The sequence below is a fragment of the Manis javanica genome, chromosome 11 (genome assembly GCF_040802235.1).
Source record: "Manis javanica isolate MJ-LG chromosome 11, MJ_LKY, whole genome shotgun sequence".
Taxonomy (NCBI): domain Eukaryota; kingdom Metazoa; phylum Chordata; class Mammalia; order Pholidota; family Manidae; genus Manis; species Manis javanica.
In genome coordinates, this window is record NC_133166.1 from 44,467,331 (window position 1) to 44,755,688 (window position 288,358).

General features: G+C 36.6%; 1 protein-coding gene, 1 long non-coding RNA gene and 1 pseudogene across 5 annotated transcripts; 2 read left to right on the top strand and 1 right to left on the bottom strand.

Annotated features, from left to right (window-relative positions):
• Nucleotides 1-8,340: 8,340 nt before the first annotated feature.
• LOC108397587 (uncharacterized) lies at nucleotides 8,341-176,190 on the bottom strand. Of its 4 annotated transcripts, XR_012122649.1 has the most exons (6): nucleotides 175,742-176,190; nucleotides 129,423-129,493; nucleotides 104,039-104,187; nucleotides 25,863-25,913; nucleotides 14,658-14,713; nucleotides 8,341-12,616 (listed from the first exon to the last, which is right to left on the bottom strand). It is a non-coding gene; the product is annotated as an uncharacterized lncRNA (long non-coding RNA). The 4 variants fall into 4 exon arrangements; XR_012122648.1 differs by lacking the exon at nucleotides 129,423-129,493 and having other exon boundaries at nucleotides 175,742-176,173; XR_012122650.1 differs by lacking the exons at nucleotides 129,423-129,493; nucleotides 175,742-176,190 and adding an exon at nucleotides 109,308-109,617.
• Nucleotides 38,108-40,902, top strand: LOC140844257 (nuclear distribution protein nudE-like 1 pseudogene; annotated as a pseudogene).
• A 107,618-nt stretch (nucleotides 176,191-283,808) lies between the features above and the next one.
• LOC108395961 (diphosphoinositol polyphosphate phosphohydrolase 1-like) lies at nucleotides 283,809-284,776 on the top strand. Its single transcript, XM_073215731.1, has 2 exons — nucleotides 283,809-284,228; nucleotides 284,311-284,776. Exons 1-2 carry the CDS (start codon nucleotides 283,878-283,880, stop codon nucleotides 284,488-284,490), a joined length of 531 nt encoding a protein of 176 aa, XP_073071832.1. The 5' UTR covers nucleotides 283,809-283,877; the 3' UTR covers nucleotides 284,491-284,776.
• The last annotated feature ends 3,582 nt before the right edge of the window (nucleotides 284,777-288,358 follow it).

Here is a 288,358-nt window from a genome sequence, read left to right on the forward strand (position 1 = left end):
GATTATGTTCTGAGAACTTCCCAAAGAAGGGAGATTTTCAGGCAGGCTACTGCAGCTGCAGTTCCGTCCTGGTCACCCAGTTGACGGGAACTTGCAGGCCCAAATCTGAGCTCTCGGCAGCCCAGCCCTACTTATCAGGAGTAAAATGGGGACTTGGAATAGAATGAAAGAGCAAAAAGACAAAATGCAGTAAGTGGAGCAGTGAGAAAACTTTATTTAAAGGTATACACTTAAAGAGAGAAAAAGTGTGGGCATCCTCAGAGAGGAGGCAAGCTAAAAGGCTGGGGGTTCCCGCTTTTAAGGATTTTCAAAGGGCCAGGTGTCTCAAAATGCTTATCTGTGCTGAGACACATTAAGTCTCTTCTATTATCAGTCCTCCAGGTAATTCTGCAAAATTAACTTAACACAAGAAATTGGTCAATTCCTCTCCAGGATAGCAGCTTCCCTCTGGGAACATACCAATTGAGACCGCCCACCCTGCCCCCAAAGGGGATTGAGTTGTATTGTCTGTTTGCTAAAGAATATGTTCGGAATCTTACTTTCTAACTTCCTGGCTTTTAAAACGGAATCTCAGCTTTAAGATGGCATCATTCCTGTTCTTACTATACTGTTTATATTTCAGCATTTTTCATTATAAACAGGAAAATTAACTATGATGCTTGTCTCAGGTCCCTGCCCTACAGCATAGGAGTAAGTACAAAAAGAAGAAAACTTCAAAGCTATCAGTTAGAAGAACCATTGGAGACTGTTAACAAGATCCATATATAAAATTTCATGAACAGAAGAGAGATAGAGTTAGAACTAACGAGTAAGGCAAGTTCTTGAATGAATAAGAAACAAAGATACTAAGCTATTATCATGAACACATTTGATACAAATGTATATTGGTCATGGGATCCACTGAGACATACATTCACCATCAAGACCTCTGCATTCTAGGAAAGAAGCTAAAGCAAAATCTGAAACATTAAGCAGTTTAAAGTGTGTCTAATGAGTGGGAAGTGATACAGTAAAGAATGTACCCATTTAGTGTGTGTGTGTGTGTGTGTTAATTACTAAAAGTGCATTTATCCATTTTTGCATTTTCTTCAAGAAATACAACTCAGGATATAACTACTAGAAAGCCATTAACTGGCTGTAGTGAATCAAACACTTTGACTTTACGATGAACACCAAAGCCAATCCTTAGTTTTTAAAAAATGCTCATAACAGTGTATGTTGTTCCTTAGCTTTAGACTTAAAATTTTTATCATTTGGTATTCTCTATATCCACTGAAGGAACTCAGTTCACCTTTATCTTGAGAAAGTGAGGAAACCATTAAATGGATGAAATTAAACTTAAATATCAACATATTTGATTGTCCTTTAAAATTTTTAATTTAGCTATGATTAACATTAGTTTAAATCAAGTATAATACCCAAGAATTTAAAAAATCTAACTGGCTTTATTTTGTACTGATGATATATTTGTGTATATATATATATATATATATATATATGTAGTATTTGTAAGTATCTGATAGAATATTGCTAATAAGTAACAAATATTTTCTAATTGGGTATCAGGTATTGCAATTAAAAATAGAACCTTATAGATAGTATAGTTAATATACTTAGTAGCTTTCTCAGTATGTGGTGAACACTTACTACTGATGTTTAACCTTATATTCAGCCCTCTCCTACCCTCCATATAACGCCTTTCTGCCCTCATAAGGATGGTGAAAGGAACCAAAGTTAAAAATGCAAAAACAACAAACAGCAATAAACAAGCAAGCAAAATTTTACTGATCAATGGGTGCTAAGCCAGTATAAAAAGAGGACAAAAATATTTTGAGGGGTTGAAACAACTCACTTATTTGGGACAAAGTTTGTCATTCTAAGCTTTCTCTAGACTTTCACAGGATCAACTCTTCTGTTGTCTTCTGCCAAGAACAATACTCACAATATTGCTGGATATGACAATAAATGGTTTTGTGTGGTGACTGAGCATCTCCACTTTGAATCAACTTCCAATACCTCCCAAATACAATTTATTTTCCTCTCTATTCCTTCCAATGAACATTGCCTTTAAAGAATAAATTAAATGCATACATGTATTTTTGTAACATGTTAGTCCCTTGTGCCATACAATTTCCTTTGGGATTTGTTTAATAGCTTCTCAAATTATTCCATTGTCTATGTAGATGTAACAACAAATAGTCTTATTACTTGCATAATAAAACTCTTCATGAGTATACTGCAACTATATTAACACCTTTTAGATAAGAAATTTTCATTTAGTCTTCTTTGTAGTATTATTTTAACTAGTACAACACATTTTATTTCCCAGAGCCTCACTGTTATGTACGTGATGGGTCTAAAAAAATGTACTTCATTGGTGCTGTTAAGCTTCCAACTATTGTGTAGGTCATATTTCTTGTCTCTAATTCCCCATTCAAAGATGAAACTATCCCCAAAAGAGAGGGATATGGCACTGTAAAAATGGCAAACCCATAGTTTCATCAGTTACTAAAAAACATAGATCAGTGGTTTGGTGATGGAGTAGTGAGTGTTGAGTAGGTGAAATACCAGGGTTTTTAAGGGAGGTAGTGAAACATACCTCCCCAAATGGTAATGGTGGATACATATCACTACATATTTCTAGAATTTAAAGGCACAGTGAAACTTAATATATGTAGATTTAAAAATAACAGTAATTAAGGAGGTTGGGTAATACCAGGATGGAAAACAGAACAATCTAACTGTATTTGCAAATGTATAGAACAATCTTACTGAAGAGGGTAGAGGAAAAATTGTGTTGCCATAAGCAACTTTAGAATTTAATACAATCTATAGGACTAAAGTGAAATGTACATATTAACACTGAGCTCTACTAAATAAAATTAATAATAAAAGGTTTTTCACTGTTGGAATGAGAGGTAACAGATAAGCAAGGAAAAAAGGCTAAAAAAATGCAATAATTGGTAAGAGGTAGAGCATCATGAATTCGTGCTTAACATATACATATGGATACAAGTAAAAATATTTATAGATATGTCTACATATCTATAGTACTTAGTATAAACATGCATATTGCCTTGTTCTGCCAGCTGTGAGCGCTTAGAAATAACTATACTGTAACAGCAAGAAGCAAACCTAGTACCTAGATCCTTGGCCCTAAAACCATTCTCCAATAAAAAAGACCAGAGCTCCTTGGAGACATGACCAGTTCTAGGGCTAGAAATACATAAGATGAGACTGAGCATCTTTTAATGTCATAAAGTAAAAAAGTACTAAAAAAATGAGGATATTTCAAAAGGGCATAGAACTATTTGAAAGAATTTTCAGTGGTCAGAGATGGAACAAGTTGAGCAATAATATAAATAAAATAGTATTAGATTATAACCCAATGGAAAATACATTTCCATGAATCAATATTAATATAAACAAGTAACTGAATGAGTCTAAAAATGATGGAGAAGAAACAAGTCTCTCTTGCAAACAGATTCCAAATAATTTATGTTGATACTCAACACTCAAGGAGATGAAGCAATATCTCATACTCTTTTAATGTGAGATGAACGTAGTAGCTTTCTTTGAAAGAAGAAAGTACAGAAAGGGGTAAAATTAGTAACTTCATCATGGAGAAAACTGAGAAACACCCCTCAGCCAGGTGATCAAGATTAGCATTAATAGTGATGTCATGCTGGTAATACTTGAGATAACATGATGACAATGGCACTTCTGTGTTCTTCCTCCCTACATTTCAGTCTCATCATGAGAGAAAAAAAAAATTCTAATTGAGAGGTCTTCTCCAAAATATCTGAGCAGTATATCTCAAAATTATCAAGGTCATTAAAAACATACATGAAAGTCTGCTAAAAGCCTAACAAGACATGACTAATGTAATATAGGATCCTAGCTAAGGAAAAAGGCTATTAGTGAAAGACTAAAGATATAGTAATAATGTGTATACACCAATAATAATGTATCAAACTTTTTATCATCAAAATTTATGGCAAACTGGATACATATATTTAAAACCAGTATGCATATAAAATGATAATTTTGCATTCATCTAGATGTGGCCAGAGAATGGGTGGTGGCACCAAGAAATGAAAAACAGCTGTTGCTATTGTAATAGATTAATTTAATTTTCAACTAAGTTTAATGCTATTATAATACTGTTAGACAATAAATAAAATATATAGGGAAGAATTGGGATTTTTTTTTTCAGGTTTCTTACACAAAAGAAGCAAAATACAATAAAACTGCCCCCTTGCGGTTACATTCATTGTTGCTCTGAGGGCCTGGGGAAACTTTTGTTTCTGTCCTAGTGTTTAAATCCTCCTAAATTCTTGGTTTTGTTCTCTGGGAGCTCCAGTAGTTTGGGGCTATGGGGAAAAAGTTGTTGGATATTGATTCAATTTTAGCTGAAGTCAAAAAATAGATGTTTTTGACTCTTGCTAAGGTTTTGTTCTTTACAGCTCTTCCATAGTGTATTTCATGCTAGACATCCCAAAGTTTTAAATTGTTTTTATCTGAACTGAAAATACCCTCTTTCTAAATCACCCCTGTCCCCTGCATTTTCTATTTCTGTTTAAGTCACTAAATTGTACAGTTTCTAACCTTTTTCTTCCCTAACATAAGAAAGATTCCCACTTTCTATAGATTTTACCTCATTTCAATTATCACTTTAGTTTATCCCTTTGTTACCCCATCTGGTTTTTCCTTGTTTTTAATAGCCTTTATTTTTGTGGGCAATTTTAGGTTTACAGAAAAAATGAGCTGAGAGTAGAGTTCCCCTACTCCCTCTGCCCCACATATGCACAGCTTTATGTACTATCCTTATCCAACACTGCAGTGACATGTGTTACTACTGATGAAACTACACTGACACATCATTATTACCCCAAGTCCATGGTTTACTAGAGAGTTCATTCTTGGTACTGGGCACTCTCTGGGTTTTGACATGTATAATGAGTTGACATGTATCACCACACACATAGTATCATCACAGAACACATATAGTATCATACAGAACAGTTTATTGACCCAAAAATCCTCTATGCTCTGCCTATACATCCCTCCCTCTCCTCTAACCCTTTGTTGGTGACCACTGATCTTTTAACTATCCCCATTGTTCTGCCTTTTCCAGAATGTCATAGTTGGAATTTTCCAGTATGCAGAATTTCCAGACTAATTTATTTCACTTAGAAATATTTAAAGTTCCTCCATGTCTTTTCAAGGCTTGAGAGCTCTTTTTTTTTTTAAGCTCTGGATAATATTCCATCATCTACATCTACGATGGTTCATTTATCCATTCACCTACTGAATGACAACTTGGTTGCTTCCAAGTTTGGACGATTTTAAATAAAGCTGCTGTAAACATCTATGAACAGGATTTTGGGTACCCCAGTTTCAACTCTTTTGAGTAGTAGCAAAAGTAGTATTCGATTCTTGCTGAGTTTTATTTTACTCAAAAGTAAATACCAACGGGCATGATGTCTGTATAATCATATGGTAGATATGTAAGAAGCTCCCAAATGTCTTTCCAAAATGTTTGTACCATTTTGCATTCCCACCAGCAATGAATGAGAATTCCTGTTGCTCCACATCTTTGTCAGCATTTCCTATTAGATGTGTAGTGGTATCTCATTGCTGCTTTACATTTCAAGTCCTTAATCACATATGATGTTAAATATCTCTTCATGTGCATATTTGCCCTGTGCATATCTTCTTTGGTGAGGTGTCTGTTGAGGTCTTTTACCCATCTTTTTTAAATTAAGTTGGTCATTTTGTTATTGTTGAATTTTAAAAGTTCATTGTGTACTTTGGTTAACAGTTCTTTATCAGATGTTTCTTTTGCAAATATTTACTACCTTTCTGTGGTTTATCTTCTCATTCTCTTGAAAAAGCATTTCACAGAGCAGGGTTTAATTTTAATGAGCTCCACCTTATCAATTTTTATTTCATGGATCATGACTTTGGTGTTGCATCTAAAAAGTCATCACTATACCCAAAGTCATCTACATTTTCTTCTATGTTATATCCTAGAAGTTTGATTCTTTTAAATTTTATTTTGGGCTATGATTCACTTTGAGTTAATTTTTGTGAATCCCATAAGGTTTTTGTCTAGACTTATTTCTTTGTTTTCTGCATGTGGATGTTCAGTTGTTCCAGCACCATTTGCTGACAAGACTATCTTTTTTCCATTATATTGCCTTAGCATTTATTGTCAAAGATCAGTTGCTATATTTAGGTGGGTCTATTTCTGGGCTCTCTGTTTTGTTCCATTGGTCTTTTCTTTAGATAATACCACACATTGTCTTGGTTACTGTAGCCTTATAATAAGTATTGAAGTTGGGGAGTAATAAGTCTTTGTTTTTTTTAAGGCCTCTATTAGCCTTCACACCTTGAATTGGTTTTGTTCTAGTTCTGCCTACACTGCTGCCACATCATTTTGACAAGGGCTCTAATCATGTCATATCCTTGCTTTGAAAATTCTAACGGTTTCCATGGAGTTTTCAATTAAGTACCCACTGGGTAGTTCTATATTTGAACTCCCTGCTTACCTTTGTAGTATCACCTTCCATGACTACCCTATTTTACCCTGTAGCCAACCAAATTGGTTGACCTCCTTGCTCCTGAATCACTTTGACAAAAACAGCATGTCTTTGCTTATGCTGTTCCATTTACTGGAATGTCCTTTTCATTTTTTGCATAATCATTCCAAATTCCATCTCTCCTTAAACAATCATAAAATATACTTCTTTTTTACCAGCACAAATGGATTTCACAACCACTCCTTCATTCAAAATACAAATACACTGGGCATAGAAGCCACAGGGCATAAATCTGCAAAGAAGTAAAAAGCTAACCTTTTCAAACAATATGGCTTCTCTCTCACTTACCAACTTTACATTTCCCTGTATGGCCCCAGAAGATGACTGGTTAGCCAGAGACGGGTAAGATTCCTCAATGGAGGAACAACCTAAGACAGGCACAGTCGCAGGGGGGCCATCAGGTGAGAATTTGGGGATCAACAGAGGTGAGGCTCAGAACCTCACCCCCCCTGCTTTGAGAGAAATCTTCTGCATCCGTGGATGTTTTGCTGCCCTTGTCTAGCCTGGATTAATACTTAGTCCATAGGCACACACCTGATCATCTGATCATCTACATTTGCCTTCTTACAGCACTAAACTATGTTTTCTACCTTTATCTTGCATCTACCTACCACTTCAGCATTTTATTAAAAATAAAAAAAATAATAATAATAAAGGGAGAAATGTGGGATCAACATATAAATCAAGTACAAAAATCAAATGAATATTCATATTTGACCTGATTGTTTATAGGTCATAATGCGTGATCAAAACCAAAAGTTTCTGTGATGAATGCCCTTGTACTGTTTACCATGTAAGAATTTATTCACTATGTAAGAATTCGTTCACCATGTAAGAACTTGTTCGTTATGCTTCAGAAGATTGGAGACTGACAAGAATTAGACTTGAGATGGATTAATGATTAATGATTGTACATTGAGCATTGACCCCCCTATACTGAATTTTATTGTTGTTAACAACCATTTGATCAATAAATATGAGAGATGCCCTCAAAAAAAAAAATACAAATACACTTATATGCCCTTTTATAATCTGAATCTCTTTTGTAGTATAGTAATTTCTATGGAGTATGTACACTGAGCACAAAGGCAAACCTTATTTCTGTGTCTCCCCCAGAAGCACTATTGCAGTGGCCTGATTTGTTTATTATTTTTAATTGATGGCCAACTCCAAAATATTGAAAATTTTTAAGTGATTGGACAGAAGAATCTTTTATTTTCAATTTAATTTCCTATAAAGATACAGTGACAGAAAAAATCAGGGGCCCTGTAGAAGGAAGGGCGTAGGATTTAGTACCCTCTTAGAGTCCATAATTATGTTAACTTGGAAAAAGTTAGAAAAAGAGGAATAGTTTTCAATTAGCTATTTTTTTAATCCCAAATCAATAAGTTTGTGAGTTAATTTATAATCTTTTAGTAAAATCATGTTCTTTGGTTTCTTTTGTTTCTGAGGTTTTGCTTGGAATTATCTTTATTAGATTTTTTTTTAAATAAGAGCACTTGATTTTAAATTTTATCAGAGCTATTATTTTTATAAGAATATATAGTAAGATATTTTGTTAGTTAAAGCAAAAATTGTACCAGACAAAATTAAGCAGACAAGGAATATTTTATTCAAGGATATTAAAATAAGGGACAGAGGCCAGAACTAAAGCCTGAACTCAGCTAAATTAAGTTAAAAGAGCTATCAAAGTTAAACTCTTACTATCCCTCAGAGCCTCTGAGATTGGGTTGATATCTTCCTTGATAATTGTATTTCAAAGGGATGGCTTCAGGTCCTTAAGAAAGTTACCCCTGTGTCTGAAAACTGGCAAGTGACTTTTATGAAGTTTTACATATGTTTCGAAGGGGCAGGAAAGAATTTACAAGTTTTCCAAAGTAAATGCTCTAAGAGAAAGGAAGTTGCAGGCCTAGAGTCAGAAAGAAGTCTATCTATGGTTTATTCTCAGCTTGAGAAGCCTTCTTGGTATTTTTTTCAAGGACACACCCTCTGATTCTTGGAATATGCCTTCTTTCCACATGCCATGCTGTTTAGTACATAGAATTTTCCATATTACATAGAATTTATTACTAAAAGTATTAAAGGCTAAGATGATATGATCTCTTAATATACTGCAGGATTTCTGCTGTATTCATTTGTTCTTTTCACAATTAATCTAGAATGTGTGCATCACTGTTATCCCAACTTTAAAAAGGAGTCATCTCAGGTTACAATAGGGATGAAACTTGAGGACATTATGCTAAGTGAAATAAGTCAGTCACAGAAGGACAAATACTGCGTGATTACACTTACAAAAAGTATCTAAAGTACTCAACCTTGTAGAAACACAAAGTAGAATGGGGGTGGCCAGGGGCTGCATGGAAGGGGAAATGGGGAGTCGTCCTTCATTTGGTCGGCATCACCTAATCTGTGAACGCGGGTTTATAGATTTGGGGATTCTGGAGCACTCAATAACTGGGTGGCGTTGGGAAGATGTGAGGTCACTTTAACCATCAACATGTGTGGGGTGACTGAGGGTCTTTGATTTGGATTCTATGGCATCACTTATTTGCTTTCCGCCTTGGGTGCATCATTAACATTTCTGAGACCACTCTTCTCATCTGTACAAAGGAAAGAGTGGTATTTCCTCCCCACTGTACTATATTAAGGATAAATGTAGATCATCCAAAGGAAAGTATTCCTAAGATTTATGAATGTTAATAATTGGTATTCTAACCATGAAAACTCACATCAGTGTGGATGCCAACCTCCCTCCTCCACAAGGGTGCACCCCACTGCCATGTGAAAAAGCTTAAAGAGGAAAGCTAAGGGCACAAGGTTAGTAATCAAATCCAAACATTCCCAGAGCCAGATATACAAGCATCATCTCAATGTCTTTCCTCAGAAGAGCACTACCCAAGAGAAATACACAAGCCACAACCTCCAAGTCATTAGTTTAAAAAAACAACATGAAAACTAAACAGCTTTACAATAACTAGTTAATTGTAATGCTATATTTTATTTACCCAATATCCAAAACAGTATATTTTCAGCATGTAGTCAATATAAAAAATATTAATGAGATAGTTTACCTTCTTTTTTATTCTGAGTCATCAAAATCTGGTGTTTATGTTAGACTCACAGAAAATTTCAGTATGAATGCTACATGTCTGTCTATATACTTGATCTATATTTACATTTCATAAAATTCAAAGTTCATAAAGGTAAACTGGATATCCAAGTTGCTCTGAAGATGCTTAATTTTGTCCAACAAATGAACTGAAATCATTAAAATTAAACAAAATTTAAAATTCACTACCTCAGTTGCACTAAATTGCAAAATAACCAGCTTGTGTCTGGAAGCTACCATACTAGAAAGACAACACTGGAGTTTCTGAAGCGCACGTTCCCATCTCTGCTGCCACCTGCATTTGAGGTATTTCAGTGTGTGTGAATGGGGAAATGCCACGAACAGAAGCCAAATTATAAACTACAATGTCTTGGATGTTCTGATCAGGAGGAAATGTGAGACCACATGCAACCTATATAATGCTCAAGTGAATCCTGGACTTCATTTAGTCCAAATAGTTTATTTCAGAAATGAGGAGACAAAGGACTGGCAGAGAAAGCAACTTGTTTGAGAGCACACAGTGAATGAATGACAAATCTAATAGTGCAACCCAGAGTTTTGAGCCCGGCACCATCACCTGCAGGTCATAGGGCTAACAGCTGCTTCTGAAGAGTAGCCCCAGACACAGTGCAAGTGACAAGACTCTTCGAAGCCTGCCACAGGTGAGGTAAGGATAAAAGTAAAGAGAAAGAACTTTAAGGAAAATAAAAAAAAACACAAAAACTGGTACTACAACACCAGTGCCACTCCTGGATTTTATAACCACTCTGATTTTATAACCATTCAAGTCAGGGCTTGAATGGAAAATAAATTTGCATATTCAAGTAAATAATTTTTCTCCTATTTCCACAAAAACGATGAAGACCCAGAACCAGAAATTTCCACAACAGTATCTATTACGACTTCCACATCCTACCTTCCAACTTCTAATTAAAGTCCTGAATGTTGGGCTTAGTTACAGATAACAGGGTCTAAGGAATTTTACAATTGTTCCTTTCACTAAATGAAAGAAGATTCCAAAGAGTTAGAATTATGTGAAGTTCTTTTGGGGTAGATCCATTTATTTCCAATTAATTTACATTGGTGATCAGTGATATATACTGTTTCACATCTCCAGGGAAGATAGATCCATATACTTGATTCTGCCAAAATCCTAGCATTAAAGTTCCATCACATTTTCATGGTGGGAATAGGAAAACAACCTCCTGGGGGTGGGGGGAAGTCCCTGAATTTCTTTTAATTGTGTATTTGTGCACACATGTACTTGCTGGGTATATGGTCTGCTCCTTTTTAAAAAAAATAAAAAGTGTCCAAATAATGGACCCCTTACTTAAGGAAAATAGCATGCTATTATTTTATACTTGGCAATATAACTGTACATAAACCCAAATCGTGCACATAGTTAATGCATTTTCTTTTCTTTTGAATGAATCTTTTGTTATAAAGAGGGTTTTTTTATGTATAGGGTGAGAGCTAACAAATTTGGAATATTTCAATGTATTATATCAATCTCTACAAGTCTGATACAAATATTTTTATTTTGTGTAGGACTAGACCTGCTAAGACAATAGGAATGTTTCTATTCATCAGTCATAACATACTCTCACTAAGATGAAAAATGTTGCCATTTTTTACTTTAAGATTGATTAAAAGGGATGTATTGCAAATCACATATTGGTTTGTTGATAAAGCAAAAGTCTGAGTATAATCCCCTATGTGTATTTCCATGAAATAGTGCAAATTATTTTATTCTTAATTTAGGTATGTATATATATGTGTGTGTATTTGAACACTTACTATGTCTCAGGTATTGTGGGGGTTACAAAATGATAAAAGAACAGAGGACTTTGGGATAAAATAAGTTTATGTGAATAATGCTATAATCTCATTTGTAATATAACTTCATTGAATACCAGTGCTTCAAGTTTAAATGGAAATTACGTGATTTTTCTTTCAAAGGTAAGGATTTTATAATGCACACCATTCAATGTCTTTGATATATAAAATGTGTACTTTAGCTTCAGTCTTTGCAGTGCTGCAATTATATATTTTTCATCAACCATATATATCTAATTGTTGAAACTGATTCTATTTTTTGTTTACTTTTTTTCTAATTTTTTTTCTCAAGTCTTTAGGGTGTGATATTGGAAACAATGGGAGCTTCAAGTTGAATCCAGTACAGGAAAAATATTTAAGTACCACCACAATTGACTCAATAGATGTGAGATTAATTCTAAAAAGGGTTTAACGGCTCTCAGTATGAAACAGTGATACAAACATTTGCACAGTGCTAATGCATGCCACCATAAAACTTTCTATTCATAAGTAATGTAAATTACCTAAGCATTTTACCTTTAGTATGAGAAGGTTAATGTTTTTTGGATGTGAAGTACACAAGTACGCCTTTAGAAGGTGTAGCCAGGCTTTGAGGGCTTTGTGAATGTGAGCTCTCAGAGAGCTGAGTGGGTGACAAGCAGGACCAACAACCTGCTCAGTCCTACATCAACTGCAGGAAAGCCATTGAAAATGCTTTTCAATGTGAAAGACGATGTGATTCTGCAGCATTTTTCTCGGAAAGTAAATGTAACTTGTATTATAGAGGTGTCATGTTTACCTCTTACTCAATGAAGAGAGATTTTTTTTACCTTAAAATGACAGTAGAGACTTTATTTAAAATGTGAAACTGAACCTTATTTTTTTCCACACAAGGGAAATGAGATCGTTTTAATTCTAGGACTTTGGTGTATTCGGGATTGTAATTCTACCCTGCCTGAACATGAGAAAGAAGGAATAAGGATGATCACATTGAATAGATTCAGAACCAGAGCTTTGCTAGAGTTCACAAATTTGAAACAGTCTGCTGAAACTGCTGATGCTTGCTTGTAAAGAAATCAGGTTGCACCTAGGGAAATGAAGCAGGGAACAAAAATAAATTAACCATTCAGCCTCTTTTTCTCAAGCTAACTATCAAAGAAGATTTTTTAAAAATGAGTGGATCGGGGATCTCACCATCAAATCTCAGATGTTTACACAAGTACATCAGTGATACAAGGTAGACATAACAAGGTTAACGAGAAACGAACATAAAATATTCTACATTTTAAAGAAAGCGTAATTTACTTTTATGGGGCAAAAGGAAGAGGAAGACAGAAGGACTTCAAACAAGAAGGGACTGTTAAAAGGGCATATGTTAACAGTGTGAGCAAATGTGCAGAGCCAGCATATTTCAGGATCACATTCAGTGGGGCTAGAGCATAAAGTACAAAAGGGTGTACATAGTGAGATAGTCAAGGAGGAAGAATTTGACTAATTTGTGGAGGGCCTCAGAATGCAAGCTAGGAACTGTGGACTACTTAAGGAGAGAGCAGAGGTTTTTCAAAGTTGGTATGTAATTCGGTGACATAGCCAGAACTTGGATTTTAGGGACAAGGACAGCTTCATGTGTATGCAAGCTATACCTTTGCATAGGGCTCTTACTCAGTAGGGTGTCATGTTATGTAGTCACTGTCTTAAAAATTTTAGTAATTCTATTTTTGTTTTAAAGTGAAATCTGATAGGATAATAGACCATGTGTGGTTGGAGAAACCATACTTGTAATATGCACTGTTCCTTATCAGCCCATTTATGATGCTCCATGAGCACAAAATTCTGGTTGACCCAGGCTGCATGGGAGTTCAGCCAGAATTAAACTGAGAACACAATAAGCTTGTTGTGTCTAGAATAACTACTGAAGAAGGGGCATAAATGGACCTGAGAGGCAACACTTTCCATTTAAACTTGAATGTGTGTTTCAAACACAAAAATAATGTAATTATGTTCTAAACATATATAACCAAGGAATAACCAAATACACAAATAACCAAGGAATCCTATAATAGTCTTTCTTACTCACATTTTGTATTAGCCAATCATTTCAGCTGAAACATGACGATATAGAAGGAAAGGGAAAGATAGGGAAACCCATAGGACCTTTTCTGTTCAATCTTTCATACTCAACAGTAAGCCAAAAGTAGAGCATGTAGGTAGAATGTGCATGGAATTATGTGGAAATAAAAAGAGTTGAGCTAGTTTTGTCCAGCGTTTTATTCTAATAAGAATGAAATACTTACATATGTGCAAACTCAAAAATATGAAATATGTAATTTCAGTGGTTCTGCATGCAAGTTTCTATATTTGTATGTAAAACTGGCACAACAAAAATATACAGCAAAATTTATGCTGATAATTTAAATTTTAACTCATATAATTAAACCAACCATTAAAATGGGAAGAAAGAGTAGAGGAGAATAAGTGTTTTTCTTTATTCCTCTCACTGAGTATAGTTAAAATCCTTAAACATTATATATAAAACAAAAGTAAGAAAACGGAAATGTGGAGAGAAGAGACAGGAGAACTAGAGACTAGAGGACCCACAGAATGACATGATGGCACATTTCCTGGGGCTTTAGTTATGCCTTATATATTCCAGACTTGGAGTGGAAAAAGCCAGCCACCAGAAAATGCCAAAGGTTTCAGGAGAAAAAAAATAGCACCAAAAAAGGAATAGCCTTGCAAGACAGAATGGTTAGACAATAATCTCTCTATTTCAGCCAAACACGACAGACAATAACTGACCTGCCATCCTCTTTCACGTCAACAAAGTTTTAATGGAGAGCTGTGAGTCCACCTAATAATGAAGTGCTCCTTGCCCTAGCTGAGGTGGTAACAGAGGTGGCCTCCTGCACTTTCAGGACTTCAAAGGCTCCTGATGATGACAAGGCTATCCCTCCAAGGCATCATATGCATAGTATCTAGGCACTCATACACCTTAAAGCCAGGGTGGTAATCAGCAGAGACCCAGCAGAGAGCCTGTACTTCTGCTCCCACTTTGTAATAACAAGGAACTCCTCCCCATTCCCAGTGTTAGGAAAGACAAAATGAGGAACCTGGACTTTAACTCTTACCTGGAAATAATGAGATGGCAGTCCCTTTCCTCTGTCAGGACAGAATGAGAAGTCAGCTAAAACAGACAATTTAAATAAGGTTCAGAGTTTCATAACATAATAGCCAAAATGTCTACTGTTCAAAAAAATAGCTCATTATAACAAGAACCAAATAGGCTTTGGGATCTAAATTATGCAGAGTCCATATGCTTGACACTAAAAGCATAATCCATAAAAAGAAAAATAAGTAAATTGAACTTTACCAAAGTTTAAAAATTTTGCTCTCTGAAACATCTTGTTAAGAAAGGATGAAAAGGCTAACTGAAGCCTAAGAGAAAATATTTGCAAACCATCTCCTGATTAAAGATTATCTAGAATATATTCATAACTCTCAAAACTCAACAGAAAAAACATAAAGCATCCAATTTGAACATGGGCAAAACCCTTTCCCTAAAGAGGATAGAGTGCTAGCCAATAATCACAAAAAATGACATTTAACATTTTTAACCACTGATGAAATGCAAATTAAAGTCACCATAATATATGACTGCATATCTATTACAGAGACTAAGATATAAATTAAATATATAGCTAATGCTGCCAAGGATATGAAAAAACTTGATCACATATGTACTTTTAGAAGAAATACAAAATGATATAGCCACTTTGGAAAACAGTCTTATAGTTTCTTTAGAAACTATACATGCAATTGCCATATGATCAATCAATAAAACTCCTGAGCATTTTCTTAACCCAGAGAAATGAAGACTTTGCTTCATTCATGCATGAACACCTGTCTGTGAATGTTCATAATGATTCTCCTCATAATTTCCAAAAATTGGAAATAGGCCAGGTGTCCTTCAAAAGATAAATGGTAAAACTGTGGCATATCCACACTATGGAATACTAGTCAACATTAAAAAGGAATGAGCTAGTGCTATCCAACTTGAATGGCTCTCCAGAAAATTATGCTGAGTGAAAAAAATAAAGCCATTTTCCAAAAGATTATATACTTTAAAACTCCACTTATATAACATTCATTAAATGATAAGATTATAGAAATGGAGTAATAATTAATGGTTTTCAGGGGGTAAATTGTAGGAAAGGTAAACCTGGGAAGAAAGGGCATGCGGCTATAAAAGGTCAGCATGAGGATTTCTAATGATGACAGAAATGTTCTGTACTTTGATTGTGTTAGTGTAATGCCCTTTGGTGATAGTGTACTATAGTTTTGCAAGATGTCACTGTTGGGGGATATTACATAAAGGATACATGGCATCTCTCTAGATTATTTTTTATACCTGCATGTGGATCTATAATTATCTCTCTATAAAAGTTATTTTAAAAATCATCAAAATTAAACAAAGCAACAGTGAGGATTAAAGATGGTGGCATGAGAGGAGAGACACAGGCTTCCTCCCAAAACTGGATACAACTAGAAAATATAGTTGGCACAACTAATCCTGAGAGAGCAACAGGAAAGAGGATGGTATCAGACTGCACACACCTGGAGAAAAGAGCAGATCTCACCGAATGGGGTAACATACCAGAGCTGTGGCTCCATGGGACCTGAGCCCTTCCCCGACCCCAGCTCACTGGTGGGAGGAAGAGAAACGGAGCAGGGAGGGAGTGGAAGGCCTGGGACTGCTGAATATCTAGATCTGGAGATCTGCTCTGGGAGCACAAACCTACATTTCATGGTGCTTTCATGAGAATCGCAAGACTAACGGGTTGGAAAGTTAATACAGGCAGAGTTCCTGGGAAGACTGGGATTCTGGACGCTTGTGGAAAGCAGGGATCCATATCCGGCTGCTCTGGGACAAAAAATTATACCTGTGTGCCAGGACCACTGGCTCAGGCAGTGAAGACAGGCACAGCAGCTGAGAGTGGGGGAACAGCTCTTTCCTCTCCCCATACACCAGTATCACACCCCTGTGACCCCCGACATCACTTCAGGGGCGGAGCAGCTCCAGAAACTACAGCTTCTGGACACTAGGGGGCGCCATATACAAACAAGAAATGCCAAGGGAACCTTGTCCAGAGTAAAATTATTAATACAACTCTCGAGAAAGATTTAAATGATATGGACCTCGTGACTCTTCCTGAAAGGGAGTTTAAAATAAAAATCATCAACATTCTAATGGAGGTACAGAAAGACATCCAAGAACTCAAGAATGAATTCAGGTCAGAGATCCAATCATTGAAGAGCACGATGGAGGGTGCTCTTCAGGTTGGATACGGTGGAGGAGACAATAAATGAAATAGAAACTAGAGAAGAGGAATACAAAGAAGCTGAGGCACAGAGAGAAAAAAGTATCTCTAAGAATGAAAGGATATTGAGAGAACTGTGTGACCAATCCAAGAGGAACAATATTTGCATTATAGGGATACCAGAAGAAGAGAGAAAGGGATGGAAAGTGCCTTTGAGGAGTTAGTTGCTGAAAACCTCCCCAATCTGGGGAAGGACATAGTCTCTCAGGCCATGGAGGTCCACAGATCTCCCAACACAAGGGACCAAAGGAAGACAGCACCAAGACACATAGTAATTAAACTGGGAAAGATGAAGGATAAGGACAGACTGCTAAAAGAAGCCAGAGAGAGAAATAAGATCACATACAAAGGAAAGCCCATCAGGCTAACATCGACTTCTCAGCAGAAACCTTACAGGCCAGAAGGGAGTGGGATGATATATATAAGGCCATGAAGCAGAAGGGCCTGGAACTGAGATTACTTTATCTGGCAAGATTATCATTTAAATTTGAAGGAGGGATTAAACAATTTCCAGATAAGCAAAAGCTGAGAGAATTTAACTCCCACAAACCATCTCTACAGTCTATTTTGGAGGGACTGCTATAGACGGAAGTGTTCCTAAGGTTGAATAGCTGTCACCAGAGATAATAAAACCACAGTAAAGAAAGTAGAACAACTAATTATGAAGCAAATGCAAAATTCAATTCACTATTCTCAAAGTCAATCAAGGGATAGACAAAAAGTACAGAATTTGATACCTAATATATAAAGAATGAAGAAGGAAGAAAAAGGAGGAGAAATAGAATAGAACCTTTAGATTGTGTTTGTAAAAGCATACTAAGTGAGTTAAGTTAGACTCTTAGAAAGTAAGGAAAGTAACCTGGAATCTTTGGTAACCACGAATCTAAAGCCTGAAATGGCAATAAGTACATACCTATCGATAATCACCCTAAATGTAAATGGACTGAATGCACCAATCAAAAGACATAGAGTCACTGAAAGGATATAAAAACAAGACCCATCTATATACTGCTTACAAGAGACTCACCTCAAACCCAAAGACATGCACAGACTAAAAGTCAAGGGATGGAAAAAGATATTTCATGGAAACAATAGGGAGAAAAAATCAGGTGTTGCAGTACTAGTATCAGACAAAATAGACTTCAAAACAAAGAAAGTAACAAGAGATAAAGAAGGACTTTACATAATGATAAAGGGCTTAGTCCAACAAGAGGATATAACCATTCTAAATATATATGCATCCAACACAGGAGCACCAGCATATATGAAACAAATACTAACAGAACTAAAGGAGGAAATAGAATGCAATGCATTCATTTTAGGAGACTTCAACACACCATTCACGCCAAAGGACAGATCCACCAGACAGAAAATAAGTAAGGACACAGAGGCACTGAACAACACACTAGAACAGATGGACCTAATAGACATCTATAGAATTCTACACCCAAAAGCAACAGGATACACATTCCTCTCAAGTGCACATGGAACATTCTCCAGAATATACCACATACTAGGCCACAAAAAGAGCCTCAGTAAATTCAAAAATATTGAAATTCTACCAACCAACTTTTCAGATCACAAAGGTATAATACCTGAAATAAATTCTACAAAGAAAGCAAAAAGGCTAACAAACACATGGAGTCTTAACAACACGCTTCTAAATAGTCAATGGGTCAACGACCAAATTAAAATGGAGATCCAACAATATACAGAAATAAATGACAACAACAACACAAAGTACCAACTTCTGTGGGACGCAGTGAAAGCAGTCTTAAGAGGAAAGTATATAGCAATCCAGGCATATTTAAAGAAGGAAGAACAAACCCAAATGAATAGTCTAACATCACAATTATCAAAATAGGAAAAAGAAGAACAAATGAGGCCTAAAGTCAACAGAAGGAGGGACATAATAAAGATCAGAGAAGAAATAAATAAAATTGAGAAGAATAAAACAATAGAAAAAATCAATGAAACCAAGATATGGTTCTTTGAGAAAATAAACAAAATAGATAAGCCTCTAGCCAGATGTATTAAGAGAAAAAGAGAATCAACACACATCAACAGAATCAGAAACAAGAAAGGAAGCATCACAACGGAAACCACAGAAATAGAAAGAATTATTAGAGATTACTATGAAAACCTATATGTTAAGAAGCTGGAAAACCTAGAAGAAATGGACAACTTCCTAGAAAAATACAACCTTCCAAGACTGACCAAGAAAGAAACACAAAATCTAAACAAACCAATTAACAGCAAAGAAACTGAAGTGGTAATCAAAAAACTACCCAAGAACAAAACCCCTGGGCCGGACGGATTTACCTCGGAATTTTATCAGACACACAGAGAAAATGTAATACCCATTCTCCTTAAAGTTTAACAAAAAATAGAAGAGGAGGGAATACTCCCAAACTCATTCTATGAAGCCAACATCAACTTAATACCAAAACCAGACAAAGACCCCACCAAAAAAGAAAATTACAGACCAATATCCCTGATGAGCATTGATGCAAAAATACTCAACAAAATATTAGCAAACTGAATTCAAAAATACATCAAAAGGATCATACACCATGATCAAGTGGGATTCATCCCAGGGATGCAAGGATGGTACAACATCTGAAAATCCATCAACATCAACCACCACATCAACAAAAAGAAGGACAAAAACCACATGATCATCTCCATAGATGCTGAAAAAGCATTTGACAAAATTCAACATCCATTCATGAAAACTCTCAACAAAATGGGAATAGAGGGCAATTACCTCAACATAATAAAGGCCATATATGATAAACCCACAGCCAACATCATACTGAACAGTGAAAAGCTGTAAGCGTTTCCTCTAAGATGGGGAACAAGACAGGGATGCCCACTTTTGCATTTCTCTCCCCACTGTTATTCAACAGAGTACTGGAGGTCCTAGCCATGGCAATTAGATAACAGAAAGAAATACAAGGAATCCAAATTGGTAAAGAATAATTCAAACTGTCACTATGTGCAGATGACATGATATTATACATAAAAAAACCCTAAAGACTCCACTCCGAAACTACTAGAACTGATAGCGGAATACAGCAAAGTTGCAGGATACAAAATTAACACACAGAAATCTGTAGCTTTCCTATACACTAACAATGAACTAATAGAAAGAGAAATCAGGAAAACAATTGTATTCACAATTGCATCAAAAAGAATAACATACTTAGGAATAAACCTTATCAAGGAAGTGAAAGACTTATACCCTGAAAACTATAAGACACTCTTAAGAGAAATTAAAGAGGACACTAACAAACGGAAACTCATTCCATGCTCTTGGCTAGGAAGAATTAATATCGTCAAAATGGCCATCCTGCCCAAATCAATATACAGATTTGATGCAATCCCTATCAAATTACCAACAACATTCTTCAACGAACTAAAACAAATAGTTCAAAAATTCATATGGAAACACCAAAGACCCCGAATAGCCAAAGCAATCCTGAGAAGGAAGAATAAAGTGTGGGGGTGGATCTCACTTCCCAACTTCAAGCTCTACTACAAAGCCACAGTAATCAAGACAGTTTGGTACTGGCACAAGAACAGAGCCACAGATCAGTGGAACAGAATAGAGACCCCAGATATTAACCCAAACATTTATGGTCAGTTAATATATGACAAAGGAGCCATGGACATACAATGGGGAAATGACAGTCTCTTCAACAGATGGTGCTGGCAAAACTGGACAACTGCATGTAAGAGAATGAAACTGGATCACTCTCTAACCCCATATACAAAAGTAAATTCAAAATGGATCAAAGACCTGAATGTAAGTCATGAAACCATAAAACTCTTAGAAAAAAACATAGGCAAAAATCTCTTGGACATAAATACAAGTGACTTCTTCATGAACATATCTCCCCGGGCAAGGGAGACAAAAGCAAAAATGAACAAGTGGGACTATATCAAGCTGAAAAGTTTCTGTACAGAAAAGGACACCATCAATAGAACAAAATTGTACCCTATAGTATGGGAGAAGGTATTCATAAATGACAGATCTGATAAAGGGTTGACATCCAACATATATACACCTCAACAAACAAAAAGCAAATAATCCAATTAAAAAATGGGCAGAGGAGCTGAACAGTTCTCCAAAGAAGAATTTCAGATAGCCAACAGACATATGAAAAGTTGCTCCACATAGCTAGTCATCAGAGAAACGCAAATTAAAACCACAATGAGATATCACCTCACACCAGTAAGGATCGCCATCATTCAAAAGACAAACAACAACAAATGTTGGCGAGGTTGTGGAGAAAGGGGAACCCTCCTACACTGCTGGTAGGAATGTAAATTAGTTCAACCATTGTGGAAAGCAGTATGGAGGCTCCTCAAATAGCTCAAAATAGACATACCTTTTGACCCAGGAATTCCACTTCTAGGAGTTTACCCTAAGATTGCAGCACTCCAGTTTGAAAAAGACAGATGCACCCCTATGTTTATCACAGCACTATTTACAATAGCCAAGAATTGGAAGCAATCTAAGTGTCCATCAGTAGATGAATGTATAAAGAAGAAGTGGTACATATGCACAATGAAATATTATTCAGCCATAAGGAGAAAATAAATCCTACCATTGGCAACAACATGGATGGAGCTAGAGGGTATTATGCTCATTGAAATAAGCCAGGCAGAGAAAGACAAGTACCAAATGATTTCACTCATATGTGGAGTATAAGAACAAAGGAAAACTGAAGGAACAAAACAGCAGCAGAATCACATAACTCAAGAATGGACTAACAGTTACCAAAGGGAGAGGGACTGGGGAGGTTGGGTGGGAAGGGAGAGATAAGGGTGGGGAAAAAGAAAGGGGGCATTATGATAGCATGTATAATGTGTGGGGGGTGGAGTATGTGGAGGGCTGTGTAACACAGAGAAGACAAGTAGTGATTCTACAGCATCTTACTACACTGATGGACAGTGACTGTAATGGGGTGTGTAGGGGGCACTTGGTGAAGGGGGGAGCCTAGTAAACATAATGTTCTTCATGTAATTGTAGATTAATAACAAATAAAAAAATTGCTTTGGCTATTGAAGGTGTTTTGTGGTTCTACTGGAATGTTAAGGTGTTTCTTTTCTATTTCTATAAAATTTTCATGAAGATTTTGATACAGATTACATGAATCTGTTGTAGTTATTTTGAATGATCTAAACTAATAGCATGACAATAGCCATCAAACCATTTGATCTGAAAATTAGTAATAATTCAGAGAGGAAAATCCAAGCACAAGGACTCTGATATTCAGTTCTCCAGAGGGCAGAAAATAATTTCAAAGAAAATACCATCCATACTGGATCAAATAATTTAAATAATAGTTATCATCATCATCATAAAAAGAAAATTTGTTCAAGTATACAATTAATAAGTCTCCTAGAATAAAGTATAGAGGAAAAGCTTATTAACATTTGTCTTGCAATTAGTTTTTGGATATGATGCCAAAATCACAGGTAACAACAAAATAAACAAATGGGATTATATCAAACTAAAAAGCATTTGCACCACAAAGGAAATAATCAACAGAGTGAAAAGGCAACTCACAGAATGGGAGAAAATATTATAAGCCATATATATAATAAGGATAATATCCAAAATTCACAAGGAACTCCTACACCTCACAAATACACAAACATACACATAAATGATTAAAAACTGGTCAAAGGGTCTAAATAGATTTTTATCTTAAGACATACAAATGGCAAACAGGTATATGAAGAGTTGCTAGGCTGCACTATTTATCAGGTTCAGATATAGCCTCAGTGTGATACATCATAGTGAAACATCCCCTTACACCTATTAGAATGGATTGTTATTGTTAAAAAATAAAAACAGATAACAAGTGTTGGTGAGGATGGTGAGGCTATGAAGAAATGGGAACACTGGTATACTGTTATTTGGAATTAATTTGGTACAGTCATTAGGAAAAACAGCAAAGAGGTTTCTTTAACAAATAAATTAAAACTACCATATCATCCAGTGATCCCATTTCTAAATAAAATCAGGATCTTAAAGTACCTGCATTCATATATACATTGCAGCATTATTCACAATAGCCAAATGGAAACAACCTAAATACCCACTAACAGGTTAATAAGTAAAGAATATGTAGCATACACATACAGCTGAATATTATTCAGCTTTTAGGAAGAAAGAAATCTAGCCCCTTGTGATAATATGAATGAACCTAGAGGACATTATGCTAGATGAAATAAGCCAAACACAGAGAGATAAATATTGTATGATCTCACTTTTGTGTAGACTCTAAAAGAGTCAAACTCACAGATGCAGAGAATAGTGACTGCCAGGGGCTGGGGAGGAAGAAATGCAAAGCTAATGGTCAAAGGGTAAAAATTCTAGTTATGCAGTATAGTAAGTTTTGGAGATTTACTACGTAGCATGGTGCCTACAGATAACAATACAGTATTGTATGCTTGAAATTGTGAGAACAGGTCTTATGTTTAGAGTTCTTACCACAGATATAATAACAATAGTAATAACAGGGACAAGAGGAAACTGAGAGGTGATGGATATGTCTTTGGCCTTGATGATAGTAATGTTGCATGGGTATATACTTATGACCAAACTCATCGAGTTGTATATATTAAACATGCATAGCTTTTTAACTGTAAAATCATACCTCGGTAAAGTGATTTGAAAACAAAAGTGACAATGTTATAGTAGATAGGTAGCCGGAGATGAGCAGGGAGGGGGAGGGGGACATTAGCCTGTGGTGGTTACACTTGGCTAGATGTTTGCTTACATTTTCACATATTCCATGTAACCTGTTTTCATGACAAAGGGAATGAGAATATAAGTAACAGATTAGCCAAAATGGGCTGGTGCTAACATGGAGAAGTTGACTCAAACTTCACCCCACAATATATTATACACTCATTAACATAGTAAAAATAACAATTCTCCATGGCTAGTATAGAAAAAATCACATTTCCCTGTGCATGACAGTTCCATTGGGAACCAAATATAACAAAATACATGAGGCTGGAACAAGCCCAAACCCCAAGAAAACCACACCTGTTCCCTTTGAAACCTAACTCCACTTAGTTAATAGTCATCTTAAAAAGGATCCCCATTGTTTCCTGGGCACTACTCCCTCTGGGTCTGCCCATACCCCACTTATCCCCATTCTTAAAAGCCTTAAAAGACAAAATCCTAAGCCCTTAAGTGCGCCTCATCTCTGAGGTTGCTCAAACTCCCCTTTCTTGGAATGTGTGTTTTTAATAGACTTCTTACTGCTCAACTTACTACATTTTGTCTTTGTGCTCTTCCAGTGGTGTCTTTGTTACTTTGCTATTTCATTCTATTTTCCAGACTTTAATCACAAGTCTTCACTCTGTTGGTCCTACTTCAGATAAGTAGGAAGGGACTACTGAGAGCTGTGATTTGAGCTTACAAGTTTTCATCAATGAGCTTCCCCTTCCTCTCTGCTTTATTCAAGTAAACTTACCTTTATCTACCTTGACTCTGGCTTGTTCCTTCCTTAGAGTGTATTCAAACAAACTTTTGCTCCACTTCACTACTGTATCTCTGTCCTTCAATTCTTTGTTGTGGCAATAACAAGAACCAAAGAGAACAAACTCAACCACCCAACAGTCACTCAGAGCCTCTTCCCCATACCTTGCCCTCTGCATCTCTTCCATATGACTGATGCTGAGTTACATCCTTTTAAAATAAACTGGTAATTTAGTAAGAAAAATGCTTCTCTGAATTCTGTGAGTGGCCCTAGTGAATTAATAGAACCCAAGGAGGAAGTAGTGGGAACCTCTGATCTATGTTCAGTTAGTCAGAAGCACAGGTGATAACGTGGGTTGTGACTGGTATCTGAAGTTGAGGAATTAAGGTCAGTCCTGTAGGATGGCACCCTTAGCTGGTGGAATCTAATGCTATTCCCAGGTAGACAGTATCACAATTGAGTTGAATTCTTAGACATCCTGCTCTTCCAAGAATTTCTTGGTGTTATGTGGGAGCCCCCTTCCTCCCACCACTATATGTTGTAATTTGGTCCAGGAACCCAAAAAATAGGGTCATACCTCTAGGGATAGATATAAAGCTATGATAAATTTATTTGAATGTATTTTTTACTTTTAAATGTTCTACATACAAAAAAGGATTGAATAATATATCAAAATCTCAGGTATCTACCACCAGTTAAAAAACAATATAATGTAGTTATAATTAAAGTTTACTTCCATGCTGAATTATACTCTATTCATTTGTAAGTTTTTGTTTGTTTTGTTGTTGCTTTGCTTTGTTTTGCATTTCTCTCTAGCAATGTGCTTTACTACTTACTGCTATTAGTCATGGTCCTCTAGCCAGAAGCAATTTTATAAGCATCAATCCAAACACTTGACATTTAATAAAGGTTAATCCACAACAGAAGCCCATTGCGTAACCATTCAACAGACTTCAAGAGCTAGATTATTATAAAGTAATCCTTAAAAGTGGCCAATACATAGGAAATGACATACATTTAAAGTGAGAGAAAATGCATTATTTTGTAATATTAAGGAAAAATTCAAGGTGGATTATTGTTTACTTTATATCAACTTTACATATGTCATGTTATATTTTCTTTGAAAAGACATTGTTTATTTGAGTTTTCCTCACAGCTTCTCCCTCTTTAGTAAGTTTGCAAATGTATCATACTGGGTAGTGGTCTTCCTTGAACAGAATTTATTTGAACGAAACACACAAGCAAGTAAATCTACCATGTCTAGAATCTAAACAAATCTATTTCTGCATGTTACTTAACAGATCTTTGAAAATACTGTTTTCTTTAGCAATCCACTTAGAATTACTACATGCCCATCTTCAGAGTATCTTCTGCTTCCATGGTCACAGGTCAGTTCACACAGAGGCAAGGGATATATCACATCAGAAAGAAAGTGAAATAATCTTACCTTTCAACAACTTGAATGAACTCTTCTGTTTCAGTTATCCCACTTCATTCCCTAAGAAAAATAAATAAGCAATTATCAACTGTTAAGTTGGTCTATTATTTACTATATGATAGCAGAAGGTCAGAAGGAAGCAGGCAGAGAGGAAACCATGAATTTTTTATTCAAAACGTGCATTATAGAATATGGTACTGTCTGAAGCACTTGCAAAATCCTGGAAAATTTTCTGAATATTCACAGAAAGATTTTTCCATGATCGGTAGTCTTTTGCCATCAGTGTGTTTTGGGGGATATCAGCCTACCACATTTGCTGAGCAATTCCCTGTGCCCTGTTCCTGTGTTAGGCTCCAGTATCCCTCAGAGCACCCACTGGAAAGCAAAGAGTTAGATGTGGTGCTGAAGGAAGGTCTGATTTAACATTAATTTTACTCTGTTTTTGCTTCTAATTGTCCCTAAATTGCTGGTACAAATCCTAGGACTTTATTATTTTTCCCTATAAACAGGGCAAATTTAAAATATAAATTTGTTCCCATTTTACAGTGTTTTAGAAACTTGCTCATCAAGATCAACCTAAACCCTGCTGTGTCATTTCCCTGCTTTTCCTCAGCTTCCTAAGTATTATACTACTCAGCTCATCTCTCAGGCTGCCTACTTTCTCACCATTTTAAAAAGAATCTATGAGCACAGATTGCTCAAAGCTCCTGCTCTCTGAAAAGCATATCCCAAGTGCAGCCTCCGCAGATCTCAGGGAGGGCTCTGAGGCTGTGATGCTCAGGCTTGAGCCTCACGGAGGAGAGGTAATGAATGAACTGTAGTCCCTTCAGACCATTCACAATTGTCTTATTCCTCCTTGGTGAAACCAACTGGTAGATTTCAAGAATGACAGAGCACATTGGCCTTGTCAGAGCCAAGGATGCAGGTTGTTTCCCTGATCTTGGGAGATATATTATCATAAATAAAGTGATCAGGCTGAGTCATCCTTTTCAGAAGACTTACACTTGAATGAACCCCTTTCCTCCCTTACTAGCAGACCTCAATTCTAGAGGAATATCTCTATCTTCATATCTGTAATTCTGTATTTCATAGATATCCCTCTGCCTACTTCTATTCCTAGTAATCTACCTACAAATATTGCTATTTATCATATACCATATACATATTTTAAATTTAAGGTGTTGATCTGATCTAAACCCTTCATCTTGTGGATCGGAACACTGAGGTCCAGATATATATCTTAAGATATATAAAACATATATATGTATCTTAAGATTTTCCTCAACAGGTGATTATAATACTAAGTCAGTTTGGGGAACCAATGTTCTGGAGATAATTTAATTTCAATTGATTTACACACTTCTGTCTCAAACTATTTATGGGTATGCATCAATACAGTACTTACAGACTATTACAATGGCAAATGTTAGATAATAAAATTTGGGCTTAGTGGGTCATAGAGCAGGGTGCAACTACTAAAAGGAAATAAGGGACATAGCATCTCCATTAGCTTGCATCCAAAAGCAAACATGTTTCTTGGACCATGAAAGAATATTGTTTCACTACCATAGGAGAGAGTATGATATTGAGAGCAAAAAGTCCTACACAGACACAAGCTGAAAGATAACCACATGAATAATGTACTCATTGTGAATGCTTTCATAGATATTGGGAGACATTATTCTATAAATACTGAATTGCAAACATTTCAATTATGTCTGACCTGTTTAATGTTGCTTGAGTGATTTGAGTGCGATTGCATGGAATCTGCAGGTTAATTTGGGAAGAACTGACATCCTCACAATATTGAGTATTCCTACCCATGAACATTATCTCTCCATTTATTTAGTTCTTCTACAATTTTATTCCCAGTTTTGTAATTTTCTTCATATGGATCTTGTACATATTTTGCTAAATTAATACCTAAGCATTTCATTTTTTTGGATGCTATTGTGTCTTTAATTTCTAATTCTACCTGATCATTGCTGGTATACAGGGAAGTGATTGATTTCTGTCTATTAGCCTCATAGCCTGTAACCTTGATATAACTGATTATTAGTCCCAGGTTTTCTTTATTGATTATTTTAGATTTCTGAATAGATGATCATGTCATCTGCAAACAAAAACAGTTAAAACAGTTTTGTGTCTTCCTTCCATATCTATGTAGTCTTTTATTTCATTTTTGTCCTACTGCACTAGCTAAAACTTACAGTTTGATGTTGAAATGCAGTGGTGAGAGGAGACATCCCTTGCCTCATTCCTGATATTAATAGAAAGTTTTCAGTTTCTCACCATTAACGTTGATGTTTATTGCATGTCTTTCTAGATATTCTCTATCAAGTAGAAGTTCTTTGATTGTGAGCCTTTACTTTACTTTCTTCACCTTAAAAGTCTATTATTGGGAAGATTTTTGTTTTTAAATATAAGGTGTTGATCTGGTCTAAAGCCCTTTATCTTGTGGATCAGAACACTGAGGTCCAGAGTGTATGAGATTTATCCAAGTCCACAGAAGAATCCCAAAACTAGAACCTAGAACTTCCACAAATTTTTTCTGTTCTATTCTGTGACCACTCTCCATGACATGTCTTCTGTAATCAACCAACATTTATATAGTTGGTACCTACAATGTACCCAGAGCTAGTTTAGTTATTTTGGCATGCAAACTAACTTAAAAACTAATTTTTTTGACTATGTGGAATAACTGGAGAGAACAAAGTTAAGAGTTAATTTGCATTTGTTGGCTCAAATTTATTTGATCCATGAAGACTGAACTGGTCTAAAAATGATCCCAGGTCATTTTGGAAACCCACATCAGAGGCATTAATAAATTCTCACCATTAAAATTAAGAAAAAGCAAGAGAATTAGAAATAAAAATGCAGCTATAATGATTCTTGTGGATCTTTTAGCTGGAGTTTAAAATGATATTTTAAATATTTTTAAAAAGTATTCACTGAAATTATTTCTTATAATAGCAATTCACAGATATTTGCTTATTTCCTGAGTTATGGAATCCATGCTGACAGTGTGTGGGACTGCTCTGAAAGCAGCCTAAATCTAGGAAGGACTGTGAAATAATCCTTGAATAAATGAAGAATGAATACATTCTTGTTTAGCTTTAATAAAAGGGTTAATTGAATTTGTTTGGTTTATATGTATATGTTTACTTCTTTTCAGCTCTGGCAGAGAGATGGTGCAGAAATGCAAAGGAAAAGATGAAATGATTGGGTCTCTTAACAATTTGACAAGAGTGGAAGACCAGAGAGTTTGGGTCAGAATAGCACATGGTGGCACGGACCTTGCAGAGTTTGCCCTTCCCCACGCAATGCTCTTCGTTCATATCTGGTGTTACATTTGTGAATATGTTCACTTACATGGCAAAAGAGATTATACTAATGGAATTAACGTTGGCAATCATCCAGCTTTAATAAGGGAGATTTTCCTGGATTATATAAGGGGACACAATTATTAAATTACATGGGTCTTTAAAGTGCCAGAATAAATTGCAGGACCACTGTATGAAAGAAGAGATGCTTCAGAGAGATAGACAGAGGAGAAGGGGCAGAGAGAGGGATATTATCTGCTGTTACTAGCTTCGAAGGATGCCATGAGTCAGAGAATGTGGGTAGCCTCTAGAAACTGGGGAGGCTCCCCACTAATAGCCAGATAGGAAACAAGAACTTAAGTCCTCCAGCCACATGGCACTGCATTCTGGCAACTTGAAAATTAAGTCTGGAAACAAATTCTCCCCAGAGCCTCCAGAAGAAAGTGGAGTTCTGCTGACACAGTGATTTCACCCAATGAAGCCCAAAGCAGAGAACTAGGTGAGTGATACTGTGCCTGGACTGGTGACCTGTGGAACTGTAAGATGATGAGTTTGCTTTGCTATAACCATTCAATTCGTGGTTATTTTTTAAAGCAACAGTAGAAAACTAATGCAGCCCTCATAAATTTCTTTTTAGAACCTAAATGCTTCAATTGTCAGAGAAACTTTGGCAAAGTACAGTCCATGGGCCAATTCCAAGCCATGGCCTCCTTCGTATAGCCTGAGAACTAAGAATGATTTTATATTTTTAAGTAGCCAAAAATAAAATTAAAAAGAATATTTTGTGAAATATGAAATTTCATGAAGTTCAAATGTAAGTGTCTATAAATAAACTTTGATTGGAACACAGTCCACATATTTATGTGTAGTCTGGGCTGTTTTCTTGATACAATAGAAGAGTTAAATAGTCGTGACAGAAACCTCGTGGCCAGCAAAGCCTAAAATACCATGGAAGAGGCTACTTGCAATTCTTTGCTATCTCCCCCCATTCCTTTCTGTGAGTGCTTGGAGATGCATGGGGGAAATTACATAAGAGAGTGCAAATCCACCTGTATTTGCAGTCCTCCAAAGTTTCTCATTGTCACTGCTCCCCACATTTGGTGTTTAGAAATTTATTAAAACTGTCTTGGCTGAATTCTTCTTACCACTTTATGTGGAAGCAGCAGTGTCTGTCTCAGGTAATCAACTGCTTGGATCATGTTTCTTCCCCTTGGTGCTGTCTCTCCCCAGATCTGGAGTTAGATGATTGCCCTGACTTCAGCTTCATGTAGGGTTTGAAAAAATCATTCATTTACACTTTTTATGTAAGAGAGTAATAGCCTTTCCAGCTCTCCACATCTCTGAGCTGAAATCAGATCCATCTTTTAGTCTGAACATATTTGAAGAATATTTTTGTTCAACCAAACTTTAGTAGGAGCACAGACATGAGAAACACTTTTTATTTCTCCCCAAACTCAAAATAATGATAATAAGAATAACAGAATATGTGTTGAGTCAATATGTGCCAATTAATTAAATCAGGAAATGAGTAGCCCTGAGCTTTAAAATAGAATCCTCAGATTCTAGACTAATTTTTGAGAATTTGGATGGGAGGATTTTGAAAATGTCATGTATACCATCAGAAGGTGAAATCGAGGAAGTGTAGCTGTCAAAATTCAATGGAAGTATTAGCAGCAGTTAAACCCTACATAGCAGTTAGCTATTTTAAAATTCACTAGTGAAACAAAACGTTTGGAAATGGTACTGCACCAGAGAATTAGGGGATGAGTAGGAATAATATTTATGACTGTGGCTGCATCTGATAATCACTCTGAAGTACTCACTGCCAAAGATTTTGACTGAAAATTCTGTGTTTTTATGTTATGGGGAAGCATACAGATATAAAGATTTGAAAATATGGAACTTGAAGAGAAGAATCACTGGGTAATGGTGAGCTTATGAAGAATAAGTTACTAGGAGTTAATTTTACCACAGAAAAGGGTTGAGGAATACATGGTATCATTGCCCTCACATAAGCTTTCCCGTTACCATCTTTAACCATTCTTTTGTTGGCATGGAGAAGTGATGAAACATTAATTTCATGAAGAAATAAGGGCTGGGTCAGATTGTGTTTAAGAAACAGAAATATTTCAGAGGGAGTTCTAATGGGTCTCTCCTGGAAGAGGGGCAGCTTCCTCAACAAAGACAAATCAAGGTCATATGAATTTGATATGCAGCACACACAGTTTGGTATGGACCAATACTTATAGGTCCAGACTCTTGATATTTGTTAGTGTGCCCTGAGGAAAGTATAGGTGAGTGAAGAAGAACAAGAGTTTATGCTACATAAATTCATAAGAATTTATAATCCTATGATGTATAAACCTGAATGCCAGTTTAATTACTGTTAATGAGAAATGAAAATACAGCACTGGCTGGTCAATGTATTACCGCCCTCTAGGAAAATCTTCATTGTTGCCCATATTTTAATTGGAATATAATAATAACAATAATAATTTTTCTCTCATTCATTAAAGCTTTATAAATAAGTGAATATATTTTAATTTACTTAAATAGTTGTAAAATTTAATATCAACAATCAACAACTACATCAACTGCATCAAAATAAATCAAGCTTTGAAGTTAGGTTACATAAGGAACCATCTGACTGTGAAATCCATAATTCACATTTAACAGTCTGTTGCACTACAGACAGTGGAAGACTGTCTATCAGGCTGGCACAGCAACAGGGACAATTTGGTTCCAAATCAGGATACTGGTTACTAGTAATCTCAGACAAATAAGCCATAGGTAACATTATCTTAACTGAGGTTTCATCTAATGTCTCTGGCAGATCTTTAGTATACTTGTTTTCAGTAAATAACTGCTTCCTTTGAAACATTTTAGTCTAGAGCAATTCAATGTGGTCAAGTTTAAACAGTTCTTTTCATCAGAAGATGAATGCTGTTCTAAGGCAAATACTCTTCATGTATTCATCTGCTTCTTTTTATGTCTCCTAAAATGATCATCCCTCTATAAATCACCTTTGTTACTGTAGTGCCCCAAAGCTAATAAGTTAGCCTAATTATTCAACTATATAACTCATGACACAATGAGGAAAAGTATATTTCACAAGTCCATATTACCTCTGTTACTAACAAAGCATGTTTAACATAATAAAGTGATTCACTGGCTAAAATACTATGATATTAGCACAAGTAGGCTGTTAATCTAGAAAAAAAATCTATGATGGAATCAAAAGAATTACCAATTGTGCTTTTTGGATTTAGTTGAAAAAGTTACTAGTTGAAAAGCTTGTCTAATTGAAAAGGTAATTTTTTCTTTCCTATTCCAAGCTTAAATATATTCTATAAAGTTAAATTATGGAACAAATGATAAACAAAATTCATTGGAAACTATAGATATACTTTTCTGAGCAAAGAGCAACACAATTTATATTTAAATGCAGCAGCTTCTTATTCCTTAACATCAGGTAAGGAGAGAATATGTGATCTCAGTTGTCATCAGATACCACAAATTGACTTAGTCAACCAATTCAGTTATGAGCTATTTGAATAGCATTTTAAAAAATGTAAATGGTTTTAGACAACCTGATAGACTAGTGAGGAGAAAATAAATCCTTATTCTCAAATGTTGTGCAACCAAAACCTGTTCTGTTAATTTTACAACTAACAACATAGTGTCCTTCCTCAGAAGCCCAATGCCATGTCCCCAAATTCATGAATTACAAGAATTTTAATAGTCTAAAGTTTATATGGCTCATGGAATGAGTTGTTTGCCATAAAGCCAGTAGAACTGATTAGTCTTTGTAAAGAGCTCAACTTGTAAAAGCATGCTTTGCAGGGCTTTGACTGTGACTTAAAGTGTTATTTATATTTACTCCACTCCTTTCTCCAGTACTAATTTCTTATATTCTTCCTCCCTTATATCTCCTTGTTATTATTTTTCTTTGAACAATGTAACTGAGGAAAATGGGGAATAACCTGGACAGTTCTGGAAAGGATGTTGCATTTCCTTTCTCACAGATAAAGCAATGATCATAGCAGGAAGCAGAGTGGGATTGCTTCATCACTATAACCTTGTAACAGTTATACAGCTATAATCTCCACATACGTAGTAGGGTTTATTATGGCTAATTTCCAAAGATGGCATTAGGTGAAAGGACAGGGTCATTATGATTTTAATATCAAAAGTCATAAGTGTGACGAAGATAATAGATTGGGGTCACAGTAGAGGAAAACCTGGACTGAGCCTAATGTCAGTGGAGGCCAGGGAGAGGTTATAACTATGGAAGTATTAGGATATTGCTGTTTTGTTTTTCCCTTTTTCTATCTTTCCCTATCGTTAAAACCTCTCTTTTCTCCAAAATATCAATTTTCTTTTCCCTCACAGTATTAAGTATATATTTAAGGAGGGTTTCTGCAAAATTCTGTACTTAATTTTTGACCTAATTTGATTGAACGTCTATGAAGTATACATGTGAGCTAAACAGAATCTAATACACAGGGCCAGCTCTATTTTACCCTACAGTTTTGCTTTTCCAATAACCTGTAATTGCCGTTTTTTTTCCTCTGTATCATTTTAATGAAGCATTATTACCAAAGTAACAAATGGCATTTCAAAATGTGAAGGGTACAATTCAATGTTGTCAACTTTAAACAGTTCTTTTCATCAGAAGATGAACGCTGTTCTAAGGCAAATACTCTTCATGTATTCATCTGCTTCTTTTTGTTTCCTAAAACAATCCTCCCTCTATAAATCACTTTTGTTACTGTAGGGCCCCAAAGCTAATAAGTTAGCCCAGTTTTTCAACTATATAACTCATGACACAATGAGAAAAAGTATATTTCACAAGTCCATATTACCTCTGTTATTAACAATGCATGTTTAACTTAATAAAGTGATCCAATGGCTACAATTCTATGATATTAGCACAAGCAGGCTGTTAATCTAGAAAAAAAACATCTACGATGGAATCAAAAGAATTACCAACTGTGCTTATTGGATATAATTGTATCACTCCTAAAGAAAACAAGCAAAACTAAAATAGAATTTAAGAAATATCAATTACATCTTTTCCCTGATTATTTTGATATGCCCCAATTTTGACTATATCTCACTTGAATTTGATGAATAGTTTATGCTTAACACATTTCAGTCAGACTTTATCAATATGGCTATTTATTAAATCATTTACAATAGTTATTACTGGTAATTTTGAAGCTTAAAGCCAATAATTAATTTCCTCTTTATTTTATGCTTTAGTATCTGTCAAAACCAAGTGTTGCTGGGACTTATTTGATCACTTTAATTATATGGAGGTAGAGGTTTCAGAATACCCCTCTTTGTTCCCCATCAAAATCAAGGTCAAGTAATATGCACCTATTACACCTGGTAATCCCATCTCCCACCTGTTCACTGATCTAATTGACTGCCTTTCTCTCTCCTGCTGATGAACATTAAGCTCCAGGAGGGCAAGGACCATATCTTCCTTCAGCACCTCTTTATGCCAAGGTTTACATTAGTTTCATCAGAATTTTTAAAAATTAACTATCAGAAATTAATAGGTATAAGGCTGAAGGCTTATCTAAGTATATTAAATAATGTACAAATTCCAATATTTATTTGCCAAAAAATCACTGCTATGTCTCACTTTTGCATTATTTTCCACCAAGTAAAACAAAAAAAGAATAATCTTTATGAACCTATCCTAGAATAGAGAATTAGGTGGTCATTCTTTAATACAGTTTCTCAAAGGCTATTTGCATAAATTCCATGTACTATTTGGACAACATGGAAGTGTTTTTCTAAAATTAAAATGTACAATGTTTCGGTCATATTACTCAGAGGATATTTTAGCAGACTCCCAACAAAAATCTCTACTGTATCTCATAATTGTAGTGATCTTCACAATATTTCAGGAAAAGAAGCTAAGTTAGATTTTTATCTTCCTGAAGTTTAAAGTGAAACATTTTAAAAACCAAATTATGTTTTCCTTTTGATGTTTAAGCCTTTGTATAAAATGTTGAACCGTACCTGAAATTTTAACTATACTGTGTACAAGTAACTTTTGCTTTCTTCTCTGACTGCAAATTATACGCTTGTTCAAGGAAATCTACAAAGGAAGTCCAGTTTAGTTTCAAAGATTTCAATAAATTCAGAGTATTCGAAATAGTATTGATAACACTAAATTAGACATGGACTAGGCTAACTTGGACTACAAGTAGCAAAACTGGAATTCAAATCTGTTTCTATTGGGGTATCAGACAAATCAAAGCAGATAGTGAAAAATACAAACAATATCAAAGCAAAATTTATAAATATGATTCATTTTGGGATAGCAAGTATTCTCTTTCAATGGGGAAGGATAAAGTAGATTATAATGGTCTATGGCGGAAAACTCAATAAAAAATTTTGTCTAATCACATATTTATAAAACACCTAAAATATACAGGCAGTGCTCTAGATTCGGAGGAGAAAACAATGAAGAAAAGAGATTCTGATGTCATGGAGCTTGCATAATAGTGCATTTCAAGATCCTTTTATTGAAATCTAGGGTTATTTCACAGCCTTAATAAAGGAATTAAGTGAGACTCTGAAAATGCACATAGTCAATTGTAAGTTCACACTTTCAATTATTATTTCTAGTTCTTTCCATATCTTTGATTTGGACAAGAAGAATGACTTTAAACATATTTATGTTAATCATTGACTACTTTTAGTTGCAAAGAAAAGAATTTTCTTTGTTTACTGTTGAAGAGTGGAAGGACATATAGAATAACACAGAAAGAAACCCAAATAACTTTTTCTGAAAAGCTCTTAAGAAAAAAGTTTATGAAAAACTTTATTCATGAATTGCACTATTTGAAATAAAAAAATATAGATGAACCCTCTTTAACCCAACTATTATTATTACATACACAGTACACTAGCAAGGTGATAAATCTAGGTAGCATTTTTGTATCTTTATTAAATATTTACTATGCATTTTTAACTATTACATATATACACACTTATCTATCTTAAAATTTAGGGCATTTTGGAAGTTAAGTACAAAATAAATGACTGTAAACACATCCTTTATTTATTTACAGAAGGAAAAAGTGGATGCGAGGAAAGGTAGTCACGTGCTCAAGATCACAGAACTAATTAATGAAAGACGTGGAAACCACTTAGTTTCCTCAATCTTTAGTGCCATGATCTCCTTAAATTTTGATTCAATATTTAAATGTTTTAAATGTTTGTGTGGCATGCTGTTAATATAAATTCCCTCTCAAAGATATGCATTAAAGGTAAATCATGCCTGCTATGCCATCAATAAACACCTCCAAATGAGCAATTTAGACTTTAATGTGCAAATGCCATAGTTTCAAAGTTTTTCCCACTCATCTTTCAATAGTAAAGCCAGTGGCATATGACACCTGGGCTCACTGTATTAGGATGTCAGCTCAAAGTATATAACTCAGCACAGAAGCATTTGTTTACAACACCGATGTCAGGACTTGAATTTTTCAAAAGATAAAAGCAAGTGACTACCACATAAAGTAATGGCTTTCTATCTGACGTGATAAAGGCATATGAAATAATCTTGACAAGAAGGCTAATATTACTTCTTACGGGGACTCCTCCAGCAGAAGCCTCGCATAGAGCAGCACGGACGCATTCCATGGGAGACTGAGGACAGGGGTGATGACTCCCCTCAGATCCAGTTCTCTGGAAGCTGCACCGGCTTCGGCATCTAAAACAGGAGCTTCCTTTTGGAACAAGTAAATTGGTACTACTACTGAGAGTGGCGAGCAGAGATGGTTTTTTACATTTCTTTTAATTCTCTTTAGCTAATAACTTCCTCCTAAAATAGATAATCATAATTCCTTTCTTATTTTGTTTACCTCTGAATGAACACTGCGACGTCTTTCTTACAAAATTGCGAATGTTTATATGGTAGAGAACCTAAGTTTTATGATCCAGAGGGAAAGAAAAGCAAAAACATATTCTTTTCTTCGCGAACGTTGGTAAAGTTCTCCCGCCATCTAATTTGGAGACCTCAGTGTTGGGAAGTGGGCAGTCATGGCTGAAGTAAGGATGCTGTTGCTTTTACTTACTTCTTTTTTTTTTGAATCTTTAATGAGAAATATATATAATATCTAGCTCAAGAACACTGTGTGTTTGGTGTGTTACTGGGCCAAGGGTTGGGGACATAGACAACAGAACGAGCAAGCAGGAGATACATGAAGAAGACATAGAGACTCATAATGAAAAACCGGTGCCAGCCACGTTTAAGTCTGGATTTCTCATCTCTGAGCAGCATGTTGAGGCTCCTGCGGCTGTTGGGGAACAGACATTCAGATTCAGGCTTTGCAGAGTGACCCCCATAACATCCACCCTCACATCAGCAGCACATGATGCATTTCCTCAGAAATTTATCATCACTCTCAGATCCCTGAATCTGGGCATCTCACCAAATGCAAGTATCGGCCGCTTCTAGAAGCACTGTCCACTCCACCTTGGGTATCACCTGCTCATGAAGTCCGGTTTAACTCCACAGAGTTGATGCAGACCCTGGTGTCTTAGAGGCTTACGGGGAAGCCATGTGGCCCCGCCCACTGCGCATGTGAGCTCGGCAGATTGTTTTGTTTACTTCCTTTGAAACGATGAATTGTTCTTTAAAGAAGTGTCTGGCTAGAAGACATCTGGATTCATATCAGCTATATTCAGCCTGTCTTGCAATGATGTGCTCAGTGATGTGGTGGGACGCTGACCCATGGGAAAGGGTAGATAAACTCTTCGTCTTCCTGGAAGAGGCTAGATAACCAGACATAAAGGGCTTGCCAAAGAGTAGGTCTTCTGCAATGCTGGCCCTCAGGACAGCACATAAGGTATCTATGAATTATATTACTGTATCATTGATAATATAAAATCTATGCTACATAGTGTACATACTACATTCTATGTGCTCTAACTTATATATACACAAACACACTATATATAGTCAGTGTATCTATACAGATCTAGTTAGACAGAGAGTATACTGATTCCAATGTATCTCCCTCAGCAATATATACATTCCTCCTAGACATCTCCCTCTGCATGAGGACTTTTGTTTCCATTTAAATCCCAACCTTCCCCAGTTTAGGAAATGGCATTTTGATCTACCTAGTCAATCCATCCAAAACCTGGAATCCATGCTTAATTCTCTTCTTTTCATCAGCCCCATCAGCTCTGCCTCTAAAATGTATTCCTTCGGTCTGACTGCTTACTTCCACCTCCAGTGCTGCTAGTCTGGACCAGCCTGCCATTATCTCTCACCTGCAATAAGGAAACAACTTCCTGAACAGTTTCTCTGCCCCTTCTTTCTCTCTGCTACAATCCACCATCCATCCAGAAGCTAATGTAAATGAGATGGTGATATGGCTTTGCTTGAGCCTTTGAATGGCTCTCTTTAGCCACAAGAATAAACACCAGCAGAATTCACTGGTCTCCAAGTCCTGCATTTTCTGGACCCTGCCTCTCTGTGGTGCTTCTCCCTCCACTTTCTTTTTCTTCCCACTATACTTAGCCACACTGGCCTTTTTTTCTGCCAATTTAACAGGCCAAATATATGTTTCATCAGCTGCCACGAACTTGATGTTCTGTATGCTTGGAATGCTCCTGTGTCAAATCTTTGCATGACTGCCTCCTTCTCATTGTTCAGTCGTCATTCCAAAGCTTACGTTCACAGAGAGCACCTACCAGTCCCTCATTCCACATTATGTTCATTGCAGCAGTCATCAGTATTTGAGTTTATCTACTGTATTACCTTACTTAGTTCTGAACTTTCTCCTCTTTGAGGGTAAGGAAGTTGATGTTCATCATAATTGTATCTCCAGCTATAAAAACATGTTCCACATAATAATACCCAAAGAGATTCATCTTATGTGAACAGGAACACTGAAACACTCCCGAGTGGCAAAGTGTGCAGGTAAACCTTCCATGCCCAAACCCACCCATCACGGTGCTTGGGGGTGCCTGTGCACAAAGCCTCCGTCAGACTGATGTAAGCACTGCAGGCCTGACCCCACCCCCGGTGACGCCCTCCTCACGACAGCCCCGCGCTGGCTGCCCTCGCGCTCGTGCACATGCTCCGAACCATGCCCGCTGTGTCACAGAATGTCACCCTGGCAACCCCTGACGCGCTGGGGAGGAGCTAGACGCTGAGGTTTGTGGAGCGGAGCACAGAGCTTGGGACTGTGGAGGGGAGCAGTGGCTGAGTGCCTGGGCGGCCCTGGCCAGGTCAGTGGAGCGGAAACGTCTGCCGAGAGGCATTGAATGTACCCTTTTGACACGTTGGAGACTTTCTTGACTATGGATGATGAAGATAAACCACATTTTTCTAGTTTAGAGGAGGAAACTGCTTTCTGGAAGGAACTTTCCTTCGAGTATAAACAAAGGATGGCGGAAACTCTGGATGAGCTACTTGAATTCCAGGAAAGAAGCAGAGAATTGGAAGCAGAGTTGGAGGCACAGTTAGTACTGGCTGAACAAAGTAAGAGAGACTTGCAAACTGATAACCTAAGACTGAAATATGAAGTGGAGGCATTAAAGGAGAAGCTGTAACATCAGCATGCACAAAGCTACAGGCAGGTCACAATATTAGAGCATAATTTAAATCAGACTCGGGCCGTTAAGAAGCAGTTGCACAAGTACGTGAGAGAGCTGGAGCAAGCCAAGGATGACCTGGAGTGTGCACAAAGGGCAGCAGTAGTTTCACTGGAAGAGTCTGAACAAAGGCTAGATGAGGTCCTCAAAAGAAATGCATATTTAGAAAGTGAACTTGATGAAAAGGAATCTTCATTGGTCTCTGTGCAGAGCTTAAAGGATGAATAGATTTAAGACAAGAACTAGCAGCTCGGGAAAGACATGAAGTAACCAGTGTCACTTTCTTTGCCAGCCACTCCTGTTGCCAAAGGAATGCTATACTAAACTATTTCGGTATCAGCCCAAAAACTCCTCCTGAAAGGATATCACCACTAAACATGCTAAGGGATTTCTTATGGAAAATACCTACCTCTCTTCTTGGCTAACTGAGGCCTGCTCCTGGGCACATCACTTGGTGAGCAAGGCCCAGGCAAGATTTAGACCACCACTTGCCAATTTGTACAGTGTGCAAAATGCCCAATCATCTGAGATGACTGCCCTTTGATTGTGTGTATGTGTCTTCCTTCAATGTTGTTTTCTCAGGAGGTGATATAGTTGATCCAACAGTCTGCTTGCATTTTTTAATAGTGATGAATTCACCTTCGCAGGAATCTCCATTCCTCCTTACTCAACTCTTACAGCATCTGGAGTTCTGCTACTAAACTTGTGCCAATCATCAATACTACAGCGGATATCCCTTGCTTAAAACTAAAATTGAATTTTACAGCAAAAAATTTCATTTTCCTTTAATGAAATGGACTATAATGAAATGAGTTAGCATGTTACATTCTTAGAGTTACTCATTTGTGCTCAAGAAAACTATTAAGTCATACTAGAATAGTTTGTAAAATTTAAAAATGGATTTCATGGAACAGTAGTTTATAACTTTAAAATCATCTTATAATTCCCTGTAATGTGTCTGTTTTACTATGAAATTAAACCTATTCCTTCTTTCTTTAGGTAATTTACCTACATTGTATTTCTTAGCATCCCTTGCACTTAGCTGTGTCCCTGACTATGTTCTAGCAAATGAATATGAAGGAAGTGAAATGATTCATTGCCACACACCACATATAAAAACCTCTCATTCATCATCTGTTGATGGTCTTTGCTTTGCACTGACGGTACAGGTAAAAACTGTGAACTTGAAGGCCACTTAAAGAAGGCAAAGACAAGAGATGGAAGAATCCTCAGTCTCTGGTTCACATACTAACAGAAGGAAAGCCTCCAGACTATCAGGAGGCCCTATTTCGTATGAGCAAGAAATCAACTTCAGCCATATTTGAGAAACTATATATTTTTTAGGTTGTTTTGTTATGGATGCTAACATTGAATTAAATAACACAAACCTCACACTGAGAATATAAGATATATGTCCTTCTAGAAAACAAACAGAAACATCTTGAAACATGAGTAGCACAGAATTATGTGTCTCAAGGAGGTTTTATTGGAAACATGTTTCCACACTGTATATAAATATATATATTTGTTTACTTATTTGTATAATTTAACCAAATATTTTGAGAAAGACAGAGGAGATAGACAAACAGACAAGACCTAAAACACTAAAGAATAGGTGTAGATTTATTGGAAACAAGAGGTTATATCTCAGTGAATGGAGAACTTGGTATTTATATTTTACTGGGCACAATAATAGGTCTGGTTGATTAAAACTATCCTATTTTTTTTCTTTAAATATATTTTGGTATCATATTTTTATCTCACAGGTTTAATGAAAGTAGTGATACTTAGCATATTTTCTTTGTTGAATAAAAATGTGATGCCACATTTTTTCTAGATTTCATTCTCTTCAGAAGTACACAAATCTAAAACTAGAGAGGTATTTTAAATTTTGAGATAGCTCAAAGTTTAAACTGAAAAGCATGTCATAATGATTTTAACTGAAAGATTTTCATAAAGTATCAGATCAATTCAAGTCAACACACAGTTATAGGTAACAGACCTTCTTTCCCAAATTTTTCTTTATTCCTTTAAGAGAACTGCATATCTCTAATTTCTGTGATTGATGATTCTCAAAAGAAGTTGTAGTTTAGTAGAAAATCTATATGTTTTCTAGTTTGGGCATCATAGTTGGCAGGGAGGCCCTTAAACTATAATTAAGAACATGTTAGATTTAAAGGCAAGTTCATGTTCATATTTACATACATACACACACACACACACACATATATATATACACACACATATACATGCAATAAAAAATTTAAAACAAATGTACTAATAGTTTACAGTCTTGAATCATTCAAATATGTCAGCAACCACTGTTTTTCTGTGTAATTCATTTTCAGGACTGCCCCCTCAAGAAAAAGATCTAAATGATTGCATTATATTTTATTTCTCACAAATGAATTACATGAATTTTAATCTTAATGTGTCAATAATCTGAATATAGTACTTTCAAGAATATGCACAGATTAATAGATCATTGTATGCATGTGCACACTCATCCTAGTGTAAATGGGTAAAGAAGCTTTATGGAAACAATGCCTTTTCATTATCTGAAATCACAAATCACATCTCATGCTTCTTGTCATTGAGTAATGTTAAAAACTGACCTTTTCCTTTATTTTTAAGAAATAAAGAAATATTGTAGAAAATGTTCAGCTCTTATATTCTTACCTAAAGTAACTTCCAAAAAGAATACAATGAATACATATGTTAATTTATGATTTCAAGCTCTATGCCTTTTTCTATGAAGATACAATTAATTTTTCATGTGCTTGCCCTTATGGGTAGGAGATTGCTTTAGAGAAAAACAATATTAACTCATTATTTTGGCTGATATTTTCTTAGCTGCAGTGTTAGCTATAAAGTTAAATGCACAGTACTTTAGCACAGTTAGGGCATATAACAAATATTTATCAACTAAATGAATGGCATAGTTTGCAATAGCAAATATGAGATAAGACCTTACAATCTCTCAGATTAAAGGTCATGAAAAGCAATGTAAGTTTATTAAAAGGGGAATATTTATGTTTCCAAACTTAAGAAGCCAAGACAATTGCCTACGGCATCACTATCAAAGGAAAAGTGAAATGTATTACAGAATAAAAACGCAAAAAGGCTCTGATTGTTAATCTTATGGTACATACGTCCAGAGCTACATTTGATTTACTTCTTTACAGTTTATATTATTTAATAATCTGCTACACTTACTTGGTGCCAAGCATTGGAATAACAGGTTTTGACATTATCTTACTTGTTTTCTCAACTCCCTATGAAGGAGATATTATTAATATCCCCATTTTTACAAATATGGACACTATTACTTCTTTAACAAACAGCCATCAAATACTTTCTATGGGCCAGGGACTCTTATAAGCATTTCATAAATGTTAACTTACTTAATTATCAAAGTAATGCTTTGAGTTTGAGATCATTACTATTCCCATTTGGAGATGAGAAAACTGAGACAAAGAGATATTATATAATGTTCCCAAAATTTCACAGCTATCAAGTGGTGAAGCTGGCATTCAAACCCAGGCACTCTGGTCTAAACTAAAGAACATACAAGTGATAACTGATGGGGGAAAAAGGATTTAAACATAAGTCTACCTGCAATACCACCCTGGGAATTAGCAAGTGTGGTCCCTGATCTAGGGCATGCTCTTCAGAGGAACTCTGTGCCTCCTCCTAACATATATTGCTCCACAGGGCACAAGGTCCATGGGGTCCTAGAAACCCATCGTAGTTCCCCTTTAAACATGCACATTCTTCTAGTGTGGACCACCCTCATCCTGAAGAATGGCAAAGTAGCTTTGCAGAGCTGTCGACTGAACAGGATATGCATGCTGAGACAGCCACACAGGCCCCTGTCCTGTTACAGAACAGAGAAAGGCCTTAGGAAAGAAGGCAGTGGACTGCAGCCTGGGGACCAAGGCCTAGAGGCCAGTGGCCAAGTCTCTTTGTGATACCCTATGCATATGCAGAACTCTACAGTGGTTGAACATTTTAAATAAAAACCTGAGCTTACAGGTCATTTTGAAAGCATATTTTTCAAAATAGAATGGAAAGAAGTATTTTATTAAATAGTTTATGACATAACAGGTTTAAAACATAACTTTCAAATATTTAGACATACGTTATTTGTATCTATCTCCACTGTTCCCATTTATCCACAACCCTATGAATATAGGGGGTAGACTCATCTAATCCCAAAAAAGGGATATTCCTAATTCTTATGCTATGCTGCTTTTTATGAAAGCATGCTATCTTTTTGGGTGAAAATGTGTGGCCCAATATAATAGAGCATGTTAGACTAGTCCTGAGCTAAAAAGAAGTTACCTCCTTTCAACTATATTTTATTTGTTCTTCATTTGACAGGTCTTTATAAATTGCAGCTGTGCAATAAGTGTTTAGAAAATTAATGGAATTCAGGGGAATCCTTAAGATTAAGTATGGGATCCAAGAATTGTCTGCAAAGAAATAGTAGACACTATGAAATCACTTTACTGGTAGTGCATCTGTTGCAGCATTTACAGCCTCTCTTTTGCTACCACCATTTTTTAAACCATTTATTAAATGTAAAGGAACTACTTAAAACATGATTGGCATGAATTTCAAGTTACATGACTGGTTTTAAATCATTGTGAAATTTTGACAGCTGAATTGCCCTTCCTACACATTTTTCTGTTACTCCAGCATAATGGGGAGGGGTTATAAGTCTTCCTATGCATTCCATCATCTTGACAGTTCATTTCATTCATGTCTCACAGTTAAATGTGATCAGAAAAGTACTGCCATTTTTCAACAAAACATAACATTAAAACAATCAATATTACATTAGCTTTGAGGTTAATAGGAACATATACAGAAGACAAAACATACTAAGAACATCCAGAAAGACTAGGGAAGAAAAAAAAACAAACTTACAAGGTTAAAATGTCTTGCCAAAGGAGAACTCGCAACCCGAAAAGAATTAATCCATTCATTAAATGTTAATATTTATCTCCATTTAGAAAAATGAGTTTGGAAGGCCTAGTCACACATGACTAAAAATGTTGAACTATTGTAAGGAGCCAAATAACTATATGAAAGCAGTCATCTTTGTGACAGGATAAAGTTAATACAGAAAAAGTCAAGAAACTTCAATATCATATTAAAAAGCTCCCTCTGTAGCCATTTTGAATAGTTTTTCTAGCTGAAGAACATTATTTTATGAAATTAAAATGGAAATACAGATCATATCTAGCTCTCTTAAATGTTCTCAGTTTTACATTAGGAGAGACCAACTAGAATGTATAATCAGATTTCAGATTTTTCTGCCCTAATGTCTGTTTTATTGGCATGCCAGTATTACCTGTAGTATTCAACTGTGTAGAGACCTCTTATACATAGAAAGAATACCTTTCTTCTTAAGTTTCAGTCTTTTACAAATCATACTTTGGAGGTATTTCTTTAAGAATAACTGACAATGAATATTTATGCCATTTAGCTCTGAAAGCAGGAGAAGATAATCAACAAAGTGGCCCATATAATAAAAAGAAGAAGTCTCCTTAGGAGATCAGAAAATGCAATCCATTATTTGAGTGGCTTGCTATGCTCTCACCTTAATCTGGACATTAGATAAATATTACATAGCATGCATTCTCTGGTGCATATTATAGAAATATGGACCAAAGAAGAAAACAAAAGATGAACACCATAGGAAAATTGCATTCTGCTACTCAGAGAAACAGGAAAATAGATAGTGGTAAAATTTTAGCATAGATCTCTAAAAAAACAATCTTGGTGTAGTATGATGTAATCTCTGGTTACAAACTGTCAGAATTGTTTGAAAGGTAAAAATATTAAATTTCTTTTGTTCAATAAATCATTTTAACTAACTTTTATCCTACTGAATCAGCAGATTTCATAACTATTTAGTATTAACACAGCAATTCACACTAGTAGTAGATATGTTATAACCAAAGGTCTACTTGAGAAAGTTTATCTTTTTACTCAAACCTATCAATAATTATAGTAAAAGTTAAGTGGGCTTAACACTCAAGTTAAGTCAGAAATTGATATACTTGGTACAAAAATTCAAACCAAGTCTATAATTTCTATAAGAAACCTACTTTAAATAAAAATATTCAGATAAATACATGAAAAAGAATGGGAAAAGTTATATAATGGTAATTATAATTTATATAACAGTGACAGTGAGTAAACAGCAATATTATAACCACAGAATATTTAATAATTTAATGTGAAGATTAATGTCATCAATATTTCTGCTCACTGGAGAAAACTGTTTTTTTATTCAAATATCTAAAAAAGACCATTTAAGAGCATTAACAAGTATACTAAGTGGATAAACAAGAATTATAAGCAGCTATACATACTTTAAGGTCTGTTTTAGTCCATAAAAAGGTTTAATTCAAGTCACCTTGCCTTTAATTCTGCCATGAGTTTCTATGAGACTTAAAATTATGTCTCAAAATTATCCAATCTGAATAATGAAGAGTCCTCAAATCCACTGATTCCCAACGAAAATAGGTCAAGTGCTACCACATAAAAGTGTTAACTCTGTCAAATTCAAGTTCCCCATATTTGGGTAGGATTCAGTAATGGCCTATATTCAGCGTCAGAGAATCCCAGAAGTAAAACTTCATAGTGTATCTATGGTAAGAGGCTACAAGGTTATTCCTATATGAAGCTTCTTGTCATATCAATGCTTGAAGTAAAAGAGAGACTAAGAGAATATGAGATAGGGACCTAGAGCTATGTAAATCAAATGCCCAATACGCACCTCAATCTTAAGATATCTAAAAACCTATCACTATTTTTACCAAATATATTCATCCTATAGTTCTCACTATTTTCATAAATAGCAACTCCTTCCTAACAGTTGCTAAAGCAAAATTATTAATCACCTGAATTGAAGTAGGCTTGTGATGCTAGCCAGGGTGCTGAAGTGGAAAAATTGAGGAAATGTGCTATCATTGCACATGAACATATTTATACCTATGTTAAAATTGCCTGTGAGAAAGTATGATAGAAAATATAATATTTTCTAGGAATCTCTCCACATGCCTAGGTGTACATTTACTCTTTAGTATTTAGAGAAGATCACTGGAGATTGGACACTATCTCTTTCAGGAGATTTATTGATGTGGAGAATCGATTAGAAAAACAAACAGTAATTAAAGACACAGAAATTCTGTGTGTTAGACCTCTAGGGATAGTGTCAAAGAAAAAATGAGAACAACAAGTAGCGTACAAGCAAATACAGAAACACAATATAAAATTTCCACAACATAAGCACTTCATCATTTCCTACAGATAGTATGAAAATGTACTTACAAAAATGATAATATAAAATGTTGAAACAATGTATACTAGTGAAACTTGGTGATTCATGTGTTACAGGCAATTTAATATTTTGACTCTAAGCCTGTTAAAAAAGTGTCTTAAACCTCTCTTACTTATATACAATCAAGTTTCTTTGCTTTTCCAGTAATTGATCCTGTAAACTACACAATCACAACTGAATAAAAATGAGTGATAAATTATTCAATGTCCAGACAAAGCCTTTATTACAAGTCCCCTCCTCAATAATGACCTCCTCCCAAGTTATTGGACTTTTCAAATTTACATTTTCCAATGAAGTTTTATTTCATATTTCATTAAACTCAAAGGCAAAATATGTATTTTTATAAATTAATATAGAATTTCAAACATAATACAATTAAAAGTAGAAATTTTATTTAATAGGCTTAATTAATTGTCATATTCAGTAAGATTACAAAATAAAATTGCTCTCAACATTTATTATTCAATGTCCACTTTGTACCCAATGAAAAGAATTGGGTTTCTTTCATGTTACATCTAGACCTGCAAGTATGCAGATTTAAGAGTAATATGAAATAGTGAATTAGTATTGCAAAACATTTCCTACATTGCCAAGTGCAAGTATTCAGAGCATAACACGAATTTGTGAATAACTCTGGAAATACTCTGGAGGCTGGAGAGAAAGAAGAAAGTGGATGCTCAGCTCTTCTTGAAAAGGGTTTTTAATTATGCAGGAATTGATTGCTTTCATGCTGTCTGAAAGAAAGGGTTTGACAAGTTAATTTTCCTTTTCTCCATGTAGGCATTAACATCTCTCAGATACTCCTGCACCCCTTCAAGCAGTGACATCACCCTGAAATCTTCACAGCATTCACACAGCCTCTGTTTTGAAGATATTAAACAAGCATTTCCCTGGGGCCTGAGAAGAGAAGATGTTTAGGGTTATAAAAGCTGTGTGGAACCCACATGAAAGAGGCACCTCTACATTCTTTTAAAAAATACACTTTTTGAGTACATGTGACACATGGGTCTGGAGCAGGACTCTTCCTGTCCAGTTCCTGGGGCATACTCATGGTCAGGTTTATCTTTACGGGTGTTGGAGATTTCTTTGTTATGCAGATGTACCCTTTGCATCTGGATTTTCACATCCTTCCCTACCCAAATCCAGCAACACCCACTAGTCATTGTGAGAACCACGTAGCCTTTTACACATTTCATAACAGTCTCCTAGGGGGTGGTATTGCTTCCATTGTTACACACTGCCCCGGAGTCAGACAGGTGAGCAACAGAGAGACCTGCCACTAAGGCGCAGGCATGACTTCATTTGAACCTATAGGCTTGTGAGATTTAGCAGCATTTAGTTCACAGTCCTATAAATGAGAGCAGAACATTTGGACACTAAAGGAGGTTGGCTGAATGGCCTTACAAAGTTGATTTTTTTTGTCTTGTTTGACTAATAATTTCTCCAGAGAATTACAAATCGTAAGTGGTTCATTCATCTTTCTTTGTATTCATATACCAGTTTATCCATACAGACCAACTGGAAGGAATAGTATAAATATATGCAGATCTTGGATGGCAGGAATGAGGCTAGTACACTCCCATCAAGCTCCAATGGCCTATGAGACAAATCAGCTAATCTCAGTACTGCTTCCTGCTGAGCAGGATAGTCTTCTCTGTCCTTCTCAACAGCACGTGCCCGAAAAACACAACTAGTTGAGCTGACTTGGTATAAAAGATGAAATCTGTTTGCCTTCTTCAGTGCAAACAAAGACTAATAAACTATTAATGAGGTGCTGATTTAATTACATGTTGTAGTTAGGTTCATTTTTATAGTCTTCAAAATTACTACAGAAGGTAAAATGTAATTCTAGAAACTCTTGAATCACTACAAAGTAGGTAAGGAACAGCAACAGCAAAGATTTTACTGCCTGGCAGAAGAAGACCTCAACTTATCTGACAAATAAAAGACAGATGAACAGAAAACAAGACAAATGTTTATTCAATATTTAATTCCATGGTTCAAAAGAGAATCCGGAAATCAAGTTTCAGAGGTTTTGAAGTTTTACAGATTCTTGTTTCTTCTTGTTTCATATGTACAGAGATTCACAAGATTAGGAAGAAAAAATTGCTTTTAGAGAGGTGTGCTTCTAACACATTTTGCTATTCTGAATACTCTGTCATGTTAGCAATTTTGCAGTAAGTAATCTTTCAGAAAGACATTTTCATAGGAGGCTGAATAAAAATAAAAATTAGGAGGTTAATGTTCTGATTCAAAGAAAAAAAACACTTCAGGGCTTTTAAATATATTAACATTGGGCCAGACCCTCATCTTGTATTTGCAATAAATATTTTTTAGATTTCTTAAAATATATAATATCTTTATATTAATTAAAATATTTTATATTGTATACTGTTGACACATCCAAAAATCACATAATTTTTTTAAACATTTTTTAAAAATTTACACAACCTTGTTAGGTAAAAACTGCAAAAATGCATAGAAGAATGGCATAGGAATTTGTAATGTTGGTCCTGAAACTCCACTACTAGGGAAGAATTCATCATAGAGAAATAATCAGACAGAAACTTCCTGCGCACACACATACACACACACACGTGCAACATAATGTAATAAGGTAATCTTTAGTATAAAAATATAGAGATGATAAATACAGAAAGAGAACTGATAAATAGAAAATAACACAGATGTATTAAAAGAAGGAATGGCTTGGTAAATTATGGAATTTTTCTTGTTTCATATGTAGAGAGATTCACAAGATTAGGAAGAAAAATTTCTTTTAGAAGGTGTGCTAATTATGAGTCTTTCGAGAGAAGGAGAGATGTTTAACACATTTCTAAAGCAGAAAAGCCATGTGTCTAGAGACGTGAAATTTGTAAAATGCATATACATGTGGACAATGAATAGAGGTTCACGTGTGACAATAAAAACATTTTCATGTGTGTAGAAAAAGTAATTCGCTTCTTGTCTCTTTACATCTCTAATATCACATTTCTTATATGTATTCTTAATAATAAAACAAACTATTAAACAAACATTAAAAGTTGACATGTTAAAAGCATGTATAGAGAGAAGGAAAAGGAGCATAAGTACAATGTTATCAAAAGGAATACACCCTAGGTCATTCCTATACTAGTGTAAAAATCGTCTTGGTAATATACATAAATTTTCAGATTGCTGGTCTTAATTGGAGCCAGCATGGTAAACAGTCTTCTTAATATAACAGCTTGAAATGATAAGATTTATACAAGTTTGACTTAAAAAATGATTTGGCTAAAATGGTGTGCAGCCAACAGTATGACAGCAAAACAAATACACCATGAAATATTAGCTAGCTAACATAAAACAAGTAATCTTAGCTACTTTTATCCACTCTGTCCCAGCATTCTAAAACTGAAAGAAACATTGAATAATATCATTTCACAAAACTTGGCGAAGCAGCTCTTATCTATGCAGAAGTGGAATGTGATGTTCAAAAATCACTCAAGCTTTTGAAATAAAAAGATTAAAATTCAGAGAAGAGGAAAATGCCATTAAATATTTGTACAACTGTATGAAGAAAGCATCTGAGAACTCAATAAAAGCTCAAAACCCTGTCTAAATATCTAATTACATTCAATCGTTTCTGCAGTTGCTGAAGAAACAGCTCATTACCTTGGTTCTAGTGACTGTATCTTAATCATTTGTGGGATCACCTGTGGTTGTGCCAAACCAAGTCACGCAAAACAAGATATTCTAGAGATTTGAAAGAAATTCAGTCACAGATAGATTTATAAGCTTGATTACTCAGCCTAAAACCTCCAATTAGATGAGAAAGAAAAAGGAAGGTAAATATTGCTTTCTACATTTTCCAATTATATCAGATTTAACCCCATAACAAGAGAAAGTGTAAAAAATTCCTGAGCATTCACTGGAGTCCTGAATTTCTACCTCATTGTTCTCCCATTTCAAATACAAAAAAAAAATGAGCTCAATAATTTAATGTGCCAAAATTAATAATTCATGGTTTGAACTTAGGCAGATGAGGATTAGAGTTCATACTGACACCTTTCAATTAATCCAAAATATTTTTCTTTCTCCCTGGTGTTGAGAATAAACAATTCTGTCATTCACTTCACCATTATGTAGACAAGTATACTGCCTGTGAGTATAAGAACTGAAAGACTATTGTTAAGGAACAAACCATGGTGAGAAATTAAGAGATCACATACCTGTAGAATAATCTAGTACACGGACATGAGCACAGGCTCTGTGAAATAAGGCAGACCTGGATTCAAGTCTTAGCTCCATTCTCGGTAGCTTTAAAATCTGCATTATTCAGGATTAATTCAGTGGCAATTGTTAGAAAATCAACTTCTTAAGAAAGAAACTTGATCGCAAAATATTTCTGCTTCATAGAAAGTAGAAAGTATAGATACTAGGCATGACTCAGGGATCTCAGGGACTAATATAGGGGGTTAGATACCACAGGGGTTGGGATGGTCTTTGCTCCCCATCTTTTATTTATTTGCCTCTTTATCTCAACCCCTACAATATAGCATAGACGGAGCAACCTGTAGTTATGACCCTTGGAATTCATGGCCAAAAAAAAAATGGAAGCCTTCTCATATAACTTTTTCTTCGAGAAAGTAAACAAAATAGATAAACCCCTAGCCAGACTTATCAAGGAAAAAAGAGTCTACACACATAAACAGAATCAGAAATGAGAAAGGAAATATCACTATGGACACCACAGAAATACAAAGAATTATTAGAGAATACTATGAAAAATTATATGCTAACAAACTGGATAGCCTAGAAGAAATGGACAACTTTCTAGAAAAATACAACCTTCCAAGGCTGACCAAGGAAGAAACAGAAAATCTGAACAGACCAATTACCACCAATGAAATTGAACTGGTTATCAAAAACCTAAGAACAAAACTCCTGGGTCAAATGGCTTCACCGCTGAATTTTATCAAACATTTAGTGAAGACCTAATACCCATTCTCCTTAAAGTTTCCTAAGAACCCTCAAAGATCTCATACTTAGCTTTGAACTGTTATTTAACAGACCTCAAATTCTCATTGTTAAACCAGAGCTCTAATACATCTTAAAGATAATTAGACCATTCTGATAATTGTAGCTATTTTTCCTCCATATCTTTCAAATGACTGACTTATAGTACATGAAAGGAGATTCCCTTCCATAAGTCTGTTTTTCCAGCACATCAATGATGATAACTTAAACAATTTAGCAACCATTATTTTCCAGGAACTATCTATATCCTACATTCTACTCAGGATGGGGTCTTCTTGAGAACTGAGGTAATAAGTCCCCAAATTCCACTTTACTAATTTCCTACACAACTACCATCCAGATCAATCTAACAGATCAAAAAATTTGCAAAAGATTTATTGAAGGAAATGTCTGTGAAGGATTAAGATTCAAGTAACAGGAGAAGGCAGGAGTATCTTCAGAACACAAAGCAGAGAAGGCATTTTTGAAAGAAGAGTAGGATGAAGAAGAATTGAGTGGGAAGTGCATCAAATGGCAAGAAAACTTAAAAAGTTTTGGCCAGTCCGATTGGGAGTCTTTGAGCAATAGGTGATCCTTTAAGGAGTCTTAAATGAATAGAAATGGCCTGGCTCTTGTATCTTCACCATACTCAATGTTTATATGGGAATATCCTGGGGGAAAGTGTCAAAGTTGAAGACTGTCAATCAATAATATTCTTCAGGATGTTTCCTTGTAGGGGATCTGAGTGATGCATCTCCTTGGCCTCTATAGATGTGTAAGAGGTTCAGTTATTATTCTATAAATATCATTCAGAACTAGTACTTACTTTCCCTTCTCTTTCACTGCATCATATATCTATTGTGAAATAACTAAGAGTCCAAATATCAGAGGCTTAAATAAAATTTATGTGCTTTTCTCTGATCAGCTAATTTGATTATATGCACCAAGAAAATAAGGATCCTGTCTCACTTGTACACTATTATAACCCATAAGTCAGTATATTGCATTATATAAAAAAATAGTATTATGTGATTGTTTTATATAAAAAATACAAATAAAACTAAACAAAAACTTAAGTGTTTCACTGTTTCATAAGTTAACACAAATTTGATACAGTTTGGGTAAGACAGCAGGCTCAGAGTTTTCCTAATTCATCTTTTTTAATGGATCATAGTTTTCTCAAAATAATTTACATGAATTCTATGAAGATCAGAGCTGACATTTTAATTTCAACTTTAATAGGAGAAAAGGCCTTCAAATCTTTCCAATGTGCCTTTAAAAAGTAAATAGAGGAGATATCTGGTCTCTTATTCAAGACATTATTTTTAGCAATAATGAATACATTTACAGCATCAAAAAAGAATCCTGCATCAAAAAAATGGGGAAGGAATTTTGATTCATGCTATGTAGAATAAATACACTAGTTTTCAAGGAAATGTGGTAGAGGGCACATTGAAAATGCAGAAAAGCATTCCTACAACTAGAAGTATTTTATTATTTGTCATTGTTAAGGCTAGTTTGGCTGGTGGCTGCCTGAACAAAGTCCCTAGCTCCTCTGGGCCCCAGCTCCCTTGCCTGAGCATCAAGCAGAGGAGATGTCATGGGACCCCCTGTAGCTCTGATTCTGTGATCACGACGACATACCCTTATCACTAGTCACAAGTAGCTTGCCCTTGTCATTCATTTATATGTCTATATACTTATTACAGTTAAGGTCATACTTCTGATGCTTGCCATAAGATGTTTTTGCTCATAAAGAGTATGTTCATGTCCCCTTTAGATCAGAAATAATCTTCTAATTTTATGCTTCTAGATTGATATGTATATATTTTTTTTCTTTTAAGCCTAGGTGAGCACATTTGAAGCCAAGGAGTTCATCTAAAGAAGAATTTTTTTCCTTTGTTCTTCTTCACCAGTAAGTTCAATCTTGCAAAATACCTTCTTGACCAATGGTCTTCTCCATCTCCTTACAACAAACTATTAATCTTTAAACAAACCAAGAAATAAAAATTGGTGACTTGCAAATGTGACATTTAATACAGATTACTAACAATATTGTCATATCAGTGGAATAAAATAATGGCAGATCTTCCAAGAAGACAAAAATGAGATTTATTTAAACTGTAGAACCTAAAGCACATCCTTCTTTGTTCTTCCAATGAAAGGGATATAGAAAACTATTACTAGCTATTGTTTTGAAATGGGAAAGTGGGCTTTGTAAGGGGTCAGAGGACTACACATCAGGTAATATTTTGAGATCACTCTGATTAGTGGCAAATACTGACAATTATGTAGGCAATTATAGTGTGGTACTATATGTCTTCTAAAATATTTCAAACCTATATGAAGATACAGAGAATAACTTTGCACACAATTATAATGATATTTAACAAACATTTACATTTACCACAGTTGCTTAGAAATAAACTCAAGAAACACAACAATGGAAACCATTTGCAGTACTTTCATTCCCTGGAATTGAGCACTTACTGAGAGCCAGGTGTTACAGTATGCATGTGTATACAATAAAGAACAACAAAGAGAAAATCCTGTCTTCATGGGTATGAAGTTCAATGTTTTAAATCTGTCTGTATCTCACCAGTTCAGCTGGTGTGTCATTCAAGCAAAGCCACAATTTCATACAAATGTTGATAATTTTCTCAATTGTCCTCCTTCTTCAGGAATTTCATAGAATCTATTTCTTTACCCAATAGTCTTTCTCAGATAACCTGTATCATTATCATACCTTAAATTTTGCATCCTTTGGGAAGATTTCTCTCATCCCAAATAGATAAGTCATCTCCGCTATCTCAAGGCTATCCATATTTTTTAGGGCAATAGTTATAGTGAACTACTTAATAACTTCTGTGACTATCTAATTTCTATATTTCCCCTTAGTGTAACAGAAAGCCTTTTGAAATCAGGATTTTCTATTTTTTATTTTTCACTGTATCCCATGTGCATAACATAGAAGGCCATTCTTAATAAGTGCTGGATTTCAGGTGATGGAAAAATCACACATGATTGACATATTGTCCTTGACTCTGAAATACAACTAACTCTCACTCCTTCTTTCCTAATCTCTTCTTTGACACAAATTCTATGGTAACAGTTCTTTTAATCTATGAAAGAATAAATAGGGTGATCTTTGCAGAACAGCACCTGGCTTAAAGGCAGACATTCCCTGAGTGCTTAGTAAAGGCACTAGTTGAAATATTTTCTTCTATGAATGCAAAATAAAATGCTTAAAGAGATGATGGGTGAATTCTTCCTTAGAGGTGTAAGGTAAGACCCAAACTTGTGAATAAATGCAGAACAAACACTTCATATTTCAAATTTCTTGGGGATGAATTTATCAGGTAAAATGAGTGCATTCTGAGTACTACTGTTAACATTCTTTTCATCTTAACCATGGGGCTGTGTTTTTTGCATTTGTCTGTGTTGCTATATGTTTAGTTTTAGAATCTGTGGGTTTAGACTAATCTTTCATACCATCATTTATCCTGAGGACAAAAGGAAGAACTGAATAAATTTACACAAAGGCAATTAATTTCTGATAGAAGTGAACATCTGCCTATTCTCAAAAATCGTCCTGACATTTAACAAGTGGCAAAAGCTGGCATAAATAGTTCACGACAAAAGAGCTGATCGGCTGACTTCAGATTCCATTTCAATAACAGAAAGGATGAGAGGGTTTTAAATGTGACATTTCACTCATGTCATTTGTAGGAGATCTCAGTGGGTTGGTAGGAAAAACTAGGCTGTTCTATTCAATTTTTTAAAAAATCTCTGTCAACTAGCCTCCAACAGCCATATAATGTTTTATGCTGTGTATATCGACTCTATTTCTTTTCTTTCCTTTCCTTTCCTTCTCTTTCTCTCAATGACTTCTTTATTTTATCTCCCACAGTTTTCATTTCTTCTTCCTAAATGTATAATCGCTTCCACTCAAATCTCCTATATGCTGAAAAACTAAATACCAGGAGCACTTAAAATTATGTATATAATGGAGTAAGTAGGTTTTCAGGAATAGTTTTTGTGAATGCTCTACTTATTCCAGGGCATTATTTTTAGTGCATAATCTTCATGACATCTATTTACTGGTCAAAAGATAGTTTTACTACTTACTGTATTCAATTGCTATTTTGTACAACAGATATAATAGGAAAACTGATTTTTCTTAATATGTGAGAAACCGTGGATGTAATACACACATATATTTTCTTGCTAAATGGACATTTTTATATCACACACATACATATTACACAATGGGGGTCCTTCTTTGAACAAACTAGATAACTATTTATTTTGATACTTTTATTATGACTTCAATTATTTAACTATTGGCTATTCTTGTTTTCTTCAGACTAAGCAATTATTTTCTACAACCATCAAATAACTGTCAAATGCATTATCAAGAGTTAATTTATTCAATTCCACCTTAAAAATCCATTTTGCAAAATGGTAGCTTGTTGTACATGACATACTTTTGTACTCATTTTGAGTTCTTTTGATCTACAATATTTTATCCTTTATTAGCAGTAGCTGTAGGGATGACAAAACAAACAAATTTTATGTTTTCTGGAGTTATTCAGGGATTAGAAGTGAGGAAAGCTGTACAGATGAACATCTTTTAAGTTGGATATGCAAGTCAAGTGGGGATATGTATTTTGGCCCTTGTCTCCTAATCAGATGGGCATCCTACACTCTATGGATCAAGACATTCAGGTAAGAAACATAAAGTAGTCATGTGAATACAGAAAAAATATGAGTTTATGTTAAGACTCCTGGTTAGTTTCATTTGCATAGCTATTACAATGAAAAGGATTTGGATGAAAGAATAGTTATTTTTGAAAGCTACACTTTAGCTTTTACATATATATTATAATTAATAAAGTAGGTGTTTTTACCATTGCTTTCAAATGAGAAAAAATAATTTCAAAGACTATTATTAAAGATCTTAAAGTATGAGAAAGCATCCCCATCTGTATGGCAAGCAAACCTGTACTGTCTCAGTATATTTATCTATTAATAAATAAGGTTAGTCATGGCTACAATAGGGAGTAGAATTTTGGAAACCCTTTTAACCCACCTATTTCTCTCCCTACCCCCAAATTCTCTTTTACAACATGTGTCAAAGACTGGCAAACATTTTTCTATAAAGAGCCTAATAATGTTGGCTTTGCAGGCCATGTTCTCTCTCTCGTAACTACTCAACTAACAGCCATTGTGCCACAAAAGCAGCCATAGAAATGTATCAAATAGAACCCAGAAGAAGAATCACAAGCTGTAATACTGGAGGGAGGGAGAAAGACATACACACACACATACACATCCACACAGAAAAAGAGAGAGAAAGAAACAAGCTACCACTAGTATATACGGTAAATACTCAGACATACCTCCTCTAGGGTTATTATAATTTAAGACATGTGTATGGAATGAACAAAGAATATGCAATAAGAATTCATAATCACCAATAACAATACTGCTAGGTTTTTAAATTGTTTATAAAATAATATATTTTTATATCTGATGCAAGTTGAGAAAATACAGAAAACTGTTGTACCCTACTAGCATAGTTAGTATAAACTGGTGTTGTTCCTGGGCAGCTGTGTCTGGAGAGGTCTCTCCCTGATCACTAGGTGAAGCACTAGGAGAAACCTCAACCTGGACAGGGAAGGGTTCTTGACTCTGGGTGAGAAAGAATCTTGAACAGGTCAGATGAGTGTAGGTAAGGAAGGAATTCATTAAAGCAATAGCAGCCGGGAATGGCAGCTGTCTTGCAGGCAGCAGAGAACAGGAAAGTGCAGAGGGAAAGTCCTTGGCATAGGGCAGATTTCCCTTGCCAACTCCTGAAGAAAGACTCACCTGGCATCCTGTGTCTGCTTGGATCTGCACAGCATGGGGACCAGCCCCTACCACTCCAGGATATGGGGGAGCCACTGGACACAGGATGGAGTGAGATTATGTTCTGAGAACTTCCCAAAGAAAGGAGATTTTCAGGCAGGCTACTAAGAGCAGATTGCACAGCGGCAGTTCCACCCAGGTTACTCACGTGACAGAAACATGCAGGTCCAAATCTGAGCTCTTAGAACCCCACCCTACTTATTAGGAGTAAAGTGGAGACACAGTGAAGACTTGGAAATAAAAGAAATAGCAAAGAGACAAACCTCAATAATCTGAGCAGTGAGAAAGCATTATTTGAAAGTATGCACTTAAAGAAAGGAAAGTGTGGGTGTCCTCAGGAAGGAGGCGCACTGAAAGTTTGGGGATTCTGTCTTTTAAGGCTTTCAAGAATGGGGCAAAGGGCAGAGGGGGGTTGTTGGGTGTAGGCTTGACCTTTGGTCTCAAGGTGCTTATCTCTGGTAAGAGACACCATGTCTTCTCTCCTCTGTTATCAGTCCGCCAGCTAATTCTGCTAAATAAACCCAACACAAGGGATTTATTTATCCTGTTTTTCTCCATGACAATGGTGACCCTTAAGTAGTGGGGACATATCAGTTAAGATTGTGTGCCCTGCCTTAAAACAGGCTGTTGGATTATTGTCTGATTATCAGAGAATATGTTAGGGATCTTACTTCTCAAATCTCTGCTTTTTAACATGGAATCTTAGCCTTAAGATGGGGTCCCTCCTGTTCTTACTATACTTTTTATATCTCAGCATTCTTTATCATAGGCAGGAAAAGTTAATCATGATGTTTGTCCCATGTCCCTGCCCTACCTCAGTATGTCTGAAAAGAGTTCAAATTTTGTTAAACTGCTCAGTGGAAGGTTTGTTTTAATGGAACACATTTGTTTAATGTGTACTTACCAATTCTAAACTGTCATTGCATCTTTGATAATGCTACCATCCTAAAAAGTCACCTCTTGCTTAACCCTCACCTGTCTCATGATAAAACCTGTATAATCATAACAAAACAAGAGATCACACCTGCTATGAAGTAGCATTTGAACACTTTTCCCTTCCAGACATTCAACTCAGTGACTGGCCATAGGACTTTCATCTCCTTTGTGTGTTTTTGCAGAATCCCTTCCAATTAACAACGACAGAATTATAGAATTCTTTATAAAACTATAAACATTAGGAAATTCAAGAAGGAGACAAAGAAGAACTCAAAATTGTTTTTGAAAGCAATGAAAGAAAGCCAAATTATGTTGAAGGGATTAAAAGGGCATAAAAAGCTGAGTGCATTTCAACCTGACCTCTGAGAACCTTGAAGAGAAGAATGTGGACCTCTGTTAAATAATATCAAGAAACAAGATTTCCAGCTATCTGGAATACTTGATTTCTAGTAAATCAAAATTAAATTAATTGAAATTAATCTAGGGACAAAAAATATCTTATTTCATTATAATATCAATTCAATTAGAATTAAATCTTGATCCCAACAGTAATTTTTATTGGCTTTTATAAGTTAATCTCATATTTATCTGGTTGAAGTAACCATAAAATTTGCAGTGTGTGTAGACAGATGATAAATAGACTTGATAGATATGTCCTTGAACTAAATATTTTAATACAAACATAAGGTAATTAAATATTATGATATTGAGATAGCAACAGAAAAACATATAAATGAAGTAGAATGCAGAAATAAACATACATGTGTGTGTATACACACACACACATAAAATAGATGGGAAAGGTAGAATAATGATATCGAGCAAAATGAATTTATTACATGTTAATGGTAAACATCTCTTTGATATAACATTTTTTAAATGGATACAGAATCTCTTTAAAATAAAATTGATGTTTAAATTTTCTTTTTCTTCTTTTTTAATAGACATATGAAAAATGGATCAAAGTATAGGTGATGTTACCCTTGCACAATTTTTGTAGAAATGTCCTAATTTCAGATCTTTTCTTTTCTTTGTTTCTTCTCTCCTCCCTCCCTCCCTCTTTCCCTCCTTTCTTCTGGGCTCCACTCCACTGTAAGGACCTTGTTTCAGCTTCCCCCCATCCCTGTAATCTGCACCTGTATTATTCTGGAAGTAATCTCCCTAAGAAACCCCTCCTGCTATCACAGTTCTCCTCCATTCTCAATGCTGCCCACATAAACACTGCATATTAAAGACATCCTCACCAAAACTATGTACAATATACATATATTTGTGGCAGAATAATCTTACACGTCTTGATGATTCCAACTCAAATAGACCACCTTGGTTGGATTCTGTAGAAATTTTATTCTCCAAACTGTTCCAAACTTAAATTTCTTTAACCATAAAATATGATTATGATAGACCATTTTGGGCCTCTGAGACATGGATCTGTACCAAGATTATTATCTTAAAATGGTTTTGTGACAGTATCCTTTTAAAGCAGACAGGAAGATAGATGAGATAACAAGAAACTATTTATTTACAGAAATTGATATTTCAATCATTGACATCTAAATGCAAAAGAAATATGGTTTCATTTTCTCCCAATAGGGTAAATCAAATCTGTCAACCTAAGTTTTCTTAAACTCAATGTACCTTTCATCACCCTAAAATAAGAGAATGGTTTCCATTAATCAGACCACAAAGTTTAAGCCTAACTCCTTACAGCAACTTATCATGATTTTCTATATAATCTGGAAGAAAACCATTAAATTATGTCCTCATTTCACTTTCTAATGACTAGTAGGCACTTTGGAAACAAATGCCAGGAATTAGAACATTTCTTGGTTATTTTATTATTTTCCTGTCAGCTTTCTTGAACTGATGGGTGCAGATTCTTTCTTTGAATTTTAGTGCAATTCTTAGCCTGGATATTGGTACTAGGAGTTTACAATTAAACTACACTAATCATAAATTTTTTTATTCTAATTGAAGTTACAAGGCTTCAAAAATAAAGTATAAGGAGAAAGGGAGAAGATTTGGTTGTTTTGTCTGTTTTGTGACAGGTTTTGAAAATTTTGTGAAAACCTTACTTTTTTTCCATTGATATTCCCACACAATGCCCAAATGAGTAACTGGAATCAATCATAATAGTAAAACCATTACTACCTTCTCTGAAAGGAACTTCCTCAATGCAGCAGAAACCACATAGCACCTTGAAGACAAGATTTAATTATGGCCAAATTACATATGGTTTATAATCCATTTGCTAACAGAGATAAAGTACTTAGACATTTTTGTCCAGAATATTTATACTATTAGTCATCATGCTTCTGCTTTATAGCCAGTGACTATAGCTTTAATGGTCCTCCCTTTGCTGCTAGACGATAGGAGGAAAAACTACCACAGGCTTTGGAAATTGAATAATACATCAGCTTCTTATGTGCCATATATTACTTGCCAAAATTCAATTGACATTTAAGCATGATCCAAATATAAACCTCTGAATAAAGAATCTCACTTCAAACACACTAAATAAGGCCAAAGAAAAATGACATGAAACAATACCACTAAGGGAAACAGAGAATAGTTTCTGATCACAATTGGCTGTCAAAAACTTCAGTGTAAGACAAACAAATAATATAGATTGTGGAGAAATGCATACTGAGTCCCAGCTGTCCTCCTCTTTAGACAAAGTAATCTCAATTTTCTGATTGATTCTTCCTTGTAAAGATTTGCCTATTTCTGTTGCCAAAGTGGAAAGGATGAAAGAAATTCCCTAACCGCAAAATAATCGTGTCCCTGATAAATCCAACAGGATTTAATAAAGTATAAGGGGTGAAAAGAACTTTGGGTTGCCATTTGTTCTGCTTTACAGTGCATGTAATCGTTCCACAACATTGCTACTCAAAGTAGGGTGTGAGGATCCGCAGCAATCTGCACCAGCTGGAATTATTAGAAATGCAGAATCTTCTGCCCATCTTGCATCTGCTGACTCATACACTGCACTTTTACCAAGATTCCCAGGTTCTGGATATGTGCATTAAATTTTGAGAAGCATTGCTGTACCTCCAAATACTCATCCAGACCTACTTGAACACCTCCAAATACTAGGAAATCACTTTCTAGGGTAGTTTTTCTCAGTATTGAACTCCTCCCAAAGTAATTCAGTTATTTCTTCCATTTATTAAGGCAAAACCTGCTTCTGTTACTTCTACCTAATCAGTCAAAAATTTTCCTTTTAAAACTGCTCAGAAAATATTGTCTTTCTTTTTCTTCCAGGAAGGTCTTTTAGATAATTACAAACAGAACTTGGGCTATTCCCTTACTATTCTCCAGTTATATTCACCATCTCTCAAATGCCATATTCAATATCACTTAACATTATGGATGCTCCATTCTAAAATCCACCGTATTTATTCCATCAAAGTGTGATTTCCAGAATTAAATATAATATTCTTGGTGCAGTCTGACCAGTGCAGTCTGACCAGTGCAGAATTGGGAAGAATATCTCCACACTTACTCTACACAGTATACCTCTATTATAATATATATTATAGCCAGCCCAACAATTGTCTTGTCTTTATGGAGGAGGAAAGGAGGAGAATATCATCATCTTGTAAACCCATATTGTATTAACAGATACCTAGAAACCTAATTACTTTCTACTTAATGAAGGGCTATATCTCCCTCTATATTACCCATGTCAAATTGATTCTTTGCACCCAAGGGTGGGATATGTAGGAAGTCAGACATTCAAAGACAGTGATATTTATCTGCCTTCTTACCTGAAGCAACCCTTCTTTTTCTTAAAAGTCATTAGACTCAGTACATCAACTGATTCAACTGAGATGATTTAGATGATCTTTGTATTATAGTAACTGATTCTTCAGGTTATTGTTTTTTGAAGATGGTGCATTATGCCAACATCCCTCATACCCAAGAGATTAAGATTTTGACATATTATCCTATACTATTACATAATATATACATATATATTACCCTATGTAGCAGTTCTTAAAATGTATGAATTGAAATAGTCTACTTTGGGGATTTATGGGTTAAAATATATTTTTCCTACTAGCTGATATATATAAACATGATTGGAAAATACAGACTTTGATTTCCAAACAACTACCCATTTTTCATAAAGGACTCCAAAGAACTGGTGACGTAAGCAGAATGGCCTTTAAAGGTGCCCACGGCCTAGGCCCTGTAACCCATAAATATGTTTTGATACTTGACAAAAGGGATTTTGAAGATGTATCAAGGTTACTGACCTTTAAAAGGAGATTACTCTGGTTATCTGGGTGGATCCAGTCTAATCACATGAGCCCTTGAGAATAGAGCATTTTCTCTTGCTTGGAGGCAGAAGGAAAAGTCAGAGACTGAAAGTGTGAGAAGGACTCAGTGCACTTTTGCTGGCTTGACAATGAAGAGGAAAATGTGATGAGGAACACAGGCAGCTAAAGGGGTGAGAGGGTCTGATAACAGCCCAAAAGAAAACGGAGTTCTCGGCATGGAACTGAGTTCTACCAACAACCTGAAAAGATTGCAGCCCAGCTGATGCCTCCATCTCAGCTTCCTAACACGCATCTTACAGCAGAGCCCTCGGCCGTGCCGTGCTGTTCCCAGACTTCTGACTTAGAGAAATGTGAGATACAGATGGATGTTACCTTAAGTCACTACGGGTTTTGATTATTTGGTACTGTGGCAATAAGCAATGCAACGGGGCTCAGGGGTTCAGGGTCTTGTGGGCCTCATTCCTAAAACAATGGCTGACGCTGCTGACTTATCCCAGCACACTCTCCTCATCAGCTGATAGCCAGCCTTCAGTCCTTCAAAACAAATCCCTGGGAACCACTAGAAGCTTTCAGAGACGGATACTTCAGGTGAAACCATCCAAGCATTGGAGGATATGCAGTCAGTACCTCTGGAATAGAGTGAATTCCTTGCTTTCCTAATTGTTTTCTTCAATTTTATTTCCATAGCAAGAAATAGCAGAAAGGGAGGGAAGGAGAGAGAGAGACAAGGGGAGGGAGAGGAGGAAGGAGAAAGGGAGAAGGGGACAGAGAGGGAGAATTTGAAAATACACGTGTTGAGGATCAATTTTGAATCTTGCTAGCTCTGTGACTTTAAATGAATCTTAAACCTTCCTGGCCTTTAATTTTCTCATCTGTGAAAGGAGGGGTAAGATCTCAGTCATTTAAAATATGGATTGTTTTCTTTATTTACAGGAAATTTTAGGTGGGAGTCTGCTCTATAAAGAGGGTGACGCTGACCTTCGCAGGGTGGAGGTGAAGGCGCCCTCGAGCCTCGGGTGCCAGGCTCTCCTCCGCCAACCGCAGCTCCACCAACAGAGAACACAGAGCCATTTGCCTGGATCCCTGGACCTCTCAAGAATGCTCTTTGTAATCTAGGAAACCACAAACCATCCTGCATAGCTTTCACCTCCAATGTTCTATGTTTTTAATAGATGTATAGAGAAATACAATGAAAATGAAACCTCTCCAGCTCACCAAACCTCATGCTCCATTTACCAATAAATAGGGGGCTGCCCAAATATCTTAAGCACACATTTATGTATAAATGCACATATTTAGTATGTATAATTGATTACAAGAACCAATGGCTATGTTTGCTTTTCTGTAGACATGTCCAGTAGGGTTTGTGTAATGACAATACCAGAGGTCAGTGATTCATTCCTTTTTAATTCATTCCTTACCCAACAATTATTTCCTTATTCATATAAAATGTGACAAAAGAGTGTATGTGGTATCAAATCTGTATTTGAATATTAAATGCATTTTTTTCTTTAAAATTCAAACACAGATATAAACTATCAATGCAAAGTACTAATATTAGGAATGCATAATAAGAAATTCAAGATAATGTTACTATATTTAGTTATTTCAGGAACTCTGAGAGGCAAATTTTGTTGGGTGTGTTATAGATCCTATGTTAAATATTGCATTGATACCAGGGATGCTTTAATTCAGTATAGTATCTTCATCTTTTGACATATAAGTTATTGATGTTCAAAATTTTCAAAAGTACAGTATGAAACACTGATTTGATTCTGTCTCTGTTTCTTTTTTGCTGTCCTAACAGTTGGATAATGGAACCTGTATTTTGAATTCATTACAGATTTTCAAAATGGCTTGAGATTTAACAAATGGAGTAGTTAACATTTAGTGCAAAATTAATTATTCCTAGATGGTTTTGTGCTGTGAATTCCTTTTATACTACTAATTTTCCAATCAAATGTTCTGAGAGAAATGTGATTTCTGACAGTCCTCATTTCAGAGCTTGTTATTTGGTTCATGTGTTTAAATTTTTCATAAGGGAGGATCTCTTTAGCAATATTTTAGTAATTTTTTAGATTAGCACATCATTTTGTGTTTGTTAGAGGAACTCATAAAAATGATTTCTTAATATTCGTGTAAAGAGATTCTTCTTGCAATGTTCTCATACAGAAGTATAAACACAAGGCCAAAATATAAAGACTTCATGTAATTATACAAATTCTTTCAGTAAAACTTGAACATACTTTCCTTCAGTTAAAAGTGGGTATTCTTGGTGATAATGTATGATTTAAAACAGTTGCATTTTCCCCCCCTTACCCTTGCCAAAGAGCTAAGGAGCCAGTTAGTGCATTTAATATTTCAAAGAAGTTTCCCTGGAGGATTGGGATTGATCCACATGTGTCTCCAGATCTTAGTCACTGTCAGTTTATTCCAGGCCTGAAACCCACATCCACTCTCTAGGTGCTGCAAAATCTGACTTCTGAACTCTGAAAGTGGGACAGACCCTAAAGTGCAGAGTAATGCCTTTTGAAAGAAAGCAACTCCTTTGCCACCACTGTGCATGAGTTTGCTTTAAATTTAATCGAGAGATAACATTTTTTTTTTGAGAGGGCATCTCTCATATTTACTGATCAAATGGTTGTTAACAACAATAAAATTCTGTATAGGGGGGTCAATGCTCAATGCACAATCATTAATCCATCTCAAGCCTAATTCTTGTCAGTCTCCAATCTTCTGAAGCATAACGAAGAAGTTCTTACATGGTGAACGAATTCTTACATAGTGAAAAAGTTCTTACATGGTGAATAGTACAAGGGCATTCATCACAGAAACTTCCGGTTTTGATCACGCATTATGAACTATAAACAATCAGGTCAAATATGAATATTCGTTTGATTTTTATACTTGATTTATATGTGGATCCCACATTTCTCCCTTTATTATTATTTTTTATTTTTAATAAACTGCTGAAGTGGTAGGTAGATGCAAGATAAAGGTAGAAAACATAGTTTAGTGTTATAAGAGAGCAATTGTAGATGATCAGATGTGTGCCTGTAGACTATGTGCTAATCCGAGCTAGACAAGGGCAATAAAACATCCATGGATGCAGAAGCTTTCTCTCAACACAGGGGGGGGTGAGGCTCTAACCTTCACCACTGTTGTTCCCCAATTTCTCGCCTGATGGCCCCCCTGCGACTGTGCCTGTCTTAGGTTGTTCCTCCCTTGAGGAATCTTATCCATCTCTGGCTAACCAGTCATCTTCCGGGGCCATACAGGGAAATATAAAGTTGGTAAGTGAGAGAGAAGCCATATGAGATAACATTTTAATGATCTCTTTTTACCTCTCCCACACAGGTCCTAAGAGAACTGTGTACACAGTTGTACTTGGCAGTATAAATCAATTTGGTATACATGGAATTACTTCAAAACAATCTGGAGGTTTGAATGAAAATTTCACCTCATCTTGGGACTGCAGCCACATGCTGACTGAGTGCAGCCTCAGGAAAATCTCCCCTTCTCCCATCAGCAGCAAGGGATCAAGGGAAGGCCACGGGCTGCAGAACTGGGAGAACTATACTTGCTTCTTAATATCTACCAGACACAAACAGTACAGCCTTTAAAAGTTCACCTTAACTTTCCTGAACCACTTTACCCTTATTATTGAAATGGACATGATAATATTTACATAATAATAAAAATAATAGTTATAATAATATTTGTGAAGTACTTACAGTATGCCAGGCACTATTCTAAGCATACTTAAAACTCACAACAAACTGATGTAGTAAATATTAATATCCTAGTTCTCAAATGAGAAAAATGAGGCACAGAGAAAGTAAATAAATGCTCAAGATCACAGAACTGATAAAATGTTAAAGCTGAGAACTGAACACAAGCAATCTGGCTATTACTTCTGAGCTCTAATCACTGTTATACAAAATGCCTAGTTCAGGGTACCTAATCAATAAATACTAGATTCTCTCTTTTATCATCTTTTTCATCACATTTAGTTTTAGGGTGTTTATAAGACTTCTTGTCCCAATATTTTAATAAACCATGGAAGCTTCCAACTTGCTGGATGTGCCATTGGTTAAATTACTGGCTATGATGCATCTGTTCGTATCTATCTTCAAATTCTTATTTCACCCTCTACATGAGTAATCATGGCTGCTTGTATTTAGTTTTAAAGATTCTTTTGGTTTCAAACACTTTTTTGTCTTGGTTTCCATGACAACTCTTTCTTCTAGCTTTCTTTCTGCCTGTTTGGCTAGGAAAGGGCAAATCTAGGGATGTAGGTATTATGCCATTTCCCTCTGTATTACAAGGGTTCCTTTTGCAATGTTTTTACTTTCTGGGTCTGGTCCATACTCTACTAACTTGAGTTCATATGTGATTCATTATCACTTATTTCTTTAGGGGGTATTTGTAGCTTCAGCTTCCAATGCTGAAGTGTCGATGTTTCCAGTTCCATTGTTTGATTTCTGAATACAGAAAATCTTTTATCATGGCATATGCTGTTCGGTGATCAGTCTCCTGCCTCCATCTCTGATGCATTTTCAAACTATATGGGGAGCTCCCACACTCACCACTGTGCTCCTGATGTCATACTTTACCCAAGCTCAGGTCCCTTGGGTGTTCTGTCTCCTCTGCCTCGAACTCTGCTGTTATATATGATTTACCAGCTATATGCACATCCTTCAGGTCTCCAGAGTGATTTTTTTTGCCACAGGTACTGGCTGCTCCTGCTGACCTCTTAGATCAGGTTTCTAAGATTTCTAAGGTTTCCTTTCTTTTTTTCTTTCCTAATTGTTCTTTTTGTTGAACTACTTTTTTCCTTGTAAGCTGCTTCAAATCATTTTTATTCATAAAACATGGGATATTTACATAAATAAAAATACCATTTTAAATAAAATATGGGCAGAGTTTCACATTTTCTGGAATTGCTGAGCAGGGACACATTCATTTTATGAATTGTGGGACTGTGTTGAGTAGAACACTGATGAGATACGGAGACTCCACATGCTTTGGAACATATCGCTTCTCTACTAGCATTGAGATTACATGATAACAGAAGAGGTTTCCACTAGTTATTATGAAATGACCAACATCATCCTTGATGTGATCAGATCTCTGCTTTGTAACTCCACAAACCACAGTCACATCTTTACATCAACAAAAAATACAGAGCTGGGAATATAAATTATTATTTTTAGCCTTATTTTTATTAACCATAAAACCCACTTAGGAAGTAAGTTATTAATTATAGATATTTCTCAAAATAACTTTAGAATAACATTTATTTATATAATTTTATTTTTTAATTTATTATATTTTTAATCAATATTAGGTTTTATAAAGGAAATACAGCCTTTTAAAATTTGTTTTGATTACCTAAAGTGATTAATTCATTGATTTACCTTTTACTACCAAGTCTTTATATATTCCCACAGGATTTTTCATCAATCTGTGATTAAAGCAAATTGAAATTATTAATCAACTTGATTTTAATGTCATTGACAAGGATATAATTTTGTATGGTAGTTATGTTAGTTTATTTTAGCATAGAGAATTTAGCAGTAGAAAGTGCTTTTCCAATGTAACATATTTCAATTTATTTAAATAATTTATTAGTAAAGATATTTTTTAAATATTTATTATGTGGCAAGAAATTTGAATGCATTTTCTCATTTCATAACAACCCAATGAAGATAGGCATTATTACCATTTTCAATTCACAGATGGAGAAATAAAGACACAAACTAAACGTAATTCTCCCAAAGTCCCCAAACAGTATGAGACAGAACCAAGATTCTAACCCAGGCTTCTCTGGCACCAAACCCTCTGTCCTTATCGCCATATGTCACCCAGTAAATAATGAGTTGTTAGCCTAAAGAAGGCATTCATCCACAAGCTTATGTAGGTGACACTAAAATCCTCAGAAGTACAAGGGTTTCTATTTCAAGAGAGCTATTTAGCCTAATACTATTTTTTATTATAAATGAGAGAGATGACAATTCTCTAAAGAGAAAAGGACCACAAATCCCTTTACCCTAACAAAATTATTTAAATTAACCTCAATGAGAATATTATTGGGTTGAGTATGAAGGCAGAGTTCAGAGGCTTGTTTAAAGTATTGCACTAAAACATGGAAGTCCAGATGCGGTGGGGTGCCTGAACCTCAGAAAGTGAGAAGGCAGAGGGGTATGTGTGGGTCTGGAAAACCCCACAGGTGAGAGAGAGAGTTCTCCTTTGACAAGTTAGTTGAGGCCATTCTCATCTTTATTAGAAAGGGTGTGTAGGAAGAGGCAGAGCCAGAGAGGAACAGGGCAGATATAGCCCCTTTTTTGCAAGAAATGAGCTGACTGATCAGCCTCTGGAAGCACCAGAATATTGCTGCCAAAAGCAGGTAGAAATCTTAAAACATATCATTAAAATCACCAGAGAGGAATATTTAATCCAATGGCACATAAAATCACCAGAAAGCACTATGGGAATGACTGAACTTGCTCTATGGAATCAGAATTAATACATTAATACAATTTTTAAAAATCTAAGCAAATAGATAAAGAGATAGATCCTACTCTTCAAAACAATAGTAAGTTCTAATATTAACGATATTAATCCCAAGGACCTTCTCAAGAGAGAGAATTGGTACGACCATTACATGGGTGCAAAAAAAGAAAAAAAATTGTATGGATCTGATTTTACCCAGTTTTGTTTTCCCTAGTTTGTCCTAATTCTATTTCACCTACTCACCTTCTGATTTTTGCATAATCTTGTGTTAAAATGTGTAATTTCTTGGTACTGGGGCTTCTATACTAATTATAAGGGAATCTCATTTTCCCTGCCTAGAGTAGCTTAAACAGCATCTCCATCAGGTATTTATATTATTTTACCTATTCTGGTTCCTATTAGATAATGACTGGATTCAGGTAAACCAGAAACTTAAGAGTTTCTTTTTTTCAAAAACATCTACAAAGACTCTTGGGATAATTTCCTCTGCAGCTCAGTAGCATGAGGACAGGTAGCAGAAGCAAAATTTTAGCACAAATATAACTTATAAATAGAACAATCTTTCTATTCAATTCATAACTATGCAGAAGTAATGGATTTGATTCCTTCATGTATTAAACTATCAAGATTCCCCAACTGCAATATGATTTTTCACTATAAAAATAATTACAATAATAATCATTAACAATTACGACAGTTATATAATCTGTAACTTGCTTTTAAACACTTCAATGTAGGCAGTGCAGTATTTTTATGTGTGCTAATTAGTTCTCATCTCTACTGTAGAAGAAGTTAGTAAATAGATAAAAACTCTTTAATCAAATGTACTATGAGAGTTTCAACTATAGCTATGGGGATTTCCCTACAATGTTTGTCAATTGCCATATAGCTGTTAGTACAATTTTTTTCCATTGATAATATTAGTGATAATAAGGCTTATGGAACAAATAGAAAAAGTGTAAATATTGTACATATCATACTTTTGGATAGCCAAGCATATGGAAATCTGGTGAGTTTAGCAGTTTTTTTTTTTGAGAGAGCATCTCTCATATTTATTGATCAAATGGTTGTTAACAACAATAAAATTCTGTATACGGGACTCAATGAACAATCATTAATCCACTCCAAACCTAATTCTCAACAGTCTCCAATCTTCTGAAACATAACAAACAAGTTCTTACATGGTGAACAAATTCTTACATAGTGAATAAGTTCTTACATGGTGAACAGTACAAGGGCAGTCATCACAGAAACTTTCGGTTTTGATCACGCATTATGAACTACAGACAATCAGGTCAAATATGAATATTCGTTTGATTTTTATACTTGATTTATATGTGAATCCCACATTTCTCCCTTATTATTATTATTATTATTATTATTATTACTTTTATTATTTATTTTTTATTTTTTTATTTTTATTTTATTTATTTATTTTTTTTGAGAGGGCCTCTCTCATATTTATTGATCAAATGGTTGTTAACAACAATAAAATTCAGTATAGGGGGGTCAATGCTCAATGTACAATCATTAATCCATCTCAAGCCTAATTCTTGTCAGTCTCCAATCTTCTGAAGCATAACGAACAAGTTCTTACATGGTGAACGAATTCTTACATAGGGAATAAATTCTTACATGGTGAACAGTACAAAGGCATTCATCACAGAAACTTTCAGTTTTGATCATGCATTATGACCTATAAACAATCAGGTCAAATATGAATATTCATTTGATTTTTGTACTTGATTTATATGTTGATCCCACATTTCTCCTATTATTATTATTATTTTTATTTTTAATAAAATGCTGAAGTGGTAGGTAGATGCAAGATAAAGGTAGAAAACATAGTTTAGTGCTGTAAGAGGGCAAATGTAGATGATCAGATGATCAGGTGTGTGCCTATGGACTAAGTATTAATCCAGGCTAGACAAGGGCAGCAAGACATCCACGGATGCAGATTTCTCTCAAAGCACAGGGGGTGAGGTTCTGAGCCTCACCTCTGTTGATCCCCAAATTCTCACCTGATGGCCCCCCTGTGACTGTGCTTGTCTTAGGTTGTTCCTCCATTGAGGAATCTTACCCGTCTCTGGCTAACCAGTCATCTTCCGGGGCCATACAGGGAAATGTAAAGTTGGTAAGTGAGAGAGAAGCCATATTGTTTGCAAAGGTTAGCTTTTTACTTCTTTGCAGATTTATGCCCTGTGGCTTCTATGCCCAGCACTTGTCTCGAGGTATCTTTACCACCTGGAGGAATTATGATACTTGGTAAATTCGATATGAGGCACGAATTCTATTTAAGGGTTGTAATTAGGAAGTAAGAAGAAAAGCTATAGATGTAGCATATGAAGGAAACATGGGAGGATTGATTATTTCTTTGACATATCTTCTTGTATAGTACCTTAAGTATGTATAGGTTTTAAACTACTAACTAATTTGCACACACATATTAACATAATAGGAATACGGTGACATAAACAAAGCAAATCTATAATTACCATCCATCTCCAGTGAAGCCAAGAAAACCATTTAGGCACCCTAGGCATTTGTGAAAATTTATCTATGATATGATGGATATTGTCCAACTGTACTTGAACCATCAGACAAATTAAAGCAGCCCATTTCTGGGATCTGTTCACATCCCATATGTTCTTTTAACCATAGATAGTCTATAGTCATGAGATTTTGGAGTGCTACAACTTTCACCCCTCCCAACTCCTGGTTGAGTTCCAACAGTACAGATCCGGTCAAATTCGTTGTCTCACTGTATGCACATGCCAGCCTAGACATCTCCCTCCTCATTCCTATGGCAAGTCCAGGAGATGGTGGGCTGGATGCAGCCACAACCGCAGCATCATCCGGATACCTGTGGAGGCTTTTTGATGATCATCCCCCTGGCACAAGTCCTCCAGAGAGGGCTGATGCCGGAAGCTCCTCCTCATATCGTATCTTAGTTCATTTTCTGGGTATCCAAGCAAGGCCTTGATCTCCTGCATAGAAACAAACAGACCCTTTGCCCACACTTTGACATGCCCTCTATACCACTGTGCAGAACTCATTGGAGGTCAGCACACAGTAACTGCTTTTTTTTTTTTTTTTTAATTAAGAGAAAGGAATATTATCAGAAAAGAGTACCTCCATAGCTGATCATCTGACACCCTTCAAGTGATCAACATTAAGGATATTTAAAGCATGCATTGATCTTTGATTTACCAATAGTTTTATCCTGTCAAGGAGTAATCCCCCTTTTCCTTCCTTCCTTCCTTCCTTCCTTCCTTCCTTCCTTCCTTCCTCCTTCCTTCCTTCCTTCCTTCCTTCCTTCCTTCCTTCCTTCCTCCTTCCTTCCTTCCTTCCTTCCTTCCTTCCTTCTTTCTTTCTTTCTTTTTTTTTTTTTAATTTTTAATCTACACTTACATGAAGAATACTATGTTTACTATGCTCTCCCCTATATCAGGTCCCCCCTAACAACCACATTACGGTTACTGTCCATCAGCTTAGCAAAATGTTGTAGAGTCACTACTTGACCTCTCTGTGTTGTGCAGACCACCCACCCCTGTCTCCCTCCCCCCCATGCATGCTAATCTTAATACCCCCCTTCTTCTTCCCCCCCCCTTTTCCCTCCCTGCCCACCCATCCTCCCCAGTTCCTTCCCTTTGGTACCTGTTAGTCCATTTTTGGGTTCTGTAATTCCGCTGCTGTTTTGTTCATTCAGTTTTTCCTTTGTTCCTATACTCCTCAGATGAGTGAAATCATTTGGTATTTCTCTTTCTCCACTTGGCTTATTTCACTGAGCATAATACTCTCCAGCTCCATCCATGTTGCTGCAAATGGTTGGATTTTTCCACTTCTTATGGCTGAGTAGTATTCCATTGTGTATATGTACCACATCTTCTTTATCCATTCATCTACCGATGGACATTTAGGTTGCTTCCAGTTCTTGGCTATTGTAAATAGTGCTGCGATAAACATAGGGGTGCATCTGTCTTTCTCAAACTTGATTGCTGCGTTCTTAGGGTAAATTCCTAGGAGTGGAATTCCTGGGTCAAATGGTAGGTCTGTTTTGAGAATTTTGATGAACCTCCAAACTGCTTTCCACAATGGTTGAACTAATTTACATTCCCACCAGCAGTGTAGGAGGGTTCCCCTTTCTCCACCGCCTCGCCAACATTTGTTGTTGTTTGTCTTTTGGATGGCAGCTATCCTTACTGGTGTGAGGGGATACCTCATTGTAGTTTTAATTTGCATTTCTCTGATAATTAGCGATGTGGAGCATCTTTTCATGTGTCTCTTGGCCATCTGTATTTCTTTTTTGGAGAACTGTCTGTTCAGTTCCTTGGCCCATTTTTTAATTGGGTTATTTGTTTTTTGTTTGTTGAGGCGTGTGAGCTCTTTATATATTCTGGACGTCAAGCCTTTATCGGATGTGTCATTTTCAAATATATTCTCCCATACTGTAGGGTTCATTTTGTTCTATTGATGGTGTCTTTCGCTGTACAGAAGCTTTTCAGCTTAATGTAGTCCCACTTGCTCATTTTTTCTGTTGTTTTCCTTGCCCGGGGAGATATGTTCAAGAAGAGGTCACTCATGTTTATGTCTAAGAGGTTTTTGCCTATGTTTTTTTCCAAGAGTTTAATGGTTTCATGCCTTACATTCAGGTCTTTGATCCATTTTGAGTTTACCTTTGTATATGGGGTGAGACAATGGTCCAGTTTCATTCTCCTACATGTAGCTGTCCAGTTTTGCCAGCACCATCTGTTGAAGAGACTCTCATTTCCCCATTGTATGTTCATGGCTCCTTTATCAAATATTAATTGACCATATATGTTTGGGTTAATTTCTGGGGTCTCTAATCTGTTCCACTGGTCTGTGGCTCTGTTCTTGTGCCAGTACCAAATTGTCTTGATTACTATGGCTTTGTAGTAGAGCTTGAAGTTGGGGAGTGAGATCCCCCCTACTTTATTCTTCTTTTTCAGGATTGCTTTGGCTATTCGGGGTCTTTGGTGTTACCATATGAATTTTTGAATTATTTGTTCCAATTCATTGAAGAATGTTGCTGGTAATTTGAGAGGGATTGCATCAAATCTGTATATTGCTTTGGGCAGGATGGTCATTTTGACGATATTAATTCTTCCTAGCCATGAGCATGGGATGAGTTTCCATTTATTAGTGTCCCCTTTAATTTCTCTTAAGAGTGACTTGTAGTTTTCAGAGTATAAGTCTTTCACTTCTTTGGTTAGGTTTATTCCTAGGTATTTTATTCTTTTTGATGCAATGGTGAATGGAATTGTTTTCCTGATTTCTCTTTCTATTGATTCGTTGTTAGTGTATAGGAAAGCTACAGATTTCTGTGTGTTAATTTTGTATCCTGCAACTTTGCTGTATTCCGATATCAGTTCTAGTAGTTTTGGCGTGGAGTCTTTAGGATTTTTATGTACAGTATCATATCATCTGCAAATAGTGACAGTTTAACTTCTTCTTTACCAATCTGGATTCCTTGTATTTCTTTGTTTTGTCTGATTGCCATGGCTAGGACCTCCAGTACTATGTTAAATAACAGTAGGGAGAGTGGGTATCCCTGTCTGGTTCCTGATCTCAGAGAAAATGCTTTCAGCTTCTCGCTGTTCAGTATAATGCTGGCTGTGGGTTTATCATATATGGCCTTTATTATGTTGAGGTACTTGCCCTCTATTCCCATTTTGCTGAGAGTTTTTATCATGAATGGATGTTGAATTTTGTCAAATGCTTTTTCAGCATCTATGGAGATGATCATGTGGTTTTTGTCTTTCTTTTTGTTGATGTGGTGGATGTTGTTGATGGATTTTCAAATGTTGTACCATCCTTGCATCCCTGGGATGAACCCCACTTAGTCATGGTGTATGATCCTTTTGATATACTGTTGAATTCTGTTTGCTAATATTTTATTGAGTATTTTTGCATCTACATGCATCAGGGATATTGGTCTGTAATTTTCTTTTTTGGTGGGGTCTTTGCCTGGTTTTGGTATTAGGGTGATGTTGGCCTCATAGAATGAGTTTGGGAGTATTCCCTCTTCTTCTATTTTGTGGAACACTTTAAGGAGAATGGGTATTATGTCTTCTCTGTGTGTCTGATAAAATTCCGAGGTAAATCCGTCCGGCCCCGGGGTTTTGTTCTTGGGTAGTTTTTTGATTACTGTTTCAATTTCATTGCTCGTAATTGGTTTGTTTAACTTTTGTGTTTCTTCCTTGGTCAGTCTTGGGAGGTTGTATTTTTCTAGGAAGTTGTCCATTTCTTCTAGGTTTTCCAGCTTGTTGGCATATAGGTTTTCATAGTAGACTTTAATAATTCTTTGTATTTCTGTGGAGTCTGTCGTGATTTTTCCATTCTCATTTCTGATTATGTTGATTTGTGTTGACTCTCTTTTTCTCTTAATAAGTTGGGCTAGAGGCTTATCTATTTTGTTTATTTTCTCGAAGAACCAGCTCTTGGTTTCGTTGATTTTTGCTATTGTTTTATTCTTCTCAATTTTGTTTATTTATTCTCTGATCTTTATTATGTCCCTCCTTCTGCTGACTTTAGGCCTCATTTGTTCTTCTTTTTCCAGTTTTAATAATTGTGATGTTAGACTATTCATTTGGGATTGTTCTTCCTTCTTCAAGTGTGCCTGGATTGCTATATACTTTCCACTTAAGACTGCTTTCGCTGCATCCCACAGAAATTGGGGCTTAGTGTTGTTGTTGTCATTTGTTTCTATATATTCCTTGATCTCTATTTTGATTTGTTCATTGATCCATTGATTATTTAGTAGCATGTTGTTAAGCCTCCATGTGTTTGTGAGCCTTTTTGTTTTCTTTGTAGAATTTATTTCTACTTTCATACATTTGTGGTCTGAAAAATTGGTTGGTAGAATTTCAATATTTTGGAATTTACTGAGGCTCTTTTTGTGAGCTAGTATGTGGTCTATTCGGGAGAATGTTCCATGTGCACTTGAGAAGAATGTATATCCTGTTGCTTTTGGATGTAGAGTTCTATAGATGTCTATTAGGTCCATCTGTTCTAGTGTGTTGTTCAGTGCCTGTGTGTCTTTACTTATTTTCTGCCCGGTGGATCTATCCTTCGGGGTGAGTGGTGTGTTGAAGTCTCCTACAATGAATGCATTGCAGTCTATTTCCCTCTTTAGTTCTGTTAGTATTTGCTTCACATATGCTGGTGCTCCTGTATTGGGTGCATATATATTTAGAATGGTTATATCCTCTTGTTGGACTGAGCCCTTTATCATTATGTAGTGGCCTTCTTTATCTCTTGTTACTTTCTTTGTTTTGAAGTCTATTTTGTCTGATATTAGTACTGCAACCCCTGCTTTCTTCTCACTGTTGTTTGCCTGAAATATGTTTTTCCATCCCTTGACTTTTAGTCTATGCTTATCTTTGGGTTTAAGATGAGTTTCTTGTAAGCAGCATATAGATGGGTCTTGCTTTTTTATCCATTCTATTACTCTATGTCGTTTGATTGGTGCATTAAGTCCATTTACATTTAGGGTGACTATTGAGAGATATGTACTTATTGCCATTGTAGGCTTTAGATTCGTGGTTACCAAAGGTTCAAGGTTAGCTTCTTTAGTATCTTACTGCCTAACTTAGCTCGCTTATTGAGCTGTTATATACACTGTCTGGAGATTCTTTTCTTCTCTCCCTTCTTATTCCTCCTCCTCCATTCTTCATATGTTGTGTGTTTTGTTCTGTGCTCTTTTTAGGGGTGCTCCCACCTAGAGCAGTCCCTGTAGGATGCCCTGTAGAGGTGGTTTGTGGGAAGCAAATTCTGTCAGCTTTTGCTTGTCTGGGAATTGTTTAATCCTGCCATCATATTTAAATGATAGTCGTGCTGGATACAGTATCCTTGGTTCAAGGCCCTTCTGTTTCATTGCATTAAGTATATCATGCCATTCTCTTCTGGCCTGTAGGGTTTCTTGTCGAGAAGTCTGATGTTAGCCTGATGGGTTTTCCTTTATAGGTGACCTTTTTCTCTCTAGCTGCCTTTAAAACTCTTTCCTTGTCCTTGATCCTTGCCATTTTAATTACTATGTATCTTGGTGTTGTCCTCCTTGGATCCTTTCTGTTGGGAGTTCTGTGTAATTGCATGGTCTGTTCGATTATTTCCTCCCCCAGTTTGGGGAAGTTTTCAGCAATTATTTCTTCAAAGAGACTTTCTATCCCTTTTCCTCTTTCTTCTTCTTCTGGTATCCCTATAATACGAATATTATTCCTTTTGGCTTGGTCACATAGTTCTCTTAGTGTTGTTTCATTCCTGGAGATCCTTTTATCTCTCTCTATGTCAGCTTCTATACGTTCCTGTTCTCTGGCTTCTATTCCTTCAATGGCCTCTTGCATCTTGTCCATTCTGCTTATAAATCCTTCCAGGGATTGTTTCACTTCTGTGATCTCCTTCCTGACATCTGTGATCTCCTTCCAGACTTCATCCCACTGCTCTTGCATTTTTCTCTACATCTCATCCCACTGCTCTTGCATTTTTCTCTGCATCTCATCCCATTGCTCTTGCATTTTTCTCTGCATCTCTGTCAGCATGTTCATGATTTTTATTTTGAATTCTTTTTCAGGAGGACTAGTTAGGTCTGTCTCCCTCTCAGGTGTTGTCTCTGTGATCTTTGTCTGCCTGTAGTTTTGCCTTTTCATGGTGATAGAGATAGTTTGCAGAGCTGGTACAAGTGACCGCTGGAAGAGCTTCCCTTCTTGTTGGTTTGTGGCCTTCTCCTGGGAGAATAGCGACTTCTAGTGGCTTGTGCTGGGCAGCTGTGTGCAGACAGGGCTTCTGCTTCCTGCCCAGTTGCTATGGGGTTTATCTCCGCTGTTGCTGTGGGCTTGGCCTGGCTGGGGCTGTTCCTCCACAATGGTGGAGCCCCGTTGGAGGGCGAGCGGCTGGGATGCTATTTATCTCCGTAAGGGGCCTCTGTGCTCCCTGCTGCCCAGGGGGTTAGAGTGCCCAGAGATCCCCAGATTCCCTGCCTCTGGTCTAAGTGACCTGTCTTGCCCCTTTAAGACTTCCAAAAAGCACTCTCCAAACCAAAACTACAACAGCAACAATGAGAGAGGGAACAGAAAGAAAAAAAAAGGAAAAAACACGCGATTTTTTTTTTTTGTCCTCAGGTGCTGGTCCCAGGCACCCGCTCACTGGTCCTGCTGCTGTGTCTCCCTAGCACCAGGGTCCCTGTCCTTTCAAGGCTTCCAAAAAGCACCCACCCACCGGTCCTGCAAGGAAAGAACGCTCGATATTCTTTGTCCTCAGGCGCTGGTCCCAGGCACCCGCTCACCAGTCCCGCCGCCCTGCCTCCCTAGCACCGGGGTCCCTGTCCCTTTAAGGCTTCCAAAAAGCACTCGCCAAAAAGAGAGAAAAAAAGGGGAAAAACGCGCGATTTCCTCCGTCCTCAGGTGCCGGTCTCAGGCACCCGCCCACCGGTCCGACAGGGAAAAACGCGGGATATTCTTTGTCCTCAGGTGCCGGTCCCAGGCACCCGCTCACCAGTCCCGCCACCCTGCCTCCCTAGCACTGGGGTCCCTGTCCCTTTTAGGCTTCCAAAAAGCACTCGCAAAAAAGAGAAAAAAAAAAAGGGTAAAAACGCGCGATTTCCTCTGTCCTCTAGTGCCGGTCTCAGGCACCCGCCCACCGGTCCCGCAGGGAAAAACATGGGATATTCTTTGTCCTCAGGCGCTGGTCCCAGGCACCCACTCACCAGTCCCGCCGCCCTGCTTCCCTAGCACCGGGGTCCCTGTCCCTTTAAGGCTTCCAAAAAGCGCTCGCCAAAAAGAGAAAAAAAAAGGGGAAAAACGCACGATTTCCTCCGTCCTCAGGCGCCGGTCTCAGGCACTCGCCCACCGGTTCCACAGGGAAAAACGCGGGATATTCTTTGTCCTCAGGTGCCGGTCCCAGGCACCCGCTCACCAGTCCCGCCACCCTGCCTCCCTAGCACTGGGGTCCCTGTCCCTTTTAGGCTTCCAAAAAGCACTCGCAAAAAAGAGAAAAAAAAAAAGGGGGAAAAACGCGCGATTTCCTCTGTCCTCTAGTGCCAGTCTCAGGCACCCGCCCACCGGTCCCACAGGGAGAAACGCGGGATATTCTTTGTCCTCAGGCGCCGGTCCCAGCCACCTGTTCACCGGTCCCGCCACCCTGCCTCCCTAACAACGGGGGCCCATCCCTTTAAGGCTTCCAAAAAGCACTCAAAAACCGCTCCGGTTTCTTTCCACCCGCTGGGAGCCGGGGGGAGGGGCGCTCGGGTCCCGCCGGGCCAGGGCTTGTATCTTACCCCCTTCGCAAGGCGCTGGGTTCTTGCAGGTGTGGATGTGGTCTGGATGTTGTCCTGTGTCCTGTGGTCTCTATTTTAGGAAGATTTTTCTTTGTTATATTTTCATAGCTCTATGTGTTTTTGGGAGGAGATTTCCACTGCTCTACTCATGCCGCCATCCTGGCTCCGCCCCCCGAGTTTAGCAGTTTTTACTCTGAGAGTATATACGTTTGCTGGGGGCTCAGATTAGGATTTATGCCCTCCTATGTAAAAGAGGATTCCTTGCCTGATCTAACCAGAAAAATTCACTCAATCTTCCACAATAAAGAACCTGCCCCAGGTACTTATGGAATTCCTTGAGACAGAATTTTGATTTTTACCAAGTTTATAAGAAGAGGTTGTATAAATACTGCCCTGTATATGTGACTTCTTGCTAATAGATATTTCTGTGTGCTGCAGAACTTAAACCGTAACTTGATTTAAAGAAGCAAATCCCCTGGTAATAATGTTGAGATCACAGCTTCCTACCACCCTCCTCTTATGCTATATGACTGGTAATTACTATAACAACAATCTGTTTAGCACTTACCACGTAAAAGCAATTTCATGCTACTGTGTACCGTTGAGCAGGCTGTGTATAGCAACCAATCACCCGTGAGTCATTACTATATACTACAAAGGGCCCCAATACTATAAAGGTCAAACTGACTTAAGTCCGTTCACAATAATAATAACTATAATAACCAGCATCTACTGAAGGTTTGCTATGAGCCAGATACTACTCGAGTACTTTAAATGTATTATCACGCTTAATCTTCATAATGGACCTAGAAACTAGATACAACTTTACATCTGTATTCAGAAGGATGAGACATATGCTTATGCACAATACATATATTTATGTAAATATAATCATTGTATTAACATAAATTAATTTATGATCTTCGATAACAAGCCCACACCTCCTCTCATTATTCAACTTTGACTTCATAATAATCAAATATTTAATGGCTATTTAATGACTGCTTGTATTAATGTGTCATTTTCATAATACAGGGCAATTTAGTTATTTCTAGTATTTTTAAGATTTTAGTCATAGAGAATGCATTAATATGCATCTCTCTGTATTAAATTTTGGGACTTTTGTTGAGTTATAATCATAAATACCTGTAATTAGCTTTCTATATTAGAATATATAAATGCCTATATAACTATTGTTATATGCTGCTCCCTTATCTTTTGAAAAGAACATACCAATTAATCATGGCAACTGTTATGTAACTATGGTCCAATGGGTGTTATAATTACAACTATGTTTATTTTATTAGAGTAAAACTGGTGCTGGGAAGTTGATTTGAAACACATTCCTTTGATCAATGACAAGAGTGGTTTATTATTTGCCTTCTTTATGTTAAGTGCACTCTTCTTTGTATTTGTTTACTTTTTCAAAATTCAGCACCAAGTGTGAATGGTTCATTTAAGCCATTTCTATGTTTGATAGTGTTCTTCAAGAGTGAATACAAAACTAAGTACACAAGCAAAAAACTTTTTCTATCAGCACATGTTTGGAATTTCATGATGCCAATTATCTAACTGACTAGGCTTGAAATGGTTAAATGTATGGAACAATGTATTTATACTAGAGAGCTACTAAAAGATCCTTACAACAGACCTTATATGTAAGCATCCCAGATCCTCTTATACAAACCACATCTAGCAATTGATATTTGGTCCTTATGTGCCCAACTGGAATTTCTGATTTCCAGTTCTCCTATCCGTGACATTCCCTACAGTCTTTACTCATGCCATTTTCTGCCCAGAACACTGTTCTAAACACTCCTGCAACTGGGACAGATCTCAACTTTTCATTTCAGCAGGGAGATCATCCTTTACATTTGACAAATTAGGTTAGTTCCCCATTCCATGCTCCACGAACACCCTGTTCTATATCTTTATATCCCAGTAGAATATTTGCTTATGGATGACAGGAATATATTTGTCTAGTTAATTGTAGTGCAGTATTTATCATAGTATGAGACCTTGGTAAGCATCTTTAAATGCATGGGTAAATGGAGAGAGCCAAGTCAGGTATCTGGAAACTACCAACATTTTTTGCTGTGTTATAAGCTCTGAGCTCTGTTTCTTCACAATAACTGTATTTCCATGGGTTATAGTTTTTGCCCTTCAAATCAGAGTAGACACAACTCCCGAGTAAAGGAGGTAAAATGTATTTTTCAACAAAGGTTAAGATCAGAGTAAGGTACAAGACAGAGATGACATTTATTTTAGGGAAAGAGACTTTAGAATTTAACCTCATTTCCAGATGCAGGAGCTGTCAGTCATCAAGGATTTTTTGAAACCTGAAAATAGATTGCTTGGCAAAGGGCCTGCCCTCCAGATAAAATGACTTCCAGATACCCTTGAAAATTTTTTTAGAGGTTAGGACCCTTGCCGTAACCTATCCAATTAGAAATGGCCCATCAATGTGGCTCTCACACTGACTCCCAGTAACAAAGTGTGTAGTGTCAGAATAGTCTGCAAGAGATGCAGGTAGGCAAGAAATCCATTGTCCAACTCTCACCCTAAAATATTATGCTATTAAATGTTGGCCAAATAGGTTGATAAGTTCTCCTTCTCTAGAGACTGTAATGAATAAAAGTATGGGTACATGAAGAGTTAAATTTAATAACTAGCATTGATTTATTTTTACTTAGGTGGCCAAGATATTTAGAAATTGTCATTTTACTCTTGATTATACTCATTTTCTCTTTACAGAGGAAATGTTTCCAGCTTAGTTTAATTCCACAAGCTGAAAAAGTAGTTCAAGATTTGCAGTAGCCCTTTCTCAAGGAAAAGTGAATTTATAAACATGAGAATCCACAAGGTATTATAAAAGCAACAGAAAGTGTCAGGTTCACAGTGCATTCCCTGCCTTAGGATTGGAGCATCAGGTTTTGAAATCCACACATTCATTTTGCTTACCACCTATATTGTCTTTTGTTCATTCTCTATATAACAAGAGACCATTTGGGAAAATATTTCTTTTAGCAGTTAGTAAACTTTGGTGACAGGTTTTAATAAAAAATAAACCAACTTTTTCCTAAATAAACTTAAGTTGCTTTTGTTACTTTCTATTTAAGTGAATAGTCAATCATTTCACTAACAACACAGGCAGCCTCCTAACTATTCATATGTCAGAATCTTTTCTCTGTGTATTTTCATAGGTCTCAACCTTGTTTTGCTATGCTTTTGATTTAAATTTTCCCATAAACATGACAATCTACTTTACTCTACAACCCACATCTTTGTTGCCTGAATTCTATACAAGAGAATTGTAGTCTTGTCTTTTAAAGAGCTGCTCTAGGACATGTAACTTCTGGCTCTGGGTCATTTATAAAGCTGCGCTCAAAGTTGTCTGGGGCTTCAGCCAGCTTAAGGTTTGATTAGGAAAGGATTCTTTTCCAATCTTATGGGTTTGTTGGCATGATTCATTTTTTTTTGGAAACGATAGCACTAAGAGCCTCTTTTCCTTGCTGGCTATTGGGCAAAGGCCACTCTCAGGTCCTTCCCTCATTACATCTCTCCATACGGCTATAGGTTTTGTAGAAGAGATTCAATGAGAGGGAGAGGGTCAGCAGAACAGAAGCCACTGCCTTTGGTAATTTAGTATCAGAAATGATAGCCCACCACTTCTGCGATATTCTAGTCATTAGGACTGAACCACTAGGTCTAGCCCATCCTCAAAGAAGGGTTACCTAGGGGAATGACTGTTACAATGCAGGGATGAATAACATAAGCAGGGATTACCATGTGAAATTTTAGAAGATATATTCCTCAGATACACATATTGAAATGAAGAAATAACACTTCACTCACATGCAGAAGACATACTGGTATATGTAAGGAATGCTGTAGGAACCACAAACATGCTACTAGAACTAACAATTAAGCTCAACAAGGTTATAAAGTACAAGATCAATATACAGAAAACAAATCAATGTCTGTATACTAGCAACAACTAGCATTAGTTGTAAAAATACCATTTATAATACCATCAAATGTGTGTAACAAAATATATACAAGATCTATACATTGAAAACCACAAAACACTGCTGAGAGAATCAAAGAATAGCCAAAAAACAGGGAGATATATTATGTATATAAATTGGGAATTCAATAAAGATGTTAATTCTTCCTAAAATCAATCTATATGCTCAATGAAATCCCTATCAAAAATCCTAGGTATTTTTATAGAAATTAACAAGATGACGTTAAATATTTTTTTTGGAATGCAAAGAACCAAAAATACTGATTTCTTAAAAACCAAGAATAAAGATTGAGTAATCAAACTATTTGATTTTAAGAATCAATATAAAGCTAAAGGAATCATGAAAATGTTGTAAAGGCATAAGAATAAACATACAGATCAGTAGAACAGAATATAGGTTCCATATCTCGGTAGTCAGTTGATCTTTCAAAAATGCAGACAACTCAAAGGAGAAAAGACAATCTCCTAAAAACTATTTGTTGGAGTAATTATATATCCACATGTCAACATATTTTTAAATATGTTGAACTACATATTTTTAAATGTAGAACTTTGCCTTGCATCACACACAAAATTTAACTCTGAATTTATCATAGAATGAAATATGAAATGTAGAACAATATACTTTTTATTTTTTAATTTATTTCTTATTGATATATAGTGGATATGCAATATTATATTAGTTTCAGGTGTACAACATAGTGACTCGACAGTTATATACAATTCAAAATGCTCACCACAGTACATGTAGTTACCATCTGTTCCATATGATAAACTTTTAAAGAAAATATACTAGAAAAGTTTTGCAACCCTTATGTAAGAAACTATTTCTTAGGGCACAAGAAATACAAACCATAAATTTTAAAGTGATAAATTCAATATTATTTAACTTGAAAACTTCTACTCTTAAAAAAGAAACCATTAAGAAATTAAAAGGTAAGCCAGTAATAGGAGAAATCTTTATATGTGTATATTTAATCAAAATATATTAAAATGTACTCTCAATGCCATAACAGCAAAAATTACCCACACAAAGTGGTCAATATATTTGCACACATACTTCACATAGGAAGGCATATCAATTGTCAATAAATACATGAAAAGATGTGTAAATCATTAGTCATCAGGAAAATCCAAATTAAAACTACAATGTGAAATTTCCATACATTTACTAAAATGGATAAAATTTAAGAGAATAACAATATCATGTGTTGGCAATGATTTGAACCAACTGGAATGTACTATCTTGCTCCTGGGAACACAGAATGGTAGGACCACTTTGGAAAAGAGTCTGAAAATTTCTTTAAAAATTAGCCACACATACAACCCAGAAATTGTACTACTGGATGTTTAGACCAGAACAATGAAATATTTTAGTCCAGACCATGAGAATATTTGTCAACTCAATGAATTACACAAAACTATTTATAGTGGCTACATTCATAATTACCACAAACTGGATACAACTGAAATGTACTCCAAGTAGTGAAAGCTAAACAAATTATGATAAAATTCTAGAAATTTTGCTCATAAATCAATAGGAAAATTAACTGCTTCAATAGGAAAATTTATTGCTACACACAGAAACATGGATGAATCTCAGAAACATGCTGAGTGAAATAAGCCAGACATAATGGAATATATATTATATGTTCCATTGATACAAAACAGTGGAAAGGATAAATATAATCTATAGTGACATTACAGGAGAACAGTAGTTGCCTAGTGATGGAAGTGAAGATACTGAGTGGTATCTGAGTAAGAGCTGGAAACATTTTGGGTTTAATAGAAATAAATATTCTATTTCTTAAATACTTACATAACTATATACTTATCAAAAGTTTTTACTATACTTACAATGGATGTATTTATAATATATTAATTTCCCCTCAATAAAGTTGACATTATCTTTTTTCTTTTGCATTCCAGAGGGTAGAGATTAGAGCCTCTTCTCTTCTCCCATTTTATGCCTACTTATATGAGCTACATTATTTATAGTCATCTATGACTTGAAGATTACATCCCTGAGCTGTGAGGCGGGAACTTTGTAGTTACAGTATCATAAAAGAGTAGACTGAACATGAAGCCATAGCTGAGAGGAAATATTTCTTGTTTTTTATCTCTCTCTGTTCATGACTAAAATCTATAAATGGAGCAAACATCTGGAAAAGATTAGGTCAGGAGCTGATCCTCTTTCTCTATCAGGATATAGGTTTCTGCAGTAAAAGCCATTCTCCCCAACACTACTATATAACATGGGAATCAGGAGTAAATTTTTCCGAACGAAAATCAACATATTAAACAGGGGAAGAGCTGCTGAAACCCCAGCATTCCTTAACCATTACTAAACAACCATAACAGATATATAGGAGGAGAGCTAAGCTTTTTTCATCCCCCATATGAAAGTCCCATGGACATTTATGTCATATAAAAAGCCACAACAGCAGCATGTATGGTGAGCGAGAACAGTCCTGTGACAGGCATACTTGTTTACTACTAGTGTGGTTCAATTTACCTCTACTGCTTTCTGAAGATTTCCATTTCAAAAGTGTCTCACTTTAAAAAAATTAGGCCTGGTTGATAATATATGCCTTATAATAATTCACCAGAACAAGATGAAAAGGACTAAAAGCATACCTCCTGTGGTAATATGTTTTTATCTTTGAATCACTAAGCTATACATGCAATTAGTTTTCTAATTTGATAAGTGCACGAGGTATATATTTTCAAAATGAATTCTAATAGTAAATATGATAGCTATGAAAAGAGGAAAAAAATAGACTTTGATAGATATCGGTCACTATACTTGGAGACTTATTCATGCAACAAAATTTGAATAGTAGAATAAAATCCCTTTCGGTTTGAGGTCATGAGAAATAGTAGCATACTTGTATCTTTGCTCCACTTTACAATATAATTTCCAATTTCTAGTAGACAATGTTATTAAAATTATTTATTTTCCATTTTATGTGAGGTTTTTATTGATCTGTTATTTTAATGGTAACAACTTAAAATTATCACCCACACTGCCACAGCTTTGTATTCCAATGTATGGGTTCCAATTAACAGCTGACATGTATAAATAATCTCACTTGATTTGCAAGTGCAAATTCTGCTGAATTTTCTACTCATGATGAACTGCAGTGCTAATGAGGCAGTGTGTGGGAGATAAGTTATTGTGAGAAATGTTTTGTCACACTGTCTTCAAATTTGGGAAATTCTGCTATAAGTTTTGGAATTAGAAGATAAAGTGACTTTAGCAAAGGAAATTAATTATTATGCCTGGTGGTAATCAGCATTGAAAAATTTTCAGAAAATCATTTCTCCCCCCATTAGAATCTTTGTAATGAATTACCTCATAATCACTTGAATGGGATGCTACAGTGCATTCTCCCTATGATGTAAAAGATCAGGGTTTCCTATCTTTAGTTTCATGCATAATTAACTGGTTCAGGGAATAATCCCAAATAATTCATTCATATTTTTCCCTTCTCACCATTTTAGAAATGACTAAGGGCAAAATATATGGCCCAAATTAGTTTTTTCACTATAGAAATATTTTTAAGCAAGTGTTAAGATAGTTAACAAATACTATTGCGAACTACCAGAAATAGAAGCATTGCTTTTGTTTATTTTGTTTTGAGACAGTTGGCTGAAACATATCATCCTTCAATTACTTTCCTCTTAACTTTCTGGTCTGATAAAAGAGCTGATTGATGATTCCCCTTCAGGGCAATATATCACTGCTTTTCCCAGACATTTCCAATGGTGAGTAAAAATCCTGTATGTGAAATTCAACCTAAGGGAATGATTAAATCATTTAAGAGAAACTTAGGAATGTGTATAGGTGCAATAACTGGTATAAAGTGAAGGGGATATCCTGCCATTTTCGGAAAGAGACCTGGATTATGCAAACCTTCCAGGTACGCCCTTTATGTGTTTGAGAGAAACTGTGAGATTGAGGGAAATACACGTCTTTCTGAAAGAAAAGAGATAAAGGATACATCCATAACATCTTTATTTACAAGGACTAATCACCCCATCATATAAAGCATGCCAAATCACCATCATAATTAAACTGGGAAATGATGTCTCTCTGCCGGATGATGTCTCTCTCTCTCCTGGAGAAATTATTCCAGTAGCTTGAATCATACCTTTGACCTCTGTGTGTCCTTTCTAAATGAAGAATTCAACTAATGCTGAGCAGCATTTTGTTGTTGTTCTGTGCCCCTTAGTGACTCATCCTAGGCTTCTTGGAAGTCCATGACCTTGAAAAACAAAGTCAGTGAAGTGTGACAAAAAAGTAATATTCTGCTAAAACCAAAGTGGTAGTGCATGAAGTGGTACAATTTGACTGGAATGATCCAAAATGAAATTTAGGTGTCATGAACTTCCTTGGCTAATTTATCTTTACTACATTTTTTTAGGTGGATAAATGTAGGCATACTTTCTGAATAAGTGACATAGGTCTCCAGTTTTCCATTCTTTTTGAGCTTCACTAATGTCAGAGAACATCTTCCTTTCAGTTGGTAATTCTCTTCCAGTGCAAAGCTTTGACTATGTAAGTACTCTTTTTTAACTGAAATATAATTGATATACAATATATTAGTTTCAAGTATACAACACAGTGATTCAATAGTTACACACATTAAATCCTTACCCCAACTGTTGCAGCTACAGTCTGTCAACATAGAGAAGTGTTACAGAACCATTGACTATATTCTCCATACTTCACTACCATCCCTGTGAGCAACTCCTACTATGGTTGAGATTTTTGTGCCCTTCTCACCCACGCAACCCAGCTACCCCAATGCCCATGGGAACCACCAGTCACTTCACAGTGTCTATGAGTATACTGCTATTTTTTTCATTTTGTTTTGTTTTCTTTTTAGATTCCAAGCTTATTTCACTTAACATAAAACTCTCTAGGACCATGCATGTTGCCACAAAATGGCAGGATAGATTTTTTATGGCTGAATAGTATTCCATTATGTATATGTACCACCTCTTCTATATATATTCATCTATTGATGGACACTTCAGTTGCTTATATGTCTTGACTATTGTAAATAATGCAGCAATAAACATAGGGGTGCGTATTTCTTTTTGAATCAGGGATTTTGTTTTCTTTGGCTAAATTCCTAGAAGTGGAGTTACTGAGTCATATGGTATTTCTATTTTTAGTTTTTTGAGGAAACTCCATACTGCTTTCCATAGTTATTGCACTAATTTACATTCTCACTAACAGTTTAGGAGTGTTCCGTTTTCTCCACATCCTTGCTAACACTTGTTATTTCTTGTCTTTTGGATAGTGGCCATCCTAACTGGGGTGAGGTGATACCTGATTCTGTTTTTGATTTGCATTTACCTGATTATTAGTGATGTAGAGCATCTTTTCATGTGCCTGTTCTGTATTACTTCTTTGGAAAAATGTTCAGTTCCTCTGAACATCTTTAAATCAGTTTTTTTTTTCTGGTGTTGAGTCATAAAATTTTTAAATATATTTTGGATATTAACTCCTTATTGGATAAATCACTCACAAATATATTCTCCCATACTGTAGGTTACCTTTTTGTTCTGTTGATGTTGTACTTTGATTTTTAGCTTGTAGAGGAGATTTTTAGCTTGATGTAGTCCCACTTGTTCATTTTTTGTTTCTCTAACCTGGGGAGATGTGTTCAGAAAAACATTCCTCATGCTTTTATGTATATAGGAGATTTTTGCCTATGTTTTCTCCCAAGAGTTTTATGGTTTCATGACTTATATTTGGTTAGGTCTTTAATCCATTTCAAGTTTACTTTTGTGTACGATGTTAGACAGTAATTCAATATCATTCTCTGCATGTAGCTGTCTAATTTTCCCAACACCATTTATTGAAGAGACTGTCTTTTCCCCATTGCATATTTGCAACTAGTTTATCATATATTCATTGAAAATATATGTGTGAGTTTATTTCTGAGCTCTCTATCCTGTTCCATTAATCTACAGGTCTGTTTCTGTGCCAGTACCATAATGTTTGATCACTGTAGTTTTGTAGTATAACTTGAAGTCAGGGAACATAATACTCCCAGATCTGTTCTTCTTTCTTAGGATTGCTTTGGCTATTTGGGGTCTTTTGTGGTTCCATATAAATTTCAGGATTATTGTTCTAGTTCACTGAAAAATGCTGTTGGTATTTTGATAAGATTGCATTGAATCTGTAAATTGCTTTGGGCAGGAAAGCCATATGACAATACTAATTCTTGCTATCCATGAGCATGGGATAAAGTTCCATTTATTCGTGTCTTCTTTAATTTCTCTCATGAGTGTCTTACAGTTTTCAGAGTACAAGTCTTTCACCTTCTTGGTTAGGTTTATTCTTAGGTATTGTATTCTTTGTGATGTAATTGTAAATGGAGTTTTTTTCCTGATTTCTCTTTCTGCTAGTTCATTGTTAGTATATAGGAATCCAAAAGATTTCTGTTTAATTTTGTATCCTGAAACTCTGCTGAATTCAGTTACTAGTTCTAATAGTTTTTGGTGGAGTCTTAAGGACTTTCTATATTGAGTATCATGTCATCTGCAAATAATGACAGTTTAACTTTTTCCTTACCAATTTGGATGCTGTTTTCTCTTTATCTTTTCTGATTGCCATGGCTAGGACTTCCAGGACTATACTGAATAAAAATGGTGAGAATGGGCATACTTGTATTGTTCCTGATATTAGAGGAAAAGCTTTCAGCTTTTCCCCATTAAGTACAATGTTAGCTGTGGGTTTGTCACACGTGGCTTTTAATATGTGATGGTATGTTCCCTTTATACCCATTTTGTTGAGAGCTTTTATCATGAATGCATGTTGAATTTTGTCAAATGCCTTTTCAGTTTCTCTTGAGATGATCATGTGGCTTTTAATCCTTCCTTTTGATGCTCAGTTTGCCCATAATATTCAATTTTTGAATTCAGTTTGCTAATATTTGTTGAAGATTTTTGCATCTATGTTTATCAGGGATATTAGTCTATAATTTTACTTGTAGTTTCTTTGTCTGTTTTTAGAGTGATGCCGAACTCATAGAATTAGTTTGGAAGTATTCTCTCCTCTTCTACTTTTTGGAATAATTTAAGAAGTATACATATTAGTTCTCTTTAAATGTTTGGTAGAATTTGGCTCTGAAGCCTTCTGGTCCTGGAATTTTTTATTTGGCTGGGAGTGTTTTGATTATAATTCAATTTTGTTACTGATAACCAGTCTATTCATATTTTCTGTTTCTTCCTAAGTCAGTCTTGGAAGGTTATACTTTTCTAGGAATTTGTTCATTTCTTCTAGGTTGTCCAATTTATTGGCATTCAATTATAGAATTTTCTAATAATTTTTTGTATTTCTGTAGTGTCAGTTTTAATTTCTCATTTTTCATTTCTCATTTTATCTGTGTCCTTTCTCTTTTCTTCTTGACAAGTCTGGCTAGGGTTTTTCTACTTTGTTTACATTCTCAAAGAAACAGCTCTTGGTTTCATTGATTTTTTTTCTATTTTTTTTATTCTTCTCTTTTCTTTTAAAATTTTTTGTGTATGTATTACAGGTTTTAAGCTTGTGGTTACCATAAAATTCATAGTTCCCTAAATATATAAGAATCTATATTTGTTTGCTCTATTTCAAACACAGTTTTAAAGTTTGTTTTATTTTCTTCCTCCACCACACTTATGTATTAGATGTCATAACTTACATGTTTTGGGTACCCCTTGACTGATTTTGTCTGTGGTTGATTTTACTTTTTTTTTTTAACTTCATACTTGCTTAGTAATTGGTTCACTACCTTTTCTGTGAGCTTATTTTCACTGATGAAAAATATTTAGGCTTAAGAACATTTCCATATACAGAAGTCTCTTTTACATATCTTGTAAGTCTGGCTTACTGGTGGTGAATTCTTTTAACTTTTGTTTATCTGGAAAACTTCTAATCTCTCCTTCAATGCTGAATGATCACCTTGCTAGGAAGAGGATTCTTGGTTATAGGTTCTTCTCTTTCAATTTCATGCCACCTCCTTCTGGCCTATAAAGTTTCTGCTGAGAAACCTTCCAATAGCCTTAAGGAGTTTCCCTCATATAAATATATATGTATATGTCTGCCTCTATTTTCTGGCTTTTAGGAATCTTTATCTTTAATCTTTGCCATTTTAATTACTATATGTCTTGGTGTTGTCCTCCTGTGGTTCCTTTTTTTAGGGGCTTTCTGTGCTTTCAGGACCTGGAGTCTATTTACTTCCCCAGATTGGGGAAGTTTTCAGCAATTATTTCTTCAAAAAGTCTTTCTACTCCTTTGTCTCTCTCTTCTCCTTCTCATACCTTTAATACATTGTTTCATTTGGCATTGTCACACAGCTCTCTTAGCATCTTCTCATTTTTAAAATTCTTTCTTCTGTCTGTTTTCCAGCTTGGTTGTTTTTGTGTTCTCTATCTTCCATCTCATTGATTCTTTCCTCTACTTCCAGCAGTCTACTATTCATTACCTCCATTGTATTTTTCCTTTCAGTTATTGCAATTCTCAATTCTGAGTGGCTCCTTTTCAAATTTTCTATCTCTTTGTTGAAGTTCTCACTGAGATCATCAATTCTTTTCCCTAGGTCAGTGAGCACCTTTATGACTGTTACTTTGAAATCTTTATCAAGAAGATTGGTAATCTCCATTTCATTTAATCCTCTTTCTGTTGTCTTATTTTGTTCTTTTGTTTGGAACATATTCCTTGCCTCCTTATTTTGCCTGGCTTCCTGTGTTTCTTCCTTTGTATTAGATCCACTATGCCTCCTTGTCTAAAAGTACATTTAGACAAAAATATACAGTTGTTTTTTACATTACAGAAATCACATTTAGCTTTATAAATATGGTGTCCCTTGGTGCCCAGAAGCTCAAGATTCTGCTCACCAACACCTGATTATCTTTTGTGGTGGAGCCATAGCTGCTGCTGGTGCACTGTGGGTGGGGCTGCCTTTTTGCCTGTCTGCTGGCAGTGGCTGATCTCTGTCAGCAGAGGCTGACAGCCCACCTCGGTGTTCCCTTTGGGTGCTGTGCCATGCTTATGCTAAGATCATTGTGGGTGGGGCCACACTCTATCTGAGGGGCAACTATGATGGCAGCAGCTGGGCTGCACTAGGTGGGATGAGTGCACAGGGGAGTGTGCCAGTGGCTGAGCCACCAGCCAAGGAAATAGAGCATTTGGAACTGTCTCCCACACACACCCTACCAGTTTGGCTAAGGGAGGGTTGGGGAAGCATTGTCTACCTGCCCTTTCTTCTCTTGAGAGAGTTCCCTCCAACTACCACCCCTCTGGTTCACTTTCTGCTGCTGGTAAATATTTCATACTACCAACTCTATGCTGTGTCTCAGTGGGACTGATGGTATGTGCCTGACCTACAAGTGACAGGAGTCTCATCCTTCTGGAGTTCTTCAACTCTCCCTGGTGTCCAACCCCTTCAATCACCAAAGCCCAGTGCAATGTGGACTCATGTTCCCAGAGCAGATCAGCAAGGCCAGATGAGCAGGATTCCTGAACACTTATCCCCTCCCAGTTCTATTCTTCTTCCTCCAGTTTGTGCGCTTGGATGAGGGAAGGGACTGGGTCATGATGGAGTGCAACTCTGACACTTTAACCTTCTCAATATGATTTTCTCTTCTTCACCAGGTGTAGATAGTCTGTTCTGAAGTCTCCAGATCATTTTCAAGGTTAGTTGTATTTGCTATATTTGCTTCATTGGTGTTTATGGGGAAGGAGGTTTCTGCCTTGCCTTCCTTTGTCACCATCTTTTCACCACCTTATTAAATGTACTCTTGTTTTACTATTTTGCATATGAAAATCTCAGCATCATAGCAATACTTTCACTTAGCTGTAATGAAAGTGAAGGCTTTTATCTTTTCATTCCATTTTACAGATTTAGTAAACAGGTTGAATTTGTTTTTGCACTGTGTGTGTATGTGTGTGTGTTTCAAACTTTGGTTTATTTTAAGGTCTCCTAATTAGAAAACACAAACATTTTTATTTTATCAAAAATGTACAAGTTTTTTTTACGTTACAGAAATCAGCAGACTGTATTTGAAGTGGCATATAATAATACTGTCAGAGGAAAAAGTCCTCTTGTAACTACTCTCTACTTTAGAATCCTACAAACACATATTGGACAGAGCCAAGAACTCACCAATCCCAGAATGTAAGTCATACTAATTAAATTTCATTTAAGACTATGGGGAAACTCAGAATGCCTTTAGGTGACACCACTGCCAGATTCCAAATTATGGCAAACATATTGGTGACCTTGAACAACAATCAGTCACCCACAAGAGCTCAGTCCTGGTTGTATGCAGGCATGCGTATGTATACCTATAAAGGACAATTGGGAGAAAAGTAGGGAAATCTGAATTACAGTGGCTAATATAAAATCTAAGGGTTTTTGTAGGTATAAAAATAATATTATGATTATATAGAAGAATGTCTCCATTTTTGAGATTTGTTTGGCATTCCAGCCAAGGTTTAAGTGTCATTCTATCAGCAATTTCCTTTGACATTGTCCAGCCAAATGTGTGTGTTTACTCACTTATAAAAAAGAGACATATTTAACACAAAATATTACACTGAATTTGTTGTGTGATACCTCATTCAAATGATTAGTTTCTTCATAATCAAATAAATTCGAGTCATGATTTTTACTCTGATTTACTTATTTAGTTCAATAAATGAATAAAGTGGACCATGACAGGTCAATGCTGAGTGTGTGTCATGAAGCAAAGACAGCAATTAGTCCAAGTTTGTGCATCTGAGATTTGAAAACATGGAGAACAATAGTTAAATTATCAAGAAGTTTTGATTAATGCATTTCTTAGCCAAAACTGAGTCTTTTTTCTTTATGAACTTCATGGTCAATATCAGGGAAAGACAATAGGAGAATACTTTAGACTCAGGGAAATCCAAAGTAAGTAGTTGGAACCAGCATTTGAGGCCTGAAATAGTATGTTGGAATTAGTTATAAAACCAGAATCAGAGATTCTACAATGCAGAAACAATGTCCCAGAGGCCATGGGGACAGCTCAGGGTCAGGAACCAGGTCTCCAGGCAAAATAGGTCAGGAGAAATAACCAGAAGATGAGCACATCCCCACTCAAGTATCCTAGGAGATAGTACTACTTTCTCCCTTAACACCTGATTTCTAATTGATGTAATTATTACCTTTAGAGGTACCTTTGAATGCACCAAGCCCTCTCACACATGTGTGCCTTTGTATAACACAGCAATCTCTTCCCAGTACAGCTTCCCCTCTTCTTCAGACTTAGTCTTCTACACCTTTAGGTTTCCATGCCCATGTTAGTTGTGAACTCCCTTTCCTGTATCTCACTGCGGAGTGGGCACTCCTCCCTGCCTCTCCCTGCACTCTCCCTGTGTACTGACCTCTACCACAGAACTTTATTACTCTCATTATTCTTGGTCTGTCCACCTGTATTTCCTTCTGAACTGTGAACTTCATCAGGTTGGAGCCATAACTAGTTAATCTTTGTATACTCAGTGCATGCCTAATCTATACTGAATTAATAAATGGAAGAAAATATAGTATTTAAAACTACATCACAGAAGTCGAGGTATCAAGCCATGAAATGACATGGAAGAAAATTAAATTTTATTACAAAGTGAAAGGAACCAAAATGAAAAGGCTATGTATTGTATGATTCCAACTACAGGACATTCTGGAAATGGCAAAATTGAGGAGATTGTTAAAAGATCAGTGGTTTCCGGGGGTGGGAGTGGAGGATGAATAGGAAGAGCACAGAGGAACTTTAGGACAGTCAGAATGCTCCTCCTGATACCATAAGGATGGATACATTTGATTATACATTTGTCTAAACCCATAGCCTACCACCAAGAAGGAGCAAAACGCAAACTGTGGACTTTGGGTGAAAAAGACACGTCAGTGTAGGTTGGTTAATTGTAGTAAATGTACCACTGGTGTGGGATGTTGATAATGGGGGAAAAACCATGTATGTGTGGAGGCAACAGATATATGGGAAATCTCTGTACTTTCTGCTCAGTTTTGCTGTAAGGCTAAAATTACTCTAAAAAAATAAAGTCTTTTCTTTTTTAAAAAAAACTAGGTCTTTATCTAAGCCATGTTATTAATTTTGAAGAATATGACAATGTGACTAGGATTCATAACCAGAGGGTATATGCCAATTAATTTTCCCACATCTAAGTTTAAAAAGTACAATATTATTCAGTGCTCCAAGTCAGGTAAAATTCTAATGCAAAAAAAATTCCTTGGCCTTCCAATGTATTTTTATTTAAATTCAGTGCCACTTACACCTGCCATATAATATGGACAAAAATAAAGCAAGGTTTGAATTCTACCTATCAGTACTGTTTTCTTCTGTGGAATTCCAAAAAAATCAACAGGAGAATGAAAATGTCCCAGAATGTAAATAACCTCTGTTTAGTAAATTCTTTTTCAGGCTTCATTAAAAATGACTTATATCCTAAAGCTTAGAGAAGGCTGGCCACATAATTTGGGGAACATAATGTAAAATGAAATGCATAGCCTCTTGTTAAAAAGAGGGAAATAAAAGTACAATTAACATTGCTAAAATATACAGTTTCTTTTTCAAGTATTTTATTACTAATAAGATAAAAAAAAGGCACTAGTATTTTTTGTTTGATCCATGAATAACAACACAATCTTACCAACTGCATATAAAAATATTTTGGTGTTGTATTATTGTTTTATAAAATAAATAACACTATTTTTAAATGATACTTTGACCACAAGCTTTGTAGGGTGATTTTCTGAAAAATCTTTTTTTTTCATCAAAATGTAACCATCTAAGAAACTTATTTTCAATTCATATATTTAAAAAGAATATCAGTTATGCTTAGCAGATGCAAGACCACAAATAATTTTTTATAATTTAAAGTTTTGAGAAGCATCTTTCTGATATGTGGCTATTACTGGACCTGATACAAGTTTTTAATAGGGTAAGTCAATATTGGGATAAATATCTTTTTTTGTTGTTTTTGGAAAATTTTTGTTTTTTATTGAAGTATAGTTGATATAAAATATCATATAACACTTCAAAATATAAGTTATATGCACTTACACTTGATGATTTTCATGTTTCTAAAAATACTTAGCACTCTGTACAAATCAGTTTTTTGTGTGTTTGAATTTAATTTAAAATGTAAATTTATATTATGGCATTTTAATGTTTCTTCTAACACTTCCTATGAATTGTGATGGTTCTACAAGAAACCAAAAATGGGTTAATGATTTTTATGTAATTCATAATGACTGTTTATGAACTTTATAGCTGTATCTTCCATTATAAGCATCTGAGGGCTTGAGACCCCCAGTGTGGCAACTACTCCCCAGCTATCTGCATATCTCCACTGTTCCATTTCCCATCAGACTTCACTTATGAAACACAAGTTCAAGGTAAAGTTATTAAGGATGTCAAGACAGCCCAGCAGACATTAAACCAACTATATAGGGCCTTTCTGAGAAAGAGGGCACCTGCATGACCGCATAGGTCCCAGGGACTTCCATTTAAGGTTGCAAAGGGAATTTCTGTATTTCAATATAATAGAGGAGCCTTGAGAACACTGACATGCCTGGGGACATAGATGAGGAAATCAAAGCCAAAAGGTTGATTTCTGTGAATTTACCAAATGTGAAAAGGAAGAAAATAGCAGAGGACAGCTTGACTCACATTAAAATAAGACCCTGCCCAGGAATGCTTACTTCATTAGAGCAGGAATGAAGCTATCACCTGAACCTTCCTACCTCTAAAGCATAATAACATAGCTCATTATAAAATAACCCAAGATATGAGTCAAATATTAAAGAATAAAAAATTAGATAGTCTTCATCCCTCGCGACGGAATTACTGACTTATTCATTTTAAAAAGTACAACAGAACTTAAGTTTTGAATCTAATTATTCCTATATTTTCACTTGTAAATAATTGGCCTAATAGACATGAATTGTTATTCAATTATGCTGTGTTAGTATTAAATTAGCAACAACGGAGTTAAGTAGTTCCTTCTTCTAAGATCAGGAACCAGGCAAGGATGCCCACTCTTATCATTTCTATTCAACTAATTACTGGAAGTCCTAGTCATAGCAATTAGACAAGAAAAATGAAGGACATCCAAATTGTAAAGGAAAAAAAAAAATTGTCCCTGTTTGCAGATGACATGATTTAATACATAGAAAACCCTAAAGATTACATTAAAAAACATTATAACTAATAAATTCAGTAAACTTTCAGGATACAAAATTAAGATATAAGTTATATTTCTATTAACTAACAATGAACTATCTGAAAAGGAAATTAGGAAAACAATCACATCTATAATAGCACCAAAAGGAATGAAATACCTAGAATAAAATTAACTAAGGAGGTAAGATTTGTATGCAGAAATCTACAAACATTGATGAAAGAAATTTAACAAGACAAACGGAAAGACATCCCACATTCATGAATTGAAGAAAATGTTAAAATGTCCATACTATCCAAAGCAATCTTCAGATTCAAATGGCATTTTTTAAAACTATTTTTCCCCCACAACCCTGAAAGTACCACAGTATATGTGCCACATTAACTCAGAATTAGTTTCTGGATTATAACAAGAAATAATCATATACACTTTCCTCTTCATTCACAAAAAACTTTCGATCCTTGAAACGTATTTAGTTGACTCAGGCTAACAAGGTCCTTTTATTCTTCAGCTTCATGACCAACCAGATATTTCCATAGCACTAAGAATAGATTTATCTTTTTCTCTCTTCCTCCCTCCCTCCTTCCTTCAACCCTTTCCTCCACATGCTCTTTCTTTCCTAGTGATTTATAATTTTTTTAAGTTCACATTGTGTCCATTTTTTTACAAAGTCTGCCTACAGAATTCATATTTACTCATCCAGTTATTTACTTGATAAATATTTATTGGGCATTGTATTAGATTCTAGGATTACCATAATTAAGTACACTAACTGGGTGGCTTAAAACAAAAGAAATTTATTGTATCACAGTTATGGAAGCTAGAATTCTGAGGTGTTGGCAGGTCAGTATTCCTTGTTAAACCTGTAAGGAATCATTCCAAGCTTCTAGTTTCTGGGAGTTTAGAGTTAGGGACAAGGTCATGGAACAAGTGTCATGCCACTAAAATAAAGCATTTTTTCTGCCTATTAACAAAGGCCTAGTTCATTCTTTAACTTAACCTTTAACATGTTGTTCTCCCTTCTTTCAATTACATTAATCAATTAAGTGACATTGCATCCAAGACACAGAACAAACCTCCACAGCCAACCAGGACAGAAAACAGAGCTCCGGAGTATAAAGGAAACTATATGTTACTTTGATGGGTAAAGAATGTCAAGATACAAATCAGCATGACTCCCTTGACAAGCTATTCTTAATACAAAACCTCAAAGAAAATATTAATCATCTGTATACATCATGTGTTATGCCCACCCGTATTCAAAAACCTCTATAAAAACCCAAACCCTAAATCCTTTCAATGAACCTCTTCTCTCTCCTCTGAGGTTGCCTGCACTTCAGTCTGTGCACTTTAATTTTAAATTAAACCTTTTTGCTTCTTGGCTTACTGTGCTTTGTCTTTGAATTCCTTCTTATGACAAAGACAAGAACCTGGACCTTAGTAGGGCTTAGGAGAGCTAGGAGAGCTCCTCCAACTTCAGTCTGCTGGAAATCTTTGTTTTTTTGGTTTTTTGTTTTTGGCTTGTAGCTGTATCACTCAAATCTATCATCTTCACGGGGCATGCCCCCTGTGTGTCTTCCCACTATCTTTGCCCTGAATTTGTATGTCTCTGTATCCAAATTTCCCTTTGTCATAAGCACACCAGTTATTAGGTTTAGGTTCACCTGATGACTTAATTTTAACTTGATAACCTTTGCAAAGACCCTATTTCCAAATAAGGTCACATTTTGAGGTACTGGGAGTAGTGGTCAGGGCTTCAACATACCTTCTTGGGAGGGACGCAGCTCAAGCCACAATAAGCACCAGTTACTTTGCAGACACTTTTCTAATGTCAGATACAGAGTGGTAGAAACACAGAATCATTGGCTTTTAAGGGGTTTCATTCTAAAAAGTGGAAGGAATAGGTAAATAAATATAAAGAAAAATAAGTATATGATGTCAGGTATCAGTGAGTTATGAAGAAAAACATAAAGCAGATAAAGAGCATAGGAAGTGTGACCAGAGCAAGAGATACTGTTTTTTATGAGCTTTTAGGGAGGGACTCTCCAAAGAGGTGACATTTTAAAAGAAGGGGATCACCATTCAAGTACCAAATCAGTACTCCAGTGAAAGAACATCTCTTATACAAAGACCTGGAAAGCGGAGGGAACTAGGCATGACTGAGGAACAGCAGGAAGCCCAGCGTGGCTAGCAGAGGCAGCAAGCAGAAGAATGGCAGCATTCAGGGATCGCAGAAGTAGCTAGTGAGATGGCCAGAGAAGTATGTGAAAATGTCCCCAGATGTAAGTGAAGAAAAATATACGACACAATAGGACTTACATGTATATATGCATGTAACTTCCTGTTTTGATTCAGCTCTTTTTTACAACTCACAAGATCTGTTTAAATCAATATGACTTCTGTTCTTGCCATTCTAATAATATATGCTCACTATTTAAAATGCCTCCGAAATTTTATTTTCCTAATATGCTTCACTTGATTTGACCTAATGCAATCATTTCACACAATTCCTTAAATTCACATTTCTTTGGATTATTGTAAATAATATAATCTGTGTAATCTTCCTATCTGTCTAACTTTGGTAGCATTTCCTATCTTTTCCTTTCAAATTTGGGCATTCCTTCAAAATTCAGTCTGGTGTGCTGTGTCTTATTCTTTTACACTAAATCCAATGGGAAGCTCACCAACTCTTATAATTTTAACATTTACTTTTATATGTAATGTTCTGGAATTTAAATTTTAAAAAAATCAAGAACTCTTTTATACCTACCTACAATTTCCACTGTTGGAATAACCTGCTTAAATAGCCTAAAATAAATTCAAATCCAAGTTATAAAATCTCATCTTCTTCAAAAGAAAAGTTAGGTTTATTTCCCTACTGATACTTCCATTTATTTCTGAGATATTATTATTCAGACAGTATGAACTACCTGCTATTCATCAGTCATTTTGATTATTCCTCTTTCTCTTTGTCCCTTATGCATTTGGTCATCAAAATCTATTAATTTGTTTATTCAAAATACTGCTCTAGTATATATCCTCCTATCCATTGATGCAGTGGTTCACAGAAATTAAATAATACGGTTCCTCATGTAAATTCTCTCAACAGTACTACAGAGGCTGAGGTTACTGCGTTTATTTCATAGTGGAACCTCTAGTGGAACTCATGCACTCTTCAATCCCAGAACTCTAAAAGAGCTTTTTACATCAAACCCAATTACTAAATTAAGAGTAGGTCTGACTTCCACTTTGAATAACATTTGTGGCAGAGTTTGCATGCTGAAAATAAATGACCTTTCAACAACAGCACTTCAAGCCATCCCTTTTACTCCATTTGATCTCTGTAAATTCAATTATGATATGTCCTTTCTCATACCTGACTTCAGTAACTTGAGTATTCTTTTTTTTTAAATCTACCTTCTACACAATAATTTGTCACTTTCCCTTTGTCTTTTCAAATACCCACTTTTTGGTTTAATTGATTTTCTCTATTGTGTTTTTAACAGCTTAATAGAAATATGATATGCAGAGCAAACATTCTCACATTTACAGTATACAAGATTTTTTTGAGCTTTATTCACCAGAACTGTTCAATGATGACTACAAACAATTATAGAACATTTTCATCATGACAAAAAGAAGTGCCATACCTTTAGCTGTCACTCCTAATTTCCTCCATCTCCCACACCTCTTGGCATAATGAATCTGTTTTCTTTATATATTTAGCCTATTCTGGACAGTTCATATAAATGGAATCACATAATATATGTGCTTTTGTGACTAGCTTCTTTCACTAGGATAATGTTTCAAGATTTATCCATATTGTAGCATATATCAGTACTAGGTTCATTTTCTATGGCTGAATGACTTTTCATTATATGAATATACCAACTATTATTTATCCATTCACTAGTTAATGAATATTAGAATTGTTTCCAACTTTTGACTATTATAAATAAGGTTACTATGAACATTCATACTAAGGTTTTTATGTGGACATAAGGTTCCCATTCCCTTGGAAATACACCTCTGGTGGAACCGCCTAAATAAAGCCTGTTGAGTGCTCCTGCCACCTTGTGGCCTTGTCATTGTCCTTGATCAGAACCAAAATATCCAGAATTCACTACATCACACTCTTTAGAAAGAACAAGGCAAAAACTTGGATTTATTGAATTTCTAAGAAATTCTAATTTTTATTCTGCATGCTATTATAAAATATACTAAGTTCATATAAATTCTCCTAGATATAAACTAAGGATCTGAAATTGCAGACATTATGATGTACTCCATGCCACAATAAGAGTGAATGATAAATGAAACTGAGTCATAAAACTAGGCCTGTCTCAAGCTTATTCCACTTGTCTGAGTGGCTTAAGAGTGACAATGGCAAAAAAGTATTCTTATAATACTCCTTGAAGAAGATAGTATTTTTACATTCCATTTTATAAACAATTAAACTGGGATACAGGGAAGATGAAGTGTCTTGCCCCAAGGTGGACTTCCGGAGAATGAAGGGTCAGACTGCCTCTAGAGTCCTGGCCTGATCAAACCCAGCTTTGCTGCTGAGGGTGGGGTGGTGGCAGGAACCAACTTTTATTTTAAAGCCAAAAGGGGGCATTCAGTTTGGGGAGAAAAATGAATATACACACAAAAACCAAAAGGAGGAGATAGGAAGTTAGGAGTTAAGAACTGAATACAGTAGTGAGTAGCCTCTTGTTCCCAAATAAAAGCAGGATGTTTTGCTAAGGAGATGACAGGTGAAGTGTCTACCCTTTGATTTAGTAATTTCACTCCTGAGGGTTCATACCATCAAAATAGAAGTGTCAATGCATCAATACTGAAATGACTCTGTATGTGGAATCTAAAAAGTTAAGCCTGTGAAAACAGAGAGTAAAATACTGAGAAAGAAAAGCAAAAGTATGACAAGTAGACATGTATGTTTTCTGTAAAATAATCATGACAAAATGTGTACATAAAAATATGTATAAAGAATTATATTAATACAGATTATGGGGAGCAGGGGTAGAGTGGAAATAGATTAACAGACTCAGGAAGCAATTGGCTGTCATAATTCCAATCTCAATTATTAACTACAGTTTTATACCTCTTCTGCTTTTTTTTTATGGATCCTAACTAAAGTGAGATATTAGAGCTAGAAAAAAAATTTTGAAAAACATCTCCGGAAAGGACAAGTACACATGTATTATTTAGATTAATTTCCAAGTTAATTACTTATGCCTTCTTTTTTTATTTAAAAAGATAAGCATGTAAAGCAAACCTAAAATATGCATTAGCTCATTAAAATTATCATTCACTCACTTCATATTACAGTGTCTCTGCAAAAAATTGACCAAAGATTTATACAACAACAAATAAACACCATGGAGACAACAATGCTTCAAATCAGAGCTCAAAGCCAGTAGACAGCAGAACCCAAAACAAGGAGTAGAGTACTGGCACTTCATCTGGCAGTTACAAATATATGACAGTGAGGAAACAGGAAAAGAACACGTCAGACAAGAAAAAGTGATGCACAGCCTTGGTGGCAACTGAAGTACAACACTCCGGGAGAGACAGAGCAGGTCATTCTGCAGGTGCATCCACTTGGTCCATGGATTTTTCCATTTGGACTATAGAGAGAAAACATCACTCCATGGGAGAAAGAAAGAAGAGGAATGTATTTACCTGCCTCTCTCCCATCTCCAATTCCCCACTGTTTGAAGTTCACTTCATAGGAATTAACTCCTCTGCACCTCAGGACTGCATCAGAAGCCTCCTTCAGTGGGTGCTGTATATCAGGCCCCATACACTGCAGTGTCATTCTTTAATCAAACCTGAAAGCAGAGGAGCAACACAGAAAGTGTGGAACACAGTCACAGTGAGAGAACAAGAATGGGTAGTCAAGGGAACTGGAAAGCAGACAAAGGCCCCATTCACCACAAGCAGCTTGAGTTAGAGTGCAAATACGGACTGTGATTAAGATCTATGAGAAATATTACCTCTGGCAGGAAAAATTTATTTCTATAAAGTAATAACAAAACAAACTAGCCAATTTCATTTAGGACTATGAAATATATTATTATATTTATATTATTTATATTATATATTATATATATATTATATTTATATATTGAGCATAAGGAAAACTCATCAATAGAGAAAAGGAAATCTCTTTAATGGATCTGATGTAAAGAGGCCAATTGGTTAGAGCTTGTTTATTCAAAGTTTAACAGTACACCCCAGTGAGTTAAATAAGAGGATGCTTTCATTTAAAAAACAATACTAAAAATTTAAAAAATTATATCTTAATATGAGCAATGTATTCTAGTAACATTTTAAAAGGAAACATTTTAACCAAAAAACAGATAACATTATTTTAGAATCAAGAAATCCTTACTATCTTAATTCAGCTTGGCACTCCATTTTATCACAAGAGCAAAGGTGGGCTTAAAATATGATTCAATTTAATTCCTTCTGGAAAATTCTATGCTTTGCAACATTTTTTTAAGCAAAATAATAGCAAGTTCAAAGGCCTCATAGCTAGGAAGAATTTGACACATTCAAAGAACTGAAATAAGGCAGTATAGCCAGATAACAAACAGACTCTACCAAAGGGTTTGGTTATTATTTTAAGTTTGAAAGAAAGGTAATAAAACATTCTAAGTACAGAAAATATAAACCCAATGTACATTTGGCAACGTTAGCTGCTATGTCTACTGAAGTGTGGCAAGAGTAGAAGCTTGGAGATGATTCAGAAGAGCTGCCTCCCAGGTATGTGTGCCACTCCAGGAGGTAGCCTCATACAATGAGTGGTTGATGTGGAGAAGTAAAGGCAGCACTCTTTTTTCTTAAATTAGTACAATTCTGAAGGGCCATTCTGGCTTCATATTACCTCTGGGATTGGCTGAAGACTTTGTGGCATCTGTTGCACAATTAAATTTTCCCTATGCTACATCTCACTTCCTCCCTTCACAGGCACTTTTCCAAAGATTCTCACCATTATCTTTCTGCATATATTGTTTGAAAGTCCATTGCAGATTAAAGCTATAGATTTTGTCCAATTTCAATACATATAATAAAGTAAACACACATTTCGTCACTTGCCCTATGTAACACCACTACTGTAAGGAAAGAAAACTTGGTGAAATACCTAAAATTCCATGGAAGTTCATGCAGCATTAGAAAAAACTCAGGAGCAAGTTAATCAAGTCAAAAGAGACTCTCTGGGGACACCCAAGCTGACCGTGCTTCTGATTTCACAACAATCTGATTCAACAACTCTGAGTAGCTAGCTGACATCCAATTATTGATAGATGCTAGAAGGTAAAAAGCAGGCCCATTTCAGACTGATATAAGAATTCTCCGTTGGGCCATTTTACCTCCCAAGAAATATGGAGCACAGTTCAAAGTTATTTTTTGGCTTAGACCACAACTCATCTTCACTTCTTCAGCTGCCCATTCTTTCTTTCCACTCACTTACAAAGGTAATGATCTCAAATGCTCCCTAACCAAAAGTCCTGCATGCTAAATTCCATCTCAGATTCTCCTTCCCTGGGAATGCAAGTTATGATAGCATTTATAATCTGAAACTTTAAAAATAGATGCAGCCTTTAAAAAGAAAATCTCTTTTGCAACACCAAGCATGAACCTGGGGAACAGTATGCTGAGTGAAATAAGCCAGATACAGAAAGACAAATACTGTACGATCTCACTTATATGTAGAATCTAAAAAGCCAAACTCTTAAGAGCAGAGAGTAGAACAGTGCTTTCCAGGGGCTCTGGGGTGGAGGGAAATAGGGAGATATTGGTCAAAGAGTACAGTGGTTCAGTTATGTAGGATGAATAAGTTCTGGAGATCTAATGTATAGATCTGTGTGACTGTAGTTAATAATACAGGGTATAATACTTGGTGGTATATGTGAAATGTGTTAAGAGTGTTGATCTTAAAAAGTTCTCACCACATAAAAAAATTGTAACTGTGAGATGATAGATACATTAAGTAGCTTCATTGTATCAATCATTTCACAATGTATATCAATACATCATATTGTATATCTTAAATGAATACAATTTTTGTCAAGTGTACCTTCATAAAGCTGTAAAAAAATAAAAACTTGATATATAGGGAAGATTAATAACTTGGAAAATAGGAAACTAAAGAAAGGAGAAGGATATCTCCAAGGGGAGTCTAATGTCTTCTATTTCTATTCTGTCAGCAATTATTTATTAAATGCTTTCTACATGCCAGACACAGATTTATGTGCTGGGGAAACAACAGTGAAGAAGAAACGCAGGCTCTAATTTCAGAGAGTTTATGGTCTAATGGGACAGATGGACATTAATTAAATAATCATAGAAATGTGAAATTACATAATTTCACATTTATGAAATGTGATGAAAGAATCTATGAAAGAATCAACTTTCACTGTATGTGACAGGGAAACTTATTTGAAGAGACAGATTTCCAAGAGAGTAATTTTGAACTGAGGTATGAAATGAGTAATATTAATGATACAAAGTTTGAGAATGGGAAGCAATTTTCAGGCAGAAGGCAGTACGTACAAAGGCAGGCAAGATACAGCACATGCAAGAAACTGAAAAGGGGCCAGTGTGGACAGAGCTCCCGTTATGAGGGAAGAGTAAGTGAGGAATGAGATTGGAAAGCTAGGAATAGGACTAATCCTGAGACATTCTAATCAATGTTTTAACTTAATATATCCTAAGAATAATGAGAATGAATTGAAGGGTTTATGTATGGAGGTATACTGAGCTGTAAACAAAGAAAAACTGAGAAAGTAACTTAAACACATCAGACACTGTCTCACTTAGTAAGTAATCTGGCATTATGTGTCCAGAGCAGGAGCATTTATTCAAAAATGTCACCAAAACTTCAGACTCTTTTTATTTTTCTGCTTCCAAATCTTTAGTACACAACAGTTATTCTCATGCATTAAGATAACTGCTAACATCTCCAAAAAGTAGGGAAGGCCATAAAGGGCAATGTCAACAAATGTAGTCTTCCTCAGATTCTGCAAAGCTACAGTAAATAGAGGGCAGTAGTAGCATAATGACAGGTACACAGAGCAATAGAACAGAACTGAAACACCAAAGAGAAATGCTTCCATGTATGGCCAACTGATCTTCATCTAGGGTGCTAATTTAATTCAACTGGGAAAGAAGTCTTTTTGAAAAATGTTGCAACACCTGGACATCCACATGCAAAAGAATGAACTGGGTCCCTTACCCCAGGCTATATACAAAAATTAACACAAAATAGATCAGAGATGTAAATGGAAGAGTTATTAAAACTATAAAACTCTTGAAAGAAAACCTAAGTGTAAACATTTCATGATGCTGGGTTAGACAATGGTTTCTTAGATATGATACCAGAGGTACAAATGAAGAAAAAGAAAAGTTAAAATGAAATTTAACAAAATTAAAACTTCTGTGCTTCAAAAGATAACATTAAGTAAATGAAAAAATCAAACAACAGAATGGAAGAAAATATTTTCAATTAATATATCTGATAAGGAACTTATATCCAGAATACATATAGTGTTCTTAAAATTCCATGCATATTCATGCACTAAACATGAACAGCCCAATTTATAAAAGTGGAAAAATATTTAAATAGGTATTTCTCCAAAACATATATATAAATGGTCAATATGCACATGAAAAAATGATTAACATTGATGATTAGAGAAATGCCAATCAAAGCCACAGTGACACATCACTTCATAATCACTGACAACAGCAGCATCAATTGTTAATGACGGTCTGACCAATTAAAACCCTCATATACTGCTAGTCAGAATGGAAAATACTACAGACACTTTGGAAAACATTCATTCAGTTCCACATAAAACTAAACACAGAATCATTGTGTAATTCCATTCCTAGGTATATGTCCAAAATAAATGAAAATCTACATCCACACAAAAATACATGTATGGTTCACAGCAGCATTACACACAATAACCAAGAAATGAAACAAATGTTCATCAGGTGATGAATGGATGGATTAAAGGTGGTATATCCATACAATGTAATATTATCCAGTAATAAACAGGGATGAAATATTGATACTGTTACCATTCCTCTTTGATCCCCAGGATCCCGTTTTGAAGGTGATGAAAAATGAGACCAACAGACCAAAGCACAGAGCAACTGACAAGAGTATTATTAATGTAAAGGAAGGAAGGTAAGCTTAAAGGAGAACAGACTCCGGCTAATCGGGAGGGGCTCCAAGAGAGGACACTGGTGGGGCTGACAGATGTTACTGGCTGAGATGCTGTTTTTCTCAGGATCATGTCTCAGAGGCAACAAAGAATGAAGCCAACGGAGAAGAGTACAGAACAACCAGCAAAGCTTTTATTGAAGAGTGAAAGGAAAAAGGCTCCTGCTAATCAGGGAAGGCTCCAGGCAGGATGCAGGTAGGGCTGCAGTGTCTGAGTGCTTGTAAGTACTGGAAAGGAGGAAGTCTACCTGATTAGCTGGGCCTTGTTGCTAGGGCTGGGGTGAGACTTAAGGTTTTCTTGGCTCTCTCTCTCTGCTTGTTCTGGTGGTTTCTTTGTTGACTATGTGCATTAGTTCCCCTTTTTGTTGACCATTATTGGTGTTTTCATTGACTGTTTACTGGGGCCGCCCTGTCATGCCTACCCATTCCACAACCTCCTCAGTATATTTGCAACATTGCTAATCATCGAATATATTATGTTAAGTGAAAGAAGTTAGTCACTAAAGATCTATATTGATGATTTAATTTATCTGAGATTTCCACAATAGATAACACCATAGAAATAGATTACGAGCTACCAGGAATTGGGAAGATGAGGAGGGAATGGAGAGTTACTAGCAATGGGTCCAAGGTTTCTTTATGAGGTGATGAAAATGTTCTAAAAGTACACAGCGTAAAAGTCATGCAACTTTGTAAATATACTAAAACACTGACTTATACACTATAAAAAAATGAATCTTGGGCCTCCCGGCTCCGGGAAGCGGTTGCGGCCGCCACTGCCGCCGCCGCAGGACCGGCCGGAGTCGGGCCGGAGCTGCGTCTCCCGGATCGAGCCTGTGAGAGCGGGCGGCCGGGCTCGGCGGCGGCGTCCCCGCAGCCTACCACGCGTCCGCCTTGGGGCTGTCGCGCCGCCGCCGCGATGGGCCCGCCCGGGACCGCGCCAACGTTCCGTCCCGTCCGCCGCGCCGCCGTTGAGCGCGTGGGCCGTGCCGCAGCCGCGCGCCGGTCTGCGCCTCGCCCCAAGAACTCACTTTTGAGTGTGGGTCCTAGAGTCCAGCTTTCTCCCACATTTTGGAATTTAGTCTCCCGTGAAACGAGCTGCACAGCCAGGGCGCTGAAACTTCTTCAGCTCAGCACTGAACTCAGTAGAGAAAAGGGTTGGAACATCATCAAACTCTCCCCCATTCTACCAGAAGAGGGCAGCAAAGCAGACCAAGAGGAAACTTACTGGTCAAATGCAAGAAATGCACTCAAGAAAATTCAGAAAGCTAATAGCCCCAAAGCTTTCTCAGGGTGGCTTCCTTGTTTTAAAGTGTTTATGAAGGCCTTACTACAAGTGCCTCCCTTTGCAAGAGGCATGAACAAATCTTAAGGCATCAATATACCCTCCTGCAGCCTCTGGCTTATCTAATATAAAGTATTAACCTTGCTGAATGTTTACCCATGTGCCAGGCACTCTGCTAATCTCTGACCACATATTAGCTTACTTAATCTTCACAAAAACCTTGCTAGCCTTGTTGAACGGTTGACCCTGAGGAGTACAGACTTCAGGCCTTAAGAGGCCAGGCTACTTCAGACTCGGGCCCCACTGGCATGGGAAGCAGCTGAGGCTAAGCCACAGGCCCATGAGAGTGAAGGGAGACGATGTGGAGAGCAAGCCAGCACCAGGTAGAGAGGAGCATCCAGCTGAGCCCTCCTCATCTCCAGAACTGTGGGAAGGAGAAACCAAAAACAAATATAGAAGACTTACAAATTAAGAAGGTCAAGAAGAAAAAGAAAAAGAAACACAAAGAGAACGAAAAACGGAAGCGTCCAAAAATGTACAGCAAATCTATTCAAACCATCTGCTCAGGATTGTTATCTGATGTTGAAGATCAAGAAGCCAAAGGCATCCTAAGTGATAACATACAGGATTACAGTGGAAAGAACTTGGATACCAAGAGCTATGATTCCAAAATTCCAGAGAACAGTGAGGTTCCATTTGTGTCATTAAAAGAGCCACGGGTTCAGAATAACCTCAAAAGGCTGGACACTTTGGAGTTCAAAAAGCTCATTCATATTGAGCACCAGCCCAATGGAGGTGCATCAGTTATCCATGCCTACAGTAATGAACTCTCCCACCTGCCTCCCATGGAGATGGAGAGATTTGCAGAAGAATTTGTGGGTCTAGTGTTCAGTGAAAATGAAAAAGCTGCAGCTTTCTATGTAATAGGTATTGTTCATGGGGCAGCTACTTATTTACCTGACTTTCTAGACTACTTTTCATTTAATTTTCCCAATTCGCCTGTGAAAATGAAGATATTGGGAAAGAAGGATATAGAGACAACAACTATGTCCAATTTTCATGCTCAGGTAAAAAGAACGTATTCTCACAGTACTTACAGAGCTGGCCCAATGCGACAAATCAGCTTGGTGGGAGCAGCTGATGAAGAAGTGGGAAGCGAAGGACTTGCTCCCAAGTCTGTTACAAAATATAGTTTATGTAGCTTTGTAACATTCCTCAGTGCCTGTCCATAACTGTTAAGTATCAAAGCACTTAGGGCCAGATGCACTGTAAACATTGCAGGTGTAAGCAAAAGGAATCTGAAAATCATTTGAGTAAAGAGTTGTAGGTTTTAGAATATAGCTGACGTATATATATATATATTTTGTAATATGAGCCAGAATTCTTTTTTTGACAAGGCTTTTCCATAGATCTTATTTATACCAGTTTTTTTTTTCATTTTAAATGTGTCAGCACTGTAGTGTAAATAGCTTTTAAAAATCTTTTTAGTGTGATTTATATTGAAGTGTGAGCCACTTAATAAAGGTTCATAATAATAAATATGTTTTCTGTTGGGTCTGCAAAATGACAAACTGGCAATTCAGTTAAATCATTCAGTTGATCTATTATTTCTGCTGGTATATTCATTTAGAATGGTAATGGAGTGCAAATGTACATATTCAAATCTAGTGAATATTTAAATTCCAAAAAAAAAATGAATCTTGTGGCATGAGAATTGTACTTTAATAACGCTTTTCTTTGCCATTGGATGTTTTTTTATGAATACTGGAATAACCTGTGTAAAAGATTATGGTTAACCAATGTAGTAGAGTCACCGTAGCCTACAAAAGCTGTTAAATTTGATGGTGAGATGATGGATGACCAGGAATTACAGTCAGAGCATCAGTATAAAGTAACATTTGGTAACTAACACTTGAGGTGAGTTGATCTGTGTTTCCTGCTGTTTTTTATTTACTAAATATTTTAATGACTACATAATGAATGAATCAGATTCTAGAAGCTAATTTTCCCCTACTCTCTCAGTTTTACTTATTTATGCATAAAGTGGTTGTGGAATAAATTATAAGACTAGAACATTGATTAATTTGAGATTAACATTAGAAGAAACGGAAGGTCACTACTGTAATTACGGAAAACCTATAAGAGAAAATTATCTTACTAAGTTAATCAACTTGTTACTATACTTCTCATCAATATTTGAAAGAGTTAAAGGTTAAGGATTTCTGCAACCCTCAGATGACAAAAAAAAAAAATCATATGTTCATCCTAAACTAACCATTTTCTTTCCAAATATGAAATTGTAGAACATAGTTTCCTAGTTTCCTTACTCATACACATCTACTTATGAAAACAGATAAGTTATAATGAACCTGAGAGGGATATCTTGCTCACTGCCAACATCACACTCCTGTTCTTAATATTTCTTGCTCTTGACCATCCTAATTCTTGTAACATACAAAGTATCTGCTTACTGCCAGAAGTGAGGATCATTTCCCTTTGAACTGACCCTCCTACCAAAGCAGTAGTAAGACTTTCTCTTCTTATCTATTTTCTAGTAGTTTTACCAAAAAAGGGGCAAAGTATGCTTTAATTCTGATGATCACAAAAATATAAAGCACTGTTATAGCTCAGCTAGAGAGGGTGAAGGTCTTTCTAAGTTTAAATCTGTAAATGCCTACTATTTTATTGTTGCTATGAGAATTAATGTTAACTAAAAAGTTTTATTTAGTCTTCAAAGTATAAAAATTTATGGAATATCATGAGGTTTGTGATGACTAGTAAAGTATCTTTGTTACAGGAAATTGCATCCTTGATCTACTACATATGTTTGTTTCAGGAAGTTGTACTTGTATCTTAAAGCAGTAAACACAGTTGCTACATAGTTTACCCAGCCCTGCTAGTGGTCTCATCTTTGTATACTTGATCCACCATTATATCTAGTTTCTCTGATTAGTCAGGAAGTATTCTTTTCTTTTCTTTCTTTTTGTGGATCCTTCTCACACATTTGGATCTTTCTCATACATTCCAATCCAAATACTGCTTGAAACCATGTTTGCATGAGAACAGCAGCAGTGCAACCTGTACTAAGTTAAAGATTTTTAAGTGCTCAACAAGGGGTTAAAACTTTGATGAGCTAGGCAGTCTCTGGGACCATTGAGATTTTGATCTGCAATTTCCCAGAAATTGTTTGCTACATTTAGTGTCTAGATTAGGAAGAGTCTCTGTACCTTCCCAATGAAGTTATACTGTCTGGATAGTATTCCAGTATATCACAGTCATGGCAGTGTTGACGGTGGTGGTAGTGATGAGGTGGTGGTAAATGATAATGGTAAATGGCAGTGTTCTTGAAAGATGATTCTCTAACATGTCTGCATATCAGGGGCAGTTGTTATATTTACACATTTCTGACTACACCATACATGACTGACTAACGATGGCTGAGTTGAGGCTCAGGAATCCCTTTGTTCTAAAACATTCGTGGGAGGTTTTCTTGAAATCAGTATGTGAACTAACATTTAGGAACAAACTGTCTAAATCTCACTAAGCCATTAATGAAGGAGTCTGTTATTAGATTATAAGCACATTTCATCACATTTATTGTTAATTTGCAAAGGAACTGTATACTCTGTTTATGAGTTGAAATTCATTTATAGCTTTTATTATGAAATACTTCCTAGATAATTGTAAACATAAAAGAAGACTCAAAATAAAAATTATATTATCCTTTTTATACATTTTAAAATATTTTAAAATATCTGAACAAGTATGTTTTAGGAACAGATTATAAAGTCAATATGAATCAAGAGTAAAACTAAAATGGATGATATAATTTAACCATGTCCACCTGGAATAATTTACATATCAGCAATGGGGGCCAGAGAGATGATATGGTTTTTCCAAAGTCACTCTCATGGTTTCAGAATCAGGATTTTAACTCTTAAATTTTAGTTCAATAAATCCCTTATTACACCATACTGTTTCCTACATAATTAATAAATTATAATTTCTTGTTTTTTCTATGATATGGAAAATTCAGTAATTCCTTTCAAAACAAAACTGTTTTGAAAAGAGAAGTTTGGACATTCAACAAATCAGTAATAATGTAAGGTTTTCAAACTTTGCTAATTAGTTAACTTAATTTCCTTCCCGAGTCCCTTCTGATACCTTGTCCCTCAGCTGTTCTTTAAAACTCCAGCATAATTAATTTTCAAATTATTATGAAGTACTTGAACATTGTCTATTTTATGACTTTCTTACCCATTTAGATGTGACTTGACATTTTTAGCAAATATTTACAAGAAATATAAGCTTTTCAATACTGGTTCATTCTGTGAAAACATTTCTTTTGTCTTCTATACCTTTTTTGTTTTTAAACAACTTCACTGGATACCAGACAGAGTAATTCACACCAATTACTATACTATAGTTTCAAGAAATGGCATAATGCTTTAGTGATCCATAAATATCAAGTTCATGAAAGTTTCCATATTTGTTCTCAGAGTCTTCCTGTGAAATTGCATTTTCATAGCAGATTCTCTAGGCTACAATAAATTCTGACAAATGATTGCTTCTCTGTACACAGCATCACATCACAGAAGTGCTTATGGCACTGGGTATCTGACAATATATGAAAATAATTTTCATACAGTTGTTACTTATAGTAGAAAAACTAACTTGTTTGTGTTTTATCTGGTACTGTTCCTACAAACAGAATTTCATAAAATTTTCTTGATATTTTACTTTTAATATTCCTCTTAAAATTAGAATCATGTCAAAAATAATTGCTATTTATTTAAATCACAGTAAATGAGTTTTTATAGCAAAGTAGGTATGTTGCATCTTGAAACATATGGAACAAACCTAATAAATTTTCACGAGAAAAGAATAAACTGCCCCTAACATGGGCCCATGAGACACCACAAAGGGAATTTCAGGGAGTAGGTTCTGTATATGTGAACAAAACACACTATGAACATGATGATATATTTACAACTTAAGATATATATATATAACTTAATTCCAGTATTATTAAAAAGCATTATATACCTCAACAAACAAAAAGTGAATAATCCAATTAAAAAATGGTCAGAGGGAGGTGAACAGACAGTTCTCCAAAGAAGAAATCCAGATGGCCAACAGACACATGAAAAGATGCTCCACATCACTAGTCATCAGAGAAATACAAATTAAAACCACGATGAGATATCATCTCACACCAGTAAGGGTTGTCACCATCCAAAAGACAAACAACAACAAATGTTGGCGAGGTTGTGGAGAAAGAGGAACCCTCCTACACTGCTGGTGGAATGTACATTAGTCCAACCATTGTGGAAAGCAGTATGGAGGTTCCTCAGAATGCTCAAAATAGAAATACCATTTGACCCAGGAATCCCACTTCTAGGAATTTACCCTAAGAATGCAGCAGCCCAGTTTGAAAAAGACAGATACACCCCTATGTTTATTGCAGCACTATTTATAATAGCCAAGAAATGGAAACAACCTAAGTGTCCATCAGTAGATGAATGGATAAAGAAGATGTGGTATATATACACAATGGAATATTATTCAGCCATAAGAAGAAAACAAATCCTACTATTTGAAGCAACATGGATGGAGCTAGAGGGTATTATGCTCAGTGAAATAAGCAAGGCAGAAAAATACAAGTACCAAATGATTTCACTCATATGTGGAATATAAGAACAAAGGAAAAAGTGAAGGAACAAAACAGCAGCAGAATCACAGAACCATTCTTGGGACTAACAGTTACCAAAGGGAAAGGGACTGAGGAGGATGGGTGGGAAGGGAGGGAGAAGAGGGGGGAAAGAAGAAAGGGGGCCTTACGATTAGCATGTATAATGTGGGAGGGGTATGAGGAGGGCTGTGCAACACAGAGAAGACAAGTAGTGATTTTACAGCATCTTACTATGCTTATGGACAGTGACTAATTGGGTATGTGGGGGGGACTTGATGAAGGGGGGAGTCTAGTAAACATAATGTTCCTCATGTAATTGTAGATCAATGATACCAAAATTTTTTAAAAAATTTTTTTAAATTAAAGGAGTTGCTATGAACAGCAGCTTCAATCATCTGTAAGTTTTGTTACCTCATAGTTCCTTGAATAATTAGACACATGTTGGAATGTTTGTTTTAAGGAGAATGAGAACTGAATATGATGTGAATCTACTTTTCTTGTTTCTTCACCTTTAGACACTATTGGCCATTTTATTCTTCCTTTATTCCTTAAAACGTTTTTGTTGAAATATATATGATTAAAAACATCATGATGTTGGTTTCAGATGAACAACAAAATGATCCATCAATTGTTTTTGGTACCAAAGCCTCACCATGATAAGTATAGTTATTAGGTCACCATAAATATATTGCAATATTATTAGCTCTATTGCCTGTGCTGTACTTCCATCCCTGTGACTAAATTATTTAATAAATTGAAGTTCGTAACTAAAAAAAAAAAGCATTATAAATATATTTTATCAGAAAGTAGTTGCTTGGGAAATGGTATTTATCTTCAGCTATTCTAGACAGCAAATTTTAAAGGTTAAAGTTGACTTATTTTCTTTTGGCTTCTCCAAATAAACACACACCATTTCTTGCTCTATTCTGTGTCCCAGGTCGCTGTCTGATATGAAAACATCAATGGCTCCCTGGCTTCTGGTCTCAGTTTGTGTTTGACTAATGGAGAATACCAACAATAGATAGAAAAGAGATAAGGAAATAAGGCCAGCATATTTGTTTTCCTAGCTTCCTTCCTGCAGGGCTGCCTGAGAAAGCTTATCAAAGTTTGAGTGTCTCTTAATCAAAGACCACAGTACCTTTCAAATGGTTCTCTGCAGAAAGATCTGTCTCCATGTTAGATAATTGCTGCCTGCCTTTACCCATAGGTGTGGTGATCACAATGGGCTGTTAAGATCTCTGTAACTCACTGTAGCTTTTGACTTATCTACAATCTACCCACCTCTTTTTACATTATTCCTGCATTATATATTGTCCTCAACACAAATCTGAGTATGCTGTTTCTTGCCATGACAGTGACTGATATAACCCATATCCTTTGTGTAATACGCACATAGAGTTCATTATGTTACCCATTTACCTGCCCTCCCCTCTCCCGACTGTTCTCCTCCTACCCTCTCTATTCTTATTACTCCATTTTTCACAGAACATCAAAATCTGAAACTAGGTGTCATCTTAGGCCTTCCATTTCTTTTCTCTTACATCTAATACGCAATCACTCACCAGCGACACTACTTTTTTTGTTTTGCTTATGGCGGTTCCTCATCTTGGGATATCTTTTATCCTTTGTTTTCTTAGAAAATTACTATTTTTATTTTAAATACAAATTCCAGGGGGTTGACCCTGAACTCACCCTTGCCAAGTCTAACTAATAACTCCCAACCTGCTTCAGAAACCCACATTTGCTTCTATTTTTACTGGGTTGTACTGTTTGCATAGCACATTTTCTAAACCAGACAGAGAGCTCCTTGAAGGCAAAACACATCTTACTCATTTTCTATCCCAGAGGTTTATCGAAGTTTTTGAGAAAATGTAAGTCTTCAATGAATGTTTATTAATTAGAGTCACATCAGTGTCTGGTTTACTTTTCATGCAATATCCTCAATATATTGAATTCTCAGACCCTAGTTTCCACTGATGAAGGAGCACCTGGACTGTACTTCTTGCCTACAACAGACGGTGGGAGGGGGTGGTATTTACTAAGGAGACAGAGGGACAAAACGGAGTGAAGGATTCCCACAAACTCTCCAGTTGTGAAAAAATCTGAACACTGTAAGCAATGCTAGAAACAATCCTTGCAAACAGCATCCTAAGTTCATCCTTTCAATATCACTAAATCAGTGTGGTCTCGAAATAAAATTCTGTTACTTTACATAATGAATTACCTTTATGAGTAAGGCTCACTCAACCATACAGACAATAACTTGTCACAGTTTGCAGCTGATTTCACTGGGTCCTGCCTCTCACACTACTTTCCTCAAATGTTGCAGGCTAAGTTCATGTCATATTTTGACAACGGCATAATTTATTTTGGCAACACACACTCTCCTTTGATGCCTTGTTCTGACTGCTCTACTTAGATGACGTGCTCATGGGAAAAAGAACATTTTACAGGCAGATTTACTGGTCCTGTTGAGGCTTTTAAATATAATGAATACTTTTAAATTCTTAATAGTGCTCTATGTTTAACAACTAAAGTAAATATTTTTCCTAAGGCACTTTGGCATTCCAGAGCCACAGACCTATGTAAAATGTCCAAACTCATCCTCACCTGGACAGGGGCAGTGGTTGCCTGTGACCATCGGCCCTCCCCTGGCTCATATACACCCAGGACCCATAGATCATTCAATCCTGTTTTTACTCAGTTATATTAAATTGCAAGACCTTCTATATGCTCCGTACTTCGCTGCCCTGATGTGGGTTAGGCAGTGTGATATAAAAAGTAATCACCTTCAATCTACAATTTTTTAAAACATTATAGTATCAAACTAGGAACACTTACTCCTGAACATATTTTTCCCCCTGGTATATGATTTCGACGGAGACATGTCTCCTTACCACAGACAGTTTAAGTAACAGTGTAATTTAAAATTATGTTTTATGATTTTTTTTTCTCACATTAAAAGCTAACAGAATTAGATGCTTTATCTTCTGTATTCAGTGAAATGAAGATGAGAACGATCAATTCAATGCTTCTTGGAACAGAGAGATAGGCTTTGAACTAAAATTTATAGTCCATCTCTACAAACAAACATGCAAAGCTTACTTTGTAAACTGGAATAAATAATACTGGATCCCTTATCTGATTCCACTGCATATTCTCCCTTGGAAAATTTGATGAATTCAGTTATAAACTTCAAATTCCTACATTACCCTTCCCCAAGGCTCCTCTTCCCCAGACATGTATTCAACTTTGCTCTTCATAAAATCTTTTTTAAAATCTATGTAGCTTTCAGCCTCTCACTGTTCAGTATGATGTTAGCTGTGGGTTTATCATATATGGCCTTTATTATGTTGAGGTACTTGATCTCTAGGCCCATTTTGTTGAGAGTTTTTATCATGAATGGATGTTTAATTTTGTCGAATGCTTTTTCAGCATCTATGGAGATGATCATGTGGTTTTTGTCCTTCTTTTTGTTGATGTGGTGGATGATGTTGATGGATTTTTGAATGTTGTACCATCCTTGCATACCTGGGATGAATCCCACTTGGTCATGGTGTATGATCCTTTTGATGTATTTTTGAATTCGGTTTGCTAATATTTTGTTGAGTATTTTTGCATCTACGTTCATCAGGGATATTGGTCTGTAGTTTTCTTTTTTGGTGGGGTCTTTGCCTGGTTTTGTTATTAGGATGATGTTGGCTTCATAGAATGCGTTTGGGAGTATTCCCTCCTCTTCTATTTTTTGGAAAACTTTAAGGAGAATGGGTATTATGCCTTCTCTGTATGTCTGATAAAATTCCGAGGTAAATCCATCTGTCCTGGGGGTTTTGTTCTTGGGTAGTTTTTTGATTACCACTTCAATTTTGTTGCTGCTAATTGGTCTGTTTTGATTTTCTGTTTCTTTCTGGGTCAGTCTTGGAAGGTTGTATTTTTCTAGGAAGTTGTCCATTTCTCCTAGGTTTTCCAGCTTGTTAGCATATAGGTTTTCATAGTATTCTCTAATAATTCTTTGTATTTCTGTGGGGTCCGTCGTGATTTTTCCTTTCTCGTTTATGATTCGTTATGATTCTGTTATGTGTGTTGACTCTCTCTTTCTCTTAATAAGTCTGGCTAGAGGCTTATCTATTTTGTTTGTTTTCTTGAAGAACTAGCAACACAGAGCAGACAAGTAGTGATTTTACAGCATCTTACTACGCTGATGGACAGTGACTGTGAAGGGGTATGTGGGGCGGACTTGGCAAAGGGGAGAGCCTAGTAAACATAATGTTCTTCATGTAATTGTAGATTAATGAAACCAAAATAAAAAAATTAAAAGAAAAAAAAAATCTACGTAATATTCCAAAATTTTCTTTTTCATGACCTCAGGCTTTCAAGTACAGCTGTCTTTTGTAGTTTCCAGAAAGCAAATGCTGATATTCATTAATAAGAGTTTTTAAAGCCTTCCTGTATTCTATCTATCATCTTTCAAATTCTGAAGAAACTGTCATGAGAAATGCTGGTGATGAAAGCTTGTAGAAAAGGTATAGATCAGATAGATACATAGATGAGAGATACAGATGGATATATGTATTTTATATATATATTATTTCTATTGTTTACTTCTGAAAGTCAATATATAATGGAGCTATGAAAGTAAATTTATTGAGAATACTACACCTACCTAAGTATGATGCACATGATGGAGGTGTAAAGGTAACAACTGACATTATTTGAAGGAATTCACTATTCCTTTGGATTATTAGCAACCAGCTGATTGAGTTTGCATCTAAAATGAAAGAAATGTCATAATAAACTCATGAAGCAAACACCAACTCCAAATTCAAAACAATGGGCTGCTAATGGAGAATTTAATAGTTGAAATCAAGAGCAATGTTTTGACTTTCACTCCCAGTGGTAACACACCTAAAATATCCTTTTAATTTGTATTCTGTTAACATTATTATTTTAACTTAGGAAGCTCGTCAGAAGCAAAGAACTAAGAAAGGTAACTGTTTTTCTGTTGGAAAAAATGTAGACATATAAAAAGTTTGCTGTCATTTTCCCCTGTATGAACTATATTTTTGTTAATAAACCATTCTTCTGATACTATCTCCCAAGAATGAGTTGACAAATCAAAACACTTTGAATGGATAAAGCTATTTCTCAGCCACCCATCAAACTATGTATTCTTCCTCATACACAGGTATTTGCTTCTGCTTATTCTTCCAACCAGAAAGTCTATCCACTTTTTCTATTTATCTAGATCCTAGTAATTCTTCACAGTTCAATAAACCTAGATACAATAAAATTTATTACTTGATTCAAAGGTCTTCCTTTAATGAATCACATAGTCACTCCTGAAAACAGTATTAAATATTCAATTGAATTTTCAAAGCTGTAAATCATTAAAGCCTGAAATTTTGTTCATTATTTCCCTGATGCTGACCTCTCTCCATCTTCAGAGTCCATCACAATGCTGTAAACATAAACTTAAACACCATAAATTCTATTCTAAATCACATTATAGTGTAAAGCACCTAGCAGGATAGCTATTAGCTAATCAAATAATTTACTTGAAGTAAATGTCATTTAGATGTTCAAAATTTGAGTATCAGGCAGATCTCCCTAAACTTTTTTTGGTATCCTACCTAATTCTTTATAGACTAGTAATCAGGAAAATTGGGGAAGGAATTTGGTATGCAGTAATACAGTGCTTTTTCAAATAGGAATTTGGTACACAGTAATACAGTGTTATTTCAAATATGATTTGTAGTGAAATTATATCTTTGAAGTGTTGAAAATATGTATGTTATTTTAATACAACATACATTTTCTTTATACTATGAAAATGTCTTTCAAATAATAATGTCATAAATAAAACTAAGAGAATTTGGTGCCAGCAAACCTGCACTATACCAAATAACAGAGAAATCTTCTCAGGGAAATTATATAAGATGGTAACTCGATTTTCAAGAATAAATGAAAAGTGTCAAAATGTAAATGCATGTGTAAATATAACTATTTCTTTATTAATTTCCTTAAAACATATGATTAAGTTAAAGAACGATTTTGACACTGACATGGATTTTATAGCATATGTAGAATAGTGTACAGCACATATGCCAGAGAAAACAGGGAGGACATAAATAGAACCATGCATTTTCAAAATTTTATATTTGATGTAAGGTGGCATATTTTAGTGATTAGAACAACCACTAAAATAAAATAAAATAAATTAAGTAAAGCAAAGTAAATGTAAAGTGGTATGGCTAAAGGTTACTAGAAAAATTAAAATGGAATTACAAATAATATTTATTTAAACCAGAAAGAGTATAAGAATGGTAGCAATAAAAATGGCCAGATTTTGACATACCTCCTGCACATGGAAATAAAGTTTGGAATTAGCCTAAGGACCATGAAGAGTCCCTGCCTAGTCCTGATTTTAAGCTTTGATTCTCCCTTTAGGAGGATAACTCTGGATCCTGTGGAGAATAGATTAATGAGACACATAGATGAGAGAAACACAGGCCAATGAAAGAATTTTTAAAGAATCAAATTAAAGTCAGAGGAGCCTGAATTAAGTCAATAACAATGAATGGAAAAGAAGTAAATTGTAACAACAACAAAAAAATTATAACAATAATTTTAAAGAGAAAAAAGCGGGTAAGATTTAACAACTGATAGGATTTAGGATTATGATGCGTGGTAAGGGAGTCTGAAATAAATTTCAAGGTCTTGATCCATGTGGTACATCTGACATTATAAAATCCTGTAATAAAATTCCTGAACTTCAGTGAGAAGGAACAATTTCCTAAAGAGCTAGTTAAGATGACTGTTAAATAACTCCATCCTCATACCCTGAAATTCTTGGGGATTCTGGTTCAGGTTGAGGAATACTATCCTTGGGCTTAAGATGTCATTTACAGTCAGTTCCCAAGTCCAATATTGCAAATACTTCCTGAATATGGATTGTGATTCCAATGTTGATTTGGCTATTCTGGGATTCCCAAAGATAAATATCTGTACTCACAGACTTCAGAATCTTGCCAAAAATGATAGGTAAACAATGAAGCTCTTAGATAATTACAAAAGATTAAATAATTGAATGTCAAAGTGAGTGACTGTAAGTAATGAAATCCACTAGTATCTCTGGCTTAAATGGCCAAAATACAAATGATAAACATGGTCCTCTCCAAATATATTTTCCTGACCTACAGTTACTGAGATTAAGAAAAGCCACAAAAACATTTTGGCAGTCTGAACACCATTTACAAGCTATTTCTCTTTGGAAGAGACAATACTGATTTCCTGAGCATCTAAATATTGATCCTACTTTGTTTTGGTTTTGTTTCACTTTCCAAATGTATAAGCCTGCTATGCAGAAACAAGCTTATGCCTAGATTGAAAAGATTTGTGTTTACAAGTACCTGCTATTTCTGACTGATAAATCATCAAGTTTTTTTTCTTTAATTATTATTTTCAAACATAAAAGGGCACCAATATTACTTACAGAGGTATTTTTGGGTGTTTCTGTGAATATTAGTGTAGTATTACAGATGTGCACATGCTGTTAAAAGGTAAGAGGGTAAATTAAGCATATAAAAAATGAGTAAGACTATGATTAATTATGATGGCAATCTAAATGGCATTCACAGACAGATTTTTTTTTTTCTGGGTGGCTTTGTGAGTGCTGATGGGGAAGTTTGGTGTCAGACAAATGTCTGTTAGAATCAAAGGAGCATTTCATCATTCTCATAGCTGTAATAGCTGTCTAGATAGCCATCCCATGTCTCCCCAGTAGAAAAAGAAGGTGACAGCATTTGGTGTTGAAGTTCACCTTGCCCAGAAATGGTCCTTTCTGACAAGAAGTCAAATATTATGTGACAGAAGCCTGGTTAAAATTATATCCTGGATACTTGCATACAATTCAAATAGATTGATGTCTCACAAACCTCTGAACTATATAGGTCATTGCTATAAAAGGGATCCACAGAGGTGGTGAATGACTCAGAAAATATGCTAAACTCAACTGCTAGGCAAGAGAACTATCCCCATATAGGGCCACTATGGACTGAATTGTGTCCTCACAAAATTCTTACCTTGAAGTCTTAATGCCCAGTATCTCAGAATGCACTTTATTTGGAAAGAGGGCCTTAAAGAGTAATTATGGCAAGATGAAGTTAGACAAGTGGGGTGTAAATCCAACATGACCAGTATCCTTATAATAAGAGGAGATTAAGCACAGATGTGAAAACACAGAGAGAAAATGGGCATTGACAAGGAGTGAGGTCTTCAAAAGAAACCAATGCTGCTGATACCTTGATCTTGGACTTCCAGCTTCCAGAACCTGGAGAAAATAAATTTCTGTTGTTTAAGACACCCAGTCTATGGTAGCAAATTAATGCATGGGCATAAGCTCCAGCCTAGGTGGAAATTCATGCAATCATTTAACCAGGTTTTTATATGTTTTCTCCCAAGGAAACAAAGACTTTGCTCCTTGAATTATAGGAAATTGAGTGTGATCCATCTAATTAAAACCATATGCCGCTGTCCTTAAACTCCTCTGTTTGCCAATGCTATCTGGACAGTGTCAATGTCACCTCTTTCTGACATTCTGGAACAGGAAGAAAAGACATCTTTTTATTTTATTGCAGTTAACACAACTACAATGTCTTTTATGCCCAAGGCATAATCCTGTATATGTTGGCAACCAAACCAGTCTGGGAATTTAAGAATGAATTGCAGTAATACACTTTCATCAGGAAACAAGTGGTCCATGAAAATGAACCTCATTTTGATCTATAGGGATGCTGGAGAATATATCTTCTAGATATGATGGCCAGAGTTTTTGAATCCCAAATTGAAATGCATGGTTGGAAAAAGGATTTTTAGAAATATGAACCCTGTGTGTATTCCTATGGATGAAAAGTTTTACAAATGTATAAATACTAAATCCATTTTTTGTTCATTTAATAAGTTGACATTACTGTAAAGAGAAAGATCCTAGAAAATTAGAATTATTTGAGAAAACTCAGGATGTACATTAGTTATGCCTCTAAGGAGAAACTTCCTAGTTTGGGTTTCTAGAGGAAGTTTTAAATAAGAAAAAATTGCTTGAAGAGAATGCATAAAGCCCTCCTTCCAGTTTATGACTGATTCCTATGTCCCAAGCAAACCCCGGGCATATCAGCTTCAGGCAAAGATGTAGCTTTGATTAATGACAAAGCCCAGCTGACATGTGCAGGATGATTAATAAATGTTTATTTTATATACAAGGAATCAGTCATCAGTTTGCAAGTTGGGAAGAAGGAGCCGTAGTAAGAGCCTTTTCAGAAGCAGAGAGGATGCAGCCTCTTAGATACCCCTCCAACTCCTTGACGTAGCAAGCATATCAATTATAGTAGAAAGAATCCAGGGGACAGAGAAATCTCCTAGCAAAGGTTGTTCAGATGAGAGATTCTGAATTCTTGATGAATGAGAGAAAAAAAGGAAAAAGGAGAAAGGATTGGTATTTTGCAATACCTACTTGGAAGTAATTTAAGACTCAAGTAAAAAATAAAAACAAAAACTTTGTGCATTGTAATAATATTCTTTACCAGTGTCCCAAAATGGGAATACAACATCCTAGCCCAGATAAAAGAAAATCAGAGGGACAAGTATGATGCAGAGAGAAGAGAACTTCAGAGTATTCCAGAACAGAATTCACCTCCTAAGGCCAGAAAAGGGCTTTACTAGTACCTGGCAGTGAAGATATAAGAGTTTTCCAGATTCTTTCTGTAAAATCTTTGTAGTATATGACTGTATTGTTGCTAATATTTTGAATGTAACTTCATGCCAAAATTGTAATCAGTTATTTTACAAATCTAGTTATTATCAACATAAATTTCAGGAATTATAAATGTCTGTAGGTATTATTAGATGAATACATCTAGACAGGTCACACATATATACCAAGATTCTGGGGCTCAGAGTTGCTAACCTATTTAACTAGTTTTCTTTAAAAACACTTCGGTAAACAGTCTGAATACATTACCATAAATGAATAAGTTAAAAGTACTCAAGAGATAAATATAAAAGTCAGGGTTGGTGATCTTTAGCCTACAGTGAAAGAGTTAAACAGAAGAGCAGCTAGTAACTTTAGTGCTAGGACATAGTTATTTCTAATCAGTTGTGGGAAACTTGGATTGATACATGGAGGAAATATCAGATTCAGTGGAAGTTGCCAAATCTGTGGAATAAAGAGTAGGTATTAAAACAGTTAATAAAAGATGAGGAAGCTAAGTACGTGTAAGGAAGAAGCAGCTCTTACAATGAGGAGTTGAAATCAATGGTGTATTTCAGGAAGAACACATAACTTTGCATCGTAGACATGCATAGGGGCAACTTAGAATAGAGCCAAAGGCTGAGGTTATGATATTGATAGACTTGAATCTCATGCTAAAGAAGGACGGGGGATCATTGAATGACAATAAGTGAGGAAATGTTAGAATCTGATTCATAGTTCAGCTAGATCATCTAGGCCAGAATAATAAGATAAATGAAAATCGGTTCAGAAATATAGTCATATCACCCATCACAATACAAGGTTCAATTTCCATACTAAATACATTTCCTATCGCCTCCCTTGGCTCTTTGAAAGAGAATAAGGTGAATAATAATTTCTTATAACATAACCATTATTATTTTTAACATTATCAATGTGTAATTTACATATAGTGACATATATTCCTTTTAAGTATACATTTCAATGAGTTTTAACAAATATACATCTCTGTGTACAATTTATCCTATTCTGTAATGCCTACTCCCTCTTACTGCCCTGTGGCTATGGTGTGGGGATTGGGAGCATGTTTCTTCTTAAGATGGAGCAGGGCCCTTGCATCTGCTCCTCCCTGGTACTCTTCTCTGGTTCAGATGAAGCCCAGAGTAAGAAAGGGACCAGTCTGGGATCACTTGACATCAGGGGCACAGTTGCCCTAGACTCTTGATGCATGTAGAGACTGTCATTGATACAAGTACATCAGGCATTGCTTGGCAACCAACATAAGGACCAGGCAATACGCTCTTTTCTGACAAAGGATCTTAGCATGAAAAAGTCCGACTCCACAGCAAATGTTAGTTTTAAACACTTGAAGAAATGTAAAAGAAAAAGTTGCAGAATCACTATTTAATGACTTTACAACTGGATTTCATTTTTCTTTAGCTGAACACATTTGGGTTGTTTTGTTTTGTTTTTTGTTTGTTTAACATCCACAGTTTCTACTGTAGAAGTTTTGGTGAAAGTTCTCTTAGTTTTTGTTGTTGAACTATAAGTTATTTTGTTGTCAATTTAGAAAAATATTTTCACTTGATATAGAATCAAAATAGAGTACATTTTCTCACAGCATGTTAAGAAAGGATGCTTTAATGTGTGTTGAATTATGCTTTTTTCTATTGTTATTCTTTCTTCTTACTTAGGTTCCAGTGTTCATAGTCTACATTTTTTCTACTGCTGCTCTAAAATATTTTTTATTACTGACAATTTGGTTGTGAGATTTCTATTTTGTGGTTGTCTTTTTATTATGGTTTGGATTCATTGATTTGCTTAGATCCATAGGTTATCCATTAAATCTGGATTTTCTTTGGACATTTTTTATCAAATACTTTTTCTGCCCTTCACTTAACCCACACTCTTCTGCATTCTACAAATTGCTTAAATATTCAATTTCTTCTATTTACTTACAAGTATTGAGCTGTCTGCAAACTTACTTATCTTTTTTCTCTAGAATCAAATTTGGTATAAGTACCATTCAGTACATTTTTTCATTTTAACTTCTAGAAATGTTACCTGTTTTAAGTTTCTACTTCCTTCTTCATTATGTTAATGCTTTCCTTTATATTTCTGCACCTATTTTCATATCTCTGTCAGACCTTTTGTCTTCTAATGCCATTACGTCTGTCATTTGTGATTATGCTTATCATTTTCCTGTCTCTCTGCATGCCTGTCAATATTTTATTTTATCTTAGACACTATAAATGCTACATATTTTAGTGCCTGGATTTTGTTGTCTTCCTTAAGAGAGTTTTGGGTGTTGTTCTCCAGGCAGATCATGTTGGACCTTTTGAGGCATGTTTTTGGTTGTGTGTGTGTCTGTGGTTTTTTTTTCCTCCAGCTTTATGTGAAGGGGGGGAGATGCTAACTAAACTTATCATGGTAATCAAGGCTTGTTTATAAGATTTTTTTTTATTATTAGGCTAGAGTAGCCTATATTCTCAAGTTAGAATACTCTCACTCCTAAACTGTAGAACATGAACACTAGTTTTCCATGAAATCTCACCAGTCAGATTGCTCAGAACTTGAATATTTCTCAACCCCGTGTGCGCTCAGGGAATTGTTTCAGGTACTGAGCATCAGCAGTTTTCTCTCTAAGCCTGCTCTTTCTCTAGTCTCATGGTCTCACCCTATGTATCCTCAGCTTAATATTCAGTCTAAAGTAGTCCTTATACTAATTTATGGAGTTCTTTCTCCTAATAGCTCTCTTGTCTTCAGTATTCTACATCCAATTTCCATCCATTTTAGACTACTTCATCTTTGGTCTCAAAAGACAATATGTTCTATTTGAATTTTACATTCCTGTGCTGTGGTTCAATAAATGCCTTCAGGCCAAAAAATAGGGCAGTGATTAGGCTTACCATTCTTTTCCCCAGATTTTCAGGGGTAAGAATCCTACACTGTCTATCATTTAATATATGAATACAGTTGCTTTATGAATTTTGTCTAGTTTTCTAGATATATATAATTAGATGGCTAATTCACAGTATTTATATATTAAAAAAGGAAACTATTAATAATTTTAATTGACCATAATTATCAATAAGTTTATATAATTGCAGATTACCAAATATTTGTTACTTGATAAATATTTGCTAAATCCTGAAAGGTTTACAAATATAAATGAATAAGCTTGTCTGATGTTCATGAACTTGCAACATAGTAAATGTAATTTTATTTGTACACTTAATGATAATTCAAAGCAAGATTTGATGATTTTTGTAACAGAGAAACAAAGAGCTTTGGATTGACAAAGAAGGGAAAAAATTCTGCCATTTATTAATTAATCCTAATATGTGAAGATCTCATGGAAGTCTTTATTAAGAGATCTGGAAGAATAAAATTGAGTTTTGAAAGTAGAGATAGTAAAGTGGAGGGTATTCTGAATGGTAGTATTAGAAAATTTAATGAAAAAGAAAACTAAATTTATATTTAGAGTGGAGGTTGGTGCTATTGATACCATTAATTACTTGAATAAAAATTATGATGAATAAAATGGTAGGATGAGGCAAGACAGTGAAATATTCTGAATGCATATTCAAACACATATTTTCTATATGTTCTCTAAAATAGCATGTTTGATGTATTTAATGAATAGGAAGCCACTCAAAACAGCACTATTTTAGGAAAAGTAGTCTGACTGCTCTCAGTAGAGAAGGCTTAAATGGGAGCAAAGTTGAAGGTGAGGATACTATTTAAAAGATTAGCTTCACAGTCCATAGCAATGAATACTCAGTGCCACAACTTTGACACTGGGTATTTAAAAAGGAGGGCATTACAATAAGAGGTATTGCAGAGGGCACAATAATAAAATCTGACAGCCTACTGAATATGGGAGTTAAAGTAGGTTCAAGTGCTAACTGATAGGTATAAGTTTTCAGTACATTTGTAGGTTTCTGATTTCTCTTTGTGTGGTATGTCGGAAGACCTACAAGGAGTAGTGGCCTGGTGTACTGATAACAAGCCTGGGTCCTAAGTGTTGTAACTGAAACTGGTGAACCAGAAGTAATGAAGGATGAATACAAAAGTGGGTTAAATAATAAAGGTCCCAAGTCATACCTGTAGAAGCCAGACATGTTGTTAGATCTGAGAGATGAATATAGATCTGGAAAAGGATGATGAAGCATGATCTAAAGTGAGAAAAAGAATAGATGAGGTACAAAGGTACGCATACAGTCAGTTGGTCCACACATTTTTCCCTGAAGGGGCTTGGAATAATAGCGGGCTCAGCAAGCCCTGGTGCCACCTTCTTGGGCGCATGCCATGGCCTCCAGTAAAGTTACAGCTCTAAGTTGAAAAACAAGTCAGAAACTCTGGATGGGGGAAATAATAACCAAATTGTTCAAATTATAGGACACCCATACACCATGTTCAGTAGATGTTATTGATTGTGTGGAAAATGCAGTGAAAAACTGACCAAGAGCAATTAGCTTTCTCCTACAGGTGGCTGAAGTGGTAGGAACATAAAAAATATAAAAAAGGAAGAAAAACAAAACTTTGTCTCCTTAAAGCAGGCAGTATGGCCCCTTGCTATCTGTCTCTCTTCTGTCTCTTCCTTCCATTAACTAAGAAAAGTAAGATTTCCCTTGGCATTTACAAGTATGAGAAGAAGCCTTGCCATTTTGCTCTCTAACAGTCATCTTCCTTTTGGGACTCAAAGTATAAACTGAACTAGGCTTTGCTTTCTGAGCATGCTTGGCTCCCTATGGCAACTCATTCTTTCTTTTTATTCACACACCCATGTAAAAGCACTAATTGCTTCAGGACTTTGTACCAAGTGATTAGTCAGAGGACAGTAAGTCATTTCTATTTGGATATAGGTTTAGGACTATAAAGAGTGTGCTTACAATTTTAAGCATGCTGAAGTCCGTACTGCTACAGAGTTCTGCCCTGGAATTTATGGAGCAAGCCTAAGTAATAATAGAACAAGGCACTGTTACATAGTCACCATTGCTTCTGGCGTTTATGACCTCTTCAGAGCTATTAAAGCCCAAGGCAGAATTAGGGCATCTTGAACCAGTTGAGTACAGCTGGGGAAAACACACAAACATATTTTCTGCTTTTGGTTTATATTCCTGATCTCCAACATCAAGCGGGCCCATATTTCTTTCTCACAATCACCCTATATTTTGCCAAATCTTGAGCTCTGTTGATCTGGTAGGTGATTATTTCTCATGTACTCCCCTCCTGATACCTCCATCACCTCCTCTCTATCCTCATTCTCTGCTTTTCACCTCACTGCACCACACCTACTCACAGACATGCCCATCTACGCACATTCTGTGTCTACTCTTCTGTTGAAGCACATAAGCATTTTGGGTTTCTTGCAAACCCAGTCACGGCAGTTGTGCACTGCATCTCATGCCCTCTTGCCTAGGAGAGGGTATTGCTCCATCTTGTACTTTACCTACATCATCAATTTTCACCTAGTCTTTCCTTAGCTACAACCTAGATGCTGTTTTTCACATCCTAAGATGAATTTTCTATCTCTTCCCTTACAGCAAAACAAACAAAAAGCACTTTTCCTGAATGGCTGTCTACATTGTGGCTTCTCCCATTCTATCTTGAATCTATTTTAGTCAGCGTGCTACTCTGTCCATGTGACAGTTCTCAGGATTTTCACCCTTTCCACGTTACTACATCTGATTACAAATTCATCATGAGTTAATGACTCAGTTAACCCTTCCACCTTCCTTGAAACACTTCCTTCCTGGATTCCAAATCACCAAGTTCTTGTGTTCTTCTACCAATCTCACTTCTTCTCATCCACTTTAACTGGTCATTCCTCATCTTTCTTATATCTTATCAATGGAATTCCTTGAGGTTTTAATCAGTGGAAAACTTCTATTTGTATTAACCTTAATAGTGATATTATCCAGACTCTTGCCTTCAAATTCCATATGTAGACTGATAACACCTAAATTAAATCTCTACGTTGAGCTCCATGCTCATAAATTCAGCTTTTACTCAACAAGCCAACTTGTCTAACAGTCATCTCAATTTTATCATGTTCGCAACCCAACTCTTGACCTCCTCCCTAATTCTACTGTGCATCTGGTCTTCCCATCTCACTTAATGATAGCCCCATCCTTCCAGTTTCTCAGGCCAAAATATTTAAAGTAATTTTAACTACTATTTTTTTACCTCCTCTAAGTTACAATACCAGTCCATCAGTAATATTTCTACTATCAAAATATATCTCTCACTCATCACATTTACTGCTAGCATTCTGTATAAAATATTTCATCTCACTTAGTATAGGAAACTCCTAATTAACTTCACTGCTTATGCATTTAGAATTTCTGTGTGTGTGTGTGTGTGTGTATTTCTCAACAGTGATAAGAATGGTACTGGTAAAAGTTATTCAGATCATTTGACTCTGCTGCTCAAAGTCTACTATACCACTGAGAATACAAGTCAAAGTCACTGCTAAAGGCCTACAAAACCCCATTATCTTGCTCCTTGTTAACTCTCTGACCTCTCCTCCTAGGCTACTTCTGGTTCTTCTACCTGTAATATTCAATATATTACTCATGCTGCTCCCCAAGGCATTGTTGATTTCTTCTGCCTGGAATGCTCTCTTCCTAGATACCTGCTTGCCTTACTACACCTAAATCTTTCAGGATTTTACTCAAATATCACCTTCCCAAGGAAGATTTTCCTAACTAACCTACTGAAAACTGGAACCCGGACATTCTATAGCCAGTCCCTGATTTATTTTTCTCTATAACACTTAAAACTCTCTGGAAAATTATTTCACTGTTTTGTTTTTGTTCTTTTTCTTTCTCTCTCCAGAGTCTTGTGACTCACACCATGGTTCCTTTTCAGATCAGCAGCATTATTATTCCTTAGGGGCTTGTTACTAATGCAGAGTACCAGACCATATGCCAAGCCTACTGAATCTGAATCTGCACTTAAACACAATACACAGGAGAACAATGTGCTGGGATTCCCCCAAGGGCTAACGTGTCTGTCTGTTTCTTTCTGGCATATAGACAATGCTTGTTTAATATCCTTTAAATTAATGGATGAATTCCTTATCCTTAATAACAGGTGAGTACTATCAAATCTCACATTCTACTTTAATAGGAAGGAAGGACTGAGACAATGGGAAATGATGGTACTGGCTGAGGTAGGAACAACAGGAGTATGACAAATCTTGTGTTCTGTCAAGTTTGATTTGGCTTTGCCTTTTGTAGATTGAAAGCAAAATTCTGAAGTGCATGAACTTTAAGATCAGCATTGCGCCCTAATACAGCCAGCTAGCATTATTTATCTGTGAAATAACTAAAATTATACAATTTATATGCAGATGAGCTGAGGTTGTGATTTTTAAAAATGTTAAAACAGATAAAAAGAGTTCTACACTGAAGCCACAAAGTTCAAAGGCAACTAAAACCTGCATGAGGCAAAGAATAACTTGCAAATAGTTTGAGCCTTGGGAGAAATGTATTGTTTCACATACTCAAGACTGAATCTAATTATCTTATAAATAACCAAATATGTAAACACAGCGGTGATCATTTTAGACCAATAATGGAGTGGTTGAAGCAGATTATATTAAAAGAAATATATTCATGGCTTGTTTTCCAAAGATCCAAAATCTGAACTTACATTTTTTGCTTAGTGAGATTTTCATGCTGCGTAGAATTCAGTGTGCTTATCTCCATCAAGTCTGCTAATTTTGGCCTACTGATAATTTGCACATGATTTCACTGACAACTTGGAATTTCAGCATGTGTTGTTGATACAAAATTCTGATAATTGTTCCCTCTTAGCACAGCACTGGCTTCTACTGTGAATAAATTGCCTTTGCTTACAACCGGATCAACAATGGGCATAAAATGAGATATTCCTAAATTGTTACCACCCAAATAAAATGAGATTTGCAAATTTTTTGGGCACCATTATTAAAAAGTAATATATTTCAGAATTATAAGCTTTTTCAGTTATATGTAAATTACAGCATAAAAAGATTGGTTCTAACTTGCACAATATGTTGATTTGGCTCTATAAATGATGAGAAACAGAAGAAATTGATACAAAGTTTTTTAGTGTTGACACTTGAAATAATTACATTTTGATCGGTATTTCTATCATTAAGAACAATATAGCCTGAAAAGGATTGAAAATAAATAGAGGAAATACCACCCCCTGTATATGTGAAACAAGAAATTGAAGAAAACGAGAAGACAAAAGTAGAAATAACAAAGAAGGACATAACATTTGACGCGGTCTGGCCGTGGCCGAGTGGAACAGGTCCTGAAGTGCGAAAGTGGGTCGAAGAGAAGAAAGAAAGACAGAAAGAGCTGGGAGAGCTGACACTCCTGCGCATCGCCAGCAATGCTTTATTCGAGTCCAGAGTATTTATATAGCAAAGAAGACACACTATTCCAGGAAATAGCATTATCCAATAGACAATCAAGCACAGTATTGACGTCAGCGGTAGCCGGGCAAAGGTAGGCACAGCAGGGCTTCTTCAGTTCTAATGGAATGCGTAAACAGGATGTTCTTTGTTCTCCATTCCCGCCACATCAGCAAGTGGGGGGAAAGGGCGTAGCTCGCTCCCCACAAACATTTTAGTAGATAATGGATGTGTGTACTTACTAAGGAGGAAGGGAAATCATGAAATTGAACAGGGAAATAGCCTCATTTCCACTCCAAAGTTAGGAGGTCAGAGTTGAAATTCTGTTCTGGGAGACATCTTTGCTTATTTCACAGTACAGACTAATTTCTTAACCATTCTGATGCTGTTTCTTCTTCTCTAAAATGGAGAATTTAGAATGCACCATAAAAACCTCACTCACAGATATTTACAAGAGTAAATGAGATGAACTATGCAAAATTGTTAAGGCAAACTAGACAGCACTAAGCTCACAAGGTTATAACACTGGGCTTATAGGAAGACTGACAGGGAAAAGACATAATGTTTACGTTCAGCTCCTTTCATATTATCTGAGTTGTCATTGCTTAGAAATGAGAGGTGGGAAGTTACATAGCAGAGAATAAGAATTACAGTGGAAACAAAGAATTGGAGCCAGAGGTGGCCAAGAGAAACAAAACACCATCAGAAGTTCCTAAAATACTGAGAGCAGAATAAGAATTGCAATGGCATGAGGATTTGGTCAGATTTTTGAGCCACTATTGCTCTATTATGTATTAAGTGCTTCCAGGCAGTCATCACATAAACCAAGCTCTGAATAATATATAATCTTCCTTCTATTGTGTTGTCAAAGATTTAAACAACTAATAAAATATACCAGATATGGTAATAGTTTCAGCAAGCAGACACCACAAATACTCAGAGAAGCATATCTCATCTGAGTACTTACTGTTCATGGTTTTAAAGTAATATACTCTGTTATCCATTTAGAAGAGATTGTGCTTGAGTATATTTCACACAGAAGAATCAACAGCTCTGAAAGTCTCATGCTACACATAGGTTTATTACTATTGCTGCGTGTCAACTTAAGAACATGCTTAACATCAGTATACAGTTAAGAGTATATGTGAGGGCACTGAGGCTCCAGTTGGTAAGAGGGTTTGTCCAAGTTTATAAGGTGAAAGTGTGAAACCAAGATTCATACATGGGTATTTTTATTTACATGACTCTACAAACATTGCTAATTCATTTTCACTATTTGATGGCTTTTAATGGTAAATGTCTGTTTTTTACCAAACTTGGTGCTCCAATTTTTCTGGATTACTGTTTATATAGAGCCAATGTTTGATACTGGAGAGAGATGGAGTGATAACTTCACCAATCCTTAAGAGTTTAAATACCCAAATACTAATAAAATAAGTTGTTTTTCTGAAATAAAAAAAAGCAGGGAATTCTAACAGACAAAAGAGTGAAACATATGTAAATAAACAAGAGCTTTACTGAATAGAGAAAACAGAAGTTCTTTAGATACGGATGCTATACTGATTCTCAATGTGCCTTGCTAGGCACATTATTCAAATTCATTACAAGTCAAAAATAATTACATGTAATGGGCTGTATTCTTCTCTACAACTTCAACATGATCTTGACACACAGTTCATATTTGAATACCTGCTACTTTCTAAGAATTTCATTCCCTCACTGGATTCTTCTGAGTACAGAAATATTTATCTTTACTTTTAACTGAAGTCTGTTTCCTCATTCTCCCTATTTAATTCACAAATCAAGTCTTTCCCTAATGTTATCTACTTTTGCCTGAAAAATAGCAAACATAAATAAATAAGTAAAACAATTAAATGACACATAAATGCATATATCATATTTTTGTGTCCAATTTATTTATTTAATCAAAAGAAGCAATTCATTAGAATATCTAACTGACAGAATCCAAGGAAATAAACTGCATCATAGGCTCACAAATAGTGAATTTTACTATACTCACCATTATATGATAAGAAAGAGTTTTACTGTCCTATAAGTCTCATGCTCCACCTCATTCATTCCTTCCTTCCTATCCCTGGACTCCCAGAAACCTCTGGTATTTTCAGTGTCTCCATAGTTTTGTCTTTTCCAGAATGTCATACAGTATGTAACCTTTCCTTATTGGCTTCTTCCATTTAGCAATATACAAGTAACATTCTTCCATTTTTTTTTCGTGACTTGAAAACTCATTTATCAGGGAATAATATCCCACTGTATGTGAGACAGGACGGTGGGTGTAGTCAGAGTAGGGTGAGGGCCTTGGGGAAAAGCAAGGTGGAATGAGCAATGTAACAATGGGCAAAGAAGTCCCCATTGAAACTCTGTGCTAAGCATTATGCAAAGTCAAGGTCACACTAATTCTTTAGGGAAAGATACCTATTAATATAGACATCTTCAGTGAGATTAGTTAAAGGTCAAAAGGCCAGGAGTAACTTGACCTGGAATGTTTCAGTGTTCTGCAAGGGTATCAGCATAACCCGTAACTCCACTGTCAGCCCCAGGAATCAGACTATGACCCAGCCCACCTTGAGAACAGGGTAAGTGATGCAAGTCCACACCCTTAAGTTTTTTCATGTTCTCGAAAAATTCTCAACTGTCTATAAAACACCCTAGACAATGCACCACTATGGGCTCTCTTCTCCCCTCCTGGCGTGAGCCAGGAGCTCTATTCTCTCACTTTATTTCTAAATAAAATCTTGTACTTAGCTCTCCTACCTGAGTGTTTGTGCAGCTCGTTCTTCGGCTTTGTGAACAAGAACCCGAGCATCAGATGTATGTACTATACTTCATTTATTCGTAACATCTTAACCATACTTATGTTTCTTTTTCTTGAACATAGTATTGTAAAGGAGTGCAGAGAGCATTAAGAGTCAGGAAAAAGAACTAATAAAACTTAGCTAAACCTTAACAGCAGACCATTCCGGAATAGTAAGAGATTCAATGTCTAAACTTAGAGAGAGACCAGATCAAAGGAAGAGAGAGCAAGAGGCCAGCCAAGGGCTATTTGAATCCTAGTTTACTAAATCCCCATGGTTTACAACCCTGATATCCACCCTGGCAGGGCCCTTGCTTATTTTTATACTGCTTCTCACTTTAGGTCCCTGTATCTTAAACCGGCTAATAGCCTTTGTTAGGGAAAGAGTGAGTGCTGTTCAGGTGCTAATGCTGAGACCGCAGTATCATTCACTCACACAGCAGGAAGAAACAAACATTCCATGATTGGAATGGTCAAAGGAAAGTGGGGAAATGTAGAATCTAAGCATTAGTAAGATTAGTAAATTAGCATAAGCATAGCCATCTTAGAAACCTAGAAACCATTTTCTGAGAGTGTGACTCAGAGGAAAAAAAAAAACAAAAAACCCTGGGCCTGGGTAAGGCCTTGAAAAACAAGTTAATCATGAGCACCGGGTGGTGGGCAGCTGTGACCCTTGGTCAGCTAACCTTGGTCAGTTAATCTTACATACCAAGCTTATCGTGCAGAACCTCCCTAACCATTGAGGAGTAGTCTTACCCTGCCCTTGCTTAACCCCAGGATATATGTCTTGCAAGAATAATGTATAGTTATAGAAAATTGCTATGAGTTAAGTGCTTTGAAATTGCTATATAAACCCTTGGCTCTGAGTGCTCGGGGTCCTTGTTGAGACCCGCTGCATCGGGCTGACTTGGACCTCAGCTAGCTGGCTGAATAAAGACTTTGCTTGAATTTACATCTCTATGCCTGTGTAGTTTGTTCTCTGGGGAAGCCTCGGAAGCCTGGACCCTAACATTTGGGGGCTCGTCCGGGATTCAAGTGGCTTCCCTGAGAACAAAGGACAGCTGGAGGCAAGGTCTAATTGTCCGGACGGGGCACTGTAATTCGAGGGTCGCCCCCTTGTGTCTGCATAAATCCATTATAAAGCGGGAGTCGCCATCCCGTGTATGGTCTCGGGTTAGTGGTCCCGAGTGAGGAAGTCCGGGCTGGTAGTCCCGGCCCCCAGGTTAGTGACTCTGGGTAAAAGTCCAGGTAACCAATCCTGGCCCTAGGGTCCGAGTGACTCGGCCTTAGGAAGGCAAATCCGATCGGCAGAAAACTGGCACCCGAGGAGGAAAAGATCGAGCTCGTCACCCTGCGGCAGTCCGAGTGGACGCCCTTCGGGAGAATTACGAGAGTTTTTGAGGACCCTGAAAGTGGTGAGTGTGGTGCGCACCAGAGTGAGAGAAGGACCGGTCCGAATGAGTGCGATCAGATGTGGTGTGTGTGTTTGGTGTTATCATTGATTGTTTTACTGTGTTTTGGTTTTGGTTTATATTTCTTTTTGCACTTCTCATTTTAAGTTTCCTTGTTCTAAGGTTCTCCTGCTCTCTCCGTTCCTCCTTTCTGCCACTACATCATTCCCCGCGGGCACGGGTCGGGCAATTAAGAGCCATTAGGGCGCCCGCCGCTAGAAGACTCCCGTGACAGGATAAGGGGGTCACAGCCGCGAATCCCAGATAAATTCGCGTCCCCCGTGGAAGAAAAACTGTGCAAAGACAGGCACTCGTTCACAAGCACATACAACAGTCATTTTGTTTGTCTGTTCCTCCTTTCTGCCACTACATCATTCCCTGCGGGCACGGGTCGGGCAATTAAGAGCCATTAGGGCACCCGCCGCTAGAAGACTCCCGTGACAGGATAAGGGGGTCACAGCCGCGAATCCCAGATAAATTCGCGTCCCCCGCGGAAGAAAAACTGTGCAACGACAGGCACTCGTTCATAAGCACATACAACAGTCATTTTGTTTGAAGTGGCATCTTCATCTTTCGCCTTTGTCTCCCTCATATTCTTTTTCCTTCTTCTTTCTCACCATGGGTCAGACTCAGGCTACTCCTAAGAGTCTGATCCTCTCCCATTTCCCCAAGGTCAAGGAACAGGCCTTAAGTATGAGCCTTGGCATCAAGAAGGGTAAGCTTGACACCTTTTGCTCAGTCGAGTGGCCTTCCTTCGGAGTAGGCTGGCCGGCCCAGGGGTCTCTTTCTTTGGACCTTATTGGCAAGATCAAAGCCATTATCTCCCAGCCAGGTCCTGAGGGCCACCCTGACCAACTTCCCTATATTCTTGTCTGGGAAAATTTGGCCGAGAATCCCCCTTCCTGGTTGGAGCCCTTTTTGGTGGAGAAACCTCATACTGACCCACAAAAGACCTCCATCCTAGTTGCCCAGGAAAAATAAAAGCCCTCTGATCGCAGGGCCAGAAATCCTATGCGCCCAAGTGCGCCGCCTGTCTTCCCCGACAGTTCTCCTCTTTAACCCCTCCCGCCGATTGAGCAGCCACCCCGGTATGCAGAGGAGAGGGGTGAAGCTGCCGGGGGGATAGAAAATGCGGCTAGGGAACCCAGCAGGAACCAGGTGGCTGCAGCTTCCCCAGATTCTTCAGCAGAGGGAGGCGGGAGGCCGTAAAGAGCTTCCTCACACTCCCCCGCCCTGGCCCCACGCTGGGCGCCAGGTAGAACTGGAGGAATGCAGCTAAGGTCTCGAGGGGCCAGAGAACAAGAAGGGGAGGCTCCCTCCTCCACCTCAGAAGGAGCAGTGCCAGTTCTGCCTGTGCGTGCCATCGGTACCGGCATTGCTCAGCAATATCAATATTGGCCCTTTTCATCTAGTGACCTTTATAATTGGAGGACTCAGAATCCTCCCTTCTCAGAGGACCCCAAGTGTCTTATAGGTTTAGTGGAGTCCATTATGTTTACCCATCGTCCCACATGGGACGACTGCCAGCAATTAATCCGCACTCTCTTCACAACGGAAGAACGAGAGCGTATCCTCAATGAAGCCAGGAAAAATGTCCTCGGAGAAAATGGAAGACCCACTACCCTCCAGCCCATCATCGACGAGGCGTTCCCACTTACGCGCCCAGATTGGGACTTTGGAACTGCAGAAGGTAGGGAGCGTCTCCGGGTCTACCGCCAGACTCTGATGACCGGTCTCCGGGCGGCCGCCGGACGGCCCACTAACTTGGCTAAGGTAAAAACTATTGTTCAGGGTGAAATGGAAAGCCCAGCCGCGTATCTGGAAAGGCTGTTTGATGCTTACCGGCAGTATACCCCCATAAACCCGGAAGCAGAGGAACATAGGTCAGCTGTAGTCCTCTCATTCATCAACCAGGCAGCCCCCGATATCCGGAGAAAACTCCACAAGCGGGAGGACCTAGGGGAGATCTCTATTAGAGAGCTGCTGCAGCAGGCAGAGAAGGTCTTCAATGCTAGAGAAACTCCGGAAGATAGAGAAGAAAGGCTGAGGAAAGAGAAATGGGTAATGCAGGAGAAAAATAGGAAGGAAGACAGAGAATTTCAGAAAAGGGAGAACAAGAAGCAGAGGGAGGAGATGGCCAGGATATTCCTGGCCGGGGTGAAGGAGGGCCCTAGGCCTCCTCAAGGAACAGGACCCTGTCAATCCCGACTAGGACAAGATCAGTGCGCCCTGTGTAAGAAATATGGACATTGGAAGAGGGAGTGCCCCCAAAGGAGGGAACAAGGGAGAGGGAACCCTGTTAAGACCCTGCACCTAGGAGAGGAGGATTGACGGGGACGGGGCTCGGCACCCCTCCCCGAGTCCTGGGTAACCCTGTGCGTGGAGGGGACTCCCATTGGGTTTATGGTAGATACTGGGGCACAGTATTCAGTTCTCAACCAGGCCCACGGCCCCCTAAACCCAGGACGCACAAGTATAGTCCAGGGAGCGACAGGGTCCAGGAAATGTGCCTGGACTACTAACAGAAAAGTGGACCTAGGAAGGCATCAGGTCTCTCACTCATTCCTGGTCGTACCCGAAAGCCCCGCACCGTTGCTGGGCAGAGACTTATTAACCAAGGTCGGGGCTCGCATTCATTTTGAACCCGAAGGGATAAAAATCATGGACAAAGAAGGGCAGCCCCTACAACCGGCGCATGTGTTAACTCTTTCCCTGGCCGATGAACATCGTCTGTTTCAGGCGGATCAAGAAAAGGGGGGCCAGGGAGAGATAGACTCTTGGGTACAGAAGTTCCCTTCCGCATGGGCTGAGACCGGAGGAATTGGTCTCGCTAAACACCTATCCCCGGTTGTTGTTCAACTCAAAGCCGCAGCTCTACCCATCCGGGTCCGGCAATATCCAATGCCAGAAGAGGCTAGGAAAGGGATAGCACCCCATATCCATAGACTGTTAGAGACAGGAATCCTTAAGACCTGCCAATCTGCATGGAATACGCCTCTGCTTCCAGTGAGGAAGCCTGGCAGTAAAGATTATAGGCCAGTGCAAGACTTGCGGAAAGTCAATGAGAGGGTAGAAGACATCCATCCTACAGTGCCTAACCCTTACACCTTACTCAGCCACCTGCCACCCACGCATGTGTGGTATACTACTCTGGACCTGAAAGATGCCTTCTTTAGTATTCCACTCTCTGAAGTTAGTCAGCCTTTGTTTGCCTTTGAGTGGCAAGAGCCAGGGGGAGGAAGAAAAGGGCAGCTTACCTGGACTAGACTGCCTCAGGGCTTCAAGAACTCTCCCACCTTATTCAATGAAGCCCTAAGCCAGGACTTGGAGCCCTTTCGCAGGAGCCACCCCCACGTGACGTTGTTGCAGTATGTAGATGACCTGTTGCTGGCCACAGAAACCCGTGAAGAGTGCGAAGAAGCCACGGGGAACTTGCTGGCTGAACTAGGTGAACTGGGATATCTAGCCAGCGCCAAGAAAGCCCACATCTGTCAGAGGTCAGTAGTCTACTTGGGGTACACAATATCTAATGGGGCCAGGTGGCTAACACAGGCCATGAAGCAAACTGTCCTGGCTATCCCCATCCCTTCCTCACCCCGGGGAGTGAGAGAATTTCTTGGCTCAGCCGGGTTTTGCAGGCTCTGGATTCCAGGGTACGCAGAAATAGCCCGACCGCTATATGAAGCAACCAAAGAAGGGCCGGGCTGGCAATGGACGCAGGAACAACAAGAGGCGTCTGACAGACTAAAAGAAGCTCTCCTCCAGGCCCCCGCCCTATCTCTGCCAGACCCAGAAAAACCCTTTATCCTGTTTGTAGATGAAAAGAAGGGAGTGGCTAAAGGAGTTCTGGCTCAGCAGCTGGGCCCGTGGAAGAGACCTGTGGCTTATTTGTCCAAGCGGCTAGACCCAGTGGCCTCCGGGTGGCCACCTTGTCTGCATATCCTAGCACCTATCGCTCTACTGGTAAAGGAGGCAGACAAGCTGACTTTTGGCCAAAATCTGAGAATAACAGCCCCACATACCGTGGAGGGGATCCTCAAGCATCCTCCGGGAAAATGGATGACGAACGCAAGACTCACCCACTATCAAGGGCTCCTACTAGATTCTCCCCGAATCGCCTTCTCTGACCCGGTAACCCTAAATCCTGCCACCCTTCTGCCAGACCCAGATCTGACGACCCCCATCCATGACTGTAGAGATATCCTTTCCGAAATTATCCAGGTGCGAGCAGACCTGAAAGATACACCGTTACTGAACTGTGAGCTAAATTGGTATACGGATGGGAGCAGCTTTGTGCAAGAGGGGGTCAGGAGAGCAGGGGCAGCAGTAGTAACCCACGATGGGGAAGTTGTCTGGAGCACAGCTCTGCCCCCTGGCACCTCAGCACAGAAGGCGGAACTTATTGCTCTCGCTGAGGCCCTGGAAAGAGCAGAAGGAAAGTGGGCCAACATTTACACAGATAGCAGATACGCCTTTGGCACTGTCCATGTCCATGGTGCCATCTACCGAGAAAGAGGATTCCGTTTCGCGGAAGGGAAGGGACTGAGGAATCTGCAAGAAGTCCAAAGACTATTAGCTGCTGTTGAAAAACCTAAAGCGGTAGCAGTTATACATGTACCGGGCCACCAATCAAAGAAGACACCCGAGGCCATCGGCAACAGCCATGCAGATGCAGAAGCTAAGAGGGCAGCCCTCTCGGACTCTCTTGTGCTTGCGGCCCTCGAAATACCCATACCTGAACTGCCCGCACTGCCACCCAAACCTGAGTATTCCCCTCAAGATCTTGAGTGGATTAGGAAACAAGTCCCGGGGGAAGTGTTTGGAGAGGGACATTGGGGTAGGGACCAGGAGGGTAGACTGATCTTGCCAGAAGCATTAGGACAGTACCTGCTTGCTAATCTGCATAAGTCCACCCATCTAGGTGGAAAAAAACTGCTCAGCCTTTTCCAGTCTGCGCAGTTAGTGTTTCCCCACCAGAATGAGGTGACTCGCCAGATCATGAAAGAATGCAGTAGCTGTGCAATGCTAAGACCAGCCCCAAGAGGGCTGCACCCAGCAGGTACCCGGGAAAGGGGGAGGGCTCCAGGGAGGAATTGGGAAATAGACTTCACCGAAATAAAACCAGGGAAGTATGGATACAGGTATTTGCTAGTTATGGTAGATACTTTCTCTGGGTGGGTGGAGGCCTTTCCAACCAAGCATGAGACTAGCCAGGTAGTAGCAAAAAGATTAATTGAAGAAATCATCCCCAGATATGGGGTCCCTGAAGCAATAGGTTCCGATAACGGCCCGGCTTTCGTTAGCAAAGTCCTGCAAGGACTAGCCCTAGCTTTGGGAGTAGATTGGAAGTTACATTGTGCTTATAACCCACAAAGCTCTGGGCAGGTAGAGAGAATGAATCGGACCTTGAAAGAGACCCTTTCTAAATTGGTATTGGAGACTGGTGGGGACTGGGTGACTCTCCTTCCCTTAGCCATCTTCCGCGCTCGGAACTCCCCCTATGTATATGGTTTAACTCCATTTGAGATAATGTATGGGGCCCCTCCACCTATAACTCAACGAGTGCAGCTTCCCGATGCAGAGGACCCGGCCCCTGACTATCTGAATGTGTTGCAAGTTCTTGCTAAAGTGCAGCAAGAAATCTGGCCCCTGATCAGAGCATATTATGAGGGCGGGAAAATTCCGAGCCCGGAACATGGCATAGTCCCAGGGGATATAGTATGGGTCAAAAGACATCAAGTGAAGACTCTCGAGCCCAGGTGGAAAGGACCTTATGTTGTATTGTTTACCACCCCCACTGCTCTCAAGGTTGATGGTATCGCTCCCTGTGTACACCACACCCACGTTCGGAAAGTCCTGCCTCATAAAGACCCAGGGGCCCGTAAGGAAAAGTGGAAGGTGCAGCAGCATCCTGCCAATCCCCTAAAACTACACTTAAGCCGAAGATGAAAGAGATCCTGCTAATAAGCTCCTTAGTATGGATCTTCACGGGAGCCACATCTGTGGGGATCAGAGGCACCAACCCCCATCAACCAAGGAACCTAACCTGGATGCTGATTGATAGTGACAATGGGGAAGTCATCAACTCCACACAACACAGTGCGCCAATCGGAACCTGGTGGCCTGACCTGTATTTCTGCTTTCGACAGATCAACCCCGTTTACCGATCCATCCCTCCAAATTTGGCTCGCTCCCATGGGTTTTATGCTTGCCCAGGAACAGGTAAAGGAAGGCACTGTGGGGGGGGGCATGACTTCTTTTGTGCCAGCTGGGACTGTGTAACCTCGAATGATGGGGATTGGAGATGGACAGTTACAAAAATCGATTCTGTCAAATTTACTTATGTCAACAAGGGCATCCCTCGTCACCAGCCTATGACCCTTTACAAAACCAAGGCTTGTGACAAAATGGATCAGGATTGGGTAAGAGTTCAATTCACCGAGACGGGTAAAAACACTGAGGTATTGCGCTGGATAAATGGACTAGCGTGGGGAATAGTGTATTATAAATATGGGGGGCATGCTGGCTCGACCCTCATCATTAAATTAACCGTGTCAACTCCCACTGCTGCCGTAGGTCCCAACTCGGTTATAAATCCCCAGAAACCTTCAATCCAGGACAAGGGCCTGAGCAAAAAGGATGAGAAAATGCCGACCAGAACGCTTGCTCCAGAGCCCACGAGAGGACCGAGTCCATCGACCTCTGGGTTATGGGCCCAGCACACCCCCTCCGGGTTAGATAATCCCATGTGGGAAATGGTACAGGCAGTTGTAGAGACTCTTAACCACAACACTTCCTCCCTCACCGATCCCTGTTGGCTATTCTACCCAGGTTCACCCCCCTTCTATGAGGCAATCGGGATAAATGGCTCCTACACTATCAACAACTCCCATCCCACTTACTGGGACGGGAGACAGTGGGGACTTACAATCGCTCAAGTCTCAGTCGTTGGTACGTGTGTAGGCACAGTCCCGAAGACCCAGAGCCAGTTATGCTCCTCCTATAATAACACTACGTGGGAGCAGGGAAAGTGGATTATACCCTCCTCAGGCTGGTGGCTCTGCTCAAAGACAGGCCTCACTCCGGCCCTATCCACCTCTGTGTTCAATGCTAACAGTGAGTTTTGTGTGCTGGTGGCCCTTCTACCTCACCTAATGTATCATTCTCATGAATCTCTCCTTTCTTATTGGGAAGAAAGGCTGAGCCCCCACCGGAGCAAGAGGGAGGTTGTTACCGCCCTGACTATTGGGACCCTCTTCACCAAGGGATGGCAGGGGCAAGCACGGGGGTTGCAGCCCTTGTAACTCGAGAAAAGGGGCTCACAGCCCTGAGGCTGGCAATCGACAGAGACCTAGAACAACTCCGACAGACAATATCAGACCTAGAGCAATCCCTCACCTCCTTGTCCGAGGTTGTCCTACAGAACCGAAGAGGCCTGGACCTCTTGTTCTTAAAGGAAGGTGGGTTATGCGCAGCCTTAAGAGAAGAGTGCTGTTTCTATGTAGACAAAACAGGTGCAGTCAGAGATTCCTTGGCCAAACTGAAAAAAGATTTAGAGAAGAGGCGTAAAGAATATGAAAGTAGCGAAGGCTGGTTTGAGTCTTGGTTCAAATACAAGCCTTGGTTTGCTACCCTTCTCTCGGCCGTTGCGGGGCCACTCGTCATCCTGCTGTTGTTGTTTACGATTGGCCCGTGCATAATTAACAGGCTTGTTAAGTTTGTGCAGGAAAGAATTGACACTGTCCAACTCTTAGTCCTTCGTCAAAGGTATCAGGACCCAGATGCCGCTGTGGAAGATTCCACAGTCTAATCAAGAAAAGGGGGGAAATGTAAAGGAGTGCGGAGAGCATTAAGAGTCAGGAAAAAGAACTAATAAAACTTAGCTAAACCTTAACAGCAGACCATTCCGGAATAGTAAGAGATTCAATGTCTAAACTTAGAGAGAGACCAGATCAAAGGAAGAGAGAGCAAGAGGCCAGCCAAGGGCTATTTGAATCCTAGTTTACTAAATCCCCATGGTTTACAACCCTGATATCCACCCTGGCAGGGCCCTTGCTTATTTTTATACTGCTTCTCACTTTAGGTCTCTGTATCTTAAACCGGCTAATAGCCTTTGTTAGGGAAAGAGTGAGTGCTGTTCAGGTGCTAATGCTGAGACCGCAGTATCATTCACTCACACAGCAGGAAGAAACAAACATTCCATGATTGGAATGGTCAAAGGAAAGTGGGGAAATGTAGAATCTAAGCATTAGTAAGATTAGTAAATTAGCATAAGCATAGCCATCTTAGAAACCTAGAAACCATTTTCTGAGAGTGTGACTCAGAGGAAAAAAAAAAACAAAAAACCCTGGGCCTGGGTAAGGCCTTGAAAAACAAGTTAATCATGAGCACCGGGTGGTGGGCAGCTGTGACCCTTGGTCAGCTAACCTTGGTCAGTTAATCTTACATACCAAGCTTATCGTGCAGAACCTCCCTAACCATTGAGGAGTAGTCTTACCCTGCCCTTGCTTAACCCCAGGATATATGTCTTGCAAGAATAATGTATAGTTATAGAAAATTGCTATGAGTTAAGTGCTTTGAAATTGCTATATAAACCCTTGGCTCTGAGTGCTCGGGGTCCTTGTTGAGACCCGCTGCATCGGGCTGACTTGGACCTCAGCTAGCTGGCTGAATAAAGACTTTGCTTGAATTTACATCTCTATGCCTGTGTAGTTTGTTCTCTGGGGAAGCCTCGGAAGCCTGGACCCTAACAGTATATAATTCTGTATTTAGTCAGTATTCTATAATTACCTATGGCAATAGTTAATATTTTCAGTGTACACATCTTGGACATCTTAAAAAATATGTATTTACCTCGAAGGATTTTATATTTTTTATGTTCCCAAGAATATTTTGAATTTCTCTTTATGACTATACTATGGGGGTATATTAACCTTTGTGGGTAAAATTGAAACATTTCCAGAATTTCTCCCCTGGCTTTAGCACATCTGCATATCAATAGGCCGTCAGAGGTGGAAAGAAGTATGGCTTTAGTGCATTTGTGTTTTTCCTCAGGGGTGGAGAAGTTCATCTCCATATCAATGAGTGATTACCTGGGCAACAGAGGGCTTATCTGTATCTGAGAGGTGAGGGGTAGGGCCGGTGGTTGCTGCTGGAGCAGAGAAGAAAGATGGCCTGGGACTGCAGTTTGTGAGAAATGAATGGGTTTTAAACTTTATTTCTCTCTGACTGATTTTGGTCTTTAGGGGTATTTTGCTCCGGGATTTCCTTTCCCCATACTTACAACCTTGAATTCTGCAACTGTGATAAACCAACCTATTAGTTCTAATATATATTTTGTAATTCCATTTATGACAGTAATACTACCTATGACTAAACAGTTATACTTTCTACATTTAAATCTGCATGCTTTTATTTTTCTTGATTTATTCAACTGAATGGGAAATCTAGTACAATGTTCAATAAAGTGGTAAGAGAACACATCATTGCTACTTTCTAAATCTTAGAATAATTGAGACACATGCTTACTGAAACCACTATTTTAACCTGATTATTTGATTATTTAAGTTTTTGGCAACATAATAGAAAATTGTACTACACATGACACATAGATTGCTAGTAGGATTCAGAATTAAAACAACTGTTCACTTAATGACGTACGAAATTTTTTGGCAACCTTGTGTTGTTACTACCATAAGTGCCTGCAGTTCACCAACAAATAGCATTAATTATGATGACTTTCAGCATTAACTATATGTTACATTCGTTATTTGTAATCAGTGAAACAGAAATTGAGGTAACTAACAAATTAATTGAGAACTACTAAGGAAGCTTCAAGATGTAGTGAGAAGAAAACTTAAATAAGTTGGAGTGAATCTTGCTATTTGAACTTGGCAAGATTTTTAACTTTTCTTAGTCTTTGTTTTCTCACACAATATGGTTTGTGGTACGAAGTTTTTTATTTTTCTTTTAAGATGCTATTATAAGATATTCCAGCAAAATAATATTAGCAAGGATCCAAAAAGACCTGGCCAAAAAGAAAAATAAAAAAAGCAATAAAACATAATTTCTAAGATTACTGAAATTGATATAAGTAAAGCCTAAATTTCATCAAAAAAGAGGCTACTCCTAGATTATCTGTCAGTTTGTGTTAACTACTCTTCACTGAATATATGTAAAAATACTTTCCTGAAAAGATTAGTGGTCAATATTCTTCCCTTTTATAATCTTTCAAAGATGTATTTCACAGTGATCTGAGTACCAGAAAAGGGCATTTGATAAATGAGGTAGACAGAAGAGTAAAATAAGAGTTTTTTGGATAGCCTTTTTTTTTTAGATCATTTATTTGAAGTTAAGTTTAGCTTACTGTTGAATTAAAATTGAAATTTTTTTCTATAAGAAATTGTAAGTAGATTTCTTGGCATATTAAATGATTAACCCTGCAGTTTTCTTTGGGGATGCAATTTCTTTTGATGTATCTTGGAATGCCCATAATACCACTTCCAGTGCCACTGGCTACCACTATTGGCTACCACTCTGTCAGCCAAATCACCAAGGCTGGTGGAGATGCAAGGAGAGGAGAGTTAAGCGTTATGTCTTAATAGGAGAAATGCCAAGTAATTTTCTGCCATCTTAACCTATCATAATCATTAAACACAATAACTTTTGTATTTAATAGTGTAGTTTATTTTACTTATGTCTCAAAGCATTCCTACTATGTTCTGTTTTGAGAGTAAACTAGCATTTATGAAGAGAAAGATAAATCAAGGAGAGAAAACCTTGATGTCAATGAAAGTCATAGAAAACAGTGACAACAATCACAAAATCCTGGAACAACCTACTCAGTACTACCTAAAAACTCAATGTTTCAAGAGAAAAGAGAGAAATGACAAATAAACACACATGCAAACATCAATCAAATCTTCAAAGGGAAAAGAAGCAGAAGCAATCCAATCAGGGACTCACATACAAAGCTGTTTGTTTATAGTCCTGTTCCTCTCAGTGTACACTGAATTAGAACATCATGTCTGGACATAATTGCTTTCCAAATTTTAGTATCATGCATCTGTGGTGAAGTGGAAAAGTATTTATCTTGTGTCTGGAAAAAATAATAAGCCACTGTAGTTAATAATGGCAAAACTACCCCCACCATCCTTTCCATATAGCAACTGCAGATCTGTGTGGCAGTATTTCAAAACTGTGGGTAAACTCAGAAACATATGGGAAGGTTTCTCCTTTAAACCAGTAAGTTCATAAGTAAGAGAAGGATGGACTACTACCACAATATTTGATATTTGATATAAATGCGATCAAAATATGTTGTCTTCTGGTCCAGCTTCTTTCACTTAGCATAATATATTTTCAAGTTTCATTCATGTAGAATCATGTATCAGTATGTAATTTTTCCTTATGATGGAATAATATTTTATTGCATGGATATCACATTTATTTGTTCATGCATGAGTTACATGACTCTGCTTTATACTAGGCAACTAATATTCTTTGTAAAAAGACTTTCTTTTTTTGTAATTGTAATTGTTTTCTAATGCCTTCTATTCAGGCTGCCCAACTAATCACTTTGAGTAAATTCCAAAAACAATAATGGAACAACTACTATAAACTGTACCCAATGCTTGTCTCCAAGGAGGCAAAGATGAAAAGTGAGAAAATATATGGAAGGAATACCTGACACAGGGTCAGACTCAGAATAAGTGGTAACTCAGTAGGAGCTGCTGTGTTGGAACACATTTGGAAAGTCACTACTTTCAGGTATTGAAACCAAACTCCTGTTCAGACAGATATCTCCATTAGATCATGGAAATGCTTTGCAATATTATGTAGATCAACATAAAAAATAACAAAACATCTCTAGATTTATACCTTTTAAGACCAAATCACCAAACCATCTACATTAAAATACCAAAAACATTTTTTTTTCCTCCTGATGTTGACCAAGTGGAGAAACCAGGGAGCTGCCCGGTATTTACAACCTCTTTGCAGTTAGCCGTGATAGAAGCACCATGGATTTCAAAGAACTATAAGGTACAGCTTGTGCTTACAAAGGTTGTATTCTCTATTGGAAATGAAGATGTTCACAAAAATTGTTAAAGATCACTTAGAATTCCTGAAAAACAGAATCATGGAGTAAGAGAACACCATAAATCAATTCATTCACCCAAGAAGCATTTGGGAAATGGAGATACAAATTTCAGAGACATGGTTGTGTTGGAAGACAATGACTCATGAACATTTTCACATTTCTGTACAGCTTGGGCTTTATGATTGAATAACAATCACACCGCAGAAGTCAGAGAAGTATATTGCTCTGGAAGGATTTAAATTAATATCTCTCCTGGAACCATTTGCCTACTTCTAGGTAGAAAAGTTCTCCTTTCCCAGAGAGGTTTTGTTTATATTTCGAGGCAAAGATATTCCTTCCTCTTTCTCTGGAGCTGACCTGGCAGTGCCCTGTATAAGCTGTTGAGTTTATAATTTAGGAGTTCCTCTCCTCCTATGGTACATCTGGCCCTCACTGGGTCACAGTGTGGGGAATTGGGAATGGGGAAATAAAATACAAGATCTCTTATGAGTAAATGGTTTGTTCTTTGATCCAGATGTCTTTTGCATATATAGTCTCTTGACTATATAAAGATATATATATATATATACACACACACATACATACACACTGTGTATATATATATATAGTATACATAGTATGCATGAATATATAACACACAAACACACACACGTACACTACACACTTGTGAGCCTGAAAGTCTGAAAGTTGCAAGCAGGGTAACATATCATATTCTTTATAGTTTCAAACTTAACAAGTTACCTTCACAAAGAGCTTGCAGTTTGTAGGACTTGCAGTAGCTAACTATGAATATCAAAGTAAGTAAACAATGAATCAACATTCACTGTAAATCCTGATTAATGCCTAAACACAAGGGTATGGGAAGTCAGACAGGGAATATGAATGTACTAGTAAATTGAAAAGTAATGAAAGTCTTTGTTTTCATCACTTTATTTCCCTAAAGATTAAAAAAGAAATAAGAGTAAGAGCAATGAAAAGCAAAGGAGGCTTTCCTAATAAAATGAAACGGCATGCATTAAAGGCAGGGACGGAATAACAATATAGTTCATTCAGATAACACTAGATTATTAATTATGAAGTAGGAGTGTTTACAAAAGGGAGGGAATTAATATTTCTTGAGCTCCTGTGTGCTGTATGCTAGATACTTTACATATATTATCTCCTTTAATCTTCTCTCTGTCCCTGTTTGGGCAAGAATTATTATCCACATTTTATAGATGAGCAACTTAAATAACAAGCCAAGCAAAAGTTTAGAAACAGTGGAACTAGTTTAAACCCATGTCTGCCTGACTTCAAAATGTGTATTCTTTCCATTAGGCTATGATATTGAGATTTTAAATATTAATGAGATAGAATTTCTAAGTCTAGGTATTCTCTATTTCCTATTAATTGGCTATTCATTTGTTGCTCCACTTGGTTAGACTTAACCTTAGTTTTATTTTTTATCCATAATGTCAAATATGAACACAGCTCAAGTAGGGGATTAAAAATATATATATATATATAGTGAGTCTGAGGCCAATTCATGTGGTTTAAAAAAAAAAGAAAACTGAAGTGATTCAGGGGGAAGCTCTTTTTTTAACCTGATTTTCATTACCACGAGAAATCAGTAGTTAAATATGAATATCAAAGCAGCTTAAATGAATGGCAAAAAGGTAGATTAATAAAGAAAACAATTACAATAGAAAACAATTACAATTACAAAAAAAGGATGATCTTTTTTCAAAGACTATTAGTTGCCTAGTATAAAGCTGAATCATGGAAATGATGTATGGACATATGTTATATATCCATGCAATGAAATATTATTCCATCATAAAACGAAATTACATATTGATGCATGATACTACATGAATGAAACTTGAAAATATATTAGGCAAAGTGAAAGAAGCCAGAAAGGAAGATAATATATTGTGGTGGAATTTATATCAAATATCAAATATTGCAGTAGCATTTATACCCAAATAATCAAATCCTTAAGACAGAAAGTAGATTAGTGGGCTTCAGAGGATGGCGACGAGGGAAGAATTGAGAGGCATGGGGTTTCTTATGGATGATAAAAATGTTCTGAAATTAGACACTGGTGCTGATTGAACAGTATTGCGAATATGCTAAAAAACATTAGTTGTACTCTTTAAAATTGATAAAATGGTGAATTTTATGTTATGTGAAGTTTATCTTAATTTTTCTTAATGGAGTATGTGTTATTGAATATCTTTCGCACAGGTTACAAATATTCTATGTCCATAGGAGACATCACTAACCTCTCCCATCAGTCCACTCTCCTAATCCTAACGAGGCTTCAGAGTCCTTCCCAATACAGTACTCCGGAAAGCTCAACAAAGAGAGACTACTTTACCTCTAGAATGTCTTTCAACCCAAGAATATACATATAGCATGGATTTGCTCTGGAAATTCAAGGTATATATAACCATACAGTAAATGTCTAATTAAGGTGACTATTAACATAGACAATACAAGATAATAGAAGAATTTCTCACTGCTAGAGTTTTGAGTGTACCATAAAATGCTCAGAACTACGCTAGAAACACCAAGACTAAAGGAGAAGTATACCATATGTCTCTGATTCTTTTATAGCTTATAATAATTTTATAGCAACTTATTTGTTCTATTTTGTAGCTTGGAAGATGTAAAAAACTCACACAGTAAGTTAGAGATGCAGTGTAAATATATTTCTGTACTGAGACCATCATCAGAGGGAGACCTGTGGACACCCAGCACAGCCATTCCAATAATTTTCCTCAAAATAGTCTATGTTAGTTCCAATCATAATTGCTTTTTTAGAGGACGTTTTAGCATGTGAACCTGTGTCACTCAGTTAAAATCGTTTTACTTCGCTGTTTTCTCATGAACACATTTTTCTGCCATGTATATGCATCTCCACCCTTTACTGCCTGTGTATTTTCTTTCTATTACATTATCTCCGTTTGTCCCCTAGGCATTTGAGAGATAACACTTGACATAACCACAGAATAATCCAAAGTAAAATATAAAGAATTTAAGAAGGACTTTGAGTTTTCACAAAGTAAGAGTGTTAGCACTTGGAAAATGTTCTCTGTTAAGAGTGGAGACAACAATGAACAAAGCTGATAAAGATCCAACTACCAGTGGAGCTTACATTCTAGCAGGAGGAAACATACACTAAACAATAAACATAATGAACAAGTAAACTATAATATATACTAAAACTTAAGTATTATGGAAAAAGAAAAGTAGACCAAGTTAAGGGAGAGGGATCAGTTGTCATTTTAAATGGGTAGTCAGAGAAGGGCCTCACTGAAAAGTTAAAATTTGAGCTTAGACCCGAAGACCACTGCACAGCACCTTGCTGGCTTACCTGTGTGAGAGCACACCCGGCAGAGGAGAAATATCGGAGCAAAAGCCTGAAAGCAAAGAGTACCTGGTGTACTCACAAAGATGCAAGGAAGACTGTTTGTCCAGAACAGATGAAGAGAGGTGGTTAGCAGGAGAAAATGTGGACAGAGAGGTAACAGTGTTGCCATCTAAGATTTGTAGGTCATGGTAATGAATTTGGCAATGCATTTATATCAGATTCTTGTTAATTTCTTTATTTTTAGCAGTGAGCCCCATCCCATGCTAAGACTAATGTTAAGTATAAATTAAGATCAGGGAAGGTGAAATTTTAAAAGGAATCATAATTTTTCTATATTGTTGATCAAACTTTAGGTGGCATATGCTTTAGAAGGACATTTATCTTCAGTGGACTACGTGGATTCAGATTATATCAAAAGGAAAGAAAGAAGGATATATTAATTTTAAATTTTCTTAGAGGAAAAAAGTCTTTAGAAAAGGGAATTTCTGTTGTTTCTAATGATTTGATCACATTAGTAAGTGGCCTTATATACATGTAGACAAATAGGAAAAAGCCTAATTTTGCTATTATAATATATCCTATTATAATGTGCAAAAGAAGACATTAGATGAAAGGTCATGGCTTGTATCTCAGCAAATATTCTTAAATCCATGCCAGCCTTGATAGGAAACTTCTGCATAGCTGTGACCTGTCTGCTACAGGAGGTACTCGGGATGCTTCCCTCTCGGCACATGTTGTGAGGATTGAGATAATGTCTGCTACAAGACAAGCGTGAACTATTCAAGATGCCTAGGATATGGTAGTTGCTCTCTAATGGCATAGAAGGCTATTATTTTAATTGTTACTTTCCCTTGGAAGGTATTTCCAGATTTCTACCTTCTAAACATTCTTATTATGTCTTTCCTGCATTCTGTTTCCCACAGCTGATGTCGCATCATCTGTCTTATGCTCAGTTCTAAGCACAAGAATCAAAGGTGCCAGTTCCCTAACCGGACCTGGCTCCAGCCTGGGTAACAGCAATACCTCTCCTCTCTCATCCACTCCCACCACAACTTCACCATGGAAGATTGGAGTTTATTTTTAAATAATCATCTGAATAATTATTAAATCAAATGGCTACTAAATTTAGGCAACCAGATTAGAGGATTCTAGTTAAAGAAACACCAGGTATTTTTCTCAATTGCCATATTTGATTCTTGATATATCAGTATTTCTCTACTTGAGCAGAATATTAAAATGATAATAAGTACATATGTTTATTCATTTTTTTGTTCAGTAATGATTTGCTGGAGACTTACTAGGTCCCACATGTTGTTCTAGGTGTTGTATATATTAACGCACAATTAGACAAGATCTCTTCTTCATGGAGTTTCCTTCTGGTACTGGAAAAAGGATAATAAACAAGTAAACTGATATTCAGCAGCGCTAAGTGCCATGAAGAAAATATATTCAGTAACTTAGTAGATGATGGCTGGCTGTGGGAGGAAATGGAGTGCGATCAGATGGGATGATCGGGACCTATCTCCACTTCTGCACAAGTCCTTGAACTTGAGGACAATGAAGGTCCAGCCACATCAATAACTGGGGGAAACAGAAGTCCAGATAAATATAAGAGAAAGGAGCAGGAAGACACAGTGAGATGGAAGAGTCCTTGGCATATCTGAGGAAGAGATAATGGCAGTGTGGCTGGCTTGGTGAGGCAACGGCTAGGAAAGGAACAGACTAGAGGGAGAGAGAAAAGCAGAGTTTAGACCGTAGAGCACACAGTAATTTACTGCTTCACTGTTGAAATTTTATACAAATATAAAGAGAAAACTAAAACAGAAAGTAAAGACAAAAGAAAGGAAAAAGAAAGAAGCAATTACACCTTTGAGAAAACTAGTAGCATTTCAATGTATATTCTTCCATTTTCTCTCTCTGAATATTTTTGCATTTCTGCCTTCTCTTATTCAACTTATTTTTCTACTTCTGTCTACTTTTGTCTCCATATGTACTTTGGGGATCATAAGTTCTTTAGTTGTTCTCTCCCATATTTCAGTTGTTCTATGTCTGTACATTTTGCATGTCCATGAGACAAAGAATTTCTTAACTCTTTTCTGGATACCCTAGTTTAAAGCTTTAAATAAGGAGTACCAAGCCATTTGCCAGGCCTAAGCTGTTTCTTAGCCATAAAAATGTGTAAGATTCCATCACTGTCCTCAGAAGCTTGATGTCTAGTTATTTATCTCTTTCTCTCAGGCATGGCACTTACCTCAGACTCTACTGATTTTGCCATGAGCCATGCCTGGGCTCCACATCCTCCCTGATTTCAGCCTATGGAACCGGCCAAGATGGTATTAGTTTTTCAGATCAGTAAGGAACTAATTACATCACCAGAGTTTTAAGGGAGGAAACTCTTGATAAACATGGATTTTTAACCCCACATGATATTCAAATAAAATACTAAAACTATTATAGTAAAAGGGGATTGATTTAATCTGTCACTTATTTTTACCAGTTCATTTTGGAGTTTTTTATGAAGAGTGTTTATTCTTCTGAGAAATAGCTACTGTAGAGCCAGAGCAGCAGAATAATGAGAAAAGAGTGAAGGATCTTTTATATATCAGGTTTGAAATTTGGGGACTACATACTTTGTTTTCCAGATTCTAACAATTTTCATCTTATAGAAGGAGTATAGCATTCAACCTCCTTTTAAATTAAAGGTTGTTCACCTCCCCACTCCATCCTCACTTTCAGTATTATAAGACTTTCCAAGTAATAAAAAGTAAAATGACAGAATCATAACTTCTAAGATGTAGAAAGACTCTTAAAGGTCATATCACCTACATTGTATGTGTTAGGTGCATAACTTCTATACCATAAAAATTCAGCATAGTTGACTGAATGTTGGCAAAAAAACCTGCTATCAAATCTCACTATTATAACTTGTACTAGAAGTAAAGCATTAGATAAATGGCTTCTCCAAGAATAGTTAAATTATTTTAATTGTCCTTATGCCTATCTTGACAGTATGCCATAACTGCCATGACAATTAACATTGTTCTAAAATCTCTGGGTAATATAATCTAACAAACAAAGTAGAATAAACTGATACTTTGGGTAGAATATATTTCCCCTGATCCTAAAAAATGATATAAATAATATTGTTCTCTGAGAGGCAAATTGCAAAAGCAATGATTAGACGCCATTAGTCTACTTTCTATCTCTACAGATTTGTCTTTTTTGGACACTTCATATAAATGGATCATGCAATATGCAGTGCTTTGTGACTGGCTCCTTTCACTTAGCATATTTTGAAGGTTCGTCTTATTACATCATATCAGTATTTCATTCCTTTTTATTATCAAATTATATTCCATTATATAGTTATTCCACATTTTATTTATTGACTTACCAAGTGATGGACATTTGTATTGTTCCCTTTTTTTGGCTGTCATGAGTAATGTGCCTATGAACATTTGCATACATGTTTTACAAGGACATATGTTTTCATTTACCTTGGGTATATACTTAGGCATTGCTGGGTCACAGAGTTAAGTCTCTTTAACCATTTGAGGAATCCACAGACTACTCTCCAAAATCCCTGAATCAATTTTCATTCCCACCAGAAAAGTATGAGAATTTTCCTATTTTTCCACATTCTCACCAGTAATTATTACTTAAATATTTTAAGTGCTATAGCTTTGAAGACAAATTTTGGGACTGAATTCATACTTATTATGATTTCATTTACAAAAGTTGATTTTAGTAAGAATAACCATATGTATAATGCATAAAATCACATATAATGCATCAATCCACACCAGAGAATCAGAGGACTCAACTTGGGTCTTCCTGTAGAGTGTGTTACCTGAGTGAGCCCTTCTCCTCCCTGGCCCTCAATTTTTTCATCTGTTAGGAGAGACGGCAGATCTACATGGTTCTTTCCTGCCCTTATGATGAATCTCACACTGGGGAAAGGCTATTCAGCCACAAATGACTGCCCTGGGAATGTACACCAGCCCTCCCGCCACCACTTCAACCATCATTGTCTGTTAAATGTAAATATAAATGTAGGAAGCCCCTGCATTTGAGGGTGTCTTCTTCCTCCAAGCACTGGCTTCTTCACAAGATTTCCACTATGAAGCAGATTTTAATCCTGCCAACATCTCATGTAGTATTTTGTCTATATTTTTATGCAGGTGGGGATAACCAACACATTAAAGACTATACCACTAAAGATTGTGGAGGTTGTGGTCATATGTGTGCCCGTCTGATTTTGGTCCCCTGCAAATCTGGAGTGTGTAGCAGGACAATTGAGATCCCATCTCACCCAGCCTAAGTACCACCTCAAAACTCAATCCAAAAATGTCAGAACATATGTTTACTCATACAAAGACCTGATTTCCCCAGCTATACAAAAATTTCTCAGAAGTGATGGTTCAACAGATTTTGGAATGAAAGACAGTTACATTACATAGCAAACTAAGCTGAGGTACATGTTTTCCACACTTCTCAGGAATGTGAGTTAGCCTCAATAGAGGGGTCAAACTGCAGGGTGTGTTTTCTCAGCCAGAAGAGGATATAAGCCTTACGGAAAATTTCCCACTTGTTCAGAGTATTCATTCAGCTCTTATCTTTAGTTTTATATTAAAAGTGAGAGAGAAGCATGTTTAACATACAACAGAATAAAATTATACTCTGGCTTGTGGACTTAAATTTCTCACTCAGGTATGTTATTCATATTTCTAGGAACTACCATTAGTGGGATAAGGAATAATTTAGGTGAGGGGTTTATCATTTCATTAACAAATTTAACAACTTCTTATATCAAAATCCCTCTCATTTTATGTCTCTTCCTCATTTTGCTATTCCCTTGATTTATGTTTTCCTATAAACAATGCAATCAATTACACTGTAAAGTGACTGTCCGTGTAATTTATGTTACGTTCTCAGGAGAATTATTGTCTATCTTTTTAAAATGGTATTTAAGGGAAATGTAACCCGTTTTGTTCCTTATACTCCAGTTTCTTTTCAATTCACATAACTTTCACCTTTTTTACTGTATTTTACATGGTAGTTTTTCAACTTTATCCTTCCAGTGTTATTCTGTCTTTTAAACATGTTGAGCATAGTCAATAAGACAGCTTTCTCAGAAGAGCTTCTTGAGTTTTGGAAAAACTCAACATGCTCTAGGAATTTGTACAACATTCCCAGAGATCTTTCAAATATTTGGCATCCTGTTATGATGTGTCATTTATCCAAATAGATGTAGCAGGGCTGCACATGTGAATGCCAAGTGAACTCCCTTCAAAAAAAAAAACTATTACATGAAGTTCATATTTACCAAATACAAGAAAATATCTACATGTGATCTACATTAGGTGCTAAAATTTGAAAAGCTAAATAAATGTACATATAGTTAATATGCTCACCTTCAAGAGTGACAATACTGTGTATAAATTTACATGTCAGATCAAATAAGTGTGTATAAATGTATACTGAGATGCTATTTTTACACTAACAAATTGAAAAACTTGTAATTATTGTACGTATTGTTGACAAGATGCAGTAAAACTGGAGCATAACCATATTACATTTTGCATTGTAAAGAAGTTAAACTTTTTGAAAAAAGCAAGGTATATGTGGCAACAGTTCTAATTACTTTGTAATTTGTCCCTACAGAATTTATTCAACAATTACAGTGCAACACAAGCAGAAAGTTTAAAGCACAGAAATGCTTACTAGTGCATCATTTATTATTAAAAGAAAAAACAGATTATGAAAATTAAATTCTGTAATAGCATTAAAATCATGGGTTTTTATAACTGCTATTGCCTATTTTTTATATCATAATTATTATAGAGTAAAGAACCATGAAGGAAAAAGTTTTATAATGTTATATGAAATTATAAAATCACATAATATTTATATAATAATTGCAATTGTGTGTTGATATGCATATTTTTGCATCTTACCTTCCCCATCAGAGTGGAAATAAAATATTATTTGCCCCATAATTTTGTTCTAAAGACTAAAAGTGCTTTGAGTAGATTGTAGCTAATTGTAAGCCTTCTATAGATACAGTCTATTTTTTTTTCATTAAAAACTGATAGAACCCAATTTGAACTTCACCACTGTTAGTTATTTTGGGTAGATGAGGCAGAGAGCCTCTAAAACCACAAAAACTGTGTGACAGATATTAAATTTTAAACTTTAGTTAATTTTAGTTCATTTATATTTAAATAGTTGCATGTGGCTAGCTTCTATTAAATTGGACAGCACAGCTCTGCACAGGTGGTGGGACACAGGGTCCACTCTGAATCCTAAGTGAAGAGCTCACTTAGGAGAACTAGTCGCTAAACTCACCAGATTTTTATATTCTTAATAATATCAGAGTACAGTATTTGTAACTTATCCCTATATCTCAATGCCATTTATTTCATCAATGCAAAAATATTTATCATTACTTATTGTAATGAACAGAGTCTAATGAAGACCATATAATCATATAAAAGCATTTTGTAGAACTCCACCTCTGGAGGGAACATTAATGATTAGAGAGCTTGCAAAATTAACTACTCCACAGTGAAGATGAAGAGTGACATAACAGCATTTTTATATCGTTTATACAAAAGTAACTTAAAGCAAATTACAAATAATAATATACACATAATTATTGTTACCAACTACTATCTTATTTCACATAGAAGGGGAGAAATTAGGTACACAAGAAAATACTGGGCTGTTTCAGTGAGAACGATGGGAGACAATATTATATGAAATAATAGTTTCAATAACTTCTGCACGGAATAAAATCATTTTACACAAATAATAATTCTATTTAGACATGATCTACCTGCTAAGAGTCAGTCTCTGTTATCTCTCCCAGGGCTGCTGAGCTGTGAAGGAGGTGCTCTATATACCTGCAACAGACATTTTTGAAGAAGAGTAGACTCTCCTAAGTTTTGCTTTGCTGTACAGTAACTAATAGGGATGAGAGCAGTCAGTATAAATAGCCAATGAAGACCTTGACTGCTACTACACAGAGAGACTGAGATCTCTTGATAATTAACACAGATGCTTCAGTATAAAAAAATGGCTGCAGGATAGCCATTTTACTGCAAAACGATGTGAGAGTCTGAAGATCAATGGATGAAGTATTATGATGAATTAGGAAAGAATGTGAGTAGCATCACACATGCTATTTCCCTTTAGAGATATGATAATAACCAAAATATGATAATATTAAAGCAGACAATTTTGTAACATTTAATGGAAAGCTCTTCTGTATCTTTAGTTTTGGCTTAAAAAAATAAGGGCAACATAATGTATAAGGAAACTAAAGTTTACCAGGTCTCACTACTTCATTAATTTTCAAACAGTCTCACAACTCATAAAATGTGCCACTGCTCAATAATTCTGGAAAACAGAAGCTAAACTTATTTTCTAGGTCAAATATAATGTAGAATCATGATTATACACATGGTTAGGATTTATATCTTATTTTCTCCAAATCAGAATAGTTTAGAGCAGCTGACAAGGAAAACAAAATGCAAGATAAAGAAGTTAGGGATAGAAATGTTTGAAATTGAAGTTAGCTGAAAAGTCAGGAGGAACAGCTAGGTTGCTAGTACTTTCTCCCAGGGAAAATTCATGGTTGCAGTTTAGCACAAGGGACCCACCTCACACTTTCCTAGATGTTGAGGGGAAATGGGTCGATTGTACATATTGCTTGTACTATTTAGCTAACTAACATTATCTGAGCAATTCTAGATAGGAAAAAGCCAAAAATTGTTTAGGGCAGGTTTCAGCATGGAGGATGTTGACTACAACCCAGTAATTGCTAAAGCTACCTACCAATGACAGATTGGTTGAAATTCTTCCCATTTTCTCGAGCATGTACCTGGGAAGTTACTATCACAGCCATTCACTGAGCACCTGCTTTGTGACAGCCTTTTGTGGGTGGCTGACTGTTGTACAGACTGTATACCACACAACTGCAGGGGGCACCGTTCGCTTGGTGACCAGAGAAATTATTTTCTTATAATAATTTGCTGGCAGATGGAAGTAAAGGGTATTGAGGAGGAGGAGACTTCTTCTAAACCATATAAATGTATCACAGAAACTCCCAGTTCCCTGAGCTGTGCTTAAATATCACATACATCATCATTTACCCTTAAAAGATTTTTATAATGAAGAAATATTAACTTAATTTTTCAGACTAAGAAACTGAGGCTAAGGAAACCAGATATTTGTTCAAGATTAAATAGTTGGTTACTTGACAGAGTTAGGATTTGAGACCAGGACATTATAATTCCATTTTTTTTCAAAGTTCTAATTAAAAAGATGGCTACATTGAGTCTCAGTTATAAATTTTGTAGCATGAATAAAAGGCCTACTATTACCTATGGAATACATCTGGTCACATGTACCAAGGTGCTTGGAGAACAGAGAGGCGGGGAGGAGCCCCTGCCATGTTAGCAGACTGTGCTACGGAATATATCCACCAGCAAGGAGGCTGCTCCCACCAGAGAAAGAGTTTGTTCCACATACATTATGCTGAAGACATATTTTGAGAAGATGTATAGGTGGATTCATATCATATTTACTTACCAGTGTGATTATTTGTTCTTAATCTACAAACACAAATTAATCCAAAACGCTTTTGATAATAATAATTACAGTTGCTGTAAGGGACAATTTTGTCGGTATAAGGCCTCACTGACAGAAAAATAATTTCAAACGACTTTTTGTTTTTAGCCCATAGATTCCAAAGTTCATTTCTGAATGTATCTGCATTTTCACGTCTTGCATCTATGATTGACTGTTTTAATATAATTTCAGCTGGTTTACCGCTGAACTACTGAAGAATCAGGTTGAAGAACACTTTTGTAAGCATAAAGTGTGTATCTGAACACTAAATGTGCCCTATAATGTTCAAATCACATTGTAAGCAGCTTGAAGATGTGATTCTCAGTTACTTTCATTGCTGAAGAATTTACTGTAATAAGAATTTTCAGAACAACATATTTATCTTTTATATTCATTATCTGATGGTCTCTATTACACAATGATGAACATTAGACTATTGTGATGAATCACAGTACCTGAAAAATATAATTATTAAACCTTTAAAAATATTAATATAATAGCTTGAAACATCCACTTAGTACTCTATCATATTCATTTATTTTAAAAGTCACAATAAGCCTAGGCTTAGGTACAAATATTAATATTTTAATGATGAGGAAATTAAGACAAAGAAAAATGGGTAACTTATTTAAGAGCCCAAAGTTATTAAGTGCTAGAATCAGGAAATAAATGCAAGCTTTTATCACTCAAAAGCCCTTGCTATTGGGCTATTAAACATTATTCTATATTGTTTATTCATGTTTGTTTTCTATTTCATTCATCTTTTAGTCAAATATTAAATTATATTGAAAAAGTTCTGAAATGTAACTTGTGCTTCTGTTAATTCCCATATTAACCACTGTGCTTTAGGCCAGCATCATTCTTCCTGAGATGCAGCTTCCCTTCCAAACTTTTCAAACCATAGCCAATGGATTTTTCTTCTGAAAGCACAGCTCTCACCACACATGAATCCCTTGCTCAAAAGAACAAGGTCCCCAATTATCTACTGAATAAAACCAACATCCCGAACTCCATGGTTTCAATCCTTCATTGTCTAAATATTATCTGAATATTTATTGAAAACATTGATTCCCAAGCCACATTCCTAGAATTTTTGTTCAATAACTTGTATTTTTAATTAGCAACCCTTTAAGGATTGCCCTACATTCACATTTGTTGATTTTTACCTAAACATCTTAATTTCTCACACTAGCCACAACAACCCATCCATTTGATTATATACCTTTTATTTTGCACTGAGCTTCCAGGAGATAACACTCAAAAAATGTGGGTAGGGAATTCAGTGTTGGAGCTGAACTGAATTCGGTATCAGCTCTAATATAACATCCCTAGCCAAATAAGTCCTTTCCAATATTAGCTCTCTTCTCTTTCTCTCCTTCTTCAGTATATACTTTGTAGTTCTCTTTCTTGCATAGGCATGAATAATACATTTTTCTCTGCACCTAAACATGCCCATCCCAAAGAGCTAATGATTTGGGCAAAACCCTTACCACCACACCTTCATGGTCATCTGTTGTCCTATCCCACACTTTCCTGCTTTAATGACACTCCATTCAAATGCCACTGTGTTCTGTGGTTTATTGATTCCTAAGCTCAGTTCTCAGAAACATTGCATTATCCTACAGCTCCACTAAAATGCTAATCCTATTGATTTTTGAGCCCTTCTTTCTCAAACTCTAACCCAAGCGACTATCATTTCATCATCTTTCAAATAACTTAGTCCTTCAGAGAGTGTCATAAAAGAACATCCCACATTGATTCCTTTCTCAATTATTTTTGTAAATTTCTGTAAGCTTTCACATTCACCTCCACCTCCACCTCTTCTCTTGCTGGAATTCCATCCTCTCTCTAAAGTAGTAGTCAACTCTCATTCATTATCTACAAATAGTTTTTTCTATAAAGATCACTGGCTCTCTTGTCCAAATCCTATTACTACTGTGGGGCTGGGTGTTGAGTCTCAGTGTCTAGTCTCCCAGGGATGAGGGAGAGTGAAGGTGGAAGGGGTGGCTCTGGGAGGAGGTTCAAGTTTTGAGAAGAGCACACTGAATCTTTCATTCTGGCTGGGTCTTGTTTTTTCACCGCTCAGCTATAGTAAAATAATATTACACTAAAATCATTAATTCAGTTCTAAAATCCCACTGTTCGAACATCATGTATATCTGAGAAATTCACACATTCCTTTTGAAGAAATGTTGACTTCAAATGAGTCCAGGTTGTGTCTTGCCCTGGTTACTTCAAAAAGCTTTTGCTTATTTGAAACTGGAGATCCACAGACTTTGACATTCCAAAGTGAGGCATAGTTTAATGGCCTTTGGAAACATTTTCATAAAAAAACACATATTTTTTATCTTGGTAGACAGTCATGGTTACTTTAATTAGCTATTTATTTTTTAACATAAATTTATTTAAAACATTATTATGGCCTATTCTTTGGGATGGACTCTAATATGTTGCATTTTCCAAATAATTTCCACTTCCTCAGATAAAGTATTAGCAATAAAAATATGTTAACAAAGAGCACATTTTTTCACATGGAATTCTTATCTCCTCCCTTCCTTCTTTTTCTCCTGTCACATTTGCAGCATCTTGTCACATATTGTCTATAATTAGATGAGGAAGATTAGGAAGTTGAGAGCCAAAAGGAGGGGAATAGAAGTTTATGCTATGAATAAACTGTTACACAGACATATGGAAATATTCCTCCCCTCAAGCCAATCTTTCAGCTATTGAATACTCATCATGCCTTCTCAAGCCACTCACTGTATTTATAATAACAATGTAGGAAATTGTGCTTCTGTAACATATAGAACATTTCACTTTAATAGTACATGTACTCCTCAGTAATTCTGGGCCCTATAGACCAAGGCTACCATTATATTCTGTGGTTCTATATCCCAACTCACGATTCCATCACACCTGAAATCCAGGGTATGGAAAAAGTAAACTGATGCCCTGGTTTAACATAATGTTATTTTATCTCTTTTTCCTTGAAATAGAAGTCTAATAATTTTTTTCCTAAGAACACAATTTTTATTGGTTTTCTCAGAGTATTTGCCCATCTTATGAAGAGTAATTTATGAAAACAGGTTCTGATGTACAGGATCTTTCATGCTTAGTGTGTTTTTTTAATGAATAAACCATTTTCTAGAAAAAATTTTCATAGTACCATCTTCCTCCCTCCCTCCCTCCCTCCCTCCTTCCTTCCCTTCCTTCCTCTCTCTTTCTCTGTATCCTCCCTTTCTCATAAAAAGCAAATCGGAGGGTCCCTTTTTTGCTTTACAGGGAGTCTACTCTGACACTAGAGTAGACTGAATGTCAATCCTAGACTTGGCAATAAGTTACACAACACTGATTGCATTCGTTTTGATTGTTGTATAACAAATTACTGGAAAGAGAAGTTTAAGACACATCCATTTATTATCTCAGTTTCCATAGGTCAGAAGTCTAGACCCTGCATAGTTCTCTGCTCAAGTTCTCACAAAGCTGTAATTAAAGTGTCAGCCAGGGCTAAGGTCTCATCTGAGACTAGGGGTCCAGTTCTAAGCTCATATGTTTGTTAGAAGAGTTAATTTATTTGCAGCTATAGAACTCACAGAGGTTTTAGCTTTGAGAAGACAATCTTTTTGACATCTAGACTTCAAGAAGACATCTCTCTGATGTATTAAGACTTTGTATCACCTCAGTAGATCAGGGCCACCAGATAATATAACTGGTTAAGTAAACTGATTAGGGACCATAATTTCATCTGTAAAACTCCATTTACCATATAGCATAATGTAATCACAAGAGAGATATTCCTTCATATTCAGTGGTCTCACCTGCACTGAAAGGGAGGGTATTATAAAAGGTTTTGCATCTTTGGGGTTATATTAGAGTTCTACGTACTACGCTCAGTAAACTGTATGATTATTTTGTTTTTAGCTTTCTGAGTTAATCTGAAATGTTAATGAAAGAATCAAATACTGTAATTTACATAAAGCAACCCACATATTGCTGCACTATCTGAAATAATGGTCTATTATTTGAGAATAACAAAAACAACTTCAGAACCACTGTCTTCACTGTAGCATAAAGACTGTGAGAATTTGATTCTTGGTACTAATTTGTATATTCCCTTCCTTTAGATAAGGCTCAGGTTTAGATCTAAGTCACTAAGTGGAAGTAAGATGAATTAGTAAGAAAAAAGTAGATATATTGAATAATACCACTAATAATATGTATCAAATGTAATAACTTATGAAACAGAGAAAGATTAAAAATTGAGAAGACATGGAAATATACTGCCGAGTTTATAATTTTTTGGACATTTGTGTTAGGGTTCATTCGAAGAAAGACAATAACTAAATACTAAATGAACAATGGATTTATATGAGATTTAGATTTATATACAAGTGGGAGATAATTAGGAAAGTGAAAGCCTAGAACAGAAAGTTGGAAGATTATAGAAAAAGTACTTAGTCTGTTCATCTGAAGCACTAGCTTTAGGGGACAAGTTGGAGCATGTAGGGAAATCTGAAAAAGAAAAATGTATCGATTGAATAAGGTGAAATCACCAAGGGGCAGTTTGTGTAGAAGTCTGTGGGAAGCTGTTACCTCTATGGATGTATAGTCAAACATCCGGTGGTGCACCTGAGGTAGCTATTCCTGAAGATGAGAAAATAAGTGGGATACAAAGTCAAGAAGCATGAGTTCAAATGGAACCCAATGAGCATCTCTGTGACTGTCGATCTTGTATCTAACTGCAGTCACTTTTCAAGTATAATGCTTTTGCTTTACTTCTGCCTTCCAAACTTTGTGGAAGATACTTTTTTGGCCATCCTAACTTGGAACTGTAAGGCAAAGTTGGTATCAGGACTATAGTTTCCAGCTTCACAAACTGCCATTGTGTGATCCATCAAAAAGTCAGCTTAATAGAAATTAATCAACACTAACCATAAAATCAGTAAAATCAGTAAGTTACGGTACACTATGTATAGGACTATGATTAGGAAGAACTATGGGCATTCTTTTCACACATGGGTTTCTCTTTTTCACTTCATGAAAGAAGAATTATGAAAAGGAAATATTTATTGAATCTTACAATAGATAAGTCAAATACGAGGATATTAGTATGTATTGTCTCCTTCAAATCTAAAAACAAACTTCCACTATTTGATATTAACAAACCTTTTAAAAAGATGTCAAAACTGAGCCTAAGAATCAACATGTGAATTTTGATTAATTTAATGCCATTTGTTTCAAAATGAAATAGACAAAACAAAATTGAGAACACTGATTTGTATACTAGTAGTTTACTATGAATCCTCCCTACTCAAAAAAGGACAAAGATAGAAATGAAATTGTTGTAAAACTTGTCTGCCCTTATGTAAAGTCCTCGTGTAATTCACTCCCCAATGGATAAAAACTCAAACATCATGGCAACAAAATTTTCTGAATTTGTAACTTGCTTTTGACCTTTAGAGACATGATCTTGGATAAGTTACATAAAACTTTTTTATTGTCTGTGAAAAAGGATAATAATATTACATATCTCACATTTCTTGTGTGAATTAAATGAAAGGTGATCATTTCTCACATCACATCAATATTAAACATCCAAATAATGCTAGCCGCTATGAATAAAACGAAAATATTAAAAGTTCACCCATCTATCTATAGATCTAGATATCTAGGTGTCCTTGGCTGTTGCATAGCTCGGCAGGGGTAAATGCAAACTGCAGTTATCACATCAGCCCAGCGGTTTTGGAATAATGACACTCACATATCCTCTGTGTCATTTTATTTTATTTTCATGTCATCACTACTACTCCACATACCTTTTATTATAAACTCTCAAAAAGTTTTGGAAAGAATAGTGTTAATAAATCATAATTAAATAAATGCCACTAGTCTTACCTTTAATGGGCAATAATTTTGTCCACTGAGTATGACATTACTACTATTTCTAATTTGCAATATTTATTAAGTTTGGGATACTACCTTGTGATCAAAATATTAGAAACCTTCATAACTATTTAAACCATATAAAACCCAATTGTGTACTTCTTATAATGGTAAGGACAATTTTTTGTGAATCTCTCACTAAGCTGTCTTAGTAATAATTTGCCTGCCTTCTGAGAGTTGATCTAAGCAGCTGTGCATATCAAAACTCTTAATTATGAGTCACTTGAAGCAGGTGAAAAGTTCGCAATGCAAACAATGTTGCCAATAGGTCCTTAAGAAAATTCAGTTAAACCAGTAAGAAACCCAGATGATCTGCTAGTGATGGTGGGAATTGTTTTTCATTAAATTTAATATCAGACAAGATTATTCACAATCACTAAATAGACTTATTTTCTATAGTTTCTTAGTAACATAATATACTGGGACCTCTTTTAATGAGGCAATAAGATGGAAAAATTAGTAATACCATTCCATGGCTAGAAAACTGCTGCACCTCATAGAGTATTGGCTGAAGCAAGCAGATATACAAACAGGTGGGAACAGTCCCAGGACACCTGAGAAGTTAAGCGGCATTGCACTTCAGATCTCTGTACAGTGTATATACAAGTCCCATAGGAGTTGCCATCACACTCTTCAAGCAGTTCCCTTACAAAGCAATGCTGACAAACATCTAGAAGGCAATCAAGAGCCTTAAAAGAGTCAGCAGAGTACCAGTTGACTCATTCAGCACACTTTCCTGTAGTCCGAGGATGAAAACATGTCCTTCTAAAGGCTTTCTATGGCATGTACTCTAAACCAGATATTTCCTTGACCATCTCTGAGATATTCCCTATTCAAGCTAATTTTCTCTTGTGTAAAAGGAGAATAAAAGAGTCTAATCAAGAAGTTGTGCCAACAATTAAGTAAGTTAAAATTTATTAATGTCAACTTTTCATAGGTGCTTAATAGTCACTATTATTTCAGCTGGGTTTCTATGAAGATTGTCTCAAATCAGAAGAACAGAGTCTTTTTCTTTCTCTTTCTATCAGTGACTTCATGCGAATTAGGGAGAGTTCAGCAGATAAACTTAGCACTTAGTTGGAGAAAACAAAACAAATACAACTGCCCTCACATAAAGAATTTCAAACTGATATTGTAGAAATGTAAAAAAAAGAAAACTGAGATTCTAAATTGGTCTCCTGAATCCAAACTGAATAGTAAAGAATTTATCTTAGCAATTATAAAAATATTATTAGAATTTTTAAATAGTGCTTTACTGAAAAAATAGAATTCAAGATTATTTTACCAAAAATCCACAATATTTTAAGATAAAAAAATTTTAATATTAAAATAAGAAACATAGTGGAATCAGTACTTCTTGATTACCAATTATTATATTGTATATTCAAATGTTGATAATGTCAAAGTTTGTATCTAGTATTTTCATATACTTTATTAAATTCTTAAAATTATATTTAGTATAGCCCTAATTTTAATCAATTATTTCTAAAAATTGTATAGCCTGGATTTTCTTGTGTTTAAGTTCTCCAACATTTTGAGATCACCTTTTCCTTAATTATTTAGATAAAACAAACTTGTAGAGAACTAATTCCACATTTGGTGGTAAATCCAGGCCTCTACCAAGATTTCTATAAGTTCCCAAAGATGATCAATTGGACAAAGTTCACTCCAATTCCATGTTATTTTTGAATTTGGGGAATTCTTTTTTTCTCAGCTACTCTATATTATTTTCTCTCTGCCTGTTATTAATAAAAATATGGGTTTCCTTTCCTGAAGCCCAAAAATTCATCAACTTAATAGATTTGTGTGTAGCATATATTACTGAAGGTCTGAAATAATGATGGAATTGGGATAGATATAAGAGCATTGTTAAATCATTTGCATAAGTATAACAGGATAATTAAAATTTGTATATACACACATACATATATATGTACATGAACGTGTGTATGTGTGTTCATCCTAAAGACATTCTTGCCTTGACCATTTCTCACTTGTCAACTTTCTCCATCATTTCTACTAGGACACCAATATTACTGTGATTGTGATCTCTTCTCTCTTATCTCATCCTGGGAAACACTACCTGTATAATGCTGCAAGAAGTACAATCTAGCATCCAAGTTTGTTCACATAATTCATGCTCAAAATGTTTCAGTGTTCTTCATTGCTTTCAGAATAAAGTCAACATTTTGCCTAACACACAAGACAATCCTGAATGATAACTCCACTTACGGTAACTGTTTCAATTCCAGTAACTGTCCTAACAAAATGAACTTTCTTTTAGTTAATACTTTTATCTCACCTTAAAAAGAAAACAATGAGTTACATTATATATTGAAGACAGAATTTTTAGTAAGTGCATCATAATTTCTCTTCAGTCACTTGGGATCTGGGATTTGTACCTGACTCATACCACAAATGAGGCAGTAGCATGGCTTGGCACAGCAAAATGCCCTTCCAAAAAGAATATTTCATTATAACAATTTAATTAACAGATTTCTTTAAATTAACAGAATTCATCTTTTAATACCAAGAAGCCAGTGACTCACAATCGTAAATGAGTTGTTGGAGCTAATTGCTAAAAGTCAGACTGAGAGCAGCTGTTCATAAATAATATATAATAGTGAGAAAGTAGAACCACAGTCAAGTATGTCAAATTGGATATGAAATTAAGAAGACTCTGTTATATTTAAATGTATAAAAATATAACAAAATAACCAGAACTAGTTAATAAAACAAACGACAACTTAATCAATAGTAATATCTATGCTCATCAAATGATATGCTGTATTTTATATTCTTGGTGTTTCGCATGCACTGGATAGGAACATAAAGAGAAGAAATGTTATGTTGTAGAGTAGGAGTCGTTCACATGGCTTTTGAAGCAAACTAGGTTCCAAAATCTACCCACTTCATTACAACAATGTAATTAGTAATCATGCTTCTCAATTGCTTCAATACTAGGAAAAGATAGTTCATTTTAAGTTATCTCACTTGCCGAAAAGGACTATCCTCTCATTGTTTGGTAAACCTTTTATGGAGGTTTAATTTATATACAATATATTGTGCATAAAAAATGATATAATTCAATGTCTTGACACATGTATGTGCCTATGAATCTATCACAGTCAAGAAAATGAGCATAAATGTTACTCCAAAAGTTTCCCCTTGCTCTTTGTAACCCATTTCTTCTGCCCCTTGCTGTACTCTCAGTTTCATATTCTCAATTTAAGGAATCTATTGCCCCTTCCTTAAAAATCACCCTGGATGTGTTCTCAGGACAGAAATATGGAAAAACTTAGAGATTTCCTCATTTGTTTTCTAACTTTTAGGGATCATTGTTCTTCATTTCCTGATGGCCAGTAGCTTGAAAACTATTGTTTCACTTTTTTTACTGTTGTTATTGCTTCAGATGGGAACTTAGAGTCCCGGTTACTTTAGTTTGTCCAGAGGACTATGCTTTTGATTTAAACTACCTTTTTGTTTTTGAATAGCTCGCTTTGCATAGAAGCAAAAACATTCCTATCAGAAAATTACAAGGGGATAGAGGTTACCTCCCAGAAGCCAGTGACAAGGCTAGCCAAATTTTTTATTACACAGTATCTATATTAATTTATGTTTTCTGACAGTAAGTATGACGTTTCTGGATCAGAGACAGACCCACTATTTAATTACAGAATTAGTGCTAATTCTGCATGACCCATTTCCACTTGACATAACAAAGTATATGACTTACAGAGATTGCTCATAAAATAGAGGAGTCACAAAATTATGAATTTCAGAGCTTAGATAGGAAATAATACATCTGTCCCTCCCCTTCAGAGAAAGGACAAGAGAGACTGGAATGTAAACAAATATTCTCTGGGGTGGGGGGGACGGTGTCTATCCTGAAACATAAGCATTTGGCTCCCTGGGAGATGAAAAATGTATTAGTAGTGTGTCTTAGGCTGCCAAGCTGCTATAAGAAAATTCCATTCACTGGGTGGCTTAAACAGCAGGGATTCCTCTCCTGTAGTAAAGACACCTCTGTATTTGGAAGGTCTATCTAGTATACATGTTTGAGCTGCAAATAAAGTTTCTATAGGTACCATATACTGACTGGTTTTCTGTAATTGACATTGTATTGTACATCCCCCATCATGCACATGTGCACACCCTCATACTGATACATGCTTCCAAATAATCTTTCCTACCTATGTTTAGTGGAAAAAGTTAACAATTCTGATAATATTTTATTCCAATTTAATCATGAGTTGGGGTTATCGGTAAGTCACTAATGAACTTGTTCAAGTTAGTTACACATTATTGATATACGGTACATATTTTAAGCATGTATGTCTAAACTATGCAGTATATACTATGTAGTATATTTGTGAATGCAGAATATTTAGTTTCTTAATTTTATAGTGGTAATTAAAATATTTAGCCAGTGTTGTAAAGAGAAGTACCTGCTCTATATTCTCATTCTTTCCTATACCTTCTCTGTATTATCATTCCTTTAGTTTTCATAGACGGTTTTTTGATTTTCTCACAATTCTTTCATGTTATTTTGTGCTAGGATTCTTAATATTTTATTCCAGAAAATTTATTTTATTTGTAATAATTCTTAGTATATGAATTGGTAAATACTTATGATTCAATTAATTAGTCTTGATTAATAGCTGTCTTTATAAACTTTGCTTTTCTCAGATGTACACAAGAAAGTGCCAGCTGTTTTGTATTCCTAGGAAAACTCTTGTCTTTAATCTGAGTGTTAATATGTTAGGAAAAAAATGTAAATATTTTCTGCATGATCAGGTCTTTATGAGCCTGAAATTGATTTGCACTTATATATCACTGGCGAGACTCTGGTCAGACAGCCACCTCAAGAAGTAAGACAGTTGGAAAATGAGGGAAATATGATGTGATGGTAGGATTAGACCAGCCATGATTCAAGACAGAAAGAAGTCAAATTGGACAGAGAAGCAGGTATTGTGTAGGTCCCTATAGTGTATTTCTACCTATTTTGCAGAGCTGCTGAGAGAATTAAATGAGAATGTATGCAAGTATCTGTCTTACAGGGAGTACTCAATGAGTATTAGTCCTAAAATACTAGATACAGTTGTTTTTCCTACACACTACTAGTAATTTATGTGTTAATTGAGATCAGGAATGCCTTTAATTTCTTTTCTCAATTATCTCTCACTACCTAGAGCACTGAAACTGAAATTAGCATCTTAGCAATTAGTACATTCACATGTATATTTTTTAATATTTTAATTCATGTGATGCCATTGTTCATCACATTGCCACTTGTTGGAAAATCCAAAATTAGAGTTTAATATTAGCCTAATGAGACCTGACCATGGGTATTTTTTTTCCTGAGTAAATTCTTCATATTTTAAGTCCTCAGCCTGTTTCTGAATAAAGTGTCAAACTAAGTGTCCAGGTACATCTTAAAACCTGACATAATTTATGCTTGGCATCTTCAAACAGACTATCAAGTTGATTCACTCATTTTTCCAAAGTTGTCTTGATGTCATTACCTTTCATTTCTTATTTGTTGTACAGGGTGTCTACCAAAACTTTCTAGTCCACACTTCTAAGATATGCTTTATATGCATTTCTTCTGACATTAAAAAGAAAAAATAAATAAATTTTATCTGACACAGAAAGAGAAGAATTATAAATAAAAAGAGATTTGTCCTTGGAGATCTTTAATTTGATTATGAATTGCTAATAGTTGCTCATAGTTTTGATCAAGAAGAAATCCCATAGATTAAGTACACAATACCACAGACTTCATGTTATAAGATGGAGATTGTGAAAGGGACTTTTGAAACAGAAGGACACACCTTGGAAGATAGGTCAGGTCTCTCTTGAGAACAAAAATTAATTGTTATAACTAGCTTTTTCTAAAACTGCCCAACATAATACATCTTGAATGCCATTTAAAAAGGTATTCTGAAGCCTATCAAGTATAGGAAAATGGATAACTCATTAAACAAATATGTTTATTGAAAGATTCTTAAAATTATTACTCTAATATAAATGATAATGTGGAGCCCTGGGATGATTAGGAAAATACAGTTAAATGAAATTACTTCCTAAGGTGTTTGTAAGTTATTTTTTGTTAGCTATGCTACAATATTTTATAATTAAGAAATATATCAAACACCTAATTATAAATCAATTAAAACCATAACCCATAGAGATAGTTTTGTTTTTGGTTAGTTATTGCTAATGTAAGAGTTATAAAATGCACTCCATCTGATTTCAGTCCTTTTAAATTTGTTGAGATTTTTAATATGGCTCAGCACATATTTTAGGAAATGCATCATTTGCATTTCTAAAGAATGTGTACTCTGCTGTTTTGTGTGGAAGTTCTACACATTTCAACTAGGTCAAATTGCTTCATAATATGTTGGGAGCCGGGGCTATGTCCCTTCCCCCACGTCTGAACGCAGCATGAACAATAGCAGGGCCTTTTGATGGCCAGTCAGAATTATTATGGCGCGCTGCCCCTTCCTCTAGCGTGGCCTCATCAGTGGGACTAAGGGGCTCATCAGGATTTAAGTCGATGAGAGTAGGATAAATACTTGGGGGAGAAATAACAGGATCGGCAGAACTATCAAGGGGAGGGGACGGAGAAAGAGACTCAATTGTTGGCAAGGGCGGGAGCTCGCTTGGGCCCTGGGAGGGGTTTGTAACAGGATCTGAAGGGTGTGTTTTAAAAGAAGGGGAAGCTGGCCGGGAGGCTTCGGAAGCGGGATGGGAGTGGGATTTTTGCTAAGGAGGTAATAGCGGAGCCTTTAGGAGGGAGGCGCCGCCAGGCTTACGGGCTGCATTTTGGACTTGAGCTAAAAGGCCTGGGGGGAAGGCTGCTTGGGCTTCATTTGTTTCATAGGGGCTTCGCCCAAGCAGTTTATCTCTTGTCCATGCGCGTGAAGTTTTACTTCAATTTTCTACAAAGTCAGTGCGCCATAAAACATACTCTCCCCCTGACAAGGCGGTTCGAGCTAGGGAAAGCCAGTCATTAGGAGTCAACCACCGGTCACTCAGGCTTTCAATTAAGGCCAATGTAAAAGGAGCTGTGGGGCCATAATTGGTAACAGCTGTTTTTAAGTCTTTAAAGTGTTTAAGGTTAAGGCGGCGGTATTTCTGGGCTTTAGCTGGTTTTTCTATACGATCACCAGACTCTTTTCCAACATTTATGATTGATAGTGCCTTCGAGGGGAAACCAGGGGCAAGTCTTATGAATAAAGGAAAAAAATTGTCTAAGATCTTTTCTTTTAACCCTTACTCCTCGTGTCCTGAGGGACTCCCTGAGTCCGCTAAGAAATACCTCGTGGGAGTTCAATGAGTTGCCCATTCGGACGGCTGGGATTTCAACTCTATGTAACTTGGAATTATACTAATGCAGCCGCAACCACGCCAATGTTCTGAACTACTGGAGGCACTCTCATCAGCTCAGGCGAGCCCTTGCTTACATAGGACAGTCGGCAAGTATAATCCGCTTGCTAGGACCCTCTAGGGCAGGGACTCTGTAGTCAGAGTCCCTTGTGCAGGCCCTAGAGGTGAACGACCATTAGCCCAAAGTAAGCACAAGTTTTTCAGAGAGGAACAACCAGAGGACAAAACAAGGAATAAATCGCGGCAGCAAACTAGAGGGAGGGGATCAGTGAGAACTCACAAGAGGTATTTAAGATGCTTGCTTGGGTGATGCGTCTACTCACCTCTCCAGGATCTGTATTACGGACGGGTGATCCGCAGTGATCCTCAACGCAGAGTCCACATCAGGTCTACACCTGTGTGATGACTCAGAAGAATACCTGGCCAGGGCTTCCGAGCAGACGTTTCAGCAGGAGTCCCAGGGCCCCACGTTGGGCGCCAGTTGTCCCGGCCTGCGGGACGAACGTGGAGTGTGCTGGAGACGCCTGCAGAAATGAGACAAGCAAGAGACACAAAGAATGACCAGCAAGACAGGATGTCTGATCAAGCTGACGAAGTTTATTGTTTACAGGCTCAATTATACAAGTAGCAAGTAAGGGGTGGGTCAGGAGATAATTGGACCTTAGGTGGCGCTGGCGGGGAGGTGTTTTCACACATCCTCAAGGTCTCCCTATTTTCAGAGTGAGGAGTCTTGGTCCATCTTCAAGGACAAGATATGTTTTTGTGAGCAGATAACTTCCAAGGACTGCACCGGTTGCTCTCAAGCTTGTGCTTTCCCATGCTGCGTTCAGACGTGGGGGAAGGGACATAGCCCCGGCTCCCAAAAATAATATTTGTGAAGTTTTTTTCTATTCTGAACTTATGTATACTTTTTCTACAGTAATGAGAAGAGTTTTGCAATCTCCAACTAAAATGGAGAATTTGTCTGTCAGTTCTCTGACTTCTGCTTCACCTAGAGTATAGGTCTTTTATTAAATGCAGGTTCATGTTAAAGTTATGTACTCACATTGAATTAATCCTATCATTTGATGTGTTTCTTTATCACTATGAATAATCTTTAATTTGAAGTACACATTGTATGATATTAATATTCCATTGCATTTATCTTTGGTTTAGAGTCACATATTTCCCTTTTATCTAATCTGGCAATCTCTGATCAGTTTTTTTTTTTTATCTTATTGTAAATTCTGTCACCATAAACTACAAAGCTTGATTTCTTTACCTGTGTCACCTCAGGGTATACATTTATATAAATTTAGGATTTATGAATAGCTATTTAGATACATTTTCTCTCTGATGTGATTGTAGACTAGATGTTGGCAGTTATACTGGAATAATCTTTTAATTTAGACATACATTTAACATATAATTTCAGAGAATAATAAAACCATAACCAAGATATCACGGAGATTAACATTTTTCCCTTTGCTTATGGAGTTAAAAAAATTTTTTTAATATTAGAGAAATAGCTGAATTCCCCCCACATTATCCTTTTCTTTTCCCATCTGAGTTGCAATAAACACAATTCTGAAGCATATGGGAAATAGAAAAATAAAGGGCTGTCTCTACAGCAGGAAATTATTGGTTTGCATTATTTCTTTGCAGTACTTTTAGAGGTTTAAAGTCACCAGGATAAGTTCTGTTATCCATCTTGAAAGGCTATACTCAGAGAGACAGTGTGATGTAATATATCTTAATTAATTCTGTAATTTTAAAGAGGAAATACAGGCCAAAGAGGAGAATTTACTCACTCTACACCATGTAATTAGTGACAAATTAGAGACTAGATCCCATGTACCATGAAAACTAGTCTATTTTCATTGCTTTAACCACCACAGATTTATTTGTTAAGGGTAAAGATATTCTAAGCATGATTCTTATTCTCTTTCCAGCAAAGACTAGGCATTTTAGTTGGGGTTTCCTTCCTTCCCCTCCTTAAAGAAGGGGCAGCAAACTTCAGAGTTCTGGGCCCTAGGGATTGGACTTGTAAGCAGGGTGGACTTGTATGCCCTGGGAAGATGGTGCTATGGCAGAAGTTCAGAATCCTTAAATCCAGGCATCAAAAACGAGCCCTGGGATCTCTGTTCTAGAGTCAAATTTACTTGGTTGTTCAGCAGAGAGTCACAATTTCAGCTTTTTCAGGTTTTAGTACTAATTTATGATGGTTATGTTCATGAAAATGCTCCTCTTTCAAAGATTCTCCCTCCTCATTTGCACCCAACTGGACTCTTCCCTAGGATCCTTATTTACAAAAAGAAAAAAAATAGAGATACAGCCAATGCTGGCTAACACAAGCTATTTTTTCCCCTATTTCTACATCCTTGAATCCATGCAGTCAACAAGTATTTATATTCAAGCCTGCCTAGAGGTCAAGCCCAAGAAGTATTTGAAGAGATTATAATAGGAAAGGGAGTGGCAAAGATCAGACATAATGAGTAGAGACACAGCAAGTAAGAGGATGAATATCAGACTGGCCTTCCCAGGATGGAGAGAACTTGAACTGGACGCTGAAGGAGAAGTGGATTTCTCAGGAGAGAAAGGAGGAAGGGTGTGAGGTAAAAGTACACTACAAAGCTCCCCTGAGCTATGCTTACTTGTCCAGTAAGCACCTTTGAGCTATTTCAGGTAAGTCCAGCCTTCAGCTCTCCTTCCCATCACAAACTCTGGGTTTCATGTCAATCCTGAGGTCCTCTCACCACACATTTATTTGTATATGGAGTATCCTCTGAGCCCTCCCACAGAACAGTCTTCTGGTGGGTTTTCTTACAAAATATATCAACTTGACATGCCCATTTCTATAAGCATTTTAATCCTTTTTTCCACCATCTATCAAGGTAATTTGGCATTTTTGACTCATTAGTGTGGGCCACTGCTTTTTCTACATATTTTTGAGCCTCCCATATAATCATATCTATATTACCCCTAGGATCTTTGCCAAAGCATTGAATTCTGTAATCCATGGGAGTGCTCTCACATTGGCAAAAATCTACTTTATTTAAATATATGTTTCACTTTGATTGGTCCAGCATCCTCAGAATCCAGTTTCATGTGTACTCTGCCAGTTCTTGCCAGCAGACCTTGGCAAGGTGCCTTAGAGCCTTGGGCTGATTGGCCATTAGATAAGGGTATCTACCTTTAGAAGTAATGGAATCTGCTCTGACCACCACATGGCCAAACTTGCAGCTTTATACAAAGCAAGAAAGCAAGTGCAGTAATTAAAAGGAAGCAAAGCAGATCAATATAAACATCTGGTGAAGACTATGTTTAAGCTACTGTAGATATAGATTGAGATGATTTATATTTGACATAAAAGTCTAGTAAAATGTACAGACATTTCAACACAAACTATTATAAAAATCAGGAGATTGAGAATGGCGTGAAATTAGGAAAAGTCAGAGGAGATACAGTAAGTGTATGGTCAACTTTTGCTGTTTCCCTTAGCCTTATAGGTGAGAACCAATTTGAAAAAATTGTTAAGAACTCACTTCCGAGGGAGAAGGCATAAGATGTTAATTTTAGAATTTACTATACCTAAAATGTGGGGTCTTTTTTTTCTTCCCTTGCCTGTGTGTGTGTGTGTGTGTGTGTGTGTGTGTGTGTGTGTGTATGCCTATGTTTATATCAAATAGACTATATAATGGCATTAACTCAAATTCTTTAGAGTGGATTGCTGTTTTCCTAGTCCATTCTAGTGATTTTAGGTAACACTGAATTAAATATTTAATATAGTTGAAGATTTAATTTTAAATTGCTAATCACCAGTGGTGTCTACATTCTGATGCCTCCAGTGACAGAAGAGTCAATCTGACTCACCCCTTGCAGAGTGCAGCTCCATCACCATATTACTATTTGGTTTGTCTCATTATATGACTATGAAAATAAGATTAAAACAGTGGACTTCCATTGGCCAGTCCAGAGACCCTAACATCCATCACCTCTGCAACTTTCTAGAACTACATGTGTATTATCTTCTTTCCTCGTCTTCCTAAATTTCAGGTGCATCATTTCATCCCTAGTAGTGTGTAGGGCAAGGATGAGAATATTATTGGAATCTCAGTGTCTATGTAGAAAACTTTAGGTTATGATAGTTTAAGATCTTACTTCAAAGCTTTGGTGTAAATTTTTTTCTTAAAACATTTTTTTTTTATTAAAAGCTACATAACTCTCTGCAATAGAAGATAGAAATCCTTACTCAAAAATATTTTGCTTTCAACTACATAAGGTTGCAAATGATGTAATTCTTCAGATTAATAATACCTTAACAGTAGAATTTATAAATTTTGGTGATGAAAACCTTTGGTTTGAAAACTGCGTTCTTTCACGTGCTAACTACGTGACATAGGGGAGAAAAATTCTTTTCTTTGTGCTTCCATTTCCTTGTCTGTAAATTAGGGACAATAATAATGTTCTGCAACTATAGATGAAATGAGATAATGAATGTCATTGTTTGGTATATAGTAATTCCTTCCTAAGTTATAGCTTTACTATTTTATTTGGCTAAATTTAAAACATCTTACATGTGCAATAAAAGATTTATTTTTCCATGATGAATTTATCATACTCTGGATGTGATAAAAATGCATATAGTTTATTTCCTGACATAATTATTACATCTATTTTAGCCTTTATTGTTGGCATTAAAAATAAGTTGATTAATAACATATACACACAGTGATTAAACATTGTGAAGAATTTTTTTTTGGTAACCCTTAAAATTTGATCACCCTTAAAATTTGGTACTAAAATGTGAAAGAATGAATTAATCACATTAATTTGCATTAATTTCATTAAATGTGGCTAGTTTATAAAATCCAGTGATAAAGTAGTATTTATCTGTACACAATTAAATAAATTAACCTAAAATTTGCAGAGAAAAATAATTATAATTAGCAAATGACTTTCAAAATAAATTTTAGGTTTAATAAAAAGTGCAAGGTCAAAAAATATTCCCTCTGCATTTTTTAATGTCGTGAAAAATAGTGTCTTTAGTCTGCACAGTTACTAAGTAGAGAGGAATTTATCAAACAAAATATTCATTTCATGCCATTCCAGGGAAGCCACATCTGCTGATCCTTGAATGTCAGCTTGAAAAAAATACAGGAGACCTAACTGTGGGAGGAAAGTGGGATAGCTTGTTGAGTCTAGCTACCTCATTAGCATTTCTTTATTCAACACGGTTGCACAAATCATAAACTGTCTCTGCTGAGCAATTCCAGAAGATGTGAAGGTTCACTTATTTTTCATTTTAAATATAACTTGCATTTGTTAGTTATTTATTTAGGATTTATACCATAATTTCCTCTAAACAAAACTATTTGAAGCAGTTTACATGATAAACATAATGCAAAATAAGACAATCAGGGAAAAAAAGCCAATGGGACCATGGAAAGTGAGCTGAAGTTGCCTTCTTTCCTGGGAGAGGCTGTGTTTACAGTTTGTCACTGGGAACTCACTTCACAGTTTCCCAACAGGTGAATCAAAATGACCTGCCTAGGAAAATTTTGGATAAAAAAAATTTGAGACTTGATTATGTCAGAGGGAACCAGGAATATTGAGCGTATGCTGATGACCCTCAAATTCATCTGCTATGCTCCGGAATTCTCCCATGCACGAGAGCCAGAGTGTCCTACTTCCTACCACTGTTCCACAGCTTTACTCACTGGAAATTATTGTACAGCAATGCATCTGCATTTATTTTATGCATGACATTTAATGCTGTTACACACAGTTTTGAAGGATGCGTGCTCCTAATGCTGATGGCATCATTCTCCTTGAAGTCATTACCAATTTGTATATTCATTATGATATTTTCTTGGTAGATGGCAGCTAAAGTGTCTTAAGGATGGAAATTTTTTTTTATATTTATACAAAAATAGATATGGTCAAACTGTTAAGAATGTTAGGTTAAAAGGTAAATATGGGCAGCCAGGGAAGGAGAAGATAAGGTAAAAAAAAAAAATTGCCAAGATGAGGTTCAAAGGAAAAACTGCCCAAACTCCGCCCAGGTAGGGGGTCCTGTGTGAAAACACAAAGGCTTTGCAGGGAGATGACTTCCTATCTGGCCCAGGCAAAATGGATCCCAAACAGGTCCCAGGGTGGACACAGTCAAATACAACTAAGAACTGCCCAAATCACACCTCATTCTGGGAGAGGACATGCCTGCTCAGAGGGATGGCTGCAAGATGGACCTGTAAATCAAAATAACCCCATCTTGTCAGTCAAAGAGGTGCCTCCCAGCCAGAGTGTAATATGAAGGCCTCCCACTTAGAAGTTCAGGGCCTTAGCCTACTTGACTCTGGCCTGCTCCTCCCTTGGAGAGCATTCAAATAAAACTTTCCCTCTGCTTCATGATTGTGTCTCTACCTTTCAATTCTTTGCAGCTGCAGGACAAGAACCAAGGAAAACAAACTCAGCCTGGTAACAAAACCACGGTTCTGAATTGTGCTTGGAGTGTTCCAAGTGTTACTACTGATTTTGTCCTTTGCTTATGAGGGAATGTTATCCTAATTTTCAGGTGAATAAATTAAGGTTTAGAATGTGTGAGCTGTTTAATGTCACAGAGTTAGGCATTTACCAAGCTAGAATTTGCACCAAGATCAACATGACCCTGAGAGAGAGTGAGAGAGAGAAAGTTTACCATGAAAATTTAAATATAAACAAAATAGAGAAATATCTTAATTAACCATGTACATGTACCTACTTCAAAAAATATCAAGTTTCTGCCATTCTTGTCCCATCCTTACCTCTAGCCATCAGTAACCACCACACGGTGTTTTTAGTCACTGTTATATATTGAGCAGATGAATATTGGGCAATTATCAACCTTTGATATTTTAGTGCTTAATATTATATTTGTATTGTAGTCTGGAAAGTACATGAAGACTCTTGATGGCCAGGAAAACTTAGTGAATCATGAGTAATGATGAGTAACAATGCTCTGTCACACATGGTGCATAGTGTCTTCTAAAACAAGACATCTATTGATAGACATTTATTTCATATAATGTATTAAGATAATAATGTCTTAATGTGAGAATGCATGACACATTTACATTTACTATAACAAAGGTATTTATTCCTAAACTACAAACTACAGGTAAGGATCATTCCTACTGAACTACAAGGGCAAATTATTTTAATAATTCAAAGGCATTTTGGTAGGGAAAATAATTTCAAATAACTTTTTAGGTGAGTCTGGAATTCCAAATTTCCATTTGTGAATGTCTACACTGTCATCTCTTACATCCATATGTTGCTAGTTTCTTCTGAAATCAGCTGACTCCTGAAAAATTGAGGACTTCATTTATTCTCTAAGCGCAAAGTACAGTTAACCCTTGAACAATACCAGTTTAAGCTGTGCTTTTTTTTTTCAATAAAAATACTGGAAAATATTTTGAAAAATTTGCAACAGTTTGAAAAAATACTTGCTTTTCTCTAGCTTACTTTATTATAAGAATACAGTACAAGACATATACAAAATATGTGTTAATTGTGCTATCAGTAAGACTTCTGGTCAACAGTAGGCTATTAGTAGTTAAATTTTTGAGGAGTCAAATGTTTACCTTCTAATTTACATTTTTGAAGCTGCTATTAAAAATTTATTTTAGACCATTTTTATGAATTGAAAGTCACTACCGATTTTTTTTATATAAACAAAAGTTACACACACACCATACATAGCTGAACATAAGTGTTGGTGAGGAGAGAAATTAACTATGAATATTTTTTTCAAATTTTGTATTGACTGAAAGAAAAAAATAAGATTTTATTTCTTAGTGAAAATTTAGGTTTACAATGAAATTGAGAGGGAGGTATAGAGATTTTCTAGGTATTTCTTGTCTCCAAACATGCACAGCTTACCCTATTATTAACATTTCTCACCAGAATAGTACTTTTTTTTTTAACCAAGAATGAACCTACATTGAATATCATAATCACCCAAAGTCCATAGTTTACCTTAGGATTCACTCTTGGTATCATGTACATTCTATGGGTTTGAACAAATGTATAGTGACATATTTCCATCATTATAATATCATTCAGAGTATTTTCACTACCCTAAAAATCCTGTTCTGCTTATTCACCTCTCTATCCTTCCCTCCCCTTGAAATCACTGATCCTTTTATTGTCTCCATAGTTTTGCCTTTTTTGAAAAGTCATGTAGTTGGAATCAAACAATACATAGCTTTTTCAGATTGTCTACTTTCATATAGTTATATGTATTTATAGTTTTTCCATGTCTTTTCATGCCTTGATTCATGCCATTTCTTTTTAGTGCTGATGAACATTTTTAAAGTGAAAACAGGAAAAATAATATCAGATATCCACAAGGAAACTAAAAACAAATAAAATGAATGGATAGTCTTAATTGAAGGGAATAGAAGAAATCTTGAAAGGCTTGCTGAAAATTCTAAAAAAGTGACTCAAACAAAATAAGGTTTTCAACAATTACGTCAAGAGAGCCCATTTAAATAAGCTCAAAAGAAAATCATAGACCGATTTGTGACGTGAATGACTTTGAGGTCACACCATCAAATTCTTCAGCAATTAGAAATGGTGCTTTACTTTGCTTCACAATTTATTTTGTCCATCTGCTTTAGCTTTACCAAGGCAGACAATATGAATAGACATAGGATGAAATGGACTTCAGAAAGTATAATCAACAATACACCAGTAATTAGCTGCACCAAGTTTGGCTTAGTGACAAGTTCCTACAAATTGTTAGCACATCATTCACCGGTTGCAAATAAGTCAGAAAGATAGGGTTCTCAGAGATGTCCAATTGTCTTCATGGATAAGAGCTAATCTTTCACTCATAATTTTAAAAAAATTCAGATAAGACTGAGATAGAGCAGGGAAATGGGACAAGAGTCATGCCACTGTAAAATCTTCTTAGCCTGCAAAAAGACCCAGCTTATTCTTTAACTTAATCTAATGCTGTTCTTCCTCTTCTTCCAGCCCCTTAATCAATGAAGTAACTTTGTAACCAGGACAAGAGATAGACTCTGGTGTGTAAATGAACCTACATGAGTAAAGAATGTGGCTATCCAGACTAACACATTTCCTAAATAACTCTATTCCTAAAACAGAACTATAAAGCAATTATGAATTAGCTGTATACATCATGCCTTATGCTCACACTACCCAAAGGGACCTATTAAACCACAAACCCTAAATCCTTAAGCACACCTCCCCTCTGAGGTTGCCTACACTCCCCTTTCTTTGAATGTGTACTTTGCCTTAAATAAAGCTGCCTCACTGCTCAAGACTGTATTTTGTCTCTGTACTCTTCTAAGCCTCTCAGGAGGTTAATAAGAGACCCCTTTCCCAGTGGTAAACGTCTTTCTTTCAATTTTCTAGACTTACGTACAAGTCTTCACTTTCTCTGTACTACTTCAGACAAGTAGGGAAGGGGTACCAAGATCTCTGATTTGGGCTTGCAAGTTCCCGTCACCTGGGTGACGCAGACAGGACTGCAGCTGTAGGATGATGCTCTTTGACAGCTCCCAAACCTCCTTTCTTTGCTTTGGGAAGTCCCCAGAACTCTATCCAGTACTCTGCAGCTCCCCCAGTTCCTGGGGTGGTAGGGGCTTAGCTCCCATGCTGTGCAAATTCTAGCAGATGCTGGATGCCAGGTGACCCTGGTTTCAGGAGTTGGCAAGGGATTTGCCCTCAGCTGAACAGGAAGGAGTTCAATGAACTCTCCTTTCCTCTGCTCTTTCTTGCTCTCTTGTGTCTGCATGGCTGCTGCCATTCACTACTACTCTCTCTTTAATGAAGACCTTTTTTACCTACACTCGTCCAACCTGGAATTCTTTCTCCTTCAGAGTCAAGAACTCTGTCAGATTGAGGTCTCAACAAGTGTGCAGGGAGATCCCCCCAGATTGGATTGCCCAACAACCTCTTCACTAAGCAAAAGAAAATTTTAGTTTTGGCAAAGTAAATTTAGAAAGAAAGATGTACAGCCAATTCTAATATTTCTTTACCTCTTTCTGAATCTTTAATAATACTTTTCTTTAAGTTTTACAGTTTTCTGGATGATACTGGACCTCAGCAAATGTTTTCTATTGACAGTAACTTTATCAATATTAGTGGTGTAATTTTCCCACAGGATGATCTTGCTACTCTATTTCTGTGAAATCCTCCTTGATCTCCTGAATGAACTGTTACTCTATCCTCTTAAAGTGCAGTATATATACAGTGGAGGAATGACTATGGATTTTAGAGTCAGCTCATATCTCAACTCTCTCACAGATTCTGGTGTCATCTTAACTCATAGTGTCTCTAGACTTTAGTTCTCCCTTTATTCTCCTAAAAAATAAATAATAATATCTTAATATACATGTGTTTAGCTATATATAACAATATCACTTAAGCTGTCACTAGCTTACACAAATGGAGTCAATTCTCTCATAAGAATCCAGATGCAAGGCATTGCAGTTTTTGATTCAGCTTCTTTTTGATTCAGAAAGTTTTTTTGACCCATCCTATCATCTTCAGTGTACTGAATTTTATTTTAATACTTGTTGTTTCAAAATCACAAGACAGCTTCTACCACTTTACAAGCAGTATCTTGTATATTTTGTTAGAGTTCAAGTCAGGATGCAGAGGAAGCAGTGCCAGGTTTGTCTGTCTCTGCTTTGTTTTACTGGGAAAGCAGGAGTTGTGTAAAGTTCTCCCTACCACTCAGAAGTTTTGCCTCTTGGTTATCACTGCCCAGAATTTAAATGCATGGCCAGCTCCTGAATTTAAGGAAGACTTAGAAATCACGGAACATGTTCATTTTTACTGGCTATGATCTATCATGATGCATCATATGTTGGATATACTGGAAGACGGAATTTATGGGCATGTTAGGAGTACATTCTACTTACACACTTAGAAAAGTAATTGTGAGTATTAAATGGAAATGTATATAAATACTAATCCAAATAAATGCTAAACCAATGTTAGACCCTTAATATTACTTATAGTTGCATACCTGCTTTGCTCTACCATATTTTAGAGTATTAACTTCTCTCTGAGGACAGAAACCATTTTTAATTCATCCATAGACACCACACAGTATTTAAATAGTGAACCTAAATCCTTTGGTTATCCTTGTATATCACTTTATGTTGATATTTGAAAACACTCATTAGACTCAAGCTTTGTGAAGCCTGGGATGACAAGAGTTTCTTTTCTCAGCTTTCCAGGTTATAAATCTTTATGTATTATTTGAATAAAATATTAAGTATATGGCCAGTCATATCTTATAATCAATTCTAAATACTTGTCATGACTAGATTTTTTTAGAAATTAAATACACATAACCTTTTGTTTCTTGAGTACTAATAATGCACTGGACTTACTTCATGTTCTCTACTTTCAATATCTTCATAAGACCTTTCATTTCAATTTTAAGGAAAACTTAATGACTCTATATCTGACACAGATTTTAATGTAATGAATTAAAATTAGCAGACAGTTTTGTATATCCTCATGACAATAAACACTACCATTGCTTTTAATCATTTTTGTCCTTGAATAAACCACACAAGAATAAGCAAAGCCATAACTTTCCTGAAATCAAAATAAAACTATAAAGGGTATCTGGACTGAAAAGAAATAACAAGCACCGAAATATGTCAAACAACTGTATGAGATGCATAATGATAGTCATTGTGAGCATCTTATAAAGTCCATCTACTAAAAAGGTTTGAGACGTCATTCATGTTATTTTGAAAAGTTATTCTGGTCAATTAATTCTAGGAAAAATTGGTTGAACATTACAAGATTCATCATTTTATTTTTTGTTGTTGATGTTTTGTTTTTGCATGACTCCTAGAACCTTTAATACATTATTACACGTAAATCTCAAGAGGAAGACATATAGTGTTTCCCAGAACTATTTTGTCAGAGAGCTCCCACACAAACAAATACTGCACAGGACTAGGACTTAGAGGAACACATTTTGGAGAATACTGGCTAAATAAGTCCGTATAGAAATACTACCACATATACTATTGAGCAAAAGGGATCTAGTTTTGATTATAGCTCTAAGCAAAAGGGGTACTTCTAGGCAAAAAGGCACATTAAATCCCATATAATCACATATAAATATGTGGATCAAGAATATGGAATCAAGTAGTACCAGAGCAGAACATCTGATCCTGTAGAGAAAATAAATAGTGAGAAATGTCTGTAAGATCCCTGAAGTGAGGAGTGGGCTTCAAATACGGAGTAGAACATAAAAGATTATAAAGACACAGACACACAGACACAGATTAAATAATATTAATTCTTTATTACAAACGTGCTGGAGACACATGTCAGAGCCCACTGTATGTTGTCATTTTAGTTCATTATACATTATTTGAACAGCATGGTTTTTATATTTCTTAGTACAAAATGTGGATACAAATATTCTTATAAATTCTTTGACCATTTTTATACAATATATGGTGAAACATCCTCTAGAAATTGAGATAACATACAGATGTTGTATGGTGTCACTCTTGCTTGATTATTAGATGCAGGATCTTGAAATCTAAATACGCAAAACCTAATAGAGCCTCCCACGGAATTTTGTCTGTATTTCTAAACTTTACATCAAACTTCTTTAGATCATTTCTCATTAAAAGAAAATATGCATAAATGTTCTAGTGACTTTGATATTTCTTCCCCTCTCTAATCCATGAAATTCACTAGGATGAAAACTTCATGAGGCCATGGATCTTTGCTGTGCTTACTAACATTGTTTCAGGCAACTGCAACAGAGGTATCAGTATGTTTTAGTTGAATGGATAAATTAATAAAATTTTAGTCAACACAGAGACATGCACGTACCCACACAGACACAACTGAAAAATCTGCTTTTTAGGATCCTCACTTTTTATGTCTCCACATAAGCATATGAAGTTCATTAGCTTACATTAAATACTGTCATATGCAAATGTTTAGCAATTCGGGAAAAATGCCAGACATGAATTATAAAAAAAAAGAGTATTTGCTTCCAGAGAAAACACCTTTTCATATTTGAACATATTCAAGCTTAGATAATCCTAAGTAAACATTGTAACTTTAGGTAAGTTTCTTGTAAACATAAAAGACAATTAACAACTGTTAATTAGTGAATTGATGAAAATCACTACACAAAGCAAGAAACTCTTAATGTAAAGAAATTCAAAAATCCCTCAAAGTTTAAAGAAGAGGTGATGTCTAGAGCTATCAATTCAAAATGAGTTGTGAGAGAAAAAGATGAGATTTCAGATAATTATTGAGTTACCAATTCTCATCCTTGGAACTGTCTTAGAGATCACTTAGAACATTAATCCTCATGATATCCTTAAATTTTATCTGTGATATCTTTGACAAATAAGCCACCGGGTCTCTATCCAAACACTGCTTGAAATGTTACTGAATCAAATGTTACTTCAAAGTCTCTACTTCTGTTAACTGGACTGGACTTGAATCTTAAACTCAAAGATGGAAAAAATTCTACAGGCCACCTGATAAAATTATTTCTGCTTGTGCTACAAATAATGTAACTACATACATAAGGATCTTTTCCCTCTATAATACAGTTAATTAGATGATTTTTAAAAGTTCACTTTTTACATTAGTTGTAAATTATTCTGATGAGCATTGAAGCAAAATAGTGAAAAAAAGGAAAATCTTGAGAGAATCTTTTACTTCTAAAGGATTCTTGGCCTTCAAAGAAGCCCAAACAGACCATAAATTAAAGGTTCTTACCCTTCCTATATAAACATTTAGGTTCCTGGGAATAAATGTAAAAGATAATTCAGAAGACAGTTGACCTTTGAATAACATGGCTTTGAACTGTGCTGGTCCACTCGTATGAAGGCTGTTTTCAATAACTATATTGGAAAACAATTTTGGAGATATTTGACAATCTGAAAAAATTTTGCTTTTATTTATTTATTTTTTTTCTAGCTTAGTTTATTATAAGAATATAGTATTTAATACATATAACATACAAAATATCTGTTAATAGACTGTTTATGTTATTGATAAGGTTCCAGTTAACAGTAGGTTATTAGTGAGGTAGAGCAAGGACATGGGACAAGCATCATGATTAATTTTTACTGCTTATGATGAAAATGCCAAGATATAAATAGTATAGTTGTATGGTGTCACTCTTGCTTGGGGGACTCCATCTTGAGGCTAAGATTCCATTTTTTAAAAATCAGGGAGTTAGGAGGTAGAATTCCTACATATTTTATAGTAATTAGCCAACAACCAATCCTATCTCAAGGCAGGGCAGGCAGTCCTCAGTGCTTTGTTCCCACTGCTTGAGGTTAACCATTATTGTGGAGAAGAACAGGATCATGAAATCCCTTGCGTTAAGTTTATCTTACAGAATATCTAGAGCACTGATATCTAGAGCACTGATAATGGATAATGGATAATGGATAATGTCTCTCACTGGATACAAACATCATGAGGCCACATGTCACGCCTATCAAGTCCCCCTCCTGCCCTGCCCTTTGCCCCACCTTAAAAGACACAAATCCTAATATTTATGCACACCTCATCTCTGAGATTACCCACACTTCCCTTTCGTAGAGTGTGTACTTTGCCTTAAATAAAGCCTTCTCACTGCATTTTGTCTCTGTGCATCTCCAAACTTCTTAGAAGAGTAATAAGAGACCCTTTTCCCAGTGGTAAGACTTTGTTATTTCATTTAGTTTTCTAGATTTAATCACAAGTCTTCTCTCTTCTCTCTGTCCTACTTCAGAAAAGTAGGGATTTGTGCTTACAAGTTCCCACTTGTATTTGGGCCTGAACAGGACTGTAGCTGTCAGATCATGCTCTTTAGTAGCCTTCCCACAAGTATCCTTTCTTTGCCTTTGGGAAGTTCTCAGAACATAATCTCACTCCATCCAGTGCTCTACAGCACCCCCAAATCCTGGGGTAGTAGGGGCTTAGTTCCCATGAGATAGGGAGGCAGCAGGGAGTAACCCCTGCCCAGTTAGAGTACAGTGTGGGCCCTGGAAAAGGACAAAGTCTTACGGAGGTTTTAGGAATGTAGAGAAAGAACAGGGTGCCTGAGGTTGAAACAGTGTAACAATGTACCCCAACCCCCATGACGACCCAGTGATATGGAACAGCTTGCTGACCACAGTCATGTAGGCCATTAGTTTACAATAGAGATAGGTTAACACATAACTAGCATTCTGGCTGAACCTATAGGAAACTCACTGCAACAAGCATAAAACCCTAGACACCAAGACCCTAAGTGGCAGCCTTGCCCCTCCCTGCACCTGTGTGAGTTTCATACTTTCTCTTATCCTGAATAAAACTATCTCTGTAAATCTCCTACCTTGCTCATTAATGAAATTCATTCTTCAATTCCACGAACAAGAACCCCAGCATCATCCACACCATACAGATTCAAGCAGACACTGGATACCAGGTGATTCTGGCTTCAGGAGTTGATAAAGGATTTGCCCTCTGCCAAGCAGGAGTTAAATGAGCTTCCCTTTCCTCCCTCTGCTCTTCCCTGCTCTTCTACAGTCTGCATGGCCGCTTCCATTCATTGCTATGCTTACTTAAATTAATTCCTTCCTTACCTACACTCATCCAACCTGGTCAAGAATTCTTTCTTGATCAGAGTCAAGAATCCTCCACTGTCCAGGTTGAGGTTTCTACCTAGTATGCAGAGAGACCTTCCCAGACACAGCTGCCCAACAACATAGTAGTTAAGTTTTGGGGAGTCAAAAGTTAAATGTGGATTTTCAACTGCAGTGTGGTTCAGTGCCACTTACTTAGATGTTGTTCAAGCATAGATTATAGCCATATTTACTCTGCTGCAAACATCCTTCATAGTTCATGTTTTAAGCTTAAGTAGTTACTACTGATAACCATCTTTCTCCATAATAACATTGTAAACATGAAGGACATTAATATTAATTGTAAACAAAATAATAAATAAATATTCATTGATGAAATAATGTAATCATCAAAGAAGTCAGGGATCTCTTAATGAAAAGCAAAGACACAAATGGGTTTTAAAATCCTGGGTTACTGATGTGAAAAAAACCACTAAATTATGGAATCTCATGATTGAAAGAGGCCTGGGTTATGAGACAGTCTACAGTCAATGAAATGATTAAATCTTATCTCTAATCTCCCTACTAGATGATCACCTAGCTTTTATTTATAAACACTTAGCATCCATTTTACAGTGATAAGATGCTCACAAAAACACAAGCAATAAAGAGGCAAAGTGCATATTAAAAACTCAAAGTTCAAAGGCAGTAAATCTGGAAGTGGTAAAGAAAAGGGAGACTATGAATTTTATCAGTGGCCTCTTGTTAAGAAATTAACCCAACAATTGCTATTAGTGTCAAAAACTGGCTTTCAATTCTAAATGATCCTTTTTTAAAAATATTAAAGTATCATTGATATGCAATCTTATGAAGGTTTCACATGAACACCATTGTGGTTTCAACATTCACCCATATTATCAAGTCCTCACCACACCCATTGCAGTCACTGTGTATCAGCATAGTAAGATGCTATAAGGCCATTACTTGTCTTCTCAGTGCTGTACTGCCTTCCCCATGACCCACCTATATTGTGATTGCTAATTATAGTGGCCCTTAATCCCTCTCTCCTTCCCCAACCCCTTCCCTTTGGTAACTACCAGTACCTTCTAGGAGTCTGTGAGTCTGCTGCTACTTTGTTCCTTCACTTTTGATTTGTTGTTATACCCACAAATGAGGAAAATCATTTGGTACTTGCCTTTCTCCACCTGGCTTATTTCACTGAGCATACTGCTCTCTAGATCCATCCATGTTGCTACAAATGGGAGAATTTGTTTTCTTTTTATGGCTGAATAGTATTCTATTGTGTATATGTACCACATCTTCTTTATCCATTCATCTACTGATGGACACTTAGGTTGCTTCCATATCTTGGCTATTGTAAATAGTGCTGAAATAAACATAGGGGCTCACAAGTATTTTAGAATCAGGGATCTTGCTTCTGGTGAGTAAATTCTAGGATAGGAAATACTGGGTCAAATGGTATTTCTACTCAGTGTTTTGAGGAACCTCCATAGTGCTTTCCACAATGGTTGAACTAATTTACATTCTCACCAATGGTGTAGGATGGTTGCCCCTTTCTCGGCATCCTCACCAGCATTTGTTGTTTCTTGTCTGTTGGATATTGGCCATCCTAACTAGTGTGAGGTAATATCTCATTGTGGTTTTAATTTGTATTTCCCTGACCATTCAGATTTCGTCTTTGCAGAAGTGTCTGTTCAGATCCTCTGCCCATTTTTAATTGGGCTATTTGTTTTTTGGGTGTTGAGGCATGTGAGTTCTTTAGAGATTTTGGATGTTAACCCCTTATTGAATAAGTCATTTACAAATATATTTACCCATTCTGTTGACTGCCTTTTTGTTCTGCTGATGGTGTCCTTTGCAATACAGAAGCTTTCTAGTTTGATATAATCCCATTTCTTCATTTTTTCTTTTCTTTCCCTTGCCCAAGTAGATGTGCTTAGGAAAAAGTTGCTCATGTTTATATTTAAGAGATTTTTGCCTATGTTTTCTTCTATGAGCTCTATGATTTAATGAGTTACATTTAGGTCTTTGATCCATTACATTTACTTTTGTATATGGAGTTAGACAATAATCCAGTTTCATTCTCTTACATGTACTTGTACAGTTTTTCCAACACCCGTTGTTGAAGAGACTGTCATTTCCCCTTTGTATATCCATGGCTCCTTTATCGTATATTAATTGGCCATATAGTGTGGGTTTATATCTGGGGTGTCTATACTGTTCCATTGATCTGTGGGTCTGTTCTTGTGCCAGTATCAAACTATTTTGATTACTGTGGCTTTGTACTAGAGTTTGAAGTCAGGGAGCATAATGATCCCAGCTTTGTTCTTCCTTCTCAGGATTGCTTAAGCTATTTGAGGTCTTTTGTGGTTCCATATGAATTTTAGAACTATTTGTTCCAGTTCATTGAAGAATGCTGTTGATATTTTGATATGGATTGCATTGAATACATAAATTGCTTTAGGCAGGATGGCCATTTTCACAACACTAATTCTTCCTATTTATGAGCATGGGATTTATTTCCATTTATTGGTGTCTTCTTAATTTCTCTCAAGAGTGTCTTGTAGTTTTCAGGATATAGGTCTTTCACTGCCTTAGTTAGGTTTATTCACAGGCATTTTATTCTTTTTGATGCAATTGTAAATGGAGATGTTTTCCTGATTTCTCTTACTCCTAGTTCATCATTAGTATTTAGGAATGCAACAGATTCCTGTGTATTAATTTTGCATCCTGCAACTTTGCTGAATTCAGTTATTAGTTCTAGTAGTTTTTGGTGGATTCTTCAGGGTTTTCTATGTACAATATCATGTCATCTGCAAACAGTGACAGTTTAACTTCTTGCTTATCAATATGGATCCCTTTTATTTCTTTGTGTTGTCTGATGGCTGTGGTTAGGACATACAGTACTATGTTGAATAAGCATGGGAGAGTAGTCATCCTTGTCTTGCTCCTGACCTTAGAGGAAAAGCTTTCAGCTTTTCCCTGTTAAGTATGGCTGTGGGTTTGTCACATATGGTCTTTATTATGCTGAGATACTTGCCCTCTGTACCCATTTTGTTGAGTTTTTTAATCACGAATGGATGTTGAATTTAGTCAAATGCATTTTCAGCATCTATTGAGATGATCATGTGGTTTTCATCCTTATTCTTGTTAATGTGGTACATGATGTTGATGGATTTTTTTCATATTGTTCCATTCTTGCATCCCTGGAATAAATCCCACTTGGTCATGATGGATGACCTTTCTGATACATTTTTGGATTCTGTTTGTTAATATTTTGTTGAGTATTTTTACATCTATGTTCATCAGGGATATTGGTCTGTAGATTTTTTTTGTGTGTGGTGTCTTTGTCTGTGTTTGGTATTAGAGTGATACTGGCCTCATAGAATGAGTTTGGAAGTATTCCCTCCTCTTCTACTTTTTGGAAAACTTTAAGGAGGATGGGTAGTAGATCTTCTCTTAATGTTTGATAAAATTCAGTGGTGAAGCCATCTGATCTAAGGATTTTGTTCTTAGTTTTTTGATTACCAATTCAATTTCATTGCTCATAATTAGTGTGTTCAGATTTTCTGTTTCTTCCTGGGTCCATCTTAGAAGGTTGTATTTTTCTAGAAAGCTGTCCATTTCTTGTAGATTACTCAGTTTGTTTGCATATAATTTTTCATAGTATTCTCTGATAAATTTTTGTGTTTTTATGGTATCCACAGTGATTTTTCCTTTTTTGTTTCTTATTCTGTTATGTTTATGTACACTCTCTCTTTTTTTTTGGTAAGTCTGGCTAGGCATTTATCTACTTTTTTTATTTTCTCAAAGAACCCACTCCTGGTTTCATTGATTCTTCATATTGTTTTATTCTTCTCAATTTTATTTATTTCTGCTCTGATCTTTATTATGTCCCTCCTTCTACTGACTTTGGGCCTCATTTGTTTTTCTTTTTCTTGTTTCATTAATTGTTAGTTTACAATTTTCACTCCTGGGATTTTTCTTCTTCCTTGAGATAAATCTGTATTGCAATATAATTTCTTCTTAATACGGCCTTCACTGTGTCCCACAGATTTTACAGTGTTGAATTATTATTGTCATTTTTCTCCATATATTGCTTGGACTATTTTAATTTGGCCATTGATCCATTGATTATTTAAAGCATGTTGTTAAGTCTCTATGTGTTGTGGGATTTTTTTATTTCTTTGCATAATTTATTTCTAGTTTCATACCTTTGTGGTCTTAGAAGCTGGTTGGAACAATTTCAATCTTTTTGAATTTACTGAGGCACTTTTTGTGGCCTAGTATGTGATCTATTCTGGACAACATTCCAGGTACACTTGAGATAAATGTGTATCCTGCTGCTTTTAGGTGGAATGTTCTATAGATTTCTGTTACGTCCATCTGTTCTAATGTGTTGTTCAGTGCCTCTGCTTCCTTACTTATTTTCTGTCTGGTTTATCTGCCTTTTGGCTGGTTGTGCTACAACTACCTGTTTTCCACATGTGGCTGGAATCTCAATCGCTCCAAGTGTTCCATCAGTCTTTGCTTTCCAACTGCACCAATCTCCAGAGCACCATGTAATGTGGGTTCATGCTCCCTGAGCAGATCTTCAGGGCTGGGTGTTCAGCAATCCTGGACTTCTACTCCCTCCCTGCTCTGCTTTTTTGCTTCCTCCTACCTGTGGGCTGGGGTGGGAGGAGGGCTTGGGTCCCACCAGTTCACATCTTTGCTAGTCCACCCTTTTCTTTGAGGTCTTCCCTTTTCCCCAGATGTAAGCAGTCTGTTCTGCTGTCTTTGGGTCACTTTTTCAGGATTAATTGTATTTGTGGTATTTTTGTGTTTGATGTGATTTTGGAAGGTTTCTGCCTCCCTTCTCACACCACCATCTATTTACCTTTCCTCAATGTTCATTTTAACATATAAAATTAGTGAATATGTTTTGAAAATTCTTTGTAGGACGTAGTACTAATACATTACTTTTACTATTACTAGTTTACTTTCTACAAAAATTATTTTCAAGTAAAAATGAATCTTTGAGTGTACTAAGAAAGATGTTGCATAAAATGACAATCTATTAGAGAACATTTAGCAGATCTAAGACACAATTCTGCAATGTATTTCCTAAACCATTAAATCCTCAGGTTATACACACATATGTACATGCCCATCAATAATGCATTTTGACTGTTCTACAGGATACTAACACTGGACAGAAGAGAAATTAAAAACTCTATAAAAAAACTACCATGTAAAGCAGTTGTTCAAGTAGTAAAAGCATTTAAGCATATAATTATTTACAGCCTTTTTTTCATCCACTGACTTCAAGTAGAATAGCTGGTTTCTTTTTTTTTGGTACTTACTTGCTGTAGGGTTGTTTTAAAATAATAACAACTGTTAATATGTAAATAGAATTAAAAGAAACAAAAAGAATCCTAGAGAAATTTAAAAGTATATAAAACAAAAAATTGCATTATCAGATTGTAGACTATAGAATGAATAAAGAAGTTGTATGTATGTGTCTGTATATATATATATATACACATATACAGTTATATATATTATTATATATTGTTTAGATATATCTAGAAATATTATCTAGGAATTTTTTTGGCTTCTTTCAAATCTCTTTACACATTAACAATTACTATGGCTTTAAAACAACTCAGAAACAACTAAGTGCAAAAAAAACCCGGAAGAGCAAAAAGCATTCTACTATAAGTCAGAGGATAAAGAAAATGGCCACGGATAATTATACTCTAATGTCTTGAGCACTTGTTATAAATGTTACAAATGGTAATTTTTTATAGGGATTATAGTATCTATCTTGTGTGAGTCACAGGAAGGGATAACAGAAGAGTAAATAATTATCTCAAAAAAGATAAAGGAGAAGATCAAAATCCAGAAAGACAGGTCTTGAATTTGAGTCTCCTTTGCCCTCGGCATTTCTTTGTTAATCTGAAAGAGGTGGCTGCCAGACTGAGCTTTGCTTCTGACAGCATTACATCTAACAGCCTCAAGGATTTAAAGTAACAAAAGTTCAAACTCTGTGCAGAAGCCTGGCTTGCCTCAAGGATTTAAAGTAACAAAAGTTCAAACTCTGTGCAGAAGCCTGGCTTACATTTATTCCCCACAATTTATGTTGGAACACAAGAGGTTGTATCCTAGGAGTTAGGGTAAAACTAGTTAAAAAAAAAACAAAACTGTCCAGTATGAAGAATGCAGTCCAACCTAGAGGCACATTATCAGCTCAGTAAAACTCAATTCTTGAAACTGGAATAAAGTTATCTTGCATTGCTAGTGTCTGGAGTCACCTGGAGAAGGAAATGAAAATCCTTTCTGGGAGAAACTGTAAATATCCTTGGCCTTGAGCTATTCCCACATACAATCTGTAAAAAGTCATTTCATGACATATAATCAAAGATAAACTGGTAAACAAGGAAACAGGGTAAGCCAGACACTTGCCATTAAATAATTTATTTTCCTCATTAAGTGACTGCTATTAGGCAGTTCCATATTGTTTTGTTTCCTACAAGTCCAATTTGTGTCATCACTACTGAAATAATCTACCCTGCCTGGTACTGTGTATTAAAATGTTTAAATAAAATAGTTTGTTTGGGGATTAAAGTACATTTATGTTATTATATAAGAGGCTTAGCATCCAGGCAAACTCCTTGTTGGAGTTTTAGGATGGATGGGCAGTGCTTGTATTTACAGGTTATAACCCATTTAGGAAGTTATTCTTCATGTCAATTGGAATTTAAAAGAAGCCTTCCTCTTGTCACAATTTACAGAAACTGCAAACTCAGTGTAAAGAGAACAGAACATGCAATTTGAGGATAAGTCTTATGCATCAATAAACAGAGAGAGACCAGTAAGAATTTATCTGCACATACTAAGAAGAAATACAGTTCTTAAAAATCACATGTAAGATATTTCAGAGAATGAAGAAAAATATTTATATTTTACTGAGAAGAGTATAAGGACTCTGATGTAAGAAAACCATAATCTAGCGAAATGGGAAAGAACAAACACAGTGAAATTAGAAAAGAAAATCAAAGCCTGGAGTTCACAAGGACTCCAGACTAGACAAGAGAAAATTCCCTAGTAATAGTGGGCATTTCTTACAAAATGTTATTGAGTATTATAAGTTCATATCTTTAATTTAATTTTCATAATGTTCTTAGAATTATTATCAATATTAAATTACTTCAGGGCAAACACAAGAAACTTGCAATAATGCATTTCTATTATCACCCATCCTTTATATGTTTGCTTTCATATAGTACATATATATATATATATATATATATACACATTATAAACCCATACAGTATAATCAACGAAGCTATCAAGAGTAAATGAGGATACACCTCAAAATAAAAAACACAAACAACCCAATTAAAAAATGGCTAAAGGACTTGAATTTTTCCAAAGAAAGCATACACATGGCTAACAGGCATATGAAAAACTATTTAATATCACTAGGGAAATTCAAATCAAAACCACAATGAGATAACATCTCATACTCATTAAGGTGGCTACTATAAGAAATGAAAAACAGAAAATAATAAGTATTAGCTAGGAAATGGAGAAAATGGAATCTTTGTGCACTGTTGGTGGGAATGTAAAATGGCACAGCCAGTATGGAAAAATGTATGACCCTTACTAAATATATATATATGTATATATAATTACCATATGACCTAGCAATTCCACTTCTGGGTATATATAAAAATAGTTGGAACTAGAGCCCTGGAGAGGTATTTGTACACCCATGTTCATAGCAGCATTATATATTAATTGCAAAGTGGTGGAAAATGAAGAGTTCATTGACAGAAAAATGGATAAATAAAATACGGTATTTATATATAGAGTATTATTTAGCTTTAAAATGAAAGGACATTCTGACACATGCTACAACATGGATGAACGATGAACTTTGAGGATGTATGTTGTGACATAAGACAGCTCACAAAAGGACAGATATCATATGATTCCACTTATATGAGTTACCTAGAATAGTTAAATGCAGAGACAGAAAATGGAATAGCATAATGGAGAGTTATTATTGTTTAATGAGAACAGATTTTTAGTTTTACAAGATGAAAGGGCTCTGGAGATGCATGGTGGTAATGGTTGTACAACAGTATGGATATACTTAACGCCACTGAATTGTACACTTAAAATGGATAAGCTGCTAAATTTTATGTTACATGTATTTCACTACATTTTTTTTTAAAAAAAGGAAATAAGCCCACCAGTGAAGATTAAATTTGGGATTTTACAAAAGGTGAGTATCTGCTCTGATGCAACCTGATGTAGAAAACATTCAATTCTCTGCTGCCAGTTAGTAACCACGAGTCAGGCCAGGTGACACTGTAAGAGATTTACTTATCAACACTTAAAGCTTGTTGTTCCATTAGCTGGAAAAACTTCTCACTCATAATGCTTTCTCTATTAGAATGCCTTGGTACCGAAATATTTTTAATTGACTACTAAAGAAGTTAAACATGTGTCAGAACACTTCTCACTGGAATATTTTTCCAGCTTTTGGAATCTACCCATTTATGCTTTTGTCTCTAGTCTTGTCAAGGTGACTATACTTCATTCAATTAAAAATATGTTTCTAATTCAAATCTTAGAAAGACATATTTTACAGAACTAATATATTCAAGAAAAATTTAAAAATAGAAAATTCCACAAATTATTTATAGATACATCTCTGTAACTTTTAATAATTCTTTTAATCATGTCATCATCTTGTATTATTGAAATAACTCCTGGCATTTTTGAAAGTTAATTAAGAAAACCAATTCATAGTAAAATGGTATGACTATTATTTCCTTCTGGAAAATAGTGACAAAGGAAAAATATTATATTCTTATTCTCAGATTAAAAAAATGAAATTTAATCTAATTTTATCATTTTTATTACCAGAACTTTAAATAACATTATTTAAATCATACAAATCAGTGATAAAGAGTAAAACTAATGCATCTTTTCTGTCCCATTTTGTAATCTTGCTTTCAAAATTGGTCACAGCTTAAGCAATGGAAGATGATTAAACAGTGAGTCTTAGAAGCCACACAGCATTAAAGTGACTGTTGGACTGAGCCATTTTGGAATAGCCTCAATAATATCAATAAATAAAATGTATACATTAGTTAACTATGAATGTAATTTTTATCTGCTAAGAGAATGATTCCAAAATCCTGTAAGAACAAATACAAAATTTAAAAAGCAACGTATTTTTCATGAAAAAAAAATTTACTGAACTTCTTCCAAGTACAAAATAATATAAATCTTTTTCACTTACTGAACTTTTTATTAAAAGCTCTTGGAGGTAGCTTATTTTCCTTTCACTCAGACATTCTCATTTCTCTGGGGCCTTTTCTTCCTCTATTATATAACTATATATCCTAGGAACTTAATAGAAGTTTCATTATTTCAAGTTGTAGTAAACAAATCTTTAACTATTTAAGCTACTATTCTCCTAAGAATAAAAGTATTTAAATAGCTGGAATAATAATAAAATAACTTAATGTTCAGCATATAAATCAGTAATTCACAACTTATTTTGTATCCTGGACTCTTGATAATCTGAAAAAACTATGATTTTTCTTCCGAGAATGTGTGTATGCACAGATATGACACAAACGGAAACCCAAATGTACATATCCACATAGCATTTCAGGAGGGTGCTAAACTCCCAGAGCCTTAAATATGGTCTGGAGGTTAATAACTTCTCATAAATTAGAAATATTGATCTTCCTACTTACATGCACATAAATCTCTACATCCAATTTATTTAATAATAAACAGAACGTGAGATTATATGTTAAATGGAAAAGATATAAGATACAAATAACATTATTTATATACTTCTTTGGGCAATTTGGACATGTGTTTGGCTTATCCTATTATGAAACAGTACTAAATTTATGCTATTAACTAGAAACAAGTATAAGAACTTTGTAACTATATTCTGTCTACTTATTTAACTTATTTAGGAAATATTTAGTTTAGTCCTATTCTAGAGAGACAGGAATGAACAAAACAAACCTAGCCACTGATGTCATGACCTTTGAATTAGAGCAAAGAGAATGTTAATTAGCAGGTAAATAACTGGATAAATTAGTAAGACTGTTTTTTAATTACATACTCTATAAATAAAAGAAGGATGTGATAGAAAATGACTGGGGTGGAATTTATTTTAGATAAAGTGATTTGGGACAGGTTTTTTTAGATGAGATCTAAGATTTGATGGGTGGGAAAGCCAGTTATGATAATGTGATGCAATAAAAATATGTATTTTGTCCCTGGCTCCTGGCCAGAGCTCCTAAAATCTTTGTAATTTCTTAAGCAACAAAGATGCTAGGAGTACTTTTTGTTCTCTTATTTGATCTTTAACCCCACTTCTGACACAGAGATTCTAAATCCCTTAGACTTGTCTGGGTAATGGGAGCACCTTTTGCTCTGCTGAAACAACCATTGAACTTCTAGATAGCTTCCGGATGGAGGCAGTCACCAGAAAGACCAAGGCAAGTTTAGAAGTCTGGAACTTTCAGCCTCACCTCCCATCCTTAGAGAGGAGATGGGCTGGATTAACTGATCAAGCCTATGTGATGAAGCTTTCATAAAAATCCCGGATCTACAGTGTTCAGAGAGCTCTGGTTTAGTGGACTCATCTACATGACAGGTGGGTGGCTCACCCCATTGCCACTGGGATAAAAGCTCCTGTGCTCAGGACCCTTCTGGGCCTCATGCTTTGTATCTCTCCATCTGTCTATTCATTTGCATCCTTTAAAATATCCTTTGTAATAGATCGACAATAGTAAGTAAACTGTTTTCCTGGATTCTGTGAGCCACTCTAACAAATTATGGAACCTGAAAATGAGTCACAGGAACCCTGATTTATAAGCACAGGTGCCAACCTGGACCTGAGGCAGGCACCTGAAGTTGGGTGCAATCTGGTGCAAGGGAACCCTTAACCTGTGGGGTCTGCACTAATTTCAGGTAGATAGTGTTAAAACTTAATCAAATTATAGGACACCCAGATGGTGTCATAAGATCAATGAGAAAAAAAATACAAACACACCTTGTGTCAGAAGTGCTGTGTGAATGTGAGAGTAAAGGAAAACACACGAATTTTTCCCAGACCCCAGTCATTCACAGATATTGCAGAAGAATCCCCAGGAAGATAAGGCAGACAAGGACCTTGAAGTGGGGATGAGTCCCGCCCCTCTCAGTTACAGAAAGAAAGCTGATATGAACGCACATGGTCACCATGGGAACATAAGGTCCAGGTGCGGCCAGGGATAGAGACATAAGTCAGATCATAAGGTATCATTATAAAGAGATTGCTGCTTGAGAATCTAAACTATGTAATAATAAAAGAATTGGGCTGTTTGCAGTGGGGCCTGAGGTTAAAAGGTCTCTCTATACTGAGTTTTCACCATGAACCATGTGCAAAGTCCAAATACTCAGAAACAGAGGGAACTGACTGGCTAAGCAAGGAAAATGGACTGGGCACAAGTGAGAACATAAGACACAGTGGATTCTAAACCATGCCACAAATGGAGGAAACAACATGAGTGGCATGTGCCCAGATCTACCTGAGTCCTGCCAACACTTTGTTTCCAGTTTTAATTATCATGGTTCCTAATAAGAGAAAATATTTGCTTCCCTGATTTAAAAGTCAATAAATATGAAAGGAAGGACAGAGGGCACCAGACAGGTAGGAAGGGAAAGGGTTGGGCATGGGCTGAAGAGACAATAAGAAAGGTTAAGAAGAAACTTCCAGAGAAATAGCAAACTACGAAAAAGGTTTGCATGGCACCAAGAAAAAGCAATATTATTGAAATAGAGAGCCAAATTATTAATTAAACAGTAAACACATCTCAGAAGAACAACAAAAACTGGAGGTAGAGTATTTAGGAGATAAAAATAAATAATTTGAGAGAAAATACTAAGAAAAGAGATTTACATCATAGTTTAAAATGAATAGCTTCAACATTCACCAAGCTGCAGTGGACTGCAGATTACCAACACACAGTGAACAAATTCATAAGCATCCTTAGTGTGAACTGAGAAGATGGAGAAGAGAAAAACTACTATGCATTAATCACATACTTTAGAACAGATATTTTGCACTGTTGCTTGGTTAAAAACACATATCTAGAGATGGATTTACTAGCTGTGTGACCTTGGACAATTGGTTTTCACTCTGTATTTCCATTTCCTCACTAGAGTTCCTATCTTGTATCCTAAACTTCAGTGAAGTTGAACTGTATTTATCATGGTACCCCAGTACACAGTCAGTACTCCATAAATGTTAGCTATTACTATTATTTTTCTTAATCTTCACAATAACTCTGTAAGGTAAGTCATATCATTTTTGTTTTGTAGATGAGGAAAAAGGGGTTCAGGAAAGTTGGGCTGACTGGTTGAAAATTACACTGGTACATGGTAGCTCAAAGATTAATAATATCTAGGCATTCCAGTTCTACAGCCCATGGTTTTCCCACTTAGCTTGCACCCTAACAGAAAGCTACATACAGCATCTCTGTTACACTGAGTTAGTAGGTGGATACAGTTCCAAGATGAGATCAAATTTTTCACTCAAAGAAAACTGCCAAGAATTGCTGCAAGTGGCATCTCCACATGCCAGAACGTAAGCTTAGGAGGTGCACAGCTCTGTTTTAGAACCTGAGGGAGGGGGATACAAAGTAATCACAAATTCAAAGCTAAGTTTGGAGGGAAGAGAGGAATTGCTCTCTTCCAAGAGGCATGACTGCACTTAAGAGTCTGTCTTTATAGTCCTTAAAATTTTGTCAAAATCTCATGAGGATATTTACCTCTCAGGGACAAACAAACATTGACCCATTCTCTGAGAGCATGTTAAAATTTCTCCAACTCTCAAAGGAAACTTCTTTGAGATTTTGAATTCTCAAAGCTCTTTACATCAGAGCTTTAAATCAGAATGAGAAAATGTGTTATGAATTTCATACCCTAATTCATTAACTCCCACTCTTTAATAGAAGAAAGATTTTTTCAAGTTTTTGAAAGTATCTGGATAACTAAGCAGGGCCCTGACAATTTTACTTTGCATTTGTACTTGTGTATCAGGAAATTTTGAGGAAAAAAAAAATCTCTACAAGACTCTTGGGAGGTCAGTTATATATAATTTTCTTTAAAAAAAGTAAAACTTCAACATGGCCAAAGTAACCTCAAGAATTATTAATAGAGGAGATAATCACACTTCCTAAAAATTGAGGCACATGATCACAAAATAAATTCTGAAATGAAGAAGTCAGAAATCATATGGCTCTAATAACATTTGGCTGGGGATTTAGCACAGAAGGAAGTCAAAGAACAAAACCATCAAAATGGCAATTAACTTTGTATAAAATGTTAATTGCCCAATTAGTTAAATGTAGAAACCATTCTGCAAATTTTATCATGATTTAAAAAATCAAAGTCAGTCATCAAATCCAGCAAGGTGGCAGGCTGCTTCTGGCACAACAGCAAAAAGCTGCAGACAGAGCATTAGATCACGAAACATCAATCATGGTGAAAATACACAAATATACACATGTTTTCATGGCTACAAGAATTGAACAGAGACACTACAGCCCAAATGCTTTCACTTTTTAGGGATGGTGGTGGAAAGAGAAAGAAATCTTTTAAACATCCACTCTGAACTAAATGATCTTAGACTCTTTAAATATATTATTTTATACATGTTGGATATTTGAAAGTTTTAATGGAAAGAGAACCTACATCAAACAGATTTCTTCAAAGAAATAAGATTCATTAAACATGTAATTATTAAATTCAGTAGCGATTATATGATAATTTCCATCTTAGCTGTAAAAGGTTACATTTTTATCTTGAAATGTTGGTTGACTACTTTGGGTATGAGCTAAAACATTAATTTCTGAAAAAGACTGCATTTCTGGCAGTTGATTAGAAAGGAAAAAAAAAGAGAGAAGAGACAGCTAACTACAAGAAGGTCCCCAAACTTTGCTCTAGGATATTAATCCAAATAATCATTTACAGGAATTTAATTTTTAATAGGCTATACAGAATAAACCTGATTTTCTAGTATACCTGTTTCACTGGATTTTGTTAGCTGAAACTTCAGTACAAGATGAACAAGCTGATCTTTGTGCTCCACTTCCAATATCACATTCATATATTTTCTAATACGAATGGATCTGTTGTCTTTTTCTTCTACACTGAAATATAAATTGCTATCTCTATTTTCTCACAATAAAATATTTCTAAAAGCAAAGCACAGTCTATAAAATTCAAATAATTCTGTTATGTTTACTTTTAGATAACACCCCCACTCAATATATAAGTTAAGAAATCCTATGATTTCCCAGCATCCAACCCTAGATTCATTCTGGACTAAGACTTCAGATACATAAACAGGTTTCTGAAAGTCTCACCTTCATTGTACAATAATTAATTTGGCATGGATAAATAGAAAAGAGAGGAATCACAGACATAGCCTAGAACTGTCATGAGCAAAATTAACTCGCCTTCTGTATGTGTGATGCCAGCATAAGTGGACAGGGTAAGTCCATTCACTTGTGCCTTGCCAAGTACTGCTTTACATTGAAAATAGTGCACTATTCCTTTCTGGTTAATAAGCCTAATGCAGCCTTTAAGACTCTACTGGTGTAGACTTCTCTGCTTTTGTTTATTCTCTCCACTATGATTCCACATCATTTTAAATAAGCTTCTACCAAAATAACTATGATTTTTCTAACAATTATTTAAGTCAAAAACAATTTTTTCCCCTCAACTATGATACCTGGGGATAAAGATTATCTCTGGTGACTAGCAAAGATAGTGGCATATCTTGTAACCAAGAATGATTTTTTTTTAACCATACAAGGGATGTTAAGTCTCAAATGAGCAGTAGTTTCTGAAATTATTTTGAGCCTTATATAAGGTCATGTTTCCTTGCGAAGAGGAAAAATACCTTTTAATTTGGCTTTAATTAGTTATTTCTTCCCCTTCTCTGAACTACTGCATATACCTTTCAGTTGTCTTAGATTATTAGGCCATCTCTTTTGTGCAAAACCAAGATGATAAGAAAGTGTGTAGGATTATTCATGAGCTAATTTACCAAACCACAAACAGTAAATTTCCTATATCAAAGATCTGAAAACCCATCAAATGTGACAGAACATGAAACATAGCACTAAATAATTGTGAGAGTCAAATATTGTGAGACATAAATAGCTATTTTATTTGTCCCATGAAAACACAAATGTCTCAAATCTGTTTTGCTTTTTTTTCCAAGGTGGAGGACTTAAAAGCAAACCTACTCAATATGTATGACCTTAAGAATACAATTTACTTCAGCACATCAGATTGTGCTTTCCTCTCTCAACTCTAAAACAATTGTCCAGGATATCTCTACTGAGAAATAGCCTCTGTCCTGGTCTCTATCCCCATTTTCGAACCTTCATTTCCATGTGCCATGCCCAGTCTCTTAGAACTTGCCCTTCCAATTGTAAATGAAATCAATAGGATATATCTGTCTAGGGCAATTATTTGGAACAATAATTAATCAGATTTGTGGCACAATCCACTATCAAAACTCCAAACATAGACTATAAAGCAAAACTGGATTTGGGATCTGGACTAGTTTGAGCAGCCAAGACCAGAGTCTGGAGTAAAGCAGTGTCAGAGGAAAGGAAATGAAATCAGGGTCACTGAGGATCAGTGTTGCGTGTTCTAAGCAAGTTCAATGATGCAGGAAATCGTAGTGAGCAGTAAGAAAAGTAATAATAAAATACGTCAGTCTCAAGCTCCTGAAACACATAAATGCCTGGGAATATTAGTTAAATTTCTGTTCCTAAGATTTTCTCCTCATACGATTAACTCATTGTCTGTATCTCAAACTCTATAAATTAATTACAGAATGATTATATAATTTATATTCCTTTGTACAGATGAGGAAAATGAGACACAAAGAAGCTATGTAACTTATTCTAAACTAATGTCTACCTAATGTTTAAGTTCTGATTTAAACACAGTAAGAAGTTCCCAGAACCTGAGCAATTTGTCATTATGCCTGTTATAACTGGTCTAAATAGTACAAATCTATTCTCATGTATTCCTCCTGTAATTGATATGTAAGTTTGGCAACAGGTCCCTGGAGAAATACGAATATTGCCTTATGGCAAAAAGAGGGGAAGAGAGTTTGGAGGTGGGGAGAGAATTAGATGTAATTAAAAGGACTTTCAAAACCTACCTACTTGGTGGAATCAGTCCGAAGGCATAACTGATTCTGTTTCTTAATGGAGAAGCGGTATGACTGTGCCAACTTTGCCACCAACAGACCTGGGTTCAAAATAAGGATATTTCAGTTCCTTGAGATCCAAGGAAAACAATAACTTTTAAAATTCACTTTCCTGAATTGCAAGAAGTTAATATATCAGCTACCTTTTAGAATGGGAAAGGTAGATTGAAAATTTATGTCAAATATTTTGTGAATTCAATTCTTTCAAAAAATAATTATGTTTCTTCCTTCGAAGTTGTTCTCTTCATAATAGTTCCATGAAGAGAAGTGATAAATTGTCTTAACACGAACTCAAATTTTCTTTAACATTCAAAGATGGTAACATAGGTGAAAGAGGGCAATGCAAAAAAGTGGTCACAATTTTCTTAAATTCCACTGCTTTAATGTTCAAGAACCAATAAGGAATAGCATTTTACCTGAGTGCCAATTTATTCTCAACAGAAAACGGATGTAATTATCACTTACATTTAGGCAGCTATGGAATAGAACTCAGACCTTAAACAAACCTTAGAGTCACTGCCCTACTTGCACAGCTGAGGATGTTGAAGCCAGAGAGGTTAAGAGACTTTCTCAGTCTTACAGCTGATTAGTGATAGAGCCAGGATTTGACATTTTTGTGTGTCAAGAATATACACCAAGAATAACATATTTGGTACAACAATAACCGGAACAGAAGAGGAGGGATGACAATATGTGAAGAAGAACACAAAGCAAGTACAAATTTAAAAAGCAATTTCCTTTTCAATATGGAAACTTTTAGAGTGGAGTAAGAATGCTCATGTTTTCCAAGAAGCAAAGTCTTAGTAAACGTTATTTTATTCGTAAACGTTCTGTAGTTCTGCTTCAATCAATTTACATATAGAAATAATACAGTAATATGTACGTTAATTTGAAAGAAATGAATCAAAGTAGTAGCTAAACAAAGTGGAAGAGTGTTAATCTGACAGATCTATTTATAATACATTTAAACATGAAGAAAGAAGGGCGGGAGAGAGAGAGAGAAAGGGAAAGAATATTGCCATGGGTGTGGATAAGTTATTTCTCTGAACTACTAACACTTCCAAAAATACAGTACAAAGAGAAGTGATAAATTGTCTTAACACGAACTCCATGAGTGCCATGGTTCAGAGAGCTCCATAGTCAGGAGGTCAAACCCTTTCAGAGACAGTTGTCCCTAGTTGTCCTTTACATCCAGCTTAAAATCAACACCCCTACGTGATATTTACTTTCCCCTAACACGTGAACACTCCAAGGCTTTAAGCCTTTTACAATTAACCTTAAAATTCCCTACAGAGACATGATGGTCTGGTTTGTCTAAATACAGGAGACACCAAAACCTTTCTATTCAATATGCAATCAGCAATATATTTTATTTTTAGGGTGAAACTGAATATAGTAAACATGTACATCACTGATAACTTCTTTGGTTATGTTTAAAGAACAGGATAAACACATAGATTCTGTATACTGAGCAGCTGCAGAACACAAAAAAGAAGCTCTGTGTGGAAGATAGATAGAAGGTTAACATGAGCATCCTTCTGAATATGCTTGTTCATATGACACATTCAGTCCATGGAAACGTGAAGTCCTGAGTTTCTGTTTTACATTCCTTTCTAAGCTGACTTCTAAGAAACACATTCATGCACTGTTCTCTGTAAACACTTTGTATTCCATTCCTAGAAGGAAGATAATATTTCACTTGCCTCAATCTCTGCAAATGCCTCCCCTAAAGAACCAGAGAATTTGCTTATATTTAACATGTACTTTCCCATTAAAAGGGGAATTATACCTTTAAAACTGAAAAACATACAGGGATTCAGGAAGAAAGCATGTAGGTTACCTTAAAAAGCTATAAATACTTTACAATTACACATTTTTATCACTTGTAAATGAGTTGTTACATTAAGTCAGTAAAATTTATGAACATAGAAGAATAGGAACAACCACTGGGAGTCTACAGTTTAAATAAAAAATACATAGTTTGCTTGTTGGAATAGCAGTGATCATGAATGTATTTATCAGATATGTAAATGTTATTACTGAAAATGATAGATGCCATTCCACAGCAGTTTGGTGGGGAATTATGCAAGAAGGATATTGGTAATAGTCTCTAGTGAATGTCAGAATTGCCCTTCACCAAAGTTTTTCTCAACACTATTTAACTAGTATTGGTTTATGATATTTGAGCCACTGGGCAGGAGACTTTTAGAAGATCTAACATCTTGTTGAAGAATAAGCTGATGTAACTATTATTTAAAATGGACTACTTGACCTTTATAGGGGTCTTCTAAAGAGTAATAAAAGTAAAAAAAAAAAACATAAAGCATGCAATTAGATTATTTTTTCTGTTTTAAAGGAGGCTTGAATATTCTCTTTATGAGGAAAATTATTTAAGCCAAAGAGAAGTATAATGTTATCATCTTTATTTTAATAACCAATAAGGATTTAGCTAGAGAGAAAGCTACTTGTCCCTAAAAATAAATTTGGTTGTCAAAATAGTAACAATTTCTCAGGGCTAAAATGTATCTTATAGTCATTTAATATAACAGATTAGTTTTACAGACAAACTGAGAATGGGAGAGTTAAGATTTGCTGACTTAGGCTGTAGCTACATGAATATATCATGTCACAAAGAATAAAATGTACTTCTAATTCTGATCATGCTTTTCTACCATTTTCAGAGTGTGCTGTCATATTTCTGAAGCCAGCTGTATATTTAATCTGCAGAGTTTGGACCAGAAGTTATTTTTCTCCATTTTTTAATTTCTAGAAATAAAAATGTGATTTGAAATTAGATGGACAAAATTTTACCTATACTTTTCTTGATTTATGCAAATAGGTAACCCTTCAAATACCTATCAAAATGAAGACTGAGTTATTTTAAAGAGTTCTTTCTTAATGTCTTTTTCTTCCAAATAGCATTCATTTTTATAATTGCCAGTTAAAAATGGATGTAAAAAAGTCACACATACACCACTTTCTTGGCTGCAATTTTCAAATGAATTGGTTCCATAAAAATCACTCCAAAAATGACTATATTCTTACAAATCAGCCTACATATAGTTTTAGAACTTTTTGAATCATTATCTGTCTCTTCACTGGCTCACATCTGGAAAGACATTTAGAGCATCTTCCTCTTATTAAACCTTTACTCTTTAGGAATTTCAGTCTCCTCTGTGTGGAATTACAGTGATTAATGGCTTCATTCTGACAGGACCCTCAATCACAATGAAACTAAGTTCATTACCTGTAAGACTGTGCTCTAAATTTTCAAATCAGTCAGAAATAGAATTAAATAATCTTTCAAACAAACTTTACTCAAATAAATAAAGCTTTACTTGCAAAATTATCTTTTATATAAAAATAACATTATATGATATCCAAAATCTAGTGGGACATCAGCCAATACTACGGTAGCTAAGCTACTTTGTGTTCTACTAAAAGAATGGCACTTAGAATAATAAATTCTGGTTCCAAATAAAAATTTTGCACTTGCAATGTTTTGACCACTACAATTCCTTTGCTGTCTATAAATTTCAAGTTCCTTTATAAAAAGTTATAATCAGGTTTCTTTATAAAATTGTAACATAAGATTTGCAATTAAATGATGTAATTAATACAATATAAAAGTCTCCAAACTATATAAAAACTGTCTCATAAATAGCAGTTACACTAAATAAAACCACATTAACCAGTAAAGATCACATAATGTATATGAAATTATTCATTCATAAATGTCTAAAATGCTGTCTTCATGGGGTTAACCTATAGAAAAATTCTCAATAAATAATAATAGTTACAAACTAATGAGATAATAACTCACATCTATGGTATAAAAATTTGTACAAGATACGAGGTGTGGGTAAAATTGAAGTATTTCCAGAATCTCTCGCCCAGCTTTAGTGCATCTCCAGACAATAGGTGTTTCCAGGGGGTGGAGAGGAATAGTCTATCTCCATGTGAATATGTAATTATAAAGACAAGCGAGGGCTTATCTGGACCAGAGAGGTTGTGTGGGGCCCTCTTCTTCTGCAGCCTGGTTGCAAGAGACACAGGGGAGCAGAAGTGAATGACTGCTTGTAAGAAATAAACTTTATTTCTCCCTTTGATTTCAGTTTCAAAGGTATTTGCCTGGGATTTTAGCCCATGAGTTACACAAGGTTAGGAATAATTATGAGAAGACCTATATGTAGATGAGAAAAAAAGTTAAAACAAAGAAAAGAAAAGGCACAGATGAAGAGTAGATATGTTCACTGTAGTAAAAGAGAGCAAAAGGAAGTAGAGGCAAAATCCCATAACCCTTTGAAATGAATAGGGGACTATCAGGCACTGAGAGTTGGCACTTACATGCCAAAAAGCTATTGTCAGGTTGGAGCAATGTGATAGATACTGATTAGCTCTGTCATGATAGGACCACAAAGAGAGAGATGGCCAAATATACACCTGTATGATGTGGAAGGGGGTGAGGAAATCAGTGTCTTAATGTATTTGTGTGGCTGGACATTCAGTGTGGCTCCCTGGACATGATGAACAGCTTCCCCTGGGATCTGCTGAACAACCTGCAAACCAGTAAGAGAGTCCTTCTGAAACTGAATCTACCAGAACCTTGATCTTGGACTTCTAAACTTCCAAACTGTGAGAAAATTAATTTCTGTTATTTAAACCATCTAGTCTATAGCATTTTACATGACAACTTCAGGAAACTAACACATATGGAAATAGAGTCATCTAAGGATATGCATCCAATGAAGATTTTGGTTGCTTAGCAGGAAAAATAAGCAAACAAATAAACAAAAATATTCTCAGCTGTTGGGAGAGGGTAAGCGAATATGAATGTGTGTAGAAGAAAGCAGCTTTCATTAATTCTGCCTCCTTGTAACTATATGAAGCAGCTATGCTTATGTTAATTTTTAGCTTCTTTTTACCTGATATCCTCCATGAAGATTACTGTTGGTTGATACCTCACTTTCAAATTTAAATTCAGCTAGCAATGTAAATGAATAGATATCATCTTGCCAATATTCTCCCTGTTACCAAAGGGAAACTGAAGGAAAGAGAAGGAAAGAGCATAATTCTAATCTTTTAAAAGTATCAGAGTATTAAAAATATTTTAAAAGTATTACTTTTAAAAGTAACCTTCTGTTGAATAGTAATTTTTTTTTAGGAAGAGAGTTCGTATCTATGGAATTATTCTAGCAAGATGTCCCTATTCACAATTGCTTATGGAAAATAAACGTGGGATAGAGGGATTTTGGGGTATGACTTCCTTGAAAATTTCATATAAAATGTGACTATATGAGGTATATAATGGAGATGCTTCATAAATTAAAACTGTCCATGTATTTCATAAATAAAGAAGGACCTGTAGAATGTCTCTGAATGTCCTGAACTTTTCCTCTTTAGCCTATGTCTCTTGATTGTTTGTGTCTTTGAAATCATCAGGGAAATCTAATAGTAGATAAAATCTTTTTGTGTGAATCTGATTTGACAAACTGATCTTGTGTAATTCCTCACCCCATATTCTTTCACCATCTTCTTTTCCCACTGTATGATCCATGAGACAGAACTCTATAGCCTTGCATATACACCTTTTGGTTGGCCAAGGGATGCTACTGACAAGATTTTGGAGCACAGGGCTAGGGAAAGATTGGGTAGTGGTACCCACACCTGCCAATGCCATTGTCTCCTGGCCTTGCTGTGGGTCTGACAGTGGCTGCGTTCTAAGGTACCAGCTCTGTGCATGGCGACCTCTAACATGGTTAATTTCCAGGCCTCATTATCTTTTCCCTCCTCTTGTTCAGAAGGGCTGGGTGAGGTAACAGTTTCCTGATGCAGTTAATCTGTGGCTGCCTCACATTTCGACTGGACACTTTATCCTGCTTAAACCTACGTAAATTGCTCTACATCAAATATTTGAATGTGAACTCTGTTTCTTGTCAGAACCCCAACTCCATCAATGAAGTTTTCTACCAATTCAAGACTTCTTCCAAATAATATTATTTTCTTTAGTCTGTCTAAATTCCATCTAGACTAAAATTTCCTTTAGAGGGAAGAATTTTAGTTTATGCTTTAGCAAAGATTTCAACCTTTTTATTTTCAAATAATTACATCCAGCTATGAGAAAACTCACTTAAACTAAGTTCTTGGAAAATAAGAGTAAACCTAGGATACATGGAACTATAGATAATGAAGCTAGTTAAGCCTGGGGTGGGGGGCTCTGGTTTCCTCAGAGGAATTTTTCTTCCCATTCTTTTTATAATTTTATACTTTTGTAAAAAAACAACCCTAAACTACTTCAATTTTCTGGACTCACAGAGTCATATATTATTAGAACTGCATGGGTTCTTAGAGACAATCCTGTTAACTCCTTGGCATCCAAGGAAACTGACCAGGATTGAGAAGTGATTTGCTAACTTCTGTAGCCCATGATCAGCAAAGCCAGGTCTAGTTCCCTTTTATCCAACATACCATTTACATCAATGGGAGAAAAATCATGCAAATTCCTAGCTATAAGTTACACTATACATAAAATTGTTATACCCTATCTTACAGGGTATTGACCTGATTATATGGAATAGTAAATATAAAGGATGGAGACTATACCTGGTATTTAGGAAGTCATCAAAAATTGTTGTTGCCATAATAACACAGTGAAACCTCTGCAAGTATAGGGCATTGTACTGGCTCAATTTATTAGTTATTTGACATTAAAGTATGATCATTAAAACATGAGGTTCTTAGAATATGTGAAATAAATCAAAGAGACACTTTTTGCCCCCCCACAAAGCTTGCAAGGTTTTCATAGTATTTGCATGTTTTAAATATATGGCAGAATCCTAAAATTCTGGTATAGGCTATAGAAACAACTAGGCTCTCAGCAAGGAAGAACAGTAAATTGTGTGAAGAAACTATGAGGATGCCTAATATAAGCTGAATGTTGCATCATGTGAAGAAACTATGAGGATGCCTAATATAAGCTGAATGTTGCATCATGATTAGGAATTGGGAAGACATAAAGGAGAAAAATAGACATTTAAGGTAAGAGGATATAGAAAAAGACTGAATTTTGTTCATCCACCTGTCCAAACATTTATTCATGCCACAGACATTATGTACCTATGACATGATACTGACAGTTCTAAGTAGGAAAACTTATCAGTGAACAAGACAAAATCCTTCCATTATAGAACCATATTTTATGGAGGAATCTGCCAATAAATAAACAAATATATACAAGATAAGAATCACTATAGAGAAAATAACAGTGTAAGAGCATATGAAATATGTCGGGTGGCTTGTCATACTACACTGGGTGATCAGAGGTTGCCTCATTGATTCAGCTCCATTTGAGTAGAGCTGGAAGAAGTGAGAGAGGGATCCACAGATTTTCTGCAAGAAGACTGTGACAGTAGCAAAAGGCTCCAGCCCTGGGGATCAATTCTGTGTTGTCCTGAGCACTGTTCCAAGGAGCTTAGGATAGAACTAATTATTTCTAATCTCTCAGTGGGTTTCATAGGGCATAATTCTCTTTATTTTAATTCCCTGACTGCTTTTGTTCATTTTTTAAACGCTTTGAGTAGTTTCTATTTTATTCCTTCAATCTTGGCTGATAACAATATTTGGAGGCAGAACTGCAGACCCACAAAGATGAAAATATAAGATCAGATATCTGACCAGTTATACATATTAGATTACTGAGAAGACATTGGCATTGGTACAATATGGCATACAGTAGGTCATTTTTAGGAAATGACAAAAGAAAGGCAAATGGTTATTTAACCAATTAGCTTGTGATCATGTGGAATAAAGTACATAATGAAGGCAATGCTTTGGAGACTCAATTCCACCTATGAGAATCTATAATGAAGCCAAAATGAATATAAGGGTTAGGGTGGTGGGTAAATGACTAATTCTGACATCACTGGGATCTTGTAGAAAATAAACAAAAAGCTCAGATTTAGTTCTCTGTTCAAAAGGCATGATTAGAAGGTAAGAAATTTTTTATTATCATGCTAAACAGAATATTACTGAACTTTTGAGGGATCACATATTTGAAAATCAGCTGAAAATTATAGCTGGATTCTATATGTTGTTGTATTACAATTTAAGTTAAAATAATAACATCACCAAATGTTCTATTTGAAATTCAGAGACATATAAGGAAAGAGTAAGATCTTGAAAATAGAAATGGAAAGAAAATAAGTAAATCTGAATATCGTGAGTGAAAATTTCTGAGTCCTCTGTCAGCAGGAGCAATCATTCTCTTCTATGTGATGACTTGAAGTTGGTACCCAGCTTAAGGACAATTCTCTTCATTTCCCAAGATCATCACCCCCACTGCCTCCATGTTATAAGTAAACTCTGATTCTAACCTTCCTTCAGCTAAGGGAATAAATCAAAAATCTTCACCCAGCAGTAAACCGTTTGCATATGAAAAATCAACTACAAGAATGTACAAATTTCTGTCAGCATTATTTTGGGAATATACATTGGGATATATTCTCTCTGTTAGAATTGGAAGAAGAGAACATAATATCAGCTTGGGACACATTTACAAAACTGAGTGAACTTACTAAGCTCCTGGTTCCACAGTGTTAGTTCAACTTAGGATGTTCCTCAATAGTTTTCTAGGAGTTGGCTGAAACCTATACTAAGCAGTAGCCTAATATAAATTGACTGTAACTCCAGGAGGAAAAATCTGTCTCCCAGCCTGGAGCAGGAAGCTAAAATCAGTCAAACAGAGAAATAAAGTGGGAGAAACATGTTTACTGCCTACAAGCAGTTGCTCACTTCTGCTCACCTGTGTCTCTCCTGACCTAGATGCAAAAAGGGACCCCACCCAACCTCTCCAGTCCAGATATGCCCTCACTCTCCCTTGTAACCATGTATTGATATGGAGATGGCTACTTCCCTCCACCCCTTGGAAACATCTATTGATATGGAAATGGTAAGGTGAGAGATTGAAATTTTACCCATAACCTACCTCTCCATAAATCTAACCTCACAATCTACTGACTCCCCACCTCCTGCAATGACCCCTGTGTGAGAAAAATGGAGCACTGTAAGCAGACTAATAACATACAATAACAACAGCAGTAAAATCATGATAATCCTCAAGCTGGAGGATTCAGCTAGGTACAAAATCCTATGCAGATTAAGTCTATAGCTTGCCCATTCCACAGGCTGTCAGTAGCTGAATGACTAGGGAGTTCAGAGCAATCATCACATGGTAGCTATAGCCAGAGGGCAGATCCAAGCCACAGAGACTGTAGAAGAAAATAACCTTCAGAGCAATAAGAAACATGTTTTAATGACACAAGGATTGGCAAATCTTGTCCATCAGGTAGGATGCATGCAAGAGAGAGGTCCTGTGATAGGACAGTGGCAGGAATGGGATCTCATCTTGGCCTAGTATACCTTCATCCCCTCCCTGTGACAGTTACAGATGGGTCAATACATAGGGTTACAAGAGGTACATGCACTGGCCATAAAGATAAAAAAACTTCCCCATAAGATGCTCTTACTTTCTGGATGTTTTGTGTAAACTACTATGATCTTTGGGGGACACTCTGCTATTACTCTAGGAATACACATGAGACCAGCTTCAAGGCCTTTTCCCCAAGGTGGCAGAGGGCCAGCCATCGCTGATCCATGTGTCTAAATGTCCATTCACTCAACAGAGTCTCCAGGGTTTAATGCAGTTGGGGCTGGCAGCAAGATGTTGCTTTGCTGGCCATATCCTGGCTTTAGTAACTCCTCTTTGGTTTGCACATACAAACTCTTTGATTTGGATAGGAGAGGCAGCGATGTGTTAGCATATCCACAGGGTTCAAGGCCCCTTTTCATAGTTTCTCATTCAAATGATGTAATACTGCCCATAAATGAACTGACCAGCCCCATAGATTATTGGTGTCTCTCTTTAGGCCAGATTTCAGCAAACCATTGTACCTCTCTATCATGCCTGTCCTGGTGAGGTTATATGGTGTATGAAGCTTCCACTTTATTCCTAATTGCTGCACCCATTCTTATAATGCATGTCTAGTAAAATGGATGCCTTGATCACTCTCAATCACCTGTGGCTAGCCATAGGCTACAAAGAGATGCTCTAGGCCCCTCTTGGTTGTTTACTGATGTGCATGACATGCAGGAAAAACAACCAACAGGCCAGTAGCTGTGTCCCCACAAGTCATGGCATACTGATATCCTTCTCATATGGGCAGAGGCCCAATATAGTCTATCTACCACCTGACAAGGGGTATCATTCCCTTTGCTATTGTCCCATGTTGCTGTGGGACTTGGTGCAAGTCTCTCTTAGATCACACAAAGCAATCCTTCTGGGCTCTGCTGACTTCTCCAAAGGTCAATGGTAAGCCCCACTGATGGCTTACAGCACACATTGTGCTTTGCCCTGCATGCAACAAATGCTGATGTAACCATTAGGCTACATCAGAGTCAGGCTTCCCTTCTAGCCAATGCACCTAGGACAATGTGTTTGCTTCATCATTCCCTGGGGATGCCAAAGGCAAATGGGCAGTCACATGATATACGGTAAGTCTCTTAGTCTGACCAGAGGCCCATAGGTCTTGCCACAACTCTTGCCCCCAATGGGCTGGTGACCAACCATCCAGTTGGCATAGTACAATGTCAGCAGCCACAGGGTCAAGCCCCGATAGATGGCCCAGCTGTCAATACAGACAACTATGGGGGAAGGCTCCTGAGTGATCACGAGCCATACTGCCTACAACTCAGCCCACTGGATGCTCTTCCCCTCTCCACCCTCCATCCATATTGTATCAATCTTAGGAGGGAAAGTCACAGCTGTCCACTTCGGGGGCTGCCTGGTATACTACTTTGGGGGGTAAGCCCTCTATCCCCATTGGGATTTTGACTCTCTTCACTCTAGTTGCCTTACCCCGATAGTTATCTATCACAGCAGGGGCCTTAGGAAAAAGCTCAGTGTATCCATAAATCAGAGAACATTCAGCTCCTGTGTCCACCAGCATCAGGACACATTGTATATTTATGGGGGAACCAATGAATTGCTAATTCTACATTTGGCCTCCAATCCCCACCATGTCCCCCAAGATGGGGGCCTTGAGCCCCCACCTCAGTCAAATTGAAATGCCCAGTCTTCCTCCTATTGGGGTGAGGGCCCAGGCAGAGCCTGAGTACTGTCCCCCAGGAAGTCTTGCAGGGACACAGGCCAGACCTGGGGCTTTTCCTCTGGCTTCTGTGTCCTGGACCTCAGCAGCTGTAACTGTTGCTCTTGCTTTAATTGGTGCCACAGTTCTAACAAGATCCTATTGGGTTTCTCATTAAGTTTTTCTCTCACTACCCTGACCTTTATCAAATCAACCCACATCTGGGTCCTTGAGACCCTCATGGGGCCCTTTGCACCTCTCCTTTCAGTCATAGCCCATACTTCCTTTTGTGCTCTTATTGTTTCAACCTCCCCCAGATCTGCTAAAGTATTAGTAGCCTCACTTATGGGTTGCCCTATGTGGGGGCAAGAATAGTCACTAGGGACCCAAAGGGAGATGGGGGAGCTCTGTGGAGCATCAGATTCTCATTCCTATGGTGAACAACTCCTCATCAGGGCCCAGGGGGTCCATATTATAGATGATATTTTTCATTCCCAGCTCCTGCAACACCTGCTGGAGGTCTGCATACATTTTCCAGCTAATGGGTAAGTATCATAAATCACCCTGATTAGGCCAAACTGCCCTGATAGCTGCTGTCAGCCAATCCAGAAGCACCTGATTCCCTGAGGTGTGACAGGCACTTTGCAACCACTCCCAGAGAGAAGGGTAAGTCATCAGGGAAGCCAGTCTACTCATTTCAGAACTCGACATAACAATGCTTTCCACCTCCATATCCCAGAGATGCAAAAGCCATATAGGCAGAGGTTCCACTGGCTTCTGCCGATACCACACGCTCATGTCCACCAGCTCATCCTGGTAATACAGGCAGAGCACAGAGTTCTCCATAAGCTGGGGAGGGGGTGGCTTCTCCCTCTCAGGAGCCCACGGTTGTTGTGTTTTCACTTTCTTAATTACAACCGGTAGACCTTTAATATAGGAGAGGCTGATGCCTCAAGCAGTGACCACAGTAACAGTACTGCCCTTGGCTCCACCCCCTCATCCTCCCTTGACATCTCCTCTACCATTTCCAGGTTGAAGACACTGCTCTTTCCTTCCCCTCCCCAATAGCCTCCTACAAAGCAGATCCTCCTGCTGCCTCCTCCCTCACTGCTAATGTCCAGGAGCACAACATGTCTTCTCAATAACTGTCTCTCTTTCTTAAGGGCATCCCACAGGTCATCGCCCAGCTTCTCCAAGTGATGCCAAAATGTATCTTCTCTCCTCAATAACCATTCTACTATCTCGAGAAACAACCATTCCACAATCCCAGATGCTACATGGCCACTCAGGACCTCTAGCAGTCTTCCAACTCATGGAGGGCTAATTCCACAGCCTCCAGTGTTTCCACACTTCCCCAATTCTGGGGAAGGCCAGAGCCCTCTAGAAGGTGCTTTACCCTAGACTAATTTTCCACTAAGGGCTCCCCAAGAGGAAGCCCCACAGATAAGGTGTTCCTGGGTGAAACCACACCCTCCACCTCTGCCAGAGGTAAGGGTGAGTCATCAGCCCCCACCACAACAGCCCCTGGGGTTTCCCCACCATCCACAGAGGCAGCCCTCCTAAGTATTGCACCCATGAAGACAGGTTTTGGGTTCAGAGATCCTGCCAGTCTGGAGCAAATTGCCCTGAAACCAAAATCAGTCAAACAGAGAAATAAAGTGGGAGAACCTGTTTTTTGCTTACAAGCAATCATTCACTTCTGCTGCCTGTGTCTCTTGCTACCCCCGTGCATAAAGGGACCACACCCAACCTCTCTGGTCCAGATATGCCCTCACTCCCCCTCGTAATCACTATTGATATGGAGATTGACTACTTTTCTCCACCCCTTGGAAACACCTATTGATATGGAGATGAACTAAGACCAGGCAAGAGATTCTGGAAATAGTGCAATTTTACCCACACTGAGCATCAGAAATCTTAAAAGAAATACTTCAAAGACTCAAGTAGATATAAGGGATTTTAGTTCATAATAAGAAGCTCCAACTATACATTATCTAGAAGAAGTCAATGTTTAAAAAAAGACACCTAAAATAAATGTATGGAAAATTATACCACACTTACAAGTACTCAAAAGAACACTAGATTTGCCATACTAATATCAGACATGTCAATGTTAGACAAAGTACTACCAAAAATACAACCAAAAATAAAGAATTTCAGTTCACAGTGATAAAATTCATCCAGAGAATATAAGAATTAGGGTGGTAGGTGAGTTATTAATTCTTACATCACTGGGATCATATAGAAAATACGTAAAAAGCAGAGCTTAGAATATTCCACCCAACAGCAGAATGTGTTTCTTTTCAAGTGCACATAAAACATTTACCAAGATAAACCACATCCTATTCTGTTCCATAAAATAGTTATGATAAATTTTAAATAATTGAAACATACAAATATATTCCTTAACAACAATGGAATTAATATGGTAATTAAAAATGGAAAAATATCTGGAAAAATGTCACATATTTGAAAACTAAATAATATCCCTTCAAATAAATTACAGATGAAATAAAATCATTAGGGGGCTTAGAGAATTATTTTGAAATAAATAAAGATAAAAAAATATGGCATATCAAAATTTGCAGGATGCACCTAAGGCAGTGCTCCAAGGGTAATGTACAGCATTAATTAGTAATCAGGAAAAGACAGACACTAGAAAACAAGCACTATTTAAAAAAACAAAACAAAAAAATGTGTAATTAATAACCATTTACTTGGAAAGGCAAATATCATAAGCCCATGTTCTTGAAATGACACCATATGTACCAAATGGATGTATCATTTATTAAGAAGTGTGGATTTAGCACTGTTTTTGATAGTTTTAAAACTTAGAAATTCAATGATAATAGAAGAGATAAAGTTCTAAAGTGGAACATAGGATACCTACTCAAGGCAATGCCTTTTATTCCAGTTGATGTAGCTGATGGTCAGTGTAGACTGAGAGTCACTCCTTCCAAAATTGATGCTCCCTAACTGACCATAACTCTGGGCAAGTCACACTCCCTCTCTGAAGCTTAGTTTCTTTCCCTATAGCAGGAATAAGTTACATTTATTGAAATATATAATCCCATCTATCTTGAAAATTGTGTATTTTTATTTGACAAATATAATTAAGTTCCTAATAACATGTATTTGTTAGGTGCTGAAGGAAATACAAAGATTTTTTGTCTCTTTTCTCAAACTGCTTACAATCTATTGCATAAAATGAACCTTACCCTAGTAACAGAAATGTAGATTAGTCTGATACAGGTTAACATATAAATATAAACCAAATCCTATGAGGATCACAGAGGAAAAAGCTAACATTTTCCTTAGGGTAGTTCATTGAATTGTGGGTATCTATATTTGCATATCATTAATTTGGTGACCTCCTTACCAAGCATAGCTTCTCCTCATAATCTCCACATTAACAAATTGACCCCGATCTTTAGATATCCACAATATTTATAGTAAGAGAATAAAATCAGTGTCACATGTCACAAAATCACATGCTCTAAAGTCAGGTATTATACAGAATAGCTATCTAACAGGCAAAGCAGCCACCTGGTCTAAAAAATTATTAAAACTGTACACTAGGTCTGTAATATCTAGAGGAAAAACTGCTTCTTTTTTTAAAACAAACTTTACAGTAATGAGATTTTGTTTGAAGCAACTCCTTTAGATTGTTTCATGTAGTGTGCCAAAATGATATTTCTAGCCATACGGCTCTTCGGGTCATATTACAGCAGAACACAATTGACCTCAAAAAAAATTAATCAAGCTTATGTCAAAAACTCATCAAAGTCTGCAACCATGACACACACAGTAACTATTGGGAATAAGGGCAAGACAGTTTCACAAATCTCTGAAAAAAAAAGAAAAAAAGAAAAAATGCTTTGAACTTGTAAAGCATGGCATAATTTTCTCATTTTTGCTCCAGGCCTTACATTTTACACATTTTTCTTTTTTTCACTGTCCCTAGGCAATGACTTGCTGTGGAATAAGTCCCCCCTGGAAGGTATGTACATGTGAATGTAACAGCAGGAAATCGAACAAAGCTTCACAGAATCTGCCATTTTTTTTCCTTCTTTTCCCTCAGCTCATTAAGAAAAAAATTAATGTTTGCTACATTTTAGTTGAAAACATTGGAGAACACATTTGCATTGAGCATTAAGTCTTAACACCTAGAGGAATATTTAAATAAAGTGCACAATTTCTTTACCTCATGTTCTACTATTAAACAATATGAAACACAATTTCAAGCTGCAGGAAAATGGGACAGAACAGGTATTTCCTTTATTTGTTCCATGTGACCCCAATATTATCCCAATATTAAAGAAAAGCTGCTGAAAATAACCAGTTATTTTAAAGTAATTTAAACATTTCCCAAAATGAAAACTCAGTTTTCCCCTGAGCTATCCATGATCCATTTCAAGTTTTCTAAAAACTACCAAATGATCCAAAGGCCATTTATAAATATCCCCACCAGACATACAGAGGATGCATCCATCATGCGCGATGAACCCAAGAAGATACCTCAGCGTAAGCATGGCCTCTGAGGCAAACCTTGACTATTGAAGGTTCAGAAATCTAGAATATTGAAATTGTAGAGCAGCTTCTTGAGAAGTTATTGATAGGGTGAGTGATTATTTTAATATTTATTAAAACACTGCGCTATTGAGAAGTACCATCTCTACCATCTCACTAAATCTACAAGGTATAAACGTTTCCCAAAGTGTGAAACAAAGAACACTGACAACAGACACATAAGTGCCATTGTTCCAAGTTCAACTTTTATTTATAATTCACCCCAAAATTTCAGAACATTAATTTACATTACATGTTTAAGGAAGCCAACAGCCACATGTCCAAAAGACAACGAACTCCAGATTCCAAGACTATTTACTTTCAAGGCTTTCTCTCCTATGTGCCTCAGTCTCATGAGTGACCAAAATAAATTGATATGCTGCCTCTTTACTAGTTATTCACTAAAATATCAAGTGTGCTCACATCTGCTTCCCCTGAAGTCTCTCATGGCCACCGAATGCTGAAATTGAAAGGAATCCTAACATTACCTCATCCCTATGCTAGCTCCTCCTCATGGTCCCAGTGATTTGAAATGAGTGAATATCTTTCATTATTCAATAGTACAATTTACTACCTCTGCATGTGCTTCCTACTATTTCTAGATATTGCACTTCTGAAAAAGAAATAATTTTATATTTAATTGAAATGCTCCCCCCAGTTGCTATTTCCACTGGCTAAATTTGGTTCTGCTGTTTAGGTATGCCATACACAGTTCGTCAATACCACCTGTATCACTTATTCCATCTAAAGTGACATTAATCATCTAACTTCCCCACCAGGGTATTGAACCTCTAGCACCCAGCATTGTAACTGGCACATGACACTTAATCATACTGAATTAATGCATGAATGTCCACAGCTAAATAGTGATTCATACAATGCTTCAATTCACAAAACAGTGAGGAATTTGAAAGGTTTAAACATTCTGCAGTCTTGGGAAATTGTGGAGGTGTTTTATTTTAAGGATCAACTCCAACCATTCCAAACAGGTCTGAGTTACATTAGCTCTTTCACGGATCATTTCATCTTTGACATGCATTGTCAAAAACGCTCAGGTTGGGTACTACCTACTACAGAGACCCTTTAGAGTATCAGTGGTAAGTGTATCAGGAAGAGCTCAAAGATTCAATTTGACTCATCTGAGATTTCATGTTAGATCCAAATGTATACTAACAGCTACAGCTGTGATTCTTGTAATCTTTCCAGATGAAAACACCTCTGGGACATAGAAAATTTTTATGACTTCTTTTTAGGTATTTTCTAAGAACTCAGAGCATTCAGTCAATATTTATGACAATGTTTGATATTTTAATACATACTCACATGTGCGATCATGCTCTATAAGAGGGGAATACATTTACCTAGGAATTAATAAACAAATTCTAGTTCTGGAAGGCAACTTCCATGAAGGATTTTTTTTACTTAGATTCTTATTACTGTCCCTCCCTGCATTATATTCCCACTCACAAAAGAATAATAAGAAGAATTAGAAAAAAAAGTAGAAATATTACCAAGTAATCTAAAATGCTGTCATAAAATAATAGCCATAAAAATTAACTATAACAGATTAAAGATGGAAGTGTGATAGGTGAGACAGAGGACTCCTCCCAAAACCACATATAATACAGAAATATAATACAACTAATCATGAAAGAGCAACAGGAAAGAAGGCTGCACCAGACTGCATAGACCTGGAGAAGAGAACAGACCATACAGAACAGGGTAACGTACCAAAGCCATGATCCGGCAGGACCCAAAACCCTACCCCACCCAGCTTACTGGCAGGAGGAAGAGAAACGGAGCGGGGAAGGAGTGGAGGCCTAGGACTGCTGAACACCCAACCCTGGAGATCTGCTCTGGGAACAAGAACCTACATTGCATGGTGCTATGGAGATTAGTGGAGTTGGAAAGCTAAGACAGGCATAATACCTGGAGAGACAGATTCCAGCCACTTGTGGAAAACAGAGATCCACCTCCAGTTGCTCTGGGATAAAAGAAAGCCAGGCAGTCTGCGGGACTTCCTTACAGGGAGAGGGCTGCTAAACTGGCAAGGATTGCACAGAGCTTACTGTTCACTGCTCAGGACAAAGGACAGGTAGACAAAATTGTCTGGGGGCACTCTGCCCAGCAGGTTGGGAACTTTCAGGAGCTTCAGGTGCTCCATATGCCTGGCTGGCTACGCAGCTCTGAAGCCCCCACCATGATATGCACCTGCCGCAACTTCCTCCCAAACAGTCTGCACCAGCTCGCAACCAGCAGTCCCTGCCCTGGTATAAGGTCAGCCAGAGGGAAGCACTGCTCATGGCAGGAACAAACACAAAGCTTAGAGGCTATTTATTGTGTGCTCGGTGCACTGTTTCTGGCAGTGGAGACAGGCACAGCAGCCAGGAAGCAGGAAACAGCTCTTTCCTTGTGCAGGCACCAGTGTGGCCACCTGCAACCCCCTACATCACTCCAGGGCTGAGCAGCTAAAGACAGTATAGCTTCTGGGCATGAGAGGGCTCCACATACAAATATGAAAGGTCAATGAACCTGGTTCAAACCAAAATCCCACAAACACAAGAAAAAGGTCAAGTAAAACTAAATTCATCAATCTCTCTGAAGGAGATTTCAAAATAAAAATCATAAACATGCTCATGGATGTATAGAAATATTTAAGAACTCAGGGAAGAATTCCATACAGAGATTCAATCAATGGAGGGATTTAAAAGCAGATTATAGTGGAGGAAACAGTAAATGGAATAGAAATTAGAGAAGAGGAATACAAAGAAGCTGAGGCACAGAGAGAAAAAAGGATCTCTAAGAATAAAAGAATATTGAGAGAACTGTATGACCAATCTAAATGGAACAATATTTGCATTATAGCGGTACCAGAAGAAGAAGAGAGAGAAAAAGGGATAGAAAGTGACTTTGAGTAGGTAATTGCTGAAAATTTCCCCAATCTTGGGAAGGGGATAGTCTCTCAGGCCATGGAGGTACACAGATCTCCCAACAAAAAGGACCCATGGAAGACAACAACAAGACATACAATAATTAAATTGGCAAAGATCAAGGATAAGGATAGACTATTAAAAGTAGCAGGAGAGAGAAAAAATGATCACATACAAAGGAAAACCCATCAGCCTATCATCAGACTTTACAACAGAAACCTTACAGACCAGAAGGGTGTGGCAAGATATATTTAATGTGATGAAAGAGAAGGACCTCTAAGCAAGAATACTCTACCTGGCAAGGTTATCATTTAAATTTGAAGGAGGGATTAAACAATTTCCAGAGAAACAAAAGCTGAGATAATTTATATCCCACAAACCATCTATACAGTGTATTTTGGGGGAACTGCTATAGATGAAAGTGATCCTAAGGCTAAATAGCTGTCACCAGCGGAAATAAATCCACAGTAAAGAAAGGAGAAAAATTAATTACTAAGCTGATGCAAAATTAAATCAATGACCCGTAAAGTCAGTAAAGGGACAGACAGAGTACAGAACATGATACCTAATATATAATGAATGGAGGAGGGAAAAAAAGAAAATTTAGGTAGTGTTTGTAATAGCATCCTAAGTGAGTTAAGTTAGACTCTTAGATAATAAGGAAATGACACTTGAACCTTTGGTAACCAAGAATCTAAAGACTACAATGGCAATAACCATGCACCTATCAATAATAACCCTAAATGTAAATGGTCTAAATACACCAATCAAAAGACAGAGTCACTGAATGGATAAAAAAACAAGACCCATCTATATGCTGCCTAAAAGAGACTCACTTCAAACCCAAGGACATATACAGAATGAAAGTGAAGGGATGTAAAAAGATATTTCACACAACTGAAATGGAGGAAAAAGCAGGAGTTGGCAGTACTTCTATCAGACAAAATGAATGTCAAAACAAAGAAACTCCCAAGAGACAAAGAAGGACAGTACATAATGATAATGGGGTCAGTCCAACAAGAAGATATAACTATTATAGATATTGATGCACCCAACAACAAGCACCTACATGTGTGAAAAAATACTAACATAATTAAAGGGGGAAATAGAATATAATGCATTCATTTTAGGAGACTTCAAAACTCCAGTCACTCCAAAGGATGGATCAATGAGACAGAAAATAAATAAGGAGACAAAGGCACTGAACAACACATTAGAACAGATGGACCTAATGGACATCTACAGAACACTCCACTCAAAAGCAGCATGAAACACATTCTTCTCTAGTGCACATGGAACATTTTCAAGAATAAACGATATACTAGGTCACAAAAAGAGTGGCAGTAAATTCAAACAGACTGAAATTGTACCAACCAGCTTCTCAGATCACAAAGGCATGAAACTAGAAATAAAATACACAAAGCCCACAAACACATGGAAGCTTAACAACATAGTCCTAAATAACCAGTGTGTCATTGACCAAATAAAAAATGGGATCAGACAATATATGGAGACAAATGAAAACAATAATTCAATTGTTTTCACACCTCAAAATCTGTGTGATGCAGCAAAAGCCATGCTAACAGGAAAGTATATTGCAATACAGGTCTACATCAGGAAAGAAGAACAATCACAAATGAACAGTCTAAACTCATAATTAATGAAACAAGAAAAAGAAGAACAAATGAGGCCAAAAGTCAGTAGAAGGAGGGACATAATAAAGATTAGAGCAAAAATAAATAAAACTAGAAGAATAAAACAATGGAAAGAAACAATGAAAGCAGGAGCTGGTTCTTTGAGAAAATAAACAAAATAGATAAACCATTAGTCAGACTTATCAAGAAATAAAGAGTCTACACACATAAATAGAATCAGAAATGACAAAGGAAAAATCACTATGGACACCATAAAAATACAAAGAATTATTAGAGAATACTATGAAAAATTATATGCTCACAAACTGGATAACCTAGAAGAAATGGACAACTTTCTAAAAAAATACAACCTTCCAAGGCTGACCCAGGAAGGAACAGAAAATCTGAGAAGACCAATTACCAGTAACCAAATTGAATTGGTAATAAAAAACTACCTAAGAACAAAACCCCTAGAGCTGAATTTTATCAAACATTTAATGAAGACCTAATACCATACTCCCTAAAGTTTTCTAAAAAGTAGAAGAGGAGAGAATGCTTCCAAACTCATTCATTGAGGCCAGTATCACTCTAATGCCAAAAACAGGCAAAGACACCACAAAAAAAGAAAACCACAGAGCAATATTGCTGATGAACACAGATGCAAAATTCCTCAACAGAATATTAGCAAACTGAATTGAAACACACGTCAAAAACATCATCCATCATGATCAAGTAGGATTTATTCCAGGGATGCAAGGATGGTACAATATTCAAAAATCCATCACTCTCATACACCACATCAACAAAAAGATGGACCAAATCAACATGATCATCTTCATAGATGCTGAAGAATCATTGGACAAAATTCAACGTCCATTCATGATAAAAACTCTCAACAAAATGGGTATAGAGAACAAGTACCTCAACATAATAAAGGCCATATATGACAAACCCACAGCAACATCATACTTAACAGTGAGAAGCTGAAAGCTTGTCCTGTAATATCGGAACAAGACAAGGATGCCCACTCTCCCCATGTTTATTCAACACAGTACTGCATGTCTAACCATAGCAATCAGACAACATATAGAAATAAATGCATGCAGATTGGTAAAGAAGAAGTTAAAACTGTCACTGTTTACAGATGACATGATATTGTACATTAAAACCCTAAAGAATCCACTCCAAAACTACTAGACCTAATATCTGAATTCAGCAAAGTTGAGGGATACAAAATTAATACACAGAAATCTGTGGCATTCCCATACAATAATGATGAACTAGCAGAAAGAGAAATCAGGAAAACAATTCCATTCACAATTGCATCAAAAAGAATAAAATACCTAGGAGTAAATATAACCAAGGAAGGGAAAGACCTATACCCTGAAAACTACAAGACATCCCATAAGAGAAATTAAAGAAGATACCAATAAATGGAAACACATCCCATGCTCATGGATAGGAAGAATGAATATTGTCAAAATGGCCTTTCTGCCTAAAGCAATCCACAGATTCAATGCAATCTCTATCAAAATACCAACAGCATTCTTCAATGAACTAGAGTAAATAGTTCTAAAATTCATATAGAACCACAGAGGACCCTGAGTAGCCAAAGCAATCTTGATAAGGAAGAATAAAGCATGGGGGATTATGCCCCCCAACTTCAAGCTCTACTACAAAGCCACAGTAATCAAGTCAATTTGGTACTGGCACAAGAACAGACCCATAGACCAATGGAACAGAATAGAAAGTCCAGATATTAATCCAAGCACATATGGTCAATTAATATATGATAAAGTAGTTCTGGACACACAACGGGGAAATGATAGCCTCTTCAACAACTGGTGTTGGCAAAACTGGACAGCTACATGGAAAAGAATGAAACTGGATTATTGTCTAACCCCATACACAAAAGTAAACTCGAAATGGATCAAAGACCTGAATGTAAGTTATGAATTCATAAAACTCTTAGAAGACAACATTGTTAAAAATCTCCTTAATATAAACATGATCAATATTTTCCTGAATTCATCTCCTCAGGCAAGGGAAACCAAAGCAAAAATGAACAAATGAACTACACCAAGCTAAATAGCTTCTGTACAGCAAAGGACACCATCAACAGAAAAGGCATCCTACAGTATGGAAGAATGTATTTGTGAATGACATATCTGACAAGGGGTTAACATCCAAAATATATAAAGAACTCAGATGCCTCAACAACCAAAAAGCAAATAACCCAATTAAAAAATGGGTGGAGGATATGAACAGACAATTCCCCAAAGAAGAAATTCAGACAGCCAACAGACACATGAAAAGATGCTCCACATCACTAATTATCAGGGAAATGCAAATTAAAACCACAATGAGATCTCACCTCACACCATTTAGGATGGCCAGCATCGAAAAGACTAAGAGCAACAAATGCTGGTGAGGATGCGGAGAAAGGGGAACCCTCCTAACACTGCTGGTGGGAATGTAAAGTAGTTTAACTATTGTGAAAAGCAGTATGGAGTTTCCTCAAAAAACTAAAAATATAAATACCATTTGACTTGGGAATTCTACTCCTAGGAATTTAGCAAAAGAATATAAGTTCTCAGATTCAAAAAGACATAGCACCCCTATGTTTATTGCAGCACTATTGCCAAGATATGGAAGCAACCTAAGTGTCCATCAGTAGATGAGTGGATAAAGAAGACGTGATACATGTACACAATGGAATACTATTCAGCCATAAGAAAGAAACAAATTCTACAATTTGCAACAACATGGATGGAGCTGGAGGATATTATGCTCAGTGAAATAAGCCAGGCAGAGAAAGACAAGTACCAAATGATTTCCCTCATTTGTGGAGGATAACAATGAAGCAAAACTGTAGGAACAATAAAGCAACAGACTCACAAAATCCAAGAAGGGACTAGTGGTTACCAAAAGGGATGGGTTGTGGTGGGCATGTGGGGAGAGTGGAAGAAAGGCACTGAGGGGGTTTATGATTAGTACACATGGTGTGGGGGGGATCATGGGGAAGACAGTGTAGCACAGAGAGACAAGTGGTGACTCGGTAGCATCTTACTAAACTGATGGACAGTGACTGCAATGGGGTATGGGAGGGACTTGATAATATGGGTGATTGTATTAACAATATTGTTTTTCACGTGAAACCTTCGTAAGAGTGTATATCAATAATACCTTAATAAAAAAGTTATATTAAAAAAATTACCACAACTGTCTTAAAACTAAAAAGATAAACTTCATTTTGAGTAAGTCCTATATTTTATCAAGAAGTTGAATTTATAACTTAGTAATTTCTTACAAAAAAAATGTCAGGCCTAAATATCTTCACTGACCAATGGTATCAAATACTTGAAAAAAATTATGTGTGTGTGTGTGTGTGTATATACATATATATATATGTGTGTGTATCTTTTATGCTTTATTTTATGTAATATATATGTATTTTATTTTAACATTATTGCGTATACACACAAACTAGTACTGTATATACAAGAGTAGGAAACACTTTACCATTGTTTTTATGAAACTTGCATTACCCTGTTTACCAAAACCAAAGATATTACAGCAAAATATAATTTATAGACTATTGGGGAGAAAGAAATTTCCTTCAAGGCTCTTCTAGCTGGTCTAGGCTAGGAATCAGCTTAACAGGACAAAACAAAACAGTTTAGTTATGTACAGAGGCCCAATAATGAAACTGGGACCCACAGAAATGACCAAAGTAGGCAGCTTTTACGCATTTCAGAAGAAGAAACATAAATCTGTGAGGAATTGACAAGATAAAGAAAACTTATGTTTGGTAGTTTCTACTAATAAGGAATTCTAACAGCATTTGGGATTGGGTAATAAAATTAGTAAAAGGCAGCAAGGTTGTTAGTACAGGCTCCTTTGGCCTTGAATTCCCCATCTCTGATGACAGGGATGTCTTTATACCTCCTGCAGGGAGGGCACTTTCCCATGAGATTTACTTCCTAATTTGAAGGCAAGAGGGACAGAGGCGGGTTAGAGAATTCTTCTTGCTTCTGCTGTTTCTCCACTCCTTTTAATTCCAAGTAATCAGTATGCCAAAGTGGCACAACTGGAGCAGCTTGCCCTCGGTCCCTACAAGACCAATAGTGTTAAGAAACACAGATAAAAAAAAGTTCATGAAGTAGTAAGTCTTGATCAAGTAGAGTTTAAGGTCAGACATTAAGGTCAGTTAAACGTTCATGTATCAAGCAATCAAATTCATGTGAATAGAATAAGGGCGAGGTATGCAGTTACTTTATTAGATACAAAAAATGAATTAGGCAAAAATAACACCTGTCATAATAAAATCTCCAATAAACCAGGAATAGAAGACTCTTTCAGCCTTAAAAAAACTTTCATCTTACAACACATTGAATGGTATAAGATAGAATTCATTTTCCTTAAGACTGGAAACAGTTGGACGATGCCCAGTGTCAACATTTCTATCTAAATTAAACTGGGGATCAGTAAGATAAAGCCAGAAAAAGGAATCAAAAATACAGACTGAAAAATAAGAAAGAAAATTGTTTTTGTTCACCTATCTCATAATTTCCTATTTAGATAATGTTAAGGAATCTAGAAAAGCTAATGGAAATGACACATGAGATTAGCAAAGATGCAGGATTTATCAATATAAATGTTCATTGTATTTCTATACACTATCAATGAACTTTGGAAATCAAAACTAAGAAACTATCATTTATAATTTGTCAAAAGATCATCTTTTAAGATAACATCATAATAAAAAGCTGAAACAATGCAAATGCCCATCAGTAAGTGAATGGACAAAGTATGGTATGTTAAATAATTATGGCATATTCTTGCAGTGGAATGTTACTCAGAGATAAAAAATAATGAACTACTGATACATACAATTACATGATGAATCTCAAAAATATTTTACTGAGAAAAAGAAGGTATTTTATAAGATGTCATTTATATAATATTCTAGAGAATCATGACTATTGTATAGTGACAGAAAGCAGAAAAAGTTGTTGCCCAGGAGTAAGAATATGAGGCTGACTGTAGCAGAGGATTAGGGAGACTTGCTTGAAGGAAAAATTTTTTTTCTTGCTTGTAGTGGTTACATGCATGAATTCATTTGTCACAACTCACTGTTCTCTAAAGATCTATGCATTTTATTCTATATAAATTAAATCTCAATAAAGTTGAGTTTTTTTTAGAAATAGTTATCTTCTTAGCATGTTTTGATTTTGTAGGAAATGATCTGGTTGAAATGGAAAAATCTAAGGAAGACATGAGTGGCAGGAGGGCTGCCCTTGAGTAAGGAGTAGGGTGGGTCCAGAGTTCAGTGAAAAAATTGGCCTTTAATAAAAGCAGGTGAAGCTTAGCTGTTTTAACAGAAGTGTTGCCAGAAACTGACACAGCTTTTGGTAATGGAAAAAAGGCGCATTCTCATCTGATGGTTCTATTTTCTCATTTAAATATGAGGAACACTAGCAACTGAGAGTATGTAAATGTGGAGGCAGTTGGAAGTTTAAATGGCGATTTTTTTTTTAAAAGTGTACCACAGTGAAGTCAGACAGTGGGAGAACAGACTGACCTTAGCTGCGTTGCTCGTGCGCTGCCTCTGCTCTTCGCTTTGAGCTTCCTCTTCCTGTGATTCTTTTCCACATAATCAGGTTGGCTTGTTCGAGCAGCTGTGATTGCAGAGGGGGCAGTGCTAGTGCCCCAATCTTAGTTTATTGGTTTAGCATCTCCAAGGAAACTCAAAGAGGGTCTTTTAGGGACAGGAGGTGTCTTGCCCGTGGGTGTCTGTACCGGGCAAGTTCACTCTTGTTTCAGTGAGACCGAAAAATGACAATTGAACATTCTTGGGGTGAAAGGGTTTATACCCAGACTTATTTTCACAGAGGCAGTTCAAGCGCTAGAATCCCGTCTGCCTCACACCAAGTCTGCATGCAGCAAGCACGTCTCTGCCTCCGGGCTTCTCCACCCCCACAGTCTCAGTCTCTGTCTTCCGTGCTGCCACCATCCCACCCTCTGCTCCCCTGCAGCTGTGCAGCCCAGAGCACCGGGCGGAGTTCTTTATATAGTCATTAATAACATATTGCCCACACATGTGCAGTGAGCCAGCCGACACCAGGGTCAAGTGAGAATCCTGGCCATAGGAACTTTCATTTTCTCTATCGGAGGGAATCTACAGGATGGAGCAGGAGTGTGTCCTCCATATTACATGCTGTGTTTGGTGAAGTGTCCTGAAAGTAAGTCCTGCTGTTTCTTACATTCCTTGCAGATCCCAGGGTGGCTGGGAATTTCAGAAAGTAGCATCCTTCCGGCAGGCTCCCAGCAGGCCATGTGACAGAGATGTTGGGATTGGGGTGGGAGTGCAGGGACAGGTCTTGAGAAGGGCTTCCAGGGACGGAGTAACTAGATGGGGCTAAGCAGCTATTAAGCATCCCTCTTGGAAGAAACTAAAGGGAGGAGATTGGCCTGGCTGACTCAGTTAAATTACAAATATCCATGTTTTGAGGCCCTAAAACCACAGATTGGTCTAGATGCTGAGAGATAGCTCACAGGTCCTGTTCCTAGACCAGGCATCATCCTCTCAGCATCCCTCAACATCAGCTCTGTAGACAGGTCAGTTGTGGCCCGGGCATCATTTCCAAGCTCTCACAAACTCAGCACTTAGTCTTCCATTCTGTCCATGTCCTAGACAAACAGCTCTCTTACTAGAATTTCCTTGGTTAACACACCTGTTGCTCAGTGCCTTTGAATCTGATTTTTCCTAGGGCAACTGTAGGAGCTGGGTCAAACGGGAGGGAGCCAGGACTCCCAACTCCAGGGAGAGCTCTTGCTCTGCTTCACTTAGACTCAGTGAAAAAGAAGGGAGCTTAGAAGGTGTTAAACTCCATGAACCAAGAAGATAAGCCCAGAATAAATGAAATTATGATAAACCAAAGACAATGATAAACAATTTCTAAGCTTTGGAAAAATCAGATCCCTATGGTTGACTTTCAAACTCTGGAGTTGCCCAGGTAAAATCTGAAGCTTATCACTCCCCTGGACACCCCCCCCCCCACCGCCCCCCTACACTCACACACACACCCAAAAGAGAGACTGGAGAGGCAGACCACTTGGTAGGTGGCAGGCTTACTAACCAAGGGAACTTTCATACCAGGTGTCTTAGTTGGCTGCAAGCAGGGTAGATTTCCACACCCACCTGCCTGAATCTTAAAAGTTTATGTAGAGGCCTTAATAGGGTTCAGTCGCATATCCTTTCCAGATGGTTTCAACAAGGCTGCATCCTTGTAAAGGGCTCTCACTGTGGGAAAGACGGCCAGAACATACATTCCGAGGACAAAGGAATGGGTGAGGGGCCTCCCATTGTGCAGGTCCAGCCCTCCCTGGATGACCGCTTCCAACACCTGTGATTTGCTTGAGATCATTTTTCTCACTCATTGTACAGTGCCTTACTGATTTCTACTAGGTTGATCTTCATTTCTGGGAGCTTTTAATAGAGCTAGAGGGTAATATATATATCATCTATATTATTTTAAATATATGCATATTTTATACATATAATGTGTATATATAGAAATGTGTTTACATATATATATATATATATTCAAATACACATGCATAAACACAAATTAGAATTTCTAGATACCTGAACAAGTAAATGTTTAATGTTGAACCCCAGTCCTAATTTTGATGTTTCTTGTCATTTTGGCTATCTGAAGATTTTTTCCCTTAGTAAATTTGTCAGGTAAGGCTCATGGTTTCAATATTCTCTGAATGTTTGCTTATTGATAACTGTGTATGTCTTCATATTTCACAGGCAAGTATATTTTAGCCATCCTCTCTTAATAAAATTTTTGGAATGATTTTTCATAAAGAATTGTAAAAATAGTACAAAGTTCTAAATATTCTTTAACTTTCTAATAAAAATCAACAAATGCTGTAATGTCCTGCATCATCAAGTTATATTTGTCAAAACTAGGAAAACAATATTGGTATATTACTATGATCTAAACTCCTGACTTCATTTACATTTTACTAGTTTTACCAGGATGTCCAAGCCAAGATGCCACATGACATTTAACTCTCATTTTCCTTAGTGTCCTTGTTTTTTGATGACTTATGCAGACTGTCTTTGTTTTTGATGCCTTGACAATATGGAGGAGAACTGGCCAGGTGTTTTGTGTAATGCCCCTCAGTTGGGATTTGTATCATCTATTTTTTTTAGGATTAGATGGAGGATATGTGGTTTTTCAAGGAAGACCACAGCGGTCCCATGTCATTCTCATCACATCATGTCAAGGATAGATAGGTGCTATCAACATGGTTTATCACTGAGGATGTTAATCTTGGTCACCAAGCTGAGACAGTGCTTGTCCGGTTTCTCCTCTCTCATGTTACAGCTTTTCCTCCTACCATACTGTGCTGTTTGGAAGAAGTCATCAGGTTCAGTCCCTTTCACAACATGCCTCCGTAAAGTGTGTGTTTTGAACATTTCCTTATTTTCTAACATTGCATCATCTTTTTTCTTAGGTTAAAATTAAATTTTTATTAAAACATTTTATTAAATGTGAGAAGAGATTTATACACATTTCACAAATTCTTAACAATTGCCAATCCTTGTCCAACTGTAATTTAAATACTGACATGGAAATTTTATTTTACAAATACATCTTTTTTTTACAAATATGTATCTTTTAGCAAATATCACAAATGCAAATTTTAGGCAAAATAATGTTCAAAACTGAAACCCTGCATGCAAGTGAGCTCTTGAACACCTGTATTCTTTGTCTCGGTAACAAAGTAATGAGAAAATAACACTAAACTGACTTAAGAAAATAATGAGTAAATATTCCATAAACTTATCAAATTCACTGGAAATTTTAAATTACTTTCAGAATCAGTGTTATTATAAAGTAACCATTACACTATGCACTCACATAGAAGAAATTTTAAATAAATTAACAAAGAATGAAAATATTGCTGCAAAGAGGTACCCCTTGTAAGATATGCTAAAGAAATCTTTATTACACTGAAGGCTTATGGTGTAAGCCATAATCCCTGTAGGAGACAGTCTCCTCATACAGAATAATGATAATTCATTCTTTTTAGAAGTGAATAACATCTTAGTAATGTTGCCGATATGAAAAAAGATGCAAGCTCAAGACAGATGGCAACATAAAAAAGTGGCTGAAAAATAGCTTTTATTTTTCCTTCCCCAGCCCTAGATTCAGTCATTTTTCCAAAGAACAGTGACTATTTTTACTGAAAAATAATAATTAGCAACCAAACTTTGGGTACCAGGTATGCTTGTTGCTACTGTGTTGTCACTTTTAAGGGATTTTGAATATATTAATCCTTATTTTACATGTAATTAAGTAAATATATTCAAATATTTCAAACTGCATTTAAAATATAATACATTCAATTTTATATTCAATTCTAAGTTATATGACTGAAAATAAATCCCAAAGGATGTGATTTTTTTTCTCCCAGAAAACAAAGGGAATCTGTAAACCACAGAAATTTATTCTTAATAATAAATCCACAGGCCCTCTGCATCTAATCATGATACAAAAAAAAGCCCTGATGGGATATTTATTATGAACTACAAGTCTCTGATGGGTACAAAGACAGGACAAACAGAAATCTGTAATGCTTCAGAAATTACTGTTTTTCCAACTAACTCCAGGAAGATAGACTCACTGAGATCTTCCAGAGGTAGCCCTTGAAGACACCAGTGGCCTTTGGCTCTATCCCTGAAATAAGCCAAGTCTTCTATATCCCTTAATGGATGTATCTAACCTGGGTATCTTTCATTTCTGATAAATGGAAGTGGCCCTTACATTGATCCTGTATATTTTTATGGTCCCCACCTAGCCGGGCATCATGTGATGAGACCACTATAAAACATACTTTAATATGTTGCTGAGACAGTCACAACAAATGAAAGCATCTCATCTGTTATGTGTGATGAATATCATGGCTATTCATTATGCCAAAGACAACAGACTTCCACACAAATATTCAGCCTGTTACCCTACTAAGAATGCCAAGCCAAAGTGATACATTTGGATCAATTCCTCTACTGAGGATATTTTGTGGACATCTGTCATTTCAGCTTTGATCCTTTCTTGTATTTTATTCTTAAGAAACTTCACTTAAATTTTACCTGGAATATGAAGCATGCCATCACTGAGGTAATGCTTAGACATGTTTACTTTCCCACCTCAGCTTTAAGATTTTTGTATCTAGATATAATATTTATTATAAGTGAAGTTCACCTCAAAATGTAACCTGTCAAGGAATAGCTTCTTTGTTTTTTTATTATCTATAGTAGCTAAAAAGACAGTTAGGTAATTTGAGTACTATGATAAATGTAATTCTTTTCAATAATGCTTTTCTTTTTGGATATTTTTTAAAACTCCCTAAAACATTATAATGAACTATTAAGGTTATGAACTAACCAGGAGAATATGACATCTCTTTAAACTTCTCAGGTTCTTAACACAGGAAAAATAAAGGCCCAGAAAAGTAGCTTGCTCAAAATAACAGGAGCAAGTACACAGCAGAAGTTAAAGCTAAGTTTGGTTTGTTCCTTACCATGCACTGTTCTGAGCACTTTGCATGAATTATCTCATTAAATCCACTCAATAACCATATGAGATGCATATTATTACAAACTCTATAAGGATGGGGAAAACCAAAGCCTACCCAAGGTTACAGAGCCTACACGTTGACAAACCAGCACTAGAAATCAGGTCTCTAATTCCAAATTCCACCCATTAATCAGACAAATCAAACGTAACACAGGCCCTACTTTCTTCACTAAGGAGCTCACTCCCAGCTCTGCCTCTATTCCACTTCCTCACCTGGAACAATGGGAAGACAAGTAGAATATTCATGTAGAATATGGCTGCTGAACTCAGTACTTATCTTTGATGCCCAGTGTTTTACATAGTATTGGATGAAACCAGGGTAGAATAGAAAGTAGCCTGAAGGTGTGGAGAATGTCCCTGAAAGTCACAGAGGTCCCCTCAGCCTCACTGAACGAAGCAGTTGTATGGAGTATGTATGTCCTTATATAGCCATTTTTCCTTGACAGGAGGAGGCAGATGACCATGAGCAGCAGCATCACTGGTTTATTCATGATGGGGGCATGTCAGCAGCCTGGGTGCTTCATAGTTTCTATAAATCTGTATATTCAGAGACAGTTTCTATTCTTATTACTAAAGTTATTAATTTATTGTAATTATTTATGACTATTATTAATAAAGACTCTATTCGAAACATCTCAGAATCCAAGTAGCACATTCCTGTCTTTCAATTTCAGTAACATAGCTGTTATTGTAGTTTTGGGAGATGCTATAATTTTTTGTTCCGTATTAACTGACCAGGGGAGCAGGTAGTGCAGGAATTAGCACCACCCTGGAATATGCTTCTGGCCAATGTCAGCAGCATAGGCTTTGGGAACAGTGCCCTGAGATCTAGCCCTCAGTCACCCTCTAATGATTAGAGGTTCCTCTGATCACTAGATATCCAAGCATAAACCACACAGCACACCTTCATCCCAGTGGGGTCTTGCAATGATTTCTAAAGTAAATTTATGCTAAGCAAATTCTGAGTTGTATGTGGAATCTCTTTTACTTCACTATAATTTTCACCATTTCCTGTAAGTCAATGAAATATTTCACAGAATTATGGAAAACAATGTTGCAATTAAACAGATTTAACCCATGTTAATATTTTCAATTATTTGTCTCAGAGTATACTACTTTATAAAAAACAGATTATGAATAGTTTCATTCCTTTAAATCCTCTGTGCTTTCTTCATACATGTTACCAAAGATACTGGAGTCAGTATAAACATCCCTATGCTCTTTATTTGGAAGAGTGAATGACAAACACTGTATGATTTTGTATATTTCCAAGGATGTCTATATGTTTATAATATCTTTATATTGTAAATATCTCTTCTAGCTTTTCTCTTAATGGGAAACCAGGTGCTTTGACTGGGTAACACCATATCAGAATTGTACATATAATGGAAGAATATGTGATGTGTGGAGAATTACTATAAAACTTAGTGACATAAAATGACACACTTGTATTAGCTTACAATGTCCGTGCATCACAAATCGAGGCGTGCCTCACCTGGAACCTTTGTAACCATCTACCCAGGCTTTAATCAAGGTGTTAGTCAGGCTTCCTAACAAGACCTGATAAAGGAAAAATCTGCTTCCAGTTTTATTCAGGTCGTTTGCAAAATTCATTTCCTTGTGGTTGTATGACTGAAACCTTAAGTTCATCAGTCCCCAGCTGCCCAGTTTCTTCTCATATGGCCCTGTCCATAGCACTTTATATCATGATTGTCTCTTCAAGGCCATGTTTAACCTAGGAAAGCTCAGGAATGATAGCATATTTGAACAGTAACTAGTCAATGATGTCCAGAAATTTATTTCATGCAATTAATGTTTTCCTCATAACATCTGAATAAGAAATATCACAATTTATTTTTATTTATTTATTTTTTGTTATCATTAATCTACAATTACATGAAGAACATTAGGTTTACTAGGGTCCCTCCCCCTTCACCAAGTCCCCCCTACAAACCCCATTACAGTCACTGTCCATCAGGTTAGTAAGATGCTGTAGAATCACTACTTGTCTTCTCTGTGTTGCACAGCCCCTCCCCATGCCCCCCCACACACACTATACATGCTAATCATAATGCTCCCTTTCTTTTTACCGCCCTTATCCCTCCCCTCCCTCCCATTCTCCCCAGTCCCTTTCCCTTTGGTAACTGGTAACTGTTAGTCCATTCTTGGGTTCTGTGATTCGGCTGCTGTTTTGTTTCTTCAGTTTTTCTTTGTTCTTATACTCCACATATGAGTGAAATCACTGCTGGTGGGAATGTAAATTAGTTCAACCACTATGGAAAGCAGTATAGAGGTTCCTCAAAAAGCTCAAAATAGAAATACCACTTGACCAAGGAATTCCACTTTTAGGAATTTACCCTAAGAATGCAGCAGCCCAGTTTGAAAAAGACATAAGCACCCCTATGTTTATCGCAGCACTATTTACAATAGCCAAGAAATGGAAGCAACCTAAGTGTCCATCAGTAGATGAATGGATAAAGAAGAGGTGGTACATATACACAATGAAATATTACTTCATAAGAAGAAAACAAATCCTACCATTTGCAACAACATGGATGGAACTAGAGGGTATTATGCTCAGTGAAATAAGCCAGGCGGAGAAATACAAGTTTTTTTTAAATTCAAGTTAGACTGAACTTGTTTCAAAGACTCATGATGAGAGTGAAAATAGTTGAAAATACTTGCAGTTGAAGTAAGAAACAATATGAATTGAGAAGTGCTGGCCTGTAAGAGTTGGTTTCCTCTCTGTGAACATAAAACAGGCATTTTATTTTAATGAAATCAAGTATTTTATATGTGGAAAGTCTACTAGAAGGGTAATATACTTTGTTAATCAAGAGAGTCTCAAATTTTCTCAAAATCAAATAAAAGAGAAAAGTTTTTTTTTTCAGAATCATGTATGTTATTTCCAGTCTCTTAGAAAATACAGATATCTTAATCCTTCTGCATACGTATTTTAAAAGAAATACAATCCCATAAAATTTAATTAATACTTTCTATGCTTTAGTGAAGCCCAAGGGCAAAAGCTGCTGTTAATTACAAAGTACTATCATAATTATCCTGAAAAATGCAGATTTTAATTTTCTTCACAATAGTTGGGTGTTCCACATTAAAGGTATGAGACCACATAGAATACGAGATGCTAGTTTATTAGACACATAGAGACAACTCACAGATAATGGATCACCTAACTCAGAACTCAATTGCTAGTAATATATATGGGAAATCTCAAAAATCACCAATTTTTCTTTTATCCTGACTATCAATAAGATGGCATTTAATTCATCTATAACATGGCTACTTTGGTTCTTAATTGGTTATATGAATAGATGGATGAAGAACTGCAATTCTGGTCATTTAGAATGGCAATACCTCTATCCCTCAAAAAAAACACAAATAGATCTTAGAATTGTACACATCTTTGAAAACTGAAATTTGCCTCCATCATTCTAAATATTTACATAAGGACAAAGTTTTATACCTTCATGCACTTTAGTTTATTCATCTTTATATTTCAATAAATATTGATTAAATGGCTATTAGGTACAAGGCCAGAAGTTAGATAATAAAAGGCACTGAATGTTTGATAGAGGCTGTTCCTGTTTATAGATGAGCAAGGAGAGGCAATTAATTACACAATGAAATAGTAATGCCTAACCAATGATACTTAAACCAATTTGTGGCACATTTTTATTTGTATGTCATTATAACATTGACAAGGCTTTATATGTAAAAGATGTAGCAGAACAACTCAAGTCATTGCCCCCCACTCCTAATTTAGACAACATGAGCATGTTAGCTTGTCACAGTGGCATCACATAGTGTGGGTTCTAACTCTGGTTTTACCACATCCCAGTGTTGCTGAGTGAGACCAGGGTTCTCTATGCTTTGGTTTTCTGATTTATAAAATAAAATAGGAAAAAATAACAGAATGTATCACTTAATGTCATTGTACTGAGTTTCCACAAAAAGTACTTAGAACAGTATCTAGCACTTTGCAACTGTATGAGGAATGTTAGTCATAATTATTATTCTTAGTAGTAACACCAGAGATTTCACTGGGTTTCTCTTTTTCAGGATATGTTGCTTGTAAAGCAGTTAATTACACAGCATTTATAAGGCACTTGTAAAAAAAACACAAGTAAATAAACAAATAAATAAATAAGGAAAGCCAGGCAAAACTCATTGCATTTTAAATTCACAAGTGGTGTTTCATAAATACTAAAAGTAACAAATCCATACTGTACACCTAAACCTTGCAAATAATCTGCCTCAGTCAAGATGTCACAATAATATGTCCTAGAAAATTATAGTTGGTGATTGAGAAGGAACATTCTTTATGGAGGGAAGAACATTTTAACTGATTTGTTTGCAAGTGGATGTCTTCTAGAAATTTAATACACTGTTTTGGATATCCAAGCTGAGTATTCAAAATGAATTAAGGGCTGAGACATGAAAATTATGGTCCTTCACTAACAGTTAGGTGTTAACAGAGAATGGGATATGTGGGACTGAATGCTAAAAGGGAAGGCTGGGGCCAGACAGCAAGAGCCATATTTTGTTTTAATTCTGTCGTTGCTGGGTATTTAACCATCTTCTCAATTTTAAATTACAGGATTTAGATCAGTGATTATGGTGTTCAAGAAAGGAGGCAGCTGGCAATGTGTAGGGAGAGTCTGGGTTGAGGCAAGAGATCAGAAACAGTGACTGGGGGCCTATGGCAAGAGACAAAATAACTGATGAGTAGGGCTGATCAGTGCTGGGCAATCGGAATGCAAAGGCCAGGATAAATACAAAAGAAGCCTATTGTAATCATAAATTATCAAAACAACTTTGCTCTGAGATGAGAAGAAAATCCTTTGAATTTCGATTTAAAAGATAAAAAAATAACAAATATGCATTGCTAAATTAAGATCACTTTCTTTCTCCTTAAATTCACTTGGGTTTCAATTCTTTCAGGAACTTCTGAATTCATTTGAGAAAAACACTTTATCAATTCCAGAGCTATAAAGAAAAAATATTGAACAGTGGTTTTTCATCCAAGCTGAAAGACACCTTTTGAAGTAGAGATGAAGTGAACACTGTTATTTTAGATTTACTGGGTTCATTATTTATTCATTCAAATGTCATCTCCCTGCTTCATGGTTCTTAAAGGCTGTCCTGGTAGTCTGGAATCAAGAGAAAGATTGCCTCCCAAGTTGTTACTTCAGTATCAGAAGCCACCCTTTGTAAAGGAAACCCTACCTGACATTTTTGGAGTTTTATTGCCCAACAAAGCACACGATGGTGCTTAGAGACACTAAACCGTTAGTGCTGAGCATTATTTTTTATTATGTGTGGTGAACGATAAATACAAGTAGCATGCAGTGATTTTCCATCACAATTCTGCACATACGTGAAGCCCAGTGTGAAATCTAGCCTGTGCTTCTGAAAGATTTACATGATTGAATTCTGTATTTTGGAATAAGAAAATGTTGAGCTTGAGGGGCAGGGGGAATATAATTATCCTTTTTTTTTTCCCAATGTCTACTTCTTTGCTCTTGGTTTACTATGAAGCTAAGGTAAAAAGAAAATCTACATTCTCAAAAGTCTAATTGAAGACCACAGATAATTGGGGGAGGACCATATATGGACATCACCAGATAGAAAACATTCAAAATTTTTACCACAGTCATATTTGAAAGTGTTAGGGGACTAAAGGCTGCATGCCATTAATTGCAATTACTACCAAACAAATTAAGCTAATAATATTACATACATTCTCTATATGGAATGACTTATCTCTTCAGTAAAGTCTTCATTGAGTCTTTTCCATAAAAGAAAAAGAATGAGCCCCAAAGTGATAAGACTTATTTTTAAAAGATTCAATCTCAAGACAAACACATCTTCTTTAAAACAGTATAGCAAATTCCAGACATTACAAGATGAATCATCCAGTGCTCCATAATGAAGTGCATTATTGCATAATTAGGCAATATTATACATATTAAATAACTTGAAATTACCCATCTGTGTCAAAAAAAGGTCACAAAAATACATTCACCATAGTCTTAAAAGAAAAATGTTAAGCCAACCAATGAAGCTATCCAATCATTGCAGTAGGGAATACCAAGGTTTAAGGTGGCACTGAACCCCTAGGCTCTCCATTCAACACATGGCACACCATCCTAAAGACAGTGGAAAATAACTCAGAGAAAGAAGCATTTTCCTTGTTCTCTTCTAAAATTAATTTTCCAACTGTCTCCTGATCCTGTTCAAACCCAGTATATAAAATCCTTCACACTTTCACTATAGAGTCCCCTGTCTTTGAAAAACACACAAAGAAATTTTTTAAAAATCCCTTTCTATCTTTGAAAAACACACAAATAAAATTTTCAAAAAATCGTCTGTTTTAAAATTTCTTATTTCTGATGTCTGCTTGTGAACCAGAAAGCCTAGAATCGGGACAAAGGAAGAAAAGGCAGGGGAGAGAATTCATATTAGGCCCACAAAGTATTAATCAGTAGCTTATTAAAATGATGCAGTAAAAATTGATGTTAAACTAGCCTATTTTATTATATACACATTGTTTTCAATTCTGGCCAAAGAATTTGTCCTTAGGTTTGTTTGTCTTATTCTATTTATTGGCCATTTGTGGTCTTTTGGACTTAGCCTATGATCTGCATCCTTATTCTATGTCTTCATTACACAGAATTACATGTACATTTGAAAGCTTGTAAAAGCCCTTTACCTCTTCAAGTTATTTACTTTACAAATGAGGAAAATGAGCTTCAGAAAGAGCAAATAATATTTCTGTAGTACAAGAAATATTAAATAATAGACTTGGGGCAGATATCCGTGTTTTGTGAATTATCCCAGATTCATTCAACCACAATACAGTCCTTGGGTAGGTGTACAACTAACTTTATAAGAAAATGCCAAGCAGTTCTCCAATTTGGTTTTATCATTTCACCTAACAGTTTACTATCAAACCTCCAGTTTTGTTCTAATAATTTTTTGTTCTATTTGTTCTACTAATATCTGACATTCATTTTTTTAGATATTCTGTTAGTTGTAAAATGTTATACAGTTGTCATTGTAATTGGCATCTCCCTGATGACCGTTTATGTTAAGTAACTTTTCTTATGTCCTTATGTGCTATTGGCATATCTTCATGCGTGAAATATTATTCAAGTTTTTCCCCTGTATTTCTTTTTTTTTTTCCTTGGTGAATTACCTTTCCATTACTGATTTGTAAGAATTCTTTCAGATTTTTACTATAAGTCCATTGACAGAAATATGTTGTGCAAATAATTTTTGCCTTTTGGGTGCTTATGTATTCATTTTCTTAACTGTATTTCTGGCTAGAAGAGAATGATTAGGGAGATTTCTCTAAACTTTCTGATAGCTGACATCTCAAAGGGCCTCTGATGGAATTCTCAGAGTGCCTCTGCTCTCATCCCTGCCTTTGGAGGGTGGCTACATTTACATTTGTGGGAGGCCCTGACCACTTCAGCGTTCTGATTTTTTAAAATTATGCCTCTTTTTTTTTTCTAAGATTTTCTGCCTTGTTTTGATTACAAGGGTAAGAATGGAAATCCCTAGTGAGTTTCTGTATCCTAACCAGAAGGGAAAATCTATTTCATCCAATTTTAAAGTATCTCTGACAACGTTAGAAAATACAAACAATCATTCTTTTCTGTCAGCAACACAACTGAGCAGGCAAGAGAGCTCAGCTGTTAGATGTTGTAAAAGATAAAAAAACAAGGAGCGAAAATGAAAGTAACAGTGAAGTCTTTCATCACGTACTGTGAGAGTATAAGCAAAAATCTAACCCAGAGAAAGTGACGACTTCCCCTGTCACTTTCCCCCATGGAAAATTGCATCAGTCAAGGCTCAGTGGATCAGCACAAATGGGAGGCTCATCCCTCTGCCAAGAGAGCCCGAATAAGGGGCTCAGGAATTTCATGGGCTTCAGGGGCCAAAGGAGAAGGCAAAGGGAGTGGCTAGGAGTGGAGGACTACTGGGTGCTACATCAGAGGGAGAAAGGTGTCTCCAAAGTTTTCTTCTTCTCACTTCACCCCCATGACTCAACAAGGAGGCCTAGGCAGAGATGTCTGCAGAGGACCTCATCAGCTGGTCCCGGAATGAAGGTGCCTGGGCTAGAAATACAAATATGCAAAAGAGCTTGACCAGTCAGAAGACCCTGAGTCTTTGACACAGCTCCCCTTCGAAGACTGTCGTGCACTAGCTATGCACCAAGACTGGTGTGGGAGGGCAGCTTCCACCTATGATGCCCCCCAGGTAAAGCTTTTGTAATTTGCCTATATTCGGCTTGAAAAGTCACTCATAGGTTTTTGGCCAGAAGCCGTACTCCTCATTGCCTGTCTTTTCAAATAGGGACACCAAATTTGAAATATGGTATTCAAGGACGTAATTAGTGTACAGGCCATTTTATATATAATACTTTATTGTGGTATCATTTAAACATTCATGATCTGGAATAACCTGTGTTTGAATCATAGCTTTGGCAGGTGATGTTGGAAAATCCAGTTTCCTCATCTATAATATTCAGCTAAGGACAGAACCCAATTCATACAGTTATTGTGACAATGCTTGTAAAGTTCTAGGACCAGTGCCTGCCCTTTTGTAAGAGCTTAATTAATGTTAGCTTTTCTTGTTTTGCTTTCTTCTAACCTGCTTTTATCCCATTAATGCCTAAGGCATTTGTAACATTCTGATAGGAATCAATCATCAACTACAATTTGCAAGCTTTTTTGAAAGTGACTGCTATGTAAGATGAGGAACCTTTGATCCAAATAGTCTGCAAAAAATTATGAAGGTGTGAGACATCTGCATTCTCTCTATTCTCTGTGCTCCAATCCAGCTCTCTTCTCAAAGCTGGCAGACCCCATAGAGTTTTTGTAACTAACACGGCTTTCTTTGTCTTTATCTTGAAGGAAAAAAGGCAGGCACCAAGAATACTGAAGTCAAGGCATGGGTGCTAGATACAGTCTTGGTTACCAAGTCTAATTTATTTGCTATATTACTGTCGGCAAATTACCTAAACTATTGAATTCCTCACCTCTGTATAGCAGGGAAAATACAACTTATTTCGGGCATAGGGACATATATATTCAAAATGTAGTGTGATTCTTAGTACTTACATAAGTTATTCAGCAAGTAGTAGCTGTTCATTTACTGTAACACTAACATATTATAGTCCCATATATTAATGCTTACTGCTTTTATCTGAATGTTGACTCTGAATATTTGGTTATCAATATCTTATCATCTGCTGCAATGAGACAAAGTTCCAATTCTATAATAAAATTTTCTAATGTGTATTTTTTTCTGAATGTAAATTTATATAATAATCATACTACTCTTGTGAGGCATATTAGACCTACTCATAGGCTCTCTGAAACCAAAGAAATTAATATGTAAAATTTTTGACACAAGGAAACCTGACTTAATTTATTATCAATCTCTCCACAAAGTCTTAAGTGTTTTAGTCTTCTTTTGATGGCAAATAAATAACCAAATGGTTTCTCTTAAGAGCTGGGGGAGTCTTGGGTAACTTAAAACTGAACCTTTACTTGTTAAAACCATATTTTCTAGGTACTGTTGTTAATCTGAGGGGTCTATTCTGGGCTCCTGACACTTTATTTTAGTGATCAGGTTGTGGACATCAAATGCAAATAATTATGTACAATGGAATATAAATTTTTTTCAGTGAATTTCAGTATCAGTCTTAGATTTTTCCTACTTCAGAAAAGCCAATGACCCTGAGCCTGGATACTTGAGGATAGTTGTGATCCAGATTGAGTCTTCTTGTATATGGCCAATGTTGTTTTCTGCTTTTGTGCTGAAAATTTTTGTCTTGTTTAGGTCTCTTATAACTAAGTACTGTGCAGTGCTTCTGCTGAGTTATTATTCTTAGCTTGTTTTGAAAACCTATTCTCTTAGAAATGCTGTGCACCATCTTTGCACAGGGTCAGCAGTCTGTTTGTTTTTGTGTTCTCTTTGCCAGCTGTTATCTAAAATACTAGACTTCCCTCAGCAAAAGTAATGGAAACAAGGCTTTTAAAACCCTTTTTGGGGGAATGAGTAATGTCTGAAGTGCAATTTAAAAGGAAACCATTATTGAGAAGAAAATATGAACTACATGGCAAATATTTAACAATATATGAAAAAGCACACCTCACAGAAGCTATTGCTAAGAAGTAACTCAGGCATAAGTTGCTGATCATACCTATAGTTATGAGTTACCTTTTTTTTTTTGGGCAACCCATAAGCCATTCCCTTTTGTCAAGCAGTAGTAAACCAATTGTCCTATGTGGTGCAACCCTTCCTTTAGGTGTCCCTGCTTCAGTGGGACTCCACCCACACGTGGGGGTGAGCACGGCAAAGGGGAAATGATTTGACCCAGTCCTGGATTACTATCACAGTCCCAGACCTCCAGTCACAGAAGTTGTTCTACATACGGCCCCTGACTCAGTAAGTTGGGCCAAAGAGAACTGCTAGATGTGGCAGAGGTCATCATGAAGAGAGGTTTTATTTTCCTGTCAATCTGTTGGCAGTAAGGAGGAAATGAGCTGAAGATGTCGGGGTCACTTTTATGAGGCCTGAAAGTAAAGACAACATAGTGCCAAGATGGAGGAATGCCATTGTTTTGTCCCCTGGATCACGCTGTAATGGTACTCTTCACATGTATTTAAAAATATTTACTTTTTAATACAATCAACTTTCAATTGGGTCTTCTGCTACCATCAGACCAATTACTTCTAAATAATAGCTGGTTAATTAATCCATTCTCATTTTATGTACATTGTTCTTGTTTATATTTAGTTGACACTTTCTACTTTTACTGTGTCTCCCATATCCGAATATCACTCTTTAATGTATTAGGAGGAAGAGGAAATCTTTTTGGTAATTCCAAGAATATCATTCTCTACAGTATAGAGTAATGATGTATTGTATTTTACTTGCATGAAGTTATGAAAGTATCATTCCAATCTACTAAAAAGTAGACTTAACATCTCACAATTGCTACTCATCCAATAGGTTATTAATAATATCACATTTGTACCTAGTAAATTAGGTGCCATGCTCCAAAAGAAACTGATTTTTCCCTAATTGTTCCACTGTACGCATCCTATTATAATCCTCATTATCCCTTGTAAGCAGCTTTTTCTAAGATAATATTTTCTAAATTTTATTCACTCACAGAGAACAGTCATAATGCTATCTGCATTACTATCTGTGCTGCTATTTTTAAAAGTATTTTTTTCTGTCAATAGGCTCAAAATTTTAATTTATCTGATTATATTTCCTTAATATATATTGAGGTATATAACTTAAACATTTAAATTTCTCTATGTATCAAGAAAAACCAATTTTTATTATACAGAGTCATAGGTGTGGACCTTTGACACAATTTCAAATTAGAAATGACAGAGTTTTTATTAAAAAAATCAAGGTTCAATTTTTATGTCCAGTGTCCCACATCAGCAGTATAAGTTGCTGTATCTATATCCTACATAAAGGTCAGCTAATTAATTTTCAAAAGGAAGTATGTAATAGTTTTCCAGTTTTATAAGACAGCCTTCAACAGTACTAGACATACAATAGATATTGAATAAATGATGATGGATTGTTTTTATCACCTTGCTAAATTATAGACACTTTCTTCAGAATGCCTTTTGAGAAACATACTTAATTTTCCAGCAGGTGATAATGATCCATAATAGATAAAAACATATTTTCTAAAGTGAATTATCCCCAAACCTGTTCCTTTTATCTTCATTCTATTGTATTACAGATAGCATGAAAAGAGATTGGCATAGTAAGGGATTCTCTGGAGCATTGTCTCTGACAGTTAATTTCAAATTGCAGCCTCTATAGGAGTTACCAAAGCCACAGCAATTTCAGTAAATTGATGTGATTTTAGTGTCCATCTTGTCTGATTGTTTTTAAGAAATAAAACAAAATATTATCCCTGAGAAATGACTCTAAAGCTTACTTATGCTGCAGCAGTTCTCACAGGATGCATGGGAACCTGTGGCTCAGCTATGTAGTTCCTAGACTGAGACACCTGAAGTTCCAAAATTTGAGAATAAATGAGAATTATATAGCTTGATTCTCAGTAGCTGAAGCCCCACACTCAAGAGCAATTAATTCTTTTTGTGGATGTTGCCAGATATTATGCACCAAAGGGAAAGATCACTGTGCTATGTGTATTTTGTTAGTTCTAGATACATTGTCCATACTCTCCATCTTCCTCTGCATCCCAAGAGTGTCCTAGAAGTGTTATTTTTATGGCTTCTCTGTTCTCTGGTTTCTATTTGATTTGTATTGATAATAAGTGCTGGCAAGAGACTGGAAAATGGGAAAGAAAAGAGAATTTCTTTCCTTCCTGGGATCTAGACTGGCAACAAATGATTTCCCCTACTAAATGCCCTATCTCTTGACAGGTGATTCCTATGTACAGTTAGGTTGCCCCTAGCTTCTGCTAACAACTCTCACCTCTTGCCCCATTAAACTGAAGGTAGTAGTTCTTGGCTATGGTGCTAATCTCAGAGGGCTTCGAACCTTGTTGGTTTGCTTTAGCTCTGTCCATTTTCATAGTAGTTTTTTTTTATTAGACTCTATTTGATAACCCCATTTGAGCCTGCACTTATTTTCATGCCTGCACCCTGATACACTGATATCAGGAGTGGACAAAAGAAACAATGGGGTCCCAGTATTACAGTGCTTGCAATGGCATCATGGTTATTTACAGTGATAGTTGTATGGAAAATAGTACACATGGAGGGCAAAATGTGGAATTAGAGTATCTTTGACAACTTAGTATGTCAATGAAGAATAAAGAAGAATTGTGGCTTAGGGCTTTTGACAAAACCAGAGGCTACACAGAGACATGGACAAAGTGATTGTTTTAATGTCCAAGTCAGCATGGAAGAGCAAAGACTATTTACCAGTTTTAATGATTGTGAACCAATTTCTGGGTCTGAGTAAAGGGTTGCAAACTTGCCAAATCAAGTGTTTATAATCTGTCCAAGTTGCTTATAGTGTAGAGGAATGACTGGGATTCTGAGATATAGGATGGCAACATTTGATCTGACACAGTCAAGGGAAAAGGCTTTGCACATCTGAACCCCACTTAACTTCCTTGCTGAAGAGAACATACTCCTACCTCTCCTCATTACTTCTAAGCCCATACTGAGCGCTAGTTGCCAAGAGAGCTGGCACAGAAAAACAAGGCCTGGCGCAAGTAGAGTTAGTTTTTAAAACAAGAATTTCAAGATCTTGCCAATTTAAATCAGAAAGATCATGAGCACATGCATGTTTCTTATTTTTTTCATTGGTTCACATGGATACGTGTGAGATTTATAATATTGGCTTGAGCATTATGGGTTGCACTAGCTTTCTGATCTCAATTCCATCACCAGGACAAAGTTTTGATAGAACCATGGAATGGCCTTTTGAAAACAGAGTAACAGCTAGGAGAAAACACCCTGCAAACATGTGGTTCTGATTTAAAGGATGTAGTACATGCTCTGGACAATTGGAGATGAAATCTCCCTTGTAGCTACATTTTATATATCCAGTAATTAAAATGTAGAAATGAAAAGTGGCTCTTAGTATTATTTCACTTAATAATTCCATTGAGAAATTTTTGCTTCCTGACCCTTTACCCTTTGGCTCTGTAAGTTTAGAAGTCTTGCACCCAAACACAAGAATGCTTCAATATGGGACAGCCATAGAACATTGTTACCTTCATGTGAGGCAGAGAAGGGGCAGAGAGGGGCAAAGGAGAGTCACTGTATTGGCCCTGGTGCTTGATACTGATTATGCAAAAGAAAATGGTTTATAGGAGCAAAGGCTTTATCTGAAACCCACTGAATACATTTGAGGAACTGCTTCAAACTTTCAAGCCAATAGTATTAGTTAATGGAAATCCGTGTTACACAAATAAACATGGCCACCAAGGACTCTTATTAAGAACAAATAAAGGTTTACTGTGTCTTTTTTTTTTTTTCCTCTCTCTAAACCCTGTTCAAACTTCTGTAAACCTTCCATTCATTGCATTCCTGTTTGGGGCATGCCATCTCTTTCTCTTAAAAACCAGGAATTACATAATGATCAAGGTAAGAATTACTGAAAACTAAGAGACATCAAAGAATTGTGATATCCAATAATTCTTTCACCCTTTTAAACAAAAATAAGATTATTTCCTCTCCTGACTCAAACTATTCAAAAGTCCCTACAAGGCCAAGTATGATTCGGCTTCTGTCTCTTTCTCTGACCTTAATTCCTGTCATTCCTTCCCTTCTTCACTCTGGTCCCACTATTGTGGTCTTGAAGTTCTTCGAACATGCCAAGATCATGTCTACCAAGGGCCTCGACCTGGAACACCTGCACTTTGGGCTTCTCATAATTTCCTACACTGCAGCTCTTAGATGATGCTCCAACTTCACATATCAGAAAAGCTTTTCATAGCTAACCTATCCAACTGTGAGTGCCTCCCTCATCATGATCTACCTCCTCTTCAAGTTTGACTTACGCCAAAGCAATTCATCATTCTGAAAGTTATGCTAGTCATTTGTTGGCTTTATTGGTGCACCCTCCTCAGAAAAAAATTAAACTTTGAGAAATCAAGACCTTTGTTTGCCCTACTAACGTGTATATCCTGAACCTCTAGGACCGTTCCGGGCAATTCATAGACACTAGGTATTTTCACTAAGAATACTTCACGGTCTCTAAAGTTTCATAAGACTTTCCTTATCTCTGTGTAGCTTGGCCCAGGGCATTAATTCTATGAACTTACTCCTTCATCTATAAAAATGTAAAAAATTAATATGTACCCTGGCTATCTGTGATGACGCATGTGAAAGTGAATGGATATTATAAATTCTGATTTATAATTCTCAACTCCTCTCTCTCCATTCCTAGTCCCTGAGCCTTGATTAAATCATAATATGCATCACTTCAGGCATGTTTTCTAATCCACACTTTTTTGATGAGTACTTGGACTGTGTTCAATATGATTGCTGAATTATGTCTAATATTTATGCTATATAGAAATGCAAATATTTTATTTAAATTGAAGTTGAAAGTTGCTGTAAAATAATCTCTGCTTTCTTCAGGTTGTTTTATTTCTTTACTACTATTTTTTATCTGATGTGTAGTTGCAGAATTTTTTAGGTATCAGTATTCTATAGCTAACAGTGAATGGTTAAGCTCTATTGTTCTTAGACAGTGTTATAGTCACTGATTACTGAGGAATACGAGTTAAAACACTATATAGATATTACATACCTACTGAGAGGAATTACAACTGTAACTTAGGTACCTGTCACAATTGATGGCATTTAGTATATATCTGCATAAATAGAATTAATTAAGAAGAGTGTTAAAGGAAACACTAAACTAAGCTTATATTTGTAATCATTTAAAACCAATATATTAAAGTTATATTATACTCTGGCCTACTAATCCACGTAGACCACTACATAAATGAGGAAAACAGGGGACTGTGGGTTAGACAAAATTAAAATTTATCAAATGCCTATTACATATGTGCTGATGTGCAACATAACATATATAATCACCTTTGAATCTCCATAAATGTCCAATGAATTACATATTACTTTCCACATTGGAAGACTAAAAACTGTACTAAATCTCAAGGGGCAAATCTGTAGTAAGAAGAGGGTCTCTCTGCATTCAGAAACCAAATATAACATCTTCTCCTCTGCTGACTTTCAGCGTACACATTTGTTTTCACTTTAAACAAAGATGCTAGTGATTAGTCCACTTGTCCTTGGAAGTAGAGCCTTATGAATCCTTTCTGGCATCTCTGCCTTAATTCTCACTGTGAAATCCCCCAGGAATACAGAGATGGCTACCTTTGCTGCATCTATTAAGGTACCAATGTGCCCTTCCTTTACTCACCTTCTTCTTCAGCTACTCAACAAAGTATATAATCGATTTGGGCTGCACTGTCACTCTTCTATGAAATCAGCAATGTGTATCACATCACAACACTGGCTAACAGAAAAGTTCTTCATTTAATGTCTATTATTCAGCAGTTAATGCTTTCTATTTTATGAGCATAAACTGGCGGTGCTTGCATTGTTATACTACTTTTACAGTTTTCCTCTTTTCAATGTAAAGAACAATTTTATGAGTACCTTATTAGTAAATAATCATTTTATGTAATATTTGCATGGTCCTTTATGATTCATAAAGCAGTCTTACCAAATTTTCTCATGTTATTTCTGCACATTACTGTTTACATGTAGAAAATACATATTGAGAAATTACAGTGGCTCTACCCTTAAGGTTCTCAGACTAGTTAAGGCAAATAGAAAAGTAAGAAAAAGACATTGAATTATTTTGTAATTTGAGCTGTTAACAATGATTCCCACAGCAGCCCAGAGGAGCCTGAAGTGGGAGAATTCAGTGACATATTTCTGAAGGATAGTTTACCTGTAGAGAACCTTGAAATGTGACCAGGAATTACATTAGGAAGGGATGCAAAATAAAACACTTCTGGCGGACTTACATCCACACAGAAAGTTTTAGAAATTTGAATCAGGATACTGTGAGATGTTAGAGCACAGATCTGGAACCAGATGTTCTGGATTATGGAACAGCTTTTGCTCCTTACTAGTTAGATAAATAGGTTTGGGCAAGTTATCTGCTTCTCTGTGTCTTCATTTTCTAATCTGTAAAGTGTGGATTAACATGGTATGAACCTCATAAGATTGTTATAAGGTTTAAAAGAACTAACAATGTAAAACACATGGAAGACTTCTTGGCACAAAGTCAGCACTAAATAAAGATCAGCTGTTAGTTATGATGACTGGATTATGGACAGTGTTAAGGTATTAAGTAGAGAGAGAGGTGAGATTCTCAGCAAGGTAGACATTGTCTCCATTTTAAAAATGCAGAAACTAAAGCTCACAGTCTTAAGTAGATGTATGCAATTCATTTTCTTTTTGGTACACCTTACTGCTATACACATTATTTCAAGTTACTACTTTTTCTGAAACATAAGTACAAAAAGGCATCCTTTTAACATGATTTCCTAAGTAGAAACTTCCTGCTAAACAGCACTTAGCTGCACAAAGTCCTTTGTGGTAAATGCAGTATTTGTAGTCTCCCTGAAATCTGCATGGCAGTGAATACAAATGCACTTCAGCCTCAAGCCTGGTAACTTCCTTTAGCAAACATAGGCCTCTGCAGTCAGGATATAAACATCATTAAGATGATGCAAACATCCCAGAATTTGGCTCCCTCATAACGGGAACCAAAATGGATCTCTCCAATGGCAAGTCTCAGCTTCCAGAGTGTCTTGCCAATGGGTTTCATCCCCAAGCAAGTTCGCTATGGATTCAGTGTGGCCAAAGAAATGACAGTAGAACATTCTTGGGGTAAAAGGGTTTATTACTAGCTTGTTCTCCTGGTGGTAGGTAGAGCACTAGCATCTCTGCCTCTGCCGAGAGCACTGAGTCAAGCTCTCTATAAAGCACAATATTAGCTTATTGCCTAAAGGTGTGGAAGTGGTAGCTGGGCAACAGGCCAGTTACATCATCAAGTGGTTTAAGTTCAGTGAGGATCTTGGTCACAGGAACCCCAATTTCCCCACACTCCACCCCTCCAGGATTCTCCCCTTACAATCAACACAGTCTCAATCTTTCACAATGGTCCCTGTGCAAGAAATCTGGAACACTCTAGCTAGATTCCACAACAGTAACAGAGGAGAGATAACAAAAATTAAGATACAACAAGATTTTGATACAGGTAACAAAAATTATGATATTCAAGCCAGAGGAGGTTCCCAATCCGCAAAGACCTCAAGGTGATAAGACACATGATTTAAAGACACCAACATAGGCAAATCTTGTCCACCAGGTAGGATGCATGCAAGAGAACAGTACTATGATAGGACTGTAGCAGGAAGGGGGTCCCTTCCAGGTCTAGTATACCATACTTTTACTCCTTTCCCTATTGGGATTACTGAAGGGCTACTGGAGGTACATGCAGTGGCCATAGTGATGAAACAAAACTCCCTGGTCAGATGCTCCTACCTTCTAGTGATCTTTGGGGGCCACTCTGCTGTTATTCCAGGAATATACAGGAGGCCAGCTTCCAGGACTTGTCCCCAAGGTGCCAGGAATGCGAGCTGTCATTGGTCCATATGTCAAAAGGTCCAACTCAATGGAGTCCCTGGGGTTCAGTGCAGTTGGTGCTGGCAGCAATATATTATTCTAGTGACTGAACCTCAGCTTCAATTCTTCCTTGGTTTGTATTTGCAGTTGTATAGGGGAGGCAGCAATAACATGTCTAGGGGCTTAGGTCTCCCTTTCGGGGTTTCTCATTCAAATGCCATAGTATGGTCCACAAGTGAACTGACCATCCCCGCAGACTATTATTATCTGACTTTAGTCCATATGTTAACAAGCCATTGTTCCTCTCTATCATGCCTGCTGCTGTAGGAGTATGTGGCACATGAAACTTCCATTTGATTCCCAGTTGTCACACCCATTCTTGCAGTGCATGTCCAGTAAAATGGGTGCCCTGAACACTCTCAATTACCTGTGGTTGGCCATAGGTGGCAAAGAGATTTCCAGGCCTCTTTTAGTCATCTGCAGGTGTGCACAACATGTAGAAAAGCAACCAGAAGTCCAGTAGCTGTGTCTAAACAAGCAATGGCATACTGATATCTTTCTGACACAGACAGAGGCCCAATACATTCTGACACCTGAGGAGGGGTACTGGCCCCTTAGCTATTGTCACATGTTGCTGTGTAACTCAGTGTAAGTCTCTTTTAGAGCAAACGACACTCTCCTGCCAGGCTCTACTAACTTCTTCAAAGGTCACTCCCACCAACGGGCTACAGCCCATGTTGCCTTTTGCCCCACATGCAACAAACGCTGATGTAGCCATTGGGTACATCAGAGGCAGGCTTTCCTTCTAACCAACATATCTGGGCCAATTTATCTGCTTCATCATTTCCTGGGGATGCCAGTGGCAAATGACCTGTAACATGGCATGCTGTAATTATTTTAGTCTGACCACATGCCCATAAGTCTTGTCACAATTCTTGCCCCCAAAGGGATGGGTGACCAACCAGCCAGTTGGCATGGTACTAGGTTGGTAGCCACAGGGTCAAGAGCTGGTAGACAGCCCAGCTGTCAGTGCAGAAAACTACAGGGTAGGGCTCCTGGCTGATCACAAGCCACACAGCCCGCAACTCTGCCCACTGGCTGCTCTTTCCCTCACCATCTTCCATATTGTCTCAGTCTTAGGATGGAAGGCAGGGCCCTCCATTTTCAGGGCTGCCTCAGCTGGAGCCATCTGTATACCATGAATCTTTGGATATAGGGGCTCTTCCCTCCCGATAGGGACTTTCTGCTACTAATGGTTCAAAAGCAAGTTCTTTCTGCTCTTCACTAGTATATGTTACCGGCACCAATAAGCATTGGAGTTCTTCACTCAAGGGGCTACTAGAGAGGGCACTATGCTGCTGTAGGTAAGCACCCCATTTGGCCACTGTGGGCATTTGTGCCACACCACTCCTTAGCTTTTGGATCCAGTCTCATACCCACTCCAAGATGGGATAGGTGGTTATTACCTTTATCAGGGCCATTCCAGTGATGGGTTCTGTAGGCAGCAAGGCGTGATACACTGCAGCCAGTTATTTTTCTATCAAAGTTTATTGACCCTCTGCCCCTTTCCAGAGCTGTGACCAGAATCCAATAGGTTGGCGAGCTTGTTCAAGCCACTGCCAGAGATCCCAGCCATAACTGTCTTCAGTCACATAAACATCCAGCTCACAGGGCCTTGATGGGTCTATCACACTCAAGTACTGCACAGCCTTGACTGCCCATTTTGCTGTAGTAAAGGCAGATGCACATGTTTCATTCCAGTCCCACCTGATGCCCTTTTGTACCAACCAGTATAAGGGCTTCAGAATTTGTACCAAGTGCAGGAAAAATAGTCTCTAGTAGCCTAGAAGACCAAAAAACTCCTGTAGCAATGCTACAGTTGCAGGGGTAGGAAAGGACTGGACTTTATCTATACTGTTTCTGGTATAACTTTGGCCTTACCTGACCAAATAACCCCCCAAAATTGACAGAAAAACCAGGTCCCTGAACCTTGGTGCTGTTCACAGCCCATCCTTTCTCCTATAAATGTTGCAGCAGTCTAGATGCTGCACCTCAGATCTGAAAGAGAATCAGACATGCCTATGGCATCATCAGTATAATGGTACCACTGCACTATTGGCAGTTTCTCCCATGTAGCGAAGTCCTGGGCTACAAGTCCATGACAGATGGTGGGGTTGTGGAGGTATCTCTATGGAAGGACAGTGAAAGTCCATTCTAGTCCTACCCACATGAAGGCAAACTGTTCCAAACTTTCCTGCTCAATGTCAGTGGAAAAGAAAGCATTAGCAAGATCTACCACATAATGGTATGTTCCTAGTTCATGGCTGAAGGTATCCATCAAATCTGCGATAGACGGGACAGCAGCAAGCATAGGGGGTATGACTTTATTCATTTCTCTGTAATCCACAGTCATACACCAGGAACCATATTGCTTTTTTACTGGCCACACTGGGAAATTGAAAGGACTATGGGTGGGCTTTATAATACCCACCTTTACCAGTTCCTGGAGGGTTTCTCCAATCTCTTTATGTCCTCCAGGCAGTTTGTATTGTTCGGTATTGGTCACCTGACAAGGCACAGGCAAAGCTACGGATGGTGCCTAGCATGTCCCCTCAGAACTGCCTTCACCACACGTATTCTCAGTTTGAACTCACCTGCAGTGGTCTGCAACCATAGATCCTACAGGATATCAATCCCCAAAATATACTCAGGGATAGGAGATATATACATGGTATACTCTTTTGGGGGTAGACACGATATTCCCTAAGGGATCTGGGCTTGTTTTACTCTGAAAGCCTTACCCCTGTACCCATGCATGATAATGGGGGCCCCGGGGAACCACTCAGGGTTACCATGAATCAGTGACCATACATCCCCAGTGTCCACCAGAGCCAGGACACACTGTATGTTCACCAGGGACCAATGGATAGCTATTTCAACCTGTGGCCTCCGGTGCCCGCCTGGTCCCTCAGGGCAGATACCTCAACCCTCCCTCAGTTGAACCATGTTCCTCAGCCATCTTCCTATGTGGGCTTGAGTGAGGTTGGCTCACTGTCCAGCAGGAAATCTTACAAAAACACAGGCCAGACTTGTGGCTCTGTCTCTGACCTCTGCCTCTTTGGTCTTAAGTGCTGGAACTGTTGCTCTGCTTTCAGTTGTTGCCATAGCTCCAGTAAGATCCTATTTGACTTCCCATCTAATTTCTGTACATCTGCTCCTGCCCATATTAAATCAACCCACATCTGAGTCCTCGTAACCTTCATGGGGTCCTTTAAATTCTTCTTGTAAGTAGCAGACCTTATTTCTTTCCATATTCTCATTGCTTTAGCCTCTCCTAAGTCTGCCTCTGTACTTGTAACATTGCTTATGGGCTTCCCTAAGTGAGGGGTAAGAATGGCCACAAGAGACCCACAGAAGGATGTGGGAGCCATTTGAAGCACAATATTTCTCATCCCTGAAGTGACAGGTTCCTCATCTGGGCCATGATTCTCTGGAAAATAGATGGCACTTCTTATGCCTAGCTCCCATAACACCTGTTGGAGCCATCTAGCAGAGGAGGATGGTAGATGACCCTGATTGGGCCACACAGCACCGAAGTGAAGCCATAAGCCAATCAAGGAGGAAGTGATTCATTGGCGTCTGATGTGTACTTTGTAATCGTTTGCTCAGGGCAGGCTGAACCATCAGAGAAGCCAGCTTCCCCATCTCTGATCCAGACAGAACAATTCTATCCATCCCTAAATCCCACAGACACAGGAGCCAAGCTAATATTGGCTCTGAGGGTTACTGCCTAAACTGGGAGCCCAAATCCTGTGTTGGGTACATAGATATTTATAATAGTTATATCCTCTTGTTGGACTGACCCCTTTATCATTATGTAATGTCCTTCTTTGTCTCTTCTTACTTTATTTGTTTTGAAGTCTATTTTGTCTGATACAAGTACTGCAACTCCTGCTTTTTTTCTTCCTGTTAGTTGCATGAAATATATTTTTCCATCCCTTTACTTTCAGTCTGTGTAGTCTTTGGGTTTGAAGTGAGTCTCTTGTCGGCAGCATATAGACGGGTCTTGTTTTTTTAATCCATTCAGTGACTCTATATCTTTTGATTGATGCATTCAGACCATTTCCATTTACGGTGATTATCGACAGGGATGTACTTATTGCCATTGCAGGCTTTAGATTCGTGGTTACCAAAGGCTCAAGGGTAATTCCCTTACTATCTAACAGTCTAATTTAACTTACTTCATGTGCTATTACAAACACAACCTAAAGGTTCTTTTTTTTTTTCCTCCTTTTTCTTCCTCCTCCATTCTTTGTATGTTATGAATCATATTCTGTACTCTTTGTCTATCCCTTGGGTGACATCTGTTATCCTTAGAAATACTTCCACTTACAGAAATACTTCCCTCCAAAATGCACTGTAGAGGTGGTTAGTGGGAGGTAAATTCTCTCAACTTTTTCTTATCTGAAAATTGTTTAATCCCTCCTTCAAATTTAAATGGCAAGCTTGCCAGATAGAGTATTTTTGGTTCAAGGCCCTTTTGCTTCATTGCATTAAATACATCTTGCCACTCCCTTCTGGCCTGTAAGGTTTCTGTTGAGAAGTCTGATGATAGCCTGATGGGTTTTCCTTTGTATATGATCTTTCTTCTATCTCTAGCTGCTTTTAAAAACCTGTCTTTATCCTTGAACTTTGCCATTTTAATTATTATGTCTTGATGTTGTCTTCCTTGGGTCCCTTGTGTTTGGAGATCTGTGCATCTCCATGTCCTGAGAGACTATCTCCTTCCCCAGATGGGGAAGGTTTTCAGCAATTACCTCCTCAAAGATACTTTCTATCCCTTTTTCTCTCTCTTCTTTTTCTGGTACTCCTATAATGCAAATATTGTTCCATTTGGATTGGTCACACAGTTCTCTCAATGTTCTTTCATTCTTAGAGATTCTTTAATCTCTCTGTGCCTCAGCTTCTGTGTATTTCTCCTCTCTAATTTCTATTCCAGTTTCCATTTGTTCTACTACATCTAATCTGCTTTTAAATCCCTCAATTGTATTTTCATTTCAGATATGGAATTTCTTTATGATTGAATCTCCAACTTAAATTTGTTCCTGGGTCCTTGAATATTTTTCTGTACCTCCATAAGCATGTTTATGATTTTTATATTGAACTCTCTTTCAGGAAGATTGGTGAGTTCAGTTTTATTTGCCCCTTTTTCTGGGGTTTGTGACATTTTGTTCTGAACCATGTTCTTTTGATGTTTCATATTTCTGTGTGGTGTCCACTAGTGCCCTGAAGCTCCAGTCTCTGGAGCTGCTCAGCCCCTAGAGTGAGGTTGGTGGTCATAGGGGATTGTAGGTGGTGCCTGGTGGGAAGAAAGATCTGTTTCCTGATTCTCGTCTGTGTTGCCTGTCCGCAGTGGCAAAGCCAGTGGGCCAAGCAGACAGGAGTAAGCCTCTGTGCTTTGCATCTCTAGCTGTTGTAGGGGGGCCTCCCTCTGTCTGGCCTGATGCCAGCGCAGTGATTGCCAATTTGCAAAACGGTGCCCGCACGATAGGAGGCACAGCAGGCTGCATATCACAGAAGGGGGCCTCAGAGCTGAGTAGGCAGCCAGGGCGATGGGGCACCTGAAGTTCCTCGAAGTTCCCAACCAGCTGGGCAGAGCGCCCCAGACTACTTTGTCCAGCTTTCCCCTCCCCCACACAGCAAGCTCCATGCAATCCCTGCCCCTTCAGCAGCCCTCTTGCTGCTAGGAAGCCTCACAGATCGCCTGCCTTTCCCTTGTCAGAAAGCGGCTGGGTGTGGATCCCCTCCTCCACAAACGGCCAGAATCTCTGTCTCTCAAGCATTCCACCTGTCCGAGCTCCCCAATGTCCAGAGCACCACATAGTGTAGGTTTCTGCTTGCAAAGCAGATCTCCAGGGCTGGGTGTTCAGTGGTCCCAGGCTTCCACCCCCTCCCCCACTCCATTTCTCTTCCTCCAGCCGGTGAGCTGGGGTGGGGGAAGGGCTTGGTTCCCACCAGATTAAGGCTGGCATTTATTAATGGTGTTCATATGTTACCCTGTTTCGTGAGGTCTGCTCTGTTCGTGAGCTCTGTATGCAGTGTGGTTCAGCCTTCTTTCTTGTTTCTCTTTTAGGGTAATTTGTATCAATTAACAACATTTTCATACTATTTGTGGTTTTGGGAGGAGTTCTCTGTCTCACCTCTCACACCGTCATCTTAAATCCACCTGGTGGTTGGAAATTTTTTAATTATATCTGAGGGCAACAAGTAATTGTATGGATTTCATAGACTAGTTTCTCATATCTATCTCTTAACAGATTCTTGAACTAAGGTCAGAGTTACCCAGAGCTTCAGTAAAAGCATTACATCCCCCAATATGAATAGAAAATCAGATAAGCTGCATGGCATTATGATGAAACAAGTAAATTCCTTATAACTTACTGAAAGCAAAAATGCAGCTGTTAAAAGAATACAGACAAAATGAGATTGTGCAGCATAAAGGTAAGGAGACTGTGTTACCTTCAAAAATCACTAATCACTAAAATCTCATTGTAAAGCATCAGTAGCAGTGTGGCTGGACTGGATGGTGAGTGTTGCTTTTGCCCCACATTTTCTCTTTTGAGGGAGAATTGGAGAAAATCCAGACCTGTCAGGATCACCACCCATCCTCTGTGGGGTTATTTAGTTTTCAACAGGAAAATAATTTGAACCATTTCACAGTGAGTACTTTTTTTAGTGAGTACTTAGAGCATATGTACCATTGTAGAGGACTGCTATACTGCAAAGATTTCTATGAGAGTTACCTACCGATAGGAACTCACAGTGTGACGGTATGTGTGCATAGATGCAGAATGCATGTTATGACTTATTTTGAAGAGTAGTTTCTCTTTTTCTTTACAACAAACAAACAAACAAATGACAGAACAAAACAGAGCAACACGATATTTGTTTTAGCCAAATTTTCTTGTCTTTTTTTTTCCTTTTTTCTTCTTTTTTTTAAAAGTAGGATTTCCATCTTTGCTAATGTCAGTAAACCACTTGGGAAATAGTCTTATTTTCTGGGATAGAAGAAGTTATATATCCCCTGCTACTAAACCGACCTGAGGCATCTGTTGATTGTTGCTGGATTTCTTCCTGAGAGATCTATCGAGGTGACTTTCTCCATTTTATCACTAATGGAAACAAATCACTGACATATTGAATGTCAGGGCTTGGATTCCAAAACTTTATCACTTCTAATCTTTCACAAGCTGTTTTATTACCCATGTCTTGACACTTAACTGCAATAGTATTTTCTGAACAAGTCACAATATTGTTCAGTAATCTTTTTCCAGTGTTTACCACAAATACTTGCCAGAAAGCATTGGGAGGGATTATACACAAGGTGTGAAAATGTAGCTGTACTGACAGATGATGAATCTTTCAGTATTAGACATCAGCCTCCATTTCAGTGGACTGGAAACATTTATCTTTTTGCTTTTATTCAGTAAGTGATGGAGAAGGGAATGTTTCCAGATACTTTCAGTTCTCCTGAGACTTTTCTCGATGGTATGCTCAAGATCAACCTAAAGAGCCTACTATTTCAAATCCATTTTGTCCTCATACCAAATCATGATTAACAACAGTGAATATTAAAACAAAATTTATAGTCAAATCCTCATCTCATATGCTTCACCAATCTGAAAATATTGGCCAAGGGAAGACTGATCACTGCTAAGCTACAGAAGTCACAGCTTTACTTCCCTAATGCTGCACAAGATTTATTTCTTCTTTCTTTGCCTCTTCCTCTCTATCAGTCTAAAATTTAAATGGCTTTCAGATTCTACCTCCTCCAGGGCAGCTCCCAGCAGAAACGATATGATTTAAAAACTGGTTTTGAGTTTTCTCTTTTTTAACCCATCCAGTCACTCTCAGGAGTCAGATAGACCTGGACTGAAATCTTGACTTCATTTATCACTAGGTGTGACTTGAGAAAGTTGATTAACTTCTCTCATCTCACCTGAAATATTGACCATGAGAGGATTTCTGGCAAGGCTCTTAAAGAGATATTTATGTAAAGCATATAGGTTAGTGTGTATTCTGTTTATTAAATGCTCAGTAAGTCTTATTGTTATCATCATCATCATCATCATCATTCTTAAATTCTATCTCCATCTCATTATTTCTACCACTCTTTGTTTTTTTTCTTGCTTATTTAATTCTCTGTACATGCCCATCTTTTCTCTTCATTTAATTTATAATATCTTCAATATCAGGACCTGGATTTTTACACTGTTACAGGTTATGAATATAGAAAGGACAATAGAGACTAGTAAAAGTCTGAAAGATCACTAGAAGGAGAGACTTCAAATGAATAAAGAAGTTGCTCTTTGTTTAAAAAGAAATTTGCCAAATGCATGTATACATATGTACATGCAAAAGAGAGGGAGAGTAGGCAGTGGGATACAGAGACTACTGAATTGTCTTCCCTTGCAAAACAGATTTTATGAAAGAGAAAGCAAGTAGGACTGTAAAACATAGTTTAAGGAAAGAGGAATAAATCTAGTCTTGATAAAGTTAAAGGTGAGCATTGATGATATTGATAGACTGAGACCATATTGTGGTTGTGGTGGAGTGCATTATGATGGGGTGAGGTGGGATTGTCCTTGAATGGTTCAAAGATCACTCACAATTTATTCATTTTGGAAATAGATGCACATTGCTGAGTGGATATTCAATCTGAACATTTTAATTGTGGGTATTATCAATTAATTTGACTATCATAGATATGAATCTGAAACCCAGAGTCATCACTTATTAGTTGTGGTATCATTATTTACTTTAATTATTAAATCTTATTTTTCTTAACTCTGTATTAAGGAAGAGATTATATTTACCTGCAGTGATTCTGTAAAGGATAAAATAAAATTCAGCATGTGAAAACATTTTAAAAAGTTATGTATAGGTCATACATGTTTAAAGCATTATCATTATCTTTTAGTACTGTTAATGTTACCAGTATAAAACCATTATAATTAATCTGAGAATGAGTTAAAGATTAAATTGGCAAGGATAGTAAGTGGAGACAGAAAATCTTTGGGCACACGCCTGGAGTTTGGTAAATGTGAAAAAGCAAAAGGTTTGATTGAGTTATTGAGCCTTGAAGTAGCTAGCTTGCAATTATCATGTACTCCAATTGTACTGCTCCAAGACTGCAAGGCTTAGAAAGATGCTAGCCTCATATTATTATTATTAACATATCTAGAGCACATTTTTGCTTGCAAGAAAGCAGTTAATATATCGGGGGTGTGTGGCTTAGTATTATCTGGAAACATTGCAAATATTTTTTTAATGCAAATTACACAGAGGTATTAATTTAATTCTCTCTGTATTCAACAAATATCTACTGAGCACTTGATTTAGCTATTCTATGCAAGCACTGATTGGTTCTGCAATAAAATACACAACTCTTGTCACTGTCCTTGACCCCATAAATCTGGAGTGTTTTTGAAGATCCACATATTTTAATTAAATAGCTACATAAATACACAATTTAAAACTATGATTAGTTGTATAAGGAAAAAATACAGTGTGACAAGGGAGTAGTTAATGGAAGGCCCATTGAGATATGAAGGATAAACAGGAGATGAGTAGAAGGCAGAGGGAACACTGTTAAATCACAGGCAGAGAGAGGATGTGTTTAATGTTAGAAACTGTGACAGAAATTATAGAGTAAGGGAAGAGGGTGCTTCTGGGGAATACTGAACAGAATCTTTCTCCTAACTTCATGTTTTTTCTGCAAGGGGGCATCAATTAGAGTATCATAGAATTATGCTCTTGCAGAAGGACCAAGGAACAGACATAACCTGGTATCTTCTCTGAAGGGGTGTTCTAAGGAAGTGTCCAGGTTCTTATGCTTCTCCATGACAAAAGTTTTACAAGCAGGCCTTCCAAGGGTCAGACCTAACATTGTATTTCTGAGCATATTACCAAGCAGTTAAATATAATTTTGGAATAAAATATTTGTAAGTTTATTTGGTTAACAGATCCAGACCATATACAGCCATCTAGGGATGATCAATAGTAAAGATCATATTTTAATTTACTTTGTATTTACTTTGTACCTCTCATAATTGTTTTGAACCTCAGCTGAGGATAGAAGATAGAGAGGGTCATGTATTGAACACTCAGATATATATATATATATTTATTTATTTATTTAAACCAGATCTGGTACATGTTCAGGCCTTTCAAGCCATGACAGAGATTTTGGTTTTAATTATAATTGCAATGAAAAATGAAGAATTTCATGAAATGAAATGATGTATGTTCTAAAATTATTAATGTTTACTCTGGCCAATCTGTGAATAGTTTCAGAACAAATTAAATTCAGTAACAGTAGGGAGTTATTAAAATAATTTTGGCAAGATATATTTGTTGTGTACATATGTAAAAAGAGCAATATTCTAGGATTTAAAATCATATGAATATATGTATATAAAGGCTGTCCATAATTATCATTGTTACACATTGGGCATTTAAAATCTACTGTCTGATCAGTGTGTGGCACACAGAAAGTTCAGAGTAGATTTTGGTGAATACAAAAATCACAGCTGATTATATTCTACAAAATCAGCATATACATGTCATTAATGATCAATTGAAAAAAAATGCTTCTGAAAATATATCTTTTTCATTTTTCATTCCTCACTCTTTGACATCATTTCTCCCTCAGCCAAAACAATCTATAGCCTTTTGTTTCAAATGATTAATGCAATGCTGTATGGATAAATGAGCAAGAATTAACATCCAAAATGGAAAAAAAAAACCTTAAATATATATAATAGTTCTAAAATTATAGTTTGATTGAATAAGTCAATTATTTCCTAAATTTAAAAAACTCTATCAAGAGCTATTTAAACAATAGAATTTTAGTATAAAAAAATAGTGTAGAGGAGATGGGATTGGTATAAGTGAAGTTCCCATCCGATTAAGGAAAGGAATCACAGAAAGTAGAAAGCTACCATGGGAAAGCAGAGAGAAATTTGAGAATGCTGACAACTTGGGAATGGATCTAATTCTTTGTTACTTTAACCTCTGTTAAAAGAAGGTTGAGACTCTGGAGATCCCAATAAAATTGACAGATACATTAAAAGAATCAGAGAACATCCAGATACTGCATTTTCCCACTATGTTCAACATTCACAGAGCTGCAAATTTAAAAACTGTGTCCTGAAAGATGAACATATGATCTGTTCATGTCATGCAGAAGAACCCTCTTCTGATGACTTTAATAAAAGATGGAGAGATACAAAAGGGCTGAAAAGACTTGGCTTGATACAGCTGTCGGGTGTGAAGGAGCCACACAATTCAAGCATCTCAGGACCACAGGTTACTAACAAAAAACCTAATCTCCATCCTATTGGCACCAGCATGATGATCTAAATGAGAGGTGGGATAAAACATAACTTGACAAGATCTAGCACAGAGCCACTGAATCAAACCACAGCAATCTCTTTTCCTTAAAATGTCAAAGTCCAGAGGACAGCAGCCAGAGTAAAGGTCCACACCTCTGTCTCTTGAAGAATCATAGCCTACTGCACTCATAGGAACATTTGGGCAAGAGAGAAGAGAAAGAGAAGTCTTGGGAGAACAGAAAGAGGAGCCCTGATAAGGAGTTTCTTTGAAATTTGAATTTACTGAGTATTTACTCCAAAGTAAGTGAACTGGACAAAAGTTGTTCCTTTTACACTTAAAGAATGTGAGTTTACATTTCACTTGTGAGAACATTTATTTTGTCCTATTTAACTGAAAAACAATGAGGCCTCCAAAACAAACTTATTTAGTTCAGTTTTTTCCATCTGACATTTAGTCAGTTATTAAACATTCAAATATAACTGTAAAACATAAAACATGACAGTCAGAATATGCAGACAATAAGAAAGTTCTGTACAAGATTTCACCTTGAAGGTGAATTTTGGAGACAGAAATGAATATGCATATGCTAAATACAGTGAGTTTATTAACCCAGGACAAAGCTGATGGTTTGTGCAAAGTGAAGAGATACGATATTGGGTATTCAGTAGGCCAAATAGTAGATCTTTGAATGCCAGCTTATAATTTTAAAGTTCATGTAATTATGAAGTGAGACTGTTCATGCAAGGTTGTAGGTAAGGAGTGGTATTTTAAGTCTTTCTAACGGTACAGTACTTGAAACACCTCCATTATTTTTCCATGCCAAATTTTATACCCAAAAAGCAATTTAAATACTCCAGGAAAACTCATCTCTTATGAATAAAGGTGAGTATATTTCTCATTTTACCATTTTCATAAAATATTCATTTTATTTTAAAGATATCAAAACTCTTTTTTATCATACCTTAAGGAGATTTCATAAGACTTGAGATCTAGAAGTTCAGAGGCTGTAATTTCTTAAATTGATTTCTTAAAATAGATGAGATAAACATATATACTGAGATCAGTCTTTCACATTATATATATAATTATATAATATAGAGAGAACATCATATACGAGAGAGGAACCAGACATTTGTGGTGAGGTTGCCCCTTCCCCTAGGGATGTTGTCAGTCTCAGGTGTCAGTGAAGGACAGGGCAATAGAAGGGCTTACAAATCAACATATGAAAGTTCTGACAGCCAAAGTCATTTGAAGAGAAAGGATGTCTCACAGAGCATCAGGACCCTGCTGCCAGCTATGTGAATATAAAGATATGATTAACAAATGTTATGCAATCATGAAGGAGTGTGGAAACCCATGGAAGAATAGAAAATATGAATTATTAAAGAAAACATAATCAGTTTTCACTCCAGCACCACAAAATATTTGTCTTATAGAACTTAAGAGTTATTTTATGTCTAGTGAAATATCTACTCTAAAATGAAAAAAAAAATTATAGCTACTTGACTTTGAGTACTTCTGACCCCATTGGTAAGGATAATTTATACAGTATAGCCTAGTAATAGCTCTTTATTCAGATAAATCTAGGTATTATCTCTGACATTCTTGCTATCTACACTTCAAATTGCTTTCCTAGGCCCTCTGTTTGATTCATCTGTGGAGTGGTAATATTAATAATAATACATCTCCTAAACTTATATTAGCTTATGTAGACTGGTTACCATAATACAGTAGTTTAAAGTTTAAAAACATCCAAAAGAGATAGCTATTAATATTATTATTATTGACCAACTTTTTAAAAATTTGTGCTACTCAGTCTAACACAAGTAATTCTGACACGCAATACAATTATTTATCCTTTATAAAAAATAATCTGGTATTCAGATTTCTTATCTCTTACTCTTGAGTGCAACTATATCATATAGCACTGTGAGTTCTGCCTACTATGTTCACAAAGTAATCAAGTATTTTAGAAAATAATGTATTAAACTGCAGTTCATGCAGAATCTGGAAAACTGGAATTAAAGATCCACTGGTACAGAAAAGTAAGAATTTTATAATATTAAGTAATGTACCACAGTCAAAGACTTTACCAGTAAAACAAAAATATTCACCTAAAAGGAATTCACTAGTTGACTTTAAGGAGATAACTGTGAATTTTTAGAGAATCATCACTTTTGAATGAGAACCAGTTAGTTCTGTGTGAAATCACAAATAGACTTTTATTCTGACCTTTGTGTTTCACACTGAGAAAATACTGTGGCATTTCTTCCGGGTGGGCATGAAGTAATTCATTGTGGAAATGCTGATAGGCACAGAAGCTGTTTTTGTTGAGAATTTTGTCAATTTCATTTTTTCCTGACATAATTATTATTTAATTTTGCTGAAAGAACATTATATTCTCATTTTGAAGCTGGTGGGGAAAAAAAAATCCAAAAATGTGAGGATGATTTGAGAAATCATTTTCTACGATGAACTTAATCCCAACTATGGCCTCATTAACACTGTAATTTGTCATGTCCAAAAATTCTGAAGCAGTTGTCCGTGTAAACCCAGCAAGAATAATCACAATTTAAATATGGCAATGGTTACTGGGAAGTTATATATAAATGTTAGTAGGAGTGACAGATTATTAAAATCCTTACCACAACAGTGACAGACTTTGCAAAAAAAAAGAAAGAAAAATCAGCTATAAAACAACTCTGTGATAATGGTGAAACAAATATCCTGTAAAACAGCATCATAATTGTGCAAGTCCTCCAGTATAGTTCACATCATCCCAGACCTCAAGGGATTTTATGTTTATTTCTAAATTTAACAGCATAAAATGTCTTTGGCCATACCATTCCATGTCCCTGAGGCCAATATTTTAAAAATTTAACTCTGTAATTATCTTTGCCAACATAAATAGTTCTGAATTAGAAAATTAGACATGTATTATTAAAATAGAAAACTTTTTATTTGAATGTACATTTTATAGTTTCAAACAGAAAATACATTTCCACCTTCTGACAGGTGTTTTGAATTGCTTGCTGACAAGTTAATACAGGCCAGGCCTTTTCAATTATGTCTATGATTTCTATATGAACTACTTAAGTTTCTGAAGTAGACTTTGAACGCAGTACAGGCAAATGGAGGTACATCAGCTAGAGGACACTTAGACCTGCTGAGGGTGGAATGCCTGGCCACCAATTGTTGTGTCACTCTTGCTTTCAATAAGATACAGTATTCAAAGGATGATTTAAACATGGACAGCAGGTAAAAGTTTTTTCCTTTTTTAATCCATCTACAGTAGTTATTTAGTATTCAACTTTTTTTCTTTATCCTTTTTCCCCCACAAGCATTTGCTGCCATTTTTCTTTGGAGAAATTACTGCCTCCACCTGAAATCCCTTAGAGGGAGGGATGAAAGAAGGGGGAGGAGGGGTATGGAGACTGAATGTGCTACTCATTGCAGAAGTCTATGATCTGATTTCTTCATCTCACTGCCTTGACAGAGAGAGGGAACAAGTTCCTGATCTAAGCCTGCTTAATCATATATTCCCTTCCTGGAATCTGAATTTTGAAACAGAAGCATGCAAAAATAGAAGAAATACTTGGAATCCATTATATTTAGCTATACCACCATTACCAGACAATTTCTTTATGAAACTATTTCTATAATTTCTGCTTCCTAGGTTTTTGGAGATGATTTTGCTTCTGATCATTTTTCCAGTCTTTATGGTCATACTGAAGTCCTGATATCATTCTACTAATGTCATTTTTGCACAAGTTTTTTTTTTCTCCAAAACTTGCTTCTGTAGCTAGTATATTAAGATGATGAAGGAGATTTTTGTTATCCCAGAATTGGCAACCAGTAAAAAAATTTGAAAGTAAAGAATCCATAAGAATCCCACATTATAAAGAGACCTGTCAACATTTGGCATTACATTTCCCTCTGGGTTTACTTTAAAAAATATCACTTTATGATCAACTAAATCGCAGTGCTTATGCTTTATAGGTGTTTTGAAGAGCTGGAGAGGAAAAAACAATGAAAGGTAAGTGTCTTTGGTCTTTGCAGAGACTGGGATTCCTGGTAAAGAGATTATTTCCTCTTTACCCATTGCCCCCTCAACTATACAAATTTACAGTCACATATTATCATTCACAGAGGTTAGAGATCTACTTTATGTGTTCGTCTTACCACCCAAAATTCAAACACTGAAGTCTAACTCCTAGTATCTCAGAATGTGTCTGTGTTAGGAAACAGAGTCTTTAAAGGGGTAATTAAGTTAAAATGATGCTTTCGGGTGGGCACTGACCAATATGACTGGTGTGTCTTTATGAAGAGGACATTTGAACACAGACACACCCAGAAGGAAGATGATGTGAAGGCACAAGAAGAGAGCCATCTAGGAGGCAAGGAAAGAGGCCTCAAAAAAATCTAACCCTGCCAACACTTTGACCTCAGACTTCTAGACTCTAAAACTGAGAAAATAAAGTTCTGCTTTTTAAGCCATGCAGTTTATGGCACTTTGTTATGGCAGCCTTAGCAAACAAACACAGTTTACAAGAAGGGGAAAATGTCAGCTTGTGTGGCAATATTTAGGCAGAAAAAGGATTAATGGGGAATTTATAGTGAAAATTAACATTCTCTGCTCAGTTGTTTTGCAGAACAAGATGTCATGGGAAGAGCAGGCCTCAAAAGGACATAACAACTACTATTTGCAACTGTTCTCTTCAAGAGCTCCCCTTACTGTTGTCTGGAGGCTCCCTCCCTGTGGCCAAGGTTGGATAGTTCTGGCCAACCACTACTCCTCTTCAGTACACCAATCAGAATTGCAAAGGGTTTTCACCTTATTTGCATGGGGGACCAAAGTGAGAAGTGGTATGTGCCTATATAAATGCAACCCTGTGGTTTGTCTCGGAAGACACTCCTTTGGAAGTTATTACCAGTGTTTTTCTCACTTGCTGGAACTAATAAACCTTCCTTTTTACAGTCTGGCTTGGTTGAGTATCATAAGCTGACACTCACTAAAAGGCAAACCTCTTAGGAGCTGACACTCCCTAAGAAACAAGCTCTTTCATTTGGTTATAAGCTCTCTCTCCAGTTTATTACTTGGTGAACTAATAACCTGTAGAATCACACTTGTCATGTTATTAAGCATAGTGGAAATTAGTGACAGAGCTCTCAGGAGAATTTGATGTATGTTCAAGTTATTTTATCATCACACATAAACACTGGGTCCTGATCTTGATTTGAAGTACCTAGTAGGTGGGAGAGTAATAATAATAAACTATGGCAGAGGAATGATAGGAAATGCCTATCTGAGAGAAGGATGCTGATCTACGCCTTAACCATACTATGACTGGACCTGAAGGGCTTGAAAGCTGGGTTTAAAGCTCCTTGCTGACAACCAGTGGATAGGGTAACATTGTCTGTTCTTGGAACACAGAGACAGAAATAGTCCAAAGACAAACCAAGAAGTGAAACTGAAAGTTACCACAAGGCCTTTAATCAAGACTTTTAGATTTACAAAATTAACTGCAGCTCTGCATGTAGGCTTGTCAATGATTTTGCTTACAGATTGAGATAAGACAATAGTTTTCCTATCAAGAGTTTACAGGGTTGTCCTGATTGGACTTGTGCTGATAGGAGTCAACTGACCAAGGACAGGGAGTTTCCTGACTGTCCTCAGACCCTCACTGATATCCACATGTCCATAGTTATCTGTCACCACCTGCTTCCTCTTCCCCTAGCACAAAGGATCTTGAAATCAAACCTGAGTTAAGACAGGCCTTTAGAACAACAACAGTCCTCCCATCTTCCAACCTGCCAGCTTACTGAATAAAGCTCTTACTCTACCCAACATTCTGTCTCTCAGGAATTCTGGCTGAATCTTGGCTGAATCAGGAAGCAGCAAAACTGAATGTTCGTGGTGGCAATACTACGCAATCCTCAGAGATTTTTCATGGTTCCACATGAGAAAGCACAAAAGGTAAGAGGAGAGAGTCAGACTGTCACATCATTTCCCTTAGAACTCGGATGGAGTAGGTAGTTCTGGTCAGACTAGTGGTAGACACACTATCATTCTTGGCATGTCTCATAAATGGTCAGGAATTAGGGCAGGTGCAAATACTAACCCCCAAAGGAAAAGTAAACCCACCATCTATGCAGAGATCATCCTGACAGAGCAGATCCAAGAAAGACCAGAGTAGCTTTTCTGTAGCCCCATCACCAGCAGGTGATAAGATGGATAAAACATCATCTGTTTTCTCTATTTATTCTTTCTTCCCCAAATAAGTAAAATCTTGTCCAAAGAGAAGGAGGAGAGACATTATCCCAGATCCAGATTCTACACACCCCTACAATTCAAGATGGTAGGAATAAGATGAAGAATAAAAAAGGATATACCCTTTAAAATCCCCAAGTCCTGACAGCAATAGAGTTAGAAAGAAAATATCAAAATTTGCTATGAGATTGGAATTTTGGATTTTTAATACAATAAAATAAACATAAACCTATATTGGCATATTTTTAATGAACAGAATAAAAGATTCAACTAAACATAGCTGAGCAATAACAATAGGTTAGAAAGTTATACTCCACATTAATAAAATCCCAAGTGTTATACATTTGGACACAGTCTACAAGAATGATCCTTCTTTTAAAAAAAATAATTCGTTACCTACAGAATAGAGCACAATGTTCTTTAAAATTTTAACTTGACTTTTCTACACTTAAAATACATCACCTAAAATCCATTGTACAACTTTTTATTACCATATAGAATGACTTTAGTGATGTTTTGCCTTATACATACCTTTCTCTGGTCATAATAGATAAAAATTATAAATCTGAAAAAAAAAAAAAGAAATGACTTTGTTTAAAATTGAAATATTCTGTAGGTCATATTGGTATTTGAAGTCTTAAAAAGAGAATCTTGCTGATAAAAGTTCTTTGAATCCTAATATACTGAGTTATTAAGATAAAAAAAGATGCTATTAAAAGATATGACAAGTAAAGGAAAGAGCATATTTAATTCACATCTACAAAGGCTTGATCTTTTTCATAATTTACCAAGAAGGATATGGAATCTTCATATTTGAAATACTTCCCTGGAATATAATTCCTAACATCTATTCATACGGTAACTACGTAACTTTACTGAAGATAATTTCTAGAATATAGACTTCTAGCTACCTACAATACTGTATTTTTCAAAGCACTTGTAGCACTTCCACATTCATAATCCTTTTTTGGAAAAAATAAATAAAACAAAAAAATAAAATACATATAGGATCATGCCATTTAGATAGGCAAGGTTTAAATTGGTGACTTGCCAGACTCAGTTAATTATTACTTCTAACATAACAAGTTTTGTGAAATGCTGAAGGTATATAAAAATTGAAATAACGGATTATCCAGAGTTAATGACGAACACTAATTTCTAGGTTAAAGATGCACACTAATGTTCAGGTGGCAGAGAGTTAAAATGTGTTTGAGCAAAAACAGGAAAAAAATGACCAAAACAATATTCACTGAGATATAATAGTTAAGGAAGCTTGGGCTGATTAATTACCTGGGGTTAGAACCCAGAAAAAATGGAAGCAGGGAAGAAGTAACAGAGAAGCAAGACACAGTACATGGAGAGGAATATGACTGCACTTCGATAGAGATGCCAAAGAAGCCTGTAACTGGGGAAGCAGAAGATTGTTTAACCTCTTCTTTGTGTAGCTTCACCAAAGGGGCATTTTTATGCTTACAAATTTTATTGTGAAACATGATTATGCAGAAAAAAATCATAAAACATGTTTGGTTTTAAATAGTTACAAAGTAAATACATGTATAATTACCACCCAGTTTAAAAAGTAAAAATAAATGCCAGCACAACAAAAGACCCCCTCCATGTGCCCCTCTCTAGTTACAACCCCAATTTCCCCTGTGGTAATGACTAAATTAAAACAAAGAGATTTTAATTTTTTTAAGTGAATTTTAATCAAACCAGTGCAGACATATTAAAATAATCATAGATTGTCATTCTAAGTATCAGTGCTCTTCCATGCCATGTGCAGAGGCATTAAATTCACTTTGTTCCCATCAGTAATTCAAACTAAAATCTTCTGACATAACTTAAATTTTTCACAATGCAACTTTGTCAGATAATGTTAGTTTCTTCATTATTATTATTATTTTCCCATAAAGAAACCCATCTCAGAATTTTTTACCGATATTATTGGTTGCTCTCTAGAACTGCTGTCTAGCTGAATTGGAAACAATTCTGTCACTCTTACTTCGGTTGGTTCCTCATTTTTAGCACATTTTCAAGAAAATTTCTGAGAAAGTGAATATTAAACGTTGCATGGCTAAAAATACTTCTTTATTCTACATGTAGCCTTCATAATTAGGTCTGAATAAGTTTCTAGATTCAAAATATTTTCCGTAAAATTTTCAACGTACTTCTTTATTGTATTCTACACTTTAATACTGATGTTGAAAAACTCAATATTGTAATTCCCATTCTTTGTGAACCAATTTCTTCACCTGGAAACTTTTAAGGACTTCCTTTATCCCTAGTTTCCTGCAAGGGTATAATTATGTGACTTGGGTGCCTTTTTGCAATTCATTGAGATGGGTACTTTCACTTTGAAATGCATCCCTTTGGTCCTAAATTGTATTCATTCATTCATCCATACTCTTTGCCATTTATTCATTCATACAGTGTACATTTTTGTGTCATATATGGCATGCCCTGTCTTAGATATCAGGAATGCAATGGCAAGCGAGGCAGAAGTAACATCTAGAAATTAAGCATAGTGTCTCTTATTTTTCTGATAACTTAGCCCCTGACATTTACTGGCTTTTGTTTGTTTTTCCTTTAAGGTCTCTTACAGAGAGAAAGTTTAAGGTTCTGATTTATTCTTCTTTACACAAACTCAATCTTTACAACCTGAGTTTCTGAGGAGGCATAAACTGCTTTAGTAATACTACAGTATAACAAAATAGTGCCCCACTCTGGGCACATGTATTGTAGGTACTTAGTAAATGTGAAATTAATTAAATTATTTTCTCTATGAAAAATGAAAATCAATACATAGAAGGATTGGTGGTAATTTTCATAGGCCTACATATCTCAAACTGTATTGTAAAACAGAAAACATGGTTAAATGCAATGATATAAAAACAACATTTCAAATTGCAAGAAGAAAACATAACTAAGTAGAAGCAAAGGAAGTACGCTGTGTTAGCCAATACACACAAAAAAAGATGCTTAAGTTCAATAACAGTAAGTATAAATTTAAAAAACAATGAAACTCATTTTACATTTATCATATTGAAAATTGAAAAATTAATATCTAATCATTGTCCTAGGAAGTAGGGCTAAAACAGTGTCCTATTTTCATTGCATATATACAGAAAGTGTAACATAAATTGGTCAAAAAAATTGAAAATAGAATAGATTTAATAGATTTTTAATTACTTAAATACTTTAAAATTAGAAAGAAGAAAATTGAAATAATTTAAAGGCACTTTTTGATATGTGGGATAAATGGCCTGTGATGTAATTTGTCTCTTTAAAATTTAAATAAAAATATGTGATGGAAAATTTAATTCTGACTATTGTGATGCATTTTCAACCAAGATAATATAATTTATTAATTGGTTACGGATAAACAATGTTGAGACAAAAATGCAATGAAATTTTACATACGAATATCAACACAGCTGTGATTAATGTTTATGTTAGTGTTTCTTCTCTATTTTATATATTTAATTAAAACACAGGGATTTAATTAAAACACGAACACATAAAATAATATTTAACCAACTTATAAATGAATGAAATATCCCAGACTGCCCAGTTATGTTCTATTTATGTGCTTTTCAGTGTTGAAAGGTGAAACAGGTAAATACCAAAATAATCTATTGATAAAATATAGTGGATTTTCAGAATGCAGATGTTGGACATAAAAGATATGAAGAGAGGGAAATTTTCTTACAAAATATGTGTGAATATAATATTGAGATCTGAAAATTTTGTATTTGTTTTTCAATTATTCTTATAACTTGGCTCATAAACTGAACCACGAGTAGGGCATCTTAATATAAATTAGTAATCAAATTGGTGACTTTTGAGCAAGTGAATGGGAAAGTTTGTCTCTCTTTCTCTCTATATATACATATATATAGAGAGAGATATGTATACAGGTATATTACACAAAACGTATATATGTTTAAGTGTGTACATAGTATATTTATGTATCTGTCCCACCATCTACATGCCAATGAATACATACCTCTATGTGTGTATAACACATACAAGCATATACTTTAACCCAATTTTCTGTTTTGTGAAAAATCAAAACCTACTATTTGAATGTGACAAAATATATTTAATTTGAGTCTTTAATATAATTGCTTATAATTTTTTAGATGTTTATTCATATTCTTTAGTAAGCATAGGTCATTTTATAAAAAGAAGCAAAAATAAAATCCAAAACACTAAATTTATTCACAAGAGTCTCAACATCTTAGCCTTATGTATCTTCCACTGTTTTTCAGATATTGATTGTGAACTATTATCTGATTAAACTAAAAAAAAGTGTTTACTTCAGAATGTATCAAGTACTGCTTTCTGGTTTCAAATTGTTTCCTACTAAAGTGAACTACCTGGATCTTCAAAATATATGTTTTATATATTCAACACAGTGTTAACCAAAGAGACTGTGTTCTGTAGGTTTCTGCTGCAAAACTTTTAAACCTTGCAGCGTCATTCAAAACTAGAGATTTGATAAATACTAGACAGACATTCGTAACGGTTTTGGTTCTGCTAATGAATTATAAGCAGTTTATAGCCTTTGTAGATTGGCAAACATTGAATAGGGATATGTTCTAACTTTTTAAAACATGGAAATGGAGAGTAAAAGCATCAATGTAAAATGAAGATTTTTATTAAATTTAACAGGGGAAAAGGAAGAACTGATTTTTATTTAATGCTACCTAATAAGGAATAACCTCTTGAGTTTGAACTTTGTTTCTAGAGTATGATTAGCTATAGTCAAATTTGAGCTGAAGAGCATATCATTGGAGTTAATTGTCTATACCATTATTTAAGAGGATTAGTCAGCTGGCCAAATATAAATGTATTTCCATAATCAAGGTGAATTAAAGGTAAGTTGGGAAGGCAAATGAAATATTTAGGAAACTAACACATGAATCAGGAATAATAGGAATATTAGCAACTGTATAGACACATAAAAGAAAATTCTCAAGACAGCACTGATAACCTGTGACATCAGAATTGGAACTCAGGCTTTGCTTTCAACATACTCCTTCCCTTCTCTGGACAAGTTCTTCATCTGTACAGAAAGAAGGCAGATCTGAATGTTCCCTTTCTGTCCTAACATTCTATGTGTAGTATCATAGAAAGATATTTGGTCTTTGTCCCTGGTTCTGGCACAGCACTCCAAAAACCCTTGGAATTTCCTGAGTGATAAGGGTGACAAGTACCTTTGGTTCTAAAGAGGCTGCACTTAGTGGGGACCTTAGCTTCAGGATAGGGCCTGGTCTTGAGGAAGAAGAAGGTATGATTAAAGGGTGGGATATCTTCAAAGATGGGCAATGGTGAGTATGATTCCTGAGAAAACAATCTATGTGTGACTTTTCAAGCCTGAACATAGGCCATTATGAAGGCTTTACCTGGCTGGCATTTGGAAGAGAGCTGTGCTCCCCACAACAGACTTGATGCATAACCAATGCATAACAATCTTCAAGGGGAGCTGTGGTCAAGGACTCAGACTTTTCTGGCTGGTTATGGGCTCTTGCACATTTGCATTCCTACTCCATGGGCCTTCTAAAATATCGTAATCTGTCCTAATTGCTCTTTTTCTTGTTCTTACCCCTCCACCATAATACAAAGTCTTCTTTTCCTATAACATTTATTATACTCTGATTTTATCCTGGCTTGTACTACTTCATAAACAATAGTGTAAAACAGATTATGTCATCATCTAGAAGCACACACACACACAGTATATGGAGCACAGTTTAGGTGTGTGAAACTGACAGATGAGACAACATTTTTTCTCCTGGTTGAGTGCTTTGGGTTCCCCAGTCCTTGTCTTCTCGAAGGAAATAATTCACTGGAGATACCAGGCAGTGAGTGGAAACAGCAAGGAGTTTATTAGGTTGAAGCGAAAGTACACTTAGAGGCGTCCAAGCAGGCAGCTCAAGAAAATTCAAGTGCCCCATTGAGTTAAAAGCTCTGGGCTTTTATGCCATTGTAGCTTTCTGGTTCTTAGTTTGTCCCACCCCTAGTCTCACCTAGGATATGCCCCTGGGCCAGTCGATGAGCTAATTGTGCAGAATATGCCAACCATAGTATCAAAATGTTATTGACCAAAGCATGGATGTTTGCTGAGGGGGGTCCTAGCTAGAGGCCCTTATGTGCTTTTTCCCAATAGTCTTCCCCTGACTACTCTGGCTCATGTCTAACTCTCTGCCTATTCTAACAATTTTGTTAGATCTTGTATGTCATAAATATCATGTCATAAATATCATGACATTCCATTTGTTCTGTGAAAACATAAACCCAAATTATTCTTCAAGATGGAGAATCTATAACCATGTAAGGAGTAGATAGCAATACTAATACCAGTAAGTTCTCTATAGAGCTTTAAACCTCTGAATATGTTACCTATGCTGGGTTAATACACTACTGGGGAGGAAAGAATTTTCTTCTACACTTCAAGGTTCTCCTAGGCAGTCTAAGAATCTAATGGACAAAAGACTGGCAGGAGACAATCAATTATATATAAGGAATCCACACAGACTTGACAGGCAAAATGAGATACATATGTCATTCTTAACTACAGAGAAGGGGTAGGGGCCTGGGACTTCACAGAGGACAGTGATTCACAGGAATATGGAAAAGAGTAAATATTTGGTATACAATTGTTTGCTGGGTCTTTCAGAAACAATGGGACATAGGTAAAATTTAGAACAGATAGGCCTTTCTAGGTTCCTCCCTACTACCATACCTAGTTCATACTATAGTGGCATTACCTGGTGATAGCTCTCTTTCTGGAGCAGGTGGCCTATCTAAATTCTCTCCAGGCAGTCAAAGAGAAAGTCAATGTTTCTTCCTGAGCCTTTTGGGCCTTGATTGTTTTCAGCTGGAAATAATCTGCATGCCAAAGAACATTTTTGGGGCCACCTGTCCTTGGCCCCTACACTGTCATTCTATTGAAGTATTGAAGGAAAGAACCAGTACTCAGTGATAGTGTAATTGATAAGACTAAATCAGAGCATTGAACCATGATTCCTAGAAGATCTATTATTTAGTAGGACAACCTAGCAATCCACTGGGCCATTTCTACTAGCAACATAGATGGTATTGCAACTGAGACCCATTCTTCTTTATTGGTGCAGGGACAAGGGCAGGCCACTCCAAGATGTGCCACTTTAGCATGGAGTTTATATCAAAACTGAAAACAATCAAGGCCTAAAAAACTCAAAAAAACTTTGACTTCCTCCATTTACCCACCCCCAAAATTGCATAAAAAGAAGGAAGAGAGCCATCACCACACATAACTACATTATAATATGAACTAGGTGGGGTAGACAGGGAAGAATGTGGCAAAGTCTGTTAAAATTCTTCTGTGTGTTTTGTTGTTTCTGGGGTGACACATAAAGCATTTCCTTATTGAATATTTACTCTTTTATATTCCCATGAATTGCTTCCGTTTCCCTTTGAAGTTCCAGGTCCCAGCCTTTTCTCCTTAGTTCAGAATAACATATATAAATCCATGTCCCTGACTGTCGGTAATCTAATGTCTATGGATTTCATTACATACATAATTAAATTTTTTTTCCTGTTAATCTGTCTTATGTCAACTTAATTCTTAGACTATCCAGAAGAAGGGTAAAGGAAATTCTTCCTCCCCAACACTGGTAATAAAATAGAAGCTAGAGTTGGATGAATGATCTCTTCTGTCTTGCTTACAGCTGTTTATGCTCTGCTTTCTTGCTCATTAAAAGCCAGAAGCATCTTTGAGAACAATCAGACATTCACTTCTTCTACAAGAAACCCAATGACCACCTTATCAGTCTGTTCAGATTTTCCCTGCTTAACATACTGATAATTGAGTCTGAAAGACTTAACATAGAAATACATACTTTATACCAAATAGAAACAGAATTTTTTTTAAAAAAAAGCTCTGTGCTGAAGGCAGATTAAACAACATGAGCATTCTTTTGAATGTAGATATTTTGCCTGACAAGTTCAGCCCATTTAAAATCTAAAGTCTAGAATGTCTGTCCTACATTTATTTCCAAGCTTGTAACTTATCTTTTATCTCTATGGAAGTTATTCACCCACTATTCTCTATAATAAACACTTGGTATTTCTTTTATTGATAGAATATATTTTATTTGCTTTATTCTCAAGAAACACTTTCACTAAACACTAAATCCTTCAATGACTTGTCTGTATTTGGAGCGATATGTTAATCTTGATAGATCACCTGACTTAATCCTTCATAATAACTGTTTCATAGAGCTGTTTCTATAGAATATTTAGCAAAGCAGGGATTAGAGAAGAAATAACCAGGTTCTACCTTAAACATGTAGTAACACACAGCACCTAATCATTGTGCTTCCATCCCCTGTGAATGACTTGCTGCTAATTTAGTTATTTTTTTTGGAGCACTTTCTACTTGTTGGATACTGTCTTCTCACTGGGATGCATCAGTAAACAAAGGAGACATAATTTCGGTCTTTATGAAGTTTGAGCTGCAGATGGGTCCTGTGGGGAAAATGAAAGTTCTATGGCCAGGATCCTTACCTGGCCCTAAACAACTTGATGATGTAATTGGCCTACTGCTAAGCCAATGCTTTCATATCATAGGTAATGAGCTATTATTGACTGAGTCACTATATAAAGAGCTCTGCCCAGTGTTCTGGGTGAAGGCAGAGATGGAGATGGATTAGGGACCTGCAGACTTCTGGATGCAGACCTGATTCTAGGACTCTACCTACCACCGTGAATATAAACCGGGTATAAACCCTTTCACTCAAAGAATGTTCTGTGTCATTTCTCATTCTCACTGAATCCATATTGAACTTTCCATGGGCTGAAACCCTCAGGCAAGACAAACCAGAGAAATTAGACACATAGTTTTAAAAGTAACAAATTAGTTAATTACAATTTGAGTAAATTATCTGAAGAATTAAAGAGGCATCAAGTTTATATATAAATTTCCATTTCTAGCACCTGGGGTCAAGAGCTGTTCAGGGAGGAAGTGAAATTTAACATATGAAATGTACATTACGCTGGGAAAGAATATGTGTTAAGATCTGTGGTGGGAGAAAACAACAGAATTGAGAAATGGAAACAATACCTTGAGCTCATGGAGAGTGAAGTCAGGGCAGGCAGGAGATTGTGAAGCAATGTCAAAGATTTTGACCTTTAGAAGAAAAGCAATGGGGAACAGTAGAAAACCTCTAAATAATCTAAGTTGTGGAAAGTGGGTTGAATAAAGATGATAATGGGGGTGGAGAGGCAGGGTAGGCAGTTGCTACGGAAAACAGAAGAGATGATGATTAGCCTGAAGTGGCAGCAGTGGGAATGGGGAGAAACAAACACATTCAAGGCATATTTAGAACAAAGTTTATAGGATATGATAATTGATTAGATAAGCAGATGAGAGAGAAGATATCAAAGGAAACTTCAAGTTTCTTAGCCTGTTAAAAGCAACTTACTTTTGACGCAGCGCGCCCAAGATGGCGGCACGGTCGTCGTCGGGGGTGGCAGCGACAGAGGGGGCGGCGGCCGTGGCGGTAGCGGCGACGGCAGCCGTGATGGCGGCGGCAGTGCGGAGCCTGGGCGGCGGGAAATGAGGCGGTCATGGCGGGCCTGTGGCGGAGCCGTGTAGAGGAGAGGCGGCTCCTCCTCCCTGCTTCCCTTTGCCGAGTCGGGGGCGCGCGCACGCACGCGGCCGCCAGAGCGGGCTCCCCACCCTCGACTCCCGCGACCCGCACCGTACCCCCACCGCGCCTGGAGGATGATGAAGCTCAAGTCGAACCAGACCCGCACCTACGACGGCGACGGCTACAAGAAATGGGCCGCATGCCTGTGTTTCCGCAGCGAGAGTGAGGAGGAGGTGCTACTTGTGAGCAGTAGTCGCCATCCAGACCGACGGATTGTCTCTGGAGGAGGCATGGAGCCGGAGGAGGAACCAAGTGTGGCAGCAGTCCATGAAGTCTGTGAGGAGGCTGGAGTAAAAGGGACATTGGGAAGATTAGTTGGAATTTTCGAGAACCAGGAGAGGAAGCATAGAATGTATGTCTATGTGCTCATTGTCACAGAAGTGCTGGAGGACTGGGAAGACTCAGTTAACATTGGAGATGGGGACGCCGGCTGGGCTTCAGGCTCTTACATGGAAGCTGAGGAAGGCTCAGTGCAAGAGGAAACCACTAAAGTGGTTCTCTCTGGAGGGAAGGAAGAGGGAATGGTTTAAAATAGAAGATGCCATAAAAGTGCTACAGTACCACAAACCCGTGCAGATGTCATATTTTGAAACGTTGAGGCAAGGCTACTCAGCCAACAATGGCACCCCGGTCGCCGCTACCACATACTCAGTTTCGGCTCAGAGCTCGATGCCAGGCATCAGATGACGGAAGATTTGCTGTAAAAGAAATGGAAATGGGAAACTAGACTGAAGTGCAGATCCTCCCTCTCACCCTTGCTCTTTTCACCTCCTCACAGGCCGCCTCTTTGAAATAAGGCATGATGGGCAGCAGAGAAAGGGTTTGTTGATAATGTTGCTGTTTGGTGTTAAGTGATGGGGCTTTTTCTTCTCTTTTTATTGAGGGGGTGGGGGTTGGGTATGTAATTTGTAAGTACTTTTGTGCATGATCTGTCCCTCTCTTTTCACACCCTTACAATTCTCTAAAAAGAGGCTGCCTTTCCTCTTAAGTGTTCGTGATTATCTCATCCCAGCCCTGGCCAGACACTTTTTTCTTCTTTGATTTTTAATTTTTTTTATTAAAAGATACCAATACAAAAAAAAAAACAAAAACTTACTTTTACCTATGTGGGAAAAAAATATACTGTGAAGTAAGATTCAGAAGAATGAAAGACTTTATTCAGTATCCAGCTTTACTGTAATTAAAGGATAAAAGCCACAAACAGAGAGAAGTCAGGTTTCCTATAGCCATCTAACTCCTTCCTTTTCATTAGGATATCCGCACAACACACACATTGAATATAAGCAGTCTCCAATAAATATATATTTTCTATAGAAGTAAGAAATGCTTCACAGATTCATAGATTCCAGATTTATTTACTGTGAACATTCCTCAACAAATCTGGTAAATCATGCTAGAAGCTTTCTATGATGGTCTTGCATGGTAATAAATACCATTAATGCTTTGCCAGATCTATTATTAGTGTGTTTACAGACATGTAGGAGAAGAGGGATTGCAGTCCTTTTGTTATCTCTTTCCTTCCCATTGGGCACAGAAATTTATACAACATACCTAACTTACTTCATAAAGAATATGTACCGGAAAAAATGAACATTTTATTTAAAACTTTTTCAGTATTTTATACTTTAAAAAATATTAGAAATATTATTACTAATTCTTGCAAGAACCCTATACAGTAGGCAGCCAATCATTTTAAAGACAAAAACATGGATACCTAGAGAAGTTAGGTAATTTACCAAGCACAGTTCTGACTCCAATTTCCATGTTCTTTTCTCTTTACCACACTGCTTTATCAATACTGTTTAAATGGTAACCTTAAACAAGAGCTAAATGCAAATGTAAAACTGTACTTTCCTCAAGTTTGAGATGAATATATATGAAAGAAGGACTAATGCTTGAATGTATGATTTAATATTATTTTAATGGTCATTTCATAGATCAAGAATTTGCCATTTACTTGTACAATGAAAGAAGTAATTTTCAGGTGTGATGCCACCAAAAAAATAAAATAATCTATACTTATTAAACCAAGCATGATTTTCCAATTAGGCAAGAAATCAAAATATTAATATGATTACACTTGGCTAGAACATCATAAAAAAAATCCCTCTCTCCCTCTCTATCTTTCTTTCTTCCAATGTAGTTATGAAAATAAATTCACATGTAACTTTGGAAACTTGTTTTAAAAACAGATAAATGTTCATAGATATGTTTATGATCTAGTAAATTCACTTTGAGCTATTTTCTCTTTGAAGTAAATAATCTTCAATTAAAACTTGCACTCAGAGGTGTTAATTGCAATGATTTGCTTAATAAGAAAAAAATTAGAAACTAAATCAATGATGGAACAAAATAAATCAGTTAATGATATAATAGTTTGATAATATACTTGTAATCATGTCTATTAATACTATTTAGTAATGTGAAAGTGTTTATTCTAGGAGCATATAATACAAAAATATGTAGCAATATTGTCATACCTATGGAAAACAGGTAGTACTCATAAAAGTGGAAATAAATAGACCAAGCTGTTAATATAGCCGTTTTTATGCACTAGTATATAGATGGCATTTATTTGATAGGAAGCCACGCTGCTTTCTATTTTTTGTGTTGATGCTTGGGATTATAAGTTAACAGTTCTGATAATTATGCTTATCAGCTCATAATTATGGGTTCTTCAAGTCCTGGACATCAGATCACCAAACTCCTGGAGACGATGAATAGGAATGTGGGCACTCCAGGAAGTGGGCTGTGCTCAGCAGGCACTCATCAAAGGACACAGGAATTACCCTTTCAGACAATGTCTTCTTAATTTTTGCTTTTTTATCCCTCATTATAGTCCAAAAAACGCAGAAAAGAAAGTTCATTAATGCATATCACCAGCATATTTGAGAAATAGACAGAGCCTAGGAGAAAATGTATCAATTTGTTAATGATGTAATGATGGTTATTTCTGGTAGTAGAATTAGGTAGTAGGTGATATTTTTACTTATTTTATAAAACTTTGAGTGTTTTCAAAACTTACAATAATCAATATGGACTTTTATTATAATCATAAATTTAATAGAGAGTTTAATAACATTAAACCATTTGTTTTAGTTTGTTAGGGCTATTATAACAAAGAACTTCAGACTGGGTGGGTTAACAACAGAATGTATTTTCTCACAATTCTGGATTCTGGATGTCCAACATCAAGGCAGGTTTGCTTCTGACGTTTCTCTCCTTGGCTCTGTTTTCACATGGTCTTTCTTCTTTCTCTGTATAATAATCTCCTCTTCTTATAACGACACCAGTCACATTGGACTAGGTACCACCTTAACAGTCTAATTTAACCTTTATTACATCTTTAAAGACCCTATCTTGAAATAGTCACATTCTGAACTATTGGAAGTTAGGACTTTAACATTTGTATTTGAGAGTGGCTCACCACTCTCAGCCCATAATACCATTATAGCTATTTGGTCTCAAGTTAGCAGACCTCTGACTCATTTTGTCCTGCTCGCTTTTCTATCCCTTTTCCCCAGTGGGCAGAGAAGGAAACCAAAATGCTTAACTGGATTAAACTGTTTAAGAATGCTTCCACTGGTTGTACCATGTCAATATCAAACAATAATCTGAATGATTTATCTAACTCCAAAGACTGCTATTCCCATCCTGAAAAGGGACTACTTTTGCAGCACCCACATTCCTTGGAAAAAGCCAGCACAAAGTGGGCTAGAATATGGGCTTTGACATCAGAAAACACCTGGGTTTAAATCTCAGGCCTTCCGCTTACTTGCTGTGTGACCTTGGACAAATTACTTAACTGCTTTAGATTTCAGTTTTATCATCAGTAAAAATCAGAATAATGATATGTAATATTATCTTTGTTTTAAGTGGTATAAGCAGAGATAAAGTATTAGACATTTGATACCACTGTAGTTCATTTCTCTTCCTCTCTATCTCTCTGTGTCTCTGTGTCTCTTTTCGTCCTTTCTTCCCTTTGTGTTTTGACATTTCGATTAGACTTGAAATAATACCAACCCATACCTTCATATTTCTCCATCTATTTCTTCCCCTTTTTAATGGAAGCACAGTTGCCCTATGGCTTTCCCCAAAGATACAGCCAGGTGTGAAGCAATTGCTTATCTTTATAGAGGTGGCCTATAAGACAGTACACAAGTTCTCATATTTTCCTAATTATGGCACAATGCCTGGAAACAGGATCTTCTTACATTTTGTCAGATTCAACCCTAAGTTAATTTTCTTAAAAAAGGGGAATTTTCAGATCTCACTTATTCATATAAGTGAATTATTATTCTTACTCTCTTTATTCATGTAAGATGAGCAGTATAATTTGATAGAGATGTAATGAGGTATATAGGTGATTGTTATACAAAGGAACTACTTTCTGCATTAAAAAAACCAAAATATCCTTAAACTTGAGAACAGAGTACAATCAAAGACCACTTCTATCATCTCAATTATTTAAAAACTCAAGTTCCTTAGCAAACTACCTGAATCTGAAAATTCAAGTCATGAAATGTGCAGTTAGATTAGGAAATCATGCACAAAT

Bases quoted from the DNA above. Each gene is read 5' to 3' on its own strand.
- LOC108395961 (XM_073215731.1), top strand. From the start codon at position 283,878: ATGATGAAGCTCAAGTCGAACCAGACCCGCACCTACGACGGCGACGGC. The intron at 284,229-284,310 runs GCCGGCTGGGCT...TTCTCTCTGGAG, and splicing joins TTAACATTGGAGATGGGGAC to GGAAGGAAGAGGGAATGGTT.